This window comes from Aythya ferina, assembly GCF_964211825.1.
Source record: "Aythya ferina genome assembly, chromosome: 2".
NCBI lineage: Eukaryota > Metazoa > Chordata > Aves > Anseriformes > Anatidae > Aythya > Aythya ferina.
Window position 1 is genome coordinate 12,757,511 of NC_140297.1, and position 288,358 is coordinate 13,045,868.

The 288,358-nt window shown below is 37.0% G+C and overlaps 3 long non-coding RNA genes across 3 annotated transcripts; all 3 read right to left on the minus strand.

Moving 5' to 3' along the window:
- Window positions 1-113,409: 113,409 nt before the first annotated feature.
- Window positions 113,410-218,043, minus strand: LOC311431592. The gene is made up of 5 exons (XR_014689544.1): window positions 217,939-218,043; window positions 131,893-132,114; window positions 128,843-129,141; window positions 126,906-126,951; window positions 113,410-114,850 (listed from the first exon to the last, which is right to left on the minus strand). It is a non-coding gene; the product is annotated as an uncharacterized lncRNA (long non-coding RNA).
- Window positions 218,044-218,733: 690 nt separating this feature from the next.
- On the minus strand, window positions 218,734-223,048 carry LOC311431591. The gene is made up of 3 exons (XR_014689543.1): window positions 222,994-223,048; window positions 222,128-222,223; window positions 218,734-219,355 (listed from the first exon to the last, which is right to left on the minus strand). It is a non-coding gene; the product is annotated as an uncharacterized lncRNA (long non-coding RNA).
- Window positions 223,049-229,483: 6,435 nt separating this feature from the next.
- On the minus strand, window positions 229,484-231,474 carry LOC311432927. Its single transcript, XR_014690434.1, has 3 exons — window positions 231,411-231,474; window positions 230,169-230,323; window positions 229,484-230,042 (listed from the first exon to the last, which is right to left on the minus strand). It is a non-coding gene; the product is annotated as an uncharacterized lncRNA (long non-coding RNA).
- Window positions 231,475-288,358: the final 56,884 nt, after the last annotated feature.

Consider the following 288,358-nt stretch of genomic DNA (forward strand, 5'->3'; position numbering starts at 1 on the left):
TTCCCCATCATGAACTATAAGTATGATTAAGCAATGCCTTGCAATAAACATAATGAAAACATTATCCATCATTTTCAGTTGTGGTTTTTCTATTAAATCAGGGCATAACCTATTTGACAATTATCATGCGACAATGTCTATCCCTAGCGGTAAATAAATATCAGTTTGACTTTGGTACGATGAAAGCTTTTTATTTATTTATTTATTTAATTTATTTAACTATTAATGCACACGTGTGTTTTGAACCAAACTGATGACAAATGCTTCCATCTGGAATATAAATCCCACTGACTGAATGGAAATTTAGTGTGGGATGTTTGCTGTGGGAGAAGTTCAATACCAAAGAAAGGGAAAAGGAGACGATACTGTAAGTGATTTTGAACTGTATGGAAAATACTCCATTAGCAACTGCAATCAAGAGGCAGGCAGAGTGCTGAGTGACACAGGGTGGCAGCACAGATCAGCAATACTGGCTTCTGCCTATTGGAAGCATAATAAAAACCCCGTGCAGAAATCTGTGCTTTTTATTGGGGTTGTTTTATCCAGGTCTTATTTTCACCATGTGATTGTTCCCCTTAAAGGTCATTCATCTTAAGCTGGATTGAAGTCAAGCTAATCTCCTGTGTCTTGATCTGGCTCTAAATAAAATCATTAATGGGAGCAGAAACAGTTCTCATGTAGAGAATGCTCATTCTGGAGTGGGGAAAGTAAGGTGGCCCAGATGCAATCCTGGCATTGTCGAAATCAAATGGGTGGCTTGTAGATGACTTCAGTGGGACCAGGATTTCAGCACTAGGCTATGATTTTTGATAAATCAAAGGAAAAGACAATAAAAATTGGGCATTTAAATCATTTATTCACTTAGTTTTGAAGAGAGAGTGGCAGAGGAATGGTCTAACTCCTTCAGCTTTATTTGAAAATCCAAATCCCAAATCCACATTCAGTCACTTAACTAACTGACCTGGTTCACAGGGATACTATATGTTTGCACACCCTGTTGATTCAATGCAAATACCTTGAAGAAGTGTGTTACATTACCTTTAGGCAGCATTATTTCTATGCGGCATAGAATTTCTATGATTTAAAGGGTTTGCGTTAGCCAATTTAATATATTACTTTAATCTCCTTGTATTCCTGTTGTGTGATGATATCCATAAAGGGAAATTAAGCTGCCATTTCCAGTAGAAATAAACTTAATATTTATTTCTGCATGGCTAATATATGGAAACTCAGATTAGTTTCTGTGTTCATATTAGCTGCCATGCGTCTGGGTTTCCATCCCACAAAAGTTTATGCAGCTGCTTTAGTTAGCATGTCAGTTTTTCTACTATGGTTACACGGAATGACTTCCGTGTTTAAAGTGCATGTTAGCAGGATCAAGGACCTTAGGTAATATGCTGTGAGACTGTGCACGTTTCCGTAACTTCTATGACTCAGTAGGGTATAATAAATGAATAACGACCTTGTATTTTCATGTCACAATGTCAGCATTGCTTTAATTTAATCCACTGCATTTATTTTTGCAGGAACAAAGATATCATTTAATACTGATCTTGAAAAAAAGAAAAAAGAATGTCTTTTTTTTTTTTTCTTTCATTCGTTTAGTCATTTGTTCTTTTATGTGCATTCATCTCTTGTCCATCCTGAAAGACTCTATGGTAACTGGAGATACAATGAAATTATGACATCTCAAGAGAAAAGAGGCTGAAATCTGAACAAATGAGAGAAGAAGGGATTTTTAGTCACTGTTCACAACTCTTTTCACTCCTTTTGACTGACATCTACTGAGCAGCAGTGACTACTAAACATTGTGTAAGAAAATAGGTTTTACTTTCTTGGTACAGTTAGCACTGAAAATAACTGCTTTTTTACACATTTTGTTTCTTGCCTTTTAAATACAATAAAATAAAAAACACAAAACAAAACAAAACATTTCACCTATCCTTTAAATGCTGCAGTGAAGATAAAGGTCAAATGCTTTATCTTCATATAAAGGTTACTGCAATAATCTTGCACATTCCCTTCAAAAAGCTGACTTTTCTGTGCCCTCTATGTCTTTCTTGCAGTTCTCCTTTGCTTCTGGACATCCTTGTTTCATTCCCTGACACCATTTACTGGGAATGCATAGAAGCACACTGCTTTGGTCCAAATGACTGCACATTTTACCTGCTATCATTAGATTCAGTGAAGATAAATGAAAATGAAGTTAGCTATAAGCAGGAAACATTCTGCAATGGGTTGAGACAATCGGTGCCAATGTCAAAAGCAGGAAGGACGTTTGCACAGCATACATTATGCAGTTCTAAACACTTTTTTAAATATACATTCTCAGCACATAGTAGAGGTCATAAAGGGATTTTTAACTTTTATTGCTCATGGCTCCAACCTGTAACATGTTGCTGAAAGATCTCAACTTCTGAAATTTTGAAAGCTAGGGTAAAATATTAGCTGGTTTAAATTATCATAGATCCACGGAAGTCTTCCTTCTTATTTCAGTAAGAGTTTACACTTATAAAAAAAAAAAAAATAAATCTAGTCCTTAAAAGAAAGAACTTGACAGTTCCAGAAGTTGTTCAGCCCTTTACAGGATCTGACTGGTAGAGATCTAAACCACTGTTAAACTTATTCCCAGTGGACAGCTGGGAATACAGCTGGATGCATCCTGAGTATATACGTATGAGCACTGAGTATTCTGGTGCTAAGAAAGCAAGCTTCGTAATTAGAAGAGAAAAACCTTTGATAGTAATAGTAAAGAAGCATCTGATGTTTGAATGTCTAATCCTGCAGTATTCTATTGTTCTCAGATTAGATGGTAAGAGAATTTTTAAAATAGCCCAAATGATTAAGGATAATTATGACCAAATTGTCCTCAGATTTTTATTATTATTATTATTATTATTATTATTATTATTATTATTATTATTATTATTATTATTATTATTATTATTATTTAAGAATGGTTGATTCTGTTATCATTAAAATATCACCCAAAATAGGTCTAACTACATCATCTCACCTCCAAGCAAAAGTAGTTAAGATGATTTCAACAGCATGTCTGAGCACTGAGAATTTTTATGGAGATGTGAGGTATAATGGATAATCTGACAAATGTAACTATTATGGTTTGAGTACACCACCAAAATAGCTCACTGCCTTCTGGAAAGTAACAGTACATTTTAGAATAGCCCAGACTCGATTCATATTGATCCACATAAAGAATAATGACCAACCACACTGTTCCAGGAGAATTAATCCAATCTTTTTCCCTACGTCCCTTGTTGAACCCTCAAGAGAGAATTATAGATTTCTTATACTGTTATGCTCATTCACTTACTATGTGGCAACAACCTACTTTCTGTTTAACACAAGGAACATGGGAATCTGAATGTAAGAACCTACAGCAATAGGCTTATGCATACAGCGTTCTGATTGTCAGAGATAAAATCTGACATCTAATAAATCTTTGATCTTGAAAGGAAATTGGTGCTTATTTGCATCTAAGTACTTGCAAGCAATTGCAGGTAATCCAAGTGGAGAATCAAAGCCAGAGAAGCTTTCTGTGTATAATTCACGTTTAAAAACTCTAGGCAAAAGCAGTTTGGGTTTGATTTGCTCAGAAAAGCATGGGCACTGAATTTGCACAAGTATGGAAAAATGGTTTCATTCAAACTCCCTGTGACCTTGCCTGTGGTCATTGCAAAATAAACGCTAGTTTAAGTAGTATTTATTTGTTCCTTGCAAGTCTTACTTGGGAAGGATGCATCTTGGAGGGGGATGTTGATACTGGTTATTATAAAAAGAAAATAACATGTCACTTTGATTGCTAAAATCTTGCACATGTACTGAACGGAATGGAAAGCCAGGTAATGAATAACAGAAAGGTTTGGCTCAAAGGCCTATGAACTGCAATGTAAACATCATATCTCAGAATTATGGGCACATAAGCAATATGGTTGATACATATGCTGGGCTTTATGTCATGAATATTTTGTTACAAGGCAAAGCTGTGATGAATCCTGCATGTTCTTATGCCACGAAGAGAACTGATTTGCTTGTAATGTGGAAAATTAGGTGATCACAATTTCAATGAGTGATCTCTTCATGCAAAGGCATTGAGGATCCAAAATCTAAATAGAATTTAAAAACATTATTTGAATAAAAAAATAAAACACTCAACTGCAAAAAAATCTTGTATTGGAAGTTTGGCTGGATCAAATATATATATATAAATGATAGTCTGGATTTTTATAGGAGGGTCATTTTAAAATAAAAATCAGGATTTTGCCCTGAAGCACAGGGCAATGTCTTCTGACACAGATAGGACTTTCAGTTTTCTTTAAATTTAAATTCCTCAAAAAGAAAGCAGACTGGTACATATGGAATTTGATTGAATTCATATTGCAAGAGACATTTTTGTATTTTTGGTTTTGGTCAACATTCCTCCAGTGTCTTCATAAGATTTCTGGTGAAGCTGGGTGTTGCTTGCTATGGATAAAATATCAGTGTGGCTCTTGACAAGTAATTAGGGCTTATCTATATGAGAATTTTTAGCCAAATATAGAGTTACATAGCTACTTGTCTTAGTGTGGATGTCCTTATTTTCTACTATGGTAAGCTTGTGAGTCATGGCTGCTCAACTGTGGATATGTATTAAAAAAAAAACACGTCAGAAGTTTCTTTGTTTTCTGCTGTAGCCGTTTGAGAAATTTAATTTACTTTCAACTACACAGAAAAAAAGGAACTATGCACATGGGAATTTTTTTTTTTTTTTTTTTTAATACATTTTTGATAAGCTGAAAGTATTCATACAAAACTTTACAACTTCTGGTGTGTTTTAATAATTGGTGGCTTTTTTTTTTTTTTTTTTTCCTTTAAATTGCTCCCTTTCTCATATTTATTTATTTTTTTTCCTCTTGAAAACTAAAAAATTTCATAATAAATGAAAGACCATACTGCCAACATTAATTTTTTATTGACAGATCTTTAGATTTACTTTTAAAGTGAATATATGACAACACATTTTTTAAAAAGTTCAGAGCTATGATTCTGTAACTGCTACTCACCCTCCATTATTTGACAAACTGGTGTGTTACAGTGCATCAAAGAACATGACCACTAATCATTACTGACATGCCAAGTTACAGATACAGGTTTATCTGGGGAAAAGTGCCCATATGACTATTTTTCACAGCTCAGATGAAATACTGTTTTTCACCTTCTCCTAATTCAAAATACATAACCAACTTTGCTCATGCCTGTAAAAGTTAATTAGCAGCTATTATGACATTCCTTTTACTTTCTGACAAGCCATATGTATATAATTATAGTTTTACATTCTTTAATTCAGCACATTGCATCATCTGAACCTGTATGGTAAATGAGAATTATTGTCTCTGTGTTTTCTAGTGATATTAATGTTCAAAGTCACAGCAAAATGTCCTTCATATAAAGAAGTTTAATCCTACAGTAATTAGGTTCTTCTTTCATCTTCACTCACAAGAAGGAAAAGGAAACAAAATACACTAAAAACATGCAGTTGTTGAGTAAGTCTTTCCATGATGACTGCAAGCAAACAGACCACAAACTTTTTGAAAGAGTCAAAAGAAATCTTTTCATGTGGTTTGAGTCTCAGAAACCATGTTTGAAAATATGTCATGTATAAAATGAATAATGCTGAAAGTAAGACTGCTACACTTGAGCAGTTTTGTTCATAGTGCTTTATAGGTTGATTGAAAACAATCAGCTGGAAAGATCTGTGTGTACAGGGAAATGACACAAGTGGCCCTTAGTAAGATATGTAATTTTCCTCTTATTATGCTAATTAAAGAAAATTGCCTTCAATAATACAAAATAATATATCTATATTGGTTCTATTTAACTAATGTTCCATAGCTGCACAGGCAATCCACAAAAACAAACATAAAAGATATTCAGCTACAATTTATGGAGGGTGTTTAAGCAACTCTTCAAAAGGAGGTATTGAGGTTTACAGTTTCCTTGCTGCAGGTCCTGCATAATGGTTTCTCATTCAAATCAACAGATTTTCTGCACTCTTTTCTTATTCTAAAATATAACAATTATTGACTCTACTGATAAATGTAGTCCAGTGGAGACAATACCGCAAAGTGACAATGCTAAGATCAAGAATAAATAAAATAAAATCTCTTTTAGGTCTGTCCCAAGCCACTCAAGTCAATAGGAACCTTTGAAGTTAACATTAATAAGATTTCAATATAAGTTGCCTTAACCCTGATTTTATATGAGTAATTTAAGCTATGCAGCAGCAACATTATGCAATGTGGAAAATATAATGCTGTGGTCAGAACTGTAGTTTTATGTTTCCTGATTCATTTTCAAGCTCTTATTATATATTTCTGATATATTTTCATGTCATTTCCATTAGTTTTAGAAGACTAGAAAACAGAGAAATGTAGCAGTACTGAAGTGTTCTTATTTGTTTTGAGCAGCCTTATTCTTTAAATCAAATTTAACTTTATTGATTGCGATAATCACAGTTCATGTTCCAGTGTTAACTCTGAGAAATCTGCATTTTCCTTTACACTTTACAAGTGGGGAAACACTGACATAAAAAAAGAGTGCAGTTCTTTAAGTTTGCTATATGGTGACCTGGTAACTACTGAAGCATAATCAAGCTATCTATATATGTTTGGCAACCATAAAACTTATACTGTTTGAGGGAGGGCCCCTGTCTTTACTACATTAGGAGTTTTCTAGCACTATGTGAAGGAGTCTTAAACACACTTACAGCCAGCTAACGAACCGCAGCAATAAAGAAATGACATTACTTTTGTTAGTATTCCCAGACCAACTGCTGTGAGAAGCTGAAATTCAGCTTTTACTTGTGAACCCAAGCTCGTGTGGGAAGTGGAAGTACTCCCAGTGACTCTAGCCTGGGAGCCGAGCCCATCATCTGAGCAGCAGCAGGACCTTCTGCGCTCTTCGACACTTGGAAAAGATTCAGTTTCCAAACCTCTTAAATCTCAACTTGTTCTGCTTAGATTGCCAGCATGTCTGCCAGTAAGTGGTTTCCTGTTCAAGGAATGAGGTGCAGGGTGTCAATGAATGTCATAACCAGCCTTTAAGAGGTTAGTTTGATTGGGTTTGAACCAGTAATCCAAGTTGAAAGATTCTGCCCAGTTACTAGTTTCCTATATCATTAAAGCTTCCACCTCTGAGCTAAACTTATCATCATCAGCTTGTATTTTAAGTTAAATGAATATGTGGAAACTTAATTTAAAGCAAAGTGGCAGCATGAGAAATGAATTAATTTATTTTGTAGCTTTGGCAGAAAAATGGAAACTGGACAAAGTAAAACACTTCAGCTTTGCTGGCAGGAGTTTCGTAAAGGAAGGCTGTGCTTTTAAGTAGTCTGGCTTTTAAATAATACATGCAAATTGTACATCGGGTTCCAGTTCATTCATCTGTTTTTTCAAGTGACAAGTTTTTTGCAAAGTGATAGTCTCACAAATAGTCAGAATTTACACTTTTCTTTTTTTTCTATGTCTCTTTCTTTCTTTCTTTTTCTTTCTTTCTTTCTTTCTTTCTTTCTTTCTTTCTTTCTTTCTTTCTTTCTTTCTTTCTCTCTCTCTCTCTCTCTCTCTCTTTTTTTTTTTTTTTTTTTTTTTTTTTGAGGGGGGAGGGGTCAGAAAATGGAGAAAATGGACACCATAAATCTTACAAGGTTGAATTTTACACTTAAAACAATCCTATTAGGAAATATTTTCTGCATTTTGCAAATATACTATTGGAATGCAGATCAAAAATCTCCAAGGTCACCCATATTGTGAAATCAAAAAATTTAAAAGAGATTATATCATTGCCACTCGCTGCCTGTATCATATGTCATTCCAATATCATATCAATTGATTATAATTCTTTTTTTCTTTCTCAGGCACAACATTAAAATCCTTTTAGAAATTAGTGATGGACCAACAGCTTCTCTTTCCTGATGTTTTTACTAATAACCAGTAGAGAGAAGAAGAGCCAAGAGGAGTGCTGGCAGATTTTGTAACCCAGATCAGTAGAAGATCAAGGTAGGTTTCAGATACACATTATAAAGGGAAGGACTATAAGGCAGAAAAAGGGAAACCAAACTCATGTCCAGATGTTTGGCAGAGCTTCCAAGGTCAGCCTGCACAGCAGTGTGGTTTTGGATAAGAATGGCTGAAGGGTTATACCTGGGATCCCAAGAGTGGGTCTACGCTTACTATGCACATGCATCCCATAACGTAAGCTATACTTCCTGGTAATAGATGCTGTTCTCTTTTGGAAAGAAATCACTGTACTATGGGAACAAAACAAAACAAAACAAAATAAAGAGAGAGGACACCTATCTAGAGGACACATTTTGCACCATGTGTATTTGTGCTCTCTCCTTTCACAGCACACCAGGCATCCAGTTAATCTCATGCATTGGTATGCAGTGAGCAGGCAAATCTGGATCTGATGCTGAATGACTGCACACTTGTCTGACTATGAACAGTTCTGCAAAAGCCACAAAAGGAAATGGACTTACACTTGTGTTTGTCTGGGGCAAATCTTGGTCTTTGCACTTGGTCACACCTGAAAGGCACAAACAGACCTAAGGACTGATCTGTTAAGGCCGTGAACATTTCACTGCATATCTGTGAAATTCCCACCATCATGAGATATATAGTAATACCATTTATCTGCAATCTGTGAAGATGACTCTGCTCCCTGTATTGTAAATTATGTCAAAACCAAATTGATTATCTCTAAGAAAAAAAAATAAAAACAAGACAGCAAATATTTCTTAGAGTTCATTTTCTGCTAAGTAAATGATTTTAACATGACTCTTAAGACAAATTTCGCAAGTTTACCAATGTTGCCCTCAGAAGAGATACACCTAAGCTCTTCCAAAACCTATTTTTAATGTTTCTTAGATGGTTCTTTAATTTCATTCTGTGTAAAAACTAGTTCTGATAGATACCATGAAGACAAAGAGATATCAAGAAAGAAAAACCTGTGCTCTTTAGCAAGATGATAGAAATTCATTATTCACAGCTGCATACACACATGATTTTGAGTTCTAACAGCCAGCAATTAGTTTAAACAGTAATACCACCAAGGGAAGCATAACTTAGTTAAAATTTACATTTAAATGAGATCATTTGGAGAAATCAAATGCAGAACAATCTGTTATTTTTATATAACATTTCAAAGTAGATTTTCTTAGTAAGGTATTTCTCACAATATAGTTTTATTACTTGCTAGTCTGAAATTATCATGATACATTTGTACTTGTAGCAAGGAAAAAATGTATCACTTACCATTTGCTCATTAACAACCTGATGCAGAAAATTATCTGTGTTCAGGAAAGCATATTAACCAAATTTAACTTAAAGCTCATGCTTTGTCCTGCTGAAAGCTAAGCACATACTTAAATGCTTATTTTTTTTCCCCTGAACATCAATTGAAATTCTAAATACATTTACTTGCTTTCTTCAATCATGTTCTCAACCTGCAGAGATATAAAATGTTTTTGTTATGAAGCCATTTCAATTTGTCAGCTATTTTTAATTCTTATAGCCAGTAAAAAAAACATCAATATATGATCCTGTAGTAGACACTGTGGAGACTTTTACACCAGATAGAAATCTCTTGAGATTTAATTGTAAGCTTTGAGATTAGAACAAACTGAAAATTAGATTTTCTTTTGGGAAGCTTCTGCATATCAGCCGTTAAAAAATAGATATATTATTATTTTTAATCCAAAAATTTAAATATCATTGTAGTTTTTTTTTTTTTTTTTTTTTCCCACAGACTATTTCTATATAGTCTAATATATAAATCTTGACATTCACAAGTGAAAATGAGTCCATTCAGTTTTGTTTTGACGTTAAACATCAAACTACATGTGCCAATGTAGTAGATTGGTAGTATACCAATACCCTATAATAATAGGGTTTCTGGGATCCCTTTTTCCCATTTTCTTCCATAGCTGGGCTTTCTGTCTGGGTTTTATTACACAGCATAGACATTTTTTAAGTACTCTGGAAAAAAAATGGATCTGTTCTGTGACAAGACAACATTTCCTTATAAAATAGGGTTCAGACTAGAACGGTGGGGAAAGCATTAGGAACACATCACTGTAAAAATACCTTTGAAAAAGATTGACAGAATAGGACCCTAAACTATGAACTGACCAGTGAGCACGGCCATCCAGCCTGGGGACATGAACAGGTATCTTTGTTGGATACTGTTTATTGGAGGGTCTGCATAATTATTTGCCTGGGTAGATAGCATGCACTTAGGCAGCATACAGAGGCACCAACAGAAATGTGGCTTGTGCACTTCATTGTCAAAAATACAGACAGTCAGGAAGGGTTGCAAGAATGTGGCATCTATGTCCACAAGCCACTTTTGTGCTAAATAAACTGGGTAACTCTACGACAGAGTGGACCAGAAACTATAATAATGACTTCATTATCTGTTCAGCACCTAGAATGGGCAAGTGTTTTGTATAGGACATGGAGTAAGATAGATCTGTGACAGGAAACATTTTTATAAAGACGTGAGAGAACAGCTGATAGTGAAAAAATGTTGTATACGTAGAATAAATTCATCTAGAACGCTATTTGAACTGGATTTAGATTAGTAGTGAGTCCTGTATTCTATTAATTGTGGAAGAATCTCCTCTCTCATTTCTTATTTTATCACCTTTATTTCTTATTTTCCTCGGTTTTTGTTCCAAGGACCTACTATGGTTGTTTTTAATACATCAGTGGCATGGCATTCTCTGACTAAAAACTAAATTGGGCTCTTCGAGCTTTCCTTTCTCACTACTAGACAATGCTAATAAAACCTCTCTTGAAAAGTATGAGGTAAACACAATTTGGGATGGGTAGTTGGATGGAGACCAATCAGAACTGTGCCAGCAAAAAAAAATTAAAAAACATAACAGTGAGTGGTCAAGGCCAAAAATGATGTAAATTAATGAAAACTTGGCCATCTTCAAACCCAAAACCCAGACTCATCACTCATTCCAGATCACTGCTGCAAGCTCCAGTGTAATAAAACAGAGTTTTAAGCAGTCTAGTTTTGACATGTTTATGCATTAGTGATGCACCCTTGTCTCTATCTGAAAACGACCCTCTGGCAATGTCAGCAGACAGAAAGACCAAGAGCGGGATAGGCGTGTAAGCTCTCATCTCTAATGGTCATCTGTCTGCCCTGGTCAAGAGAGAGCAGGGCTTGAGAGGGGCCAGCTCTGATACAGCTTGTGCTGGTCTTGTACTTTGGTCTCCTGTGTAGCCAGCTTTGCCATTTATTAAAAGCACTAAAATTCCCTATTAAAAATGTCCCTCTGAGGAATTTTAACAGATGACACCGAAGCTCAAAGTGATATAATTTGTTGAATTGAGAAAGTTCTTTTAATTACCAAGTCAGTCTTTGTTGCAACCGCTTAAATGTGTGGTTACAATGTTTGTTGTCATTGTTTTAAACAGGTGCTTGTGTAGAACCCCAGGTTTTCTCTCTTCATTGTCAAGAGTGACGTCTTGTCAGGTTCTATAATAACAGTTGCCAAATGTTTAACTAAGAGCTACCAGAAACCTGAATTCAAATAACTTCTCATGCTTCAGTGTTTTTGTTATACAGCACAGACATATTATTGAACCAGGCGTCAAGGCTGGGTAGGGCAATGTGTGATAAATATTTGGCTACTTGTCTTGATCAGTTAATATCAATTGAGCAAACTTGTAAGTGTGAAAATGCTGCAGGGTGGATGATTCATTCTCATTTAGGGGCCCAAAGGACTGATGGTTTAATGGGCTTTGGATCAGACTTTGAACTTCCAGCAGACCTTCAGATAATCCTTCTGCTGAGCATCTGTGGACGGGAGTGGGTGAGTCAAACTAGAATTAGCTTCTTGCTATGAGTTAATTTTGCTGCAGATCCTCTGTGTGAAAAAATGCTCTGAAATGGCAACACAAGTACTGGCTTTTTAGATTCAAAGATTTAGATTCTTCATTATATCACATATGCAAACTAATGGTCTTTCTGCCATGCTGTTGCAGCTGGCAAGCTCCTTGCTAGTGGAGCTGAACATACCTTGAATGTGCAGTCCCCAAATCTGCTAGCAAGAATGTATCAATCTTCAACTCCGATACTAAAATGTATTGACTTCATGTGAAAACTGATCTTGGAAGGATATGCATACGCTGTTTCCTTATACACAGCCAAACACCTGCTTTCCTTGCACAAGTAGAAATATTTGACCATATAAGAACAGTGAATAAGGTAAATATAAATATAGGTTAGACCTGTATTTTCTAGAATTCATACCCATCAAAGTTGAAACATTGCATTGGATTTCCACAATTCATCCATTTACTCTATAAGGGATAAATCAACATTATCATCTCCACAGCTGAACTTCAAAAAATTTCTTTTTCTTTTTAAACTAAAATTGAAACTGCTAAAGGAATCACTTTTAGTATATTTTCCATTTGAAGAAATGTGAACTTTCAAAAATGTAATTTTATCATGTTGTTACATTTTAAAAACAAAATTGATCTATCTTCAGTTTTTTAAATGGAGAATTACATTTTAGCATCTGTTTGACTCCTAAAAATTGCCATTTTTTATTTGCTTTCTCATCTGTAATAGGAAAATCTCCAGGTGTCAATAAGAAATCTTCAGAATGCATACAGTACTAACATTTTTTTTTCCCTTTCAGCACTCTTATTTTTTAGATCTGGTATAGTAATGGATAGGGGCTCAGTATACATTACACCATATTTTGGAAAATGAGCTTTATCTGTCAAAGAAATGTCATTACAATGTAGAATGTTACCAATTTTGCATCACTCTTCACTAGCAGCTTTAAAAAATTGGCCTTATCTTCACTGTCATTGAGCTTGAAAAAATCATATCTTTTTCCAGTTAAAGCTGTTGTATAGCATTATTGCCTGGACAGACAGTGGACAGATGCTGCTGACTAACCAAACCATGCTGATTCTGGTGCTAGTGAACAGAGAAACAGTTGGGGTTTAACCTGGCAGACAGCTAAGTACCACACAGCTGTTCACTGGGGGAGAGAATCAGGAAAAAACAAAAAGAGCAAAACCTCATGGGTTGAGATAAATACAGTTTAATAGGATGGAAAAGGAAGGGAAAATAATAACAACAATAATAATAATAACAATAACAATAATGGTGATAAAAGAATAAGCAAAAGAAGTGATGCGCAATGCAATTGCTCACCACCCGCTGTCTGATGCCCAGCCCCTTCCTGAGCTGCGGCTGCTCCCCCTAACCCCTGGCCAACTCCCTGAGTTTTATTGTTCAGAATGACCCCACATGGTATGGGACATCCCTTTGGCCAGTCTGGGCCAGCTGTCCTGGTTGTGTCCCCTCACAGCTCCTGGTGCACCCCCAGCACCTTCGCTGGCAGGGTAGCACAAGAAGCTGAAAAGACCTTGGCTTGTGTGAACACTGCTCTGTAACAACTAAAACATCACTGTGCTATCAGCATTATTCTTATCCTAAATCCCAAACACAGTGCCATACCAGCTACTGGGAAGAAAATCAGCTCCATCCCAGCCAAAACCAGAACAGGATATAAAAGATTTTTTCCTTCTCTGGAAAAGGATGCCCTAACTTCAGCAGAGTACAAGAATATTAATGCCCTGGTCAAGAGGACAACACACAAATGACTCAGAAATGAGCTGAACCCATTGACCTGTCCTTTGGTTTAGACAAGATGGTAAATAAATTAAAACATAGTCCTCCCTTTTCTTCTTTACAGAGCTTTGTCCCTCCTGAGCTCTCCCAGGGCCGTGTGGAGATGTCATGATAAGTGCCAGCCTGGGCACTCACTGCAGTTCCCCAGTTCCTTTCTACTTCAGCAATTAAGAACTTGGTGCAACGCAGCGGATGCTCTGACACCAAGTGTTTTGCTGAGTGGTAACTGAAGCTGAGATTAAATCATGTAATATTATGTAATTTACTGCTGGTTTTACTTTTATCTATTTTTTGAAGTGGGCATGTTCACAAAAAGTTTTGGAAAATGCTTCTTATATCTTTGCTTTCTTTCTATTTATGATTTATTCATTTATGTGTTGGTCAAATATAGATGAAATATAGACAGGTTGGAAGATACTGGTGAATTAAGGCATTAATGCCGTCAAGGACTGTGCTATCACTGTAAACTATGTTATAATCCATGGCTTGTACAGAAGCTGGGATTTTGGACTGAATTACAGTTTTATTGTTCAAATACAGTGCATTCACTAGCATTTATAATGTAAAAGAACAACTCCAGAGTAAGAAAATAGATAAATATATGGCATTACTTGTAGAAAACTAGAATATTTATCTACTTCAGCTCAGAAAGGTGTCTCAGACTGTGATTTAGGGGGGAAATGATTGTAATAAAACAAATGAAGCAGCGACCCCGATTAAAGATGAGGAAACTAACATAGCCAAAATAAATGTGTTTGAGTGAAGTTACTTATTTGTGTATATTTGCAAGGCTGGTTTTCAGCAGCTGGTGTAAGACCCATCTTTAATTTCCTTGGTAACAGAACAGGCTTATAGGCACCATGTTGTTTGCTCTGTAATACCACAAACATTTTATTTTATATAGAATTCTATCATATTAATTTCCATTCTACTTAAATAATATGGCAAATCTATTTCAGTTGCCAGAACGTTTTGAGATATATCATGAACTGCCACATCTTTGTAGTCACAATCCTGACTTAACTGTTTCATTGACCTAGGATTCGTAATTCCCCCATCTAAGCCAAATGTATTGTATATGCTTATATACCTTTAAATATTTAGGGCTGTGTATGTGAGTGAGTGCTTTTGTATATTTATATTTATATATATAAGTATAATAAAAAATAATATTCATGTTTAATCTATTCATTTTCTTTACTGGGGCCTTTCTCAAAGAATGTATTTTTTCACTAATATTTTCTGTCCTCGGTCTCGCTAAAGAAGTTTGTTTTTTTTCTTTTTAACTTTATCTTTTTTTTTTTTTTTTTAAATTTTTTTTTGTAAGCTTCAGCCATTTTATCTGATTTAACTGTTTTAAAATTATTTCATTTTTCATCTTCAGGTATACAATGAATAGAGCAGTGCAAAAACTCATATGAGAGAAATTGAAAACACTGGGAAAAAAAAAAAGATGAATAAGTGAATGCGATAAAAATATGCAAAATAATAAACAGTATAGAAGAGGTAGATCAGGAGCATCTGTTCTCCCTGTCTCATAACACAAGAATATGGAGACTTTTATGAAATTAGAAGGTGGTAAATTCAAAATAGATAAAAAGAAATATATTGTCAAATAGAGCAGGTAAATATTAAATCTTCTTGCAAAGGATGCTGTTAAGGATGAAGACTTACTGAGATGAAGAGGTAGCTGGATGCTTATATAATAGCCAAGAATATCCTCATTTATAGTAGTGAATACTAATAAATTCTGAAAGATTTAATAAGCTTCATGCCAATGGTTCATAACAATCTTTATCTGTCATGACTCTAGATGTGTCAGATGTGACAGGAATTATGATGTTTCTTCTGTGTTATGTGAAGCACCTACTTTTGGTGGTTCCCTGGGAAAGTGCAAGTGAGACTGACATTCCTATGTGAAGAAATGTTTTTTCCTTAAAGCATTGACTTTAAAAGTGTTTGTGTTTCTCAGAGGAGCTTAGGATGGAAACGTGAAGTGCTCATTTTTATAGAACTCAAGGGTTGAGACTAGAGGCTGGTGCAGAGTTGGAGAGGAACCCTTGCTCCCATACCTCCTCTTGTTCCTCCCCACCCAGGACCTGGGTGGGTGGCAAACTAGAAAGGGCTGAACCTTCATTTGTTCCTATCCTGGAGAGGTGATTACAGCTGATATAAACTGACTCATGATCATGAGTCTTGCGGTGCAACTGAGATCAGGGGGACTTGTGCAGCAGGATAGGTTTTCTTAAACTCTTTTGAAGAAGAAAGAAACACAGAGCCTAAACTGAATACCTCACTGAAATATTTCAGAATATCTCACAGAAGTATTATGAAATAAATTGATTGTGAATCACATATTTTCCAGGATATGACTAGATCAAAAAAAAAAAAAAATAAAAAAAAATTCTATGGATTAAAACGAAACAAAACAAAATAAAATTTCAAGGATGATGGTGCATAGATAAAAACAAAACAAAACAAAAACAAACAAACAAACAAACAAAAACACAAAAAAACACAAAACCAACCTATAAGCATTTAATGGTGGAAGGAAAGGTGGGTTTGGATCTGCAAAGAAGTGTGGAGGGATTAGCTACTTCCTATTCACTTTAATTAACAGATGAATTATTTTAATCTCTTATCATCAATGAGACATTTCAAATGGGCAGTCTATATGGCATTTGACTGGATGCTGTGTTTTCCTAGGCCTCACAAACTTGGTTTACGTGCATTCAGTACCTTAGATCAGATTCATCTGACTAAGTATAAACAAATACCATGGATGTAAATAGTATGGATATTGACAATTAGAGGGCATAAATCCTAGCTTTTGAGAATGAGTCTGCTCCTTTATTAAATGGTCTTTTCAACACACATCTTTGGGAAGTCTTCATTTTCTGTTATTTCTTCACTAGGATTAAGTATGTTAATTACACCATTTACAAGCTGGTCATTCATAACTTTTGCCTACAGCAGTAAAACAGTTCTAAACATTTTCTTGCCTTAATGCCTGGAATTTTCTTCTAGGCTTTTGAACAATAGGCAAAGACCTCCAGGAGCTTATGAATCACTTTTAAATGACATCATGGTCTCTTCCTCTCTCCCTCTCTCTTTACTAAATACTGAAATACCTCCTCTCCTCTCCTCTCCTCTCCTCTCCTCTCCTCTCCTCTCCTCTCCTCTCCTCTCCTCTCCTCTCCTCTCCTCTCCTCTCCTCTCCTCTCCTCTCCTCTCCTCTCCTCTCCTCTCCTCTCCTCTCCTCTCCTCTCCTCTCCTCTCCTCTCCTCTCCTCTCCTCTCCTCTCCTCTCCTCTCCTCTCCTCTCCTCTCCTCTCCTCTCCTCTTTTTTTTTTTTTTTCTGTTCAGCCTTACTTTAAAATGGCTTACCACTCACTTGGCACAGTGATAGACTGCACAGTAGACATAACAACTTGTTAATCCAAGACAGATCTTCAGACTTGAAATAGTGGCACATCCTGGACTATAGGCACAGCTTTGTCCAAAAGTGTTTATTATAAACAGATGATGATTAAGGTTCAGGTGATAATTAAAGTTTGATGACCATTCATTATTATCCATGTGCCAGATGCAAATTTACTTACAGTGAAGTGAATATATATCAAAGGCAGCAGGGAAGGCAAATAAGCACCACATTTATCATGACATAGTGAAAAACGCCCAGTATAAATTTGTGTGTAGTGAGGTTCTTCAAACACACAGTTGGTCATGATTCACATTATAGTTATGGACTAGTCATCATTTATTACTTCTTTGTTTGACTAACCTTCAAGCAAACAAGCGTAGATCTGACATTATACCTAGACCAATTATTATTTAAAACCTTCCAAGAGTTCTCTGTGTTCATGATTTTTCTCAATTGTTCTTGGTTTTGAAAAGTCATTTGTATCTGCCAAATAGGCCCAACTCAGCAGTTTAACTTGAGAATTTAGCAAAAAATATCTGACTTTTAAAGGAATAGTGATTCTACACGAGGACTTACTTCTTACAGGAAAGTAAGAAGTCTTCAAACCTTTAATTCCTACCACACTAATGTACTCCTAAGCACATGCAGGATCCTTGCTGAGCCTGTCTGTTCAGTACCTGAGATTTAACCAGAGATAGTACTTCAAGTATGCAAATAGATTATTTTTTTTTTTTTTTTTAACTGAAATTTTAGGAGATTGATTAAAGTTTGTTAATGTATCTCTGGCACTTTAGCAGATTGTTCCCTTTAAGAATGAGTGAAACTCTGTTGCAGAGACAATAAATTAAGCCTAGTTCTGCTTATATTTTGTTAATTCTAAATCCAGGAATGGAACCCCAAACATTAACAGCATTGACCCCCACAAATCAAATGAACTGCTGGCCAAAAAAAAAAAAAAAAAAAAGGACTGCTGCAACATCAGGGAAAATGGGAAAGATCAAATGTCAAATGGGACTGAATAACCTAGCACCAAAGAACCAAAGAAAATAAAAGAGATGGAAATCTTTTTAAAAAAATAGTGTCAACCCTTGTAGGAGGATAAATGTTTACATGAGATCTGGGCACTTGCTAAAATTGCTACAAGAATTCCTTTCCCACAGGATCTAGAATCAACAACCTTAATGAAAAGAGAGAATTAAAAGGGGCACTTGGTTTCAGAAAACATATATTTCCTGGGAAAACATACCATGTCTACAAATGTGTCAGTATATTTCAAATAAAATGGTAATAAGCATAAATATAGTCCTGTTCCAGGGAACAACGTCTTCATGGTTAACCCTACGTGTGCTCCCAGTTTTAACTGGAGTTTACTACTTTACAGATGTCTACACTAGAAGCTCAGATGCACTTAGCAAGAAATTAGTTAAAAGATGTTTATGGGTTTTCTAACATGAAACAATTTCCTAGCATAACAAGGTCAAGGGGCTTCAGAGTGGAATAAATCACCCTGTTTTCTCTGAATGAGGTGTTAAGAACATAACGATGACTTTAATAGAATATAAATCTTCAAGAAGGAAATCTTCAAGAAGGGAACTTTTTTTTTTTCTTTTTTTTTCTTTTTTTTTTTTTTTTTTTTTTACGTAACCATCACATGCCTTCTGTTTTCTTTCCAGTCTGTCTTATGTGTCTTCATTGAAATGAGTCATTTCCAAGTTACTGTAGTTGTCCTCAGGTACTTTATAGCAGTGATGATATTTCATATTCATTAGCATGCAATACTCATGTTAATAAGTTATGATAAAAGTGCTAAAATGATTATTCCATTTTACAAGCTTAGGTTCACCCTAATTAATATTTTAAAGTAGTCAGAGAATGAGATAACATTTTGGTTACTGTCCAGACAATCTCTCTTGCTCTTCAGAACATGGCCAAATATTGTATATTGGTCATAAGTCAGAAAAAATATGTATTTTTATAGCTTCTAAATGAATGTGAAAAGCTATAATCTTTCAATAGTCTTTCTCTTTTTAAAAGCGATTTTTAAATGTTTTTGGTTTGAGTTTAAAGTCAAGCATACATGTCTGAGTAATGATTATAATAAATTCAGAAAGACATTCCCTTTCTTCTTTGTAAATGGAAGGTGAATGAGGGTTTAGTCAGTGTCTCAGATGAGGTGACCTGGGAAATGGTGACTTACTGGGCTGTGCAATTACACTTAGTGGAAAAGTTCCAAGTTTGAGGAAATCTGGCTATAGGAGTCAGACAGAGTTTTATGTTGATGATCAAACATGGCAAAGGTTCTGGTAGTTGTAAATTCCAGTCCCATTATCTCGCCCTGAAAAAACCAATGACTTGTTTTGATGGTATGTCACTAGATGTTTTCCTCCAAGATTAGGAGACCCAGCTCTAGAAGGGCAAATATGGGAAGGGGATTTGAGGAATGCTGAAGTCTAAACCCTGCTCCACTACTGACCTATTCTGTGGCCAGAGGAAAGATTGTCAGCTCTCAGACTCTGTTTATTCCTCTTCTAAAAGTCTAAAGTTTTAAACTAAACATTTTTTATGTGTGATGAGAATTGCCTCATGGCAGGGCATTTTGAAAATGGTTCCAGAGTTGCTTCACTGGGCAAATAGAAACATGTAGTACCAAAGAGTCATTTACTCCTGGCTTCTTTGAAATTCCTAATTCTTAGCTTGTGTTTATGTATTTACATCTGAATAAAGAAGCAATCTTGTGTATTTGCATACCAAATCATTGACTTCAGTTCAATAAACAGCTTATTGAATGTATAAAGTGCCCAAATATGATTTACGATCTACCAGTCGTTCCTGTTACATGAACTTATAGCTTCTTCTCTGTTTTCAGAGGTGTTATGAAATTTCTGGGTCAGATCCTCAGCTGGTTTCAACTGTCATAGCTGCAATGAAGTCACCGACAATGTCTTTTAAATTAGACCTTCAGGGCCTGGGAATGACTGCAGCCAACTGCATCAAACCGTCATATTTCACATCATTCTATATCAAAGCTAAATGCAAATGCTGCTCTTGCACATGATACAGTGCACAGAAGTCAATCAAACCCAGCCAATTTACATCAGCATATTAGCCTGTCTGCTATGTATAACCAAACACACAATATTCACAAAAAAAAACTTCAGGAAAAGGAATAAAAATGCATGGAATAGTGAGATCATGGAGCAGAGGCACATGCTGGTCCTGCATTTGGTTGCAGTGTTTTGAACAGTGGGGCAAGGGAGGCTCCTGGGGTTTGGCTCTGCTGTTGTCCCTGATTTATTGAGTGACCTTGGAAATGTCTTTGTGCCTTAGTGACCATCTGTAGCAGCACTTAAATACCTTGCAAGCTTAATTATTGTTTCTAAAACATTGTAGGACCCTCCAGTAAAAGACATCATGTCTGCTTAATGTCATATTATTTTATTTGAGACTTGGAAATGTTCAGACTATGAAATGTTGAATGTAAAGCTGTTCAAAACCATATGTCTAATTTCAATAATTCATTATAAGTTCCTTGGGGAAATACAACACAGTAAAATCCTGTGTTACCCTTTCTCAGATGCTGTAGTTTTAAGTTATCCCACACATCTGTAGATTTCAATCTGAAGGTTTGTCTCAAATTCCAGCTGCTTTCGTAATTTTTGAATTATCACCAACTCTCACTGAAATCAAAGGAAGGGCTTCCACTGATATTACAGAATGCTGGAACAGGCTTAAAAAGAATATTTGTGAACAGCAGTCTTTGAGAGTCATTAATGCTGCACTGTCATGTTTCACGACAGAGCAGAGAGACATGATCTGTCCTGAGTCAGTGATATTCAATTTTAATGACAATTAACAGGTGTTCTGTGTATGCAGAAGGGCTAAGGGAGAGTGAAGGGAAATATATATATATATATATATCTATGCCAGGGTGTGAAAAGAGGCAGATAATTTTCATGTGGAGCAATGCAAAATATGATGGTGATATCCAGCAGGTTACAATAGGAAACCTTCATGTCCCAATGGCTAATTTGTTACAGTGAGTCAGTATTCAACAGCGTGGATCTGATTCATTTTTTAGTTTAAGTACAAAGAATCCTAATTGGGATCTCACAAAGTGCCCCTGTCAATTTCACTGTCAGAGTGAAATTCTTTTTTTTTTTTTTTTTTTTTTTTTTTTTTTTTTTTCCTTTTGTGTGTTTTATTTATACTTAAGGGCATGTTCCTAATTACAGTTGAGGCAGTAATTTGTAGAGGGTGTGTGATTTGAAAAAGAGAGCTTCCTTTCTTTCTATTGACAGCAATATCTGCAATTTGATGATGATGTCCTCCAGTGTCTGTTACAAAGCTTGCTTGGTGAGTCTCTCTTCCACGCATTCACACTGCATTCTGAGGGTTCTCTGAATGGAAATGGAAATGGTAAAGGATAGTTCAGTTTTTGACCATCAAGCAAATGCTCAGGGATACATAGACTGTGACTTAACCTAGTACAACCCCTGCATGATTGTGATGTTATAAGGAGCAAAGAAAGCCACTGTTCGTGTCATCATGTCTTTTGAATTTAGTGTTTTGGTACATAAGATCCAGAAATTATTTTGGACTCCAGGATAAAAGTCACAGTCTTGCTGGGTACTGAAAGAATGAGAAGAATGTGGTACACGCCAAGGCAAAGCTTATGCATGATGGCACAATTTGAAGATTTGCAAATTTATGGAAGTTGGCCCTTTGTCTCCTGTAATTTTGTCTAACCTCCCACTTCCAGGAAAAAAATATGTTCAGCTTCTCCATGCTGTGGCTGATCTGTTGCTAAGTGCCTAGTACTGTCACATTTGCCTAAACAAATGCAATAAACAGTAATTATTAAACTCTACCTTATGAAGCACTTCTAACATATGAAAAACTGACTATAAAATTCTGCTTTCTTCTATTCGTAATATATTTATCAGTGATTGAATTTCTTTCCTGCTGCACAGGAATTGCACCCAACAGACTCCAGAAGACACAGAGCACCCAGCACTCTGCTGTTCAGGATATGTCCAGCACAGACTGATAAAGGACAGATGATCTGCTATAACAATGCTTCTCTGTGCCATCCTGAAGTGTACAAGGGCTTTAAAGAAGACAAAAGTGGCCCCAGAGAATATTTTATGAGAGGTTGAGCACAAACAATCTTACAGCCTGGTTGAGCATTTTAAAGGGATTTTAGGGTGTTTACAGGGCATTACTGACACTGAACATTGCAACTCTTCTGTGTTTTGGAGGGATCAGTGAAAGCAAGTCTATCTTTTACTAAGAGCTGCATAGACTCAGGTACAGCCCCTGTATTTGGGCAGCAAAAATAAAGCTGCAGCATTCTACTCTTGCCAAAATTAGCCAGGATCCAACTTAAGAAATACACAAACAGATGCTTAGACAAGAGCACCACATATCTATTGACTGCAGTGGAACTAGACAAATATTGGAAGGTCTGGTCCAAAGTACAGTATGTGTCCTATTCTTGCTGCTGATTATTCTTGTTTCTGATTTATTAAATCAGAGGTTATTTTAGGCAAATCCATCTTGAAATCCCAGATCTGTCATAAGGCTCCTGTCTGGAAGAAGCAGAGGCTAAAAGTAAGTGCTACTTAAGACTAAGGGCAGGAGTAATTTCCCTTTTAATATCAGATTATAAATCAGGTGCCTGCTAAGCCTCAATAATATAAAAGCTAGTGTAATCAAATTTAGAAGAGGATAAGAGCAGAACATGTTACTTTGCTCTGTCACATGCTCTTTCTAACCTATATACAATGGAAGGAAGCATCTAAAGCAAGAGTACGCTGCATTAAATTTTATGTAACATTTGCCAGCAGAGGATTTTCGTTTAGAGATCTAGAGATAGTCTCGTATCCATTCATGCATATAGCTCTTATTTATAGCTCTGCGAATGACACAAGTCCATGTCTCAGAGAACATATTTCTAAACAGACAACTGTAGAAGTGATGTTTTCAGTTGCCTAGAGATAATAACAGCAACAGACCGTCCCAGGCTTTGCCTACTGTCTTTCTTCAGCTTGTCTGCGATTTATTTATTTATTTATTTATTTATTATTATTATTATTATTTTTCGTGTACAGAAGCAAAAGCACAGCAGCAAGGGATGAAGCACCCGGGCAGCAGAGCTATAGGCGCTGAGGACCCGGAGGCGTGCGCGGGGGTCGAGGCGCGTTCCCGGGTGTGCCGCTGGGTGTCAGTGTGTTCCTCGCAATCGGCGGCGCGCCCTGGGAAACGGGCTCACGCACCGAGACTTGGTGGGACCGGGGTCATCGTTTGAAGAAAAAACGCCCTCGGAATAAAAAAATACTTTTTCTTTTCAGGAAAAAAATAAATAGAAAACAAACAAACAAACAAACAAAAACACCACACACACACACACAAAATCAGCAACAACAACAAAACCCTGGGAGTTTTAAATGTGCTAAAAATAGAACTAGAATATATCTAAGAAATGTGCTGGTAATTGTGTCTGCACCTCAGGAAATTCATGCAGTGAACTCAGGCTAGGAACTGAATTTGTATTAGGAAAGCATACTGTAATAAAACAAGATTTCACGATGTTTTTAAAAAAGATAAATTAAGGGGGGCAGATTGAAATTGAGGGCAAGGAAAAGTCCTCTAAACCCACCCTTCCTAGTAGAAGACACAGAAAATTTTAAAAAAGTAAATGCATCTATATTATATCAGAATATCAGAAGATGGCAACAAGGAGATGCACCTAACTGCTGACCTGCAAAATGGGTCAGACACACTGGAGAGTTAGGAGACAATATTGGGGTCTTTCAGGTTCTCAGATATTTTCCTTTCATCCAAATACACTAGTTATGAATTTAGCCTGTCATTCAGCCCAATTCTTCTAGCTTTCTGCAAATAAGAGACCAAGACTTAAAATAAACAAGTAGATCATGCAAACCTGCATAGAAAGAAGCAGTGTGATGTGCTTGACTATAAAGGTGTAGAAACATAAAACAACATGACTCCAAATCCAGAAGGTGTTTTCCCAGGGGAGTGTTAATAGAGATAAGTTGTGTTTTTGCTTCCAGCAAGACCACGTGGTGTGTTTCCATTGCATGCACTGAAGCACCTGACTGAATGAGTCCGAGTGACAGAAGTCAGGATTGAGAGCAGCCTGTGGATCTAGCAGATCCTCTTGAATCTATGTATTACCTAAATGAAACACTCAATGTCATAAAAAATAGCCTTTCTTTATATTAGTCTCCAGGGCAATTTCTCCTAAGGTGACTTAATAGCATTACTAATACTTCAAATCATCCTATACATTCATCAACATCAGTGTTTTCTCATCAGTAAATTTACTCATAGCTTTTACACAGCTTTTCCCCACATTTTTTGGCTGCTGATATGAGTACTCTGGGTATGGATGTAATATTCGGGAAGTTGCGTGTGTGCAGTCTGATTGCTGATATCAAGTGTGCTTCCCAAAAGCACCAGATGCGGTTCTAAATCAAGCTGAGCCTCCGAGCTTTGGGAAGTGGCTGATATCACAGAGCCTCAGGAAGACTGTAAAGGTGTTGCCAAATGGCACATGTCCAATTAGCTTCCTCAGTGGCATATTTAGGACAAATAGGGGAGACTGGTGGATACGGAAGACTTACGGGTGTGTATTCATTTTTTTTTATTATTATTATTATTTTTATTTTATTTTTCCTCCCCATGAAATTGTACCACAAGCTCTATGTTCTGGTAGTTATGGGTTCGGAGAGCCATTGCACCTCACATTTCACACTGTTGACTCTAGGTAATAGTGACATTAGATTCTTAAGAATCAAAGGCACAATATAATCAGGAGAGGTATTATTTTGTGTTTAGCAGAGCACTAAATTAATGATATATGAGCATGATTCCACTGGTGCACATCCCTGTTACCATGGCAACTATATTATGTCATGTGAGTCTGTCCTTGATGTTACTTAGAGCAGCAAGGTCTCAGCAAGCTCCTCATTTATTTTAGAGACCTAAATAGGCACTTTCTGTGTGTGTAGAATGAAATCAGCTTTATTATAGCTGCAAATGTTATATATTCCATTAATTGCTTCTCTTATGTTATGGTGTTAATTTACTTTACTTACATGGAGCATTAGCATTAACATAAAACAGATAATTAGTGAACTGCAAATGACTAATGCACTCATATTGCGCAAATTCCTCTTTTCATATTCAAAGCACTGCCATGTGCTCCAACTTCTCCAACCCCAACCATTAACCTCAAGGGTTTGCAGACCAAAAAAGGAGATGGAGTCAGTCCAAGAGGAAACATTCCCATCTCCAGAAGTACTATCTGCTGATTCACAAAGAAAGAATTTCAGAAATCCAGCCTCTCTCCTTCCCCCATCACTTTTCCTTTGAGCTTCTAAAGAAGAAGAAACAGTTTTGAGGACTCCTGCTAGGGGCACATGGTGTCAGGTTCAGTCCTCTGTTTTTCAGCAGGCAAACCAAAGTTCTTTGATCAGGATTACTGAGACTACCGTAAATCTACCATTGAATTGCAGTGTGAATAGAGGCATATCCTAAAGACTGTATCCAGATTAGATTTTGATCATTTTGATTTATTGTTCTGTTTTTCCAAATGTACTCTGATTTGCAATAGTAACCTCTGAAATGTCTGAATCAATGTCAACATACAGCACACTTCTCTCAGGTTAATGCAATTGCCTCAGCAAATGAGATTATTTCGCAGAGTAGCAGCCAGCAGATGGCAGCCTGCCTGTTACTGTTTCAGCTAATGCATTTTTTTATAAAATATGGGAAAGTAAACCAAAGGTACATCTACTCTGTGTGTGTTGGGGGGAGGAGGAGAGGAAATGTTTTGCAAGTCAGAATCTACAATTAAAGGAGAATGCCTTTTTTTTTTTTTTTTTTTTTTTTTTTCCTTAAAGTAGATTAATTAATCAGATTCATTCTGTTATCAGTCCTTTTTGTACTGGGCAATACTGATCTTGGTTAAAAAAAGAATATTTTCATTTTCCCCTCCCCCACTTCAAGCTTTGCATACTTTAGAGAAATACTGTATCTCCAAAGTACCAGCTGGCCAATCAATTTATCTTGACACTTACAGCTGGGAAGTTCATCTATTAATAAGAGATGCATCATGTACCAAAAGACGATTAATGATAACCATATATCAATATGTACATAAAGCCATACTCCTCCTCCCAAGAAAATAAAATAGAACTACAGCGTATGAACTATCATGCAATTTTGAATCATCTACTGTGTTTTAATTCCTGGAAACACAAGACAAAATCCTCAACCTGTATAAATTACGGTGTCTCTGATAAAGACAACTGGGAAGACAGTGATTTATATCAACAGAAAATGTGACTCACAGGCTTATCTGCAGTTTTTCTTACTGTTACATTTGTCTCCCTGGAGTCTTCTGCTTTCCAAAAATTTCAATATTACCCACTGCTAAAATGGATCATGAAGAGCAAAATAAGGTAAAGAAAGGCATTCTTTAGACACACTGAATAGTGATATTTACAGTTTCTGAGAAGACCCATTGCCTTGCACAGTCACTTCCCTATTTTGTGTAGCAGCAGCAGGTTAGCACCTTCTTTCTGCACAAGGAAGCTTTCTGAAAATAATCGGAAGACCAGTGAAGACAGAGATTTGGTAGAGTATCACTGTTTCACTATTACTGACTCAGGTACTGTAAAGGCCAAAATAAACATGCACAGAATTACATTATTCTGAGAAAGAGGCTTACTTTCCCCTCCTCCATCCTTCCTCATCCTTCAGTCATAGAATCACAGAATCATCTTTCAGCCTGATTTAATGCTTGTGAAGGTCAATGGCAAAACACTGCTGACTTTTATGGCTGAAAATCAGGATCTAACACAATGTTTTTTTCCCACTTTTTTTTTTTTTTTTTTTTTTTTTTTTCCTTTTTTTTCCCCTTTTCCTTCTCTTCTACAATGTGCACTCTAATATTATATGATCGTGGTCACTGAGATTTTCTTCATTTTACTATTGATCAAGTATCTCTTATTCTGCAAACATTAGGCAGAATTTGTGTCATTTTATACTGCAGAAGCAAATTACTTAAATAACTCCATGAAGAACATACAGCTGTGTACCATACCTGTGCCACATGTAAGCTTAATTCATACAAATGGTCCCATTGATTTTATTTGGGTTGCTCAAGCTTCAGCAGTCCAGGCTTTCCAGTGCTAACACAGTAAGTGCTGCATGGCCAATAAACCTTTGTATTTCTTTTAAAACCTTATTTCTTTCAAATCTCTCCTTAAAACTTTTTGTAGCCTGATGTACATTAAATGCTCCCTGGCAGAAACAGTGTTGTCACATAGGTTCCATCTTTCCATTTCAATTTGTCTGATAGAAAGTGAAATATCTGTTCTGGCTGTGTACATAGAATGAAAAGACCATGATCTTCGTAAACAAACAGAAAAATATGGAGCTCTGTATTTCTATCCCACCTTTGTTTGTTGCCTCCTCCTCCTCCACCTTTTTTCCTTCTCCAGATGAAATAGTTTGATGCTTGATTTGGTGAAAGTGTTAAAGGGTAAATTACTAGTCCCATAGGTAATACTAAGAATGAAGAATAAATAGCAATAACAAACAATCATGTTCACTTGAGCAAGCATTCTAAAATTAAATCCTTAGCATGTCTGCCTTTGTGCTTTCCTTTTCTCACTGAGAAAAGTTAAACATTGCATTATTTAGTTAAATCATTTTAGTTAGGTCATTACTGCAGGCTACATAGGTTAGATGAATATTAGTTTTCTTTTGCAGATTTGCTGTTCCTTTTTACTTACTACTGACAGTTTCCCTGTCACCACAGGGCACATTCTCATTGGAAGGTTCGTTGTGCAGTGAATTTTATTAATGGCCATAATCTGCTGTCGTGTCAGTTAATGCATTCTCCTAGTGGTGTGACAAGGGTTGACTGAATCTTACAGTGAATATGAGAGTGAGAAATATTTACGCGAGGAAACTTTCGCCCATAATGACTGTTTATTTGTTTGATTGTTTTTTGGGGGTAGGGGGTGTTAGAGAAATATTAAGAAAAAACCACAAAGGACTGAGAGCAGTGGATGCCTATATTAATTCCCTTTAACTCCTTATATTTTTCAATTTTGAGAGCCTATTTTGGTTAACATTGTTGTTATTAAACTGTTTCCCATAAATTTTATTATTCTTGTTTAAATTTAATCTAAGATAGAAAAGGTCTAATCCACCAGAGCATGCACTTTGCTTGATGTAAAATTAAAAGGAGAGAAAATTTTAAAAATAAGATGCTTAACTTGGCATTGACTAATACCTCCTTAAATGCTCCCTTTTTATACAACTCCTCAGACAATTTATATGAATTAGCAAGATTTAGACTTTGAAATTGTAACGGTAAAGGTAGCTCTTCAGCTTTGGGAAGCTGAATCATCCTATAATGATTTTTTCTAATAAAGCATAAATCATGACCATTAACAGGGAAAGTCCTGGTCAGATTGCTGTGTTGCATGCAACACAATCTTCTCAAGTACATATTTTTATTGACTTCAAGATTTTAAAGCCAAGCAGAATTTCCTGTTTGAAAAAGATAGAATATAGGATAAACAATTCTAGGGTAGGCCCATTTGATTTTTTTGCATGAAGAATGCTTGAGGCTATAAATCAAATTCTGAACCGGAAGTTGGCTACCCATAAAGAACTGTGCTTGGCTAGGAAGTTCCTAACATGCATCCTCATAAAGCTTTGTTACAAAAGATTGGTCAGCCTCATTTTCCTCAAAGGAATCATGTTTTATCCAAAATATTTGTCAATTTCTTTGTTAAAAAAAAAACTCCTCATGTAACTCTAAACTAAGCAATTCGTCATGACCAAATTATAGGATTTCAGACCAAAAGTGAGACTTATTCATGTGTCTTTCAGCAGGGGAGATTTACATGAGAAGTAACTAGACATAAGCCAAGAAGATATTTGGAACTAGGGTAGGGAATAGTATCTACCATTTTACCGTGAAAACCAAGTTCATCTCTGCATGGCCACAGCAACATCCTAACAGTAACAAAATACTTTCTTTGTCAGCAAGCACTAAATTCTCACTGCTGGATGCAGAAGGGTCTTCAGGAAAATTTAAAAGCAATCTGGTCACTTAGCATTTTATTATTCTTCATAAACATTCAAATTCCATTGGTTTTGAGTCCTTATTATTCATTTGCCAGAAAGTCCCCCACACTGCTTTTGCCAGAGACTCAAGAGGTTTCTGGACTGTTGTACAGCAGGCATGACAGAAGGTTAATAATAAAAATAACCAACCTTGGCAAAACTTCAAATTGGATGAAAGGACTCGCCTAAATCCATGCATTTGCCAAGTAAGCTGGCACAGAACCAAAATGAATGGTTACAAGTTGTATTAGTGTTTCTTGAAGAAAATAGCTCAGCGGAAGATTCAGAGCTGCTTTGAGCCTTGGAAAGACATGTTCAGGATTTACAATCCCATTTCATAAGGGAAATGAAGTAGATTTCTCTGATAATGAATAGAATTAAAACAGCAAATATGGCTTTTGGTAACACCATTGGTTTTACCAAGTCTTGTTTCCTTTGACCAAAGACACTGCAAGTTGCCACAGCTTCTCAAGCATATGTTCCTCCACCATCCTCTTAAAGCCTAGGACAAAAGACAAGATTAATTTTCCTCCTATTTGCACTGGTGTTAGTTGTCACAGTGTGATACTAGTATCAGAGAGGTCTAAACCAGAGCATGAGGCTCTAACATGTCTCTTTCTTGACACTATTCACATTTTATGTTGGATCCTGCTTTTCATTAAGAAACAGTAAATGATCACTCACACTGAGCAACTCACTGAAGCACATGCTAAATAACAGCTTGCCTGAAGAACTGTTTTGTGAACATTTAGGAAAAGCTATAGAGTCCCTAACACAGAATAAATACCCAGCATCGATTGCTGGATATGCTTCTAAATTTGTATTTTTATACTTAAAAACAGAAGGTTTACTTAAACAGAAGTTTTTTTAAAATTATTTTTAATTTTATTTTTTTAACAGTTCACTGCAGATTTCTCCCTCTAACTTTTAGTATAGGACACAAGCTGTAAATATGTGTTCTTTACAGAACAGAAAAAATTTTGCATTTTCCCCAGAAAACAAGGTTTCCAGATTAAAGCCACCCAGTATTCATTACAGAGATTCTGAGTAGAAGAAATCATGGCCAAATTTTAGGCAACCTTAATATTTATGCACATTACAATAGCCTCTGAGGGCTATCAGTGGATTCTTATCCTTCCTGACATTGTAATAACCTTTCCTACACTACCCTACATGAGAGTTTGTAAAGGCAACATTTTTTTTTTTTTTTTGGTAGGGATTTTCCCTAGATATCTTTTTGGAGAAGGAAGTGGATTAGATACTCTTTGGAATCATTCTGTAAAGAAATTCTTGTGCGGTTGGTAGGAAAAGCTGAGTGGCAGATTTAAATTTTACTTCTCCCTATCTTATACATACCTCTCAAATTAAGTCAGTGGGTGTGAGTTTCTTCACATTTTAACCTGAAAAACAGTTTTTTTTTGTTTTTTTTTTTTGTTTTTTTTTTTTTTTTTTTTTTTTTTAGTCAGTGTTTATATCAGTTAAAGAGAAAAGAATTTGATGCAAAACAACACTGGCATCAATCAGCAAAGGATACACATCTTGGCTAAGATGAAGAGACTACATAACAAGCATCATCAAGTAACCCACTCTAGCCAAGCAAAGTGGAGTAAGATGCTGACAGTGCTATTATAGCTTGCAGAGAAACTCCAGAGCTGTGGTCAGTAATGCATGCATGGAGTGGGATTGTTCTTTCTAGGAAAGTACCAATTCTCCTTTCTGCCACGTAGGATGCTATTCAGTCTCGGAGGAGAAGATCAAATATACTGAGTTCATCATGATCCTGATATTAAAAACACATTTGATTTTGCTGCTTTTTATTTAAAACAGACTATTTTTTGCTTATTGTTTACTAACACAGGGCAATGTGAATATGTTCTATGTCACACAGCTCTTTTCAACTAACTCAAGTGTCTAGTAACTTTCTTCTAAATCTGTTATAGTCCATTAAGCGTGAGGCAACATGTTCTATTTTTATATCTGTGACACTATTCAGTAAGCATTAAATTTGTTTCACCACTTAACACATGGTCTGTATTTATGAATCTAACCTCCTTTTAAGGATAACTTGCTTTTTGGCTGAGCTGCTTTTCTTCTCCTATTGTTATTCGTGGCTTTATAGTTTCACCTACATGTTCCAAAACAGAAAACACGTTCCACCACTGTTATGAACACTGTGCAAAAACATAGTAAAAAAAAAAAAAAAAAAAAAAAAAAAGCAATCGACTTGTCCAAAGGTAAATTCCACCCTATTTAGAGTTGAGTTGTGGATGGCCTCTTTCAGCTGATCTAGATAAATTAAACTTCCTCATTTATGCATGTTGTTGTGATAGCACAGTCTACCTAGTGATACATACATGTGAACCAGGGGGCTCTTGTGGGTTTTGCTATTTTTTTTTTTTTATCCTGGACAGATTATGAGTGGGCAATTGGGGGAGGAGAAGACTGGACAGGAAAACTATGGTATCTTCCCTGCAGCATGTAATACTCTTTAAAATCTTTACTGGGGACTTCAACGATAGGACAAAATACAAGTTTTCAAGTGGCACTGGAAGAGGGAGAAGAGTTAATAGTACAGAAAATGGATCTGAACCATCTGGAGAAGCAGGTAAATACAAAATTCATAAAGTTCAACAAAGATCAGTGTGAATGCCTTAACCCGGGATGCAACAACCCTGTGCAATAGTCCAGACTGGGAGCTGACTGTTTGGGTTGTGGTTCTGCAAAAAGGGTCTGGGTGCCCTGGTAAATATCTGGCTGGACAAGAATTAACACTGTGCCCCTGCCGCCATGAGGGCTAACAGCAGTTTGGGCTGTTTTAGCAAAAGAGTAGCCAGCAGATCAAGGGAAGAGTTTTTTCTCCTGTATTCAACTCTTAGAAGGTCACACTGGGAGAAAGGTGATGTGTTGGAATGAATTCAGCAGAGGGACACCACAGTAGTCAGGGGGATGGAGCACTTGTGCAGATGGTCTGAGGAAGTGTGGTTTGTGCAGCCTAAAGAAGGAAAAACTCTTTAACTGTCCTGATGTGTGGTTATACACAAGACAGAGCCTTACTGTTCTTAGAGGTGAAAAAGGACAAGGGCAATGGTCACACACTGAAGGAAGGGAAATTGTAACCAGATATAGGGAAAAGAAAGTCATAGTGAGAGTAGTTAAGCAGTGGAAACAGGCTGATCAGAGACATTTTGGGATGTCCATCTTCAAAGATATTAAAAAGTCAACTGGATATGAGCTTGAGAAAACCAAGATGTCTTTTAAGCTACTACCATTTTGATTATGGGTTGGACCAGATGACCTTCAGAGGTCTGTATTTGTACTGGGTCTGTCTGGAATGTTAACTTTCCCGGCAGCAGCCCATACAGTGCCGTACTCTGTACTTGTAGCTGGAACAGCAGTGTTATCACACCAGTGTTGTGTCTACTGCTGAGCAGCAGTGGCACAGCATTGGGCCTTTCTCTAACCCTCCTAGGGGGTGGGCAAAAAGTGAGGAGAGAAACATCACTATGGCAGCTGACCTAAACCAATCAAAGGGATATTCCATACCATGTGGTGTCACACTCAGCAATAAAAGGTGGAAACAGGAAGAAGAGGGGAGGGATAGGCTCTCGTTGAGAAAACGTTGGTCCTCCTCTCGAACACCGGCTGCGTGCGTTGAGGCCTTGCTTCAAGGACGTGGTCAATCATGGCTCATTTGTGGGAAGTAGAGAGTAATTTCTTTCCTCTGCACTTCCATATAGCCTTCATTTATTTTGTTTGTTTGTTTTCCTCCCTTCTTTTTATTTTTCCTTTTCCCCTCCCTTTTCCCCTTTCCCTTTTTATTTCCCCTTAGTTAAACTGTTTAGTTCATGGTAGTTTTTATTTAATTATTATAATTATTTCCCTTTAATTAAATTATCCTTATCTCAACCCGTGAGTTGTTCTTTGCTTTACTTCTCCCCTTCCTCATCTAAAGGAGGGGGAGTGACAGAGCGGTTGTGGGGTTTAGCTGCCCAGCACGGTAAAACCACCACAGTATTGACATAAATTATTCTATTGTTCTGTGACTATAAGTTATTGCACGAGATTAAGGAAAAGTCTAGTACAATCTAGTACATTAGTGGCAAAAAGACCAATCTTCTTTTGGAAGGAGAATATTCATCTATTATTAACAGAAACTGCTATTTCAGTATTAATGACTGGTAGAACAGGCATTTCCTAGCATTTAATGACCTGTTGAGTGCCTGAGAAGAAGTAGCTGAGAGCCCTTTGCCTGGCTCATCATTAGTTGACAGAAAATGATGAACTTGGAGAGAGCACTAGCACTACTGTAGACACTGAGAACATTTGAAAGAAAAAAAAACCAAAACATTAATTGGGCTAAATTCTTTCCTCTGTTACATAATGTCAAAAGGGTTGAATGTCTATTACCAAGAACAGATTTGGGGTCACAATCAATCTTTCTTTCTTTCTTTCTTTCTTTCTTTCTTTCTTTCTTTCTTTCTTTCTTTCTTTCTTTCTTTCTTTCTTTCTTAATTTGTAGAATAACTCAAAGTAGATCCACATTGCTATGGCTACTGTGTTTATAATAGACAGCCACATTCCTTCCTGATGAAATTCTATTGAACATGTCCTGTAATTGCTAAGGGCTGATGCGGCAAAGAGTGGGATGGCAGGATTCCTTTCTCATTATCACTCCTCTTGTACAACATTTTACTTTCCCTTCAACCGCCCATTGCATGTCTCATTTTTCCATTCTACATGTAAAAGATACAGTTATTTCACAATATAATTACTTGATTTTAGCCTATAATCAGTGCAGCTCACAAGCAACTTTATTTTCCATGAGAAAAGCAGTAGTCTTACACGGAGCTGTAGGCATGGGCCTGTAGGCTTTTGCTGTGGCTTGAGCTCTGTGCTCTGAGGAAGCTGTTTGTTTTCAGTGTCACCAGGGAGAGGATCAAAAAAAGTGAGAAGACTGTACGTGTGTTCTCAGATGCAAAGCACAATGACAGTGACCTTCATTCAGGGCTGTGGGGATAGTATATTATTCTGAAAATAGGCATTGCAAACATTATTGCTATTAAAAATATAAAAATAAATAAATAAAAAAAATAGTAATTAATAATAATAAATAACAATAAAAAATGATAACCCTAAACCACTATGTTTCTATCTTTTCTATAATATTAACTATACAAGTAAATGCAGACATAAACTGGTGCATTAGAATACATAGAAGCAATTGATTTACAGCTTACTTGAAAAAAATATTCAGAATAAGAAATATACCATAGTGAACTGAGAAGCTGACAACAGACCAGCTTCTTTACACTATTACACAATTTTTCAAAAGACATCTCTATCAGTGTCCTAAGGAAGCAACTGTGATCAAGTTTTCAGACTAGAGAATGGGAAGGGAGAGAAAGTCAATATGCCTGAGAGCAGGGCTGCCTTCCAGAGGGACCTGAACAAGCTGGAGGAATGGGCAGGCAGGAACTATGTGAGATTCAGCCATCACCAGTGCCTAGTCCAGTAGGGAAGGACGTAGGTGACATAGGCTCGGGCTTTAGTGGCTGGGGAGCAGCCCTGTGGGGAGGGTAGCAGCAGAGTCTGGGTTTAGAGTCTGGGTAGCAGCAATCTGGGCAGGAGCCAGAAATGAGTCTTGGCAGCAATGTGGACAGCAACATCTCAACAGCACACAGCCAGAGAAAGGACAGAAGACATCATCTCCCTCTGTTCCGCTTGTGTTGGACCACACAGTGGGTCCAGAACCTTGTACACAGGTCCAAAACACAGGTCCAAAACCTTGTACAGTTTTGTTTTCCCAGGAAAGACACTGAGAAACTAGAACAGGTTCAGCAAAGTCCATTGCAATTATCAGGGCTGGAGCAATTGCTCTGTGCAGAGAGGTTGAAAGAGCTGGACCTGGTCAGCCTGGAGACAGGACCTTTAGGGATTTCATTTTTATGAGCTCTGTGAGGGCCTAACACTAGCTCTCCATCATCTAGGGGATGCCTTTGAGAAGACGAGTTGGATCTGTGTAGCAGTGCATGGTGAGAACAAGAGAGCCATTGGGTATAAACTGAAAAAAAAAAAAAAAGTTCTGGATATAAGGAAAATCTTTTTTACCCATGATGACAGTCAGGCAGTGATGAAGGTAACCCAGTGAACATTTTTAGCACCTAAAGGGGTAAAGCCCAGAACAACCTGGTCTGAACTCAAAGCTGACCCTGCCTTGAGCAGGAAATTGGACTGAAGAACTCTTGATGTCCTTTCCAACCTTAATCATTCTACTATCCTCCAATTCTGTGATTTGTATGAGCCTTGTGGCCTGCCAATTTGAAAAGTATAAAGACTGTGTCAAAATTTCATTATCTCCTACTCTGTTCTCCTACTCTGTTCGTGTAGTTGGATAAATATGCATGTATACCGTGCTGGGTCAGGATTCTTGTGATGTTAAAGCAGATGTGACTTGAGTGAAGTCACATGTCAGGCTAGACTTTGTACAAGGATACTGTACTCAACAGTGAGGGGAATGTTCTGACTGATTCTGACTGATTTCAACACAGACCCACCCCCAACAACACAGTGAACCAGGATTTAATCTAACCTCAACTACGTCGGCATGCCACTATGTAAATCCAAGGTGCATTTGTGTCTGGAAGAAAATATACAGGGTAATAAAAAAGCCACGGGAGAATTTCAGAAAGGGCAAAAAGGATCATCATAGGTATAAAATGGTTTCCCTGTGAGGAGTGGCTATGTAGTCTAGGACTCTTCAGTCTGCAAAGCAGATGATTTAGGTGGGTAAACTAAAGGCTTATGGTATATAAAGGACAAGACACACAAAGATCTGTTGTTTACTCTTTTCTCAAAGAACTAGGAGGCATGGACATAAGCCAGCATGCATGACGTTCAAAACAAGGAAAATGATTCTTCATATAGATACAGCTAAGCTGTGAAATGGAAGCTGGCAACGGAATGATGTGAATGCTAAATGTTTCCATTAGCTAAAAGAATACGTGGACGGGCTGGTGGATTGAGAAATTCATCTGAGACTACTGAAGGCACAGAGATCCCTGATCTGTGCTCAGCTGATGGCCCAGAATGAATTCTGGGAGAGACAACATTCTGCACTTCTTCTAGGACTGACTTCTTCTAGGCCTGAATAACATTTTTTTTTGACCACCAGCAGAGATAATTGGGATAGGTGTACTTTTGTCTGACACAGTATGTCTGCTTTTATGTGTAGTTTTATGATGGTAGCGGAATATTTTGCATAAAAAGGAAAACTCTTCATTTAGATAGTTTACTTGAATCATGCCAGATTAATGGCATGCATTTGGAAACAATTCAAAAGACAGAAGTATCAAAACTGGGAACAATCAGAACTCTGTAAAAATGGTGTGACCCATGGAACAAAAAGCTGTATTCAGCTTTGACACACATGCGGCATTCTCTCTGAAGTCACAGGAACCATGCATGCATCAAACCCAAGACAAAAATAGATAAATAGCAAAAATAGATCCACAAGTACCCATATGAGGGAAATGACCTTATTTACGGAAAAAGCTGCAGTGTTTATCACCTATTAAATCTTTTGTCACAGATTTCTAAAGCACAGACTGATATAACCCAAAACCTAGTCAAAAAAAGAAGTGTAATAATTAAACTTTTCTATTCAGACATGCTCTGAATTAGCACATTTAGAATGAACAAAAAGATCACTTCTCTGAAGATGACCTGTTGAAGATGGTCCCATCTGAGAGCACATAGCTGGACCAATAAGTTTTATTTCAACTCCAGAGAATGACTTGGTTTCCTTGTCAGCTTGACAGAAGTGCTCAAGAGAAGCTCAAATACTTACTGGCATTTTAGACTTTTTAGATTAAGTTGAGGAAAAGATTGATTATGTATTTGTTTGGTAGGTTTATATTTAACTAGGTCTGGGAATAGAAAATAGATTTAATTAAGGTGTAACTATAAATTCAGGTTGAAGCTATAAATAGCAAATAGTGCAAACAGGAATCAGGATGAGTCTTCTGCCTTCCAGAGAGGTGTGTTAAAGTAATCTGTAGATACAAGACCAATTTCTTACCTCTTAGCTGTTGATCATATACAGAAGTCTTATGCCACTGATCTGCAAAACTTACATGTAGCATAAAATAGCATGTTAAGAATCTTCTGAAGTGAACTTTATGGGTGCAGTTACATACTGGAAAGAGTGGACCTCTAGTAATTTTTACTTGTTTGAGGTGTTTCTTTCTGAAATACTGGTAGTTCCATGTTAATTTTTCAAAGAATGTCTTTATGGAGATTTTCTCAGATGCATTCATCCTCCTCGTAGCAGTCCTCTGCATAATCCCTGTGCTCTATTTTCTAACCTAATGTACAGTGTTTCCTGACTGCCACTACCAGTAAGGAATTGATATAAAAATTAAGTCCTAGGTCCCTGACAGGAAAAGGTGCCAAATTATTAAACTCTGGACAACCCATTGGGCTCATTTCCCTATGAGCTTGGACACCAGCAGGTAGCTAGGCTTTTGGGGGGATATGTAACTTTCCCATTGTAGCTGGTGGAGGTTAGGTTTTATCTGTTATGTTTGTGGATCAGATTTTATGAGGTTGAGTTTATACAGGAATTGCATTAGGCACTCTGGAGAGTATAAGTTAAAAAAGAATGCAAAGAAATAAAAAGTCTGGAAGGAAAAAGCACACAGGAGGATAATGGAGAATACCAAATTAAATATTTGATTCTCTTTTTCATTTTAGTAGCATTCTAAATTAATAATATTTAACTCAAAAAATCTAGTTTTAAAAAACTTAAAATTTTCCATATACTGGAATTTGAAGATCATTATTTTCAGCACTACATTCTTTCTCAGATACAGTTTTTCATATTATACACCACTCAAATCCCTAAGCCACCATAATCTGTAACTCAATTTCCATTTATACCTAAAAGGCTTCTGACATCTGTTTAAACACCAATATCTCCACAAGTACATAGAAATTTTACTCCTGCTGGGTATCAACTGAAGAAATCTGAAGTTTAAAATGACATTAAGCTTAACAAGCAGCTCCTAGTGATTTTCTGCTGATGTTAGTATTTAAATGGATTTTTTCTTCAATATTTCCTGTTTCGTCAGTGGCCTCAGATTCTTACTGAGATCTTTCAAATCGACATACAGTCTTTTGACTGAATATTGAGATAATTTGATTAAACTTTTCAGACTTTTTCCTTATAGCATGTAACCACAGGCATATGAGCTCCACTTTCCATGATTCATCAGCTCTCATGAACAAGCAGCATAAAGCAAGGCAGAATGGTCTTGAGGGCAAGAATGCCTTAGAAGTAAATAAAAACATATGGTAACATCAAGTAATTTAATCAATCAAAAAATAATTACATTTGAAATTCTGTCCCTCAACTATACATTTTTATCACCCCTTGCCTGAGTGGCATGTCTGGTTTACAGTAGTGACAGTGTCCATTTTACCATGAATCCATTAATTTTATGGCCTGTCTTGTATTCCATTCCATTTGATCTTAAAGCCATCTTCCTGCTTTCCTGCTGTCCTTTTTTTTTTTTTTTTTCCTTTTTTTTAAAATATATTTTTCAGGGGCCAAGAAAGAAGCCATTGGATTAAATTTTGGGCCAAATAGAGGAGTATTTTTTATATTTTGGAGAAGTAATAATCATATTTTGCTGACATCTTGAGTCATTAATTTATCTCCATGGATGTTTGTCTTAACATGCCAATGGATATAATGATATGTCAGATTTAATTTTTTGTATACAGCTGGTAACTGGGTGTTAGGTAATGGTCAAGATTGTCCTTGCCATAGTCTGCATTTTATTTCAGTGTGGTCATAATCAAGGGTGAAGAATTTGTGGAAGCATGATTTTTTTTGTAGTTCCCTGACAACTGTTCTTTCTGCTTGAGATCTTATTATCATTGGATGCAATGACTGTTGTCACCATATCATGAACATATCATGTTCACTTTGTCCACTTTGTCACCTTGACATGCAAAGGTTGAGTTACGCTGTAACTGTTTTATCCTAACCTGGAAAGACTGCATCCTTATGTTGTGAAGGTAATAAGAAAAACATTCTATCTTCTATGGCAAACATTTGCAATGGTTTGTTGCTGTTGTCCCAAAGCCAGTTTGACTTTGCTGAGAGAAAGAGTTGACTGCAAGGTTATTGTGATCTGCTTCCCAGACTGGCTAGGCTAAATCCAGACAGGTTTATGCATTTGCCTCTGTGAAGGCAGATGTACTTGGGGAAAAGAAAACTTTTATCTTCTCTATTTGAGATTTCCTTGGGTCCTGAACAGGGAATCTGCAAAGATTGTGTGGAAGCTCCAACATCTGAACCTGTCATCAGGGCTCCTCCTTTCCCAGCCTCAAGACTGCAATTGCTCAGTCTTTGAGTTAGGAAGACAAATCTCAGCTTACCACACAGTCGGTGTTTTCACATTTAAGTTCTGAAAAACTGAAGTCATGCATTAAAATCCTTCCACATAATAGCTTGTCATCACCCTCTTTGAGGGGTAGCTACATTTAAATGCTCTTCTTGAAGTGTTTCAGAGAATTTAAATTTACCATGGGATTCCCTATTTTGCTTTTCTTCCTCCTGTTATCTTTAGAACTCATTACAGCAGCTCACAGCTTGTCTGGAAGATATGGACCTGAGGTTTCCTGAACCTACAAGTAGCATGCTGATCTGAGCCTCTGGATAAGAAAGAGTCAGTCTTTGTCCCTGGAGTTTTTCATTCTTCTTTTGGCTTAAAGGGAAAGCTTGGCACCTGCATTGCCTCTTGCTCAGCAGAGCAAAGAACTGCCTTCTCAGCTAGCTCGAACATGTCTTTGTTTCTTTATATGGAAAATAATTCTCACTGCTGCTAACAAAAAAGAGTACCAATACCAATGCCTTTATATAGAACATATTAGTTCAAGCTCACGGTACCTTTTACAAACAAAGCCAGAAAGATGATTTTTTCCCCCCAAACTTTTCAGAAAATGGAAGCAGAGAATGTGAAAAGTGATTTACCCAGTACTATCCAGTAAACTGGGGGTGTGGGGGTGCATAATCCGAGTCAGTGCCCCAGACACAGGGTATAGTAAACATGTAAGAAGGTGCACTGTGAAGATACTACTACAAGGACTGCTTCTCATATCCCATTTCACCAGCTTCATTAATTTATTTTACTTGCAAGTATTTTCATAGCATGCACCCTTTCGGGTGGTGAAAAATTTGGTGGCAAAGCATTTGAGAATATATGAGGCTCCAGACAGCATTAGGGGGAGATGATCAACTAGTTTCAGAAGGAATTGCAAGTGTACCCATGGCAGAGCAGCCTTTAGTCCCTGTCACCTCCCTCTTCTGAGTCTCTTTCATTTCTCATGCTCAGGTAAGAGTGCAATTGTTATGGTTCTATCAATATGGTTATTACTCCCACTCCGTATTCTGTGATGAAGGAGAAAACTAGTCTGCTAATAGGAATTCATCCATTCCTTTATAAGTTCAAAGCTGGGTCAGCACAAACCAGATCTTTGGCTTGGAAGCACTTATGCTTTTTTTTTTTTTTTTTTTTTTTTTTTTTTTTAATTTTGCATCAGTGCCATGTCTAACTACATCCCCACATAAAAGCTTTTTGGCACAGAAAGTCCTCCATTCAAGTCACTCTCCTTCATGTCACTGATTAATTCAGACCATTAACTAAGAAGCAAACTACCTAATCATTTGTCCATATGTGGCCTGCATATGTAGCAAGCTTGTAGGTTTATAAGTGCAGTTGGCTAGCAAAGAAACCACTGGCATTTCATTATATTTTTGTATATCTCAGCAGTTTCTGCCCCTGGCCCCCAAAAAAGAAAGGCCAAAGCACAACCTGTTTTTACAGTAATTCCTTCAAAAACCATCAGAATCAGAAAAGCTCATCATCTGAAATTTCTAGCTCAAATTCCAAAACTTTAATCTTTTTACAAGTTCACCTGGTCCAAACTTTGGCTGCTTTTTTTGCAACCATCTATTGGTAAAACTCTGTGACAACTGTTAAATTATATTGTGAATGAAGTCAAAGGGAATTTGAGTAAGTAAAAATCAGTGTTAGCTGAAATTTAGTTAGAAATTAATTTTCCTTTTGTAATCTCAGTCTCTGATTTACAAAATTTTATTACAGATTATGTTTTAAAAAAGTCTCTGAGCTCATCCCCATCAGGTCCCAATTTAATCAAGACCTTTATTTTCACTGATTCTCCTTCACTGTTTTCATAGTTCAAGTCTATAATCACTATTCAACAGTTTTAATTATAACCACTGCTCAAGAGACCTGAAACATAGCTTTTCATATCTTTATGAGATACTTTTTGTATGGAGTCCTGAAGATCTCATAATTTATATGCTATTAAAAAAGTCTTATGTGAAGTGGAACTGAGATCTGGACCATAGTGAATACCTGTGAATGGGTTCAGGCTTTTAATATTTGGTTTGTGCTTAGTTTCTATAACCATTGCAGACTTAACACATGTGAGATGTAAGTGTATACTGCAGAATTTTGCCTGAGGCTTCAGAACAGAACTCTTTAGTTTAATGAGAAATGCCCAAGCCATTGTAGCTTAGAAAAACAAAACATCACAAACTCACTGCCTTCTGTCCCCACAAAACATCCTTGTAGGTCTATATAAGCTTAAAGGGAAAGCTGTTTCCTACTAGGATTATCCTCAGGTCAAGGTGGTGAGAAACAGGCTCTACTGCCAAACATCTTCTGCTTTGCTTTATGTTTCCATCATGAGAACTTTGGGCTGTCCCATATAGGTGACCATGCTCCATTGCATTTCCTCAAGGTTTTCCCTTTTATTTTATTTTATTTTATTTTATTTTATTTTATTTTATTTTATTGCACACTTTGGCTGGCATCACAAATCTAATCCTGTGCATGTGCACACGAAGTACATGTAGTTGTGCCTCAGCTTCCCTTCTTCCTCAGAGTTTTTGTCTGCAGACACAAATAATGACAATTAGGTTTCCCTGAAAAAATAGTCATTTTACCCTGAGTCACACTCTGAGCAGTCAAGTCTCAGAGACATAGACCAGGTATGTGTTTTTTTAATTCCTAACAATATCTTTCAAAATCTCTACAATCATAAGTTTAGACTATTAGGGTGTATAATACCCAGAACTACTCAGAAGGCAATGAAATTGCTTATAGACATCTGATGGAAATTCTCTTCATATTCCTAGGCAATACCATAGAAAATGTGATGAACAATGTTGTCCCTCTGCTCTCACATGTCCTCCTGGGTTAGTTCCATCACTTCTTTGGAAGTGATAATAGGTTTGTCTTTTCTCTTTTGATCTCTTATCTTTTTTATTCTCAGGACTATTCTGACTTCAGAGTCAGCATTGTATTGAATAGTCTAAAACTGAATCCTCCTTATTTAAAAAAAAAAAAAAAAAGAAAAGAATATATATATATATTTATTTTATTTTATTTTATTTTATTTTATTTTATTTTATTTACTTTTTATTTTATTATATTATCATGTTTCCAAGACAAAGGAGTGCCTGTAATCTGTGATGGAATGAAAGCAGTAGAGACTGAAAACAGTTTTTAGAGACAACAGACAGACATATTCACAATGTAGTTGACATGGTCAGATGCTGAAGGGCTACTAAGAAAATTATGTAGTTTTTGCATCTCATCTGTGGATAATTATATTTACTATAAATACTGTCAGCAACACAGAAAAATTGCTAGATAGTTGGAAATTACAGAGGGAACTAAGAACTGTTCCATATGAAAACATTAAAATAATTTAACATCAGGCTGTGTGAAAAGTGGTCTGGAAAAAAAATCCACACACTATAGATTTGTTGAAATAGCTCTGATATTTCTGATAGTTGATATTGAGAGAAGGGTCAAAGGAATCTGAAAGAATCCTGTTTTCACTTTTAGTGGCTTGCAAGCCCTATTTTTTCAAAAACATAGAAAACAATACAAGGAAGAAAGATAAAAGAGAACTAAAGTAGTAAAAATGACTAATCTGTAGGGAAAAAAAAAAAAAAGTCTATTTGTTGATATACATGTAGGTCCACTGTTGGATACTCAAAAGAGTTGTCTCATGCAACATCTGAGTGAGGGATTGCATGCGTGACAGAGGGAAGATTACTCTGTACTTGCCCTTCTTTGGTGCTAATAAGCATTTGCTTCACTTTCAGAGACAGGACTGCTGGCTTTGGTTTACCTGATGTAGCTGTTACTGAGAACAATATGTCCTGAAGAGGAAAATCTGGGAGTGTAAGCAGCAAAAAGTTGAGATTTGTCAGAATTAGCAAAGCTATGGAAGAAACGATAGATCAATCAACTCTTCGTTGTATTACTTTGGAGATATGTTTTCTCAAGAACAGTTTTGTTCTTAATTAAAAGAAAGCTTTTACCACAGATCCCATTTCAAAGGGACCAGGATTGCAAGGTTGGGTCGTAAGTTAAACCTTCTGCAGCAAATCTCATTTGCTATACGGGGGCTGTTTGATACCTAGGCTGAGAATGGGAAAATTGTCTGACTCCACCCTAAGAGGTAAGGGATGGTTAGAGACCTGAGCAGCACAGGGAGTGTGGTTGGAGAGATAAGGAAATGTCAGAGGCACAGTTTTCTCAGAGACTGTAAGAATCAGTGATAAACATAAAAAGGCACGACACACACAGATCCTTAAAATACCTTTAAGAATCTGGGTTTTAGTCCCTGGGATTATCCAGGCTTTTGATTCTGATAAGATGATTTATGAAGGTGCCAATAAGTACTGCTTACAGGGGTTCTGCATTCAGAGCCATGGTTTCAGAATGTGGGACACACTGGGGAGATAGTTTTTAATTGTATAATTTATCTGAGAATAGATTATACATGTAAATTTGATGTGAATTTAAGTCCCACTGGAAGTGCCTCAGTTTTTTCCCTACTACTTAATCCATTTCTAGTTTTGGAATGCTAAGTACAAAACAATACATCTTAAAAAATTATTGGCTTTAGCAATATCCTATCCTAGCTGTGCTTTCATGTGGAGGAAATACTGCCTGCTGGCCAGAAAAGAGATGCTACCTTTAGCCCTGGCTACCTTTATCCATGTCTCTTAAAGTAGTATCTTCTCTGACCTGTTATTCTACTGTCAACACATCATCTCTTACACAATAACAGAATATAAGAACATAAATATTTGTGTGATACCCATCTATCTCTGCATTTGAGAGTGGCAAATGGAATTTGACGTGGAAAAGAATAGGGCTTCAGTGTGTCCACCAGAGCAATGTGCAGTGATTCTTCAGCTCATGATTTGCATCAGTTTATCCACTCAGCCGGTATTAGATCTGAGCCCTTTTAATACCCAGTAAAGCCCTTTTCACCACCACTATACTGTTTCTTACTTCATTGTCAAAATAGAGTTCTGCTTCAGTGAGTAGAGATCTTCTTGTACTAGAATCAGGTCCTCAGACAGATAATGTTTTATGGAAGCAAACAATTCTTAAATTGAGCCTTTAATACCAGAAATCATGCTTCCCTTTTCCCTTTGTTTTAGTTTCAGTCAGCTGTGAGACCCATTATCTATGAATAAGGTATTAGCTGTGCTGCACAGGAACTCTAGTCACATTGAAGAGTTCTTTTAGTTACACAGCAAGGTAAAGTACAGTTACTGTATTAGTTGCATTTTCATTTTAGTGGGTGATATTTTCAGCTTGGGATTATCTATACAAAATAAATTGTAGCCCAGAAAACATGTCTGATCTGGCCTAGTGTACATGTAAAACCAGTTTGGTTCCATTGTTCTTTCAGTTCATCAAAGAAGTAGGGGGAACTTCCCCCAATACTGGCTCACAAATGCTCAATAGAAAGGTGATCACCACTGCAGAAGGGATATCCAGCCCTGAAGTAGAGGAGAGATGCATTTCTGCATTTTTCACTTTGCTTCTTTTTTGATAACAGAATATTTAAAAAATGATCTCTTTCTTTCCACAGTGTCATAAACTTGCTGAACCTGAATGGAGAGAAAAGTGCTTCTGCTGCTGAAGCAGAATATAGTAATACATTTGCTTGCCATGTGTCATTATCATAAAAATACTGCAGCCAGAGTATGTAGAACATTTTAAACCTCACAACCATCTTAAATCTCAGTCCAAGCCAGTGAAAGGTTATTATACGGGTACAACAATATTCCCATTTCATAATCCTTTGTCTGCTCATTTATCTTTTTTTTTTTTTTCCCGCCCCGTTTCTTTCACTACCTTTCATTGTGTTTATAAGACACCTAGGAGACAGGTTACTCATAGAATAACTTTTTATTTTATTTTACTTTATTTATTTTTTTTTTCCTTAAGGTCTACTGTAATTTCTGTATATTTTAACTCTTCCTTGGTTTCTGTGGTATATATATAAACACATTTAAATACACCTATGACAGTTTTGCTCCAGCTGATGACATGGTCCCACCTCTTTACTTCCTTTTCTCTCCTCATCCAGCTTCAGGTTCTGCTCTACCCTTCCATATGTCCTCATCACATTTTTTTCAAGTCCCTTCTGCTCTACTGCTAATGTGCCTGGAAGAGATATCCCTCTTCTTTCTTCTTACTAATGCCTAGGCTAATCTGAAAATATTTTTACTCTCCAATTAAATGATTAGTAATGAGAGTCTCATATAATGGTCTCACTGTACTCCCACTCATAGCTCCATTTCACTGCAATATAATCCTGTTGACTACAGTGGAGTTTTATATTGGAGTCACCAAGGGAAGGGAAAGGATCAGAAATCTTTGTAAGCCAAGTTCCCTTTAAGACTGTCATTTTGAGCTTCCCTTTGTGGAGAGCCTTGTAGAATATGAATGGTCAGATTTCAAGCAAAAATGAAATTGCAGCTGATTTCTTTGCTAAATAATAGAAATAATAATAGCTCTGGTAAATTACTTCCCCCCTCCCCTCCTTGTGGGGAGAAGCTGAGCTTCTGGAGCAGAGAGGGAGGATGGCAAGGAGCACAGCAGGGTTACTGCTCCCCCACAACCTTGCAATGCCCACTGGGCAGGGGAGCAAGAAGTGCCAAAAAGCTCCTCACAGCACCGTCTGGCAAGGGAGCTCAGGCAAGAGCTGTGCTATTTCAGTAAAAGGCTTTGGATAAAAATAATGCCATAATACACAGCAGTGATCTAATCGTTTATAACAGGTTTATTCATAAGTCCTCATTCAGTATCCACTTAGGTAAAACTCCAGTTGATTTATCAGCTAGTCAATCAAAAAGCAAGTTATTCTGTTAAATGCTTAAAAATAAGTAGCCATCTGACCTCAACAGAGGAACTTTTGTTCCCTTCTAGTTGTTGTTTTTATAGAGTTTTCTATAGCCATTTATGGTGTTTCTTTTCTGTTCTGCTCCTATGGTTTGTTACTGTTATGCAATGAATTGTGAGAGTAAGACAAACTAGGAAAGATGATAAAGGCACCATGTGATTTTTCTTTATTTGTTCTGTAAAGCATGTAGCTCATTTTATACAATTGTATAAATGGCAGTAAAATAATTGGCTTCAGTGGGAGCTTTATTTGGGTAATTTCTACATAAGGATTGCAGGCTAGGTCTCCCACTGTTTTAAGCAGTTCCAAAATACTGAGATATCTTTTTTCACATTTGTACAATATCTAATGTTTATTTCACCTCTGTGTAGATCTGGGGTATTTGGGGAAAAAAAAAAAAAAAAAAAAAAGTGAATGCATTTTAAAAATGCACAGTATTGGATTGTCTTGTTTTAGAGATTTGCTTTTGATTACCAAAAGTACCTACTAGTTTTGGTATTTCCATTTTTAGTTCCTAGACAAAAATACCTTATGGTGGCCTGTCATTCTGAGAAAGAATAAGAAATATTTTAAATACCTTAACTGATGTACACAATATTATTAGTGCATAAAAATCTTATCCCTGTCTTGGGGGAAGATGCTGGGAGAGGGGAGGTATGCAAAAGTGGTGTGTTGTAATGATACAAAAATGAGTATTTTGTAGCACCTGCTGCAGACTGGTCATGCTAAAGTCTGTGCTCCATTTACCAATCTGAGTAAACTCAGGTTTACTCAGGGGTACAGCAGACTGGCAAGTCACTTCGTTTTCCATAGCCCAGGGATCAGCCCTTGTCTGGGTATAGGACTTTAAAAGAATTTCATGTAGCTTTTGTAGAGGCACAAACAAGCAGGATAAGGATTTCACTGAGGAGCCAAAATGTGACATGAAGCCTTTTTATCTGTATGAGTCAGAGAAGCACAAAACCTAAGAGGCTGCTGCCTCTCACAGCCTGAGAATTGATTTTTTGTAGAGTCCACTCTTTTGCGTAAATAGTAAGCTTTCCAAGTATAACACTGAATTCTTCCTTTAAATATTTAAACTCTGAAGGAGATTTGGCTTAATCGCTAGAAGAAACATTGAACTGAGTATACATCAACCCCACACATTTTGCACCATAATCCCCTATTCCTTCAGTCTAGAAGAGATACTTTTACTGAAATATGAATAATTATGTTTTTGTAAATTACTTGGTTCTGCATTGTAAAGTACAACTGGGGAAGTGGCTAAAGGGGCTAATAAAGAGCAATTAGGAGAAACAATTAAATATTTAGATGGATGAATGATCTGAAATGGAGATGCTGTGTGGCATTCATTTGAAATGGCAATGACTCTAATGGCCAGTCTCTTGTCTTTGAATTGTTCTGCTAAGATATATATTTGCTATCTAAATGGACAATCATGTCTCAGAGATTTCCCTTGTAGATCTTTTCTGAGAGTGGGTTGCAATTTACTTGCCTTGAAATTCAGCATTTCCTTGCTACAATGACTGCATTTCTAATGAGTGTAGAGATTAAAGAAGGAAGTGGCAAAAACCCAGAGGAAAGGAAGGTGTTAAAGACTAGGTAGTCCTGACAAAATTTTTGTATTCCTTTATTTCTCACATCAACAAGCACTTGGAACCCAACTACAGCAGTTGTTATAAAATCCAGTCAGAAAAGTATTTGTTCTATCCTGAATCTAAAGTATCTAACCTAGGCAGCAAAGGTACAGCTTTTGTGACAGAGTGGAAAATATTCTGGAGGAAGAGAGGCTGAGCAGTGATGCAGCCATTTTCTAACCCTCCAAAAGCACAGAGGGAACAACAGCTTTCCTGGACATCTAGTAAATCTGTCCCATGCATAAGCATGTAGAAGTGATACAGACATAAGCAGTGTGTTTTATAGAGGTTTGGAAATCATATCCAAGGCCTTTAGTGAGCTGACACCTTGGAATTAAACCCCTGACACTGAATAAGCCAGATAAGAACCCTGCATTTCTAGGATCTTCAGTATATTGATAACCTGTGTAAGGTCTAGTATAATCCTTTATGATTTCTTAAAAGTAGAATACAATGTGCTAGGTAGAATGTGTACAGACATTCCACTTCAATATAGAGGGAGTAATTTACTGAAGCACTATAAAATAAAAACAGGTTATAAAACATGCAGGAAAATGGAGAAGAACTAGTTGTACTGCAATCTCCAGCACAGATGCATATGTACAATGCTGAGAAAATAAGCCGTCTTTCCCAGTCTCCGTGACAGTAAATAAAGAGCGATGGCTAACAAAAACAATGTGATAAAGGCTGGGTTGTGTAAGTTGCTCTTTTGCTGGAAACCCATGGTACAGCATATTCATTAGTCATATTATTGTTAACTGAGTTTTATGTATAGCTCCCCATCCACACAACTGAGAGCACAGTGTGTACTATATATTTCCTCTGATGCACTGGTAGCGATCAAATGTAAGCTGGCTCTAGTGTAAGCCACAAATGAAAATAAAACCAGCAGTTCTTAGAAGAGGAGGAAAAGGAAAGCAAGTCAACAGTAAGGACACATTAATTTAATACAATGTGAAAGACTAAGAGTATGTACCACATCAGAGAAGAAAAGAAGTATGGGAAGTGCCATTCCACAAGTGCTAGACAAAACCTATAACAATTGGCAATGCTTTATGTTCATGTATTAAGTTCCTTGGCTCAGTCTCTGTCAGTGATGGTGTTTATTAAAATACTTCCTGTACTACAAAGGATAACTCTGTGAAATATTCCCATTAAGGATCACTAAAAAGAGCTGCCAGCCTGCAGTTGGCAATGTATTTGATGTAAAGAGTAAAGGCGGAAGGACTGATAAAGACAATAGACAAACATTTTTGCCATTGGAACAAACAGACTGTTGGTGGGTTTAATCGAGAAGGAATATGGCAGCTGGTTTACCAGCCTGGAGTTCTTCCTGGTCCTCTGAGCATCTGAAGAAGTCACTACTGAAAGTCTTGGTAGATGCGAGGGCATCCAACTGCTTAGTGTTTTTGCATCAGCTTCAGCAAGATAAACCAGAAGGCTCAATTATGAATGTGGAGTAAGAGAAAACATTCAGTCTCTTTAATGTGTTCCCTAATTTCACAGCTCACTCTTTCAGGTGTGAGAACTGAAGAGACAGTGACGAGGTAGAGTCAGATGTTCAGTCAAATGACTTCAAAGTAACAGGTTACCACTCATCAAATGAGCCATGACAAACACTCCTGTGAGCCGTCTTAGCCGAAGGCACAAATCAGGTGAGTTGAGACAGTTTAGTCCACTGTAGAAAAGATTTGAGCTAAGTGCACCTAAGCTGCTATGACTGCTGCTTTCGAGCCAACGTTATCTCACTTGTCACTACTGCTGCAACACTTGAGTGTTGTCACACACACTTTGAAACAGAAACATTTGCCATTCTGTCCATGTACTTCATGTCTCCTCCATGATTTTATATAAGCCATACTTCCAGGTGAAGGGAGATTGTCAGAAGAGCATAAGGAGGAAGAAATATCTAGAGTCCACTGAAATTCAGTGCAAATTGAATGTTTAACAGATTAAAACCCCAATCAAATTATAAAGATCTCAGAAAAAAAAAATAGATATTGCTGGTGTAAATTCTAATATTTGAATAGTACTAAGTCCCAGTTCAGCCTCACCCATAATCTCTCTTTTTATTTTTTTTTTTCCAATGAAAAACATAGTTTACCTAAGATTTTGAAATAATTTATCTTGACAGATAAGACGTTACCTTATTTTCTTACATTTGTATTGTCGTCAGTCATCAAGTAAAGTCATCAAGCTAATACAAAGTCATTATACCAAACAGCTATATTTTTTCCTCTTGGAAAAAGGATTGAATCCTTACTTCAGTTGGCTTTTCTCTACAGAAATAGAATAAAATAAAACAACAGCAATGAAACAATAGAGCGAAGACCAACATTTGCACTGACTGCTGCACAGGCCTCAATTTTTCTCCCAGAATCATAGAATGGTTAGGTTTAGAAGGGACCTTAAAGATTATCCAGTTCCAACTTCCTGCCATGGACAGGGGCATCTTGCTTTAGACCAGGTTTCTTAAAGCCCCATCCAACCTAGTCTTGAAGATTTTCAGGGATGGGGCATTCACATCTTCTCTATTCCATTGCCTCACATCAGAAAAAAATTTCTTCCTAATATCTAATCTAAATCTACCCTCTTTTAATTCAAAGCTCTAACCCCTTGTCCCATCACTACGCTTCCCGATAAAGAGTATCTCTCCAGTTTTCCTAAATGATTGAGTTCCCCAAACCAGGCAAATTCTCAAATTATATTGTGGGCTCACTAGAATTTTAAGGGAAGGCTTGCTGAAGAGTTTTATGATGGTTATTTTGACTTCCTGCATAGTATCCTCTTGAACAAAGAGGTGGTCTTGGAGACACATGCCATATCATTAATTAAAGCCCTGGTGCTTCCGCAACACTTATCAACTAGTCAATTGTCATGCAAAATATGAATCTTCCTGAAGTCATATTTTGAATTTACTGATTTTCTGGGTGACACGGCTGCAAGCAGCATGCAAAGTTTTCTGTTTTTCTTTGCTCTAGGGACTAGAGAAGTCAGTCTTGAGAAGCATAATTTGATGGAGGTTTACACTATCCATCAGACGGTTTATTGGCCAAAGGAGAGTCAAGGATTAGAGGCTTAATCCTTGAAGCAAATTTTATTTCCTAACTTTGATATTGCCCACAAAACAAAGTCCCTATAAACCCAGATGTAGGATTTACTGGCTGCATTCTTTTTTCCAGGTTTAAAGCAATCTTTAACACCTTATACTGCATTGTATGAGACAATGTGAGCTCATCATAGTCCTTCACTACAGAGCAGAGCCTCAGATTCTTTTGCCTTGGCCAAAAGGCCCCACAAAACCAGGCAGCACCTCAGGAGTAGTGGGACTAAGAGTGGTAGAGAAATGGATTATAAATGTAATTGGATCAGAATTAAGAGGCTTTGGCTGCTTGCTATTATTTCTAATCAAACTTATCAAGTATTCTGGCTTGAGCTACAGTGAAGCACTGAAAGATTGTTTTTGGACATTAATTGTTGCCAACTGCCCTGTGCAATTTATTTATTATTATTTTCAATGCATAGAGTTTTGTACACTGAATAGAACTGACAAACTCAGCCACCCTTTGAGGATAAGAGAAGTCACTTCACCCTGACTTTGAGATACCTATGCCATGGGTTCAGAAGGGCTGATCAGGGAGGGCTACCAAGCAGACTGAGTGATAGGAAATACTGAGATGATTGTTATTGCCAGGGCTGCCCAGGAGACAGTCACTGATTTAATGGAGCAGACTGTTTTACTGGAACGACAGCAAAGGAGATCAGAGGTAACACCATGATTGAACCTGATTTCTGAAAGCCTGGGATCCATATGCTAACTGAGAAATATTTAAATACTCGAATCTCCATCCTTTACTGAATGCGGGGGGAAACTTAGTTACTAGAGATGAGGAAAAGGCGGAGGTGCTCAGTGTCTTCTTTGCCTCAGTCTTTAGCGGCAATACCGGTTGTTCTCTGGATACCCAGTACCCTGAGCTGGTGGAAGGGGATGGGGAGCAGGATGTGGCCATCACTATCCACGAAGAACTGGTTGGTGACCTGCTATGGCACTTGGATGTGCACAAGTCGATGGGGCCGGATAGGATCCACCCAAGGGTACTGAGGGAACTGGCAGAGGAGCTGGCCAAGCCGCTTACCATCATTTATCAACAGTCCTGCCTCTTGGGGGAGGTCCCAGTAGCCCAGTTGGTGGCTAGCAAACGTGACGCCCATCTACAAGAAGGGCCGGAGGGCAGACCCAGGAAACTACAGGCCTGTCAGTTTGACCTCAGTGCCAGGGAAGCTCATGGAGCAGATTCTCTTGAGAGTCATCACGCAGCACTTGCAGGGCAAACAGGCGATCAGGCCCAGTCAGCATGGGTTTATGAAAGGCAGGTCCTGCTTGACGAACCTGATCTCCTTCTATGATAAAGTGACGCGCTGGGTGGATGAGGGAAGGGCTGTGGATGTGGTCTACCTTGACTTCAGCAAGGCTTTTGACACCGTCTCCCACAGCATTCTCCTCAAGAAACTGGCTGCTCTTGGCTTGGACTGGCGCACGCTTCGTTGGGTTAGAAACTGGCTGGATAGCCGGGCCCAAAGAGTCGTGGTGAATGGAGTCAAGTCCAGTTGGAGGCCAGTCACTAGTGGCGTTCCCCAGCGCTCGGTGCTGGGTCCGGTCCTCTTTAATATCTTCATCGATGATCTGGATGAGGGCATCGAGTGCACCCTCAGTAAGTTTGCAGATGACACCAAGCTAGGTGCGTGTGTCGATCTGCTTGAGGGTAGGAAGGCTCTGCAGGAGGATCTGGATAGGCTGCACCAAAGGGCTGAGGTCAACTGCATGAAGTTCAACAAGGCCAAGTGCCTGGTCCTGCACCTGGGGTGCAACAACCCCAAGCAGAGCTACAGGCTGGGATATGAGTGGTTGGAGAGCTGCCAGGCAGAGAAGGACCTGGGAGTGATGGTGGATAGTCGGCTGAATATGAGCCAGCAGTGTGCTCAGGTGGCCAAGAAGGCCAACAGCATCCTGGCTTACATAAGAAACAGTGTGACCAGCAGGGCTAGGGAAGTGATCGTCCCCCTGTACTCGGCTCTGGTGAGGCCGCACCTCGAGTACTCTGTTCAGTTTTGGGCCCCTCGCTACAAGAAGGACATTGAGGTGCTTGAGTGGGTTCAGAGAAGGACGATGAAGCTGGTGAGGGGCCTGGAGAACAAGTACTACAAGGAGAGGCTGAGGGAGCTGGGCTTGTTCAGCCTGGAGAAAAGGAGGCTCAGGGGTGACCTTATTGCTCTCTACAGGTACCTTAAAGGAGGCTGTAGCAAGGTGGGGGTCTCCCACGTGTCTGGTGACAGGACGAGGGGGAATGGGCTTAAGTTGCACCAGGGGAGTTTTAGGTTGGACGTTAGGAAGTACTTCTTTACTGAAAGGGTTGTGAGGCATTGGAACAGGCTGCCCAGGGAAGTGGTGGAGTCACCATCCCTGGAAGTCTTTAAAAGACGTTTAGATGTAGAGCTTAGGGATATGGTTTAGTGGGGACTGTTAGCGTTAGGTCAGAGGTTGGACTCAATGATCTTGAGGTCTCTTCCAACCTAGAAATTCTGTGATCTGTAATTTATAACACGAAAATGAGTGCTAGTGTCAAGTAGATCATGAAAGGCAGAGTTAGGAAAGATGGAAAATATGAAACAAGGCAAAAAATGCAAAGCAATATACTATACCAGTACAGTAGTTAGATACCCAAAGAGTAGGTCAAGGGGAATATAAAGACATACTTGAGTTAATCACATAGTAATACTTCACAGTATTTAGAAGCATTGCATAGGCACTTGATTCTTTAGATATACAAAGGGGTGTCAGTAGGCAAAAAATTAGAAAATCTCAGTTTGTTGGCTGAATCCAATTTAACATAAATATATATTTTTACTCACTATGACTGCTGGTAACAGGAATGTTCCTGACATGAAATATGTGATAGAAACCTGGATTTTAAGAAAACAGTTTAATTGACTTATTGAGAAGTAAGACAAAATGAAGGGAAGAAATAGAATCTAAATAGATGTAATGAATGTAATTTTTGCACTACTTCTTTCCAAGTTTTCTAAGAAAAAGCTTTTATAACATCAAGGGAATATTTTTGAACAGATGGGTGGAGGAGGGGTCAACAAGAAAAAAAAAGGGGAAAAATCCTACAATTTTCCAGAACAAAATTCTGACTGCTCTCCATGGATATCCACAGGAAATACAAGTACAGCAGGGGAGAACATGCTTTCATAGTTATTGAGGTTTTTGCTGTAGAAATGACTGCGAAGGCATTTCCCATACCAGCTAGCACAAACTGTACTGTAAACTGGAAATGACAGGAGAGCACTTTCACCCTGTCTATAGCACATTATGGGAACGGCAGCAAAGCCCAGGGTTGCCTTGACCTAAAGAAAAGCCAAATACTTTGGCAGAACATATTGTAGGTTCTTCCAAATATGGAAGTTTCTTCTGATCTCTGGGCATATTTCAGCAGAGCTATTTTAAAACATAATGTTCATGCTTTTCAAGTACTTTTCTTTGATTGGGAAGCAGAAAATATGGAGAGAGGGGAGTAATGTCCATTGTTTTGTTCCATTTTTTAAACAGTATATTCCTGGTGTCAGGAATATCAAATAACACTACTGTGTGTATACAACTGAGAGAGATGTAACTGTATTTCTTAGCTCACTAAAGATGCTGAATTTTGAGAAAAGAAGAAAAAAAAAAAGCTAGGATTCTTTATCTTCCCTTCTCCAACTCAATAATAGAAGCTATCATAACAAGGAGTTAAGCTAGTCTGGAAAAAGCAGCATAAATGACACAGAATTACCATTCTTCACTGTTCTTCAGCTCTCTGGGAACTCACACACAACTTTCCATAGCAATACATTAATTTCAGCATCTGGATCCCCAGGGAGGTACTACAAGAGCATTTTGTCACTTTTGGGTATATACTAGGATTTCAAATGATGCTGAAATGTAAATACATTCTCTGAGTGCTTCTGTGTAATAGAAGCATGGATAGAAAAGATAGAACTATAGAACTGGGCATCATTACTAGTTGACACAGGTTTGCAATTACCATCAGCGTTGTGTTCCAGGACAGACAGCAGACCTGGGCCAATAATACGAGTCACACCAAGCACTTGCTAAATAGGATCCTTGTTTTATTCTGCAACAAAAGAAACCCATCCCAGTGGGCTCCAAAGGTGCCTGACTGAGAGAGGATATATATACACATATATTCATTTTTCCTTTAGAGACAGAGGCTGGTGTTGGAGAAGAGATCAAGCTTTTCTTTGCATTATGATAATTCTCAAGAGTTGGTGTTGGCCAGGGAACATTTCCAATGACCAGTCTGGATATGATAACTCTGGGTCCAGCACGTAAAAGAGTTCAAATTTATGGACAATGGCCACATTGTGCCACTTGGCTTCAAGACTAAAGAACATTCTCTGGTCATTTTTATTTATGAGAACAAATACAAATGCTGTTAGTGTACAGCTCTTATGGAAGACCTGATACTAGTTCTGCTTCTGGTCTGTGATGCACATTGATCCAAATTTGCTTTCTGTACTTGTGTTGTTTTCTTAATGTAACATAAGCACATAAAAAGTCTTTTCTGGACCATATTAAAGGTTTATTTAGTCCAAGATTATTCTCTGGCAAGGAATAGAACCAGATGAGTTTAAGAATAGGGCAAAGGTAGCAGAACTTGCCAAGAATTCTCTCTCTTCTTCCAGCAATTTCATGTTTATAGACTGCCTCAGGCAGAAGCACTATCTCAGTAGTCAATCACCCCTGATAGACTTCTCTTCTGTCAGTGTGAAACTGGGTAAACCTTTGGATCTCCCCAGTGCCTTGCAGCACTGTGTCTTATATTCACTTTGTGTGAGAACCAAGCCCTCTTGTTTGCTTTCAGTCTGCCAACTGCTACTTTGATTTCATGTCATTGTACTGCAACATTGAGCAGTGAATGATCATTCTCTGTTTATCCTCGCTATGTAACTCATGATTTTATAGATCATGTTACTCTGGAGTCTCTTAATTGATTCCTTTTCCAGGAGGGAGTGTGTATTTGGTGGTTCCTCTTGGGAAAATGCCATTCCGTAATTGTGGTCATCCTTGTGCTTTTTCTCTGATTCTTTTTTTTTTTTTTTTTTTTTTTTTTTAATCCCTTTTTCATACATGTAGAAGAGATCTTTTAAACTCTTAAAGATGGGATATATGTTTTACTGAATTTGTAGAGTGCCTCAGGCATGATTGTGTTGGTGCTGCTATAATACAATATGAAGGAAGAACTGTAGATCAAAGGCAAGATTTATGCAGCTATTGAGGTTCCTTAGAAGGCAGTAGGTGACAAACAAGATTTACAGAAGTATCTCAGCAGATTAGATAGCTAACTCCTCTTGATAGTCTTGTGAGCATAGCACAATCCTTTTCATGTCACTGATCTTTTTGATAACAGTCTATAGGTCAGTGATCACAAGCAATCAGTGATACTATATGCACCCAGAAAACATGGCTGTTACTCCCCAGTCTCAATCAGTACCCAGACATGACTTACCTGCAAAAATAGAGGGGGTAGGGCAAATATAAATAATGTGAATTTTGATGATTCACAAGGGAAACTCAACCTGTGAATATAAAAGAGATCATAAAAAAGCACAAGAAAAGGAGATTCAGCAGCATGGGATTAATAAACTGTAAGAAATGAGCTTGGAAAATTAATGAAGTCCTAAGAATTCTTGGAAAGAAAGATGTATTGCTCTTCCTTGACATGTATTATATTTCATCCATACAGATGATTTTCTCTCTTTCATTTAATGTTTTGCTAAAGAGTGATCCTGAAAAACAGTTTTAAACTTCTCAATTTTGCCAAGTTCATTATACAAAGGATATATCATGAATCAGGCTGGTAAAAATTTTGGCAGTTCCAAAACTGTATAGACACCACTGCCTTTATTTTGGGAAGATGTGAAAAGAAAAGGTGGCCATTGTGAGACTAAGAGACACTTCCAGACATCTGAGTTACAAGCTCAAACACCTAATTATTGAGATTTTTTTCTGGAGTCTTTGGGCAACTAAATTACTTCTTTGATATAGAAACTATCCAGTCAAAAATCAAGACAGCAAACATATCTGCCTATTTTTTGAAAATGTTTAATTTTATGAAAACAATTCATGTGATCTCACCAATTATTATCTTTTCCTGTTTTCTAGGCTGAGAAGAAAGAAATAACTGTAATGGATTGGTATGATCTTTTGAAAGAGCTTTGATACCAGGTGATGGCCAGGTGCGGTGCTGACAAACAAAGACTGGTACTCTTGACCAGAGTTTCCCAGCGTATAATGTAAGCCTGGAATATATCTTCATTTGGATTCAACGAATTTATTTTTCATGTGAAGATTTTTGAATATCATGCACGTTTCAGAACATTGTGTACAGGCTCATGTAGAGTAGAATGAACTATTCTCAGCACACAACATATTCATCAGATATAGTTGCTTTATCTTTTAAATATCTTTTAAATAAATAATTTGTAAACAAGATTCACTTTTTTTTTTTTTTTTTTTTTTTTTTTTTGCTACTCTGCAGTAAATTTATGCTCAGAGTGAATACAACTGGCAAAACTAGGCATTAGTTGACTGCTGTATGCAAACATACTGTAGCCCATGGATCTCTTGCAAACTATTTCCTGTCTTAACTGTGTGTATTCTGTTTGTTATTGGGAATTTATTTTCATGCTGCTCAGTTTTCTGAATTCAGCTGGACCACAGCATTACACACATGTCCTATATATATGAAATGTCTACATCTATACTCTACTCCCTGTGTTCTCAGTCTGCCTGAACTCTGAGAAAATAGCGCCGATGCATAGCTTCCCTCTTTTGCTATTGAATTATTGTCCTAATAAGAACTAATAAGAACTTTGTTGCCAGAAGTTTTATATGAAATATGGACTTTACTGGGAAAAGAGCAAGAAAAAGGAAGGAAAAGGGGAGAACTAAATGTGCAGCCACCCTTCCATTAGTCCTGAAAGGTACACAAACCTCGGTTCAGGGGGTGGCATACAGGTTCCTGTGTTATAGCTGCGTTTGATCTTGACAAGAGAAATGGCTCCATTGGTTTCAATATTGAAATAACTCAGTGAACTCTATGGTGTGTGTAACACAAGATGTCAGGCTAAATGACTGAAAAGTCCTCACTGGTCTTCAAATCAATAAATTTCAATGGATGATTTTTTGAATCATATTGAAATGTATGTTTATGACTAACTTTCCTAGCTGTTGCTATAATATAGTACCTGTAGACTGTTGAACCACACGCTTTATTTCAGGCATAGTTTACATACTTTCAAGAGAGGATTGTATAATCCCCTTTTAGATTAGGTGGTCTGTGACAATGCAGATGAATGCAAAGTACATCTAGAGAAAAACTGGAAAGCAATAAGGTTACTTGGTTTAATGTCAATGTTACTGCCTTTGGTTTATAACAAATGAACTTTAGAAAGGGTTTCACTTACAACAAACACTTCTGATAGCATAATAGGGTGAAAAATGAATTTTTACAGGCCCTTATTCAGGTAAACTATCACAGCAAGTGGATACAATGTCAGGTGAATGGCTTATGTATTATATGAATGTGTGAACCAGACACTTCTGTTGACATTTTACAGAAGTCATTCCACCTTCAATTGATTTATTTTACCATTGCAAATGCTGTTTTCTTCTCAGTGGATGACTTCTTCTTTTCTTTTTTTTTTTTTTTTTTTTCCTACTCATTTTTTTTTACTCTTTTTTTTTTTTTTTTTTTCTTTCCCAGGTTTTGTGTTGTCATATGAAATGTTATGTTAATAAGGTTTTATTTATTTATTTATTTTTGGTACATAATCATGTTATTCATCCCTTTCAGTTAAAAGGTGAACAGAACAATATTTGGTGAGGGATGACTTCCACACTCAGCTGATATGCAGTCAGATACAGTTGAGGATTTCTGAGTGACTTTTTCATGTGACAGAGAGTAGTTACTACATCATCTGTGAGGTCTACCACCCATTGTCTTTTTTTTAATTATTATTATTTTTTCCTTCTCCTTTTTTACCCTAACCATTCTTTTCCATATATTTGTTATTTCACAGTCTTATCTTGCTCACTGTCATGATAATTACATCCCACCAGTGTCAGAGTGCATAGAAAAATAAATAGTTTTGAAACATGTTTGATGGATAAACAATGATGTTTCCCTCATTTTATCTACCTAAAATAACTGAATATCCGAACTGTCAAATGTTTTATCTTTATTGACTTCATAGGTTGCCCTGAAGTCAGAGTTATCATGAAGAATTTTTGAAATTCTCTTTTCCTGCCATGATTCACTGCCCTAAACATGTGTAATTTAAGAGACATGTTTATATACTTCATGGTAGACATAGTTAAATGATCTTTGAAGAAAAGTCTCTTCATGCGAAGAATATACAAGGCATGTTGCTTGTTTGTTTGTTTACACCCATCTTTAGCTCAAAGCTGGCAATGTGGCCGTGACAGTGAACTGAGCAACCAAATGCTTCTCCTCTAAAACCTGATGGCCATAGCTCAGTTTGGCACACTGGTGTTCAGCATGAGATAGTAGAACCTATCTGCAAGGCTACACAAAGTAACCTTGAAACAGGGGGAATGCAACACCGTGTAAAGACTCTTGGGACTAGCAAGCCTTCTTATAGAACAAGTCATAGGCAAGCTACGGTCACCTCATTAGCAGTATGTGTTAATGACTGGCTTAGATATTGACTGCCATGTAGAGTTGTGTTCTATTAATTTCCTGTGGGATCTGTTAAACATAACACAAAGATGGTCTGTATTAGTTCAAACTGCACAGGATTAAGGATGGTCTAATTTGATGATCTCCAAAGTCTTGGTGTTATAATACTTTAACAAATTTCTGGGTTTTGAGAAAATACTATTCCATAGTTTTAATATGTTACAAAAACTGCTTATATAACATTGTTTTTCAATTTGTACAGAAACAGAATAATTTGTATTTCTTTTAGGAAACTTAAACTTCAGTGTTGTGCATAATGCAAAATATATCATTTCAAGGTTTGCAGTTTAACAGGGAAAATTTCTTCTTGATCCTGTTATAGTTAAAAATAGAAGGCAAAAAAGGAATATTCATATTTCTTGTATCTTACCAATTAATCTTTGCTTTAGACTTTGTCTCATAAACAAGCACAATATGGTCCTGAACTAAGGCTAAAATGGAAGGTCCCTTTGAGAGCTAGTAAAGAAAAACACTTTATGTATGTGTGTGTGCGCTTAAATGCCTTAAAAATGAATAGAGTCATCTGTCTGAAAAAAAAGTATTGACATTTTTATGGAGTTGTTTTTGGAAAGATCCAATGTTTAATATTAAATTCAGCATATGGTTGTGGTCAAATTGTGCTCCTACTGTGTAAAATGTATGAATAACAACTTACTGCATTCTCCTGGCCGATATATGGAGAGAAGGTTGATTAATTTAACTAGTATCCCTTAATCTCCTGCCTTGGCTCCCATCCCATTCTGCAAGGGTTGATAAATCTTACATCCCCTGAGGAGTATTACAATTCCTAATAGTCTTATGCTATTAGGAAGAAGCAAGGCTCAACTGTACCAAAACATCCAGCACATGAAATTGTATAAATAATTTAGCTTTTCCAATTTAATTTTTTACAGCTTTTCTTTGCAAACGTGATAAGAGATGTTAGTTCAGTCAACTGTAAGTAAAAGAAAAAAGAAAAAAAACAAACGGAAAATATTAAAAAGGGAAAATATTTTTCAGAGGAATTGCATGAAAATGTAGGGTTGTTCTTCAACAACCCTATGTAGGGTTATTCAATGCTCTGTTAGGTGATTGGAACCAAGGTCACTCATATATTTGACCCCCTTTGAAAAAAAAAATGTTTTGCTTAGAGTGAATGCTCTCTTAGGATCACCAGTTACTTTCATCATGATATTTCATGGCTTAGAAGTATCTGATAGTTTCAAAATGAAGTAGGACTGCGTATTCCGGCTCAGATTTTCTTGTGCAGCTTCAAGAAAATCACTCCATGCTTTGTAGTAGGCTCAGATGCACAGTCAAGCTACTTGTACAAGTTTCTCTGAGTCAGATGACTCGTAACAGTTGCTTGTGTTCATAACCATAGCCCACAGCAAATTCAGCTTGACTTAGCTTACAATGAAGAAAGTTTAAGATAAATAGCATAACCTTGCAGTTGCTACAGGCTGAGTTAGCACAAGGACAGTCACCATATCTCAGATAATGCATATTGAATTGTTGAGCTGCAATAACTTGGTCACGTGACTGAGATTTATACCTCATCTATAAACAACCTTGAAGGAAAGTTTTAAGGATAAATAAATTCTAAACCAACCAACCAAAACCAACCAACCAAACAAAAATTAAAAGGTCTTTAAGGAGTCTCAAAAACTGGAACTGTAAGAACAATAGAAGTATTCAAGGGAGACACTCTTCTCATGCATGGGAAGATGCAACATTAGGCATTTCTGAATAGAGACATATATATATATTTCAGAACACAGCTAAACCTGCAAATTAACTGATTGTTTTCCTATTAACTAATATAAGTCAAATATTTTGCTTCAGTAAGTATAAACATCTCTTGTATTAGGTTGAATCTCCTGCAACAGACTGAATCCTATTGTCTTCATTCTGGCAAAACTTCTGCAGCAATTAGGGAGAATTTTAAAGGAGTTTGCAGTACATGTTTCCACAAAATAATGCTCTGACTTCAGTAACAGTTTGGATTGATAAAGGGTATGAAAGGAGGGCTTTATTTATGATCTCTGCTTATTAATAATAATGCTTTGATTTCTTATATATTATTCAGAAATCTTTCTTCATACATAGTAAAGTAAGCCTTATTACATCTGAGGTAAGTAAATAGCTTTATACCTGTGGGCAAAAAGGGACTTGCAGAATTCAAGATGAGCATTTGCATGAGTAAATATCCTAGAAAATGTCCATTCTGCAGTGTTTGGTGTAGAATTCAACCTTGAAGTGGCCTTAGAGAATTTGGGCTGTCTCTGTGAAGTAAGATGCTGGTGATGATCCCAGAGCTGATAGATGTGCCGACTCATGGGGTTGCCACATGCCTATTGGCTGTTAAGGCTTAGGCATGCATCTTATTTGATCCCTGAGTGCATCCTGAAGCTTCAACCAGCAGGTGGAATAGGAAGAAGGGCTGAGGCTCAGGCCAGCAGCAGTTGAGAGTTGAGTTGAGCAGCCGCACCAAGAGACCTCAACATGAGAACATTGTGTGGAGGTGCAAGGATGTGAGGACCACAAACTTCATGGTGAGGTTTGGTTTATGTTTTGGGATAAATTTTCATGTGAGTGATATTTGGTTAAAAATGTGTCACTCTTCAATCACATTGGAAACAGCTAATTGTGGGGAGACACACTTGCAAGAGACACAGTTTGAAAGCTCAGCCTCATGTAGTTTTGTTTGTTTCAGGTGTAAAAAAGACATCTGAAAAGAAAGGAATGGACAAAACCCTTTGGTCCATGTTTGCTCAGGGTCTCATAAAACCAAGAATACGCTAGGATATAGATGTTTATGTATGGCAAATACTATAGAAAGATAAGTCCAGCAGTCCAAAGTGGGGAAATTCAGTCCATCCTGTCAATGCACATTTCTTTTCAGTTAGACCCAGAGGACTCAGTTCTGATGTTTGCACAGCCCAAGGGCTTGGGGAAAATTGGTCAAAAGTGACACAATCCACGTGGCCTACTTTCTGGTTTACCTTTTACAACCATTCTGACCAGTCCCTAGGCAACTTTAAATCCCTCTGGACACACCTCCATATGCCCTTATTCCTAACTACTTGGGCTTTGCCCAAACCCCTGTGATCTCCCAGAGACATGTGACTGGATATACAAGGTCCATGGGGAAACCTCAAAATTGCTGCTGAGCAAAAGCCTCTAAATGTCTATCTTACCCCAGATTTAATTCTATGTGGCTTAAAGGTTTCTGCATTTACAGCTAGAATAAAAAAGATAATACTCCAAAATGTGGGATAAAACATGTATATCAGCCTCTTGTTCCTTTAAAAAATACAGGCATATTTATTTCCCTATTCCTAGATTCATGAACACCGTATTTCATATGCTTACTGTAATAACACCACAAAAGACTTCATAAATGCACCAGTCAGTGGGGAATGCTATGCAAGCTTGTGATTTTACACTCCTTTTCTCTAAGCCAGAAAATCTAAATGTAAAACGTAACATTCAGAGACACTGAGTGGGGTTTTGTGATGCTCTCTGGAGGATGCTGGATTCATAAAACAATGAATGGATTGCAGTCATCGATAGAGTTAGTTTTTCCATCTGTGACAGACATACAGTATACTCTTGCTAATGTGCTTCACATTAATAAACCACCCAAGTATAATTCATTGCAGGTTGCAGCTGTGAATTAGAAATAGCCTTCATTTTGTTCAGTTGTCATGACTAAGAGATCATCATGGGGTGGGGGCTGTTTGTAAAGAGACAGAGGGACTGCTGCCCTTAGACCTCTCACTGGAATGCAAAGCGTCTCACCACGGCTGTCCACCAAAATGTGTGGCATGACTCGATGCCCGGTCACAGATGGAGAGCCACCTTATCATCTGCTGTCATTTTTTTTTTTTTTTTTTTTGTCTGCCTGTGCTCTGCTGGGAAAGGGATGCAAAGAGGTGCTGGGGAGAGGGTGCAATGCAAATGCAGGTGCTGTGCCATCAGCTGGATCCTGCTGCTGCTGCTGCAGGTGCTGGGACTGCCTGCATCTGGTCTGGGCACAAAACAACGCCAGGATCAGAATCAGTCCCAGAAATTCCCATTTGTGGGTAACTTTGCTCTGATCCTGACATTGTGTTGGTGTTAGACAAATCAGTTTAGACCTGATTCAAGTCCCATTAAAGCTGATGAGTGTTTTATTTTCTGTGCCCTTCCCCCCCCCCCCCCACCCACCTTGATTTCAGTGGGAGCTCTCACAGTCACTTAATCTCTCTGCTTCCCCATCACAGCCTAAGAAATTTCAATAAACATGCCTAACTCAAAGAGGTGTTCTGAGGATTAATTAGTTAACATTTGTAGGGCATTTTGAGGATAAAAAAATGCTGAACATGGGTTTTATCGCACCTGGCAATGTGTGTGTGTGTCTCTGTGTGCATGTTTTTTGCACAAAAAGAACACCGTACTTTCATGTATAAAACTTGCATATCAGATAAAGTGCATGCCTATGCAAATAAATCCTCAGGCTAATAAACACCCTCAACTAATCCCCAGGCAATACGTAGGCAAGCAGAGGCAAAGGCAGAGGGCAGTAGAAACAGAGAGATTTTGTGAAGAGACAGAAGATGAGAGAATCGGTGTGTGTGGGGGGAAATCTGGGAGGGGGGAAATCTCTTTTTCTACAAATGCATATGTATAAGCTCTACTGAATTACAGGCTGGCCACGTGGAAATACGGTATTTCAAAATTCTTTTTGCATTATGGTTTAGCCATGCATTATGTTTTATGGTGACATGACCTCATTGTTTAGAGATTTTTGGTGCATACTATAACAGACTTTGTATGGCAATAATAGTAACTCACGTTAATTTTTTGCATTCCTCATATATTCATTCAGTCACTGGAATGTGCATAGCTAAAAACTAGCACATTGTAACTGAACAAACAGTGGATTAAATGTGTCTGTTTTGTCTTCTTCACTAAGCTAGGTGGGATCAAAGCTATCTGCTTCTGTGCCATATTTTAATTATATTTTTATTTTGAGTGCCAACATTTTACAATATGAAATGAAGCAGTGACAGGAGAAAATACAGCATCATTCAAATAGACTTTAATCAGGTCTTGGAAGGATAATAGAAAGCAACTGAAGCAGGTTTGTTAATTCAGTTGGTCTCAGCTCATTGTAAAGCCAATACACATAGCTGTTATTTCAGAGATGATCAGCTATGGTCTGTCTGGGACCACAAGCTCTAACTGCAGAGTGGATAGCAGGGTAACAGCATGTTTAGATGCCCTCACAGAGGTACCTGCTACAGTGCTAGTGACAGACAATTAACATAAGGACAAGGAAGGGACTGCTGTTTGTGAATGAATTGTGCATAGGCATCAGCAGTAAATGATGGTCCCTATCTATGCAATTAACTGTAAGCTACAAGCAAGCAGTGAGCAATGGCAATGCACATTACAGTTATTGCCTTTGTATTCTGTAATCTGGAGTACAGACACATTTCTCAACATTTTCTCATCACCTCATCTTCCTAAATGTTAGAAGGTGTGTTTAGATTTAATTGTGAGAGGATTTCTGTGTCTTTAATGGGACAGGGTTAGTCTATACCTCATTTGAAATGACACTGTGAATATGACTTACAGGATTGTGCTCACTGTAACAATAGCCCTTAGCAATGTGTTGAATCCTCAGGGTAAAAGCTCATTCACTGACTACAGACAAAAGCTTTAAGGGAGTAGGAGATGGAAAAAAATGTAAAAGTGAAAAAAAAAAAAAAAAAGAAAGAAAGAAAAAAAGCACACACCAATTGTGGAAACAGGTAACTTCTGCTCCTCCTCTCTAAAATCTGAAGTGCTAGCAGGAAGCACTGTAATAATTATTTCTTCTAACAGCTGGCACTTCAACCTTCCTTCACACCAGGGGAAGTCAGTACACAAGAGCTGCAAGGCAAGGTGCATTCTCAGGGGAATTCTTGTCACTGAGGATAGCACTTTTCTGCCACGTTCAGGAAAGAAAGGAAGATTAAAATGCAACCTGCTTTCTGCATGAACCAACTGTCTTTTTCAGGGACTTTTTTAAAGATGGACTATGATTAGAGGGACCTCCAGTTGCAGTGCTTTTCACACAGACTTATCTTTCCCCACTAGTTTGGCCAGCTGCCCTTCTCCTTTGTACATCTGCTCCCTCCCTCCTGGATGCTCTTTCTCCCACCAGAGATGTTCCTTCTCCTTCCACATCTCTCCTCCAGCTCTGCCAATGCTAGGGTTTGTAGGAACTTGTGTTGAACCAGACCAGGGGCTGGGCTGAGCTATAGTAATCCTGAAAGTAGCACAGAATGAAAAAATGGAAAGAAAAGGTTATTTCTGACACAAATCCGGATCCAGTCAAAGATCTGCTGGTCGCTGAAATAGTTCTGTGGCCAGAGTTTTGTAGGCAGCAAGAAGCATCCAGCAGCTGAAGGTGGAATCATTACAAGAAATATCCTTATAACCGCAGCATAAAAAACAAGAAGGGAATGAATCAAACTGAGGGAAGAGGTTCAACACAGAGTTAAGAAAATAACAGTTATGGTGGCTGCGCACAGTTATAGAGGTGATGAAGAAAGGGTGTCAAACAACATTGTATCTCTTCATTGAATTCCCACAATACTGGGTAATTGCAAATTGGTTTACCACCTCTACCTCCTTCAATAAAACACAATATTTGCGCCATACTTAGAGATTTTTATGCTATCATTCACTGACATTGCTTTACAAATATTAGCATTTTCATATGTAACATTCATTTAGCCCCTTTTGCATGTGTACTTTGACACAGACTTTAATTACATGGTTATCTATTATTTTTTTGTGTGTGGATAATTATTAATTAGTTGTTTATATCTCCTTTATTCAATGTATGGCTCCAGATTCTATTAATCACAACCTAAAACCTCAGCTGACTACAATGTTATTAAGATCCTCGTTTTTTTTTTTTTTTTTTTGATACTCTTTTAGTAATTTATTAGTTCTTCACAAACATCATGAATTTATATTTGCAGCAACCCTAGCAATTAGGTGCATTATTACCACCATTTTACAGATGGTGAACTGAAGAAAAAAAAAAAAAAGAAAAGAAAAAAATTATAGCCAAAACAGTCAGATCTCTATACTAATTTTTGATGACCAGCTTTAGACACCTAGCCTGTAATTTCTCAGGGGCAATAGTATTAAAGAGGGAATCTACATTCCAGTCATATATCCAAGTGCTTTAGCCCTCTGATTTTTTGCAAATCACACCCAGAAAACAGAATCACAGAATCACAGAATCACAGAATTTTCTAGGTTGGAAGAGACCTCAAGGTCATCGAGTCCAACCTCCAACCTAACGCTAACAGCCCTCCACTAAACCATATCCCTAAGCTCTACATCTAAACGTCTTTTGAAGACTTCCAGGGATGGTGACTCCACCACTTCCCTGGGCAGCCTGTTCCAATGCCTCACAACCCTTTCTGTAAAGAAGTTCTTCCTAACATCTAACCTAAAACTCCCCTGGCTCAACTTAAGCCCATTCCCCCTCGTCCTGTCACCAGGCACGTGGGAGAACAGGCCAACCCCCACCTCTCTACAGCCTCCTTTAAGGTATCTGTAAAGAGCAATAAGGTCGCCCCTGAGCCTCCTCTTCTCCAGGCTGAACAAGCCCAGCTCCCTCAGCCGCTCCTCGTAGGACTTGTTCTCCAGGCCCCTCACCAGCTTCGTCGCCCTTCTCTGCACCCGCTCAAGCACCTCGATGTCCTTCTTGTAGCGAGGGGCCCAAAACTGAACACAGTACTCGAGGTGCGGCCTCACCAGAGCTGAGTACAGGGGGACGATCACCTCCCTAGCCCTGCTGGTCACGCTGTTCCTAATACAAGCCAGGATGCCGTTGGCCTTCTTGGCCACCTGAGCACACTGCTGGCTCATATTCAGCCGACTGTCCACCATCACTCCCAGGTCCTTCTCTGCCTGGCAGCTTTCCAACCATTCCTCTCCCAGCCTGTAGCTCTGCTTGGGGTTATTGCGCCCCAGGTGCAGGACCCGGCACTTGGCCTTGTTAAACTTCATGCAGTTGACCTCAGCCCATCGGTCCAGCCTATCCAGATCCTCCTGCAGAGCTTTCCTACCCTCAAGCAGATCGACACACGCACCTAACTTGGTGTCATCTGCGAACTTACTGAGGGTGCACTCGATGCCCTCGTCCAGATCATCGATGAAGATATTAAAGAGGACCGGCCCCAGCACCGAGCCCTGGGGGACGCCACTAGTGACTGGCCTCCAACTGGACTTGGCTCCATTCACCACGACTCTTTGGGCCCGGCTATCCAGCCAGTTTCTAACCCAACGAAGCGTGCGCCAGTCCAAGCCAAGAGCAGCCAGTTTCTTGAGGAGAATGCTGTGGGAGACGGTGTCAAAAGCCTTGCTGAAGTCAAGGTAGACCACATCCACAGCCTTTCCCTCATCCACCCAGCGCGTCACTCTGTCATAGAAGGAGATCAGGTTCGTCAGGCATGACCTGCCTTTCATAAAGCCATGCTGACTGGGCCTGATCGCCTGCTTCCCCTTCAAGTGCTGCATGATGACTCTCAGGAGGATCTGCTCCATGAGCTTTCCTGGCACTGAGGTCAAACTGACAGGCCTGTAGTTTCCTGGGTCTGCCCTCCGGCCCTTCTTGTAGATGGGCGTCACGTTTGCTAGCCGCCAGTCGATTGGGACCTCCCCCGATAGCCAGGACTGTTGATAAATGATGGACAGTGGCTTGGCCAGCTCCTCTGCCAGTTCCCTCAGTACCCTTGGGTGGATCCCATCTGGCCCCATCGACTTGTGCACATCTAAGTGCCGTAGTAGGTCACCAACCAGTTCTTCATGGATAATGAGGGCCACATCCTGCTCCCCATCCCCTTCCACCAGCTCAGGGTACTGGGTATCCAGAGAACATCCGGTATTGCCGCTAAAGACTGAGGCAAAGAAGGCATTGAGCACCTCCGCCTTTTCCTCATCTCTTGTAACTAAGTTTCCCCCCGCATCCAGTAAAGGATGGAGATTCTCCTTAGTCCTCCTTTTTGTGTTGATGTATTTATAGAAACGTTTTTTGTTATCTTTAACGGCAGTAGCCAGATTGAGCTCCAGATGAGCTTTGGCCTTCCTAATTTTGTCCCTGCACAGCCTCGCTACTTCTTTAAAGTCCTCCTTAGTGGCCTGCCCACTTTTCCAAAGCTTATAAACCCTCTTTTTCCTCCTAAGATCAAGCCACAATTCTCTGTTGAGCCTGGCCGGTCTTCTTCCCCGCCAGCTCGTCTTTGGGCACGTGGGAACAGACCGTTCCTGCGCCATTAAGACTTCCCTCTTGAAGAGCGCCCAGCCTTCCTGGACCCCTCTGCCCTTCAGAACCGCCTCCCAAGGGACTCCACCAACCAATGTCCTGAGCAGCTCAAAGTCAGCCCTCCGAAAGTCCAATACAGCGGTTTTACTGGTCCCCTTCCTGGCCTCGCCAAGAATAGTGAACTCCACCATTGCGTGGTCACTCTGCCCTAGACAGCTCCCGACGATCACGTCCTCCACCAGTCCTTCTCTGTTTGTGAAGAGAAGGTCTAGCGGGGCACCTCCCCTGGTAGGCTCACTAACCAGCTGTGTCAGGAAGCTATCTTCCACGCTCTCCAGAAACCTCCTAGACTGCTTTCTCAGGGCTGTGTTGTGCTTCCAGGATATGTCAGGGAAGTTGAAGTCCCCCACGAGTACAAGAGCTGATGATTTTGCAACCTCTGTCAGCTGCCTGTAGAATTCCTCATCCGTCTCCTCATCCTGGTTCGGCGGTCTATAGCAGACCCCGACCAGGACACTAGCCTTGTTGTCCCTGCCAATCCTAACCCAAAGGGACTCGACCTTGTCATTCCCAACCTCGAGTTCTACAGCCTCGAAAGACTCTCTAATATAGAGAGCCACACCACCACCCCTTCTATGCTGCCTGTCCCTTCTATAGAGCTTATAGCCAGGCATTGCAGCACTCCAGTCATGAGACTGGTCCCACCACGTCTCCGTGATGGCAACCAAGTCGTAGCCTGCCTGCCGCACGATGGCTTCCAGCTCCTCCTGTTTGTTACCCATGCTGCGTGCATTGGTGTAGATGCACTTCAGCTGGGCCATTGCCTTATCCTCCGGCCTTGCCATTGTTCCCCCTGGCACAGCCCCAACAATCCTAGCCTCAGCCCCATCCCCCTTCCTACCTAGTTTAAAGCCCTCTCAATGAGCCCTGCCAGTTCCTGGCCCAGGATCCTTTTTCCCCTAAAAGATAGGGACCCGTCTGCGGCCATCAGGCCAGGTGCTGAGTAAAGTGCCCCATGATCAAAAAACCCAAGATTTCTGCGTTGGCACCAGCCCCGGAGCCACGTGTTTAACAGGTGGGCTTTCCGTGTCCTCTCTGAACTCCTCCCTGCCACCATAGGGATGGACGAAAACACCACCTGCACTCCCGCTCCATCCACTAACCGACCCAGCCCCCTAAAGTCCCTTTTGATAGCCTTGAGGCTTCTCTCTTCGATGTTATCACTGCCCGCCTGGACTATCAAAAGGGGGTAATAGTCAGAGGGGCGTACCAGGTTAGGAAGCTTCCTGGCAACGTCCCTGACCCTGGCCCCAGGGAGACAGCAGACTTCCCTACGGGTAGGGTCCGGCCGACAAATAGGGCCCTCTGTTCCCCTAAGAATCGAGTCACCAACAACAATAACCCTCCTGTCTTTTTTGGTGGAGGCAGTCCTGAGGCGCGGAGTCGACCTCCTCGCTCCAGGCATCCTCCTGGGAACATTTGCTACCTCTTCCTCACACACCGGCCTCTCAATCTCTAGGGCCTCAAACCTGTTGTGTAAGGGCACCTGGGAAGGTGGGGCCGGAAGGGGAGAGCATCGCCTGCGATGTCGAGCAGGGACCTGTTTCCATTCCTCCTCAGCTCCCAGATCCCCTCCCTCTGCCCGACGGGGACAGGGCAGGGGGTCCGCCCCCATTTGGGGAGTCTCACCTCGGCACCTCCCCTTGAGGCCCTGCAGGGAGTTACTCCAGAAGTCTATCTCCCGCTCACACTCCCTGATGGCCCTCAACCTCTCCACCTCCTCCTTGAGCTCCGCCACCATGCGGACCAGGTCATCCACCTGCTCGCACCTCACGCACGCAGTTTCTCTGCCTCCCGCCGATGGCAGCAAGAGGCTCAGACACTCCTTGCATCCGGTGACCTGAACTGCGGCATTTTTTAACGGGTAGTCGGTCTGCGTGTGCACCGACTTTCTGGAGAGCGCGCCGTGCCTGGTGGCCACCATTATCGCCTAGTTACGGCTGTTGTTAACGAGGTGTTGTTTGTGTGTAGGGGGAGCGCTCTGCCCTGCCTGCGCGCCCTGCCTGCGCGCCCTGCCTGCGCGCCCTGCCTGCGCGAACTGCCGCGCCTCTCCCTCTGACGCGCCACGCCCTGTTTGCCCGCCCTGTTCGCCGCGCTCCTGGTCGCTCGCGCTCCCTAGGGGCTGCTTTTGAAGGGCTGGGGAGGGGGCGCTGCTGGCTCCGCCTTCGCCTCGTCAGCCTCCCTCACGAGGGCTGCCGGGTCCTGGCGGCTCCCTCTAGTAGGCTCGATGCCAGACAAAATTAGCCCTGCCTGGCCCGATCCCCCGCTCCGCTGCAGAACGCGTCTGCCCCGGAGCCGATCGCCTCGGCAAATGGCACAGGGAACAAAAAAAATAACAACTGATAGCTAATTGTAAGTGTCTGGTTCTAATCCAAACAATACTGTGGCAGAGGTAGGAAGATAACTGTCCTGCTTGCCATTAAGGGTTAATTAATGCTTTGTATTGAAATACCTTAACACAGAGATTTATACTGTAGGTATCTACAGCTGAGGTAGACATCCAAGTTCCTTCTGGTGTCAACAGACTCGGTAGAGCTGCTTGTTTACCCTACACAGGATACATTCTTATCTAACCAGCCCAACCCTCAGCTATGTGCTGCTGAAGTCTCAGTTAGCTCTGCTGGGAACATAGACACTCAGATCACATATAGACACCTAGCTTGCAGACAACTGATTTATTTGCCTGAATCTTCAGCCAACCCCCTCCCCAGTATTACTGATGAGATGCTATACTTTCTGCCGTATCCTTCATTTATCCTTTCTTTGATAAGTTTCTTTTCTTCTAAGAGAATTTTCTTCTCTGTGTTTTCTGTAGCAAATTGAATCTAGGATACCACAGATTCATTTTCATTCATCTTATAGTCCTTACTCTCACAGCACGGCCCATACTTGCTGAGTTGTTGGTACTAATTCAGATCTAGTGGAAATGGATCTCCTTCTGCACTCTTAATGAGTGGGCTATATCTCATGATGTTGTGTCCTCTCATTTGACAAGACCTGACACTATAACTGCATGACTACATCTCTGTTTTCATGGTTAAATTAAAATTTTAAATTATTAACCCGTTTTGATGTTGACTAGTGAGAATGCAACTAAAATGGATTTTAATGATACTAAAATTAGGTTTCATTTTTGTAATATGTTAGTTTTTGATACCAGCCAACTGTTTACTGACTAGTCTATTAAATAAACTTTAATTAACATGATAATTGAACTATCACTAGGCATCATAAAGTAAAACTATGAGTCTTTGTTACTACAGGGAGCAACAAGGTGGTGATGTGATCTAGAGAATAGTGTACAGGACTGGGAACAAAGGGAACATGACCCGTTCCCTGTTCCATCACTGACTTTGCAGGTGGAATTATATTGACTAAATGCAGATGTCTGTACTGAAGACATCTGCATTGGGCTTCTGGCTTTCTTGATAGTCAGTGAAGAACTAGTCAATAGAATCCAGGGGGCAATTCATTGCCTCCTAAATTACACGTCAGAAATATAGCAGATGATTGGCACCCTAAAAGGGCATATTTATCTCCAGTGACTATAAATGGAGCCCCAGGGACTAACTTGCTTTTAAATGTCTACATTGTTGATGTTTAAAGTCAGGTGAGATGAATCCCACCCTCTGTATCCTCAGGCCAATTATTTCATCTCACTGTGCCTTTTATTTTTCTCTCTGAGAAATCTAGTGCAATGCCAGCAGCAGCAGAGTAGAATTAACACAGAGCTCTGCCTTGACTAATTAGTTTCTCAGTAGGGCCTTTTTACAGATCATTGGGGTATCTCTATATGGAATGATGTCGTGCAACATAGAAATACCCTAACTGCTATTACAATAACAGTTGTACAGTAAAGCTCAATACCAACATCTTCCTTGTAACACAGGAGTTCCTGCTGTCCTGTAGGTTCCCTTCCTCTGAAAAATAATCTTAAATTATATCAGTTCAATCTCAATATCAGAACTTTTGTGGTACCAATGCTTTCACAGGAATCATGGTGAATTTTTCTTAGCAGAAAATCACTGTTCTTATCTTACCTTTCTTTTGCCTCCAAATTATTTCTTTGTCTGGAAGCCACAGAAGCAGGAAGCTTCAGAAGCAGAAGCCTCGTGGCAAGCCAGAATGAATAACAAAGCTGAATTCTGGGGATATTGCCAGGGAATGTCATACAGGATGCTCTGCAGCAGCAGCTAAAGAAACTACAGGTGGAATTGTAGGCTTATACATTGCCAAGCTCTAAGACAAGCTGTGGAAGCAAAATGAAGTTGGACAGGAAGGAGAGGGGAGCTCCAGGTAGCTACAATTTACTCTGCTCTGGAAACTTGGAAAGTTGTAATGATTTTCATGTTAAGTCTACGCATGTAGTAAGCCTGTACAGCTGTAATTCCCCTTGGAATTTCTTTTAGAACCCAGCTAAAAACTAGTGATAGCCATATTTTTAACTGTTTATGTTAGTGTATCTCTGGGGTTTGCAATCTTTCCTTCTCCTTTAATTTCTGGGAAAGGCCAACAGAAATCCACTCCTGTCTCCAGCACTTCTCTCTGAGCTGTACTGCTTGTTATATGCTGCCATGATCTCAGAAGCTCAGCAACCATAATCTCATCACAGTTTGGAATTTCAGGGTAGACCTTTTCTTTCTTCCCCTCAGAATATCCTCATATATTCAGACTTTAGGTTTATTTTTTCTAGATGTCAGACTCCTACACATCTACTCATAGTTTTTACCACTAGCCAAGTATTGCTGTTGCAACTAGTGGGAATATTTTCTGGAGACATCTCTAAATTTGGCTATGAGAGAGATTGTTTTGGAAAGCTGGAAGCAAAATTCATAGCTTGACCTGAGTGTCAGCTCAGAGATAAATAAAATGAAGACTTTGTTCCCTGTACAGTCTCATGATTATTTAGACATAGTTGTATTAGCATATCTTCAGAGAGGAACATCTGTGTCTTAACAGCATAGACACCTGTTAGACTTTTTTTTCCATGTCTACTCTTATGTGTTTAGAACAAAAAAACAAACCAAACCAACCAAACAAAAACACATTTTTTTCTTTCCAATTTAGATAATAGTAATAATAAAACATACAGACTCAAACCCAATGACCCAATGTAATGAAAAAATCACCCCAAACCAATAGAAGTTGATGTTAGCCTTACATGATCTTTGTATGTTTTCACCTTGCAGCAAAGATTTACCATGATTTTTTGTAGGTGGGGTGGGATGTGTGGGATAAAGGCACTACTCTTTCATTTTTGCTTATAAGGAATTAATGCAACCCTGTTTTATATTTTCTCTTAGGGGAAGTGAAAGATAAATTCACAGGTCTACTTTCTAGTGTCCTGTTAAAGGAATAGATTGAGAACCTATTAATTTACATGGATAATTCTGACATTACTCTTCAGAAAAGCACCTGTCCCTGGAGCTCTTTCACCTGAGCAAGAAAAGAAACATTATTTGTATTAGCCTATCTAAGGTTTGGAATATTTCTCTTTTGCAGCTACCCAGCTCTGGAACTGGGTTTGACAGCCAGAGACATGCCTACTATTGTACCCTTGCTCCAGTTTCTTCATAGCTCCTGCTTTACTTAGACACTTGAGAGGGAGAACGACTCTTTCCTCATGCTTCCAAGTAACTACTGACTTTCATTTAGCTTCATCTTCTTTGCCTTCTGTCAGCAGATAGATGATAGCCCTAAACAGAATATAAAGTAAGCTTATATTAATTTTTCTTCTGGAGGTATCGAAGTCTTGTGATAACAATTTGGTGAAACTTCATGCATTAAAGGAAAACTAAGGGGTTGTTTTAAGCACTAAATTAGATCACAATTTCTAGGTGATGAAATTTAGATGAAACTCAGCTCATTCATAGATCCATGTAAAATGAGACTGGCTAGATCCTTTACATACTGTCACAGTGAGACATATATTAAAATAACAATGATGTGGTTAGATTAAAATGCCCTGCAGTTAAGTGAATCTAACCATACACCTGCATTTCCTCAAAAAAAAAAAAAAAAAAAAAAAAAAAAAGCCACACATGCCACACACACAAATCTACTTCTTTTTTTTTTTTAAACATTTGACTGGTATCCACAAGAGACACCAGGTAAAAGTAAATGTTTACTTTTAACATCTCCTGAGATGAACAAGGCTGACAATAAGGGACACTTGAAAAATGTAACATGTCAGTGGCCTCAAATTGAAATGATTTAATAGACTCAGAAAGAGCTTGTTTTTGTCACAGAAAAGCCTGAAATGAAAAGTGGATGTTTCTGGATCACCTGGTCAGAAACCAAAAAGATTTTCCCTATGCCTGAGCCAGGAGCTGGCTCACTCCTAAGGCCTCTTTCTTTCTGTTAAGTGCTGATACTTCCACGCTGTTTGTATTGAAGAGGGGGATATGCAGGAGAAAGGAGAAAAGAAAACCAATATGTTCATATGTAAACTCAGGCAGACAGCAGCATAATATATGAACTAGCCAAAAATACCCACGAGGATTCCAGGCTTATGTTGAAAGAGTAATATGACATTTTTCAGCACTGAAACTCAGGCTTGACTGAAATAGATTTTTTTAAATTCCTTTATTTAAGCCCAGATGTGCAATAGCACTTAATTTCTAATTTCATGTTTGCTACCTGACTTTACTGATTCTAAGAGAACTTAAGAATCATAATACTGTTTTAATTCTTCTTACACACTTTTGATCTCATAATATTCCAGAAAATTGCAACTACTATTCCTAGTTTACAGTGGAATATAGAGGCACACATGGTAGACATGGCAGGAATTTTCCATTAAAAAAAAAGTTTAAGCAGTGTAGATTTCTCCAAATGAAACTTGTCTATTGATTGCAAGAGACATATCCCAGTGTGATTACCGAAGGTGCACCAGTGTGCACCAGACATTTGGAGCTTTTGTTTGAACAGCCAATGATTTATGTTGTTTGCTAAACTGACCAATTTAGACAAGAAGCTTGTACTTTATTCACTTGTGTCTCAGGGAATTTTAACCCAAACACCTCTGATATACAAATGCACGTTTAGACACGCCATACTGAGTCTTTTTTGAAAAAAGAAAAGTGGATATTTATAGGGTTTTTGAATTGTGACAAGTCAGACTTAGACTTCCCTGACTCAGTCTACACTGGCTGTAATGGCTTCCTAGAGTGAGTAGACCAGTTGATTAGATGTCTCAGTGGAGGCATCTACATTCAGAAAAGGTGAATCCCAGTCTATGTTTTTTAAAAAATCTCAAACCTATTTCAGTTTCATTTGCTGGATGTTTGCTTAAGTGATTAAAATGCATCTTGAACTTGAGTTTATTACCAGTTAATGCCCTTCCCATCAGCATATTGTGATCATTTGGGACTTGCAGCACAACATTGAAAGACATTGCTTTCACCTCTTTGCGGGAAAGGAATGCTTTTTACAATGCCTAGGGTTCCATAGGATGGAAATATTTTCTTAAGCATCTGTGTTAGAAAGGCAAGCTAACTTTTCCAACTGGTCAACTGGCAGAAGAAATACAGTAGAATGTGTATTTCTTCAGATTCTTTGCTAATTTGCTTTAGGGTAGGCTGCTTCCCTCACTAATTGGATACACAATACAGATATTTTACACTATGTCATGAAATAGCAGTGGTATCTAAGATCACTTAGGAATACTCCAGGCAAATACCAGTACTTAGTTCATCTGAAGGTTATAGGAAGAACAGTAAAAGCCAGTATCTTACTGAAACCAAAATAAATGAACATTGTTCTTTTTAGTTTCCTTTCTAAAGAAAAAGAAACCATCATTCATTGGCCACTGAGAGACTCAACACCTGACGTGAAGGATCATTGAATTGACATTTCTTTAAAGTCAGTGGCAAAGTCAATGGTTTCCCTATAACCAAGATTTCAAACAGTATGACAAATCCTATATCTTCTCATATCTATTGATGCATTTTAATTTGTGGAGCTGATAACAGTAATCAATGAATATTGAAAGAACACCAAACACATTTGAAATGCATATTACTAGACATTGAGTAATTGTTATTTCTAGTGAAACATAGGCATTTCAGAATTTACTGCTGCTTGTTTATTCCCAATAAATGAGTAGCCACAAAGAGAAAGAGAAACTGCTTGTAAAAACTCTGATAACATGACAATGGCTGAAAGTATATTGAAGTTCTACAGCTGTTTTCGTCATTTCAACTACATTCAGATTAGGAACAATATTAATATTAGTAATAACAATAAATTCACAATAATCAGCAGAGATGAAAGTAGTTTAAAAAAATAAAAACAGTTTTAAAACTAGTTTAAAAAGTTTGGGATCAGGATTTCTTTTTAAAATGGACAAAGTTACAGTCAGGTTGAGTTTTGACCTCCTTATGAAATTTTTGTGTTAGGGCTTAAGTACTTGACAAATCAATTTTTTTTAATTATTATTATTTTTTTAATTATCACCAAATAAACACTGTATATATATTAATTCTGTAAAGAATCCCCAGGAACAGTTTTTTTCCTCCATAGTAAGCAAGCACCTCGAGATCTATAAATCTCTATTTATATAGACTGACTTTCTGTTACAACCAGAGTGAATTCAGCCCAGAATTGTGTATTAAGAATCACATCACCAGGGTCTGCTTCAGAGTGGGGATCAGTTCCAACTGCCTATTCCATAAAAACAGTATTATGATTAAATAATATCATTACTGTGAGATTATTCATGCACATCTGTTGTAGGTAGACCCTGAGAGTCAACAACTGGTTGCACAGCTGGTGTCGGTGGTAGGTTTGTTTTATAAAGCCACATCCCTCTTCAAAGACTACGAACTTCTAGGAAGATATAGGATCCACCTGATTAAATAGGCCAAGAGCATCTTTGCCAGTGGGCCAGCTGACCTGCAGAACAGTTTTAAACTTGACCTGCACATGGTTTGAAATTTGGAAAAATGTGGGAGGGAGATGTTAATCCACAATCATCTCATGTGAGGAGTCATGGCAGTATGACGAAGTTCCAACTGACTGGAAGAGGGGAAACATAACTCCCATTTTTAAAAAAGGGAAAAAAAGGAAGATCTGGGAACTACAGGTCAGTTAGTTTCACCTCTGTCCCTGGAAAGATTGTGGAGCAGATCCTCCTGGAAACTGTGCTAAGGCACATTGAAGATAAGGAGGTGATTGGTGACAGCTAACATGGCTCACTAGGGGCAGATCATGCCTGACAAATCTGGTGGTCTTCTACAGTGGGGTTACAACATTGGTGGGTAGGGGAAGAGCAACTGACATCACATTCCTGGACTTGTGCAAAGCATTTGAGACAGTCCATCATGATATCCTTGTCTCAAAATTAGAGAGATGTGGATTTGATGGATGGACCACTCAGTGGGTACGGAATTGGCTGGATGGTGGCACTCAAAGAGTAGTGATCAGTGGCTCAATGTCCAAGTGAAGATCAGTAATGAGCGGTGTTCCTCAGGGGTCAGTATTGGGACTGGTGCTGTTTAACTTTTTTTTTTTGGTGACATGGACAGTGGGATTGAGTGTACTCTCAGCAAGTTTGCTGATGACACCAATCTGTGTGGTGCAGTTGACATGCTGGAGGGAAGGCATGCCATCCAGAGGAATCTGAACAGGCTCGAGAGGTGGGCTCAGTAAGGCCAAGTGCAAGGTCCTACATCTGGGTCAGAGCAATCCCAAGTATAAATACAGGCTGGGTGGAGAATGGATTGAGAGCAGCCCTGAGGAGAAGGACCTTGGGGTGTTGGTGGATGAAAAGCTCAACATGAGCCAGCAAAGTGCACTTGTAGCCCAGAAAGCCAACTGTATCCTTGACTCCATCAAAAGCAGAGTGGCCAGCACATCAAGGGATGTGATTCTCCCCCTTTACTCTGTACTTGTGAGACCCTACCTGGAGTGTTGCATTCAGCTCTTGGGTCCCCAACACAAGGACATGGATGTATTAGAATGAGTCCAAAAGATGATCAAAGGATTGAAACACTTCTCTTATGAAGACAGGCTGAGGGAGTTGTGGTTGTTCAGCATGGAGAAAAGAAGGCTCTGGGGAGGCCTTAAAGTGTCTGTCCAGTACCTAAAGGGGGCCTACAGAAAAGCTTGGGAGGGACTTTTTGTCAGGAAGTGTAGAGATAGGATAAGGCATAATGGTTTTAAACTAAAAAGGGTAGGTTTAGATTAGATATTCAGAAGAAATTCTTCACTATGAGGATGGTGAGGCACTGAAACAGATTGCCTAGAGAAGCTGTGGATGCCCCATCCCTGGAGGAGTTCAAGCTGTGGCTGAAAGGGGCTTTGAGCAACCTGGTCTGCTGAGAGGTGTCCCTGCCCATGACAGGGGAGTTGGACTTAGATAACCTTTAAGATCCCTTCCAACCCAAACCATTCTATTATTGTACGATAATAAGTGGGACAGGAAACAAAGGGCTGTTGTGGAAAAGAGAGACTTCAAAATCAACAGATCAGGGCAGAAAGTAATTTAACCCACCTGCATGCACACAAATAAAGAATTACCAGGATTGGAACATTATGGGGGTGGAACAATGCAAAATCAGTATACAGAATGGAAGAACAAACAAAATGAATTAGAGGTCTGCATGCAGTTGCAGGGCTACAGTTCCATTGCGGTCACAGAGAAAAGGGTGTTGAGACAGAGCACACTCAGCACTAATACAAAGTTTTTCCTAACTGGGAGTGGCTGATATAGTAGGTGGCTGTGACCTAGACATTGGAAAACAAGAACCTAATGAAGGGAAATACAATGTCCTGCCCCTAAGAAGGAATAACCTCATGCACCAGGATAGGTGGGAGCTGACCAACTGGAAAGCAGCCGATGTAAAAAAGACCCTAGTGGACCTGGTGGACACTACGGTAAACATGAGCCTATAATGTATCCCTCTGGCAGCCTTCTGTACTGGATTTAGAGCATCACCAGCAAGTCAGGAGAAGTGATCCTTCTCCTCTGCTCAGCACTGATGAAAAAGACCTGGATAACTCGGTCCAGTGCTGTTCTCAGCTGTACAAGAGAAATCTGGACATATTGGACTAAGTAAAGTGCAGGCCCACAAAGGTGTGCATCTGTTGTACAAGAAGAGTCTGGAAAAGTTGGGACTATTGGAGAGGTTGAGGTCATCTTATTCTTATGTATAAATGTCTTCTTGGAGTGTATAAAGAAGAGGGTGCCAGACTCTTCTCAGTGAAATTCCATTTATACAAAGGAAGAAAATTTTGCTGTAAGGGATGGGGGTGTCAAACGCTACTGGAGTAAGTTTCACAGAAAAGTTGTACATTCTCCAACCTTGCAGATATTCTGAATCTTACTAGATATGATCCCGAGCAACCTGCTGTAGATAATCCTGCTTGGAGTAGGTCGTTGGACTAGATGATTTTCAGAGGTCTATGCCAACCCCAACTATTATGTCTTTCCATGATTCTTGGAATTATTAAGTCTGGATTAAAACAAAACAAAACAAAACCCAACAAAATAAAACAAACTTAAAAACAGTTAAAAATCTAGATTGAGTTTACACCTCTGCATTTGTGCTGGAAACCCATTGCTGTGCATGTTTTTTTTTCATGAGCTTAACTAGCGCATTTTCAGCACTCCAGATAAGTAATTCATTTTTGCCATGAAGTCACATTTTTGATCATTTTTAGTTCTGAATTCCACTTCTTTCAGGGAGAGTAAGGTACATAAATACCTCTGAAGGGAAAATTCCCAGGTGCCAAAACTTGAATTTGACTTTTGGACTTCATGCATCGAAATCAGACTAAATTACCATGCAATTTTGATGAACAGGAGCAAACAGAGACGATGCTGTAGTACGCAAATGAATCTTAAGGAATCATAAATAAATTGCCTAATTTTAGGTGTATTCCCTGAATGGTGCTGTCTTTATGGAAATGAAACTGCTATTGAAAGTCAAATTTATTCCTACATGTTTTACTTTAGGTCTATTTTTAGTAATTGGTGTATCTTCCCAGAAGTCAGTCAAAAATTACAAAAAATAAACCTGCATTTAAGTATTTAAGAGCATGTTCTGTCTGGATAATTTTCCTTTAGAGTAATTTTTTTCTAAATATAGAAATTATGAAGTCCTTTAAAATATTAAGATTGCTTTCTTTTAACATGTTTGAAGTAATTCCAACATGTATCTTAGTTTAACCACCAAAGAGGACCCATTGACTTCACTGGAATTACAGGTCTAAAATTATGGACACTATTAAATGCTATTGTGTCTGTTCTCTACCTAGCAGAAACAATATAAATACACATGTAGTTCTGGGTTACAAATAAATATATTTACTATGTGTATACAAACGTTCAGTCCTGGCCTGATTAGTTTCTAGTGAATTCTAAAGCAAAACCATGTGAATACCATTAAAGAGCTGATAAAATGTTTAAAGGGTTAGTTATGTGTTCTGTAAACTCTGTTCTAGCTTTATCTTGAATGATGAGGGAAAGCAGGTAGATTTGGGAACCCCTCACTTTTATATTTCTGTGCACGGAAACTTCACTGCAGAACTATATGTTGAAATACCAAATGTAGCTAGTTTAAAAAGACATCATCCACTGATACTATATCTCATAAATGAAGTCAAATACAAATTATATTTTAGAGAAATAAAATACTCCTGACACAGTTGTAAAAATAGCAACCTCTATTCAAAATAAAGATACAGTATGCACAACAACGCTAGTAGATTTAATGATGCAGTAAAGACAATCTGGTGTATCATTTAGAAATTAATTCTGCATACGTAGACAATCTAAGGCTGAAGCATGAGGTACCTTTCCTTGTTTGAAGTGACATTGGGGTTATAAGCAGTAATTACTTAATTTGTTTATAATAGGTTTGATTATTCCAACTTTTATCATGTAATTAATGGTGTCTACATCAATTATACTTTAATTGTCATTCTTAGCTCAAAGTAATATGTCTATTTTCTTGAATTTGGCACTAGTTCAAACAGTCCTTGAGGAATCTGTCTTCCACACCCTTCTGAATCTCCCTTCCTTGAGGAAATACTCTCTCTGAAATTTACTTTTCATTTCCTGTTTTCCAAATAATACAAGACCAGGTTCAGCATACTGACTACCAGAATGTGGTCTGAAGACAGTGTTGAGGCCATTCGGCATCTTGCAAGATCACAAGCACCAACTCTTGTGTTATAACTAGCACTGCTGTTTTCAGTGTGTTAATCAAAATTTACACTGTAGTCTGAAAAGTTGGGTGGTAGGCTTTATGAGCATTTGTTATCCATTTTCTCTACTTTTCAACTTGGTTAATGTAATGTCTGCAAATCACTATACAAATGAGGAAGAGCTTCTTCATCTGCCAAAACTGCTGTGGTAAATCTGGTGGTTGGGTATCTTTTCCCCTACTGCTTTCTAGACAAGGTGAGATGGGACACAGCCTGAGATGAGCACAACTCTCAGATCCCCACTTAGTTTGGCTAGAGCAGGTAAGCCTTTGTGGTTGAAGACATTTATTGACAGATAACTCATAAACTGATTTTCCTCCCGTGAACTTACTTGTGAACGTACACTTACTGTATTCATAGACTGAATTTGAAGTGCTTAACTTGAAAGGTAAAATCTACTGAAATCAAAGTAGAGATGAAGTTTTCAAAACTTGCTGCTTTTACTTGGCTTACAGAATTCCTACTGAAGCCATGAAGTAGATTTGGTCTGATTTTCACGTGGGAGCACACAAAACAACACATTTTTGAAAACAGGTTACACTTATTTAGGAACCTATCTATATTTAGGCTGCTGTTTTTGAAACTGTGTGTGATATTTTTATTCCAGCTGTGGCGAACTTCAAACTCACTCAGTCTTTTGATGAATTTTGGCTCATAATGACCAGTCACAGAGGGAAAGGCAGCTTCTCATATGACAATAATAATCTGGCATTGCTCTTGCATTATGTCTGATTGAATCCCTCTCACAAGAGAATCAGGTCAATTCAACAGAAAAGGCTTTAATTTGCCTTTTCAGAGAAAGAAGTTAGATTGTAGCTGAATTTTTGTGATTTTTTTTTTTTGTTTGTTTCCACTAATATTTTCAATGTTTTATTTTCCCTATCTATTGCAAACAGCCTTGTGATTACGTTGCTAGAGTTTGTTTTGTCCAACCAGTCCCTAGTTTGGAGGAAAATGTTTACATAGACAGACTTCATCACTGCATCAGAAGAAAATCCTTCCACTTCTGCAACCCTGGTGATGGTCAATGCACATGTACTGCATTTTTTTTATTTTTTATTTTTATTTTTGGCTTACAGAGGATGGTATGGCATGAAGCCATCACTAGTGTTTTGAGAATTCTGAGAATTCAAGAGGAGGAAATGAAGCAGGGCTGTTTGTTTAGACCTACTCCTGGCATACAGGGGTGTGCTTGGCTGGCAGCCCCACAGCTGCCTATCCCCCTGAGCCACCCACTTCCCTGTGGCTGCTGGATCCCTCACCACAGAGTGGGGATTCAGGGTGCTCTCTCATCATCCTTCCTCCAGCTCATTCCCTCATGACTTTGGATCCCCACTTCCCAAAACAGATTTTTTCACCATATGTGAGAAGCTGATTGATTGACTTTCTTTGGTGAAAGGTCTCTTAACTAGGCAAAATGTTTGGTGCTCTTAACTAGGCAAAATGTTGAGCAAGATCTTAATCCTGCTTTTGGGGAAAGGGCTTTGTGTGTTCATTTTTCAACGTGTAAATTCAATTGATCCAGTAGGCTTGGAAGCCTTCTCATAAACTGTATCTTCCTCCTTCATTTTTGTTACATGGACTTATTTTGCTCCTAGTCACTGTTTTGCACTCTATAACAATCTTTCCACAAAATTGAGACATTTAAGAAACAATTATATTGGCTCATTACACTTTCAGTCCTTTATTCTTTAATTCTGCTGCTAATAAACACCAAAATTTATATCCCTCCTGCCAAACACTGCATGCCTTCAGGCACTGGTGTAGTTTGTATTCACATCATCTTTAAATCATGGTAAGTAGACCGCATATTGCCTGTTAGGTGAAGTCTAATGAGTAGTGTTATTTTTAGAAGCAGAACTATATCCTTTGATTTCTATTGTATTTTTTTATTGCTGGAATAATTTTTGTTTGTCTTGTACTCTGCAGCTGCATATCAAGCTGAATACTTTGGGGATTTGTTATTCTGTGCAACAAAGCCTAATATGCTTTCCTGGTCAGTATGTGACTGCACCTGGATCATCTACTGCATCTCTAATGCCTGTAACAGATACTTCCTGTTTTGGGATTCTTTCCATTGTTCTCTGCTTTGAACTTGACTTGCCTTCTTTCGACAAGATGTTTAAATGATTGAAGACTTAGACACCCATTTCTGTATAGTGACCCATGTTCTTCCTACAGTGTATGTCATGTACAAACATGGAGGTTTGCAGGAGCCTTATCATATTGTAAGATTGAATCTTATTTTTAAACACAATCTGCATCAGTGAAACAAAATTACTTTTTAAACACATGAGGCTAAAAGGGTGCAAAGCCTTGGTGGATTCAGATAAATTATTTTACAATGATTTCTTCTTGATTTAATTTAATTAATTAACTACACATAAGTGTGATTACAAGTGCTTTGGAGTAATTGCTGTCTCTTCCTAAGTGTTTTCACAGAACCTAAAACAATGAAACCAGTCCTATGAATAGTAATAAATTAAAGGAAAAAGGTCCAATTGTGTATTTTAACAAAATGCATATGTTATGTTGTTTACCTTTTGCCTTGACTATAAAGAGTATAAATGTTTAAATAAATCAAAAGAGCAGATACTGTTATATATAACACACTAACTTAAAACCCCAAACTGAAAAACTTAATATGTTGCTGTGTTCCCATAGCAATAAAAATAAGAGCCTAAAAATCTAAGTTGCTGATTATTCTTGATCTCACTTAATGTTAATTTAGTAAATAAGAATGTGTATAACATTAGAGAAGAGTCTTGCTGTGAAGTTAAGTCTTGAAATGCTGTTCAGATGAGCTCTTGCTAGCTCTTATTAAAAGAGGAAGAGAAAGATAAAATGAGATGGAATACTTGCAAAGAAAGAAAGTGTTTAGTTGATGAAAATGTCAGAATTAAAAAAGGAGACTATAGAGATGTGATAAGTTGAAACCACAAACAGAATTAAAGTTTCTCTAGATGTAATCACACAAACGAATTCTGACAGAGGAATGCAAGTTATTGAGAATATATAATGAGTTATGAGTGGTCAGGACTAAAATGTTTCATTTTTCCACAAATTGAATTCTCCCCAGTGCAGGGGTAAAAATGCATTTAAGGGCCATGATCTGAGTCTCCCTCCCTCCCTCCTTCCCTCCCTCCTTTTCCTTTTCATACAGCTGTGAGGGACTTAAGTGGAATGTACTTGTGAGAGAAGAGATAAAAGTAGTCAGATCTAGTATTCTTAAATCTGCATCCATGCAGATGACTTTGTCACACTATATTTAATTTATAAAACTTGACAGAGTTGTGAAAAGTGAAAGAATGGAGTTGTGCTTGTTCAGGCTAAACATACCTAATAAAACACTGGCTTCACTTTTTGATTAGATGTTTCTAATCAAAAGTTCAGTGGAGTGGAGTGAAATGCATAGATAAATGGTTGTGTCAAAGATATTTAAGAGAGTTTTGGAGTCTGTTTGTGGACCATTAAAAGTTAAAAATATATCCCAAACTGAACATCTGTACACATACAATTACTTTTTTTTTTTTTTTTTTTTAACTTTCCTTTGATGTATACACCAAGAAAATCTTCAGAGATGGGGAAAGGAAACGAAGAATGAAATTTGTTCCAAGTCTAAAGATATTGTTCAAAGCTAAAGAGAAAAAATGAATGCTGAACATTTTTCATGTGGCTCTTGATGTATGTGGCCATTTACTATTAGAAATGACACTGTCAACCTGTTTCAAGTTTCAAATTCACCTTTTATGTTTTTATAAAAGAAAAATTACACATGCTTCTAGGAAATATTAATAACTAATCAAATCAGTATTGTTGAGCATATAATATCTCTTTTTTTAAAAAAAAAAAAGTCCGGTTATGTGTAAATGGCAGTTGTTGGTTTCTTTGGGATCAATGAGCTTGTCATGAGTACTTCATTTTGTGCTCAGCAATGCATTCTTTGCTCAGCAATATGATTAGCTTTGCCTGCCCTGGGGAGCAGAACATATGAGATAATTCCATTGTTTTATTAGATTATATTAATCGTATGCAAATGTATCACACCACAATTTCAAACTTTTCCATGTTAACTGTTGTTACAACACAGGGAATGCCCCCTTCTTTATGACAAACTGGGTGACACATTTAATATCTCACTTTCAACACCTCTCTAATACGATATTAAAACAACCAACCAACCAACCAAAAAACAAAACAAAACAAAACAAAAACAATGAACACAGCATTCACATGGTTGTCTCCTGGGGTAATTTATCATTAAAAGGAAGATAAAAATTTTTCAAATTTACAATTTTTCAGTTCAACCAAATGGTAACTTTCACCACACATTTTCATTCATGTCTACCTTTGTTCTCTGCAGAGTTGTGACCCCAGCCAGAACCTGACAGAGCTATGTACAGAGAGCAATAAAGAGACAACATGGATGACCCAGGCAGTGGTGAGCAACAGGTTTACCTGCACAGATTATCCCTTCTCACTCATGCATATGATTGTCTTAAATCACATAATAGATTTCATTTCCCCTCCAGCCTTTGCTCAGATTCTCACTGTCACTGTGACCCAGCATCTAAGGTACTACGTGTTTAGTCATGTATCGGAGATAAGGATACCATGCTTATCACATTTCATGATGGATTTATGGCATAACATAGTGTCTGGGGACACTTGCTTGCTAAATCAGATTGTGGATAATGCTAACTCATGAAAGCAGGAATTGAAAACTCTATTTTGCAAAAGACTGAGATGGGAGTGCAAAGAGTGACCCTCAAACACATATAAAACCTGACATATTGCTCTCTTTTGTGTTTGCTTAGTAGCTGGCCTATTTCATTAGGCCTAATATTATATTTTTGTAAATACACGTATTTCAGGTAAAGGGAATCATGAAACCATTGGCTTGTGGAACCTTATTGCACCCCGGTACATGGAAAGCAGAGGGAATGTGAATGTGAATGAGTTAGTCATGAAACTGCTACGGCAGGAATCAGATGCTCCGGCTCATTGCAGACACAAATGCTTCTGACAACATTTAGCTGGTGCAGACCATCAGTTCTGAAAGACCAGGGTTTTAAAAACACTGAGCTAGCTGAAGCATCAGCTAAGGAAATTTTTCCAAGCACACCTTGAATATACAGACCCTGTGACATAACTAACAGCACCAATACCATTTACAGGGACTGTGCTGTAAAACAGTTCTAACACAGTAAAGCGTGAAATGTATGTGTCAAGTTTATTATGCTTCTCTTGCCTCAGGCTGATTAGTGCAAATTAATATTTCACACTAATCAGCTTGAGCAGTTAGCACACAATTTGGATTTACGGAATTCAGCTGATTGCATTAAAAATGTATTTAGGCTATTTTTGTATTGTGCAAATAGAGCAAAAATACCTCAACTGCTTCCAGCAATATATATATATATAAATATATATATATATACACATATATTAGTTCTACATGTTAATGTCACCCTTCATATAGTAATATACTGTTGACATAGTAGTGGCTTAATGGATATCGATACTTACAATATCTAATTTTCATACTGTTCAATTGAAAACCTAACCTCACACTGATTTATTATTTTTTTAATAGGCAATGACTAGTCAAATTTTAAGCCATTTAAGAAAACATATTTTAAACATACTTTAAAAACATGTGAATGAGTAATATATCTGAAATATGATCCTAAAACTACTTAAAAAACTGGCTTCTTAGGGAAAATAGCTATAATGGGTTATTATAGAAATAAAATGGTTTATTATAGAAATAAAACCATATATTCATTTAGCTGTATCAGACAAATCTTACATCAGTTTCCTACTGCTGTGAAGAAACAAGAGTGATTACTTGCCACACTAAAAGCTAAATGTAAAAGCCACCTGTTTGCTCAGGCTTTTGCAAATCTGAGATCTGTTATTCTCATGGATCTTTTCAAAAAATGAGCAAACAAAGACTCATGTCCCCATCAAATTTTTGAGACCATATAACCCAGTACAATTTCTGGCAACTTCACTAATGAAGTTCTCACTGACTTCTGTGGAAGCTGGCTCAGGTGCATTTTCAGAACTTAATTTAGCTCATAACTCTTGCAGTTGTCTAGAAAATCTTTGCAACATTGATTTCAAACACCAATTGGATGGCAAAGGAACTGTTAGGTCAATTTTTTAGATACTGTATTGGCTTTCCAACAAGAAGACATCTGAGCACTTTGCCCTAATTACACACACACACAAATATTACTCAAAATTAACTGACTTCTGCAAATTAAACTCAACATTTCCTTGCACCAGTCTCCCATCATCACTATGGCAAATTATGTCTGTGTACCAAGAAGATATAGTCCTCTGTAGAAAACAACAGTGAGTCCATGTTTTATACTCTACCAGACTCCAAAGCTGTTTTCTTCCTTCATCTGAAATTGAGATTAATGGAATAGCTCTGGGTTCATAGTGGCATAGCCAAGAATAGAACCCAAGTCTTAGTTAATGTGGTTACACACATTGATCCCCCAATATTTAGAGCAGGACTTCCGTGTTTGGTGTTATTGCTGAGATATCCTCAGGAAACAAAGTCTTCTGAAGTTTGTCTAAGGCCAAACACAAGCCATAAAAATGTACTGTGTGATGGTGTTCTTAAATCTAGACATCAGACTTTCTTCTTTGTTTTTACTTTTGGTTATGAGAACCACTTCCTAATATCTTCTTGTTTGAGTGCAAAAACCTCAAGACAGTAAGTGGAGGATTATATAAATGAACAATTATAGCTCTGTTTCTTTAGACAAATAAAAGACGTCTGTATTGAGTTGGTTGGATGCCAACCCAGAATCCTGCAGGTCTCCTCCCCTAATCTGGATAGCTATTTTATATTGTGAAATGGCCTTGAGCCATCTGCATCTCAGTATGAGGTCTGCTTCGTACCACAAAAATCAAATAAATATATTTCATCACCTAATAGTTATTCATAATGCACATTCTACCATTATCATTTAAATAAAGTCACTTTGATTTTCTTATTTGCTTATCCAAATCCACCATTACTATTCCTTCTGATTTGCTTAGTAATATATATATATATAAAAAATTATGTAATTAGGCATGTCAGCACAATGAACATACAATGTTCTTGCAAATACTATAATTGTGGCCCATTTGTCAACAAATGACAACTTTAATAAGAGGAGTGCGCAGATCATATAGAATGTCTACATGCTTCTTTAATAAGCAGATTGCAAAATTTACTGCCACAGTAAGATGTTTTAGGACTTCAGCACAAGGAGGAGAAAAGTTCAACCCTAACTGAAAACATATGGTCAGAAGAAAGAACCCAGCCCTCCACAGTATTAAGTCTTAATGCTGATTTAAATTTAAGCAAGTACATACAGTGAATTTTGCTAAATCTGGGAAACTGGCCTCATACATTGCCAGCAAACCCAATTAGTGCTGCTTGAGTTGAAATTTTGATAGGGTGATGTGTCTTCTCTGAAGCCAAACTGATTTAATAGTATTTGTGCTTTTTTTAGGACTGCTGACATTTATCCAGCCATCATGCTCCTTTGAAAGATTTCTGTGCTGTGTATGTATGTTAGTGAACAAGAGACAAGGTGCTTTCCTGTGTATGGTGGGTCCCCCTCCATGCTTAGAAGAGTCAGGTATAGAGTGCAGTGGAGATTGTTTGATTCAAATTTTGGCTGAAGGTTTCTTGTTACGTACCTTAGGATTCTAATCCAGATGCTCATAGGCTCAACCATGGTTAAAATGGCAGGCTTGCAGAACATTTTCCTGTCAAAGTTTCTTAAGGTTTCAAAGTTTCTGTTTAGAAAATCAGAATTTGAGCTCTCAGCAGAGAGTAGAAGAATTAGACAGCCATGCCTCTTTGTTTTCCCAAGAAAGCAACACCCACTTTCTTTAGGTGCTGTTGAAAACTCTAGTATAATTTATTAATCTCTAATTTTTTTTATTGAATTCTCTGTTGCAGCATGGTAAAAATAACTTACAAAAGAAGAATATAAACTATGAGATCCATGTTTTCAAATAGAAGGTAAAAGATAACAGCAGGCTACATCTTTAAAGGGAAGACAATGGATAATTCATTCTCTTTAAATAACAGTACTGCTGATGACCAGTTAAACAGATAATAGAATAGAAATGTGTATACATAAAGAAGTATCTATCATTTAACTTTAGCACAGTTAGAGTAAAAAAAGGTTAAATTGTATTGATTAATCTATTCATTCATTCATTTTTAACAAATAGGATAAAGTATCTCAAAACCACTAACATTCCTTATCTTTCTCTGGGTTGCATTGCTTGCTCATCTCAAGTGCTTGAGTCCCTGTCATTTAGACAACTATTGGAGAATTTTCTAGCTTTAAATATATAACAGCACTTTAGACGTTGTGAAAGTTGAACTGTGCTGTAAAACTCATTCTGTGTTAATTCATCCCTGTGTAACTGAATAAGTAAAAGAAAACAGTGTGGAGCCCTCAGCGTCCAATGGAGTGAATGCTGGCAGACCCAGCTGGTTACTGCCGGAAGGGGCACTGGAATCCTTAAGTAAAGTCACTTTGATTGTGGTTGTGCCATCGATATCATGCAGATGGTGGCCCAGAATTAATGTGATGACTCCCAAAGCTAAAAGCTTATGCTGTTCATCCATTTGAACAGGATCCTGAAAGGTCAGGGTGACAAATACATACATCACATGTGTGAGCTGTAGGCAGTTCCCTTCCAAGTGCATTTTCTGCAAATACATTAATTGTATTTCTTTTCACCTGGAAACAAAGATGCCATGCGTATGCCTAGTCTTCTGAGCATCATGATAAATAGTTTCAAAGCAGATGTACTTAATGGCCAGGTGTACAATCTTGCATGCTAAGTCTGCATGGAAAAAGAGGTAAGCACGTGGCAGCTCTGGATAGGTATCCTATTAATGTAGAAAACATGAATCACATATATAAAGCCCCAGCCTGAAGGCTTATGAGTGATGTATTCAAATCAAGCTACAGAACCTAGGGTCAGAAGATTTACACTTTCATAAGTTTCTACAGGAAGCAACACAGATCCCTAGACAGAGGTGCCAAAAAACACTGCATGATTTATCCAAATTATACAGTTCTCATTGCAGGCAAGTCACGAACAACCTATAGAATACACTCAAGCAACACTTAATCTATGACTTGTGATTTATTCAGCACTTCCTGAAAATCAGAAGCCTCAGAGAAATTTCTAAATGAACTCAGGATGCTGAGACCTCCAAAATCACTAAACGCTCAAAAAAATCATAACTAAATTAAAAAAAAAAAAAAAAAAAAAAAAGTTAAGAAACAACTAATACAGTTAGGAAACAACAGTTGAATCAGAATTATTTATAGAGAGAAAATAGTCTAATTGTTAGTAAGTGTGAGGGTCACCTTCACTCAGTGGAATTACCCCATGAAAGTCTTTTATTTATTTATTTATTTATATAAGGAAAGCATTAAAACTGCTGAATGTCTCAACTGTGTCTCTAAAAAGACAGAATTGTTTGTAAACTATGGTATTGGAAAATCTCTGTCTTGACTTTTGAACTCTTGGTTTAACAGTTAGTCAGTTACTATGGTGATAGTGCCCAAAGCACAGGCAGCTGTAACATTAAAATAACTGTGTGAAACACAGGATTACCTAAAAGAAACATATAATCTTGTATAAAGAAAGTATTTATTTTTCATTAATATATCTATCATCTCATTGACTCATTAGTGTTAATTCACTCGCCTAAATGCAGACACCTTCAAGTGAATCTACAGCTAGCAAAGTTACAGACAGAAGCAATTCACCCCATCTATTTTTCATGTGTCTTTTTGGGTGATATGAATCACTTACTGGAAACACCTCTCTCTCTCCCTTTCTCTCACTCCCCACTAACTGCAGTGTGAACTCATGTAACCTATTTAGCTACCTGTAATGTATAAAATGAATTGAACATAGCCCTACATTTGCTGTAGGCTTATAAATAATTTTTACTGAGAGACCTGACAGAGTTAACAACCATAGATTATAAAAAGTGCTGTAAATATGATGATACTGTTACAGTTTATATAAAATTATGTAGGAAAGTGTATATATATTCACAAACGTACTCTTTCTCTAAAGGAATAGATTGCATACTGTATGTTTATGAGCATGTGTGCACAATAGTTATAATTTATTATCTATTATATATTATCACTGCAACATAAATTCCACGAAGTAATTCACATGCCTGGATTTTCCCCTACTCTCTCTTGTTTTCCTGCTTCCTCTCACTTTACTTCTCTGCCTCTTAGATTTTGCTAGTATTAGTTATTAGTAGGGGGATACATGAAGGAAAGACATCATCACCTCTCTGCTTACGATTACAAAATATTTAATAATATTTCAATGTAAAAATATAAAACAGCAGAACGTGTATATATATATATAAATATGTTTGTGATAATAAACCGATATTTTGAGGGCATTTTTTCTATCTTAACTCGTTATGTGTAAAATATTTTAATAAAATATTGTAAGAAAGGTTGAGGGCAGGATAAAGAGTCTACTTAAAATGAATTATACATTGATGAGGTATTTCTGTGCAGTGGGCAAAAGGCATATCTTCATATCAGTCGGAAAAAAACACACATACTAATATTTAATATTTTTTTAAAAAAGCAAAAGTAAAGAGAAAACAACAGAGATGTGAACATACCTGCTTTTGGAAAATAGCTCTAGTATTATTGGTCACATAATGTTCTGGTTGTATTATTTGATGTCCTAAGAATTGCTACCACTCTTTTTAATCATTGCAGTGCTCAGCATTTCTGACATTCTGTCCTTTGTAAGACTAACTGCCAAGCTTCTTAAATCAACTGAAGGAGTGAAGGCACAGACCTTGATTAACGTGAGAGATTTGGTATGTAATTCTGAAAATACCTGAAACCGCTACTGACATCTGAAAAATGTCATAATAATATGTCCCTGAAAAAAAATAGGGAACTAGCACAGTGAAAAACAAAACAAAACAAAACAAAATATATTATTTATTTTAGAAGAGTATATTTAGAAGAATAACCTCAGTCTAGAGAATAAAGATTTTTATATGAAAACAGAACATTTTTTTTATACCTTTTGACAAATAAACATGCTTTTCTTAAATATTTGTTTGTTGGTTGGTTTAGTTACAAAAAATAAAGCTGTTATATCCGAAGTCATCTCTATTCTACAATGTACATATCCTTTTCACACAAGAAAGGGTTCAAGTTCTGATTCTATGCTGTGCAGGTGTTTTTCATGCTGTGGAGAGGATTCATCTGACTATATGTACACTTCCATAGTGGAGACATCTATCTTTGAGCTAGTTACATTTGTTTCCTTCTTTGAACAGGTATTTTTATGGCATAATAAAGTTAGTTAGATGTCTGCATTAAGTCAGACGACTCATGCCCTAAAATGCTTTTCACTCAGCAACTATGATAAGAGAGATCCCAATAAGACTGGCAAAATGTGGATCACAGAATCACAGAATCACAGAACTGTAGGGGTTGGAAGGGACCTTGAAAGATCATCGGGTTCAACCCCCCTGCCAAAGCAGGTTCCTCAGAGCAGGTTGCCCAGGTAGGCGTCCAGACAGGCCTTGAATATCTCCAGTGAAGGAGACTCCACAACCTCCCTAGGCAGCCTGTTCCAATGCTCCATCACACTCACTGTGAAGAAGTTCTTTCGCATGTCAGTGCGGAACTTCCTGTGCTCTAACTTGCAGCCATTGCCCCTTGTCCTATCCCCACAAACCACTGAGAAGAGGTTGGCTACATCCTTCTGTCCCCCACACCTCAGATATTTATATACACTGAGGAGATCCCCTCTCAGTCTTCTCTTCTCCAGGCTCTCAGCCTTTCTTCATAGGGAAGATGCTCCAGGCCCTGTATCATCTTTGTGGCCCTCTGCTGGACTCTTTCCAGGAGACTCCTGTCTGTCTTGTACCGGGGAGCCCAGAACTGGACACAGTACTCCAGGTGAGGCCTGACCAGGGCAGAGTAGAGGGGGAGGATCACCTCCCTTGACCTGTTGGCCACGCTCCTTTTAATGCACGACAGGATCCCATTAGCCCTCTTGGCCATAAGAGCACAGTGCTGGCTCATGGTCAACCTGTCGTCCACCAGGACCCCCAAGTCCTTCTCCTCAGAGCTCCTCTCCAGCAGGTCGTCCCTCAGCCTGTACTGATACTTCGCGTTGTTCCTTCCCAGGTGCAGGACTCTTTTTAGAGAGTCCTTTAGAGAGCATTTGCTCTTATTAAATCTAATTTCGTTTCTTCCTGCCCATCTCTCCAGCCAGTCCAGGTCTCACTGAATGGCAGCACAGCCTTCTGGTATGTCAGCCATTCCTTCCAGCTTTGTGTCATCGGCGTACTTGTTGAGGGCAGACACTATTCCCTCATCAAGGTCGTTGATGAAAATGTTGAACAAGATGCCTGAGGTTAGCTTAGATGAATCACATCCCAAGTGAAGAATCTTGATTTTGTAATTTCAGGTACCTTGTACCTTCATGCTTTATTTCATGTCCTTTTATTTCCTTAACCTACTTGCTTTTTTTTTTTTTTTTTTACCAATTCCGATGGTGCAATGAATGTTTCCACAATCATCCATCATCCTGATCATCCTGTTTCTAAACCTTAGTCCATTAAGAAACACAGCAGTACAAGACAGAGGTGACTGAAGTAATGAGTGACTGAACATGACACAAATTTTAACATGATGAATATTAACATGATCAGCCTGAATACATCTTATCAGAATTTCAGGTATTTCGCTTCAGCAATTCATGCTACTATGGGATAGGAGCTGCCCTGTGGAGGTGTTTCCAGACACCTGTACTCTTTCCAAAGAGTGCAGGCTGAGCCAATAAAAGTATTTCAACCAGTTTATGACTGCTGAACACTTTATGAAGCGAACCTCTTGTCCAGCAGAGATGGGGATACCAACCAGTAGCAGAGCTTTTGGTCCCAGTTTGGAAGATCTGGAAGGCCAGGAAAAGAAATAAGGTTCTGCCCTCCTCAGGGACAGTTGGCACAGAAGATAAGCAGGCCACTATGGAGAATTTGAGGCATGGAGGGCTTCAGTTAATTCCTTGTCACAACTTTATGGCATGGATATGTACAAAAACAAACAAACAAACAAACAAACAATTTGAAGCAAGCAATACACAACACTGGTGAGAAAGCTACATTTGAAAACATCCACATGAATCTGGAAACCCTATTCAAAAGACTCATGTGTAAATATGATGTGACATCAGGGCCCAATACAGATAAATACCAAAACTTTTTTTTTTTTTTTTTTTTTGATTCTTAAGTCACAGTGAAGATTCACCAGAAAATACCGTTTTATACAGGAAATGCTATTCAGTCAGGAAAAGGGTCATGTAAGCTGTCATAATTAATTATTTACTCATTTATTTTAAAGAAATGCAAGCTCATCCACACAAAAAATGATTTTTCCTCCAACATTTTTTTCTGGTCTGGAAACGAGCCATGAGCCGATATACATGCCTACAGAAGACACTGAGAAATTTTCCAGGCAAGTGGGATTTGTGGGGACTACGTGTCTAACTCACAGTATTCATTTTTATGCACTCAATTACCATTTACAACCTGGGCCTAAGGTCATCAGATGAAAATTCTGTTGAAGTGAAAACTTGTTCTTATTTTCAGTGGGTGCAGGATGTGATCCAGATGGGTAATAAACTTGTGATTTACAGGTGTGAGCTATAGTGCTATATGGAAATATTCATGAAGAAAGAGCATTATGTGTGAGGATATTCCTTTTATTTCAGCATGTCTAAAGGAACATATGTGCTGCCTTATTCATTCTTAGCAGCAAGGTCATTTTCTGAAGGACATGGAACAAAAAAAAAATTGATCTATGAACAGCTCTTATAGCAGTTACTAAATATCTAACCTTGAAAATCACTTTTAAAAGGAGAGGATGTATTGTGTTATTGTATATTGTATTTTCATCTTTCACTACCAGAGTCAATATTTCCACCACCATCAGTCAAAGGAGTGCACTGAGTCCAGCTGTGTACATTCAACTGTATAAAAGATATAAAGGTTTTACTAGAAGATCTATTATCTGTGTTGGAGCTTTTGTCTAGGGAAAAATATAGGGAAAAATTCTTCACAGTTAATTAGGAAACTTGATACTAAAGAGTTTAGTGATTTAAGTATGTTTCCATATATTTTAGGACAAATTCTACCATCCAATGAGAAACTGCAAAACTTGGGGTGAAAGCACAGACTGTGTATGTAGTAAGCATAGACACAACTGGGTGGACATTTGCTTGGCTGAAATAAAGAGGCAGGAATTAAACTATGGTGGGTAATTATAAGGTGAGGAGCTTAAATGTGATGTAGAATACAAGTAGAATTGAACAGAAAGGAGAATTTGGAATAAGATTTACATTAAAAATGTGGGGATAAAAGCAGGATGGATGGAGACAGATCCTTAAAGAACATCAAAGGAGCAAGCAGATAAACTGTAGAGAAATTCACCACTGTATCTGTGTGTATGTGCATGTGTGTGAGGGGAGGAGTTTTTACTCTTTTAGGGAAAAATGTCTGAAATTTAGTGGGAAATGTTCCATAACCACAACCCCAAGTGCTTTCGTTTTTACTTTAGAAGCAGTTAAGAATCCAAGATTTAGAGAGGAAAAAGCATGTCCTCAGAGGTTTCAGTTTGTGCTTTATGTTTCTTGTATTCCCTGCAGTGACAGATTCTGCCTTGTAGTATATCTGCATTACATGTTTCTTGCATTTTTCCCTTCTCTTCAAAAAGTAGTAAAACACTTAAGGATCTGGAATATGAGTGATTATAAATTACAAACTGAGGTTATGGAACAAAATGGATCATTACTTATCTTAATTTCATGTTTCACAAAGGCTCATGGGTCTCTAAAGGGAAGAAGATTCAGTTTTCAGACAATTCTGACTATCAAATATTTAGGCTTTTATTTAAATAACAACAAAACAAAAACCCACAGAAAGCATTTTCCATGAAGGGGAAAAAATGAAACAAAACATTCCTATTCTGTCAAGATTTCTAAAATCAGGCACACCAGCAAGACAATGAAGCCTTTGTCAGCAAATGGGCTGTCTTTGTGAGTGAGTGATGTCCCTGACCCTAGCTGCATGAGCTGATGCAGCCATGTGCAGAGGTTACCCTTTTCCAAGGGAACTATGTGTGACACTTCTGCTATCCCTTGTGTTTTAACCATAAAGTTTCATGGTATTTTGGCTTTTAACTCATCAACCCATCAACCTTTTTTTTTTTTTTTTCTTTCTCCTTTTTATAGGAGTTTTTGACCTTAATTGCAGTTAGTGAAATCTGGAAGTGGTGAAAAAACAAGTAAGAATCAGAATGCAAAGAACTCGAAAACTTATCATGTATAAATAGTTTAATTTTTATGACAATCCTCTGATACCGGGGTTCTCATTTTTGAATGCTTTGGATTACCAAGGAGGATTATTCCTCTCTGTTTAACTTTAATAACTGGAGAATATTAAAATGTTATTACAGCTCAGTTTCCAATAATATATTTGATTGAAAGCACTAGGTGTAGTGCTGAAGCTGGAATCCATTTCATGCAGGAGAGGGGTGCACTTTTGCTCTCTCTGTGTTCAATGGCATACTCTCCATCACAACATGGCAATCACCAAGTGGTCTGGAGGGACAAGCTGTAAACACCAGCACTTCATCTCATAGCACAAGAGGTGCCACCAGGCAGGACCTCCCAGTCCTCCTTCCTGTTTCTGCCCCAACACGTGTGCTCTCTATGGGAACCCTCTCTTCCCTATCCACCCTGGCGTTGTGGAGAACCTGCTCAGCCTCTGTCGGGCTAATTCCCAGGTACACATCAGCAGGTATGACGAGGCAAGAGAGGATGACCCTTAGCAGCTGGTCACGCTCCCTACTGCATAGCCAAGAATGCTGTTTTTTAGCCCTGAGCACTCACACACAATTAGCCCACAGACAAGCCTCAGTATTTTCTCTAAGGCACTCTTGCCTGTGAACAAGTCTAGGGCAATTATATTCAATCCATGTCCTGATGTTGTAAGAGCTGTTGCAGCAGGTGGTGTGGAGTATGGCTGCATCCTGTCCAGGCATGGGGAGTCCCAAGTTGTGCATGGTGCTGCCATTGACTCTGCATCACATCTCCCTGCACCCAGGTATGTGGTCCTCTCATCTCAGGTGCACTCTGCCCCAGCCTGATTATCCTCCACCTTCACTGCAAAAGAATAAATCTAAAAAACAGGTTTCTGTATTAACTATATGCCCTGATGTTGAGCTAAAAGAGTGGGATATAGACACAGATGTGTAAAGGTATTTGGGCACAGAAAGACCCATGGAATTTGGATCCAGACCCATCCATTTTGGATCCAGAATTAGTTATCTAAATCTCATGGAATGAACTAGGTACTCATGCATTTTTGAAATACTAAACTGCTTCCTCAGGACTCTATTATTGTTTTCTATAGCACCTTTGAGAAATAAGTAAATACATGTGTCCCTGCCCCAAGAAAACATTCCATCTAAACCAACAAAGAATAATTAGTTAATTGTAGGTTATTACTTGTATTGCACTGTTGACTAGGGGCTAATTGTATTGCACAAAATATAATAGATGACCTTTCTCTATAGATTAAAAGGAAGATATATATATATTTTTAAACTTAGCATAAAGAGAGCTATACTGGGTCAAGCAGTGGCCAGAGGAATATTTAACTCTGTAAAGTCAAAAATAGTAATTTCCTGTCTGGTAGGCTGAGTGACTGGAACACACATCACTGTGTGGATGAGTTTATTTCTGGTTTACAGCAGATGGCAGAAGATAAAATGTAAATAAATTTAAATCACCAGGAGTTTTTCCCCCCAATCATTATGCTATTATATTTCCAGTCTTTCAAAAAACAGCTTACCTTTTATCAGCTCCTGTTAGCTAACAACCTACATCACATGGTCGTGCAAGTATGAGAAGACAAGACAGCTGTTTGACTCACAAAAGATAAATATCTCCTGAAACAGCTATTGTTTTTAGTTCCTGAGTCTACTAAACAGATAGTTTCAATGCAAATAAATGACGTAACCCAAAGTGAATCCAACAATACACTGGCACAGTAGCTTGTATGGTTTTCACAGGAGAAAATTCAATCTGTGCAAATAGTCTACCATCTGTAAATAGCAATATAAATGAGGAGTGTATATATGAGGTGCCTGATCTGATCCTTCACCAGATCTGATCCTTCTGGGTGCTGTGTACCCTCATCTTCTTTTGACAGTCCTAAGACATTTTTAAGGCTTCTGCAGCCCAGTTTCACAATGAGACTTAGTAGCCTGGGATCATTTCCAAATGGGACAGGTTTTTAAGGTCACACAGGTATTTTTTAAGGGAGTCAAGCTCCAGAACTCACTTAAAAACAAAGAAGAAGAACAACAACAACAAAAACCAACACAAAACACAAAAACACAACAGCAACAACAACAAATGAACCATGATACTTGTTTGCTGCCAAATTCAGATAATAATCAAAAGCAAATAAATCTATGTTTAGAATTAAAAATATCACTGCTCTTTTATTGGGCAAATTATTTTTTAAAAGAGAAATCTTAACCACCATGACTTTAAATTTTCAAGAAATAAAAAACACTTGTAAAATTCTTTTGGCATACAAGGAGCTTGCATTACACAAAACCGGTAAAAAATAGATTAAAAATTAAACATTTATGACTCAAGGAACTGCTGAACAGACTTTCCTCTGAAGAACATCTGTAACAATAAAACCCAGACTCCTAAAATTTGAATTTGCCTGTTGTGCTTTCTTAATTACTGTACACACTAACTTTTTAGACTTGCAGTTGTAGAAAATATTATTCCCTTAGGGACTTCCTATACGATTTCTAGAAGGGAGCATTCCCCTCTTGATATGCACACATGGCTGCCACTACCATTAATGGAAGTTATGTGCTCCTTTTGAAGGGATAGTATACCCCTGAGTATGTAACTAAATCAACAACAACAAAAAAAAGTATTACAATAACACTAAGGGTAAGACTTAATCTACCGGAGCAAAATATTCAGAGGTAAAGAGTGAGCACAATTTCAATTTTACCATACGTATTAATGGTGATATTATCTACTGTCAAGGGACTCAGACTACTCTTTATACATCTAAGTTGTAGCACTAAGGCACAATAGAATGAACTGATGGTGTTACTGAGTGTATTAACACTGTTTCAGTTTTAATTTTGTCTTTTCTTGCTGATGTAGAGCGTATCAGAATCTCAATACAATAATATTACAGAAAGTTTAATCCTGTCTCTAATTTACATATTGCTCCAGCAAATTGATTTTTTCACCCATGATCAGACCATTTTTATACTGCTGGAGTAACAAAGTGAAAATGAGAATTAGGCTACCTTAGCAACAAGTTTTGCCTACAGGTATATTAAACTAGTGAATCTGAAAGCTTAACTGGAACCATTTAATCTTTCTTCTATATTTTTTAAGAACCACTAATTCAAATTAGGATATGGTCTCTTTCCTAACGTTAATTTCAGGTATTCTTTTTCAATACCACAATTAATTTTTACTCTATAACATAAATCCTGATTTAATGAATTGCTCCTAAATTGGCTTTTAATCCCCTTATTTGAATTAACAGCTCTTATTAAGTCATTACCTTCTCTCTTCTGAACTATGCACAGTTTAGTGCATATAGATGTTTTCCATGAAGATAGAAATCCCTATTTGATGCACTCTTCAAGAGACATTAAAGAGCTCCACTGTAAGAAGCTATTTTCTTAAAACAAGACCGAAAAATAGTGTACCTCTTCACTGGAAGAAGCATATTAGATACACTTCCTTCAGAAAGCTCCCTTTAGGGAAACAAAGAGGAGCCTATATGATCAAAATGCGTATCTTGTTCAAGAGTGCTGAAGACCAATAAAAACAGTCTGTATGCTTCCAGTATTGTGCTCCTCCCTAGTATCAAATAGAATATGGGCTAAATGTGTTTCTATTCTGTGGTTTAATGTTATTTGGGGGAAATCAGTGGTTTTTGCTCTTGTTTCCAATGTAGGCAGGTATTAAAAGCCATATTCAAAATAGGAGTTAAGAAGCAGCAGCAGAGAAATATTGAACTCATTGAACTTCTAGTATTACAACTTCTTGTTCTGTTCTTATATCACAGAAGTTTCTGATAGATGCACCTGAAAAACCTATATTGATCATTACTCTCCATATACAATTATCCAATGTAAACAGTCATTTAGGTAAGGTAAAGGTATCACTGGTAGAGAACAAACACTTTTTTGTTTCAGTAACACCAGTTTACCTATTAGATACCAGTGACGGTGACAAATACATGTATATAGAGGGAGGTACATATACAAGACAGTTTTTTTTTAAAGTGTCTCCCACATGCAAACACAAGCATTCCATACATTTATATGTGGACTATAAATTTGAGTTTATGATAGATATCTAATTAGATGTTAGTTCTAGTAGCTATGATTTTAAGCAATGCTTGTGGCAGTGGGCAATTGAGGAAAACATGTAAATAGAAATATGATTTTGAAAACTCCTGAGGGAACGAACACATTACTGTTATATTATGTATACACATTCTAAGTGACTTTTGGCAGAGTAATATATCCCACTAAAATACTGAATGAGGCATGAATGAAAAGTCATAATATACATCTGCATGAACAATACTTTTGCATTAAGCCATAGTTAATAAGGTTACAAAGATAGCAGTCCTTTTGGTATTTAGTATGGATTTCCTAATTGCAAAACACCTTATGATTTATTATAAAGACTATGATTAGATTAGGCCAAACAAATCAATATGCCTTTAATTAGTGGCATAGCTGTTGTTCCTCCATTCTCTACACTAACACCAAAACTCAAGGAGTTTAAGATCTCAGGGTTCTTTAACACTAAAATTTAAGCTTTATTTCATGTAAAGAAGCATCCACTATGCCAACAACAACAAACCGAAATGTATGAGCTGCTGTGTATGTTAAAAGTAAAAATAATAATCTTTTATGTCCTATTCAATAGCTGTGGACATGCAATTATATTTCAGTGAAGTACTAGCCTGAAGTACTGAACATTGGATAATATTTCATATTAATTAGTATTGCAGCCTTCTAGCCTTTTTCTGAAGATATCATTATATAATTGGATAACATTGAGTCACCTAATCAATGAAACAAAGATTTCTAACACAGAACAATTAATGGTGACTAATCAGTCATGTTAAATTAGGAAAACAAGAATGGTCTCAGTTAACTCTATATGCCCTGACAGTCACTGAACTCAAATATCTATATTTAGAAACAAACAGAAAGCTTATGGACTGTTACTATGCTAAATCAATTTAACTAATTTTCACCATATTCTGGTTTCAAAATTTTCTTTTTAACTATTTAATATTGTTGTGATATTAAGGAATTCCAGGACAATGGAAAGTTTTGACACCAAAAATCCATGGAAATGTAAGTTTTGATAGTAAACAGTGTGCATGTGTATATTTCTGCAGAAAGTATACTTTTTAAATACATGGTAATTTAAAATGGAGCATGGTAATAGCAAGGTTAAATGGAGCTTGGGGGTTGTACTAGATGACCTTTAATGGTCCCTTCCAATCCAAACCTTTCTATGAGTCTATGATTTTATGAGCTCTGGGATTACTCCAGTGCAGAGGTCCCCCAGAAAGGGATGTGGTGGTTACTTGGTCATTTTGTGATAAAGCTCTTTCCTTTAGACTTTTAGAACATGTTTAATGTGCTTATTAACAGATAAGAGTTAATCTTTGCTACAGAGATGTGCACTATTCAATCCAATAACTATAAATGCATTTGCTTGTTTTTTAACCTCTCTGTGATCTGGTACAGACAGATGATTCAGCTATGAAAAAAATAAGCATAAGATTAAAACCAGGCTCAAACCACAGCCATAAAAACATCGCCAATGTTTGCAGAGAGATGTTTTAAAGTGACAAACAGAGAAGGGGGATGCATTTAGAGGATACTCAGGATCACAAAAATTTCTCTCTTGTCATTTTCCTCCACAGTCTGGTCAATTCTATCCCTGATCCAGATAAATTATAGAATAATAATACAAAATTACTGTGTAAAAAATGTGGCAACATGTAGTAGAAACTCATTCCTGTAGATCCTTGTATATCCTGAGGAATTATAAGAATCCAAAAATAGTCATAAACCATAACTATGAAAAATGTTTTCAAAACGCTCGAAGTTTTGCTAAGTTGTGAGTAATTTACTGTTTATTTGTTCTTTGGTTACTTTCCAGTTCCTTCCCTGAGGACTCATGAGCTATGCTGTGCAAAATGAGGTATCCCTTCCTTCCTAGCTCTGAGTTTGCTGTTTGACACTACTGCCTCTTATAATGTCTTCACACAAGTTTTTATCTATCTTCTGAGTGTCTTTAAGCTTCTCCTTTTAGATTCAGGAAATTAATTTCCAAAAATACCTTAAAAAGTCTAAATAATTTTTAAATTATTGATGTTTGAATGTTTTAGGTGGAATAAGATATGTGTTTTTCACAGAATAATTAAGTATGTATTTTGACCAACAGTAAATGATCTCTTTTAGCTTTATATAAACATGATAAAACTCAAAGCCCTCAAAATCTGACTCGGAATAAAATACAAAATTATATTTAAGGTCATCTAATAGCATCTTTTGTTGTATGTATCATTGCAAAAAGGATGGAGTGTTCTCTGTAATAGAGACTGCTGAAATGTCTTAACTAAAAATACTTTATTTTAAAATATTTCATGATAGCAGAACTTTTATTTTAAAGAAATGTATTTTAAATAAAATTTCTAAATTAAAAATGTTAAGATTTTCTATGTTGACTTGATGTTAAAAATACTTCTGTCTCTCATGTTTTTCCTCCTCAAGAAAGGAGTATTAGAATTTAAAAGCAGAGTGCAAGTCACACACACACACACACACACACACACACACACACACACACACAAAGACACACACACACTTTTTGTTTTTAGGATGTCCTTGCATCTCTCCTAACTCAGGACTTCTGCCTTTCCCTTTGTTGAACTTCCTGAGGTTTCCCATTTCCCCAGCCTGTCCAGGTCCATCTAAATGGTATCAAAACCATCTCGTGTATGGTTTTATGCTGAGATATATGATCTCAGCATTTCTAGCTGAGTACCATCTGTATGTTTACTGAGGATATACTCTATCCCATCAACTATTCTGATCAGTATTGAAGGCAAACAGTATTAACCCCATGATTTTTACTTGGGTATACTACTGGTACCTGACCTCCAGTTGAACTTTCTGCCACTTTCTGTGGAAGGTCTCATCTTCTTGATCAGGTTGTCCGTAGCAAACAGCCACTTCAATGACACCCATGTTGGTATGTTTGCTAATTCTGGACCATAAGCTGTTAGCTTGCTCCTCTGATCCCAGACAGCTCTTTGCGTCCCCGCTGCTCCCTCACATAACAGGCAGCTCCCATGTTCTCAGCCTGTCCTTCATAAAGACCCATGGCAGCTCTCAGTCAGGTGAGCTATCCCACCACACCTTCATGATCCCAGTGGGATTGTAGCCTTGTAATAACAAGCAAACTTGTAATTCCTGCTGTCTCTTCCCCATGCTTTATGCTTTAACATGCAGGCACTCCAGAGAGCCACCCAGTTATGGTGTTTTCCAGAAAATGTGTGAGAGCTTCCCCCATCATGCGGTGCCCTTGGTAGTGCCTTATTTGTGTACGTGCACTTGGGGTGGTCCATTTTCTGGACTTGAAGGACAATAAGCAGAAAGTCTCCGGTCAACCTCTCATGATTTAACACCAGATGTTCCCTTAAGAACACCTGATGACAATCAGTGCTCTTTTCTTCCTTTCAGTGGATATGTGACTTTTTATTTTTTTTTTTTCTATTTTCTTTTAGTATCGTTTAGCTTAAGTAATATATCTCACTGGCCACACTATGTTAACTCTGGTGCGTTAATGCATCCTCTCTGCAGCTTTATGCTTCAATTAAAAGACACACATGCACACACATCTATACATATTCATGAGGAAAACAGCTAGAAAGCCATGATAATATTGCTCAGACTGAACACAAAGCTCTTTTGTAACTAGACCCATGCCTACTTAGGAACCCTCCAAGCTATTTAACTTCATTTCCAGATCACAGCCTGCTGCACTAATAAGGGATATCAGTGGAAGGTATGACTTTTATTCAGTTAGAATATACATGTATACTGGTTATCACCTCTGAAATCAAAGGTTGCTTTTTTTTCCTAGGTGTGGGGCTTCTAGCAGAGAAGGTTTTGCTTCACTAAGAAAGAGTGGCTTGCATTTGGGGAACACAGCAAACTTTCAGCAGCACCAGGCAATATCTCAGGGTCCACCTAAAAGCTTTTCTTTATGTGGGTCAGTGTGACAGGTTGCTCAATGGACAGCCTGATATATTGTTCATATAACATATTCTTAAAAATACTACAGCTAGAGGTACTGTTCCTGGAACAGTTGACTGGAAAGTAGCTGTTGCCTTAATAGATCAGCAGGCAAACAGAGATCTTTACACACAAATGAGGCAGAAACTTGAGCAGCAGAGAGATCTTCTTCACTTGCAAATTAACCTTACAAATCACAATTTAAATTATATGTTAACCTATTATTATGTAAAGACTCATAAGTTCCAGCTCAGAGAAACTCTCCAGCCAGCATTACTAAAATTGCTTTTGAATAGCCTTACGATAATTACTAGAAAGGAGATCTCCTTTGGCCTTAAATAATAGCACATGAATATAAGTAACCTTTATGAAGTTTTAAGGGCAACACACTCACATATATCTTTCTTCACTGGATGTCTGCATGAGTGTTTCTGCTTGGGTTCAGCGAGTTTTTTTTAAGTAAATCTTCCTGTTATCCCCACTTAATATGCTCTGGTTCCAAATGCTGAGCTGTCAGATTTCAGAAATTGGATGTTCAAATGACACTAAAATGTTTCTGTATTGCTAAGTAGTGCAATCAAGAAGGAATGGACACACAGAGTAAACATCTGGTGTTAAGGTCTTATGTTCAGTCTCTGTGTCAGGAGGTTTATTGCACACTGTCTTGCTCCACATACCGAATAGCCATGAGCGGGTATTATCAAATGTCATTTTTTTTAGAACAATTTATCCTCCCTCCCTCCCTCCCTCCCTCCCTCCCTTCCTTCCTTCCTTCCTTCCTTCCTTCCTTCCTTCCTTCCTTCCTTCCTTCCTTCCTTCTCTTTCTCTCTTTCTCTCTTTTCCCAGTATGTTTTCAAAAATAATCCACATTTTATTTTATTTTATTTTATTTTATTTTATTTTATTTTATTTTATTTTATTTTATTTTATTTTATTTTATTTTATTTTATTTTATTTTATTTTATTATTTAATTGCCTTTAAAATCTCTGAATTTTCTGGAGAGCTTTTATTTGATCACAGATTTGATATTTTCCCTACTTTTTATCCCTCATAAAATCATGTACTTTGTTTGGCATGGAGAGAGCATGGGCATTTACAAATGTAATCATCTCCCTGAGACAAGGTTTTAATAAAATATACTTTGTACTATGGGAAATTATATTTATATATATATAATATATAATGTATATATATACATAATTATAATATATATAACAATAATTATATATATATATATATATTTTTTTTTCCCAGAAAAAAGGCACCAGTTATACCATTGGCCAAGAAACAGAAAACTTAATTTTCAACGTTAGATGACAGTTCCTCAAGCATTTAAAAACTGCTTTCCAAGGTGCTAGTGGATACTCAGACCTCAGTGAAGAAAAGAAATGAGAATGGACTCACGTAAAAAGGAATTGCATTCACTTTCAATTTCTAAAAGGTTGAAATACCAAAAACCACAGTTCTGGTGTTGCTTTATTTAATTTCATTGTTCCTTGAGACCTGAAGTTGGCACCTTTACTAACCCCAGAAAGTGTCTCAGACTGTTTTTAAGGAAACATCACTATTTAGGCACTATCAAAATGAATCAAACCCAATGAAAAAATAAAATAAAATAAAATAAAATAAAATAAAATAAAATAAAATAAAATAAAATAAAATAAAATAAAATAAAATAAAATAAAATAATAAAATCAATCAGCATTTGTTATTTTAAACCTGGATCTTCTGAGACTATTGGAACAGCAGTCAAGACTGTGCTCCTGACACTGAGTCGCTACCAGAAGGAACCTGACATTTACTCTAAGGGCAAGCTCTGGTCATGCTGAATTAATGCAAAAGTCACATGAGCAAAAGCTGCTGCTACTCCTTTTTTCACGGGCAGAGTGCCAGTGCTAGTAAATAGCACTGCCCACCATCTCCACCCTGTCTGCAGGCCAGGGCAACACAAGCAGTAAGTAAAAATATTTGCAGACATTTGATATTTCTGCCTCGAACGTGCATTGAGATTTGCCAGGATTTTAGTGGAGAGAGACAAAATGGGGAAAGTGGTTTATTAGTACTTTTGATTTTACCTGTGTTCTAGAGAGGTTTGACGCATATGAGGTTTTGGACATGAAATTGGAGCAGTGATCCTACATCCCAGAAATTCACTCTCTTCCTAAAAACATCAGTTTGAATGAGATGACAAATCCCCAAAGTAACAATTCCTGTCAACTTCCAGTCTAGGATTAGCTGCAACAACACAGAGCTCCCCATAACCCCCTTTCTGTTGCTTGGCTCATACTCTGCCCTTTCCCTCTTTATCACGATAGAAAAATCCCAGCCTTAATTAGATCCCAGTTCCTCACCTGTGAGGTTGCAACAGCTTTATGCAAACCGGTATAGTTCCACAAAAATTAGTGACACTCAGTCTGTACCGTAGCTGAATTTCTGGTGCTATCACCAAGCTTTAATCAGCATGGTCTTTGTACACATCTAGCTTTCTCAACAACTAATCTTGACATTACAAAAGGTCTTTGGTCTTTCAAAGTGTCTTTGAAAAAAAGATTGTCCTTACTTTGAAGTCTCAGCTTCTTAATATATTATAGACAAGGTTTACAGACACGTTTCTGGGAGGATCTGGACTTTCCTCTTCCATAAAATCTCCACCACCAAACAACCCCCAAATCCTTGCTGTTATTTCAGTCCTTTTAGCAAAAAGACAGTTTGTGCCAGGTCCTGCCAATCTTCACGCCCAAGCAAATCTGTGGAATTCTTTTGAGTTGCTTGTACAAGCTGTGTTGCTTACATGCACAGTGACAAAATTTTACACAGTAATTCTATTGAAGAAGTTTATATTATACCATAAATTCATAAGATATATTAGCAATTGCAGTTTTAACCAAAAGATGAAACACTATTAGGCAATTTTGAAGGTGACCTTCCACCACATTTTATCAAATTAATAAGGGCTTTGGAAAGAGTTAAAAAAAAAAAAAAAAAAAAAAAAAAAAAAAAAAAAAAACCTGCTTGGGCAACTCATTCAAATGCACTTTATTACATCAGCTGAGAAATATTTTTGCCTTGCAAGTGGAACAGTTGGAACACGAGTCATTCTGTTTCCTAAAACAAAGTTATTTCCTGCTACCCTCATTCACAAGACCCCTGAGACCACGTGGCTCTGTATGACACTTGGAACCCCATCATCCCCTGTGTAGCACTAGGCATCTGCAGTGCAGGGTGGCTGTTTGCTTGCAGCTCAGGACTGGCTGGGGCACAACAGCAGAGCCCTGAAACTGCTTACACATGGCACATTTGTACCTCTGTTGCACCTAAATCCCACTGAGTCATAAATATTGACTCAGCAGTGTGGCTGCTGTTTTCGTTTCTTCAGTGAACAATGCTGTAAGAGATTATTAGGCTTAGCAGATGATATCTGTTTGTAGGATGGATCAATGCTCATTGATAACAGAGTCACTTCTTTATATCCTTATTTTAGTCAACACACTATTGTAGCATGGCAACCATAGTTATTCAGTTGTGGTGTACATAGACTTCCTCAAACAAATACAAGATCATTTTCCTTCCTTTTTTTACTCTTTGGGTTCCAATTATTAGTTCTGAAAGATAATTTATATTTACCAACACTGGGAAGTGAAACATTTCCATGAAAAAAGTTCATCTCTTTGTGTTACTCTATACCATTTACTGCACATGCAGTTTTATTAAGAAGTCCCAGCTAAGACAGAAGATAAACTGTGGTGCTGCCAGTTATGTGGATTTCATAAAATATGTGGCCTCCTCAACTCTTTGTTGGAGTTTCCAGTCTAGAGCTAGACAAAATTTGTTGAATAATATAGCCTCTCCTGTCCCAATGAATAAGTTATTTTATCGTAGTGCTTTTTTTACCACTTTAAAGAATTCTTCTTGCTTGGAGGATTTTGAAACATTAATGTGTTAGAGGAATCATAAAAAAATCTCCCTAAAAAAGCAATGTGAAATGTATAAACATAAGTTTTCCCCTTGGAAAGTAGATGTTATCTGAGGATGTAAATGGAGTATTCATGTGGCCTGTCAAATGTACCCAAGCAACAAGTGAATAGGCAATGTTTACCATAATGATCAGAGCTTGTCAGAATTTAATTTTCTGTAGAAAATGTACACAAAATTAATTGTATGTACATATCATTGCAAATTGAAAAACATTGAAAAACATCTTCTAATTGTAAGACAAGGAACTTGTTTATGGATGAAGTATTTGAACTTTTCTTTTTGATGTGAAACCATGCATTTTCTTGCATAAAAACTTTAAATGCTGCTTAGTCAAAAAAAAAAAAAAAAAAAAGACACTTCATTCTTACTTATTTATTCTCAGATTATAGGCCAAGAAATAATTGCAGCATTTCTTTGATGACTAATTTCCAATAGGTTAATATGTCCATGAAAATGTCATTGACAATTCGTTAATACTACAAGAAGAATAATGAATTGAATAAATGATTGGCTATTTATGACTTATTTGGTCAACTTTGGTTATTACAGTTAAACAATATAACCATTAGATATAATAATTATTCAGGCATGAAAAAATGCCATTTATCACAACTCCATACTGAAAAATTAAATGCAAAGATGTAGCTACTAATATCAAGAACTTCTTTTTTTTTTTTTTTTTTAATAAATAGTGTTCACTGTAAAGAAAACCACAATCCCTGCATAAAGAGCTTCTGTTTTATAATTATTTAAAAAAATAGAGAAAAAAGACACAATATATAAGTAAATGGATTAAGTGGTACCTAGATGCGGATAGCATATATATTGTTAAACTAATTTTTGATTTTTTTTGCAGTTAGTTAAGTCATTAACCTGCTGTATTTAATGATATCTCCCTCGGTTTCCCCATTTCTCATAAAAATTACTTAATGACATGTTTGAGGAAGCCAAGAAATACATCTCAAGCACTCTGCATTGCTTTCATCTCCCTTATACTCTTTCGAGTTATATGTATAAAATAAGCAGCATAAAAATTTTTTAATATCAAGAAAGACTACTCTGTTCTTACAGCTAATGCTTTTGTGACTCCTGCATTTTCTATGCACTTTTTTTTTTTTTTGAGAAGCTGTTTTGGATTTACTCCAGTTAAGCAAGAGTGGGTGCCAGACCACTATGTGTTGCATGTAAATTACTGTTAGAGGTCTACAGTGTCAGCAGGCTAATACCCTAAGCTTCCCAGTGGCTTACCCTCTAATGACACTGCATGCTGACCACAGAAAGATGGGAATTCTAGATAGATATGATTTGATTTCACCAGCAGAGCTTGAATTTATACCCAGAGGTGAAACAGAAAACATTCCATTCAAAGGAAAACAATTGTATTTTCATGCATATAAATATAAGTAGAATGTAGAAAAATACTTGAGGAATCTGGGCTTGAATTTGAAAGGGGACAGTAGTATCCCTGGTGCAGCATCACTGTCTGAAATTCCCTCAGACTCCCAGAGTAAGTTAAGTTCTTTCCTCCATGCCTAGTTAGGTATGACTGTGTGTTTCTGGAAGGTGATTTTTTCTCAGAAGTGATATGCAGAAGAACAATTCATTGCATTGCCTGAGTCCTCAATGAACCCAACTTTGACATATACAGCATGTGTCAAAATGCAGCATCTCCTGACCCCTTGTTCTTCAGATGAAATATTGGAGGACTCTTGAGGTAGTTTTACTCAGATGGGCAGCTGAGCTCCACCACAAATGATCTCTCACTCCCCCTCCTCAAAGGGAAAGGTAGAAAAAATACAATGAAAAGGGCTCAAGGACTGAGATAAGAACAGGGAGATCACTGAGCAATTATCATCATGGGCAAAACAGACTCAGTGTAAATTAATGAAATTTATTGCCTATTACTAACAAGCTAGAGAAGTGAGAAACAAAGAAAACAAACTAAAAACTTCCTCCCCGCACCCACCCTCTTCTCCCTTCTTTCTCCTGAGCAGCACAGGGGAACAGGGAAATGGAGGCTGCAGTCAGTCCATAGTGCTTCGCCTCCACCACTCCTTCACAGTCACTCTCTGCCCCTGCTCCACATGGGGTCCCTCCCACGGGATGCTGTCCTTCCCGAACTGAGCCTGCGGGAGCTACCCACAGGCAGGAGCTCTTCAAGAACTCTTCCAACATGGCTCTGTAGCATGAGGTCCCTCTGTCAGGAGCAAACTGCTCCAGCATGGGCGGCAGCTCACCCAGATCCCCTGCTCCTGCATGGGCTCTTCTCCACACGCTGCAGCTCCGGCCCAGGGCCTGCTCCTGCGGGGGCTCTCCATGGGCCGCAGCCTCCTCCAGGCCACATCCACCTGCTCCACCGGGGGCTCCTTCACGGGCTGCAGCATGGAGATCTGCTCCATGTGGGACCCATGGGCTGCAGGGGGACAGCTTGCTCTACTAGGGGCCTTTCCACAGGCTGCAGGGGAACTGGTGTTGTGTACTTGGCGCACCTCCTGCCCTCCTGCTGCACTCACCTTGGGGTTTTCAGGGCTGTTTCCTCACTCCTCATTCTTCCAGCTGCAGTTGTATTGCCTTTCCTTTCCTTTCCTTTCCTTTCCTTTCCTTTCCTTTCCTTTCCTTTCCTTTCCTTTCCTTTCCTTTCCTTTCCTTTCCTTTCCTTTCCTTTCCTTTCCTTTCCTTTCCTTTCCTTTCCTTTCCTTTCCTTTCCTTTCCTTTCCTTTCCTTTCCTTTCCTTTCCTTTCCTTTCCTTTCCTTTCCTTTCCTTTCCTTTCCTTTCCTTTCCTTTCCTTTCCTTTCCTTTCCTTTCCTTTCCTTTCCTTTCCTTTCCCTTCCTTTCCCTTCCCTTCCCTTCCCTTCCCTTTCTTAAATCTGCTCTCACAGAGGTGCAAAGAAAACCACTTCTTGGCATGTCTCTGGCCAGCAGCAGGTCACTTTGAAGCTGGCTGAGACTGGCTGTTACCTAACATGGGGCAGCTTCTGGATTCTTTTCACAGAGGTCACCCCTGCAGCTCCCCGATACCAAAACCGTGCCTCATAAACCCACTACAACTCTCTTGGCAAAGGGATTATTAATGTACTTCTCTGCTCCTTTAACTTCTCTGCTTCTTCAGTCTCGCTATTCAGTTAGTGGAATATCTGTCTATTTTGTGTACAGCCTTCTTTGGCACCATCTGGCTCTACTCCTTCAAGGATGGAGTCTTCACAACCTCTCTGAGAAACCTGTTCCATTACTTGACTTCTTCTCCTATTTTTTTTTTTTTTTTAATCAGAACTTTTTACCAAAAGGGTGACATCAGAATTCTTTCTGGTAAGGAGCAACTGTCTCTTGTAGGCTCAGACAAATCAAGCTGGAACATACCAACACCTTAAGCAATGTCTTTCTTTTGCTCTTTCAATAACAGACCATTTATGCCTTGGATATTGAGAACAAGGAAACCAGCAGATACAAGAATACTTGCTCCATGGATATTTGTAAGAAACAAACAAAAACACAATTTTAGAAACAAATGACAAACCAAAACATTATATAGAAGAATAAAGTGACAAACCAAAACATTATATAGAAGAATGAAGTCATTTGTAGAGGAAACACAAGGTGAATTTTAAAGAGAAAAAATTGATAAATTGCACCGAAACTTTGTTTTATTCAAAACCAGTTTGGCAAAAACAACAAGAATTTTGTGGCTGTCTCATTGATGCATCCTGAAAGTAGCCAAGGTAATGATTATTCAGAAAGAAAACATTCTCTTGCTATCTTAAGCACATCCCTCAATGTTTATATCCCTTTCTCACCATTTTCCCATCTCCGTCTTCATCTACTTTCCTCCTTTTCTAGTTCTTCTTCCATGGGACTTCAGAAGGAGAGGAGATTAATATATGTTTAAACTGAATAAAAATAACATCTGGAACATAATAAATAAATGAATCTCACAAATAATTGTTTCTTCCTAAAATCAATTGGAATCAATGGCAAGTCTCGGCAAAGGCAAGACCCTTAAAGAGCCATTCTGAGTTCTGCTAAACCCAAATAAATTCTTCCTGCTTGAGTGGTACCTTGCACTGCAAATATGGCATCCTAAGGGAGGGACAGAGGAAGACCATTATGTATCATTGGGCCACTATCTCCAATGTCAATTGCACACTGAGGAGGATGTGAAGAATCTATTTTAATATTAACAGTGATTTTTACACCCTTGAATGAAAGATGTTTTAAAAAAATAGGACATTGAGGTGCTTGAGCGAGTCCAGAGAAGGGCGACAAAGCTGGTGAGGGGTCTGGAGAACAAGTGCTACGAGGAGCGGCTGAGGGAGCTGGGCTTGTTCAGCCTGGAGAAAAGGAGGCTCAGGGGTGACCTTATTGCTCTCTACAGGTACCTTAAAGGAGGCTGTAGTGAGGTGGAGGTTGGTCTGTTCTCCCATGTGCCTGGTGACAGGACAAAGGGGAATGGGCTAAAGTTGCGCCAGGGGAGTTTTAGGTTGGATCTTAGGAAGAACTTCTTTACCGAAAGGGTTGTTAGACATTGGAACGGGCTGCCCAGGGAAGTGGTGGAGTCACCATCCCTGGAGGTCTTTAAAAGACGTTTAGATGTAGAGCTTAGTGATATGGTTTAGTGGAGGACTGTTAGTGTTAGGTCAGAGGTTGGACTCGATGATCTTGAGGTCTCTTCCAACCTAGAAATTCTGTGATTCTGTGATTCTGTGAAACAGAAAATTCAATGCAATATTGTTAATACACAGTAGAGGCATGATACTATCATGTGGATCCAGGAGAGAGTCCTCCATTTAAAGGCTACTAGGCCCCTGACTGTGTGTATATAGATAGTTGGCTACCCTCCTATTTTTTTACATCTCTTACATGCAAGGAGCATCTTATATCTAGTTATTTCTCTTGAGGAGTACACTGTCATTTCAGTGCCTAAACAAACTGGACAAAATTTTTGATGTAAATCCCAAAGAGTACTAATTCATCTTCATTATAGTAATTATGTGCTCTATGTTTTTTTTTTTTTTTTTTTTTTTTTTTTTTTTTTAATATATATATGTACATAAAACATTTAGTTGAGATCTAAATTAAGTTAAAAAAAAAAAGCCAAATAATTATGACAAAGAAATGTGACAAAGAAATTATGACAAAGAAAACTATGGCTGAAGTAAAACAATTGCATTTAGGCATGTTAAAACTGGAACTTACGATCTGGATCAGACCACCTACCACAGCCAGTATCACTACCTGTGAAGACACATCATAAATCAGATCTATTGACCTCACTGCACAAAGTGAGGAGGAAGGAGGCAAAAAAGCAGCCTCTAGTTCCATAAAAAAAAGAAAATGGCTTCAAGAAAAACAAATCCCCCCCCCATGTGTCTAATTAATTTCCATTTTCGAGTCTTAGAATATCATAACTTGCAATTTACATTTTTGAAATGTTTCCTTAAGTCTGGTGGCGCCTGCTGTGTATTGCTGTCATTAATGGTCTGTCAGATTTTTACAGATAAAAAACACCTTAAGGGATTTGTAAGATGCCCTAAAATTCACTTTGCATAGAAATTAAATGAGTAAGACCTCAGTGAGTGAGTGCTAGAGAATAAAATTGACAGGAACAAAAAATATGGTTAAAGAGTTGGAGAAGGATTTTAGTGAATCCATGGAATCTAGTCCATTTCATTTTAATGGACAAGGGTAGGAAAGATGAAGACACAAAATCACTGAATGTTTGAGAAATATTTCAAATGCCTCTTTCTGTTAGCCAAAATAGGTTGATTATCACAATCACATTTCTGTATTTATAGTGTTTATAGTATAAAGATCATGTTTCAGATATATATATTATAAATATATTAAAGGATTTCACAAGAGGCATAGTAAGATCATGGAGCATCCAGGATAACAGTAAAGTACAATATTTGTGAGTTATTGATAAGTATATTTGTGCCATTAAAATTCTTGGGATATACTCTCAAATAATAGAGAAATGTAACTATTATATAAATAAATAAATAAATAAAAAAAAACAATAAATAAATAAAATAAAACAATAAATAAATATAAATAAAATAAGTAAAACAAAATAAATAAATAAATAAATAAATATTAATTGATAAAGTTAACAGAGAAAACTAACAGTGCAGGTTAGAAATCATGCAGCCCAGTAGCTATTCTCAGGTAAATAACCCTTAATGTTGCAATGAGACTGATAATAGAAAAAAATCTTAATAGTGAGATCAACCTACTTGCCTGTAGGCAAGTCCTTCTTAATGTACTAATTTTCCACATTGGCAACAACTTTTAGTTCATACTTTTCTCCCAGGCTCTTTTTTTTTTATTTTTTTTTATTTCTTTCATTTTTTCTTTCCTATTGATCCCTATATTTAGTATTTAGGCTATGGTTCTTTGTCTAGTTTGGAGAACCATTATTCTCTACGCACTCCAATTTCCCAGAAGAATTTCTCCTGTGCTTCAAAGAGATTAACTAACTAATATTCAGAATAGAAACTGAAAATTGTCTCTGAAAAATATTAAGATAAACATCTTTCAAAAGAGATGTCTAGAGAGGAGTATCAGAGCAGATGAAGTGGAGAATTAAGATTTTATGTAAAAGGACTCATGTGGGAACTACATAATTAAAGGAGGCAAACAATCTTTACTGTGTTTTGTAATCATGTTAGCCAATAGCTATATGATTATGGAACTTTAGTGTTTGTGGAAACAGATTGTACTGATTTTTAAAAACATTTAAAAATGTTTTTAAATGTTTTGTGCCATTTTTCCATTATAAAATCAAAGAATTTAGTGCTTAGAAGCCCTGAAAAACTTTTTTTTTTTTTTTTTTTTTTTTTTTTTTTTTTTTTTTTTCCCCACTGGCCACTCATATAAGAGTTTTAATCTTATTCTTCTTGTACAGCACACATTTTTCCCCTCAAGGTCAAGAGCTCCTGAGAATCAAATATCTCACTGGACTTGAATCTTGATCAGCTTTATCATATCACTCAATTGTTTGAGTTTATCAAATCTACAATCATAAACATTGAGTTCATCATATCCATAAAATACATCAATAATTAGAACTGACCTAGAGTAAGTGGAAAAAAGAAATATTTATTCTCTGGAAGCCAGAAAAATAGGAGTTTTGTGGCAATCAAAGACTAACAGTTCTCTGGCAAGTGGGTGAACTTTTTTTTTTTTTTTTTTTTTTTCCCCACCAAAAGAAAAGGAACATAGTGGTAAGTTAATTCAGAAAACATTGTCTGGATTTTCTCTCACCTACAATTCTGAACTTCCATAATGCAGTTGTTAACATCACAGCCAGTGACCTAAATCTCTCTTAATAGTCAAAGGAGAGAATTAAATGCTTTCAGAATGTGATTCATCTGACCTATTTTAGACAGTTATTTAGTTAGGGGATGAATTGTATTCTGGGCTTCACTGGGACTAGATCTTCACATCCGATAAAGATCATGGGCCAATTGGTTCAGAATAGTAAATTTCATCAAATGAATTTGTACCAAAGTGCTAAAGACAGGTCAGCAGTCTGGGTTCTAAGGGCACAGTTTAGAAACCTTGCACAAGAAAGTAAATTTCCTTAAAGTTACATTGTAAGACAACTAATGACTTTTATGGTCTACATCTTATACCAAAAAACACATTTAGTAATTAATTAATACTTACTATCCTCTAAACAGTTGGAATAGTTCTCAAAAAGGCCAATGTTTTAAAATGTTTTATACTTCCATGCTGTTCTATATTCTTAGAAGTTTTAAAGAAATTAATTACTTAAAAGGATAATTTTCATGCAGTAACAGTTCTGCAGCTTTCAATCTTTATCATAGATTTTCCAAGGTATTCAAGAAATTTCAGAGAAGTTCTGCCTTATTATCTGTATGCCTGTGAAAAATCTTGCCTAAGTTGAAGAAACTGCTGAGTGCTAAGCTTGGCTAATTTAGCTAACATTTCATCAAATTTTAACTGGTTAATTAATTAATTAATTTATTTATTTTAAGACAGATTGTAATAAAATTAAAGTTCCTTCAGATGCTAAATAAAGGTAGAAAACCTTTGGGTACTTTTTTATTTATTTATTTATCTCAAAATAACTGGAACCCTTAGAATGTTAAGAGAAATATGTCATTATTTTTTTTTCTTTTTCTTAAGAAATTAAAATATGAAGTTCTTTAGCACTCCCTAATAAATAAATAAATAAATCTTCAGCATTAGCTATGATGATTCCCACATTCCTACTAAAAGTACTTCCCTTCCCTTCCCTTCCCTTCCCTTCCCTTCCCTTCCCTTCCCTTCCCTTCCCTTCCCTTCCCTTCCCTTCCCTTCCCTTCCCTTCCCTTCCCTTCCCTTCCCTTCCCTTCCCTTCCCTTCCCTTCCCTTCCCTTCCCTTCCCTTCCCTTCCCTTCCCTTCCCTTCCCTTCCCTTCCCTTCCCTTCCCTTCCCTTCCCTTCCCTTCCTTTTTTCTATTTTCTTTTATTATTTTCTCCCTATTATTTTCTCCCTATTATTTTCTCCTCTCCTCTCCTCTCCTCTCCTCTCCTCTCCTCTCCTCTCCTCTCCTCTCCTCTCCTCTCCTCTCCTCTCCTCTCCTCTCCTCTCCTCTCCTCTCCTCTCCTCTCCTCTCCTCTCCTCTCCTCTCCTCTCCTCTCCTCTCCTCTCCTCTCCTCTCCTCTCCTCTCCTCTCCTCTCCTCTCCTCTCCTCTCCTCTCCTCTCCTCTCCTCTCCTTTTTTTCCCTCTCTTTTATTTTTTTTGGGGGGTGGTGGGGGTTGGCATGGGGAATCAGAGGAGGAGGGCTCTGTGAGAACTCAGCATGCACTTCACTTTTCTAATGTAGCACAGCAGGGGAGAAATACAGAAGGAAAGCAAGCAGAAAAAGTAAGCAGAAGTGATAGGAATAATTGGAACATGAACCATTGGCAGACGGGGAGACAACAATCTGAGTATCCAGTCTCTTGATCTTATTATATTGGTCTGTAAGGTACCTAGTCAGCTTTACTCTCTGAGCCTTCAGTTTGTAGGGACTTTAGGATATCGGTGGTGTAGGATGAGCTAGTTTAATTTCCAAACTCATCATCATTTAATTTTCATCATTTGTCCTCTTTTTGCATATTTATAATTGAACAAGCTTCTTTTGGACAAGTAAACTAAATTTGAAGATGTACTTTTTTTTCACTTACATAAAAATTTCCCAACTTTTGTGGCTATAAAGTCTATACTTATATGCATGCAATGACAAATGGAATTGTTTTCACAGGTGTGAAAATTTGTTTGCTGTGGTTATGGGGATAGCATCTTTTGAGTCATGATTCCAACTCACAGAATAGCTTCTGGTTAAATTTCAGACTTATGCACTGAATTTGCTTAGCTTAACCCAGAGGCAAAGGTGAGCCTATATATGTGCATGAATATGCATGAATATTCATGCAGAAATTGGAACAGAACATGTACCAAAACCTATATTTTCAGCAGATTTTTCAAAAGCTGTATTTTTCAACAGATTCTGGCTTATGAATGATTGGATTTCATCCTGCAAATATATCAGGATGAAAAAGCTATTTGACTAAAATATGATTAGATCGGATTGACAGTTTATTTTCAGGTTGATGATTTATACATTTTTCATACCACTTTAAATTTTCTGTTGGTAAATTGTTGGCAAAGTTATATTGGACAAGATTCTACATACCAAATGACACTTAATCGTACCACCATCCCAAAGATGTTAATTGGGATATTCAAATGAGCAATGCACAGTCAGGCTGAGAATTAGACACTCAGTTCTATAACTTTTAAATACTTTTAAATCCTACAAATGCTCTCCATCAAGAATTTTCAGTCTAAATTGATTCAAAATTAAAGAGAATGATAATTTATTTTGAAGCTATTACATGAACTGATTTACTAAGTATATTGCTGTAGTAAATAGTTAACATAACTTTCTCGTTCTTCATTATGTCTTTAGGGTCCACAAGCCCAGACAAAAACCACAGGGTTCAATAATGTACTCTGCTTGATCGTAATGATATAAAGCATCCCATTAACTATTACAAAGTTAATTTACAGGAAATGTTGGCAGCAGCCTTAGTCAAATATTCAGTGCCAAACAACTTGATTCTGAACTCGTTATCAACATTCTTGGTGATTTTCCTCTTACTTTACATAAATCATGGGTTTGATAAATCAGAATATGTACTGGTTTACTATTGTATAGCATTGTTAAAAAGAACAAAAGGGTATGATCTAGCTATGAATAAATTTGTAATGGAAATTAGAAAAGATTTTATTCAGTAAAGAAGCAAACTTCTAGAAAAGCTTTACAGTAAGAACAAAAAAATAAGCAGTTCCAAGACAGTTCAATCAACATATAAAGGTGTCTTAGTCTTGGCTGGGATTGAGTTATTTTTTCTTAATAGTAGCTGGTATGGTGCCATGTTTCAGATTTAAGATGAAAATAGTGGTGATAACACAGTGATGTTTTAATTGTTACCGAGTAGCACTTACACAGAGCCAAGGACTTTTCTGCTTTTCATACTGCCCTGCCAGTGAGGAGGATGGGGTGCACAAGGGAGGGGACAGAATGAGAACAGCTCACCCAAACTTAAATGTTGGACTAGAAGATCTTAAAGGTCTTTTCCAACTTGAATGATTCTATGATTCTATGAAACTGGACAAAAGCATGTCCCACACAGTAGCATGACAGGATGATATGCTCAGCAATAAAACTGGGGGGATTTCTCCAGAGGGACTGACATTTCTCAGAGATTTGCTGGGCATCCTTTGGCTGGTGTTGAGTAATTTATGTGTTCATCGCTTGTTTTTGTTTGTTTGTTTGTCTTTTTTTTCCCCTATTAAACTGTCCTTATCTCAACCAACTTTGATTCTCTCTCCTATTCAACTGAGGAATGACTGTGAGTGAATGATTGTGTGGTGCTTAGCTGCCTACTGGGTTAAACCACAAAAAAAAAAAAAAAAGTATTACTTAGGCCTATAGTAGTAATCGAATTAATACTAAGAAACCCTCTAGAGCATGGGAACATAATTACCTACATCCCTGTCACAGACCTTCTAATACTCTCCCAAATAACTCCCAGGCCATCTGGAAAGTTTTTAGGACCATTCCTAACATGCGGTCTATTTTGGAGAAGAAGAGATACAAATTAATTAGGCATGGACAATTCCTTGTCAGGTGGATTTAGCATCAGAGAATGTTACGGACATATTTTATATACTACTATGAAAATAATTTTACAAAGGGAACAGGACTTGATAACCCAGAATATCCCCTTCATTCCTACATCTATATGGTTATCCTTGTTTAATTCATCTTCTCTTTCTTCTTTTTATTAAACACAAAGAAACCTAAATCATGTTATTTAAAGTAAAGGGGAAAAGGGAGGGGTGGCAAAGTATGCTGTAACTAGAATATCTCCATAGAGACTATTTTCCTACAATGATGATTTAAGGTGGCTCCAGAAAACTCAAGTCTTTCTTAAAATGAATACCTCTGCCAACTTGAAATGCAACAAATATGTCACTGGATCCTTCCCAAATGTGCAAAAGATTGTATTCTGTAATACATACTATAGCTGCACTGTGCATCTGTATCTTCTTTGAGCTCCTTATCTTTATAAATTATAGACATTCAGTTCCTTTTAATCCTTAAAGTCACAACAAACAACCAATGTGTATTTCACATCTTTTGTTATTTTCATAGAATCATAGAATTTTTTGGCTTGGAAGAGATGTTAAAGATCATCCAGTTCCAACCCCACTGCCATAGGCAGGGAAACCTCTGACTAGATGCGTTTAATCAAAGCCCTATCCAACCTAGCCTTCAACACCTCCAAGGATGGGGCACCCATAGTTTATCTGGACAACCTGTTCCAGTGACTCACCACCTCACAGGAAAGAATTTCTTCCTAATATCTAATCTAAATCTATCCTCTTTTAATTTAAAACTGTTACCCCGTTGTTGTATTAAGGCCCTTGTAAAAGAGTCTCTCCTCATCTTTCTTATAAGCCTCCTTTAAGATTTGACAGGCTTCAGTAAGATCTCCCTGGGGCTTTCTCTTCTCCAGTGTAAACAACTCCAGCCTCTCTCAGCTTTTCCTCACAGGAGAGGTGCTCTAGTCCTCTGATCATCTTTGTGGCCTGGACCTACTCTAACAGGTTGGTGTCTTACTTGTGCTAGAGGCCCAAGAGTTGAAGGCAGCATTCCAGGTGGGGCCTTATGAGAACGGGGTAGAGGAGAAGAATTACCTCCCTCAACCTTCTAGCCACTCTTCTTTTGATGCAGCCCAGGACACAATTGGCTTTCTGGATTGCAATTGCATACTGGCTTGTGTCCAATTTTTCATCCACCAATATCTCCAAGTCCTTTTCCACCTCATTGCTCTCAATCCATTCATCCTGCAGTCTGTACTGATATGGGGGGGTTGTCCTGACCCAGCTGCGGGACCTTGTACTTGGCCTTGTTGAACTTCATGAGGTTCATACGGACCCAACTCTGAAGCCTCTCAAGGTCTGTCTGGATGGCATCCCTTCCCTCCAGCATGTCAGCTGCACCACACAGCTTGGTGTCAGCAAACTTGTTGAGTGTGCACTCAATCCCACTGTCTATGTTGTTAATAAAGATATTAAAGAGTACTGGTCCCAGTATGGACCCTGAGAGATACTAGTCCTCACTAATCTCTACCTGGAGATTGAACTGTTCACTGCAATTTTCTAGATAAAGCCATCCATCCAATTCCTTATCCACCAAATAGTCGATCCATCAAATCCATTACACTCTATATTATACATTTAATTTATGAAGAAACCTGGATAGAGAATAGACATTTTCATGGTGAATTTTGGTGCTGTTCCAGCTTAGAGCACCCTACCTACCAGTACCCAGGTCAAAATTTCCTAAGAACAAGATTTTCTTTATTTTGAGTTCAGATAAAACACTTATTTCAAACAATATTTAATTATCAGCCAAGATGGCAAAACACGCATTGGTGTTCATTAAACAAAGAATAGCCAACTGGTCAAAAGAGGTTATCCTCACACTATATTTAGCATTGGTGTAGCCTCATCTTGAATATTATGGGCAGTCCTGGGCTTCATAATAAATAAATAAATAAATAAAAGTTAAGATACATTAATACATTCAGAGTGCAACAAAACTGGTAAAAGGGTTGGAAGGCACATCCTATGAGGAGAGGTTGAGGACTCTTGTTTTGTCTAGCTTGGAGATAAGGAGGCTAAACGGCAACCTCATTGCTGTCTACAACTTCCTGAGGAGGGGAAGTGGAGAGGGAGGTGCTGATCTCTTCTCCATGGTAACCAATGATAGCATGTATGGGAATGGCACAAAGCTGTACCAGGGACTAGATATTAGAAAAACAAACAAAAAAAACAAACAAAAAAACCACAGTCTTTACTGTGTCGGTGGTCAAACACTGCAACAGGCTTCCTAGAGAATTCAGTCAAAAAAAAAAAAAAAAAAAAGAAAAGAAAAGAAAACTTCAGTGACATTCATAATCATTAATTCCCCAAGTATTATTTTCCATTGTAAAATAGTACTGCTGTGTTTTCCCTAGCCGATTTAATTAAGAATATTAATATCATTGAATTTTAAAAGAATTACTGTGGATGTAAGTTACACATCCAGACACTGGGAGCTATGTCATTAAAGGCAATGAGGGTCAATTGGCAGGAAACTTTCAGAAAAATAAGCAGACTCAAAGCATAAAATGAGTAATCCTTTCAGGCTGAGGAACAACAAGAAAAAATAAGCCATCTGAGTTATAAATAAAAGTGAACTGATTTTTCTATTTTTGAATTTTTTAGATCTAATATATCTTGAGAGCAGAGGCTGCCCTAAATCTATCATTATTCTATCATTTAATTACTTCAGGTAAAATGTAGGTAATCAGGTTGTTTCTTGCAACAGGCTCGCTGCCCAGATGAACTATTTCTTTCTTCCATAACATGTACCAGCCAAATAAAACTTATTTGTATGCCAGATTTAAATGGTATCATCACAGCATATGGAATACTAACTGAAGATTAATACAAGTCTGATATTTTTATCCTGTAGCTCATTGTAATTCTGTGAGAGAAATATAATCTACATGAGCATAAGTACCCTTTGTCTTTCTCACATGTACACACACACAAGCACCTGAAGCCTGGGCACATTATAAAACATCAGAAACTACATTTTATGCCACAGATGTTTCTTAATATTTATGGCATTGCGTAGGAGATTCTCAAATACCATGGTTACTAGGACCAATAGAAACCCATGAGAAAGTAGCTAAATTATTTTCAATATCATTTCTGATATATTTCAACACTGCACTTCCTTTTTCATCTACCATACCTACAGTATATTGGCCAGAAATTTTTACTGTGATCCTCAATTTATTTTTTTTCCCTGAGTAATTGCTTAGAGTTAATTTACAACCTAGTAATATGTGTAAGCATTTCAATTTATTCCTTCCCGTGTTCATTACCTTGCATTTGTCATCAGAGAATTCCATCTGCCATTGCAATGCCCATTCATCTAAACAGCACTAATGGCATTGGAGAGCCAGCTACTTTTGAAGCAGTGTAAAATAAACTGTGAAGTAGATGTCAAAAGCTGTTTCACCTGCTTTACATTCGAATCCTTGCTTTTCTTCACTCACTTTGCTACTGAGCAGAATCAATAACAGCATTCATGATGGGATACAGACATTCAGCTCATAAGCTTTCAAGATATTAGCTTTTTTCACTTATGAAGAGTGGATGGGGAGCAAATGAAATAGTTGGCAAATGTGCTTTTCCTCCTTCTCCAATGACATTTCTCTTGTATTTATTGTAGTTTGTGCAGGTATTAAAGACATTTACTTTAAGGTAAAATTTCCAGATTTGACAGTTAGGCAAAAAATAAAGGACAACCTTTATAACTCTAAGAAAACTATTTTTCCTTCTTTTTGTTTCCTTTCTGCTGGTTTTTATGCACCAAATATTTGTCTAGGATGTGTGTTATATTGCATTTACAAGGCCAAAAACCTTACAGTGAGTATTTTAGCATTTGGAATATACAGCTTTTGCTGCCCTATATAGCCATAGTGGGAGTCCCTGTCTCATTAATGAAATGTCAGTTTTCTGTAAGAGCTTGCTCCTGCGTTAGATCTTATCCTGTGTTATTTTTATCCCTCCATCTCTCAAGGTGTAATAAATATAAAATAGGAAGGACAGTTCTAGCTTTTCTGCTGATGCTGCCTGGTCTCCACTACCTTCCTATCTTACTGTGGTAAGTATGGTCATGTGATAAGTAATGTCCTCTGATTAACTTTGTGGAGAAGATTGCCTGTGGGTGAGAATATCGGGTGAGGATTACGGGCCAGACTACTGCAAATGGTAAAATGAATTTAGAGAATGGGCAAAACTTTCAATTGATGAAGAAGGTTAAACCCATTAATTTCTGGATGGAGAACAGAAATTGTTTAAAACATGAAAAATTATGGACTATATTCAGTGATCTACCAGGTCTGCATGGGCTTTTTTTTTTTTTTTTTTTTTTTTTTTTTTTTTTAATGCTATGTGGAATAGCTCACACTATAAAATTATGAATTCTCTGTTTTGTTTTGTTTTGCTTGTTCGTTAAAGTGTTTGCTATCTTCATAGAGTTTGTGTTTCTTGTTAAAAGTAAGTGAAGTTGCTCTGAAATATTAATTATTTTTTTTTCCTTCTGAGGCTTAGAGGATAACAGTTTAATGAAGAGTTTCATTGCACTCAGAAAAAAAAAAAAAAAAAAAAAAAAAAGTAAAAATTAGACTATACAGAAAAAAAAGGTAAATATATAAATTATTTTTAAAAAGCTAGCAAACTGGATTAAATTATACTTCTCTCCATCTCCTTTTTCCTTATATTGTTTTCTTTGCTATTTCCAGATGTAAACATCTCTGACGATCAGTCAGTGTCAGGGTTATATTTAGCCATTTAAAAGTTAGGTTTACAGTCCATTGTGTTCCCCAGAATGTCTCTTTCATGAACAAGGGCTTTCAACCAAATACTTTCAGCAACAGATTTTATTGTATACCACAGTTGTCATTTAGCTAAGTTGTTAGTGTAATAAGGAATGGGGAGCAACAAAACATAGATAACATATATACAGTAGATAATATATAGAAGGTTCAATTCATTCAGTAGTCTGAACTGATTAACCTGTTTCTGCCACCCCTGCAATCAGTTGTCATAGCGCAGGAGCAGCAAACTGAATGTGAAACTTAGCTCAGTACCAGGTAAGATTCATATAGTTTCACTTTACTGTATTAGATCACATAGGACATTTTAATTCTGGGTAACATTTGGTTTTAATTCTGGGTAACTTTTTCATAAGAATACTGCCTCATATACTTCAGAAACCTCTGGGAAGATATTCCAAAGCTGTTCATAGGCCAGAGAAAAGTGGCTTTAGTTAGGGATCTGGAGTTTGACTGGAAACACAGTGAGATCATTGTTGTGCTGTATCCATTAGTTTCTGCTGCTGTATTGGAGTGCATAATTAAGGATTTAGAATAATAAACAGCCGTTACACTAGAAGAGGGTTGTTGTAGGTCATGTTATAGCTCTAGCAGAAAGATGCACTTGAAGTGCTTGTTACTTGCATACAGCTTAAGAGACACATTGCTGTAATGTCCAATTGCTGTAATGCATGCAAACCTTCTAGTTTCTGTCTTAGAACATATCCATACATATTGCCACTTACTGTTGGAGCAGCAAATTGAATTCTTCTATTATTTTCATATCATCCTCTGTAAAAAACAGAAAGACACCACATTTTAATTAATTAATTTATTTATAGATAATCAAAGTTTTCACTTCTAATCAAATGGTATTCTATAAGGAGACCATAACTACATCTTTCAGAGATGGAGTTATTCTTAAATATGCATGACCAAAACAGAAAAAAAAAAAAAAAAAAGCAACACAATAATTCAGGTCAAGTCCCACAAAGTCCTTTAAAATGGGCATTAACATTTCTCTATCTCTAACTTTGTCAGGAAACTGTTCTCCTTTAAGGCATCTTTTAAAGATGCCTTAAAATCTTCCTGGCATCATCCTAGAGATTATTCTGGATTGGCCTATTTCATAGCTACATATTATCATTAACCCATCCTCCTCCTTCTCATTTATATTCAGCATGTAGGATGTAACATAAAATTCTGCCAAGTGCATGACCTAGCATTTTGCATGAGTCTTCAGGGTTGTCAGGCATGCTCTGCATATATAGTCTCAATTCTCTCTGATATTGACACTGCTTCCAGCTTTGTAACGCCAGGATGCTTTTAACATCTATGTAAAGATAATTAATGGAACCTGATCCTCAAGTAACTTGGCTAGTACCTACCCTCTAGTCTGATGTTTCTAATAGTCCCCAGTGTCATCTTCTTTTTGATTAGTTCCCCACCGGCCTTACAATTCTTCTTTAATTTCTATATTGACTGGACACTAAGCAGCTTTCTGTGTGACACACCTGAAACATTTACAGAACTCTGGGTAGTAGAGAACTGATGCATTCTTTGTGTGAAGTTGTAGTAGACTTTTTTTCAGAAAAGCCTGTCATGACCTACTGTTGTTAACTCTGTTTGGATTACATTTTGCTTTCCATTTAATATTATGCTTAGCTATTATTTTTATCTTTAAGGCATGATATAAAGTGTCATATGTTTAGAGCATCAGAGTCCTTATATGAGTTTTTATGAATTACCAAATGCAACATAAAGGACAGTATTACAAGGAAATTGCTCGTTAGGTATCCTTTAAGTTACAAAGTAAGGGGAAATTCTCTTTTGATAAACAGAAGATGTACATAAAGTATATCTCCTTCTCATTATGTGGTATTTTACTCTTGAAAACAAGGACCTTAGCATTGCTGTCTTTAAGTGAAAGACCAAAACAGAGCAAGAGAGAGATTTGACATAGTGTCCTGGTTTCAGTTAGGACAGAGTTAATTTTCTTCCTAGTAGCTGGTAGAATGCTATGTTTTGGTTTAGGATTAGAAGACTGCTGATAACACACTGATGTTTTAATTGTTGCAGATCAGTGCTTACACCAAGCCAAGGACATTTCAGCTTCTTGCTCTGTCCTGCCAACAGGCAGGCTGGAGGTGCAGCAAGAGCTGGGAGGGAACAGACCCAGGACAGCTGACCCAAACTAGCCGAAGGGGTATTCCATACCATCTGATGCCATGCTAAACAATATATAGGGGTGGCTAGCCGGGGGAGGAGGGCCGGACTGCTCGGGATTAGTCTGGGCATCGGTCAGCAGGTAGTGAGCAATTGCATTGTGCATCACTTGTTTTGTACACATTACTATTATAATCATTATTGTTGTTATTATTATTATTATTATTATTTTCTGTTTTAATAAACTGTCTTTATCTCAACTCACAGGCTTCACTTTCCCATTTCTCTCCCCCATCCCAGAGAGGGAGGGGGGAGGGTGAGTGAATGGCTGTGTGGTGTTTAGCTGCCGACTGGGTTAAACCACAACACATAGGGAGGTCTATTTGCCTTTGTGGTTTCAATGAAATGAAAACCACTTCTGGAGCATCTCCCCTACAAGGAAAGGCTGAGACACCTGGGTCCGTTCAGCATTGAGAAAAGAAGACTGAGAGGGGATCATATTAATGTTTATAAATACCTTAAGTGTGGGAGACAGAAGGATTTGGCCAACCTTTTTTCAGTGGTGTGTGGGGACAGGATCACATGAAGTTCCTCACCAACATGCAAAAGTACTTCTTCATGGTAAGGGTGATGGAGCACTGGCACAGGCTGCCCAGGGAGGTTGTGGAGTCTTCTCTGGAGATATTCAAGGCCCGTCTGGATGCCTACCTGGGCAACCTGCTCTAGGGAACCTGCTTTGGTGGGGGAGTTGGACCCGATGATCCCTTGAGGTCCCTTCCAACCCCTACAGTTCTGTGATTCTGTGATTCTGTGATTCTGAAATGGATAACACACAATATACACCCAAAGGTTTGCCAGGATAGCCTAAGAAGTACTAGAAGCTCCACGGTGTCACTATCTTAAAAAAAAAAAAAAATCTTTAATGTGGCATTCTATGTTTGGCACTGAATGTTGGTTTGCTCAGAAACATCTTGCTCTCTCACTTTTCAGTGCAGTCCTGTTCTGAGAGAGAAGATTTTCTAGTTTTGTAATGTACTTATTTTAGGATAAAGTAAGAACATCTCAGCTACGTTATTGCTAGAACTGGACATGAAGCTTTATTTAACAGAAAAAAAAAAAAAAAGGCAAAAAAAAAAACAAAAAAAACCACCATGACCTTTACAGAATAAAAGATTTTCCATTAGTCAGGTATAATGTACCGTTATCTGTCAGTAGTTTATCTGAGACATTCAACTATACTTCAGAAAGAATGTTTACTACTCTTTAACATAAAATTCAACTACAGAAGGGACAAATAAATCACTGAAAACAACAACTGCAATGTTGAAGAGAGGCTCTAACCTGGGAAATTCTCACTTTGATGCTGCCACTTCTCTGCTGAGCTTCTTTAGGAGAATTACTTCAACTCAATTTTTCTGTTTAAGCTTTGTCTGTCACTCCATGACCTTGGTATTAGTCATGGCCTCTCTTAAAAACAACCAACAACAACAACAAAACAAACGAAAAACAAGAAAACCCATGTGAACGGTTTCAAGTATTCCAATATTTTTTCCAAGAGTTATTCATCAAAAAGCACTCAATACAACAGAAATAAAGAATTTGTTCAGATTGCAGTCTGGTACAGTGATAGTGTGTGTTTTCATTGTTCAGATGAACACACCTGTTCAGCCAAAGATAACTGTCTAATCAACCTGAATTTTATTCAGAGACTTATGACTAGCACAAACAGGGCCAAAATGTTTGGCCATGCAATACTGAAATTAGCTCAGCTGCATGATAATAAATCATACAGAATAAAAGTATTAAGGAAAGAAACATTTCAGTAATGCAGAAAGCACAGTTCACGTTATTACACTACTTAATGTTAACGTGCTTTAATAGCTCTAATGGCTCAGCATAAACCACATACTGTGTTAGAGCTACATCTGTAGGATAGTGTCATTTGTGCAAACTTCACATTTGTGTTAAACAGGGTTCTAAACATAAAAGTATGGCTAAATGTATTAATTCTACAAGTTGTTCTTTTTATTTAGTGAGAAGTAAATTTATGATTGCCTAGCATATTTGGTATCATTAGGATAAATAAACAAGGGCAATGTATGGAAAAAATACTTAGTTACAGAAATTATTTATTTAATTACAGAGCATTTTTTATTTTCAATGCCACCTTTTTATTAAGATTGAGAGATACGCCTGTGCTACTTATTATAGCACATATTATAGTATATATTTTTGTTCCTGAATATTCTATCAGCTTGAAGGGTTCTGTCTTCTACAAACAGAAACTGTCATGGAATTGCAGCCCTCTTGCATACACATCCAAAGCAACTGATCAGCTCATTGAGTTATACAGAATTGAGGATTTTGCTTAAGGATAGTTTTCAATGTAAAAACTATAATAAAAGTTTATATATATAAATAAATAAAAATCAAGCCTATTTTATTTTATTTTATTTTGTTTTGTTTTATTTTGTTTTGTTTTATTTTATTTTATTTTATTTTATTGACCCAATAAAAAAGTTATGTATATGCATATGCAGAAGATGAGATTGTCTTCTCAAAACTGTTCAGTGAAGTTACTTCTGATATATACCAGAAGGGGTTTTTCAAAGAATTTAAAGGATTAAATAATCAGATTTTCAATCTTTTCTGACAGCTTCATGCATTGGGACAGAATTTAATTGCCTGAACAAAAGAAAGGATTCTGCCATCCCTAGTAAGAGAGGAAACCCAGAGCTTAGTCTATCTTTTTATTTCCTTCTACAATTGCTAGAAATGTCCACTGGGATATGGAGTTAAGAAGTGTGACAAATAAATACAGACGTTTTGGATGTGCTTGTGATCAGTAATCAGGTCATCATTAACTTTAAAAAAAAAAAAAATTAGTTCCACAATATTATAGGAAAAATGCATCTTCAAAGCCTTTCTCATCAGTGAACTGAAAGGCTAAATTATATTGTCAAAGGCAATACGCTGCCATACTATCTCATATTAGCTGATTTACTTAATCTCACTCACTTCAGACTTGCATAAATCATGATTTTAAGTGGTTTGTTAAGAAAATAAACTCTTCTCAGTACAAATACCACTGGTATTGCTTGTCTTTTCCCAGTTTTACCTTAATGTTTTGTACGCTGAGTCAGAATTCCTTACTGACAGTGTTCATGAGAGAAGCTACACTAACGGAGATATCACCAGTTCGTATTTGGGTTCTATTTGGTTAAAGTATTTTAAAGATTAGAAAGATTATGTACAAGAAAAAGGTTCATAATACACTTTAGTGTGTTCGCATAGTATTATGTATGTTTTTCGCAGACCTGGTTCTGCTAACTAAACACAAAAAGAAAACAAAGAAATACTTTTTCACACTGCACACTGGATCTTGTTGCTACAGATTATTATGGATGATAAAACTGTAATGTATTCAAAAAGGAACAGTAGAATTAAATGGTGAACACATCCATTAGTGGATATGAATATAAAAAGTCTTTGATTTGGGAAGGTGTTTAGTTACTGATTCCTAGGAACTGTAAGAGTATAGCAAAAAGGGAATTACCCTGTGCTCACCTTGTTTTTAAATCCTTTCATAAACTCCTGTAATAGGCCACCCAGTCCAGACAACATTTTTCATAACGTAGTTCTTATCCTTCTGGTGCAAGTACATCTCCTCATGCCTGGTTCTTCTTGTTCCTCTCTTTCCCATGTGTTTAATATTTTGGGAATCTTGAAGACAAACACTGCACTTTTTGACATCAAAGAAGATGTAGACACATTTTGATGAGAACGGTACTGGCAAGACATAAATATATAAAGATCATGTATAACTCTGAGATCCTTGAAGATGAAAGAATCTATGTTATTTTGATTAGAATAATGTAGACCCTCACTGTCATTACTGCTCAATTTATAATTCCCTTTCCAGTCTTTTTAACTATGTTAACTTCAAAACAGGCAAAGCAAGAGAGAAGGTAAACATTAGGGAAGGTAAAATACTCAGATGAAGATAAAATATCATTGTTTTATTGTAACTGTTGGTCAATTAAACTATTTTAAACTAGACTACAGAAACATATCCATTAAATAACGCAATAGCTCTCTTAAACAATTTCAGTGGTGAGGAAAAAATAATCGGAAGAGCGTTTTTTATTCATATAAATCACAGTACATTTAACACTTATGTGTAATAAGATTGATATATAAACCATATCCTGCCTCAAACTATTGCATAAGAAACCCACAATGAATAATAAATGAAAATACTTATTGATTCGTACTCTGTAGCAACTATATCAACATCAGCTTTAGTTTAAGATTTGGAAAGAGATTTTCTATTCTGGGCAATATCTCAAGAAAATACAATTTTCCTATAATTTTCAATCACTTTATAGGAGTAAAAAGATTACGGCTAATGTCTAAAGTTTTAAAAAATACATGTTAGGTGGCCAGATAAACTATTTAATGAGTCACAAAATCAAACAGAAAAACTATTTAGGAACAGATTTTCTTTTGAGTTCATGTTCATTCTCTGGTCACAGCTGGAAGTACGCAACACATGAAATATGGTACTTCTACTTTTGACTAAATAGAAACCCAAAAAGGCACAAATAAAGACATAAAACACATTTTAAAAAAATGGTTTGAGGTTTGTTCTGAATAGGTAAAGACCATTTTCATTGGAATCACTATTTATTTTGGAAACTGGCTGCCCATCTGTACCTAATTAAAACCAGAACACAAGTAGATTACACACTGATTGGGTCATATAGCAAACATATGCAAATCTCCTGCTGATTTCAACATAAATTTTCCATACAAGTTCAGCTGTAGGTTTTTGACTTCAACAAGTTAAAGATAAAGGAGAAAGCCCAATAGTGAGAGAAGTCCTATTTCCCTCCCACAAGGTATGCAACAGTTTATTTAATGAAAATATATCTGAACTCTGCCTGGATTCCCCCAGTTGTATTTCTTTGGCTACTGATTACATGACCACCTGTATAATCCCTGTCCAAGCCAAAGCTTTAAAAGCCTAGGCAGGAGATGAATAGTGAACAATAGGATGGCAGAAGGCAAGGTTACTCAAAGAGCAGATTCCAGGCTGGATTGGCAGTTGAGGTAAGAAGCTGCAATCATGCTATGTCTTTCATATTCCTCCAGGAGATCTCTAACCTTCTCCCTCCAACCCTCCTTCCCAACACACACATGTTTTCTTGGTGTTTCTGGAAACAGCTGCAGCGCTATATTACAGTTCCAAGCCATGGAGCATCTTTGCATGCCTGGTTGCCCTAAGAGAATTAGAGCAAAATATTATTTCTGTTGAGTGGATTTTGATAAAAAAAAGGTATCAATGAAATTTCCCAAGTAAGCTGTTCTAGCCTAGAGGCCCTAGGGTTGATGACATGACGCTTGGCTTCTCTTCATAGCTTTGCTACTGACCTGTTTTTTGACCCTCTTTAGTGCCTCCTTTCTTCTCCTCCCACCCAGATGTCTGCTTAAACTGTAGATGTCTCAAGGGAAAAATTATCCCTTTTAATGCATCTTTACCTAAAAAAATATAGGTTTTAGCTGCAGGCTCTTGTAAGCTTCTAGGAAAAAATCTTAACCCCTTCTGCACTCCCACCTTCCCAAATGCCAGAAACACTGGAACAACTATATAGATATTTAAATATGGATTTTATTTTCAATCTTCATTTAACAGATAGCACCATTGGAAAAGACCAGAAATGCTTGGCTTGAATCTAATACAGTGTAGCACACTATTCTGTTCTCTGAACAGTCATTTAAATGTATTAACAGAATCATGTTGAAAATGGCTTCACTTCTCCTTTATGTTTTCATCTCATCAGAGAGAGAAAGCCCCCATCACTAGAGAAGCCCTGACAAGACTTGTCATCTTTTTTCTTGTTGTTCTTTTCAGTGACACTAGATTCCATCATAGATACTAATAATTTAATAGAATGTCTTATTGGGATCCAACATATATTTTCTAGTCCTTCTAATCTTAGACAAAAAGAAATCCCCTAAGTATAACACAGTTATTCTGATCCTATATTGCATGTAAGTGTAGGATGAAATTCAGGAACTACCTACCTTTTTTTGCTTGTTTGTTTTCTTTTATTTTCTTTTTAACTTAATACTTGACCCAAGAAAAACAGGTGTGATCCAATAAGAAACAAGAAAGCACAATGAAAGCTTAGAACTTCAGATGTTTTGTTAAATATCCTGAGTCATTACGGTGATATAAAGCTTTCCATTCACTTGGATCTCTCCCTACTTACATAAGTACATATATCATAACTGTTTGTAATCAGTTCTGTGCTACAAATTTAAAATATAATTTAGAAAACAGAAGAATCTGCTTCCTGACGCCTCTAGATTGTTATCTGAGGTATGCTCTGAAGAATAGCTAGATAGTTTTTCAATCCAATCTTTTGTCTTTTATGGACGTTCCCATTATCTGTGTTAAAAACTAAATGTTTTGATATTCCATATAATAAAGTTTGACAATACTTGCTCAGTAACATTCTCCAATGATTCTTTATGTATTGCTATCATCTCTTCATGTCGTTGATCTTGTCTTTAAACTAAGAAACACTTCCTTTCCTTCTCCCTCATGCATCTAATAATGTCACTTGTTCCTGAACTTTTAAGAAAGACTACAAATAAAAAGAATGCTATATTCCTGATAAGAATGTCTTACTGATTTAACCTGGCATTAAAAATATTAACTTCTATCCTGCTCTTTAATCAACCTTGCATTTTATTTTTAAGCAAAATTTTTGTTGAGTGAAACCAGACAAGCTCTAAGAATATGAAAAACAAGAGCCTGTGGTATGGCAGGTTTTCTGCTGATTGTAAGGGCTGAGAGCACTGAGGGGCCTTCCTGTCCCTGCTGGGACCCCTGGAGCATCCCCCATCTCACCCAGTGGTGAGAGACCCCATTTCAGCCCTGTTTCAGTCCCTGTCTCAGTGATTCCATAACAAGGCCAGTCTCCATCTACCCACTACTCTGCCTTGTTCAACCATGGGCCCTGCAGAGCCAGGTCCATCTGCAGGCCCACATCCTGTGCAGGTCTATCCCGTCCTGTCCCCAGAAGTTGCCCAATGTGTGGGGCTGGGGCTTACCATGATGTCTCCCAGCTACCATGCTGTGTCTTGCATACCACAGGGAGATGTCCTCCACGCAGGCCCAGCTCTGCAGACCCTGGCCTGCACTATGCCCTACAATACCCTGACACAAGTAAGTAGGGCACTGGAAGAACATATTACAGAATCACAGAATCATCTAGGTTGGAAGAGCACTAAGTGCTACATCTAAATGTCTTTTAAAGACCTCCAGGGATGGTGACTCCACCACTTCCCTGGGCAGCCCGTTCCAATGTCTAACAACCCTTTCGGTAAAGTTCTTCCTAATATCCAACATAAACCTTCCTTGGCAAAACTTTAGCCCATTCCCCTTTGTCCTGTCACCAGCCATGTGGGAGAATAGACCAATCCCCGCCTCGCTACAGCCTCCTTTAAGGTACCTACAGAGAGTGATAAGGTTGCCTCTGAGCCTCCTCTTCTCCAGGCTGAACAATCCCAGCTCCCTCAGCTACTCAGCATGGAAGAACAGAACTTGAACACACTAGTGATGTGATGGGGACTGGTGGAAGATACGATGAATGTGGGCAGGCTTAAACACGAATGTCTGAAACCAGACTCCCACTAGAGCAGGCAGTATGGAGGTACAGCAATATCTGAGGTCCTGCTGGGTCTAACCCCTCCATATAGATGAGGACATCTCATTTCTGAAACTTCTGCTTCTAAAAATGGTAGAGGAAGAAGACATTTGATTAAGATAGACCTATCTAGATTATGTTCTGAAAGGGCTGTTAGATTAATGTTACTTTAGCAAAACAGACTAAGACTTCTTATTTTTTTTACCCAGAGGGCTATTAGTAAATATTTACCACATAAATTCTAATTAACATAGAAGCAAGAACACAATCAAGTTAAGTAGACTGTCAGAGGTCATTCCAGTGCTTTTCGGCAAGTGACATTTATGGGAAAGCCTCACAGATAAACTGATCTATACTTATACTGACTGTAACAAACTTTTTTTTATTACAGTATGTAAATCATTTAACTCCAATCTTATTAATTGGCTTTGATCAGACTTTATTTTATTTTTATTTTTATCTTTATTTTTATTTTTATTTTTATTTTTATTTTTATTTTTATTTTTATTTTTATTTTTATTTTTATTTTTGTTTTTGTTTTTGTTTTTATTTTTATTTTTATTTTTATTTTTATTTTTATTTTTATTTTTATTTTTATTTTTATTTTTTCTTTCCCTCCTGAGGAAAAATGGCATGTTATAACACGTCAGAACAATTTAACATTATTTTTTGGTTTAGTTCCAGAGGTTGGGGAAAACACTGCTGAAATGCTGATTTAATATGCTAATTGCAGTGAGCATAATGGTCATATATCTAGCAGATTGTACCCCCGAATAAAATACTTAGAAAGGTTTTCTTGGACACAGAAAGGTCTTCAGAAATATGATGTGAGAAGATACATTAGTTTTATCTGGAGTGGGCTAGAACCAAAACCTTCTTTTGGAGCAATTCCAAGTATATATATATATGTGTGTGTATATATATATATATATGTATATATATATGTGTATATATATATATATATATATGTGTGTGTGTGTGTGTATATATACACACACATATACTTATATATATATATAATATATATATATTAATCAAATCAGAACCTGAGCCTAAACTAAGAGGACATTAGTAACACAAGAATGTACTTCTATGTGTACACATATAAGCAACAACAATCTGAATCATAACATATCTGTGCATTGTAAAAGTAATTTGTTTGAGTCTTTTACCAGACTTTACAGCCTCTTGGACCACTGCACTTGTCTTACAAATGAATATCAGTATGTCCAAATAGATTTATGCCTGGAGAATTTTATATGTATTTAAAAAAAAAATGGTTTTGGTTGTGATATTGGTTCACCTATTGAATATTAGAGGAGGATACAGACCAATAAGATTGATTTCTTTAGCTTTCTTAATGTACTGTTCGTGGTGGTGTTTTGCAATTCATTATGATCATAAATATTTGTATTTATACTATATTATATGACACAATAGGAAGCTTCAGAACTGCTTGTTCTCCCCACTGAAACAAAACAGACCCCCCCCCAAAAAAAAAAAAACAAAACACAACAACAACAAAAAGCCCACCAACGTGACAAAGAAGAGAAATGCTGATATTTCAAATTCATTAAGAACTAAAAATAAAAATAAAAAAAAATCCCTTAGTCACCTGAATAAATATATTTGAAGTGCTGTTTTATTGTTGCTCAAGATTTAGGAGTTTAAATGATTACAGAGGCATGCCACTTTCTTGGTAAAAAGCCGTATACCACAGCATTTTGTCTTACCATAACTAGCCATTCTACTGGCTATAAAACTGACTATTTCATAAATTGCACTGCGGCAGGAGAGATTTATGCAGGAAATTAAGTAGAGGATTATCTTAATAGTAATAAAACCACATTTTGTCAGTTCATGATTTGTAAAAACAAATTTGTGTTTTTCTCATTACTGAAGTACAGTAGAAGAACAACTGTGAAAAAAATAAAAAAAAAATAACAACAAAGAAACAAACAAACAAACAAAAAAACAACAACTAGTAATTTAATGGAAATTTAATCAAAGAAGTTGAGTGAACAGGAATGTGAGGTATGCCTAAATTGTTAGCATAGAAGTTGGAAAAAAAAAAAAAAAAGTGAAAAACTAACATTCTCCTGACTGTCTTCAGTGTTTCACAGATATGCTCAGTCTTTTTATACTATGGGTAAAATAAATGATAGGTAAACATGGTCCAGTGTTTGTTCACAAAGCAGCGAAGATAGCTGCTCTGTCACATTTTTCTTTTTCCTTCTTTTGTCGTTAATACATCCATAGATTCTGCAGAGAATAGGTTGGGACACCGAGTTCGATGGAGCTTTGTTTCTCACTTGGAATGCAATGTTCCATATTACAGCATGCACAGGTGCCATTTCAGTACAGCAGCACTTAAAATAACAATAGTCCATTTCCATATATTTCAAGAGGGGGAGGAACTATTGTTTATTAGAAGAATTCTAAGTATTGGCAACCGTCACCATTTCTCCAGCTGGCTAAGTGCTAATGTGTTATTAGCTAAATCTCTGAACATTTCATGAGCATTATAAATAGGCACAGGGTAAGTTGTTGTTGTTTATAATGGAAATATTAAAATTAACATACATGTATATAAATATGCGCACAGGTGTACCCCAGTAAACATTCTCTGCATTTGATTACAACATTTCTCTTGTTGATTTGTGCTCTGAACTATGTAATTGGACATTTCAGATGAGAATTTATGTAAGAATGACAATGGATTAGACATGTGACTCTGACTTTAATATCTGGACCAAGCTATCAATGAAGTTAACTAGACAAAAGTAGGAACTTTTGTTCCTACTTTCCCATGTGAATCTGATGAGGTTCAACAAGTGTAAGTGCAGGGTGCTGCACCTGGGTCAGGGTAATCCAAAACACCACTACAGACTGGGTGAAGAATTCATTACAGAGCAAGGGATGAACAGATTGAGAGAAGCCCTGCAGAGAAGGACTTGGAAGTTCTGGTGGACAAAAAGCTTGACATGAACCAGCAGTTAGTGTGCAGCCCAGAAGGCCAACTGCATCCTGGGCTGCATCAACAGAAGAGTGGCCAGCAGGGGAAGGGAGTGATTGTCATCCTCTGCTCTGCCCTTGTGAGGCCCAACTTGGAGTTCTGCATCCAGGTGTGGGGCCTCCAGCACAAGAATGCTGTGGAGCTGTTAGAGTGGGTCCAGAGGAGGACCACAAAGATGATCAGAGGGCTGGAGGACTTCTTCTATGAAGAAAAGCTGAGAGAGCTGGGGCTGTTCAGCCTACAGAAGAGAAAACTTCAGGGAGAACTTATGGCAGCTGTTTAGTACTTACAGGGGGCTTATAAAAGAGATGGAGAGCAACCATTTACTTGGGCAGATAATGATAAGACAAAGGGGAATTGTTCTAAAGTAAAAGAGGGGAGATTTAGATTAGAGGAGGAAGTTCTTTACTCAGAGGGTAATGAGGCACAGGAATAGGTTGCCCAGAGGAGCTGTGGATGCCCCATCCCTAGAGGTGTTTAAGACAAGGTTGGACGAGGCCTCAAGCAACCTGATCTAGTGGGTGACATCCCTGTACATAGCAAGGGGTTTGAAATTAGATGATCTTTAAGGTTCTTTCCAGCCCATTCCATTCTATGATAATATTTGAGCTTAACATATGGAAGACCAACAACTCCCTTCAAGTATAAAAAAGAATGACACGAGAGGCTCCCCTATCAAGTCAATTTACAGCCTGTTCTGTCAGGGCAATAAGAAATAGTCTTATAACTTCAGTGTGTTTCTTCCAAGAAATTTTGAATAAATTAAATTATGGAATTGAATATTGCAGTTCAGTTCCTCCTCTTGGGACCTCCGTAATTCTAGAAAGCTTATTCATATCAGGAGAGAATTTAAAATATTTTCACCATTTTTGCATTTCACATGTAACTCCACTGTAAATGTTAAATCATTTATCTAAATTTAATGAAGCTTAAAGCTAAAAAGTACAAAGGGACATTTTTCCCCTAAACACACACTTTTAGCATTATGAACTTTTCCTCACAGACTTTGACCATCCTAGTCAATTTTGCTCATCTATTCAAATCTGTTCAAACCTTTCTATTTCCATTGATATATTCAAGATCCAGTAACTCATGTTAATAGGTTGAGCACTATAATTTCAGGTTGGACTCTATAGAACCAGTTGTTTTTATAGAATTTATATTGCTTCCATTCCCAAAGTTAAGTGGTGGAGCTGTGACCAAAAGACTGAAATATGAGGGTAAGATTCATCTTAATTAACCTCAGATTACACTGAATATCTAAATTTTACTTTGTTTTTAGTCTGTATTCTCTCAAAAACAGAAATTTACATTGTCTTAAATTGGGAAGAAAAATCCCTTGTTCTTCACCCTATTGCTAAACAGAAAAACCCTCTGACTGACACATACCTTTAGGACAGCTAAAGATATGTGAAACTATTTCTAATATTCTACCCACACACTACAAACCCTACAAAAAAATCTAAAACATGCAGATTGATCTTCATTAAGATATCTTGGTTCACATTACTATGAATCACAGTAATTTTATCTAAATGAAGAGTTTCTTGTGACAACACCCTTCTGTGTATAGCCTAGATGTCATGCAGGCCCTTAAACCTAGTATTACAACATCAACTTTCAGGTGTTAGGACACCAGCTGGAATTCACAGCCCTCAGTAACACATGCAGTATTCACACCATCTATATAGGTGACTAATTCAGGAAGAATTAAGAAGACAAAGATAAAGGATTATACTCCTTGTATAGTGGGGAGAGGAAAAAACCTCTTTTGTCAAAATTTGCTTTCTTTTGTATGGAGTAATTAAATATTTATTGGATTGAGGGAGAACCTTAATAGCTTAGAAGCTAGAGAGAGACTTCACCTTCAGGCAAACTCTTACATATCAAATACAATGGAGCCTTTTCAATAATAGAGAAAGTACTACCCTTAAAACACTTAACCTTGGTGTTATAAAGCAATATGTTGTTTAGATTCAGTCCTCCAAATCAGAGAACAAATTGTAGATCCAGTGTCATCTGCCTAACTAGAGACACCTGTGTTTCCACCACAGGCTCAAAAAGAGAAAAAAAAAAAGGAAAAAGGAAAAAAGAAAAAAGAAAAATAAAAAAAAAAAAAAAAAGAGAGAGAGAGAGGGAAAGAGAAAAACATATTTTAATCAAAAAAAAAAAAAATCTTGGTCAGAATGAGAGGTATCTCAACAACAAACAAAGAATAAGAATGTTCAGAATTTTGTTATCAGAGAAGGACTGCTGTAAATTTTACTATGAGTTGGGATACGTGCCAATATATGCAAAGCCTTCAAAACCAAGGGTTCTGCTTGGGAAGTAACAAATGAGCTGGGAGCCCTTCCTTAAAATAGTAAGCATACTATTTCAAGCAGTTTTGTGGTAATTTTTAATTTTGGGCATATATAATGAAAATTATATACCTAAGGAAAAAAAAATTATCTTATTTCAGTAGTTCCACAGTAAACAAAGCATGTGTTCTTACAGAATCAGCCCAATAGATGAGTCACTGCTTTCAGGGAACACCCCTCTCATAGCTTTCCCACATTGCTAAATACACAAAGAAACTCCCCTTTAAAATATTTCCCACCACCTAGCAGGGTTGAAACATATTAGTACCAATGGGAGGAGAAAAGATGTAGGAGATATTTCAACACAATCCAGAAACACTCACTACCTTGTCCCCTGGTGTATTAAAGATTTTCTATATTTTCCAAGAAACACTCCCTTTTTGCAGTATTATCCAACTTGTGATCATTATTCATCTATGTAGCATATTGTTTGAGAAGTTCAAAGAACTAATGCTGATAAGGATGAGATCAACGTCTCAACAAGTGCTGTTCTCCTCTCCTTATGACATGAAATCAAATCCTGCAATAGTTTGCCTAATGTATTAGACAAACATTTATAATACTGATACCAATAACAGTGTCAAAATTTTATATTAAATATTGACTCATGTCTTGCAGAAACCAACACGTACAGAAAGAAAAAGTGGTCAGATATAGAACTGAAAAGAATGACTCATAATAAAACTCTAATTTCCAGATTGCTTGTGCACAAGGTAAAATATATTCAGCTTTCTGCATGTGATAATTTTTTGCTCTGCTTTTGTAAGAATAATTTGAGGTATTTTACCTTCAACTTAATGTTCTCAGCTAAGTTCCTAAACTCCCATCAGAAAAAAAAAAAAAGAAAGTGAATTCTCAAGGATTATTATAAATATCTTAATCTCAGGTAAACCTCCACCTATCATATTGCCTAAGTATCATTTAGGTTATTTGTTACAAAAATAAATAAATAAATAAATAAATAGACATTTGCCATGTTTACTCATTGGTTTAACTCAGAGAATCAAAATGATCCAGCAAAATTCAGCCGAACTCCAAAAGGCATTATAGCACTGGCAGTCCAGTTACTTATGCTAATAAGTAATACATTATAATTAATTAATTAATAATTAATAAACTAATGTCCCTTGTTAAAAAAAAAAAAAAAAAAAAAAAAAGGTAATTTAAAAGGAAAGGGAGCACTAGATCAGAGAAGGGATGCCATCCAGAGGGACCTGGACAGGCTTGTGAGGTGGGCCTGTGAGAACCTCATGAGGTTCAACAAAGCCAAGTGCAAGGTTGTGCACCTGGGCCCGAGCAATCCCAAGCACAAATATAGTCTGGATGGGGAATGGATTGAGAGCAGCCCTGAGGAGAAAGACTTGGGGGTGTCAGTGGATGAGAAGTTGAACATGAGCTGGCAATTTGTGCCTGCAGCTTAGAAAGCTAACTGTACCTTGGGCTGCATCATAAGCAGCATGTCCAGCAGTGTGAGGGAGGGAATTCTCCCCCTCTGCTTTGTTGTTGTGAGACCCCACCTGGAGTGCTACAGGCCCCCAGCACAAGAAGGATATGGATCTATTAGAATGAGTCCAGAGGAGGGCCAAGAAGATGATCTAAGGACTGAAACACTTCTATGAAGAGAGGCTGAAGGAACTGGGGTTGTTCAGCCTGGAGAAAAGAGGGCTCCAGGGAGACCTTATAGCAGTCTTCCAGTACCTAAAGGGGGTCTGCAGTAAAGCTAGGGAGGGACTCTGTCAGAAAGTGTAGTGATAAGACAAGGGGGAATGGCTTTAAACTAGAAGAGAGGTTATTTAGATTAGATGTTAGGAGGAAATTCTTTACTCAGAGGGTCATGAGGCACAGGAACAGGTTGCCCTGAGAAGCTGTGTATACCCCATCTCTTGGAAATGTTTAAGGTATGGGTTAGATGGGGCTTTGAGCAACCTGGTCTAGTGGGAGGTGTCCCTGCCTATGGCAAGAGAATCTTTATTATCCTTTCCAACCCAACCCATTTTATGATTCTATGAGATCAAAAAACAGGTACTAAGGAGAAGGTAGAATCTCTGAATGTGTTCAGAAAGACAGAGGAATTTGAAAAATAATTTCTGGGAATACAGTAAGGTGTTCTTTGATTTGTGGAAAGAAATGCCCCTTTCAAATTGCATTTGGTAAACACCAACCTCAAAGAACAATTTAAGGTCAAAAAATGTAGAACAGCTAGATCCTGCATGCCTAAACAACAAGGAGAACTCAAGAATGTAGGGACTAATGCAAAGTTTACACTATGGAAAGAGATAATAGGAGTTTGAAAACAAAGACCAAGCGATTTACTGAGAGTCTCATCTCCCAGAGCAGGGCAGCATTTGTGTTCATAAGTATAGGAAGTGAAGTATAATATTATTTCACATTCGTGCTCCTTTGATGTATCTAGTTTACAAAAGGAGACAAATAGAATAACCAATCTGAAGCCAACAGTTAAGTCCTGTGAGGGTTAGATTTAGAAAAGGGTCAGGAGAAGCTAACTTTAATCCAGGAAAGACCATGTGAGAACTATAAATGAATTAAAGAGATGCCTCAAGTAGAAGTATTAGAATAGTTGTTCCTAAGTAAAATGATTTTTGTCAGGAGTTTTATTTTAAGCCAATCATATCTGATTGTCAATGAGTTAGCAAACACCAAAGTGATTTCAAAGCTTGTCAATAGTATGGGGCGTATGGAACATTTACCTTTCTTGAGAGCTCATACTTCCTTAGCAGAAAATAGTAAACCTTTGTGTAGACCCAAGATAGGGCTAATCCATTGCTTAGATGAGTCATCCTGTATATTTTGTTGAAATGACATGAGTACACCCAGTGCCCTAGCTGGTTAGACGTTAACCAGAAGTTAAATGCTTAAACCCTGTTCAACCCTATTAGTGTTTAGTTCTGAAGAGATCACATTCCAATAAGTATCTGTTAATCTTTTATTTTTGCAGAGTAGGCAACTCTGCTTCTTGTAAGAATACAGAAACTATTACACCATGTAAATCTGGCACAATATTTGCTTATTTACCATGGTAACTAGCTCCAATAGCTTTGCAGGAAAGTTAGTACAAAGAAAAGAAAACTGCACCCAAGAAGTCGCTTATTTCTAAGGGTTGTTTTGTTTTTTTTTTTTTTTTTTTTTTTTCTTTTTTCTTTTTTCTTTTTTCTTTCCATCTACTTAAGCAGGAGAGGATGGTATCACAGGAAAATATTTTATTTTTAATGTATTATAGTAAACATTTTTAGTATACTTTTTAGTAAGCACTATTATTACCCCGTATAAATTATGAGTCTGCATAATGATTATTTTGAAACCCAAGATTTCAGATCTGAATTTTAAGGCATATCATATTCAAAACACAGGTAGGCCCATTCTAAAGATACACCTGTTCATCTGAGAAATTCAGACAGAGATCAAGGTGTGACATTTGCAACTCTCCAAAGCTGCACCAGTTTCAGCTGAAAGAATTGTATGTGTCCTATCTCTAATAAAAGAAAATTACAGATGGTTTATTTCTCAGTCATGGATTTCATTTTTCGCTTTAGAAGTTTCTCAAAAATTTAATTGATTTTTCCTATTCATATTTTCCAATGGTGAAAATATAAAGTGTAATCTTCAATTCCTGGGCAAAAGCACTGCTGAATATAGAATATTAGGTATGAAGCTCACAGAATTGACTGCTTCTGCAGCAAAGCCCCCTTTTCTATCTTTTGTAAAAAGGCCATGCTGGATCTGTAATACACAAACTGAGAGCTAAAATTGTGAAAGAGAGAAGAATCTACTGTTGGGTCTGCAACCTGAATCAGAAGTTACACTCAGAACTAGTGGCCTGTCTCCAAGCAACAGCTTAGTATTATGGGTGTCACTGTCCCACAAGGGAAATTCCTGTTACAGCATCTGCCTTTGTCAGTGTCCTTATGGTGTAAAGCAATGCTTCATTCAGTCATTTGGTGGAGGGGGACAAATTTATCTGAAATGATTCCTATGGGAGTCTAAATTCACACAAATCTTTGAAGAAAGCTACAGTGCATCAAGCAAAGTACATCAAAGCAACTTTATTGCAGTTATCTTAAGTAATAATCTTAAGATACCACTCAGCATTACAAGTTTAAGTCCTTCAAATGCTCATTATCATTGTAGAGGTGAGTTTAGATGGAAGAAACTATATATAGTTATGCTTTTTACAAATCTTCAAAGGATATATTTATTTGTGATTATTATTATGATTACAATCATTATTGTGATTTACTCTCAAAGAAAATCATTGTTTGACCAGTGGCCAGCAGGGAAAAGCTTGAAATAATATATATATATATATACAAATATATATATCTGTATATTTGTGGCAAAATGGAAATTAGTTATAGTTTCAAAAATAACTGAAGTTTAGTCACTGAAGTAAGCTCAGAAGTTCTTGTTTTATTTAATACAACTACAGGAAGTATCCTTAGAACTGGAACTATGCTCAGTTAGTTTCAATTACTACATAAATGTCATCAACAAGAAATACAGATGTAAACCCCAGATAAAACAGGAATGCAAGATTAATAAAAAAAAAAAAAAAAAGAAAAGAAAAAAAAAGAAAAAAATCACTTTTGCAACCTGTTAGAGTTCAAACATTATATTTTTCCATCACTAAAATTTAGATGGAGTTAATAATGCTTATGAAACCAAATAAATACAATTATTCTATCACAAACTTTTTCATAAGTTCCCATCAAAGAAAGATTGGAGGGGAGGCAGGGCAGAAAGGTTTTATTTCTACATTTCTACCTTTTCTACTGCCATAATTGGTTGTACTATGTATGTTCAAGTTAAAAAAAAAAAAAAAAAAAAAAAAGCTGGGGTATATTCAGATCAAATTATACAAAATCTGAAAACTAAGCAGACCATAAACATGGGCTGTATACATACATTGTGTGCATACTCCTTACAAGCATTAAAATGTCATCAGCAAGGTCTGTCTAAGAACATCACATAGCCATTTGTTAATTATATTTGGAAAAAAATAAAAGGGATTATGAAACTGATTTTCTATTTTTCTGTTTGTTTGTCTTCAGTTGTGAAACTAATTTCTTCAATCTTTGTTCTAAAACTCTTTGTTTTGAAAAAAAATAAAGGCTTTTTCACACAATTTTTAAATAAATTAAAATAAAGTGTTTCATGTCATGACAATTTCCAGTATTTCTGAACATATTTTCATCCCGCGTTAGGACAGAAAAGTAAAACAGTGAAAGTTGTCAAACATCAAATCTTTCAAAGTCCACTAGAAATGGAGAAATAATGTTTTGGAGACACTATTTCCTCAGCCCATGGATCTTGATCTTGTTGCACTATATTTTAATTACCCTAGACAAGTATTATTTTTCCACTCATTCTGATAAAACATGAATTCTGCAGTGTGCTTTTTCCCGATATTTGGAATGTCACAGAAACTGTATCTTTGAGCTAATCACAGTGAAAGACATTTCCCAGCTAGTTCTATAATTACCTAAACCTAGTCACCTAGAAGTTAGATATCTGTTTGGTGCTAATTGTTCCCTACAGGCAACAAATTCCTGGAGAATAACTAATTCTTTCTTAAAATAAATCAGAATGTGGTCTAAATGATTGTCTATTGTTTCCTAGGTTTCTATGTAAGAAACCTAGATATCTAGTTCAGATTAAACACCTTGCTTTGGGAGTGCAAATAGGAAATAAATATGTAACCTGTCTCAGAACAGATTATGATCTAACAATAATGTGCATATTGAATTCACTTATTTAGAGATGAAAGGTTATGATCAAATGAAAGTTGGTCCTTGGTCATTTTCTGTCTCCATGACCATTCTCCCTACCCTCTTTTTTGTTAAGAATCATTGTTGTCATCCATGGCCTTTGAAGGACTTAGGCACAACAGTAGTTGTATAAATATACATGTTTCTTTTATTTTAAAGCATCTGGGATAAACAATATCCTAATAAGTTTATTGTTTTTCTTTAAAATTGGTATTTGAATTTAATCCAAATATGCTTTTTAAAATGGAGTTTATGACCTGTCTTGTATATTCAGCAAAATTGTGCATCTAAAAGTACAGACCCACCTTTAATAAAGGGACTTGAGGGAAAAAAAATAATAATAATACTAATTTAGAAAAAATCTACTGTATTAATAGATGCTCTTAGTCATAGGCAAAAAGAGAGACACTACAGCTGAAAATCTCTCAAGAGTTTGACATTTTTGAGGACTAAGCTGGTGAAGTCCTCTTTTCCACACTGCACTGTGGCATGATGTGGACAGCAACTGGCAAGGTAAGACCCACTGAAACCGGGACCACAGCTCTAGCTAACCACACAACAGGTTTCAATCCACACAGACATTTTGGTTATAGCTTCTGAAGTCACCCCTTTAAGTAACACAAGTCACCTCACAGACGGTTGTGTTCTGTGTAGCTAACAGGCAACATGACATTTGTTCTTTGAATCACCCAGAGGAGAGAGAATAAACCTGCTGGTACTATTGGTGCAGCAAACTCCTAACCACTGTATACCTTGTTTCCTCATTTTACATTTTCTTCAATAGATGGGGTGTGACTATGGTCAAATGGTTGAAGGTGAGTGTGTGCACAAGTGAGTCATTGCTACAGTGTATAAGAGGACATTTATCACTTTAGTAATAAGGTTAGGAAATACATATATCTGACTTCTCTGTGCAGTTCCCAGAGTGATTCATGAGATCCTATCTAGAGGCCAGCCCTCCCCTTTACCCCCAAACTAAACAAAGAAGACAAAAGTGGGTGTGTTAGTAATTCTTCATGCATTAAATACTTTGGGAAATGGCAGACAAATGCTCCCCTCTAGTGAAATGAGTGGAAGACTAATTGCATCAGCTAAATGAGCAAGACAACAAAGGAGTGAATACATATGTGTATGTGCCTGTATATGTGGTTAAAAAATATAATTACATAGACCGTATTAAGCAGAGCAGACTCTAAAGTGACATACATCCTACTAAAAAATTTATTTAACTTCTTTCTCAAATTGGATTTGTACTTCAGAGAATACTACTAAGCAGCAGTAGAGAACGCCTGAGTACTGTTAATGCAAAAATCTTTCCACAACTTCAAAAGCATCTTAAAGATGCATTTCTCATCACATTTATTTCTTATGCTTTTGTTAATGTTGTTTTTCATAAGCCTACCTAGAAAAAACAGAGCAGTTTGACAAAAGAAAATCAACATTTATATTGTTATCATAGTGATAAATCATTATGAATAAGAGCTCATGTGCTTTTCTATTAAAAAAAAGCAAAAGATATGCTTAAATGCTTCAAGACTCCATAAGCATTTCAAAATCACCACAAAAAAATCTCAAGTGGAAAAAAAAATACATAGAAACTCTGACTAGGCTAAAACATTTGGCTTGTCCTTAACATGGTGAAATGTTGGAGTGCTGAGGTTGCAGAAATAATTATGCTAATATATTATTTTTTATTAAAGCAGAATGAAAAATAAATGATCTTTTCTTAAAGCTTAGGAAAACAATTTTGTGGTGAGACAGACTGTTATTAGATATGAAAGTGTAGGGGAAAATTTTAAAGCATATTCTGAGTGAGCTTTTGTGCATTGTTTACAGCAAATAAAACTTGTCAAAATTACTTTTTGCATATATAATATATGCAATCAGCTTATGGAATCCTTTAATTATTTTTGTTTTTGTAATTTACAGGATAGATTTTTGTTCTGAATGTTTTCTCTTATTTCTTCATGAATGTATTACTTGGTGATTAAACAATGAATATTAGAACTGTGTTTTGGAGTTAAATTGGTCACACAAATCACACAACATCATTTTTATTTCCTGACTACTACACTACACTCTTAACATTAGGTTAAATGATTTGAAAAAGCCTTTGGGGGCATGAATCTACTCAGAAAGAAGTAGTAGATAAAGAGGATTGAAAAATTTTGAAATATTTTAAACCTCTTTCTTTCTAGGCAGCATAAGCCTTGCCTTAGGGATAGTTCCTAGAAAAATTAAACTACTCCAAAATTGCATGGCTGAGAGCATACAAGTTTAAATTAATTTTCCATTGTCATTTCCACATAATGTAATTATGTGTGCTTGTGTGGTCTCAGCTACTGAATGGATGTTAGGATTTTGCATGAAGTACTGAAATGTTTGGACTCTGTTTGACATTTTCATCATCAAATACATCACTTCCCTTTGATAGTCACCATTTGAAGAGATGGACCCAGGAAATGAAAGAAAAAATTAAGGGAAAATTTACAAAGATATTTTCCATGATACTTAGAATGAGATAGGATAATTGCAAACCATCAGTATATTTCAACCTATTTCTTACCTAATTCTTACATGTCTTACCTAATGAGTGCATTAACAGGCCATGCTCACACTCATACCTTATTGCATATTTTAGGATAAGAGTGAATGTGGTTAAAACTAATATTGGACTTTATGGGCAGACTTAAGGAATATGGCCCATTGGCAAAGAGCTTAAGAGGTTAATTATTGACCACTTATGGTTGTCTCCTAACACCCTTTGATGGCTGATGGAAGGAACACAAGATCAAAAAACTATCCAACTGCCAAAAGAAATTTTGGTGAAAACCACATGAAAAAGTATTTAATTTTCTTCAGCCATCTTAAACCTAAAATTATAAATTAGTCCCAGAATAGATCTGTCTTTTATGCCTAAGCCTTCTGTTCTGACAAATGATTGAACTTATGAGTGTAAATGTTCACAAATGTGCATGACTACTGAAGGAGAATAGTATAATTTAGATCTTGGGTGGAAGTTCATAAAATTCAGGTAGTTATAATTTTATTTTTTGGGAATCAATAATAATCAAAGGTGGGATTTTTTGCTATTTTTACTAAAGTCTGTTTATATTTGGCTGAATTATTTCTAATTATTTTTCTTTAAAATGTTAGTCTACATTCTGGAGGGTGACTCTTTACAAATTACATATAATTCTGTATTTGTTGTTCAATTTTGATTCCTGTGGATTTGTTATTGAAAGTTCAGTATACAAGTGCAGGATACAAGTCCTTACCTGTTTGGGTAGTCCCTGATAAAGTGCATTCTGTTCATACTTCAAAATTGCTTCTTAACTAGTAATACTGTAAGCTGAATCTACAGTTTCAAAATTCGTTGTATTTTGGCACACATTAGTGGTTATGGATTACTTACTAATACCACAACACAGAAGTCTTTTCACTGAAGTTGGAATGCTGAGAGGAAAAAGACCAAGTTATCAAGAGAGATGTTTTGATTTATTCTGATTTTCAAACAGATTTGCAGACCTAATTTTCAAGGGAACATTAAAAAGAGACATCTACACTCGATCACATCAGAAAATGCCTCTATCTTTCTATCTTTCTAACATACAAAAATATTTTGTTGTTGTTGTTTTTTGTTTGTTTGTTTGTTTGTTTGTTTTGAGTGTGGTCTCAATGAAACAAGATCAGTGCTCTTCAGTGTAATACAATTTAATCCAATGTTTTTTGAAATCATCTCACAGAAACAGCAGCTGAAATATGATTAAAATACAAGAATCAATGAAAACAACTTTCAGTGGAGCATCAAGGCTGATTCTCTTCTTACTTGTGATTCTGTAGTTTATCAGTTGGTGAATTTGTACCAGGATTCCTCTTTGTGGAATGCTATTTTTAGCTCTCTTTTCTGTCCACAGTGTGATTAAAGGAAGAGAAAGATACCACTGCATTCCATGAGAATAAAGATTGTGTATACATTGGGGTGAATCTTGCTACTTTATTATTATTATTATTGTTATTGTTATTAAGATTCAAAATTCTTTAATTGCAGCCATTTCTGAGGAAAAAAAAAAAAAACAACAATAAAAAAACAAACAAACACAAAAACAAAAAAAACCCTTCAACAATCAAATACAATGCATCTCTCTTACCAGTATTGAAAAATGAAGCCAGTATAATTTTAAAGCCACATACACTTTACACTTGGAAACTGTTTATGCTAGTCCTGGAAAAAATAGGAACCACTGCTAACCTGCCTTAACAGCCACACTTCATGCTGACAAATAATATCAACACACTGCCCCCGCAAGAAACACCCATATGTCTGATTATTCTGGAATCATATCACACACAACAGACTTTGGTCCCATGCAAGCACAAACCTCATTATTTCTGAGCCAGCAATATTATCATCAGTTTTACTGGGTAAGTATATCACAAGGAAGGTTTTGTGTTATGATGCAAATTCCTGAATTTGATGTTTTATGCATATATATATATTTTTACCTGTAAGCATTGCTTTGTTCACTTTAACGCCTTAACCCTTCACCTGGTGAGAATTTAAAAGATGGTTTTAAGTGCAGCTGGCCTTCAAGAAATTATCTACCTTTAGTAATATCACAGAATCTTCAGGTGAATTCACTTTATTAATATTTCCACACTATCTCCTTACACAAACACTGCAAAACAGATTCTGACATTCATTCACTATTTCAAGATTGGAGGTAACACTCTCACCCAGCCCACACTTCTATTTTAAGAGATTCGGTATACTTACGTTAAATATATTTAATAAGTCATCACCACCAGCAAAATCCTCAGCAGTAATAGGCTCCTTTTTTCATTGGAAAAAGAATATTGTAGTTTTTAAATAGGAGAGAATGTATTTACTTCAAATAGTGTGATGAGGTGAGAAAAACTGCAGAATTGCCAATAAACGTACAATTTGGTGAGCACAGCAAAAAATAACCATCAGATTGAAATTGTACTGTTTGCAGTGTCTGTAAATCTTTAGCTTTGTATAGGATTACACCCTGTTACCCTAAGCAAATACAATTGAAGTTCTCTTGAATATGCTTGCACATAAAGAGAGATTTTTTTATTACTTCAAGGTATAGGAATGTTTTCTGCATACAGCGCAGAAGTTGAACTCTTTTCCTAATGTCTTATCCGTATCCCTCTGAATCTATTAAGAACATTGCCCCTGACTTCACTGGGGGTCCAGAATCTTTGACTGCCTTTGACTGTACTGCTCTGAGTTCAGCATAGGATGAATCCTAAAAGTCATGCTGTGTTTCCAGGTACTTTAAAGCCATAAATCCATATTTAATTAGAAGTGCATGAAATGCTGTAGAAGATAAGATCTCTGTTCTAAAAATGAAATAAAAAAACTGGGCCTTTGGCTTTGTTCTCTGACTCTGGGCCATAATTTAATTAAAACTGCATATCATATGCTAAAAATCTCATTGACAAGTCTTAGTTGAGGAATTCAGATTACTCGTGGTTCCTCAATCTGTGCTTTCTATTTTACTGTCATATTGTTCCATATTCTTATTCTCTCCCCCACCCCCTTGCATCTTACACTCCTTCCTCTCTTGTTTCTCATGAACAAAGTGAACTCCTTTGAGATTTAATGCTGTAATGTTGAAGTTTGAACACTGGCATCTTCTTATCTTAATGGATATCTTACTTGACAGCTCTGTGAATTTTAGCTCTCTTCTTTAACAGCATATATTTGTGGGAAAAGGCTGGCATTGAATTTAAGTGCAGGGAGCTTAGGCAGGCTTGAAATGGAAACCTAGCTAAAGTAACTGTGATTTCTTCCCATTGCATTAGAAAGTGGAGTAGGCTTGAGACTTTAAAAAGAAAATGAAATATCAATGATTCAACTGGAAATCCCATCACCTGTATCAAACCCCAGAGTGTGATGTTCATGTTTTATTATACCAGTTTGTTATTTCATTTTACAGCAATGTTATGGACAATGACAACTCTAATTTAGATCTTTCTTGTATCCCTGGGGATTTCTGCGTACATGTAGGGAAACTTCCGTTCCTGAATCGAGCTTTCATATTTTCATATTTTGACAATAAGAGTCTGGGAAATAGAGATAATCACAAAAGTGTTTGTTGTAGTTTTTTGTTTGTTTGTTTTGTTTGGTTTGTTTTTGTTTTTTGAAGTATCACTATTAACATCTTTCAGTTTACAAAGGACTGTGAGATACAAAAGCATTTCCTATTGTTTGGATAGGCATTACAGATGTTTCAGAGAGATCAACATTACAGATGTTTCAGAGAGATCAACATTAGGTAGTATGAAATGGTAGGTACTTGAGACTACAGGCTATTTAAAATAACTAGTGCTTGTTTTCAGTGTGTATATGCATTTACTTGCTTGCCATTGAGTAGGAATAGGGATATGACAGAAGACGGTTCATTCAGAAGACAACAGAGAAGCCTGCATTGCATCTGTCTATACTGTGTAAGCCAATGTTATCAACCTATCTGGAGCAGTAAAATACCACTTCTCATATTAAGGAAGACTATTCACTATTTAAAGGTGATGTTGTCATAGTATGAATTTATATGACATTTGCTGATCATTCGCTATTACTCTGTAAGAAGTAAATTCACATGTATATTCCACATAACTAGATCTACAGTGTCTCTGACACTAGACCCATATGTATCATTTGCATGAGATATCTTAATACAAGTATTTCACAGTATATTTCCTCCTCACAGCTGTACTTCTGAAGCAGCTCCCATAACTTCTGGTCTTAGAAAAACTGTACTTTCTTTCCAACAGTTAGATTTTTCAAGTAGGAAAATTCATCTCTGCCCACCCCACCTCTCCAACCCCTCAGTTTTCAGACAGAATCCCAAACCCACCAATACTGGCAGAAATCCATTCATTGACTCATGGTTTCTTTGTCTCTACAGGAATTTATACAATTTCTAGTCGATATGTTACTGTGCTCCTCACACAGGGGACTGGTGAAGTTAGACATTTAGGATGTGTAGCAGTCAAAAGTAACCTGATGGTTAAATCAGGAGGCAAACCCCATGTTCTTTTTTGTATGCTTCCAGCAACTATTAGAGGCTTCCTTGTTTACATGCACCTATCTATGCACAGGAATACAGCTTTAATGAAACCCATTATAAAAATACCCAAAGCATGCTGTTTTCTGTCTTATAAGAATTATTGTACCAAAAGTACTGATGTCAATATTGGAGCTAGCAAGTGCAGAATCCGTCCATGTTAGCTAAAATAGGATTTAAGCTGAAGAGAAACAAAGAGGAGATAAGGATTTTATTTTATTTATTGGGATAACCTGTGCGAAGGTTAGTAGCAACTAAGGTTTGCAGTACTTTTTACGCATTTACGTGTTTAAAGGTGAAAACAGGCACAAAGTATCTTTTTTATTATTATTTTATTTATCTATTTATTTATTTATTTTTGTGTGAATACATCTAGGGGAAAGAAAGAGTCAAGAGAATATGAAACAGCCTGAAAATGTTGCATGAATCTAAGCCAATTTACATTGTCAGGGGGATTGGGCCTTAGCTTCTATATGACAGTTTTCATCTGCTTAGTAATTCACTTTCTGCTGATAATTGTAACATTATTTGGAAATCTAAGACTTTTTTTTTTTTTTGCAAAATCCATCAAGAGACAAATAAAAAGCATTTTTGATTAGGATTAATTATAACACAGGACGGCTCTCACAATCTTTCTGGTACAATGCTTCCAATAATTCTATTTTCAAAACAAATAGAGAGAAAAAACAACTTCCCAACCTTTTATTTTTATCATTCTCATGTTCTGCTACTGCTGTCAGTGCATTTTAACTCAATGATGTTTTTCATGTGTTTTATTTTTAATTTCTTGGTGTTTCCAGTAATTAACTTGTAGCACTTTTTTTTTTTCCTTTTTTTTTTTTTTTTTTTTGCTCCTTATACTACTATTTGTGTGATGTTCCCTCTCCACCTGTATAAGATGCATATTTATTTTCTCTGCAACAGGAATTGAAATGTCTAGTATTGACTTGACACCTATTTCTTTCCATGAGAGAAATCACCCTTTCCCCTTAGAATTTGATTATAATTGTTGCTAGAGCATGTGTGCCACTTAACAGACAGACTTGGGGTTTCTACAGGATACAATATCATGAGAGCACTAAATTTTCCATGTAGATATTGAAAATATCTAGACTCTAGAATGAAGCTCAGCACATCATACGTCTAAGGCCATAGGTCTAGCACAGAAATATTACACTGCACATATCCTGTCTCCAGCAAACACCTAAAGAGGACATGAGGTTGAAGGGTTAAAAAGCTGAGGTTCAATTCCCTGCTTAACTTTTCCATATGACCCTAGGCATCCATGTCAGGAGGAGATTTTCCCAACCAGGGATCAGTTTAACTGCATTGCCAATGAAACTCTGCTTATGCTTCAGGATGTAGACAACATAAATACCTGTAAAATTCTGAGATACTGAGACACAAATATTAGTGGAATTGTAAAAAGGAAAGGAATTAGAAAGACGGGTAGCAAATGGAGATGTGGCAGTTTAATTCCTCTCTGTAGCAGTGTTTTTTACATAAACGTACCTCATTGACTGAGATTTCTGATTTTATAATTTTATTTTGCTACCACCAGATGAATGAATATAATCTTTACATGAAAGAAGCCAAGATTAAGCTGCCAAATGAGATTTTTTTTCTAAAACTAAAAATTACTTCTTAATTTACACCTTGCATTAAGGAACATTTTCAAATATTGTCTGGTTTCTTGCCATATAATCCAAGTATATGAGTGAAAATGGACTCAAATACTATAATCAGATCAACATCACTGAGAACAATATTTGGCCTCCTACCTGTATTTTATAGACCAAAAAACTGTCACCAGTGTCTCCCATATAGATGTTATTGAAGAAAAGAAAAAGAGAAAACTGGGCTTCAGTTCTCTTCATGGAACTTTCTCAAGTGATACCGTTACTGATTGAATCACAATGTTTTTCTGCAGTCATGGTGAGTGATATGACTTTATGTTTCATGTGATTTGCTTAGTTGTAATCCAGCATTCAGCCATTTGGTATTTCTGTATCATTTGAAGTTATACTCAAGCTCCAGTTAACCAGGAAGAAACAGAACAGACATGCCAGCTCTCTATAGTCTGTTGGTATTCTCATTGGCAAAAATTGCCCAGTTTAAAGCAGACAGTGATTTATCATAACAAATAATGTAAGGAAAAATTAGTAAAAATTGTGCAATTCCTCAAATTCTCCTGAATATATGTATAGATACTGATACCATGCATATGTATATAAACTTATATATGATATTAAGCAATTGCATCAATTATGCCTATTGTTAGATTTACATTTATTTTAAATTTTAATTAACTGAATTCCAAAAATATTTTTGTGTGAGCTCACATGAATTGCTTAATATTTGTGTCTAAGTTATTTGCCTTTTCCGTGACTGTTCCAGAACGAGGGGTTTTCTGTTCTTGTCTTCACACCTCATAACTTTTATTATCAGGATCAACTCTCCTTCCTTCTCACCACAATTTTAAGAAACCATTTTTTTATGATGTGGTAAGTAGTACTGAGCAAAGTACAAGTGAATTCTTGCCAAGGATTTCATTACTACTTCCTTACATTTTCGTCCTACATTTATAGTACTACCTTGTCTTTTGAATTTATTCTTAAAGTTGTCTGGACGTTTATGAACAGAAGATCACTATTATATTCAAAACTGTGAGAATATACTCTCCTTTGGTAAATTTCTGTTCTCTCCTTAGCTTGTATTTGTAAAACATACTTTATATTTTTGATTTTGACCAACGGAAAACACTTTCTCCACTTATAAACCTGTATGCAAGGATTGAGGAAGGCCAAAAGGCATTTTCTTTCCTTATTCCTTTCTCTGGGGCATTATGTAGAGACACTGTGGTAATGAATTCTTATTTGGTCTGATATATATGTTATATTCTACACTAAACACCTGATAGCTTAAAATAAATCAAATACATTATTGGAAGATGCATGGTTTTGTGGCTAAGACAGTGGTCTAAAACCCAGAAACACTATTTTCAACTTTATAGCTCTTTTGCAGGCTTCCTGTGGGTTTGTCTATATTGCAGAAAATGTTGTGTCATGAAGAAATCCTTGGGCTAATGCCAAACCAAGCTTGAATGTCCACAATGAATAGTGCAGTGCTAGAGAGATATATTAGCTCAAAAGCAATACAGACATAGTGACCTAAAGATAATGAGCTTCTCATCAAGGTGTGCTAGCTGTAATACAGCACTGGAGGACATACTAGCTCCCAGTTTTGAAGCTAGCTTGGCTGTGGGTCTACCCAGATCCAACTGTTTTGAATATTCCTGGTTCTGGAAGACAGATATGCTTTCACTGACTTTCAGCAAGCAATTTAATCACTCTGCTTCTTTATTTTTGTGCTATTATCCTTTGAAAATATTATTTTGGAAATTTGATGCAAATTTATTTCTCTTTGACTGTTCAAGTTACAGATGATCTATCTAGATACCCCTATATTTTTATATCATACAACCTTCTGTTGGAGTCTCTAAATGTCACTATGGGAGAAATAATAAACAATAATCAAAATGGCTAGAAGCTGTTTGTTAAGTAGAGTGAATATAATGCTGTGAAACATTCTGTCAGAGTTTCTCAGTTTGTAGCCAAAGTAGCACTGGTAGTTGGTAAAACATGTATTTTAAATACATGTTTTTAAAACATGTATTTTAAATACATGTTTTACTACTCTTTCAAGCCAGGAAAAAAAAACAATATGATGCAAAATATAAACAACATGACAACATCATAACTTAACTTAATTTTTACATAGTTACCAATAGAAAAATACTATGACAACACTTAAATTATTCTGTACATTTTTATTTGATATTTATTTTTAATTTTTCAGAGATTAAATGATCCTTCAATTATAATGGGCTGAGAATCTCTGCTCAGGCTATGCTGCAGCTAAGAAAGGCACCATAGAATATCTTTACAAGGTAAAAGTGACCATAATTTACATACATGTATTCTTTCTGCAATACACACTAACTTCTAGACAAATAATTTTATATTTTTAAACAATTTAAAATCTTCAGGGAACTTGGAAACATAGAATATCCTGAGCTGGGAAGGACCAGCGAGGATCAGAATCCAACTCCTGACTCCAAAAAGGGGAACTTAAGAGTTAAACCATATATCTAAGAATGTTGTCCAAGTATTTCTGGAGCACTTATATGTTTGGGGACATGACTGCTTGTTCCAGTGCTTGACCACCTTCTCAGTGCGACAGTGGTGCTTTTGAAAAGCTGATCAAATAAGCTTTGAAAACAATAATATGCTCTTGAATATTGCATTGCATGAGTTTATCATATGAAATGCAACTCATTGCATATTGCATGAGTTTATCATATGAAAGTATAATTATAATTATTAAAAATGAAATACTTTATGAAACATAACAAAACCTCTTTGATTGCCAGTAGGTCTGTACAACATACCCTGTTCAGAGAATAACTCCTTAACTAGTGCTTTTTCCCTAATAATTTCGTATTTGTGTATCGTGTATCAGACACACCTCAAAGAAACTTTCAAGCCTATTTAGAAACCAGGAGTGATTATAGACTCAGTGAAGTACAACTAGTTCTGCTAAAAGTTTTTTGTTTTTCTTTTTTTCTTTTTTTTTTCTTTTTTTTTTCTTTTACTCCAAGGTAGTCTGCTTGGAATGAAATATAACAAGTTTACACAGCTAAAACCACAAAGACCACTTTGCCACTTTAGAATATGATTAGTTTATCGTCATCCAATAAATTCAGCTGCTTCTTTACAAACACTTTCCATACCCCACCCCATTTACCCAGGTACAGCAAATGGGGAGCACTTTACTGAAATCCCTGTAAGCCACTAGAAGATCCTACCCTGTGTATCATACAAGATTTGTCACTCCAGCAGTGTAGTACCTCCTAATAAGTATATCATGTTCTGAGGCTCTGGTCCAGTACTAGCTAGAAGGAATCATGCCACACTATGAGTCACTCACACCATTTCTTTCTGTTCATGGTATTTAGACATTTCTTCTTCCCCTGCAAGTCTCCTTTCTAAGCATAGTCTGAGGCAAAACATTTTTAATTTATGAGACCTGAGAACAGCCTAGCTTTTTACTACATTTACTACAAATGTGTCCTCTATTCTCTGAGTGAGAGAATAGAGCCTGAGCTAGTTTTTGTTTGTAAAATGAAATCATATCTCATATTCTCTTTTCTAATTTATACTGAAATAAATGTTGAAATGTATTAAACCACCCTAGGTGATTAAAGGAAAACATACTCTTTCCTAGTGTAGGTAGAATTTTTAAAAGGGAAATTAATTTCAATGCATTAGAACTGCTGCTCAGAGATTTATACTGTGGTCTGATGGACAATTATACACAAACCATGCCATTATTGTCCCAACATTTGGACTTGTCACAGCAGAACGGCAATGGTAATTGATTGCAGGTGTTTCAGGCTGTGAGCAGCACAGGGAAACTTCTCTTCTTCATTGAGCCTTGAAGCACACTGTGCTGGCAGGAGGATGCATGGGTCTGGTCTCTGGCATATACTGATTGGCACGAAGTGTTTGGAAACTTGCTCAAAATTTGCTGGAAGAGCAAATAAGAAATCTCCCTGATATTTCTTCTCTGACTTCATACAGTTTGTGACTTTCTTTTTCTTTCCCAATGGGTATCTCCTATATTTAGGAAGATGCAATTCAAGGCTTAGATTTATAAAATGAAGAAAGGATAAAGAAGTTCTGGGCATCTGTAAGGCTGAACAAAAGGAGGAAGGGAGGAGACATATTAGGCTGAGTCTGGCACAGGTGGAGTGAGAGTAAAGTGTAAGGGAATATCAACCTTGACCAGATGAAAGTTGCATAAGGTCCTCTTGACTCTCTCCGGATATGCTTTTTCCTCCATGGTGTAAGATCTAATGCTTTGGTTTGTCTAAGCCATACATGACTTTGCTCAGGGACCAGTGTTTCGCTTAAAATAGAATGAAGTGCAATGAAGTGTCTTATTCAGTATAACAAAATACTTTGCTTTGTCGTAAGGAATCTTATTTCACCTCAAAAATACCCATTTAGTATTATCTTTTGAAATTAAGAATGAAAATTTTGACATAGAAAACCACAAAAAACAGTTAGGTTCTGGAGAACAGTAGATGAAGAGTTAGGTTTGATCCTGATTCTTATTTTTACTGTTTGACAGCTGGAGCCTGTTGAAGCAGTTTATGATGAATTAGTTCTAAGGCTAATAAGACTGATTTTCTAATATGACAAAATAACAATTTTATTTTTGACGAGTGAATTAGCACACACATACAAAAAATAAAAATAAAAATAAAAAATAAAATAAAAATAAAAATAAAAAATAAAAAATGTCACGTTTCTATTCAGACTTCCAGCCAGTGCTGAGTGGCTTCTGTCACCTCAGCTCCAGTGAGAATTAATTTGCACCCTGACTAGTTCAGAGCTCTGGATGTGACTCTCCTGTAATCTCAGTCAATGCCACCACATACGCTTCAACACCATTTCATTCTCATGGAAAGAGATAACACAAAATGTGTCTTGTCTGTCTAATAGCACAGCTTTGTCTTCAGCATTATTAGGGCTAGCTAAGTGCTATGGACTTTGCAGAAGGGTGAAATGTGCATTAACCTGGATTAGAGAATTATTTTTGGATTAAGGAAAATGACTGGGAGGAAGTATGCAAATAAGAGTGTGAGATACCAAAGGGAGTGGTAAGTGTTTTGCTAGGGCCTGATGAGTTCCTGATAAAACCAAAAGGGATTTATCTTACTGTTTTTTATGGAATTTGAAGAGGACTCCAAGTACTGAAGGGTCATGAAGGTAGAACTGAAGAAAGGGAAAGGTCATTGTGCCAAGAGCTGAGCATCTTCACCTGTGTACAGTAAAAAGTTGTATTCTAAACTATACCTGCGTTGTGGTGCATGGTTGTGATGTTTCAGGATTTGCATCAACCCAGAAGACGCCTGAATTCCTGCAGTCATTGTGACTCTGCAGCATTGAAGGAAGAGTTCTCTGTTCCTGTTTTTTTTATCCATACCTCTGAGCACAGGAGGGGATATGATGAACATGCAAACTGGTTTTCGTTCTCTGTTGCTGGGAAGACCAAGAACCCCCAGCTCTAGGCTTGACACCAAAACAAGGCTGTATTGACTAACGTGTTAGATTGAGCACTTAGTAACAAGACTGATAACAAAATCTTGGAAGTGTGATAAATAAAGAACAAAATTCTAGTTTCTTTAACAGCATTTTGCTCTCTTAGCTGGTTCAGTGTCCCTCATCTCGCTTGTGCTGTTTGTGGCTACAAAAAAGCTGGGCTAAGCTATATCTGCCAGGTGGCTCTATGTTGCCAGAGAAGCTTCTGTTGTAAAACCTCACTTGTATTTCCTTGGAGTTAGGCTTTGGGTGTAAATGTCCACAGCTGTTTTTCTCTTTTTCCTTGCTACTCAGCCATGGGAGGAGTAGAGTATGGAAATGTCATTCAGGATGCTTTTAGGGGTTAGCTACCACAGGTATTCCTGTTCCTAATTATCAGTCTTCCCAAACTCAATTAAGACCACTAATAAACATTAATTTCCTGTTATACAAGTTAATAGTTATGCATATTTTATGGTGCTATGGATTGTGGGTGTGCTTTCAGCTTACTATAGAGACCACACAAATATCTAACCCAGTAACACATGAGTTGAGAGATGTGTTGGCAGAGAGAGTTGTATTGGCTCGGACTTTACCAACATGACAGAAAGAAACCTGGCTTTGATTGGTATTCCTCACTGGATAACTGTCTAATATTTAAATGGCCACGCAGGAAAACCTGGCAGAATTCAGAGGCTTCCATTCCTCAGTGTCCTGAGAGTTTTTACACCTTCCCTGCTGAGGTCTGATGATGTGGCTCCCATGCTTTCCATTTAGTAAAATTGCTTTCAACAAATGTCAAACTTATTGGTCTTTAATATTAATGTTTTTGTAAGCTTAACTTTACTGGAAGATTTAGCTAATGCTTGTTACATTTATCTCTTCTGTTCTTGTGCAAAAGATTGAGGAAAACAAACAAACAAACAAACAACTTTTGTCAAAAGAAGCATTAGAAAACTACTAACCAGGTTATTTCACTGTTAATTTTTCAAATTATTTTTAACATGAACTTTGAGAATTTTGCTGATTTACTGAAATTAAATAAAGATAGAGGACCTTTGGAGTTTGAAAGATTCATTGCTATAGCTGAAAAAAATAATAATAATAAAAAAATAAAATAGAAATGTGGATGTTAAAAGAACTGAAAAAAAAAATCCCATGACTTACTGTCTGTATTAGCTTGTAGTCTAACTATTTGAGGAAAGAAAGCACAAATTGTTAAAAATAAATTTTTGATATAACATTTAGAATAACAGTGCATATACTTACTTCTGTAACCCTTAAGGCATAGTGTTTTGACTTTCTTTATTCCTGTATCTTGTATGTCTTTTGCTCTTTTCTTTACTGGTTAGATAGAGAAATAAGTTGTGTTACTGAAATCTTCATTTTCTTTGGTAAAAGCTTCTAATCAGAAACTCAGTTTGCAATGTAGCATTTTAATTAATTAAACTTCTGGGAAAATATTAGGTAAATTTACTGTTCTGCTCAAATAAAATTATTACGAAGAAACACCAGAAATTCTTGGTTGGTCAGCATCCTCAAACATCTGAAAATGAAAAAAGCAGATTGTTGGCTAAGAGTTCATGGACCTTTCCTAATGAAACAGAAATGTAATCGTAAAACTGGTAAGTAAGCTGAAGTCAGTGAAGCTAAAGCTTGGATAAATTTAGTTGATCTATGTTTTCCTTCATCTTTTATTGTTTCCACTTGGACTGGTGCAGAAGACTTACCAATAATGGTGCTTAGTTTTGCTAGGGACTATATAGAATAACATATGCCTGTGGCACCAGAGATGTTGAAAAACTGAGAGAAAAAGTAAATATTTTACGATTTCACAGATGGGAAACTAAGAAATAAAAAGCTATTTTCGCTTTCTTCTTTCTCAATCTCTCTCTCTCTCTCTCTCTTTTTGTTGTTGTTGTTGTTGTTGTTGTTGTTGTAATTCTCATTCTGAACAACACATTAACATGAATTTAATACCAAGTCAAATGTAAGGAGGAGACGTTCTATGGTCTCAGTTCAGTGAGGGAAGTACTTCCAGAGCTTTAATTACATTAGCATTCCCCTTGACTTGTTAACTGACTGTTGGTGACAATGGAGGAAGGAAATCAGTAGCAGATCTGGAAACCTAATCCAGTTTCCATCCATCACGCTATAAACAAGATTATAAATGCTTAAAGGATGCTTTAATTTGCAGACTATACCAAGTCACCCCCACCAGTTTCTTTGTATTATGCCGAATGGACTCTGCATGGTATTTGTGCATGTCCTTTTTGAGTGTGTCTTCATTAATATGAAGGTTAGATAAACACTTCTGAAATGAATCTGCTGATCATTCTTGCTTGGCATGCTTTCATCTTAAATGAGTGTGTGAATGGGATTGATTTCAGGTTATGTGCTCCAGAAGGCACCTAGCAACCATTAATGAATGTTGAATTCAGAGGACCAGACCTGCAGCAAATCAGCTGCATGGGGTATGGACACTTATATATCAGGACCTGTACACCCTCTCCTGTAGTCCTGCACTAACTAGTGATGAAGACTTAGCCTTCATCTCTGTTTCTAAGGTTGTCCTTATGCAACAGTGGCTGACAGAAGGAGTATATGGAAGGGTTAGAAGATGGAACTAGATTATTTATGCAGAGTTTATTGTCAAAAATTTCTGATCAGGGCTGTGTGGCTGAGCCTCAGTAATACTGGAAAAGGGGTCACTAATGAGGCCAAGACATTGTTCTCATCCCTGGCACTTTACAGAATCCACCAGGTTGGACAAGTCAGAAGAGATGGATGACAAGACTTTCACTAAGGTGTCTGTAGACTTGATTTTACACAAGAGCAAACATTTTGCTGGACCTTCCTCATAGAAAAAATCACTGCTTTTAGTAAACCAAGCCACACATGGTGTTGGATGAATACTCTCTGCAGCTGATACTAGAGAATGCACTCTGTTCTCCGGATGACAAAATGCTTATTTTGTGTACCTTAACTAAGAAGCTTGTGTTACAAACATTCTCATTAAAATTGTATCAGAATCAGAGTCAGAGCACATGGTGTGTAACTAATTGCAGAATAAGGCCCTAAGTCTTTTGCTTTACATTTGCTAAACAAGACTGTTATTGGTGTTAATGTGTGTTGAAATGAAATGTTGAGCTTTGAATAGAAATATATAATAGAATAGAAGAATAACAATATTTATAATAATTAAATCTGTTGTTTGACAGGGAAATCTATTTGTTCTTTTTTATTATTATTTTTTTTCTATTCTGTTTTCTTTATAGAAGGGCTTGATTTGGTCAAGCCCTTATTTGAGCATAAGGGCTTGATCTACTTACTAAGAACAGCTATGAGAATCAAAATTAGAAAATCTTTACAAAAGGAACTCTACTAAAGGTTAAACTTTCCACAACCTTCTTTGTCAAGAAGCGGTGACAAGTTCATTCACAAGGTAATCCATGTAAAACCTCTGGTTTTGGAAAATTTGATATGAAAAGTTAGATCACTAAATATGGGAGAAATGTTTCTCTTTAGCACAGATTTTCTAGGTGAGCTAGAAAAGGTGAGATTTTCTAGGTGAGTCCCTTTAGTACAAGGGACACTATCATCCTTGTCAGAATAGGTTGCTGCAGTGCATTCATGCATATGGTGTGTGATAGGAACTTGTCTACTAAAACTCCCTTTTAGATATCCAAACCTTTCAGGTTTAGTGGAAGTGGCTTCCTCATGACTATGCTTCCTCTGCAGGTGTAGAAAAAAAAGAGCCTGAGGCTGCACTATTTGCTCTTGATCCAGCAGTGTGGTTTTAGTTAGTACAGCAACTTGCAGCACAACACTCATTGATTTGAGCTTGCTGCTATTAAAGCTTGCTGAGTTGCTTAAGATGTTGCATAAACATTAGATTTTTAAGACCAGATGTGATTAGTTTTTGCCTATGTTTTACTGGATTTTGAATTCATCTACTCAAAGTTTTCCTTTTTACAATGAAAAGAGGGCAATCACAAGAGCTGTCAAGTATTATTCATTTTGAATCTTAGACACAGCATTAGTCTGATGCCACTGGAAGCATAAGGAGGTTTCTCAGGTGATGTCAATGTTATGGATCCATACTTGACTAGGAGATGGGGAGATACTCAATACTTTTTATTGCCACTGAAGTTAAAAGCACATCCAGCTTTTCATAAGCTGTTTAACTGAGCTGATTTAAAATTTGAGTTGGAGATTTTGAAATTAATTTAAAATTGAATCTAACCTCTCTGATTATTATTCTTTATATTTATGGATTTAGGATCTCTATTTGGAGTTAAATAACTTCTTACTCTATCAAGCTGCCATTTTTACATGCTATATTAACATTCACCCTATCCCTGGAAACTTTTGAACTAAGGGCAAGGCATATAAGAGAAAGGATAGAGGGTCATATGAAATACATTCTGTGGGAGGGTGACAGACAAAGGCAGGAGAAAATATCACAAAGTAGAGTCAGAAAACTGTCTGTCCATAAAAGAAAAAAAAAAAAAAGAAAATCAAGCAAACCTTATTTGAGAAGTTTCTGTTAAAATCTGTAGCAAAATTTTTGGAGACATAGAGACTTTTATATATGTGTGTGTGTGAGTGAGTGTGTTTGTATATATTTTGGAATTGTAGCCTTTTTTTCCAGACATGTCATGTTCTTGGTTCAACATACAATTTTTTCTTCGTAGTACTACCATACATGTAGAGGATTCATTCATTTTATCTTATGACCCATATTTTTCAAGTGACAGGTATTTTGTGATTCATTTATTAGAAACTCATTAAAGGTCTTGATTTTAAATAAGTGACATGACTCTCTAAAAATAAAGCATCTTCTGAAACCCTCAAATACATATGCATGAACATATATTCATTTGGGACATCAGCTGAGCTCCCTCTTCATTCTTTCACCTCTAAAGTAATTGGTAGGACTGGCATATTAGTAAGATGGAATGATGCATGACATCTGAACCACCTGGAAAGAACTGTCGCGATAACAGTTGTTAATAGAAGAGATGAACTGACAGAGATGAGTATTGTCTGCAAGGTGAGCAGGAGCAAATCCATAAACAGGTTTTGAAAATATTTTGAATTATTTACCTTGACTTCATTTAGAATTTGCATGTTCAAAACTCAAACATTTTGATATACATGTGAGATCACTGTTAGATAGAGTAAATTTGTTGATTACCATGAATCAGAAGTTCAGGATTAGAAACTCGAAAATATTATTTCCATCACCTGACAATCTTATGTTCTGCCTTTGAGGTTCTGTTGTTTGAAGACTTATGTGGACAGTGGCCATCTTGAGCTATACTTATGATAAGTTATTTATCTGCTACAATTGCTAAAAATATATATGTGTATATATATAAGTAAGAGTTTAGATCTTTCGTTAGTGTTGCATAATCAGAAACTTTTATAGTAAAACTCTCTCTCTCTTTATTTATTTATTTATTTATTTTTTCCTGAATTGGAAAATGTCATAAAAAAAAGTAGAACTACTAGTTAGGGAAGTAATTTTTGATTTTAAAAAAGGCTTAAGGCCAAAATAAAGAGTAAATTTCAATCTAGACCACATTTTGAATTTCCAGTCTTTCAGAAATTATGAAGTTATCACAGGAAGACACAGTAAATTTTGAAAATGTAATTAAAATATACAAGATACTTCCCCGCCAAATGCTATAAATAAAAACTAAAATCAACTGTACTTTGGGGAACAAAGTAGGATTCAGATCTAAAGTGTCTTTCTGCCATCAATTGCCACATCACGCCTTGCTCCAGCAGACTGAGATGCTGTCAGTGTCAACATCCTTTGACTTATTCCACGTGCCAAGGCTCTAATGATAACCAGTCTTTTGGCTGCTGCATACAGCCTTTTTAGAGCCCTCAAGCAATTTCCTGAGATAGAAATAGAGTGTACGCATCCCTGTCCACTCTTGTCCCTTAGAAAAAGTTTATGATTCATTCTCAGAAGAATGACAGGATGAAAAGACTTTCTGAAAGAGGTTAAAAGGTTGATGAATTAGGTGTAGTACAGCTTTACTGTGAAAGTTCTCTTTCATGAAAAATGTTGTACCTTAAATCTGTTTCACCAACGCTACAAATGATGTTAATGTTGGTAGACCCTTCTTATGACATACAGAAAACAAACAACAACAACAACAACAAACAAACAAACAAAAACAACAAGAACACTGGGAATGCCTTTGTGAGTCATCTCTTGTGTTTCCTTACACATCTGAGCTTGTTCTTCAAGATAACTCTTATTTGTTATTAAATAAATCGGATAAATCACAAAAAAAAAAAAAAAGAAAAGAAAAGAAAAGAAAAGAAAAGAAAAGAAAAGAAAAGAAAAGAAAAGAAAAGAAAAGAAAAGAAAAGAAAAGAAAAGAAAAGAAAAGAAAAGAAAAGAAAAGAAAAGAAAAGAAAAGAAAAGAAAAAAGAAAAGAAAAGAAAAGAAAAGAAAAGAAAAGAAAAGAAAAGAAAAGAAAAGAAAAGAAAAGAAAAGAAAAGAAAAGAAAAGAAAAGAAAAGAAAAGAAAAGAAAAGAAAAGAAAAGGAAAGGAAAGGAAAGAAAAGAAAAGAAAAGAAAAGAAAAGAAAAGAAAAGAAAAGAAAAGAAAAGAAAAGAAAAGAAAAGAAAAGAAAAGAAAAGAAAAGAAAAGAAAAGAAAAGAAAAGAAAAGAAAAGAAAAGAAAAGAAAAGAAAAGAAAAAAAGAAAAAAAAGATATTTTTCTGAGTACTCTTCTTTTTTTTTGACAAGAAGGTTGTGTTATAGTGCTTTCTACCCTCATAAGCTGGGCTACATTTTGCATTTACTGCACTTTTCAATCCATTTCTTTGCTTACAGTTGTTCTGTGTTTGGAACTGATCCTGGCTGAGTGAATGAAATGTGGAAAGTAGAGCCAATTGCCAGAGTCTGAAGCTGTACTCCCTGGCTCTGCTGGGCTGATCTAGGATGTCTCCAGGCCATGAAATCTCAGGCTTCTCCAGCTTCTGGGGTTTACAACTGTGATGTTCATAATCCCTGGACCTGATGAGTTTGCCAATCCAATCCAGTGCAGTCCATTAGATGTTCCTGAATGAGTGTGAGCATTCAGGGTAACTGTTGAAGTAATAAGCTCCAGTATTTGTGTGGAAACGTTTTCTCCACAAATTAGATATGTAGATTTTTATGCTCATGATTGCATAAATACTCAAACACACAAGAAAACTGAATAATATAATGACTTCACAAAATAACAGCTCACCATGTGTTTACTTAAAATCCAGTGAAATCTGTTATGTAGATATATATATAATTTTTCCAAATTTTTGCCTTTCTTAAGGGACTTTAAAAAAGTAAATATTTGGGTCATTCTTCACAAACATTGAGTTACCAAAAATACGTTGACCTTTGAAAGCTTTCAATTAGACCTGCTCCTTAATCTATTTTAGCAGTTTTATTGAACAAATAATATTGTTCTCCCTGGATTATGATTCTGAGGGAGACTATGATTCAAAGTGTTCAACAGAAGTTGAATGAAATCATTCACATGATCAAAGTGACTCATCTGCATATGTTTTTGCAAGCTTAATCCTCAAAAACAGATGCTATTAGTTTACCAGTCATACACATTGACCAACTAGCTTCTAGCAGAAGAATGGAAAACAATGCTAAGGAAGAATCTATTAGCTTTCATACTAACAGAAGCAAAAGTGTACTAAGTACATTTTTAGAACATTAAAAAAAAAAAAAGGTAAAAAACAAGAATACATTGTCCTTTAAATATTCTACTATCTGAAGGCTGCTTACTAGACCAAATCCAATAAAATGAACTAGGTAGATTATCTCAGTTCATTGCTTTTAATTAAATACATCCTGAGCTATGCTCTCAATGAATTAGCAAGGAACATTTGCCGTTTCTCATTTACACCCTTGTTAAAATAACGGTTGGAGTTACTCTATTCTGACTAAGTACTGGGAAGGCATGGTGGATAAGGAGCTAGGTGCAGGCTTTGTAAATCCAAAGTGTTTATCCCAAGGGGAGCAGAAGGATGATACAGGTGAATTTTACCTTCAAAGTACCATATTTCCAAAGCATGTAATCCACAATGTAATCCTGAATCCTCCTTAAGGGCAGACTTTCCTGCAAAAATATTATCCTGACCTTTCTTTTACTGTTGCTATGGAAAGAAATGTTTCCTGGCTTCTGGCAAAGGGCCAGTGATTGTATTTAAATGGGGTGTTGAACAACCATAATATGTGCAGTGTGCTATTATTTCTTTGTAGGAGGTTTATTATAGGCTTCTGGTATATAATCTAAATTAGATGTCTGAGGAAAAATAATGCTTTTAAGTTTGGAAATTGTATCCCCTCTTTAAAATTCCCTGATTTCCTTGATAGTCTTTTGAAGTTCTTCTGAAGCTGTAAATGTTATCTATATTCCTTAATCAAACCATCCTTTCAAACAGCTGCAACAGAATGTCTCTCTTTTATGTTTACGGGAACTTGGATGCAATTATTTTACAGAGATGAACTTGCTATAAACAACCCTATCACTTCTAGACTTTCAAATTTCATTATCTTAAACACAAATCAACATTGACACTGCTCTGGCCTGGCTCTGATATGCTGTTTAGAATTAACATGGGTGGGTGATCTTTTATTCAATTTTATTATTTTAGTGAGTAAATTTAGCAAATAATTTAGCACTGTTTGGGAACCAAAGTTTTTCAAGCTATTCACAATACAGACTGGTGGACACATTAAAATTAAGCAGACCACATAATGCTTTTCTGACACAGGTGCCCAGAAGTAAATGATTTTAGATGAAGGTGCTTGGAACTAACTGATCATCAGTACTTCAGGTTTTATCTTTCTCATGTTGGTTTGTAAGAATTAATGAATATTGTATGTTTAATTTATAAAATATGTATGCTTTTCCCCTTCTTTTTTATCTGTCTGTCTATCTATCTATCTATCTATCTATCTATCTATCTATCTATCTACCATCTATTTATTTTAAAGACAATTTTGTAATTATTCAAGTGAATATACAAGGTGCATTTGACTGTTAATAAACTTAGGAACAAAAGTCAATTAGGCAAACATTAATGGTCCTAGTGTAGGCTTTTCATCCCACTGAAATCAAATCATCTTGATTTTGTTTTTGATAGATGCCTGATAATTCCAAATAGTAGCTGTTCTCTGTAGCATATCTTACAGTCTGTTCATAAAGATATAGTCATATGTCCGTGAAATATCATAGAGAAGGAATTGAACTTATAACTTGATATATGAATCTGAACTTGTCACATGTCTTGTTCCTCTTTCTCTGCATTTGTTTGCAGTGACTTTTCAGAAAAGGTTATCTTTCTTGACTTTCTCTTAAAAAACTCTTTCCTGCTGTTTCCATCTTCATTCCCTCTGAAAGAGCCACTTCTGCTACAATCTGCTGTGAATCAGCTGCATAATTATGTTCACTAAAAAGATAATATATACATGTGCTATTTTCCATAACTATGTTGTACTCAGTGATGCTTAACCATCCTCCACTGCAGGTGTACTAAGTATATGTACCAGGGCAGCTTAACACATATCTAAATTGAAATGGAACTGTACTGGTCTTCAAAATCAGTACATAACTTCTGACACCTCTGCCCACTTTCTGAAAGCGGACAGTTTGGCCTTGTAGTTACAGGTAGTTACAGACAGGATAAATACAATGGGCCAATGTCTCCAACATTGCAAGTCTCCAACACATGCTTAACAATGTCATTATAACTTCAGTCTAATGAATCACGATGATGGGTTTACTAATACCATATATAGGCATATAAAAGATGATAAGACTGGTCTGCTGAGTGAGGTCAAAGTTTCATCTAGCTCAGGATTAATCCTTTGAATTACCAATAACAGATGCACAGGTTGCATACATTGTTGCATACATGCTTGCAGGTATGAAAATCTGCAAGCAGGTTGTGACACACTTCCCAAGAATGCTGAGTGCTTGCAGCTTCAAGGTTTCCTGAGCTGAAAGTACATTTTATATGTAACAGCTACTGATTTTCTCCTTCTTTTTCTTGGTAACTCTAACATGTAAACTTACCCAAACATGAAATTCTATATCTTAATTCCATGTTACATGGGAATTGATTTCATTTTTCATTTTGAAACTATACACAACTATCATTTGAAGCGCCTTAGTGCATGTCTTGGAGAGGAAATTTAAAGATAATTTCCTACTCATATTCTCCATACATTACGGTTCCAGAGATCTTCAGAATTTTATCTATCAGCTTTTTTCCATGATAAAGAATACTACCCTATTGAATTGCTTGAAATACTACATACCTTTGACCTTTGATAATTGTCATGTTTGTACTGCCTTCTTTTAGTTAGACAAACTGAGCTGCCTTACTATTACTAATTGTGAGTTTTATACAAATTATGATAAATAAAAAAAAAGGAATTGAGAAATTAAAAAAAAATGTAGAGATTATAGGAAAAAACCACTCATCTCCCAAAACCAATTACTGTCTATCCAATTTTAAAATACATCTCCTACACAGACATTTTCATGATTATTTAAGCTGATGAATATTATTTTGTAACTGATCTAGAACAACAAAGAGTATTGGGTCACCTTCCAACTGTTTACTAGCAATTGTATCCTGTACTGTAACTTGTTGACCACCACACATTTTGGCACTTAATGTACTGTGGGAATTAATTTGCTGAATGGGGAGATGTAGTTCCACAAATTCATTTCAAAAATACTCTTGCTTATTACTTTATATTGTTCATGAAGTTCGTAAAGTTTTTGAAGTCTTCAAATATACATAACTTTTATTGCTGGCACTTCAAACTTCAAATAGTGGCTAATATAACTATTTTGCCTTTTACCAAATAGAGCATGGAGAAAACCTAAAGAATGTTGCTGAATTACATCTCACTTATTTATTTATTTATTTATTTATTTTCCCCACAAGTTTTCTATGCATGCAGTATGCCATTGACATCACTCACTCACTCACTCACAATGTATGGTCTGAAGCTAAGAAACTTCACACTACGAAAATCTGGAGATAAAAGTAGGAAAGCAGCAGGGGGACTGGAGTGAATGAAGCAAAACATATCAATCTGTGGAAGATGCCTGACTGCTTCCAATTGTACTGTCATGATCTTCTGATTTATCCTCTAGGGAGGAAGGATTGCAATTATACTGTACCAACAGGTACAAAAATGGAAGGAAAAATACATCTTGAGCATAGTTAAAGATTTGTCAGTTTTATACAAAATCTCCTTTGGGGCTGTCTTAAACCTGTGTTAGAATCAAAATAAAATTCAACCAAGCTTGTTTTATGTGGTTCACAAAGACTAAATAGGTACCAAGTTGTTATGGACTTAAAAGTTCAAATATATATGAATGATTATGCACTGCTCCAGACTCAGACATTAGGAACACAAAACACTAACTGTAATTGGGAGGTTTGGGAGTGAATTAAACAGTAAACACTGTAGTGTTTACCACTGGAAAGGTCTGATTCTTATCTGTTGTAGTAAGGAGTATCTCAAGAATAGTCCCCTAAACTAAATATAATTGCTTAAATTTTATGCTTAGTGTGGGAGAACTCATGCTCTCTGTGTTCTAAGAACCTTATAAATATTCTTCAGAAATCTTCTCTGACCTAGGAAAATTATTGCTATATTACTAAGAAGATAATAAAATAGAAGCAAGCTAGATGATTTGCATAAGTAATAATAGCATGTCAGTGGTGAGAGCTAGTAAAAAGACACCAGGAATCCCAGTGCTTTAAATGGTAGTCAGAATCTGTTGTCAAGAGAAGAAAAAAAAAAAAAAAAAAAAAAAAAAACAAACAGAAAAAACAGCAATAATTTTTAGAGAGAACTGTAATTCCAATCAGACCCATCAGCCTGTAGTAAAAAAGGCAAATAAAATAAAATAAACAGATTTTTAAAACAAATGAAAATTTGTATTTTGCTAAATCTTAAAAATTCATTCAATTCTTTCTGATTGAACAAGAAAACACTGAAAAAAATCCAATTCAGAACCAGTGTGAAGGAAACTTCTTTTTTAGAAACATCAACTGAAAATAATTTGAAATGATTGAAAACTTCTAGACAAAAGATTTGTCATTAATCAGAATTTTTGAACACATCCGTTTGTTCAAAAAATCAGAGGGGAATCCTGTGGCCATTGTCTGGGCAGTTCTACCTTCGAACAATTCACTAATTCATTTAAATAAACTTATTCCACTGTTATCCAAAGGATGCCTTTGTGCCTTCCAACAAGGGTATTTGTATTACACTACTTTCAACATTTCTATGTAGTTTGCTTCTGTGCATGTTTTGAGCCAGACCCTCATCACCACTCAGGTCCTTAGTCTACTCTGAAACAAAGAGATCGTATAAGACTGGGTGTCCCCATGCTAAATTCAACTATGTCTTTTCCTCTCATACGGTAAATCGCCAGACTCTGGTCATTGAGACCAGACTCTGGCATAAAACAACCTCATCATGAGTATGAGAAATCACAGTCAAGATTTCTAGTGCTCCTTTTTGCTGCACCTTGCCTGGCTTCATCTGTAGCTTGATTTTCTGGGCCACAGTAATGAGGACTTGGTTCCGTGATTACTTCTTCACTATGTTCCATCTCTTCTGCCATCCCCTCAAGCTTATGGAGGTGGCTGCAGGTTTCATGGTCTTGGCAGTTGGCTTGAACCTGCACTTATCTGATTTATCTCTGTGTCACCCTATCAAAATGCCTCACAGAGTTGGATGATTTCAGGTGTTTGAAGACAAAGCTACTTTGCCTTTCCTCGGTCATTTTGCTTCTTTCCTTTCTGTGAATAGGAGCAGGTATGAAATACATATGAGTTTGTATATACAAGGGGGAGGAAGATATGTCACATCCTGATGCTTTCTGATGAATGCCACTGGATATGAAACTGCTTCAAATAATAACTAGGATAATGGATGCAGAAATAAACTATGGTCCCTTTGAAAAGAAGACCCATAAGAAACTGGGTATACAAAGAATGCATCCGAGATGAAAACCTTGCCAAAAATGGTTCTTGTTGCAACTACTAAGAATCTGTCATTGTATTTTCTGTGGAACCTTGTGCTGCTGTTGGACAGACCGAGACATTTCTTAAAATGAGCTGTTTAAAGCGCAACTCCTTTCTCTCAATGTAGTGCAGTCAAAATAAAATCTTCCAAACAGCCCTTTCAACTTTCACTGTCATCACCTGCCAATGTGACTCTTTGAAAGAGTTTTTGTTTTAGTAGCTGCTTGAGATGAAAGAAGCATAGTCATATCCACAGATAAAGCTCCTGTGATGAATCTCTGTTACCATTTGGGCAAGAAGGAGTGTTTTTCTTCCCAAGATTTTATTGATTGTTTGTGAACTCATTGATAAAATAGGCTGTGTGCCTTGCTGCAAAATGCTGCCAGCTCTGCATGCCTTCTGGTTCAGCAATGAATCCAATACTAAATGTCCTATTTATGACAGGAGCCTTATGAAAAGCCATGCTTTTAAAATAACAAATGGTACTCTGCACATCATTTCACTGAGGAAATATTATTCAAAGGAAACAAGAATTAGAGTTACAATGTTATTTATTTATTTATTTATTAACCTAACAAACATATTCTGTACATTTATCAGTGGGGGAAAAAAAGGAGAAAAAATATAAAAACAAACGAACAAAACAAACAAACAACAACAACAACAAATAAAACAACACAAAAACACAAATGAATTTAAGCCTAAAATCACAGCAAAGAGGTTAGACAATCCTGCCTGGAAAGAGAATTATGTATTCTTTTGTCTAATATAAAAGGCAGGGAAATTAAAAGTCTTCATAAAACTTCCAAACATTCAAAGTATCACCTTGCATTCTCAAGGATTAGCTATATGCATTGAACTACAGTTAATCTGGAAATACTAGCTAAATTCAAAGTTACTTTAAGCTGGAAATAGGAAAGTGCAGCAAATTGTGTTCGGCGTTTGTCCTCATGTTTGCCGTGAGTGATGGAGGAAAGTCAGTGTAAGCATACACATTCAGATAATCAGTTACCTGACAGGGCTTTCAATGATAAAAACTCATTTCTCTGTCTCCAGAGAGCACAATTCTTATTTCAGACATTTCCTGGAAGACAAAGAGATGGAGGACAAAGAGATGGAAGAAGAAACTCTAGATTACACTGGGATGACAGTGATCTGCTAATAAAAATGTAAAGGTCAAAAGGCTTGATACTCCTCTGGTGTAAACCAGCATTACTTCAGCTATGACACCTGCTTACCCCTGCTGAGGATCTTGATTACTGGGGTAGTTTCTGTAAAAAGGGAAAGGGGAAGGGGAAGGGGAAGGGGAAGGGGAAGGGGAAGGGGAAGGGGAAGGGGAAGGGGAAGGGGAAGGGGAAGGGGAAGGGGAAGGGGAAGGGGAAGGGGAAGGGGAAGGGGAAGGGGAAGGGGAAGGGGAAGGGGAAGGGGAAGGGGAAGGGGAAGGGGAAGGGGAAGGGGAAGGGGAAGGGGAAGGGGAAGGGAAGGGAAGGGAAGGGAAGGGAAGGGAAGGGAAGGGAAGGGAAGGGAAGGGAAGGGAAGGGAAGGGAAGGGAAGGGAAGGGAAGGGAAGGGAAGGGAAGGGAAGGGAAGGGAAGGGAAGGGAAGGGAAGGGAAGGGAAGGGAAGGGAAGGGAAGGGAAGGGAAGGGAAGGGAAGGGAAGGGAAGGGAAGGGAAGGGAAGGGAAGGGAAGGGAAGGGAAGGGAAGGGAAGGGAAGGGAAGGGAAGGGAAGGGAAGGGAAGGGAAGGGAAGGGAAGGGAAGGGAAGGGAAGGGAAGGGAAGGGAAGGGAAGGGAAGGGAAGGGAAGGGAAGGGAAGGGAAGGGAAGGGAAGGGAAGGGAAGGGAAGGGAAGGGAAGGGAAGGGAAGGGAAGGGAAGGGAAGGGAAGGGAAGGGAAGGAAAGGAAAGGAAAGGAAAGGAAAGAAAAGAAAAGAAAAGAAAAGAAAAGAAAAGAAAAGAAAAGAAAAGAAAAGAAAAGAAAAGAAAAGAAAAGAAAAGAAAAGAAAAGAAAAGAAAAGAAAAGAAAAGAAAAGAAAAGAAAAGAAAAGAAAAGCATACAAACAAAAAATAAAAACACAAAAAATACACAACCCTCAAGTTCACCAACAACAGGACAGACCATTGTGAGGTTTTCATAACATTTGAAGGGGAATAACAGACAATCCGTGACATACTTAGCTTTTAGTAGGTAAGACCAACACCACACCTAGACTTGGATACAGGATAAAGGATCCTAAAGGTGGAGCTGACACTTGCATCTCATATAGAGAAGAAATAGGGTAGCATCACAGTGAATTTGATATTTTTTTATACTTGATTTTATATTTACCAAGTGAATCATATTTATCTCAAGTATATAACTTCTATATTTAAGTGGCTACAAAACCTTCCTGAAGCTGTGTATATAATTTCTTAGATTTTCACTCAAATTCATTCGCATTTAATTTTTATTTCATATTCCTTTTTCAAATTCTTGTAAAGGAGAACACAGATAAATAGATATGATATAAGAGAAAGAAAAACACACACAATATGAACTTCCACTACTATGTGGAAGACATTCAAATGTATTTTGTCAAATCCTGGCGTGGTACTTTCTTGCTAAATGATTGGAATTTGTTCTGGAATGGACAGAAAGTCAATTGACTTGGTTTAAACCTGTCTCCAACTAATTTGTTGTTGATTGGTGCATGACATAAGTACAGAAGGGCAATTTCCCCATACTTGCATTTTGATGGACTTGCCTTGTTAAGGCTTACTATTGTTGCTTCAAGGTGGTTCTTTTATTATTATTTGAAGGATGCAGTAAATGAGGTGTTCATTAGCTGCAGATGATTGGAGATCATTATTCCTACTTTCATTACAAGTAGGTCTGATGTGTAGGGTTTTTCCGTGTTGGCCTTCCTGTGTGCCCTCTCCAACAGCTTGGAATTCTCTGGACAGACTAAAATTGCTGGATTGTATCACTCCTGCTCTGCCGTCCTCACAGCACTTCTCTGTTTGAAAGTAAGTAGTTGCCATGGAAATAATTGTGGTGTCACAAATTCAGTTATGATTTCAATAGAGGATCATGTAAAGTGGAAGAAATGGTCTGCAAGAATAACTAATACAAATGGCAAAGGAAAAATTACAAACATATCCAAAAGGACAACATTGTCTGGTAACTGTCTGTAAGGCTTTTCTAACTAGTCCTTCAGGTAGATTTTCAGGTCAGATTCCTTTTCTTCAATATTTCTGTTGATGGGAACTCCTTGCTCTCTGCCACATTTTCTATTAATCCTTCAGCAGTGAGATATTCAGTGAAGTGACAGCAGCATAGTATTCTACAGCAGCAGGTATCTGGGGCTAGACAAAGTACACCAGACAGTGTCTCATTTGTATTCTGCCCCACTTATGGCAGAGACATTGCTTACACGAAGCACTGGTACATAGCCATGGCCCTTCTGGCATTCAACACATGCAAAGAAGTCATGTGCATCAGACATGGAGGGAGGTGACAAGGTGTTTCTCTGCCAGCCACTGCACCTGGTGCTATTTGTTGGATCAGAGATATCCCATTGCTTTGTCTCTCTGCCCTTTTTGATTTTTTTTTTTTTCTTCAGTGTTTATTGGGATGTTTCTCATTTGAGTTATTCTTATGGAAATACTCTGCACAGACGTTGATTTTTATATATGGAAAAGTTTCTTGTCTACTAAGAGACCCCAAACACTTGTTAATGTTGTAAATTAGCGTATGAAAATCTTCATATTCTGCAACAAGGCTTTTGTACTTCTTTGAGCTTTCTCAGCCAGCTTGATAAGATTTAGTTTCTAAGACTACTTTCTGAGGTTTAACTCTTTAATTATTGTAGGATAACCAGAAGTCCCAGTTTATCTGGACAAGATCAAGAATGCTGAAAATTACCTTTTCATCCCAGTCAAAAACTATGAAAATTTATTCCTGACACATAATTTTTGCTAGGTGAAAGGACTTCTTTTGTTGTTACCCTTTGAGATGGTGAATGAATCATTCACAGAAAACTGAAATAGACAGCAGCTTTGACTGACATATAGCTCAATACATTACTGTTTCACCTGCCTGGTTGTATCTGGGAGACCCAGTGAGGTTCCAACATTAAGATGAATTCTTCCTGCCTGTCCTGATATTTGAATAGAATATAGAATATTTGGAGTCAAGTTAGAACCATAAACATGCATGAAGGCATAAAGGCATAAAATATATAGTATATACAGTAGACATACTATAGATTACTAGCCAGAAAGTCTATTAAGGGATATTAAATAAGTCTCTCACTTTTTTTAATTACCTGTAGAATGGGTGTATCAGTATCTTCCTGCCTCATAGGCACATTGTGAGGGTAAATACACTCATGACTACAAGGTACTCACACTGGTGTCCTGAGATAACACAGTAACCAGATAGGATTTTAGGGTTTCTAAAACTGGTTTCTACCGGTTTTATCAAACATTCTGGTAAAATGCCAGTTACTTCAGAGCAGCAAAATTTGCCACTGAATTTTAACAGTTTCAAAACAAGTCTTTGAAGGTTTCCTCTAAGCTGTCCACATTATCTAAAAGCTAGGGGTTAAACTGCATTTGAAATGTGTTCTGGGTGTCCCCAGAATACTCTGTTCCTCATGTTTGGGACAGAGCCAGTCTCTCCTGGGTTGTGGATCTGTTTGAAATAATCAACTTTGTCCTTTGGAGTATTTGCATGCAAAAATTAGTTTTCTCATGCATGGAGACTGGTTTTCATTTCTGAGAGAAATTCAAGGAAATAATGAGAAATGTTTTGATTTATGCAAAGCAGTGATATTTTTTGGAATTAATTTTTAAATCTAACTACAACTGGCTTACACTGATATAATTTGTTCTAGTCCTTGTTTACACAGAAAAGTTAAACTAGTTTAAGAAGTGACTAATATTAGGATTATACTCCCAGCACTAATCTTTGGCAAAGTCATAAGAGAATTAATAGGGGATGCATAAAGATTTTTAGAGAGTAGCGCCATAATCAATGTAAATCAAACTGTTGTGGTTTTGTTGTTGTTCTTTTTGTTTTGTTTTGTTTTGTTTTGTTTCTTTGTTTTTAAGAAAATGGATCTTGTCAGACAAACTAGATAAAAAAAAAAAAAAGCTTTTAAAAAAAAAGTATTACAAGTACGGTTGTCAAAGATAAGTGTTGGTACAATAGCTGGGCTGTAATTCAAAACAAGATTTAGGAGTGCTGTTCAGGATGGAAATGGCTGAAAGTTAGGGCCTTAACTCTGTAAATCAAACATTCAAGGCAAATGCAGCTCTGCATCTCGTATGGGAAGAGCTAAATGCTTACCACTAGGAATCCCAAACTCCACACATCAATTCTGGGGATGTTAAAGAAAATTCCTTTGAAAAGTAAATACCTAAAACTTGAAGAGATGGGAGATGTGATATCTACAGCAGCCTTCTAAGAATAAATGTCTTATGCCTCTCAAGGTGAGAAGCTTTATAGGAATGAATCAGGACAGGAATTTCTCTTGCTTTAGAAGAGTCTCCTCAGTCCCCTAACAACAGGGAAAGAAGCAGAGAAGAGCATTCTTTGGCTTCTATTTCTGACTGCATTTTTCTATGTTTTCAGGACTATAGTTGTGCATTTTAAACTTGAGTCTCACTCTTTGTTCTTTCACATTTTGAAAAAAAAAATAGATGTTTTTTACTACTGAAATCCTGGCACAGTCCGCAGAAGTACAAGACTTGCTGGATGTAAGCTACAGTGTTAAGACAAGAGAGACATAGAGATTTGCCTGACCCCCTCCTTGCACCCTTTATATAGGGCCAAATTCCTCCATGGCTGACTGTCTGCTTCCACTCTGCCAAGTGCTTGGCCCTAGGCTCCCTGTGGGCCCCAGCAGGAGCCTTGTAAGCCTGAGAAATAATCACAATTACTTGTGAGTTCTTTTTATTTTTTATTTTTCATTTTTCATTTTTCATTTTTTTCTTTCTTTTTTTTTTTTTTTTTTTGCCTTTTTTTTAATTTGTATTTTTTATTTCTGTTTGAAATGTCTGCAATGTCAAAAGGTTTGCCTTGCAACCTCAAGTAGTTCCATTTCTATATAGAATGAGGCATATTGTGTGCTTCAGGCTGTGGCAAAAGAGGGCTAAAGCTGTTTATTTCTCAAAGCCAGCTAGGACATCAATGGTGGACTGCATGCAGCAGAATGAGCCATAGTGAGGAAGAAAATATCTACCAGTGCCTTTGGAAAACAGGCTCTGGAAGGAATTATTAACAACACTCTGCCTGGATATGTCAGAGCACTTACTGGAGCAACCAAAATCCAGTTAAGAGTGGACAGAAAATTAAGCAGTTTAGATAGATGATGGAAGGTCAAAGAATCACATTCATACCCTTCCACTCTTTATTTAGTATTATATACATATTGATATAAGCGAACTATAGTAATGCCTGAACAGGTGCAGAAGCAATATTTCCGTGTCTCTCCTATCTTCATGATAAAAACATTTGTTTAGATTCTATCCAAGAAGCTGTCCATGTGAGATCACTATTTTGGTATGAATTCAATGTAGTCCAAGCAGGTTAGTTTATATCTGAATAGCAAATACAATTGTTTGCTTGTTTGTTTTACCAAGTTAGGTAAAATCTTACTTGCTGTTTGCACACCAAATGGTATGAATTGGTGCATTTCAGGTGATCTTGGAGATTTTGGCATAGTAAGCTGCATTCTAATGAATTCCTGGACTACAGGTTATAAATGACACATTAGGTACCAGATCAGTTCAATGAACTTCTATTTACCTGATGTCTCAGACATTTGATATAGACCTGTATGACATTCAGATAACAAAATTATCACTATACAAAAATCAGTGAAGATCTTTTAAATGTATTAAAACTACTGAAGTTTGGCAAATGAAAGCTTGCCAAAACTACAGCCTTTGTGTGGGGGTGAGTTGCTTTTGATTAGTTATTTTTAAGCTTTGACGTTCTCTCTACTTTTTCATACATTTCTCCTTTTTTTTTTTTTTTTTTTTTTTCGGGGGAAGATTCTGTTTTTCAGGCATTTTGGTGGTTGTTGTTTTTGTTCAGAAATGTAAAGAAAATATTTTTAAAATAAAATTCCATGTAAGTATAAAAATTCTTCAAGTGTTGAAAAAAATACCACTCTTTATTAATCCAGTTTCCCAGACTTTTTTTTTTTCCTTTTCTTTTTCTTCCAGAATTTGATATTTCAGCATCTTGATCTATTTCAGGAAAGGGGAAAAAAAAAAGTGAAATCCTGAAGATTTTGCAATATGGAAAAATCATTTGCCATCCAGCTCTAATTAAAAGCTTTCTCTAATTAAATATTTGTTAAGTGACAGATCTCAAAAACTGTAATAATGAATCATCATACTATGGAACTAGTCCCAGTGCAATCTGTTCTTGACCAAATGCTATGTAACATCCTTATCTGTAGTCCTGAGAGAGTATAGACATTGCTAGTAAAAATTACAGATGAAAGGAATAGGTAGTATAGTAAATAAAGAGGATACCTAATTTCTATAGACAATTTTGATAATTCCTGAGTGGTTGTTTTCATCTGAAATGCATGAAATGACATATCTTTTGGAAAGAAGCAAGTAGGTCACGAATGGTGGGCAGTACTTGAAATGTCAATGCACTCAAAAACTGTTGTGGTACCAAAGCAGCTTAACATGAGCTCCCTGTGTGATGCTGTAGTTAACAGGGCAAGCAGCTTTAGTGCATGCATAAAGACTGATCATCAAATATTAACATGAAGTTGATTTCCACCCTGTGTGAAGTACAGCAAGAAGATATTGCAAAGCATTGTCTAGAACCTGTGTCTGTACTGCAGAAAAGGTGACAAAAATGTAGGTGTTTCAGAAAAGAGCCACAAAGATGCTACTAGTTCTGGAAACCTGACTTGTAATGAAAGACTGAGAAGTTTAAGGAGTTTGCTAATCATTTATCTGAGAGCTGCTAACCTGATTATTGATACAAATACAAATCAAAGGAGATCAAACTGAAGCTGTCTTTTAGTCTACTAGAAATAGGTATAATGAGATTTCATGTTTGGAAGCTGAAGTCAGCAAAGTCTGGGCTGGAAAAAAGACAAGATTTTTATTTATTTATTTATTTTTCGTCTCAGAATGCAAATAACAACTGAATTAATATTTCCTGAAGCATAGTGGCTTCTATAGCTTTTAAACTGTTTTAACTCAAGGTCAGATGATTTTTAAAATGTATACCTGACAGCAGATGGATTCAAACAGATGTTATTTTGATATGTAAAGCATTTTAGAATGAGATTTAAACATGAAATAAAATGACAGTGCCCCAGGCAGGGTGGTGTTCATCAGGTGCCTTCCCTCTGCCCCCATTTCGTCCTCTCTGTTTTCTTCCTACATTTGTGTCAGCCATACTGATTGGCTGCAGAATGGGGCAGAAGAGCTGGTTGATCTGTCTGGAAGCTAACCTAAAAACAAAACAAAACAACAACAACAACAACAACACAAACAACAACAACTAAAAACAGTGACTGAAACTACATGTCTGGAGCAGTGAACCATTTTAGATCACAGCTACCTACATGTATGCTGATCTTTCTAAATTTACTCTGCTCCCTCCTCAAATACCATAAAGATAGATAGTACTTGGCCTTGTCCCCACCATCTCAGACAATGTGTCCCATGGAATGGTTCACAGTCTGGCTGTCACTTAAAGGCACAAAAGGAACTTGGCAAGACAGACCAGACAGCAAGTATAAGAGGATTTATTACTTTTAATCAGGTAGAGTGGAGCCCAAAGCTTAATTGCCCGGTGTAGATACCTGTGTCCTAGAATACTTCCTTACTAGAGTAAAATCCTTCTATGTTTTCTGTTGTCTCTGGACTGGGACTTGTTTTCTTTTTAATGCAGCAATTCATCTTTGTGTATGGTGTTGTTGGGGACCAGAAGGGGAGAGAGGGCTTGCTGCTTTCCTGACCTAAGAAAATATGACAATCCCTGCTAAACAGGCATTTACAAAGTCAAATGAGCCAAATTGCTTTTACTTTAGGCACAGAAGAAAAAAAAAAAAAAAAAAGAAAAAAAAAAACACTCACTAGGGATTTTTTTTTTGACATAGAATTTAAATGAATGTGATATTTACACATCTAAGTAAGTTATGTAGTTTTTTTTTTTTTTTGTTTGTTTATTTCTTTGTTTTTGTCTTTCTCATGAAATCAGGAAGATAAATTGTTAACTATTATATTATTTTGAATTTTACTGTAAATTGACTAAACCCAAACCAATATGCCTGTTTTGGATGCCTAAATGCCACAGCCATGGAGAATTAGGACATTGGTCTGGGATTTCTCTCTTCTAACACAAGTACTGGGAGGTATCAGGTAAACTAACAGGTGGTGGGTTCAAAACAAAAACTGTTTCATCTTGTAAAGTTTACTAAAGATGTGACACTCCTTGTAGGTTGAGTTACAGAATTGACATAGGTTCACTTATACAAAACCATGGAATGAAAATTCAGTGAGGGTTATATACTAAGACATAATTTCTCATTCTGGAAGTCCCTAAGCAGAAAACTGGTGCATGTTGGAGATATACTAAAATATTCCCAAGACATACTCTTGGAAACCCATATGTTTATCTCATTCCTATACTTTTCTGTACTCATCTCCTTCTACCTGCTTCCAGAAAAAAAGAGTGCATGGTGATATTTTATTCTGACTCACTCTTAAGTTATGCTAATCTAGTAAAACTACATGATTTTATAAACATACGTTCCACATCTTACCCTGATAGCAGAAATTAATGATTTGAAGAGGTGGTTCTTGATATTGGCCTATCACTTCTGACTATCATTTTTAATTTGACATTCTACCACAGTTGGTTTGCAGTTGATCTCAGCTGTTCAAAATCCTCACATTCAGCTACAAATTCCTTGTGACTACTTTCATCCAAAAAGCTTCCAAAAATAAATGTGGAATTTACTATGAGAATTTTTTTCCCAAAGGAATGGCTCTCAGTTTTTGGCTCCGTTTTCTTAGATCTTGTGATGCCCTGCAGTTTGCCTTACAAGTTCAGCACACTTGTCAAATGACAGTATTGCACAACTGAACTGGAAAGAGAAAAATACTGGCTCATTCATGTGGTTTGGAATTAAATCCATCAGTGTTATTCAAAGTGACAAGTAGAGCTTACATGTACAGTAAATCAGCCAGCACAGCATGATAAATTATGCTTTCCTCTCTGTCAAAGGATTTTTGAATCACAATTGAAATATTTTTTCCATGTTCAAAGTCTGAATTTCCTAAGATATGGAAGCTAAAAAAAATATAATCAAAAATAAATAAATAAATAAATAAATAAATAAGATCCAGGCATCCAGGCCTTCGCTTACACCCTGAGTTAAGTGACAATGTGGTTTTAAATGCAGTAAAGAATCTTTTCAGAATCTTTTTTTTTTTCTAAAGTAAGCTACTTCTAAATATCTTCAGACATAGATCTCCTTATTTAAGACTGCATTAAACTGAATAAGAAAAAAAAAAAAACGAAAAAAACACTAAGCAGTCATTTCTGGAATAAGAGTGGCTACAAAGGGACACATTCTTATGAGAAAACTATTCTGGTCAAATTTCCCATGTAGACAGACCTTTAATTAATTCACTGTAAAACCATGTGTGGAAACTCATTCTGAATTAAGCTCAAATTATATCAGTTTAATTTGTTTCCTTAAATTGACAGGTGCAAATGATATAACTAATTTTAATCTGGATAGTAGAACATTTCAACATTTCAGTTTACTTGGCTTTTACATCATTTTTTTGGGATGAATCTATATTCACAGTTAAACAGGTTTAATTTAAGAAGATATAAACATATTTAGGCAAACCAGTAAAAAAGACTATATATTCAGCTCATATTCTCATCTACCTAAGTCTCACTTGATTGCAGCTTCATTTAAACTGAAGGAGAAGAAGGCTCTTGTCCAAAAAATAATGTCCATAAAAGCTTCTGTATTATTTTAAATAGATCTGTGCAAGTCTGTCTGTTGACTTTCTTAGACTTGTTCATCTCTATCTGTAGATACGTGAAGCTCAGTTGACTGTTTTCCTGTATTCAAGTGATACATATTGAAAAAAAAAAATGTTCTATCAAGTCTAGTGTAGGAAAGGAAGGGTTAGCAGGGCATGGACAGCTGAGGGCAGAAATTTCAAAAGCCCAGTGAATCTCCTAGAAGAGGAGAATGAGTAATGAGTAATCATGAATCTTGTACATCTTCCCTTAACAGAGGAAAATTCAAATCTACATTTATGTCAACAGGCCAGCAGCACATAAACCTTTCCATGTGGTTCTCACTCCAGATCAGTCCCACTGGGCAGTCTAGGCCACCCAGTACAGTTGCTCTTTGTGCTACATATGATAATTATTTTTTTTTTTTTAAAGGAAATCCTAATGCTTTGTGTTATTTATGGATCATCATGGTACTTAGTATTTTCCTGCTGAAATGCTTCAGATGTATGAAATGCTTCAGATGTACTCTGTGAAACCCACATAGACAAATCATTGCTGTGTGCCTCTGATTTCGATGCAGACAGGCTTGTGCTCTAATATTCTGCTCTCTCCTCTCTTGTGTGAGCATGTTACAAATGAACTTGACAAGAAAAAAAGATACTGGCAATTACAATGGTTTTTGAGTGGGGGAGAGAGGAATATAAATGAGCAGAAAGGTGCCAAGATATCAAGACTAAACCATCTGGCTTAGTGATAGTTGTAAAGTGAATATTTAATGTAGTGAGTTTTATTTTTGGGGTCCTGATTTGAATAGGATCTGTTTTCATGTCTTGTGTAGCACAAACCTCTTTTAAAAAGGTCAAGACAGACTACTTGAAACATTATTAAGAGAGTCTGTGTTTCTCTTCATTGCAGCTACTTTATCACAAATACTTGTACAATACAATAGCTAGTTAGAAAATGGAGAGAAAGAAAAAAAGAGACAAGACAGGAAGAAAGGACATTACTTTCTTTTCACATTTGGGCCTTTGCTTTTGTTTTGTAATGAATTCCTGCATTCCTGCAGTTGCATTCAGGAGAATGCTGGAAGGTTACTTCCTATAATGAACACAATCTGATATGTGAAGGGTAGATCTGCAAATGCTGTTATGAATCTAAAAAGTGAAAGCCAAGTGAGATGCATGTGGGATGATGAATGAAGGAAAGTAGATGAGGAGACAAAGCTTGTTAAGTGAAAAGGTGGTAGTACTGTGGGTTTGTCTATGAAGAACCAACTGAAATAGTATACAGTAGTTATATTATTATTATTATTATTATTATTATGGCTAAACAGAGGTGATGCAAGAGCTTCAGGCCTCTTCTGCTTGCTTTCACTTAGTCGTATATCATCTTTCCCTTGAGAACAACTTCCAGTTCTGTATCGCAGCCAGCTCAATTAAAATCCTGCCGAATTATGTTATTTATTTTTGAGAGTGCCACAATAATCAGCAGGAAATTACAGGAATAAGCAAGTGTCATTAATTGCTGTGATCTTGAGGCTGGATGGTCTTGGGCACAGGTTTCGTAGCAAAAACAATGTAAGATGGTTGAGCACAGAGGTTTAGTAGCTTTTTCCTTTCATGATATTGGCTTTAGAACAAGAAAATCACTTTTAAGATTTAGTCAGTATAGTGCCTTTGGTAAGCTCACAGAACAGTTGGAGATTTTTTTTTTTTAATGTTTAGATGAAAAAAACCTTTCTTGTGTGTGTGTATGGGGAGATCGGGGGGAGTAAGCTTTTATATCTTACTGTCTGCTCATGTTTTTACATTGCCATGAGGCACTAATCAGTGTATTTTACATATATGTGGAGTACCTTCATTACATTCGTGCTCTACAAAAATTTTAGTATACTTTTTTTTTTTTTTTTTTCTGGAAGGTAAATTGGTATCTTCTAAGGAAATATTGGATAATAGTTATTAGTTTTCAACTCATGAATATTCCCATCTACAATATACTTCCAGGAGTTACACCTATTCAGTCAGAGACTAAAGATAAGACCTTGTAACCTGTCACTCAATGAGAGAAACAATACAGCATAACTCTACTTTTTTTTTTCTTCCTAAATACTATCAGTCATCAAACAAACAAACAGACAACAACAACAAAAACAACGAAAAAAAAAAAACACATTAAATTATTTTCCAGAAATAGTTTAGAGATAAATTAAGTATATCTGAGACACTTAGAATCTACTAAAGAAAAATCCACCAGCAAAAACATATGTTAACTATCCCCCTATTAAAAGATATGCACATAACTCCTATGCAGAGGCCACATGTGAAACAGATCTACATTACAAATGGCAGGTAGCCATTAAGCTGTCCCCACTGTAACTTCTATTAAAATGTTGCTTGAAGAAAGGTAATTTTATTTTTCCCTTCTCCACAATTGTAATGAAGATATCATTTAAAGAAATATATATATATTACAATGCATGTAAATATTGATGTTTCAAAAGAAAATAGCAATCAAACCTCATAAACGAAATGTTATATTAGCAGTAAATTTTACAGTACTCTACATAAAATTGATTCAGATGCTATGTTTGACCTTGATTGTCAGCCTTCTTTAAATGAAATATCTAAAATGATGACAAATCAGTAAAAATAAGACATACTTTTAAAGGTAAAAGTTGTGGTAAAGCAAAACATCTGAAATAAAAGAAATCTATTAAAATATTTTTAGTCAAAGGTACTAAGTCAACCTATTCCCCTGGTATGAAAAGACAAATACAATAAAGCATGCTACTGTATCTTAATGGGTTACTGTGGTTTGGTGAGTTCAGTCTAATATGTTTTATTTCAACACCATTGGGTTGGGCTAAAACCATGCTTATTTTCAGTGGCCAGGGCTTGCATGATGAGTGACAATTTGTTATGTAGTGATACCACAATCTGTTGCTGTCATTAGCAATCATTAGCTATTGATGTCTTCTATCTTTTAGTGCTTGCACTGGGGGAAATTACAAAAAAGAAATGTTGATTTAAATGAAACCTGATTTTTACTCTTAAGGTGATATTGCCACCAGGCAGTCTGATAAATCCCAAGGTGCTGATGAATGTTTATGTATTACGACATCAAAATAAAGACTGCCTTCTTCCAGAAGATAGAGAAATACACCTACAGTGAGATTCACGACACAAATTCAGCAGTGTAAAAGTTAGGTGTTTATCTAAGCTCAGTATTTAACATCTATCCCTGAGTTTTGGGACTTAAGTAAATTTCACAAGAACGAAAATTCTACTTATATCAATAGTTATTAGCTTAGTTGAAGATGCTACTTAAAATTGGAATTGAGCATCTATATTTCTCTTTCCCCAAAGGTTACCAAAGGTTAGAGATTTTCACTTGAGTCACAACACTGCAATGCTGTGACAATGTTTTAAGCAATGTTTTAAGGTTTTTGTTTGTTTGTTTTAAGCAGCTTTAATACCGGTCTTTCAATTTTTTTTTTTTTTTTTTTGATTTTAATTATTTTATTTTATTTTATTTTATTTTATTTTATTTTATTTTATTTTATTTTATTTTATTTTATTTTATTTTATTTTATTTTATTTTCCCAAGAATGAAAGCCTAATTTCTAAAATGAAGATAAACAGCACTGTCCTTTCCAGCCACCCTACTTCTCCTACTTTTCAGTGCTGACTTTATCCAAGAATCTTTGTCAGGTCTTGTGCCAAATCACGGTCTGACACTACATGACTACACTATGATTTCCATTAACCTAATGCCTAACAACAGTGCTATAAACCTGAAAATAGACTACAGTAGTAGCCATTGCCTGCTTTTACCCAGCAATCAATAGCTTTTTTTTTTTTTTTTTTTTTTTTTTTCCTATGAGGCATGCAGTGATAAGCTTTAATATATTTCTGACTTTTTATAGTACAAAACCAATGACTGCCCTAAACATAACCCAGCATTTGAATGTGTGTTCAATGAAACAGGTAAACGGTAAATAAAATCCTCCTATATGAGTGATTTACATCATAGATCCCAACACACTTTTCAAAGATTAGTAAAGAATTGAAGCAGAGAGACTGAGAGAAAACTAGTCAAGTATTTAACTATGCTTGATTTTACTGATTGCCCTGTAGAGACACCTAGAACCACTATTTCTTTTGTCTCAAGACAATGAAAGTGACATTCTAACCACATCTTACAAAACCTGAATATGGAGAATAACCACTCTTGAAAACCTTTGACTAAGGGTTAAGTACAAAAAAAGCCCCCCTTAGAAAGTGACAATACTATTTATATATTTAAAAAAAAAAAAAAAAAAAAAAAAAAGTGGGTTCTCTAACAAGCTCAGCTCTACAGGTGTCCAGGCTGTGAGCACTGTTTTCTCCTTGACCATGTCTTTATGGACTCATCTGGAATCTTGTCTTTTTGTAACAGGTTACGGTAAAATTTTTAGAATGAAGAAATGATTATTAAGACTTAAAAGGGCCCAGCTTTGCTACCAGCAGTGTATTTCAGTTTTCACAAACAGCATTCTTTTCCCAAAGTGAGAAAATCCCTCATTTACTCAAGCTTAACCTTGATCCATGAACTGATCTGTCACTGATTTTGATATTAAATATCCTTACAGATGGCTGTGTTTGGTAATACTTTAAATATACTTTGTTAACCAAATCCCTGCACAATGCAATTAATGACAAATAAAACCAATTTATAGAATATGAATTATCTTTCCATCTGTAGGGGGGTGTCACCTAATCATATAATCATTTTTAAATTTAAGGTGGTGTAGGGGGAGGGCAGACAGATCAAGAATAGTCAAATAAATATTCCTACATTAAGACAGAAACGTTTCCACCTACATCTGTTAACTGTGAAAATGGCATCTAGATGCTATAAAATAGCTTTTTCTCATCTGTGTATTGTCTTTGCTGGCATCAGATATACCTCACCTCCCCTTCATCTCAGCTCAACATTACTTGCTTATGCATGCATAGCTTGTGGAAGTGTGAAAAAAAAATAACTTCTCTTGTAGGAGCTTAAGGTGGATAAATCTTTGATGTACACTGGTAAGCTATTCTAATCTTTACAGGCACTGTATGAGATATCAACTCTTTAATATTAATTTCTCTTGGAAAGCAGCACAATTGATCTTGTGAAGATCTAAGCAAATCTAGGATTTACTGCTAGAATAAATTGATACACATCTTTTTTAAAAATACTTACAATAATCAGAATGCTTCCATAATAATCAAGCATTATTCCATGTTAAAAAGTAGTATATTTATGGCCAAATATTTTTAAATTAGTGTACAGAATTTTTATTTACTTTTTTTTTTTTTCTGCATTTCTTAAGTTTAGAGTACACTATCAAGCCAATGAGAACAGATCCTTAACCATTGAAAACTGACAGATTTCAATACTTTGATATTTTTTTTTTTTTTTTCTTTTTTTCCCCCAGTTTGGAACTTTATTTAAATTTAAAATAACCTTTAATTGTATCATATTTCACATATCATTTAAGTATTCAGAGGCTTTGAAATTGTAATGTGTCCCCTTATATTTAAGGTTTCTTCTGCATTTTCCTCAATTAGGCAAAATCAATATATTTAGTAGCTTTCACCTTTACTCTAAAAGTATTTGTATAAGAGCAATAGTGAAGCAGTGTTAAACATTACTGTGATCAGGGATACCAAAACATTATGAAAATATAACTACTGAGACCATTTTTCTGATGCAATGTTTTCCCCCCAAAACTAAATAACTACAATCTTATAATGAAGCCACCACACCATCAATAACAGTGAAAAAGCAAGTACTGAAGTAAGACTTAGCATGCTGTCTTTTCAATTACAATATGCAGATGCTTTTGTAGCAAATAATAATACTGTTATTACATGTGAAACAAGCCTTATCCCTTGTATATCAGAACCACTGGTAACTGTTTTGATCAAATGTTGTGTGTAGTGTGTGTTACAGGAAATATAACTGTCTGGAATAGGAACTCCTTCTTTGATACATATTGGTATATTGTTTAACACAATGAGGTCTTTGATTTAGAAAAGGGTATAACTATAATAGATCAGCAATGAAAGATAATAAACAGTAGGAATTGTAATTGTCCTGTTTGTATTATTAATGCAGAAACTGCCTCAAAGATGTTCAGCCATCTCACTTGTATCCTCTTGTATCAATTGATCCTCTGCTGTTCTTTCTTTGTCAATTAGACGGGGGTATGCAGCAAATTAGGATGAATTCCAGATCTGCACACATTATTTGATTGGTTCCTCCCATTTTCATTCAGTGTGTTATACACTCTTGATGAGAGAGTTGGAATTCATGCATCTGGCCCCGTAGCCTGGATAAATACAGCAGCAGCCCTCAAAGGCCTATTCTGAATGAGAGACAGAGACATTAAAAACAAAACATAACAAAACAACAACAACAACAAAAAACACATAACGCTTTAATGAGTTTGGTTTATACAGTAGCTGTATGAGAGTAAATGTCAGGGATTTCCCCTCCAAACTCCCTCCCCTTCTGACTTTGGTTTGCTTGTACTCACAAACATTACTGGCAAACTGGGAGGATGGGCCATTTCCTAAATAATCTCAGTGGCCCAGAACCAATGATATTCTAGCCCAAATCACATCCCACTGGTCCCTTTCATGTGAGAACTTTGAGTATTCTGGTTCATTGTCATTTACAGTTTCTCCACAACATGTACAGTATTATTGCCAGTCAAGCCAGACTGTATGTCTTTTGATTTCGTTTGCATTCCTGGCTTGCTCAAGCTGGTTTTATTGCAATCACTGAAGAACATCATTTCCTTATTTAAATAGGATTTGCATTTCTCAGGCTTCTTGTACAGCTTCTTCTGAACATTGTTTTTGGAGGATTTACCCTGACGTTCCTACCAAGCAAGTCCACAAAAGACCATTGTAGGCTCTGAATGTCCTTCATGCTGTTAACCTAGTAGAGGGCATTATGACATGGGGGGGAATAAGTAAAATTTAACAGAGATAACAAGGACCTTAATACAAGGAAGCATTAAAATCTCTAGAGCAGTTCTACTGTAAAATCTCAGTGACAGTCCTGGGTTTCTGTCAAAACTACAGCAGCTGCAGCAAATTGCTGATGATGTTAGTTCAAAATGCAGTAGTGTATGTGAGACAAACACACACACCAACAGAAGTCAATTTATTTGTGTTTTTGCAAAGGCTGTCAAGGTGGCTGAACTCCAACCCTTTGCTCAAGGATTCCCTCTGGATTTGAGTTTTCTTTCTAGATAGGGCTGACTAATGTGGCTGGGATCCAAAGTACGTTGAAATCAACGTGAGAGTGATACTTCACAGAAGGTGTTACTTATTATCTTGAATGGCTTTGGAACACCAGGAACTGAGATGAAAAAATATGAAGGGTCAGATTTGAACTGATTTTTTCTTTGGTAGATATACCCAGATATACACATGTAAGCTGTAGTTCTGGAATGAAACATTTAGAATTCAACATGAATTCTGTTCGTACAGAATATTGAATGTCAGGACTTGAATCAATCCAAAAAAAGTAGGTCACCCCTGGAGCTGAAAGTGCTGGGAGTTCTGTGTTTAGCTCAGGTCATGCCTAATTACCCTAACTAGGAACTATAACTGTGTCTGATCTATCACATATGTAGGTATCTCTTCCAACCTTATTCTCCCTATAGAGATGAACTGTAGAATGATGTCCATAACTATTAGGCAATTCTTTATTTCCAGAACTGCATGACCCAGTTTGATCTTGTGGGTTAGTAGGTGGGGGAAGAAGAGATGAGATATTAACTTTATAGCTACTCAGACAACCTCAGAAATTAAACTGTTATCCTGTATTATCATATATCTTTGCAATTCCTTTGTACTTGTGAACCCCAGGTCACAAACTAGCACACTACAAAGTGTTCAGCAATTTCCATACCATAAATCCTACTATGGATGAAAGATTCTCTTCTGAGCAATACTGTCAAATTTCAGTAACATCAGGATTAGCTTATTTAGGTAAGCTACTAGAACTGTGACTGTTTAACCAAAAATTAACCTCACAGAGTTTTGGGAAAATCTCTGAGTAACAGCTATTTCCAGAAATAATGTAGCATTACCTTTATTACTTTTTTTTTTTTTTTTTTTTTTTTTTGGCAATGATGTCTGTGCTGAAAATTCCTCTCATTACCATTTCTTTGAATAGTGGTGAACAATACTTGGACCAGATCCAAATCCTAGGCAGTGCTGAGTATCAGTAATGATTTTGATGGGAAATACCTTTAAATAAAATATCTGATTCCTAATGAAAGAGTAAGTTCTTGAGGTTGATTGGGAATTAATTTTTGTTCTGTAAAAAATGACAAAACACAATAGCTGATTTGAAAAATAAAACACCAAACCAAGAAAACTTCAAAAACATCTGAGTTTATATACCCAAACATATGCCAAATACTCCAGCTTGACTATTCTGAATATTGACAACCCAAAACAAAAGCAAACAAAAATTGGTTAAGAACATAACATTATCAGTAAAAAGAGATGCTTTATTAAAGTAGGTATTTCTTAAGGAAGTTCCTATCTGACAGAAACAAAAATATGAGCAAAACCAAAACAAACAAATGCTTATCAAACAATTAAATTGATATGCCATCAGCCTTAATTACAAGTTGCATAAATACAGGAAAAAAAATAACTGTACTGTGTGGCTTATTCGTATGTTGTTGGAAATTTACCTAATCTTGTAAAGAAACTGCCCCCCTAAAACACTTTAAATAACAATCTACCAATTTACCAGTCTCAAGTTGATATTATGCACATTGTACCTGCTTTTCCAAAAATAAAGGGGTCATGCACTTTCTTCTTCAAAAGGGCACATGGAGATTCTTAATGAAAAGCTGCTGAGAATCTAAAGCAGTTAAAGGCAACTGTGACTAGAGGAAACCGATTTGTAACCATTGGTTTCACAGCGGGCTGTCATCTCACTGCCTCTATTCATTTGCTTGTTTTCTGGTTCAGTAAAAACTCTGTTCTACTATTATGATTTAATGGCATGGTAATCTTTATAAACCTACTAGATTCTTCTGGAATATATTTAAGAAAAATAAATGTATGGGAGCTGGTGACATATTCCTTCATTAAGATTCCTCAGACGTGTGGATGTGTGTTTGGAATCCAAACTGATTCACACTTCCTACGCACAAACAAGACTTTGGTTGGAGGTAAGAAGCTGATGATACTGTTTCCTAACACCCCACATTTTAATAATTAAAAAAAAAAAAAAAACAAGCTGGAAGCATTTTAACATAGATTTTAAATCTGAGATATGTTGGTGTCTCTGAGTGATAATATAGACTTGTGCTGCTGCAATTGTATGGTCTGGAGTGAAACACATGGTTACTTGACGTCACAAATTGGGGCTGTAGTAGCAAGGGGTGGGGGAATGCAGCTGGGTCACTTGTTATAGTAGTTTCTGTATAACCTTCAAGGAAATTCCCTTCTGGAAAGAGAGCTTACAAAGACATACAGTCACAAACCTGGAAATGCCACTTCGAGTAGGTTTGCCATGGGAAAATACACTATTTTCCAGAGGTTAAGGGAAAGTGCTGTGCCAGAGTTGTAATACTCTAAAAAGGATAATGTAGGTTCTACTTCTTGGCCTTCTTACCATTCTGGATAAATACCATGGCTGGACACAGAGGATAGGATAAGAATGAAAAAGGAGCAGAAATGAAAATATCACGACTGCCTAGAAAAAGTAATGTTAGGAGTAAAATTGTGTGTGATAGGGAAAATTGTAAAAAAAAATAAAAATAAATCTCATTTTACTTATCCCTTCTTTCCTAACACAATAAAGCCAAAATTTGGCCCAGGCAGTTCCCTTGGTAGGGGTAGAAATTAATCTAGATTAGACACTCAAGAGTATTTCTTAGGTACAAGGTATTGTATGTCTTTAAGTCCATATTCCCACAGGATAAAGTCCTACATTCAGTCCTAAACAAGCCTACAGGTCATACTCGATAGACAGCTAGACTCCGCTGGCTGTTTCAGCAGCATTAGCTACCTATCGCTATCTTCACAGGGCAGGACATTAGGTGTATAGGCAAGAATATATAGAGAAACTTTTCTAATACCTGTCCTAAATTACCAGCCTAAGACTGTGGAAGAGAGTTAGGCACACTGCAAAAACATTTCCCAATATTTTTTTTAATTTATCCTTGTAAGCCTATTTGCCTTTTAGAACATTTTATCATGCCTTGCCCACTTCTCCAGAAATTGCCAGAAATCAGACAAATCACTTTGGCTGATTGCACAGTAAATCAGTGGCATAGCATTACATTCATACATTCATTGCATACTTTAAAATGTCAGCCTCGTTTTCTCTATGAGAGAAACAACACCAGTTTCCAAAAATGTCAAGTTTGGCTTATTTTTCATCCTTGCTACTTCACAGAGAATGGACAAATAACCTGGTCACACACAAAGCCCTCACTCAGAATGCTTGAAAGTGTCAGCGGTTTTCCCAAAAATAATGTTAAAAGCCACAAGATGTTATTGATCTACTTGGGAAATGCCAAAAGCCATAAACAGTAATTACATTAAATAAATAAATAAATGAATATGGTGGTACACAAAGACTAAAATAAAGCATGAAAGAAAGCAACATTTTATAATACCAGGCATAAAAAAAGTTTGTGAAATCTGTAATAAATATCTGATCAACTGATTCCTTCAGTGTTTTCATGACATGGACATGTTGGTAGAAAGCCAATGTATTGCCTGTGCAGCTCATAGGCCCATTTAAGTTCATTTTTATAGCAATGAACATTACCGACAACAAAACAATTGAAAGCCTAAGCATTTATAATATTTAAAGTGCTTATTTCTCTCTCCCCCTTCCTCCCACCCTCTCCCCCCAAAGGGATAAAATAGCATGACCAAATTACAGGGGACAATATTGAAAGCATTTTAAAGGACCTGTTCTGGATATATACCAACCCATTCATACCAGAAATAGAGAAAACCATGAAAGAAATTGAGACAGAAGTGGTAGAAAGCTTTGAGGAGACACTATTGCCTGTACTTCAGTCTTTGAGCACACAAGACAAGTGCTGAATGCAATTTTTGGGTGGTTTGCCCTTCAAGTGACAGATCTGTAATGCAGTGCCTTTCCCTACCTGCTAAGACAGCAACCACAGCTTCAACATCAGTAATAATAATTCATAACCAAACATTTTTGATGTAAGCAACACCATCTGGACTGACTGCCACTGAACTCTGAGCCACAAAAGGAAACTAGACAAACACCAAGATGAGCATTAAGGATTTCATGTCATGGAATAAATCAGAACTTGCCTCTGGAAAATTAATTCTTCAGTCCTCTCTATATCAAGAATTAATATCTTTCCCTTTACTTTTACTTAGATTCCTGCACTTGTGCAACTACCACTTTATTAATACTGCTTCATCACTGAAAATTAAATCTGTATTAGGAAAAGACTAAATATTTATTCTGGTAGAACTCATTCTCAAAAAATAAGTCAAAATGCAGGAAACCTTGACTCAGGTTCCTGTGACTGTTCCGGTCCTCTGAGCATAGGAAGACCCTCTAGGAAACCACTCGTACTGCAGTTTTCTAACAGCTCTTCAGGCTTTTTTTGCTCCCTCATTCACCTTCTACTCAATAAATCTATTATTATTGGTAAAGTGGGTTGGCCTAGGTCAAGCTTATTCCCATTACCAACATTTCTCCTATTCTAAAATGGATTTAAATGGTAGCCAATAGCATTTGTCTTAACCATTTTTGTAATTAACTATGCACACCTATCTAGTTGGAAGATATAGAAATAATTAAACCAGACATTTACATTCTTTTTCATTTTCCTTCCATTCTTTCCTGTTATTTTTGGTAAGCCATTCCAGGACTGAAAATACTTTTTGTCCTGAAATAAAATCAGATGTAAAAAAGCATCTTCAGAAAGTAAGTTGGGAAAATTTTAGAGGCTATAAGCCTACTCTCAATTACACTACAGCGTCTTTGCACAACTTAAGGCATCTTTATTAAGCCCAGTCTTTACTGTAAATAGGAATAAGATCTGAATCATCATTAGCCCTTGAACATCTCCTCCTAAAGATTTACAACACAGTTTAGCTTAAGCTAATAGATATTTTCCCTCTCTATTAACTGTAATACTTACAGAATTGCTCTTTTGTCACTTACAGTCCTCCATAGGTGTACTGGGTCTGGCTGGGATGTTAACTTTCCCAGCAGCAGCCCATACAGTGCTGTGCTCTGCACTTGTAGAACAGCAGTGGTATCATACCAGTGTTGTGTCTGCTGCTGAGCAGCAGTGGCACAGCATCAAGACTCTCTCTAACCCTCCTAGGGGGTGGGCAAAAAAGTGAGAAAAGAAACATCACCAGGGCAGCTGACCTAAACCAACCAAAGGGATATTCTATACCATATGATGTCACACTCAGCAATAAAAGGTGGAAACAGGAAGAAGAGAAGAGGGGTGGGCTCTTGTTGTGAAAACGTCGGTCCTCCTCCCCAGACACTGGCTACATGCATTGTGGCCCTGCTTCAAGGATGTGGTCAGGCATTGCTCATTTGTGGGAATTAAAGAGTAATTTCTTTCCTCTGCACTTCACATAGCCTTTAATTTTTTTGTTTGTTTTTTTGTTTGTTTGTTTGTTTGCTTTTCACCCCCCCCCTCTCCCTTAGGTAAATTGTTTGGTTAATAATAATCTTTCCTTAATAATAATTATTATTATTTTCCCTTTAATTAAATTATTCTTATCTCAACCCGTGAGTTGTTCCTTACTTTACTTCTTTCCCTCCTCACCTAAGGAGGGGTAGTGAGAGAGTGGTTGTGATGCTTAGCTGTCTAGCACAGTAAAACCACCACAATAGGAGAAAAAGCTGTGTGTGTGAGAATATCTCCAGTCCAAAAGGGGATTGATTTCCCTGCATGCTAACACACTTTATATAAGAGCAATCTTCCACAAGTTGTGCTTTTGGGAACAGATGAGTTAAATAAAATGTCTTCTCTCGCCTTTCTTCTGTAGTTGTGAAGTTCTTGGCATGTTTACCTAGAACAGTTCTACTGTTTATTGCCTTGGAATTAATTTGTACAAATACATTAAAAATCAATCAATCAAACAAACAAACAAACAAAAACAAGAAAAACAACCCAAAAAATCTCCTTTTTATCCCATTAAAAATGCTCATCTTCTCAATCCAATCAATATCAGCAGCAAATCCATAAAAAGTAACAATATATAAAACATGTCATAGATTTGGCTCCAATAGTTTAATTAATTTAGTCCATTTGGGAGTAGATGACAAGGCTTTTTCTTCTGAAACCTTCATTGATTCATTTTAAATAGTGCTGACACAAGTAGAAGTAATTCAAATTAATGTCAGATAAAGTTCTACTTTGGGTTGAGATTCCTTAAATGGTTCAGACTATAGTCAGTATTAATCCACCCAAATTTAACACTTGTATTAAATATAAACAGAGTTGAGAGGTGCTTTTAGGGCTAAATAAAGAGGAAGTACTTCTATTATTTCCTTCCAATTATCTTAATGTTCAGATGATTGTTTGTTACACCAATTCCCTGTGTAATGATATACAGAAAGCACTTTCCCAAAGATGTTGAACAGGAATCTGTGAAGAGGAGATCAAGACTTACATAAATAGTCTAAATTATTTATTAGAAAATGTTCTGTGCCTGGAATTGAATAGGATAAATCATTTCAGAGAAAATAAGAATCTTACTTCCTTTGATTACGATGATAATTAATAGTTTTTTGCATAATGGTATAAAAGTGGGTTTATTTGTGTACATACAAAAAATGGTGGTTGCTCAAATTTTAAGCCCCTTTTCACAAACATACCAAGTGACATTTGCTTGTTGATACAGAATTATTTCATTCATTTTGTTAAGGATGAATATGAAAATAACTCAGTTGAAGTTTCAGACAAAGCATTAATAGGTAGAGAAAGACAAACTTTGTTAGTCTGTTTTATAACCCTACTCCTTACCAGCACCTAACAATCAAAGATAAGCTACCTCAGAAAGATGTTCGTGCCTGAATTGGTAGAATTTAAGTAATTAGTAGCATTAACACTTAACTGAGCAGCCACTTAAGCTTTAGAGTAGACCTGCCATTGTGATAAACAGGATACATCAGTGCTGTCTTGGATCTGCTGCTTTATCGTATACAGACACAGGAGCACTGCACTTCTGCTGAGCATGTTTGGGGAGGTCCAACCAATACAGATGTCAACTGCAACAGCATAGATTTGGAAGAGAAATTAACAATATATTATAGTTTAAATGATGGTTTCCTAGGAAAAGTACAGTCTCTCCATTGTTTGATGTTATTTAAAAGTTTCAAAACACTGGCAGGAGTGACTGAGAGATGCTTGAGCTGGGGGAGAAATTGGACTAGCTGACCTCTCAAGGTCCCTGGAACACTATTTCTGATTCACAAACAGAGAAAAATGAATTCTGCCTGTGGAAGGAAAGCTTAAAGTGTGAAGAAATTTACATAGGAGGGAGAGGATTTAAAGCTTTGCAGAAGGATTAAAATTTGCTATGAGCTCCAGCATAAAAGTGGTACTGTTAAGTGAAAACCTTTATACTGTTAAACAGTACCCTTGTCCTTCAGAGCAATACCATTTACTGATAAGAGAAATGGTCTTTCAGATCAGAGCAAAGGTCACTTTCATGGTGAGTTTGAATGAAGATTTAGACTTGCCTTTGGATTTTCATTTGTTAGTGTACCTACCTGTTTCTCCACTTTCATGGGGATAAATTATTTACAAGACTATTGCATTAAGAAAGCATGTGATACTTTCTTAAGGTGATGGCAGCTCAGTGGTCATGCACAGAGCAATAGTAGCTCTCTGAGTTTGAAGTGAAGAAAGAAATCTCAGCTGTGCACCAAGGAGAATAACGCCAGGTTATTCACAATCATCTTCATTACACACTTAAGCCCAAATTTGCAAAGTGGGCAGCAGTTCCAGTTGCCTGCATTTCTATCACTTTGGGCTGACCTAGATTTGAAAGAGGAAGGAGGGGGGAGTGAGGAGTGGATATCCAGAGCTTAGAGTAAATCTCCTGGGATCAAACTTTCGCAGTTCCAGTCCAGAGAAATTTTGGATTGAACAACATAAAGATGATACATTAAAGAACACAGCCAGATAATTAAAGCTGCATCCTTATAGCTTGCCTAGGATTTGGTCTTAAACTGTGGCTTCACCAGTTATGGAACAAAAATAAATCCAAGGTCTGTACAAGAACAGATGACCCAACAGATTACCTCATTAAACCACACCAGCATTCAAGGCACCAGTGCAAGTGAAAATAAGTTGGCTACCAATACTCACGTCACCTTTGTCTTCCCAGCTCAAATTAATTTTTTTTCTCATTAACTCGTATATAGTCATGTTTACTGGGAAAGCCTTCAACATGACACTGGAGCAAGGCTAAACTGCCTCCATAATATGATACCTTCCTCCATGAGTCTCTTGTCAGATAAATCTTGTAACCAATACAAAGCACTAAAAGATGAATCTTTGTTATTGTTTGCTGTAATTCAGAATGCAAAAATGTCTTCTATGTATGATACAGCTTTAGACTTTCCACAAAAGATCCATAGCATAATTTGAATATTCAAGTACTGATACACCTCGCTTTCAGCCTTGCTGCAGAGGAAACGTTAGGATTGGGGAACATAGCCAACAATGCCAGCCATCTCACACTCTCTTAAAGGGCTGTAGCAAGTCTTGAGTAGTTTACAGAATTCATGTGGAGAGTTGTTTAAAACATATGTTTTCTATTTAATGGAAAAAAAATATAATTTTTTTTTTCATCACAACACCCCAAACTTTAAATATATGTTTTACCCTTCCCCCAAATCAAGATGTTGCTCTAAAGATCTGTGATATCTCCTGTAACAAAAGTATTGTGGTTTTTGTTTGTTTGTTTGCTTTTCCTGCCAGGGTAATCAGTGATTTTATTCCCTTAAAAAAAATAATAATGCTTAGCTAGAATATGAATATTCTACATAAAATAGGTACAGTGGTGGTAAGAAAAGAAAAGAAAGGAAAAGAAAGGAAAAGAAAGGAAAAGAAAGGAAAAGAAAGGAAAAGAAAAGAAAAGAAAAGAAAAGAAAAGAAAAGAAAAGAAAAGAAAAGAAAAGAAAAGAAAAGAAAAGAAAAGAAAAGAAAAGAAAAGAAAAGAAAAGAAAAGAAAAGAAAAGAAAAGAAAAGAAAAGAAAAGAAAAGAAAAGAAAAGAAAAGAAAAAAGAAAAGAAAGAAAAAGGAATAGAACTAAGGCTGACCCTTCTTATCCCCTTCTCTAGCTACTGTCAGAATTTGGAAGCTTCACATTCTCCTATACTTCTTTAAAAGAAAGGATAAAAATAGCCCTAATGAGCAGCTCTTTAACTACAAACAGCAAGAATTTCAGTCAGGAAAGAAATGTCACTGTTCAGCTTTCAGTGGTTGTTATATATAACAGCAATTTAAAAACATATAGTGTAAAAATGATGAAAGCTACCTTGACAGGGGTGCTTTTAAATCTGCAAGATTTATGGAAATATAAAATAAATATTTAGCATGTTGATTTTACATGCAAGAAGGAGTCAAATGCATGCCATTACCAACATCTTTCCTCCCTCCCCCACTTCTGTTTTCAAGGCAGGGAAATGCATCTCACCATTGTACATATTCTATTACTTTTTTTGTGCTTGGAGACACTCATATGGATCATTATTTAAGAATAAACAAATTAAAATCTGGGGTATTAATTGTGTGACACAGAATAGTTCAAATAGAAATGAAAGTTTATTCTCATCACCGGGTACACTGCTTAGTAGACGACAGTTTCAAATATTAAATAACACAGGAGATGAGAGAACAAATATTCTCTGTGAATAGGCATGGAGTTAACTGAAGGCTGCCCTATTGTTCTTCCACTGTAATCCAAAACACACCTGCAAGGGCTTCCTTCCTCTTTTGATTCACATACACACAACTGTTTGAGGTGGAGTTGGGGGGTAAGAGGAGGGGGAGCAGGAAGTAAAATGAAGTGAAGGTGAGAATAAGGGAAGAACTTTGTTTTTCTTCCCATCATATGAGAAGAGTTAATCAAAGTAAAGTGGGTGTTGCAATATCGATGGGGGGAGGGGAAACAAGCTTAAGAGATTAAGTGCATAAATGGAATGGAATTTAGCCACATGCCATTACAGTCAGTAATAGAGGTTTTTTTTTTCCTCCCCCAAACAAATATCACAAATAGAACCAAACAGTAAGGGATAATTTGGGGTGGTAGTTCTGAAGTCCTCTATTCAATGTCAAGAGAATGCATGAACAGTGATGCATGCTATCTGGCTGAGAAAAGGGAATTCTAAAGTAGGCTCCGTTCTTCGTGGCCAGACAATTTCTTTTTTGTGTTCTGCCAGAACTCTAATTGTAAAGGCCTTTTCAATCGCACCAATCAGCCATGTCTTTCAAGTTGGCTCCCCCCATTCTATTATTCAGCTGACAAGCAGTTATAAAAAGAGAGATTTTTTTTTCCACATAGGCAGAAGCTATACGAAGATAAGTGACGCCAGCTACATTTAAATTTTAAAACCAGATTCTTTCATAAAATTGTAGGTTGCTGTCATTCACTTCTTCTTATTTTATCAACTAGCAACTGGCAATGCTTTCTCCCTTTAAACAATAATGAAAGGAGATAAGCTAGTGAAATACCTCTGAGTAGGAGTACAGACAAAACAGAGTGCCATAGGAAAAGGACAGATTTTAGCCAGCCCAGAGTAAAAGGATTGTAGAATATTTAATGCTACGTGGTAAAAAAAAAAAAAAAAAAAAAAAAAAAAAAAAGAACACACAGTTTTATAGAACTAGATATCACATGGTTTTTTGACTGATAAAAAGCTTCCACTTCTGAGATGGATATTGAAGTCAAATAATGGTACAGAGATCACATGTGAAAAAAACATGGAAGAAAAAACATGTTGGGTGGAACATGTTTATTTCAGTGGGGTGAAGTCATACCTTTTAATGTTACAAAACGGTAATTTTATGAAGCCAGATCCTTCTCTTATCCTGAATCAGTAAACGACTTACTTGATTTCAGTGGTCTTGAGATAAACAAATAGCCAAAATGCAAGCATAAGCTGTCAGTGCAATTTATAACTTTGTGCAATATTCTTCCACATAGTATTCCTGGATTATGGACTGTCCAGAGAGGTCTGCAGGACAGAGCTCCAGGAGGATAAAACAAAAAGGAAGGCTAGAGGAAATATGTCCTGTTTTCAACCTTCTGAGGTTAGATCAGCTGCTTCATGCAAGCTGTGGATACTTAAAATCATTAGTAGGGCCATCCAGCAGACAAGAAAGAAAACATTGGGTTTTATGGATGAATTTAAGGGAGAATAAAGGAAGATAAATAGAAATGACTGAAGATATTCCATAAATAATATTTAGCATCATATTACCCAGGATATGGAGAAGGCTGAGGTTCTCAGTGACTTTTTCCTCAGTCTTTACTGGCAAGAGCTCAAACACTGCCCAAGCCCCAGAAGGCAAAGGCAGGGACTGGTAGAATGGTGAACCACCTACTGTGGGAGATCAGGTTTGAGACCAGTTAATGAACCTGAAGGTGAACAAGTCCATGGGGCCTGAAGACATGTATCCGTGTGTCCTGAGGGAACTGGCAGATGTAGTTGCTAAACCACTATCCATCTTATTTGAGAAGTCATGGTAGTCCAATGAAGTTCCCAATGACTGGAAGAGGGGAAACAATCCCCATGTTTTTAAAAAATAGGAAAAAAGGAAGAGCCGGGAAACCACAGACCATCACCTCAGTGATGAGCAAAATTATGGAGCAGATCCTCCTGGAAACTGTGCTAAGGCACATGAAAAATAAAAATTGATTGGTGAAAGCCAACATGGGTCACTAAGGGTAGATGACATTTGCTTTACTGGTCTGATGGCCTTCTACAGTGGAGTTACATCATGAGATGCAGCCCGTGGAGAGGAGCCCACACAGGAGCAGGGGGTCTGGGGGGAGCTGCCACCCGTGGGGGACCCGTGTTGGAGCAGTTTGCTCCTGGGGGATGGACCCCGTGGTATGGAGCCATGTGGGAGCAGTTCTTGAAGAGCTGCTGCCTGTGGGCAGCCCCCACAGGCTCAGTTCGGGAAGGAAGGACGGCATCCGTGGGAAGGACCCTGTGTGGAGCAGGGGCAGCAAGTGACCAGGAAGGGGTGACAGAGACAAAGTATCATGCTGACTGTGTCCCCCACTCCCCATTCCCCTGTGCTGCTCAGGGAGAGAACACAGAAGAGGGTGGGTGGGGGGAGGATGGTTTTAGTTTCTAACTTCTCTAGCTTGTTAGTAATACATAACAAATTTAATTAATCTCCCTATACTGAGTCTGTTTTGCCCATGACAATAATTGTTGAATGATCTCCCTGTCCTTATCTCAACTGTTGAGCCCTTTTCATCATATTTTCTCCCCCTTTTGTTTTGAGGATAGGTAGTGAGAGAGCAGTTGTAGTGGAGGTTGGCTGCCCAGATGAGAAAAAACACCACACATGGACAGTGGGATTAAGTGCACCCTCAGCCAGTTTGCTGCTGACACCAAGCTGAGTGGTGTGGTGAACACACCGCAGGGAAGTGATACCATCCAGAGGTACATGGACAAGCTTGAGAGGTGGGCCTTTGTGAACCTCATGAGGTTACAACAAGGCCAAGTGCAAGGTCCTGAACCTTGGCCACAGCAATTGCAAGCACAAATGTAGGCTGGTTGGAAATTGGACTGAGAAAAGCCATGAGAAGGAGGACCTGGGGTGCTGGTGGATGAGAAGCTCCACACATTCTAGACATTATAGTTACCGGCAAGCCACAATCATCAGAAGACAAGTTGTCATAAAGTCCAAACCAAAAGAGTAGGAAGGTTTGAGGAATGAAGAGCTGTCATGGAAACCAGAAGTCTGAAAACAAACAAACAAACAAACAAAAACAAAACAAAAGTTATAATAGAGATCAAGTTGTCAAGGAAAAACTAATAGAGACCATAACATAAGCAAAGAATTTATTTGAACAAATGCACTCAATGCTTTCTTCAGTTTCTTAAAAAATAAAAAAATCGGTGTGTGGGGAAAATCTAACAGTTTTAAAAATTTTATAGCTTCAGTTTTGCAAACAAATAGTTCAGGAACAACATTCTCCAAACATAATGCAGCAACCATTTTTAATAAAAGTATGCAATTACAAATGTATAACATTGCATTAAAGAATAAAAACAAAACTAAAGCAGCCAACCCCACTAAAGATCTAAATGGATAAAAAGAAAGGTTTACATTCCTGTATTTCCAGAGCTACCTTGCTGAATTATGATACAGCCAAAGAGAACATAAATGATTCATCCAAGACTGTAAAGTAGGTCAGTGCAGACTCGAGCATAAGGTTCCTAGTGTGTCCTTCAACCCTTAGACATTAATTCTTTGACAAAGCTGTCACTACGCAATTAGACAGAATAGTCTTACTTGCTGCTTTTTATTAAAAATTGGTTTCTGGTGTCTTCCTGAAATTCTACTCCTTCATTTTATCCAAGCAGAATATATGTCTATCACTTAAGCTGTTATCAGATTAGACAGAGAAATAGAAAATTGTATTCTGTGGGTAAGGAACTCAAGTGAGATACGTTACAAATTTAGAAAACAGCTAGGCATGATTGATTGACTGGTTATTCATCTGAACCCGCTAGGAAATGCAGCATCACTTTATCAGCATGTTCTCATTTCAGGAGTGCTATGGCTGTTGGTTTAAGTGAGTTATTTTTCCTCGAGAGCTTCCCCCCCCCCTCCCCCAGCACAATTTTATACTGAGGCAGAACCCCAGAAGAAATTATCCCACAGGACTCCATGGCTCTATTCTGCTTCTTGGCCTTTCCCAGAGGTCTGCTCATATGATTTCTAGTTAGCTTGGTTCATCATTTTTACGTGCATAGGACAACTGTTTCTCTCTAAGTGTCAGTGAACAGTCCAAGTATCTGACTGGACTCATTGATTTCATTAAGTAGACAAGTACCTTAAAGTTGGTTCAGTATGCAAGTCTCTCCTATTCCATCAAGACTAGAGACCCAACTAACAAAATGTAAAGTAACAAAGAATATCAGCCCATAAACAGCAAAAAGCTTACAGGTGAGAGGTTGTCTTTTTTTAAGGCTTTTATTCACTTGTTCATCCCATTCAGAACTGTAGCATCACCTTAATGCCTGCCATGTTCTTTGGAGTTTTCTAAGACTGTAAAGCACCTTTCTTTGCATGTGTAGTTTTAAGTACTGTAGTTTTTAAGCCTGTGCTGCACCACATAATGAAAGATTGTTAATGGGACTGCTGAAATATAAAGGTACTGCAATAGACTGAATCTTATCAGTGCAACAGTTTGGATACGCAAGGTACCTTATGCTGACTGACAGATGATGAACACAAAAATCTTTGTGCTTGTGAGTAAAAAGCTACCAGGGAGAGGGAGAAGATTCTGTTACAGAATCTGTTACAGAAAGCTACACCAGAAATCATAATACAGATTTCAAAAGATAGAAAAGTGCTTAATGAACTCATTTATACTTCATTAAAATTAAACTTTAATTTCTCTAACTGCTGTTTCTAGAGCCATCTTGCTAACAAGCATGCAACAAAGAAGCAAGGAAGCAAGGAAACAAGTAAGACACAGCACTGTCACATTTTCTGAGAATCTTGTCCTACCCCATCCTATACCTCATCTTGTGAATGGCTAGTAAGAAAGGCTCGAGGGGAGGATTCTCATCATTTTTGTGTCTGAACCTCTCAGAGCAGCTTTAGAGCTGGATTGGAGCCAGCAGAGCCAAGTGACCACACTACAGAGCTACAGATGCACATGGTACCTCCATGTTAATAAACTCAGACCTCATCTGAGAGACTTTCTTCATGGCTTGGGAACCATGGCTATAACAACTCAGACCAGCATTTCCGAGAAGCTTTTTGATTTGTTAGTAGTGAAAGAAGAAATTCATAGAAGTAGATGGGAGAACACACTCGACAGGTTTTAACTGCAATGCTGTCAGACTGAAAGAAAGGGAGATATCTTATATATGGGAAAGGACCAGAAAGCTTGACATAATGATACAAGCCATCCATCAATGGCAGATATGCAATAAGACATTCACAGGATAAGTGATCAGTATAATTTGTTTTGTTGTCTGAATGATTTGAAATATTTCCCCACATACATTTAGTCATGTAGATAATTTGCTCTCCATAAAAACATTCAATTCTTTCTAGAAGCCTGACTATACCCTGCCATTGGCTGCAGCAATGTCTTCAACAAGGAAAACATAATCTGTGAAAATATTTCTGCTAACCAGTTGTGAATGCCATTGGATAACCTTCATTTATACTTTGGAGAAAAAAAAAAAAAAAAAAGAAAAAAAAAAAAAGAAAAAAAAAAGAGAGATGAGTAAAAGGTCAAGATCTGCTTTTTTACACTTACTTTGTATATATCTGCCTTTTCACACTTACTTTGTATATATTATAGCGTTTCCTCATCCATTAACTTTGACAGATTTTTAAAGCTTTTTCTTGACAGGCAAATCAGTATTTTCATACAATCTCAACCAAATTAGATTCACATGACAGCCTTTCTAATGCTGGCTAACAAGCATGCTAACCATGCTAATGCATTTCAAGCAAGTGCATGTGACTATTTTGTAGTCCAGAAGCATTAAGACAGGGCCACAGATAGCATTATTTGCTATGTCCCGGGCCCATTTTCTTCTTCACAGCCTATAAATACTGTGCTTGTCAAACCCTGGCAGTGTGGTAGCATGGTATCTGGATTTCTCTACAATGAGCAATTGAATGTCATTTGAAAGTGGTGTATTTTAATTAGCATGATTCTAGACACCACCAGGCATCTTAAAACTGCACAACGTAGTTGTGACCAAATTGTATTTGGTCAGTATTCAGGAAAAAATAAATTTTAAGCTTTTCAGGAAAATTGCATTCTAGCTAAAAAAATTAAAAATAAATAAAAACAGCAAAATGTTAAATGCTGAATTTGTCACAAATATTTACTGACATTTCTGTCATGTCTACTTTTTTTTCTTTTCCTATTTTTTTTTTTTTCCAAATTTGTACTTGCTGGTTATGCTTGTTCTTAAGGTTAATGTAGCTATATTTGACTACACACAATTATAAAAACTGGTGATAAACATAGAAAGAGATCCAATGGTAGCCTTTCCCATTTAGGTCATTTCTGCAAAGTTAAGCCAATTCTATGAACTTTTGAAAATCCCAGCCTCAGTGTGGTGCAGGGCATGTCTTAATGAGTATCCACAGTAATAACAGTATCTAGTTAATGCAAACAAATAATGTTTAACAAAACAATTACATCAGACATGAAAAACAGCTGTGGCAGAAAATACGCTGTGGTTACTTGTGCAATAAGGAAGGTTTAAAAAGTTTTAGGGACAAAATGTTCACTAAGTCTGTTATTTCTTCCCTTTTCTGTAGGATGACGAATACTGTAAATATATGGTTTCACAATAGAATCTGATATATTTCTGGTTTTGGATGACATTTGAGAAAAAAAAGTTAACGTACTGTATCAGATTGAATTTGGTAATACAGTACTGACTGTTTGTGCATGTATATGCATAAGGATATGTATGTATGAATAGTGTATGCTATGGTTATGAAAGCTTTCTGTTGATCTATTTTCTTTCAGTAAAATCCTAAGCTAAACATATGGACACATATAAGCACTATGAAAAGAAAACTTTCACAGAACTATAAATTTATGCCAAAACTTTCTGAAGGTAGTGAAGAGTCTGTTGGGAAGCACTGCATCCCAAGGCAGAGCAACCTTCAAAGAAAACTCAGTACCAGGATTCACTGGGTAGCCAGGCCTGCATGCTGCAAGCACCCACAGTAAAATTAGGGCTTAACTTCTAACATTGGAGCACTACATGTGAATGCTTTAAGCACTGAGTGACAACAGGTCATCTTCCCACCATTTCAGTCTGAAACAAATGGAAAGAAGTACACATCTGACACCAAGGAAGCCATGGACAGCTGCACAGCCTTTGAATAAGTGTTTTTATTTTTAAGGCATGTTGATATATGCTGAGAGCTGCTTTGGTAACCAGATTTTAACTTGTGAGACTTTGAAGTTAGACAAGATTTTATTGGGAGGTGGAAGATGGAGAGGGGAGAAGACATCTCTCAAGTTAAATATCACATTCCTCCACCACTAAGTTGATGAAATAACTGCAAATCATTTCATATGAAAGGCAGAAATAGAGTGGAAGCGTCCAACATGGTTTAGCTGTCTTCTCAACAGCAGTGATAACCTTGATCATAACCTTGATTATGTAATCAAAATAATCATATTGATTATACTTCTAAGGTGACTGCCTCAAATATCTTTATCTCTTGACCATCTGAGTTATCATTTCTACATCACGTAAAATCATAAAATAATATGCCATGTAGCCAGGATGATGTTATATCAAAGGACTATAAAAAATGCGAAAAAGTTTTTAAAAATGAAAGCCATTTCCTGCTCAAATATATACGGTATTTGACTTAGTAAGGAGTTTTTTTTCAGAAGGGTTTTTAAAATTAATGCAGTTTCCATTAAAGTGAGTTGATATTCCAAGTGCAGGAAAAAAAGCCTCATTTTAGCTGAAATAAAGTTTTGATTTGTTGAACTGAACTGATGTGTGTTGGACTTCAGATTCTGCCAATTTATGCTGAAAAGACACTCTATGGAAGCTGCTGTTTGGATGCCCCATATCCATGGACTCTCCTGCAGATTTATCCTGGCTGATCTGTGTTTCCTGTGATACACCACATGATTGTTCTACCAGAGCCCATCAGGAGACAGTAAGATTTCCCATGGATCTGTTTTCACCTAGACTTTCCCACTGTCTCACTGCAAGCCTTTTTCTGTGCCCCAAGCTAGGAAAACTCTTGACTATGTAATTTTTATTCTACCATAAAACAATCTATCCTTTTTTTCCCCACTTTCTGTAAATAAGAACAAGTGACCATCTTCCCAGTATGCATTACCTTACCTTTCTTCTTGATGTTTAAATCTAAAGTTTCTCTGTATTCCCGATTTGAGTTTGTTATCTCTCCAGAGAGTAAACCAAATCACCAAGAGAAGAGCAGAGGTGGTGTTACTGGTCTCACAGACTTTGATGAGCCTCAGCTGTACATTCAAGTTCTTCTGTGACCATAGCAAAAAAAATGCAGTCCCAGCAATGGATGAATAAACTGCTATTTATTCATTTATTTTACATTAGGGAGGGGTCAGAAACAGAATAAAAACATGGGTCTCACATACCATAATGTATGTAAGTCATTACCTTAAAATTATTTTAGCTGCAGTGAAGGAACAAAACATTCATGGCCTCCTCCTCACACTGTGGCAGTAATATGGGGCAATATGAAAGGCCCATTCCTTCCTTCTCTGGACAAGTTGTACCTAGTCTGGAAATACAAATGCAAAGGGAAGTCTGTTCTTGAATTACAAAATTAGAAATATAGTAATTTAATCAAGCATCTTATTCAGGAAGAATGCTTCAATAACCAAAACAATCCTGGAAGTGAAGGTTTTGAAGATATTTTGCAGAGCATCTACCGTGACTGGTAAGGATTCAGAAAACTACTGTTGCATTCAGTTAAGTGCGGCTCCTCCTTGTTTTCCACCTCACTCATAATGTGCAATAGTACTCTATGTCAGTACTGTAGTGATGAAAGTATGTGAAACAGAATATAACATATAGCATATAGAATGGCTTTGGTTGGAAGGGACCTTACAGACCACTTAGTTCCAACACCCCTGCCATGGTCCAGGATGCCACCCACCAGATCAGGTTGCCTAGGGTAACCTGTCCTTGGACACCTCCAGGGATGGGACATCCACAGCTTCTCTGGGCAACCTGTTCCAGGGCCTCACCATCCACTGAGTGAAGAATCTCCTCCAAACATCTAATCTAAATCTCCCCTCTCTCCTCCCATGCCTCCCTTGCCCTGTCATTATTTGACTGAGAAAAAAGTTGTTCTCCATCTCTTTTTTAAGCTCCGCTTAATCAATACCTAAGTATTGAAAAGCTGTAATGAGGTCACCCTGGAGCTTTCTCTTCTTCAGGCTGAACAGTCCCAGGTCTCTTAGCCTTTCTTCATAGGAGAAAAAATGCAAAAGAGTTAGAAGGAGAAACAGCTTGTATTGGAATCCTTTAGTAAATGAAATACAAATGAGGAAACAGAATTAAAATAAATAAATAAAATCCTCAACCTGCACTTTGAATAATATATATACAGTTAAGCAGCTTTCCTCAATTCCTCTCCAAGTATCCTTAGCACACTACACAATATCTCAATTTCTTAACCCAAGTAGTGGGAGAAATATATCTCTCTATATATACACACATACATATTAGTACATCACAGGATGCAGTTTATCAGTATTTAAAATGAGATGATGGAAGCTGTATTTGAAATGATTATTAGCATGTATGGGGTTGCAGAGCCCTGTGTGGAATAGTCTTCCCATTCACTTGAAGAGTGAAATTAGGATTAGCCCAAGGTCTGATGTAAATATTGAGGCTTCTAGTCTAAATTAATTAATCTAGGTAAATACAAAGGAATGGGCTATGAAGAAAGAACAGCTGAGAGAGCTATGGACAAAAAGAGAATAACTTCATGTTTTCTGTGGCTAAGGAAAATTCTCATGCCACACAAGGTAAAAGAGGATACATATACACTATAACTCCTTGAGGGATAACCTTTCTAAGATCAGTTGTGGAGAAAATAGGGGAAAAAAAAGGTCATTCTTCATAGGAATTCTTCATAGGAATTCATAGGAAAGGTCATTCTTCATAGGAATTTAAAACAAACAAACAAACACCTTACTGTGGTTCTCCAAATTGTTTTAATTTATAATGGGTTCATGCCCTATACATTTTTTAGGCCAGTATTTGGGAGAAGTCTAACAAAAGCAGTGTCTGACTTACAGGACTTTCTCTCAGGCTTTGTCTATAAAAGAAAAAAAAAAAAAAAAAAAAAAAAAAGAATTTTCCTAAGACATCACCTGAGTGAAGAACTGTGTTAGCTCTCTTGGTGCTAAAAGAAGCTCCTCACTCTTACTTGTGAATTGAAGACAAATCCTGGCTGAAGGGGTATGAAAGTATAAAACTTATAAGTCTCTTGTGTCTAATGGATTTCTCACCAAGAATCTTTCTCCTTGTTTGCTGTTCTTCAGGAAAATATGAGAAAAGAGAAAACAAAAGAGAAAAAGAAGAACTAATTCCATTGTTCCTTCATCTGGGCTGGGGCAATCCCAAGCACAAATGATGAGAATGAATTAAGAATGGCCTTAAGAAGGATTTGGGGTTGTTGGTGGATGAGAAGCTCAGCATGAGCTGACAAAGTGTGTTTGCAGCCCAGAAAGCCAACCATATCCTGGGCTGCATCAAAAGCAGTGTGGCCAGCAGGGTGAGGGAGGGGATTCTCCCCCTATGATGCTATTTACTTCCAGTGAGGTCCACACATGCAGATCCTAGTAGAGGGGCCCAAGATGTATCTAAATATACCAAACATAACCTGATTTTATGTACTTCATACTGACTTAGTTAAAACGTTCATTGACAGCTGCAGTGTACTTCTTGTTAATGTAACAAGCTCTCTGTCTCCATTTTCATTCAGCCATGAGGCATATTGCTGATCTCTACCTGGACACTGAGCCATTGGCCACAGTTCATTGAGTACAATCAACCAGCCAATTCCTTAACCACAGAGTGGTCCATCCACCAAATGTATGTCTTTCCAATTTAGAGACTATGATCTAATAGAGGACACCATCAAATGCTTTGCACAAATCCAGGTAGATGTGGTTTAACTCTGTGTTTTAACTCTGTGCCCACCACTAACTGATGTGGTGGGCAGCCAGCCTCCACCACAACTGCTATCTCACTACCCATCCTCAAAGAGAAAGGGGAAGAAAATACAATGAAAAGGGCTCAAGGGTTGAGATAAGGACAGGGAGATCACTCAACAATTACTGTCTTAAGCAAAACAGACTCAGCATAGGGAGATGAATGTAACTTACTGCCTATCACTAGCAAATCAGAACAGTTAGAAACTAAAGGCAAACTAAAACCACCTTTTTACTCTCATCTGCCCTGTTCTATGTCCTCCCCCCAAGCTGCGCAGGGGAATGGGGAATGAGGGCAGCGTGGAGATCTGCTCCATGTGGGACCCATGGGCTGCAGGGGGACAGCCTGCTCCACTAGGGGCTTCTCCACAGGCCACAGGGGAGCTGCTGCTGCATGCTTGGGGCATCTCCTGCCCTCCTTCTGCACTCACCTTGGGTGTCTGCAGGGCTGTTTTTCCCTCCTCACCATCCCAGCTGCTGTTGTGCAGTAATTGTTGTTTTGTTTTTCCCCCTTTTCTTAAATCTACTCTCACAGAAGCACAAACATCTCTCACTGACTTGGCTCTGACCACCTGCAGGCCCCTTGTGGAGCTGTTTGAAACCATGCCTTATCTAACATGGGGCAGCTGCTGGACTCTTATCACAGAGGCCACCCCTACACCTCCCCAGTACCAAAACCTTGCCACATAAACCCAATACAGTAGAAGATGTCAGTTCCTCTTTGCTTGTCCACCAATGCTGTAACTGTTGTAGAAGACCATCAGCTTTGTCAGGCATGATCTGCCTTCAGTGAAGCCATGTTGACTGTCCTCAGTCACCTCCTTATTTTCCACATGCCTTAGCATAGTTTTCAGGAAGATCTGTTCCATGATCTAGCCAGGCACAGAGGTGAGACTGATTGACCTGTAAATATTTCTAGTGTTAATGTTCTTTTGTTGACGTTTAACACCTGTAGTTAGCTAGGCATCACACTGCTGCTCTCACCCTCTTCCTCAGTGAGAGTAGATAATAAAATAGAAGAAAAATTTTAGATTGGGAAAAAATTTTGGGTTTAAGACAGAAGCAGATCAATGAAAGAATGATCAAGAAAAGCAAGCTTCTCATCTCTACTTCCCACTAGCAAGCTTGCTAAGAAGCAGGGCCTCAATACTCATAGTAGTTGCTGCTTTGAAAGACAAACACCTTCATATTAACATCTTTCACCTTCCGCTTTCCCCCCCCCCCCCAGCTTTTTTTGCTGAGCATGATGCCCTATGGTGTGGAATATCCCTTTGTCAGTATAGGCCAGCTGTCCGCTCACCACCTCTTGCCCACTGCTAGCCTTTTTTTTTGGGGGGGGGTGGGGAGAGTAGTGAGGGGAGGTTGGAAATTGGAGAGAGAGTCTTGATGCTGTGCAATCACTGTTCAGCAATAGCCAAAACATTGGTGCAGTATTAACACTACTCTAGCTAGGAGCGCAAAGCGCTGCTGTAGGGAAAGTTAACTTCATGCCAGCCAGACCCTGTACATCTTCAAGGCCGAGCCAGGGTGGAGTATGCAAAGTATGTTGGCCATTATGTTGTATCCCTGCCTATGGCAGGGGCTTGGAGTTAGCTGATCTTTAAGGTCCCTTCCAACCCAAGCCTATGATCTTTTAATCCCAGATGGTGGAGTATTCCCACAATTTCTATTGGACCCTTTTCAAGCTAGATGGAAGTTCATAATCCTCCTCAGATGATGGCATAATGTCATTGTGGTAGCAACTTCCCCATTACCAGGAAATTTCTTCAGGGAGATGGTTGCTCTGAATTTGTGCCATGTCTATGCAAGCATGCTAAATCCATCCACTTTGTTCAAAGGGTGAGTATTTAAAACAAGATGCATTTATCCTGTTGGTCATCATCACAACAGAATCACAGAATCACAGAATTTTCTAGGTTGGAAGAGACCTCAAGGTCATCGAGTCCAACCTCCAACCTAACGCTAACAGCCCTCCACTAAACCATATCCCTAAGCTGTACATCTAAGCGTCTTTTGAAGACTTCCAGGGATGGTGACTCCACCACTTCCCTGGGCAGCCTGTTCCAATGCCTCACAACCCTTTCTGTAAAGAAGTTCTTCCTAACATCTAACCTAAAACTCCCCTGGCTCAACTTAAGCCCATTCCCCCTCGTCCTGTCACCAGGCACGTGGGAGAACAGGCCAACCCCCACCTCTCTACAGCCTCCTTTAAGGTATCTGTAAAGAGCAATAAGGTCACCCCTGAGCCTCCTCTTCTCCAGGCTGAACAAGCCCAGCTCCCTCAGCCGCTCCTCGTAGGACTTGTTCTCCAGGCCCCTCACCAGCTTCGTCGCCCTTCTCTGCACCCGCTCAAGCACCTCGATGTCCTTCTTGTAGCGAGGGGCCCAAAACTGAACACAGTACTCGAGGTGCGGCCTCACCAGAGCTGAGTACAGGGGGACGATCACCTCCCTAGCCCTGCTGGTCACGCTGTTCCTGATACAAGCCAGGATGCCGTTGGCCTTCTTGGCCACCTGAGCACACTGCTGGCTCATATTCAGCCGACTGTCCACCATCACTCCCAGGTCCTTCTCTGCCTGGCAGCTTTCCAACCATTCCTCTCCCAGCCTGTAGCTCTGCTTGGGGTTATTGCGCCCCAGGTGCAGGACCCGGCACTTGGCCTTGTTAAACTTCATGCAGTTGACCTCAGCCCATCGGTGCAGCCTATCCAGATCCTCCTGCAGAGCTTTCCTACCCTCAAGCAGATCGACACACGCACCTAACTTGGTGTCATCTGCGAACTTACTGAGGGTGCACTCGATGCCCTCGTCCAGATCATCGATGAAGATATTAAAGAGGACCGGCCCCAGCACCGAGCCCTGGGGGACGCCACTAGTGACTGGCCTCCAACTGGACTTGGCTCCATTCACCACGACTCTTTGGGCCCGGCTATCCAGCCAGTTTCTAACCCAACGAAGCGTGCGCCAGTCCAAGCCAAGAGCAGCCAGTTTCTTGAGGAGAATGCTGTGGGAGACGGTGTCAAAAGCCTTGCTGAAGTCAAGGTAGACCACATCCACAGCCTTTCCCTCATCCACCCAGCGCGTCACTCTGTCATAGAAGGAGATCAGGTTCGTCAGGCATGACCTGCCTTTCATAAAGCCATGCTGACTGGGCCTGATCGCCTGCTTCCCCTTCAAGTGCTGCATGATGACTCTCAGGAGGATCTGCTCCATGAGCTTTCCTGGCACTGAGGTCAAACTGACAGGCCTGTAGTTTCCTGGGTCTGCCCTCCGGCCCTTCTTGTAGATGGGCGTCACGTTTGCTAGCCGCCAGTCGATTGGGACCTCCCCCGATAGCCAGGACTGTTGATAAATGATGGACAGCGGCTTGGCCAGCTCCTCTGCCAGCTCCCTCAGTACCCTTGGGTGGATCCCATCCGGCCCCATCGACTTGTGCACATCTAAGTGCCGTAGTAGGTCACCAACCAGTTCTTCATGGATAATGAGGGCCACATCCTGCTCCCCATCCCCTTCCACCAGCTCAGGGTACTGGGTATCCAGAGAACATCCGGTATTGCCGCTAAAGACTGAGGCAAAGAAGGCATTGAGCACCTCCGCCTTTTCCTCATCTCTTGTAACTAAGTTTCCCCCCGCATCCAGTAAAGGATGGAGATTCTCCTTAGTCCTCCTTTTTGTGTTGATGTATTTATAGAAACGTTTTTTGTTATCTTTAACGGCAGTAGCCAGATTGAGCTCCAGATGAGCTTCTTTATTAATTAGTTTTAATTAGTAAAACCTTCTTTATTAATTAGTTTTCCCAACAGAACTTTTTTTCTTGTTCAGATTAAAAAGGTGTCATTTTAAATGCATCAAACCCTGTTGAACTACGATGCTCTTCAGCATTTCCTGGTAATTCTCATGATTTTCCTGCTTGTGTCTACAGCAATGCTGTAAAGAATATAAACAAAAGCAGGGTATTCAGATAAAGTCAGAGTTACCACATGTAAACTGAAAATAAAAATTCAGAGCTCAGTATACTCCAGGTGAAATAAGGATTATTTCTTTCCTAAATTTCATGAGTACTACATGCTACTGGACAAGTACTATATTGGTTAGTTATTATTACATAGTGCAAGAAATACTAAACATGTACCTAGTCAAATGTAAATTAGATGCAGATAGCCCAAAACAAGGAAAAATGAATTAGACAACTCTGCAAAACATTTTGAAAAGTTACAGACCAAGACAAACCAACAGCAGAGTAAACAACAATACGGGTTTACAAAGAACTGACCTGATAGCTTTCTAACAGGCACCAGCATAAGGAGAGCTTGTCACCACTGTGCCTTATGCTAACACTGGAAACCCTCTGATATTTAGCCAAACAACTCACTTACCTGGCACAGAACTCTTTTTAAGGAGCGAAAAGTTGGGTGAGGGAGAAGCACCTTTCTGAGTTTAATGAACCGAGTCAGACAGCCTTTCAGACACATGTATCAGAGCTGAAGCAAGGAACAAGAACTTGTAACTGCAAAAGGAAAACAAAGCAGAATGACACTAGTCACTAGCCACAAACTTGAGATAAAATAACTGATTTCATAGAAGGAAAAAAAAAAAAAAAAAGGCAGAATAGATCTAATCTTGCTAAGTTTCAATAAAACACTTGATATGCAAAATAAGTTCAAAGGAAAAATGACACCAGAGCTACCAGGCAGATAACAAACAGGCAAGTGAGAATACAGCAAACGTTGCAATTTAGCTGGCTGGGCTGGTTTCAAGAACATAGGTAGGTGAAAGGAACATCTTTTCATCACTGCATGCTCTTCAGCACTGTAGCTCTTCAGGCTGTTCTTGTAATGGTGGTTGTTACTTTGCTTCAAGCATGTCTTCAGGTAACAAGGGAGGAGCTGCTCATAAATACAACTAGCAAACCAGGAAGATGTTCAGCATTTTTCTTGGCCAGGACAATGTTTCTGCAGCTGGTCCAAGAGATAGGGGAAAAAAGGAAGTGGTCTGGGAGCCCCTGAGAGAGCCTATTTCTTTTCAAATGTATATGCTAAAGCAAAGGCCTGGACTGGGTAGTTTACTTTTGTTTGTTTGTTTCTTTTTGAGTGTTGTAAAATGTCTATGCATACCTCTGAAATATCTAGATAAGCCAAGTTGAGCCTTTTACCTGAAGAAAACTCACCCTCGAGTTTGGAGTACACTACCGTACCCATTTTATTGATTTATTTATTTTTAATTTAATATACATGCTTATTTTGCAACATGTGATGTTTAATGCATACAATAACAAAAAATTTCTGAACAGAGAGTAGGAAAAGTCAAAAAAAGAATTCAGTGAGACTGAGGCCTTTCTCCAAGAAAATTGAATAATATAATCAGGTTTCATAACAGAAAGTCAACTATGACTGTGAGCAAAGTTCTTCCATAACATGATATTTGTTAGCTCATATGGTTCTTGACTGCAGAGAGGAATCCCCTTCTCAGATGATCATCCAGGACTAGAAAGAGATATCAGTGAGGCTTTTTACATTGCTCTGTTGATGTTGTACTTGGCACCAGTAACATCACTTCAAAGCAAAGTTCATTTCCTCCCGAGAGCACAAACACATGCCCCACCATGAGTTCAAATGCATTTCAGCCAGTGCTCCTCAGGACATGGAGACCAAGGCTTTAGGGAGGCCCTTTGCCTTTGTTCAGAAGACATTGTCAGAGCACACACATGCATCCAGAATTTCTTCTCTTGAAGAATTAGGAATCTCCATGTACAGTTCAAGAGCTGAGTAGCAACCCAGTAGGTTGGAAGTGACACTGCACAGTGGATAAAAAGAGTCAGAAGAAAGTGCTCAGTAATGTTTGCACTGTAGTACAACACAGAACAACAGGTTAAAGATGCCAAATAATTTTGTTTCAAAATGGGTAGCATATGAATGCTGCACTGAACTTCAGGGCAAAGAAACCGCTTTAGTAAACACATCAATGAAACCTATACTTTCTATGTACCTTATGTTAGGAACATAACTGTATCTCCTTGTCAAGAAGAGACCTGAAGGCAACAGAAAAACAAGGAGAAACATGAAAACGTGGAGATAAACATCAAGGTGATATATGATTGCTTGGTTTAAAGGCTAAATCTTTAACTAGAGTTGAGTCAGCAAAGCTCTAGTAAACTAGCCTAAAGAATTTAGCCTTCTCGTTCCCAAAATAAAAGATTGCAATATGAAGCCACAGTGTTGTCATAGGCCTGGAAAAAATTTAAATCTGTTGTTGGACTTGGGCCACAGAGTATTATCATAAGCCTAGCAGCACTGTTGGCAAGAAGGTCTAAGGCCTGGAAAGAAAGACCAGCCGGAGAAATATTTAAAAGCCTGTCTACTCACCACACCAAGACTTCATGTTACTATGAACTGATCTCAAACAAACTACAATGTTTAAGCTGCAAATTGCATTGGATCAAGCTGTTCTGCAGCCTGGTACAAAAGTAAAACTAGACTTTGAATGTTGGCCCAACACATTTTCACAGACTTAAATATTTTAGGATGTAATAAGGTAGAAGCTTCAGTTACAGATCTTTTAGTTAAAGATTTTTCTCATCAATACTTCAGGTGCCAGCACTAACATAGACTGCTCCGTGTTCAGCCAGCATACTACAGGATTTTTTATCAAGTTAATTTCTATTTGCTTCCAAAGTAAACCAAGAACTCAGATAAAAAAATATATAAATAAATAAATCAGAACTTGCAATTGTTAAATGGGATTTAAGAAGATCTTAGTCATGACTAACAGTGCTTTCCAAGTTATTTCTAGGTTCAGGCTTCAGTCCTGACTTTCAGTCAGGAAAAAGAGTTGTCACGCAGAGTAGTGTAATTTGAATCATAATTTCCTTGTACAATCCTGTTCAAGGAGATCGCACTTTTTCATAGGTAAAGGTATATCTTTAAATGCAATAAAAATCTTTAACTAGACAAGTATCGTACATATTCAGAAGCCTCAGCTTAAACATCACACGTAATTGACGTTGCAGAAATCTGTTTCGACTGGCATGACATCAGAGATTGTCAGGTTGGGAAATTAAGGGGATGAGCTTCATACTTGCCAACTCGTACTGTTCAACTATGTTGAAAATTTGTCTTAACAAATCCCAGTAACACCACTCCTCCAATCCCATCATAATCTCTAGTAAGAAAAAGAAAGACTGATGGTTCACATCTGCCTACTATCTAAGAACAGGCAGCTATTGCTTAAGCTTTTCTCATTGTTTATAAGCCTGTTTCTTGCATTCTTCTTCAAAGGCATCAGCTAGGGCACAAGATTACAGGAACAGGCATACTGCTAGTTGAAATAATTGTATGATCTCCAACCCTTTTCCACCATGGGGGAGAAAATTATGGGAACTTAAGAGGTTCTTCTTTAAGAAGAACTTCAGCTTTGTGATATTCCTCATCAGTGTTTTATATACTTCTGATGAAGGTAGCAACAGAGAAGTTCCATTAAATTAGTGAAACCTCAGAGAAGCTGAGCAGAGCTGGCTCTCATTTCCTGTAGTTTCCATGAGGAGCTTCTGTGATATCAGGACTGAGGTTGAAGATGCACATACCAAACCCAAAACACTACATGTCAAAACCAAACTCTGCCACTGTGTCTCATACCCTGTTATCTAGGCTCCACAGCCCACAAGTATAACCAGTTGAACCAGAAATAAAAGCTTTTATTTTACCGTTAAACAATATTTGCAGAAATGACTGAAGTGTTTAGGATCTGGCACCCTGCTCCTCAACTTACTTCCACAAGGAGCCTAACCATGGCCTTCTCTTCATTTCTGTCTCCCACTAACACCTTGGCTCTGCATTCTTCCCATCCCACTCTACTAACTCATCTGTCCCTTTTCCCTGCTTGACCCAGCTCTGCCAGTCCCTCACTGAGGTGCAGAGAGCTGAACAGTTTTTTCTCTGACCCACCTGCTGCCCAGGGAAGCAGAGGGCAGGCAGAGGTGTGCCCCTATCACAGTGAGAAGCAGAGTACCTCAGGGGAGATGCTCTACTACCCTCTGAGATCTACCCCCAAAGGGCTAGGAGAAAAAGACACGTAAGTTAGTTTAACTGAGGGATATGGGAGGTTATGCATAGATTTAAGTGTATATATATATATATATATATATAAATATACTTAATATATACTAAGTATATTATAATATATATATTATACTTAAACCAATGCTTTCTAATATATATATATTAGAAAGCATACCAATATATATATATATATTATATATTAGAAAGCATTGGTTTAATGCATAGCAGAAGCCAAATGTTATCACTCAATATCCATTACATCAATATCCATGTAACCATTCTATACATCCTCAAAACTTAAACAGTATTCCTCATGCTATGGACATGGCTTACATACAAAAACAATTGCATATCAGTGCTTTAGAGTGATTTTTTTCTGCAGAATTTGGCTAATACAGCCTGACCAGAAATGGTAGGAGAACAGAAAGTGTTCAAACCAGAAAACATTCAGCGGATGCTTGTTTGCAGTTTCTGCAATAAAGTTTCAGGTCCACAGTAGGTATTCACTTACAGTGGCTTGAACTCTCAATTCCAAAATGAGCAGAAGAGGACTTAGTCACTTTGCCTTGCAGCCTGATCATGCAGTCACACTTGCAGCACCGGGTTACTAAGCAGGATGAATAAGGACAAGCAAATAATTTATTGGAGATCATTTCAGCCACTGAACTAAGACACAAGTAAGTAACCCTCAAAAATAATATTGATTTTTCAATACACCAGGTACAACAGATGAAAGAAGCCTAGCTACATTTAAGTTTGTGTTAAGTAACGTACTCTCTATATAATTATAGAATACTTGCTTGTAGTTATAATATTACTCAAAGTGCTTCTTTTAAGCATCTCCAGATCACTCAGGACAAATAGAAGTTTTTCTTGAAAGCTGCCAGAAGTCAGACTTTGGCTTTTACATTACTTTAAAACAACTCTTTTAACATCAAAAGGTACAAGGTACAGTTCCCTAGGTTACATAATAAGGATTCAAAGCTACCTACAGTAATTTCTGCATCTACAACATCATGCAGCCAAGCTTAGATGCAGCACAGCAGCATGAGACACAAGCATCACTAAGTAGGAGCACCAGACTTGAAAATTTCATTGTTCAAGTGTTTATGAACATGGGAGAAAAATAAAAAATAATAATAATGAAAAATCTCCACAGACACAAAACGTGTTACTCCTTCTATCACAGAGTTAGGCATATCTCCAGACTACCATTACTACTTTATCTAATAACCATTTGAATTGGCCAAATTTCCACAAAATCAACCAAAATTTCCAGGCAATCTGAAAGGAGTAAGCAAAAACCCTAATGTTTCCTTAACTGTAAGAATTAACTCAAAGGAGAACAGATAGCATTCTTTGCACCAGAAGCACCACCTTTGCACAAGACTATCTAAAATCTTCCATCACTTCCCATCATCTTAACATGATGATGTCAGCTGTTATTTAAGTCTTTCACCTGGGTCTTATCTCTGACAACTGATTCTTTACACCTGCATGCTGTTTCCCATGTTATTAAGAGGCTACGTTGTTTCTCATTGACTACTTACTCAACAAGGGTAAAAGCATCAGAATGTGGCTAAAAGCAAACACAGACTCACTGAGTACTTACTACTCATCTTATTTCCTTATTGTAATGATTTCTGTTACATATTCATGAAAAATTAGGAAGCAATAACACAAGCAGTTGTATACAGCCAGTACATAAAGATGCCAAATGATGCAAATCTTTACTGAAGGAGAAAAAAACAAAACAAAATAAAACAAAAAAACACAGCAACAAAGACATCTGAAAAATCTTTGTCCTGGTTGGCATGCTATCAGTGCCAAATTTCAAAGCATGAAGAATTGCTTAAATTCCCAGCTGTTATAGCAGAAAAGCATATGAGACAAGCAGAAGATTAATAAAAGTTAGAATAAAAGAACATAAAAGAGAAAATGCAAAGTCAGAATGTGGTATGTGCCAATAAGTACAGAATTAGAGTAATAATTTGGAAAGGTTATAGGCCAGAGATAAAAGCCCAATAAATTCCCAGAAAACTAGATTACTGAGAAAGCTATTTGAAATTAAAAAGAAACATAAATCAAAACTGGGAGATGAATGACATTTGGATAATATTATTGGACTGATTAAATTAACTTTTATTTAGTAGAATAGTGTGGTAAGAAAAAGAGATATAATAACCATAAAGTATTTCTACAGCTATAAACAAAACTATTGATGAGCCCAATGTGAATTTCTTCCTTCACTTGAGCTCTTTATTATCTCTACAATGCCAAGTTTTTGCCTTTTTTTTTTTTTTCCTGCTCAGAAAACAGTTCAGAAATTATTCCAGTTTTGATAGAAAAGGCACTTATGCCTAGGTTGGCAGTGTTGAAATTGTTTGCCTAAGAGAATTCAACTGAATATGGAATTAATTTACTTTAGATTTACTTTGCATGAAACTCCAGTATATCCCCAGTCATATTTCTTAGCAGTCAGGTTTGCAGAAAGTGTGGTTTTGAATGAATTGTTGAGAATATGAATGATAACAAATTTGGCTTTAACAGCCATAAATATTTGCATCCCCAAACATTTTCATTGATTTATATTAAAACTGGATCATGTGATTTACAAGTTCAACCAATGCCAACCACATACTTCAGATTTTGAATATGAAATAACCATAACTGTTATTTGAACATTCAGTAGACTATAAATTATTTACAAATTTCTTTTAAAGAATAAGCATATTAAAACTAATTGTAGAACATTCAGATATAATTCACAGACATAAAAAAAACTAATTTGACTTTATTATTCCTTTCCTCCAACTTGTTCTGTTAGCTTTGGATACCATGTAGAAGTAATAGTGATGAGATTTACAAAATTGTTTTCTTCCTGTACAAATCAGAATGATGTCAAAATGCTGTAGCTTTCTATTCACTTTTAATCTAATTTTTGATATGATGGCAAAAGGTCAGAACAATACTAGCTCTTAATGACCTTGTGATATATAACCTACACATAACTTCAGTGATCTCTCAGTACAGCATAGAGAGTATAATTACCTACAACACATCCTGGGAGCAAGAACTGACCACACTTGGTAGGCAGCCATGTAAGTAAGCTCATGCTCCATTGTTACGAACAAAAAGGGGAGATTTTCCTAACTGCCTCATAAAAATGACATAGCTTGTCTGTCATGATACTTCTATGGTTATCATAAATGTATTAGAACAGTTCTTTACCATAATGGCTGTGTATAAGTATGTGCACGGAAGACTAGTACTGTGTTTACTTTGATTTTTATTATTAATTTTTGAGCTGCTGAAAGAATTTTGATTCCTTTGCAAATAATGAAAGAAAACATTTCTACCTAGAGAAATTTGGGGTCTTTCGTGAGGTTCAGTACAAACTGAGGTCACAGGAGCAGTCCTCTCCTGGGCGATGTCTGCCAGTGTCAGCTCAATGTCCGTTCCTTGCACCCAGGCAAGCAGAGGGCCTGTGCTTTTGTCAGCTCTCCTCGCCAGCTGGGCAAAGCAGGATGTTCCTCTTTTCCACATCCTCTTTCCTCTATGCACCCATTCTGTTCTGCCACCATGAGCAGATCTATCTATTTATCTGTCTACACACAATTATTAATATTTGCAGTTAATAAACAAGAGGTAAACTGATGATGGTTATAACCATAAAATGCAGTTTCAATACTAAACTGTTGTGTGGTTCCTCCTTGATAGCAGTTGTCCACACAACAATATAGGTAGTACTATGGAACAGTTCACCATGGACATCCGTACCTTTACGGGAGGGGTAATGGGGACAAAGCAAAATACAACTGCTTATGAGGCTGATGCACAGTATGCAGATATTCCAAACTAACTCATTGTTTGCTGCAGAGTGAAGGCTCCAAGGATTATATAATAGAAAAAGTTAGAGTACTGTAATTCTGAATATATCAATATTTCTGCTTTAACAGGAAACATTTTCGTTGACTAGCTCTTAATGTTGAAATACATTAATCAGGGAAGAAAACAACAACAACAAAACAAATAAACAAGCAAAAAAAAACAAAAACAAAAAACTACCTTTTTGTGGATCTCCTTTCACCTGGCTTTTTTTCTTCATGAAATGATTCTTTTGGAATCTCATTAAGTCACATGAACAACTGCACTAAGTTGTTATGGCAACTAGACTTTTTAAGTTAAATAAATTTTGCCACAAGGTGTTATTAAGACCAGGTCAGGATGGACTTGAATAATAATAGCTTCTTATTGTTCAGAAAAAGTTATTCTATCTCAAACTTTATCACTGGGCTTTGCTTAAACCAACAATCCTTTTTATTAGTACATAACAATCATTAGAGCAAATGGAAAAAAAAATATTTTAGTATAAATTCTTAATTTAGAGTTTCTAGTCAACAGCTACATCTTTTATTAACAGGGATTCTATATTTGATGCTCAAGTAGTTTGTAGTCCGCTTACTAAAAGCAGAAAAGATGAGTTTCCCAAACTGGCATAAATCTAGAGCAACCCTGATGGTTTCATTGTTAGTGTAAATGTATAAATGATAAAAAGTCAATCTGCTGATACTTAAAGGAGGATTTTATTCTGTCATGTAAACAAATTCTTGCCCAGTTAAGTACCCTTGACGTCAGATAGGTGGGGATGGCTACTTCTTTCTTTTGGCCTCAATTGTAGCAGGGATATGACTTTCCTCTTGACATCACCTGGAAGGTTTCTTTAATAAAACATTAGAATGATAGAATCATTAAGGTTGGAAAAGACCTCCAAGATCATCTGGTCCAACCATCACCCTACTACCAATGTCACCCCCTAAACCATGTCCCTAAGCACCAGGTCCAACCTTTCCTTGAACACCCCCAGGGATGGTGATGCCACCACCTCCTGTTCCAGGGCAACCTGTTCCAACGCCTGACTACTCTTTCTGAGAAAAAATGTCTCCTAATATCTTGACTGCTAAAGCTCTTAATCCTGCCTCATCTCTTTCTGTGGCAAATTATAACTGTGGGTTTTAGTCTTTTAACTTCAGGACTGATGTTTCTCATAGGCTCCTGGTGAATATTTTTAGGTCTGTTATTTTGGTGCTGCATTGTGTAGATATGCCTGAGGAAGATGCTTCTAAAGTAGAGAATTACTACAGTTATTTTTCTCAATTCCAGGGAAGTGGACTCTGAGAATACATGGATTTTTCCAGTAAAATGTTTGCATCCTAGCTGATGATAGAAACATGCCTAATATCCAAGTTAGTATTTTATCAATGGAAATACTTATGAATCTGATTTTCAACTAGGATGTTAGCATAAATTTACTGACTATTTTTGATGAAAACTAACTTTGAGGGCCTCAGCTTAATTTCAAAGTTTATATGTATGTGTTGTTGTGTGTTTTTTTTTTTTTTTCTTTTCTATATTACAAGAAACTAAACATAAAAAGAAATGATTTTTTTTTTTTTTTTCATAAAGAAAACATCAACTTCCTGTTGGTGTAGGAGAAAAGTGAAACATCTGAATGAATGATCAGCTTGATGCGTTTCATTTCATTTGAACAAATGAATGTTCAGTAATGAAGTTGTTATAAATTCTGAGTCAATTTAGCTTTGTAAGATTTATTTATGGGGTCAATAAAAGGCAAGTAAACAGCTCTGGGTGCGCGGGGAGTCTGGGCTCCTCTAACACACACACAAGTTACATCAGGCAGCTGGTTTTTATGCTCCTAGGCTAATACATATTCATTACTACTTCTAGAAAAAGCAGGGTTATTATAATTAGTTCCCAGAATCTGAACCTTCCCACTGGCGCAAGCGTATCAGTCTCTGGTGGTCCCTCTGGGGGTCTCTCATGCTGAAGGCTTATAGTCTTCTTCCCAGGCTTTTTCCTTGTCCTTCTCCTTTGTCCATCTTGGCCGGATGTCAGAGACTTGTGCAGCATCCCATGCAAGCGTTGTCTTTTAGTCGTCCTTCAGCTTTCCCCTTCTCCTTAATCTCTTGGCTGGATATCAGAGACTTGCATAGTGTCCCATGCAATAGTCACAATAGTTAGCAGTTATTCTGACCCTGCCCCCAGATATCAGAGACTCATGGTTTACCCTTCAAGCCCTCTATTGACACGAATTGCTGAAACATTCCTTACAAAGTTTACACACTTGAGAAGGAATCCTGACATAAGGTAACCAGATTGCTGCAATAGAAGTGACTGTAGGTCTCATCCAACTCTCATTAAAATCAGTGAAAAATGTCCAGATGGAAGTTGGATCAGACCCCACTGATATAAATCTAAACTTAAGTTAATGGGTTTACTTTGGATTTACACAGTTAAAAGTGAGACTAAAATTTTGTGCCCAGCATTTAATCACCATGGAAGAAGGCAGGCAGTGATGTTTTGCCTTAGGTGGAGTTTTGCTGAATAGCAGTGATTCACAGGAATCCCCCTTAGTCACTGAAGAACCTCCTCTTCTCTGCAAGCATACTTCCCTTAGCACTTACTTAGGCAGTCAGTGTGGCAATGACTAATTTCCTTTGTGAGTCTGGGTCTCCCAGCTGTCAGTAGGGAACTATGGAAAAGCAGCAAAATAGCAGAAGTTAACTTTTGTACAGATAACAGATAATAAATGCAAAAGATTGAATTTCACAGAAAGTAGTCACTTGGGGAAGCTCTGGCCAGTCCCAGTTTACCATAATACTACGAACAATTTATCAGATGAAAGAAAAAAAAAAAAAAGAAAAAAAAAAAAAAAAAGGAAGAAAAATATTACATGTTTTAAGAAGGAAGTAATAAAGTAAACAGTATAAATAAAGTAGAACAGTCTCAGACTAACCATGGCACTTTAGCAAATCCCAACAGACAACTATTTTCACCTTTAAGTAACTGAGTGTTTTAAAAGCCTGGCCCTCAAGCACTCAAGTTGTATTGAAAGTGAATGGGACTTGGGCTTTTAGATTACTTGAGATTTCTCAGAAATTCTGCACACCATGCTTACCTTTGGAAAAGGTTTAAAGGTTTGCATGAAGTCCTATAAATCAAGGAAAAGTCAGAGTAACTAGGTAGAACTTCAGCACACAGCAAGAGAGATTGTATTAGGTGTCCCCAAAGGAAGAAACTTGGAGGAAAAGCTTAATGTATAAATGCTCTCAAAAACCTCTTAAGATGTATATTTACCTATGTTGTTACAATTAAGCTCATGAAACTTAGCTTTATGCCTTTAAACAGCATGTTCAGCACTCAAGCATGAGAGGAGATGGTCACTGTTTTTATTTTCTCTGTCATTTGTGGAAGTAAGCTGTTTCAGGCTCATCTTTACAATGTCTGTAAATTGTGGCTGACCTATGTTTCTGTGTGAGGTTCCTGCAGGTATGTTGGATGAACTCATGCTGAAGTTAAATTTATATGAAATATATTATTATGCCATAACAACTACCCTTTAGAAATTATTGTTCTAACAATTTCACTCTATTTATTTGTTATAACAAATTTAGGCATAATACTCTGCTTTGTTTATACACTTCATAATTTACGGGGAGGCCTAAAAGTCTCTCTGTCAATGGAGCAGAAAAATACAGAAATTTATAAGTCCCACTGTAACACCCAACAAAAAGGAATTTTGTAAGTAACACAGACATGTTTATATGTGTGTTTGAAGTAAAATGCACTACAACAATGCACTTCAAATGTTGAATTAATGTACATTAATATCAACTTTCATCTACTATTAACTTACTCTTAACTCAGTTAACAACTGAAACATTTTCCTCTGGATTGGGTGTAACTGCTGTTGTAAGACATAGTATTATCCAAGATCTTTTATACATATATACAACAGTTTCAACAATAATGTTGAAACTCTATAATTTTCATTTAAACACCTGAATATAGTCTTGCACATAGTTTTCTCTTGGGATACTTTCAGTCATATCTGGTTTTCCAGAGCTGGGTAGTTTACTTTCTTTCAGTGTCCTACTGATCAAATGTCCACGAGATTCATACTTTGCCAGTTTTCACAAGTTCCTGTCTTATTCTCATATCCATGAGAATCCATACAGTACGCTGAAGACTACATATTACATAAAGATTTCTTTATTCAAGACATACATCTGCTCCCTGGGACATGACCTTCTCAGAAAATAGCTTGAACTTAAAGCAGTCTCTGGGTAGTGATCTATTAGTCATGGGAGGTCTTAGCCTCTTCATGCCATTCTTCTTTGTTGTTTGTTCCACGTGGACGATCTTTCTAAATTGAAAATTTCTTACAACTAGTCTTTGAGCAACTTAGAATCTAGGCTTGGATACTGTAAAGCTCAGGCTGCAGGAGCAAAAATCATAATGTTGATTTAGATGTCAGACATTCTTTATATACTGTGTGCAGGGATGTCAAGATCTACCATGGGGGTTCGCAGCTGCTGAAATGGTAGGTTGCTTCATCTAGCCTTCTGGAAGTGATGAAGAAATAAAACATTTCAGAAAACATTTCCTGTTTGAACCTAGAGCATATCTGATAGTTGCAGCTATCTGTCTTTGAGACACTGTGATTCAGTATCATGGCAGGGATTACATACCATTTCTCTAAATACTCCACTGGCAGAAGTGTTGCCTAAGTTGTAGAAGTAGTAAGAACACTTGCCCAAAAAATACAACTTCCCCAGCTGACCCTCATTTAAAGACTTAAATGAACAGACATCATTCCTTTTGAGTGACTCGGTCATCAAGTAGCCTGGAACACAAGAATTAGAGACTCAGGAGATCAGGCAAAATGATCCTGACTTTAGCCTGACAGTTTGTGTCCTCAGGATACTTTCAGAAGCTCATGCTCCCTGGATTTGCACTGCTGCTCTTTTCTTCACAACACAAGCATCCACACCTAGAGATTTCTTACATTCTGCCTACAGAATTCTTGATTTCCCCCTAGAGGGCCCTTCAGGATGTATATAAACTATAGCCTCTATAATGACTACAACTCAGTTAGACTTCACCAAATGGCTTCAAATTTGCTGGCTCAGATAATGGTGGGAGTGCAGCTACACTGTGGGTGTTGTAAAAATGATCCCGGAAGAAAGACAGATAATAAGGAAGTTAGTCTATTCTACACCAAGATGCAACACACTAGTTTGTAGGAGAAATTCCAGCAGAGATATCCCTAGCCTAGGTTGATCCTCAACACCTGCATAGGGTCTGGGATATCTCTTGAGTTTCCAGATATTACCTACAGATAGGCCTAACTTGAAACTCAGGGCAAGAGAATGTAAATATTCCCCATACCTCTTAGATGACTTAGTTTCTAAGATTCTGAAGTTACAACAACTAAATAAAAAGAAATTAAGAAAGAATTAAATTAAGAAATTAAGAAAGAAAGAAATTAAGAAATTAAGAGAAAGAAAGAAAGAAAGAAAGAAAGAAAGAAAGAAAGAAAGAAAGAAAGAAAGAAAGAAAGAAAGAAAGAAAGAAAGAAAGAAAGAAAGAAAGAAAGAAAGAAAGAAAGAGAAAAAATAATTAAAAGCAGTAAGCAGAATAGCAGGGGGCTGGAAGGCTCACAGTTTTAAATATATGCAGATATGGACAAGGAGAATGAAATTCCCAGGGAGATATCACAAGCAGCTGGTGAAACTGCAGAACAAAGAATATAGGAACTGATACACCGAATAAAATGACAGAGGCTTCTGGAGGAAGCTGAAAAGTTCATGATGAGTAGAAACAAAGAAGATATGACTAGAAATAGACTTTCTACTTCCTTCTAAATTTTTTCTCTAATGGGTGTAATACATGGGAATGATAAAATGACAGCAGAAGTTATATCATTTTACCAGGATGTATAACATGTATCTATTGAAAGCTATACACTACTTAGTGTAAATGAGTAGTGAGGACAGTACAGTAACAAAGATACTTGGACTACTTCCTCAACCTAAAAAAAAGGTATGTTAAATCTCAACCAATTTACATCAGCTGAAGAGTCAGTCCTTTGGAGAGGAAGGAAACAACAGGGTAGTTAATGGCCCCAGCTGTGGGTTCTATGTATTAATTGATGATACCTTTCACACCACAAGATCTTTTTTTTTCATTTTGGGAATTCTCCTGCCACCAGTCTTTAATTAATTAGAAAATTAAGAGATGAAATCTTCTTGTTTATTATCAGCTAAATTCAGAGTGTATTTATGTGTGTGTGTTTCTTTTTTTTCTGAGGTCCCCCTCTTGCAAAATGCATATCTAAGACAGTGTAACTGAAGATGGAGTTTCTGATGCCACTGCAAAATGCTTCTAACAGATAGCAGAAAAACAACTTGTAGAAAGCAAGGTCATATGTGTTAATAATTCAAAATGTTTAAGCATTTTCAGCTGCTAAATAATTATCTACCTTAGAAGAATTTGTGAATTGTGGCAGGAGTTGCTTGATTGGATAATTGATTATTACTGTTTAATTTTAATGTAGTCACACTGGAAGCAATCAAATACACTTTGGATAAGGGGACAAGAGAAAGGCAGGAAAAGAATATGAAAACACACACACACACACATGTTTAATTTTAATATTCCATTCAAGACTTCTGCCTACAGAAGCTAAAAATAGTACATGGTCATATTATTAAGGTTTATATCACAATGTGGAGCATACTTAACCTTGACTGAACAACTTGAGTTTGTCATTTCTTGACTTTGGAGTAGTTTACTCTTGTGTATGCATGGGATTGACATGAATGTGGGAGGTTAAAGTTAAAGGTGCCTGTTTTGCCCAGTGAAATAAATAAATAAAAAAAAAGAACAATATGATGTAATTAAGGGCTTGCCCTCTATGCTGGATTTTTAAGAACCCTGTCAGGTGTGACATGACATACTCATGGCAAACCTCACCCCTTAAGTTTTGTGTCTTGATTGGTCAGCAGCAACAGTGAGGAAAAATAAGTAAAGATCTTCCACTTGCTACATCATAACAATACCTAGGCTTACAAGCACTCATCTATTCAAAACTTTGTAAGGAAGTTATTTTGGTAAAGGAAATATCTTATCTTTTATTTATCACTGGGAATGTGAGAAAGAAAGAAGAAGTGACTAGCTCAGGCAGCTGAGTAAACCAGTAGAACAAGCAGAAATAGAAACCAAAAGCTAGTGAAGTCCTTCAGTCACGAAACAATAATTGGTTACCTAAATATTTCTGTATACGTGCACATAGAAGACACATCTAATTAGCCAGGATACCTTTCATTTTCTTTTCTTTCCAGTGCAAATTATGTACTTTCTGTAACTTTAAATGAAATGGTAGAGTTCTGTGTATCTTAAGAAATATCTCAAATAACCGTTTGGCATCTGTTAGATATTAGTATGTATCTAATATTGTGCTGATCAGTGTTTGCATCTGTGCAAACACTATGTGAGTATCCATCATGCCCAAAATTTCATTTTGTTTTTTCATATTAGAAGCTCTTTGAAATAGTGCTTGTGCATTATGATGTGCCTAACATTACAGTAATTTAGTATAATATTGATAAAGGCTTTATATATGTGTGTGTATATATATAGAGAGAGAACAAATAAGTCATATTTTAACATTAACATTCAAAGTGTTGGACCTAGGTACAACTGTTCCAAACCTCTTTACTGTTTCCACCCAAAAATATACCCTTAAAAATATCTTACTAGATCAAAGAACTTGTAAAAGGAATGAAGACAGAAGGTATTCAGAATAAAGCTCTACTATTATACACAGACAGTATACTTCTGCTGATAAAAGGTTTTGAAGGATCTATGACTTTATTAAATTTCATGAAATTATTCAGATGTATTTTATGATAATACATTAGCCAACCATAATCAAAAATGTTTCCTTTTTTATTTTATATTTTAGCTGTCTTATCTGAGAAATGGGAATGTAAGCTAAAAATACATTGACAAGAAAATAAAATTAAATTTATCTTCATTGTTTAAAATTAATGTGGTAGCATGATAAAAATACAAAAACACCTGAAGTAATATTTTGAACTTATATGAAAGTAAGACAGTATCTACAAATCAACTCAATTGTTTTTGTTTTGCTTTTTGGTCAGGAAGATATTAAATCATTATAATGTGTGAATAAGAATTAAACAACCGCAATTATAAAAAGAAGCTAAAATCTCAATGGCCGACATGTAGTTTATTTAAGTGGTAGCACACTAGGCACTGTCTATGGGAACATCAATGTGGCTCAATAGGAGAATAATTTTATAGTTCATTAATTTTAAAAAAGAGTATATACTGATCACAACAATAAAATGCAGAACAAGATATTAAGAAACAGAAAAGAGGGGAAAGTATATTTCTGTATTGCAAGCAGCAGTTTTGTGCTGAGATCAGTTAGACTGAGTTTGCAGTTCTATTGTATTTTCTAATCTATTATTTATTTGGGATTCATTTTGCAGCGTTCAGGTCTTTACCCCTTGGGCTTCCCCCACCTAAATTAGATCTGTGTGACATGTCATCTGTTTAAAGCCTCCACAGCAAGATGGAAATAACTTTTTCCTCCTTTTCCCATGACAGAAATTAAAATAATTCGCATTTAAAGAAAGTGAAATTAATGCCCTTTCCAGCCCTCTTTATACTCATATAAGAAAACAGACTTTTTTAAATATTGGAGTTGAATTTTCAGAACCATGCAAGATTTGGACTTGAATTCATTATTCAGAATCACTCAACCCTGATTACTCTATATATGTGTAATTCACAACTCTGTTAAATTTAAGTCTAGGAGACAGCTGAAATAACTTCTTATTCCAATTTCCTGACCAGCTTGGTAACTAGATTGTCACCCAAGTATTTCATTGCTGAATAAGGTTTTGTAGAGCATAAAGGTAAGGCAGGGAATGATCTTGTTTGTTCAGAGGAACATACACATTTTCAGGGGTCCAAAGTATGCACTCATTACAATTCACTTAAGGTTTACAGAGATTTGGTGAACTTTTGTATCACTCCCATCTTGATATTTTGTATAGTATGAGGAAAGGCACACCCAAAATAGTCCTATGGGAAACAGTAAAGAACAATTGACCAGAAAAAAAAATATAATAATAATAATTTCTAGTATCACTACAGGAAGTCATTCTTTCTTACAGATTACAGCACTGGTAGGGGTGATGTTCCATTTTAACAAGGTCACCATCATGATTTGAATATTTCCAGCGGCTGTTTCAGTAACACTGAAAGCGGGAAACAACTGCAGCTATTTAGAGCAAGCTAGTGAGAATACTAATGAGAATCTTACTGAATTTTCAAAAGATGTGCCTAGGACTCCATTTTATGAGGCCAGGGCAGTTATGAAACAGGATCCATGTTAGTGTTTGTAACAATCTCCTTTGTCTGTTGTGAGTCGAATGCTTGACATAGGTGCTGACCTGATAGCGGGAGCAAATTATGAGTCCCTCAAGGCCAAGCACTTAGAGCTCCCCTTGCATGTTTTTTCTCTCTGCCACACTCACACACATTCTTTCTCTCTCAACAAGATGGGGAATACATACCACATAGCTAATTGGAAATGAGAACATCAACAAACAGTAAATGATGATGCTGTGACCATTAATACCTCACAACAATACCTTATTTTGTTTTCCTTTTTTTTTTCTTCTTTTTTTTTTTTTTCCTCTCCATTTAGTCTGGTCTGTAAGACTACGTTCATTTTCACAATGCATCTCTAATGTCTGTGCTCCACTTCCATCATTGCACAACTGAGCCACCCCATAGCCCTTGCAGATTTGGGCTGACATCTCCTGCCATGGAAGAGGTGTCAGAAAGCTCAGGCAGCCAAGCTGTCTGATCCTGCTGCTGCATCACCTCAGGGCTCTGAACTCTTCAGATCACATAAACTGAGTAGCCCTGCCTACAGGGAGGTGAAAGATTTTGTGCAGGAAATTTTTTTAAGAATATTTTCATGCTTGATAAATTAAGGGCTTGATCCTGAAAGATGCTGCCCAGCCTGGCTGTGGGCCAGCAGAGCATATGCCCTGCCTGAAACATGACGGAAATCTCCCACCTCTTCCTGTGAAGTAGATGACCCCGATCAAAATGAAAGTTGTGCAAAGTCTAACATGATCGGTCTTGAAATACTGAATGGTGGGCTGAAACGTAAGAGAAGAGGAGGTGTGCCTACAGTGGTTGTGTGAACAGAGGACAGACAGATGAAGCTGTAGGCGTATTCAGTATATGTCACTCACATGTTGCAGCACATATATGTCTCTGTCTTGCAAAAATTAAAACATGCCACTGCCAACAACAACAGAAAGGAGATAATTTCCCAGAGGAAAATGTTCCCTATCTGAGCAAAGATTATATATTGTTATTTAAATAATATATATGAGTAAGAAGCAAAATACACTCCCATAGGATCATTGGCAATGCTTTATTAATTATTAAAGTATCTGTATGCATATACATTTTCCCAAGTTGATGTTCCTTCCTTTCCCTCTAATAAGTTTTCCCCCTTTTCTATGCCATTTTGGTACTTGCAAACAGGGAAATTTTGCTCACAGAATGTGACTGGGGAGGTGTTTATGTTTTCCCATTATTTTGGTTATGGATTAGAGCCAAAAGTATCTATTAGTTTGAAGAGGAATCCCATGCATTTGAACAAGATGTGCATTGCTTTTGCAGGAAAATTACAATAACAATAACAGTACCTCCCTCAGCCTGTTTTCCCTGTATGTGTGCATGATATTGACCTCAGAGCCCTTCCTCACCACCCCTCTGTCTAATTAATAGCTGTAATTGTCTCCCAGGGTCTCGGGAGTGTACCACGTCAAAGGGCCCCCAAGCAAAGAAACCTCTCAGTTGCATGTTCCCAGACAGGATTTAGCTCCCCCTTCCCACCCACTCAGTGTGACCTGCTGTGCCCTGTCTGAGGACCGGCCATGTCCCCTTCTTATTCCCTATGAAGCAAGATGGCTATGGGATCTGCCTGAGGGCTTCCCAGGTAAACTGATCTGGAAAGGATTGTTTGGCTCAGGGGTGATGACATGAAGAAGTCCATGCAACCTCTCAACACAGTGCTTATGAAAGGAAAATCTGAGTGCTGTCCAGAAGAGAAGTAGGCAAAGGAACTAGTATTTGTCATATTCTCATCCTTTCCATAAGAAGAAATCTCTGTGTGAGGGAATGACCTGTTTTAATTTTTAAAAGCGATTTGTACATAGACTCCTATCCAAATACACAAACATGTACTTACTTTTCATCTAAGGGGGGGCAAGGCCAAAATTAAGCTTGTTGTGATAACAGTGAAAAGAAATGAAACTGACAATGATCCTGCCTCTGAAATTTTTCCTTCTCTCTTGGGATAGATATCCTACAGCATCCTGCACTGAAACTGCAGGAAAGAACATGTGCTATAGGAAAAAAAGTTCTGGAAGTCACCAGGAAATCAATCATGTATTGCATGGCTGCTGTGCCAGCTGCAATTACTTTACCTCTTTAAGTAGTTCTCTTACTGAGAAGTTAGCTTTTATGAGCACAGGCCTTCCATGCTATTATTAGGACAACCAGACATCCCAAATAACAAGAGATTTCCCATATTCCAGTTGGAAGGCTCATATCACTTACTGAAATAATTTAGGATATCACTTTCCCCGTAACTTTGGCAGAGACAAGCAGTGATACATAGGTTCAATCCGGGTCACAGTGTCATGGGGTTGACTGTGGGCATAACTGCTTGGCTTCGTCATAGTCAGCAGGATGATGTGAAATGATAGATGCAGAGGCTTCCCAAGTCTCCTCCCTGTTCCTGGCAGCACTGCTCTCCAGGCCAAGTTACTTCAGCCCTCATTCCCTTCACTTTTTCAAGCTTTCTCATCCAAGTTTGCTCTAGTTTCTCATCCAAGGGTAGTAATTGTATCTCAGCAAGTTTCTGTCTGCAGAAGGCAGTAAGGAATTGGTAGAGAAGACTCCTGAATAAATAAACAAATAAATAAATAAATAAAGTCTTTTTATTGCCAAACAAACCTCATTGACAACCCTGCTGGTGAGGAGCTAAAACAGTCCTCAATAATCAAAATTTTATTTTATCATACTCCCTATATATATATATATATGTTTTTATTTATTATTTTTATTTGTAATAAAGTTAGCAAACTGTGGAACATGTGCCAGTAGTAATATGAAACTATCTTCAAAGTAACATATATCCCAGCTCACAGCCAGAACCTGTCATTCCCAATGATTATCAGCTTACAGAGACCTTCTTAGCACGGGCTGACACCTGGCAGTCTGTGAATCCTTGCTCTGCATTTTTGGATGCACCTATCCAAACTGGTGGAGTGTTTTTTTATCTGTAGATTTTTTATGCGTGAACAGTGAAAAAAAACTGCTGGGAACTTTTATAGTCAGCTCCTGTCTATTGATGGTGGGAGCTCAGGAAAACTTTACCTCAACTTATTCATGCCCAAGAGGATGTGGGCACTTTTTAATGAGGTATTAATGCTTCAATACCTGAAAAATATTTAAACAATGTCGTTGATTCTTATGTTACACCAACAGATGTCTAAAAAAAGTATGTTTTAAAAAATAGAAAGCCACCTTTGGGCAAAAACCAAACAGAAACATTTCATGCCAAAGGGTAAATGATATGGAGATTTATTGTGCATCATGGCCAGCTCTTGAGGTTCTTTATCGCAATATTAATGTTTTTCTCTTTAATCTTTAGATCTATAAGTGAAAATTTCTGCTTTCATTTTTTAAATAAGTTTGTATTCCTTGGCTAAACAGAAAACATCAACAGAATAAATAAAACCCAAAGATTATTATTACATTTGTAACATACTTTTTCAGTTTCATTGTCATCCATTGCTTTGGGCTGGCATTAAAACATATTTTACTGGAATGGAATGAAAAAAGAAGGACTGTGAGCTGAGGTCTCAGAAAACAGAAAAATACAAGTTACTTCTCATTCCTTTCTTCCTGACTTGCTTTATTTCCAAAGTCAAAACATGAGGAGGACAATGCAACTGCTGTTCCTGTACCCTAACTGTAGTGCTCAAATAGCTATAGAGGAGACAAAACAAGTATTTTTCTTTGTATAACTCAGTCTAGCTAAGCCATAACGTTGGAAGGAAAGGATGGGGTGTGGGGGAGGAGCAAGAAAAAATAAAAACACCTTACCTGTTGGATGCCTTACATCTTGCTACTGGGGATATTACAAAATAAGCTCTATCTGGAAACCACTCCACTCTGCATTGGTATGTTTATGCACTGCTGGTAAATGTTCTTATACTTGAAAACTAGAGCACTTAGAATGAAATCATTTTCAAGTAATTTTTTATTTTTATTTTTTTTCCACATGGGTATTTAACTTTTGAAACCAAACAGGATGAAAAAAACATCCATCCTACAAATGTAGTTGATACATACCAATAAACACCTTCACTTCAGCCTTTTCTGTAGTGCTACTGGTTGTTCAATAAACTGAACAACAAATGCTATTAGTATAAAGTTGCTAATAAAGTCAGATTTATGTGCTCACATTAATAATAATCTGCTTATGAAGTATGTATAGCTTCCTATTAGCAATTTAGTTAGTACATGGTTTCAAAGAATATTGGATTGTTTTAAAGAAGTAATAGCCTGTCTGTGGTCTAGGCTTTACTGGTAAATAGATAGACTGATCAGTGGCTTAATTAGCACAAACATCAGCTATTTAACTGCTTAAAAGCTGCAGAAGAAGAGAAAACTCCAGAGAGATTTTTTTTTCCTCTATTAAACAACTCAAGACTAAACATGAACGGATTCATGTACTTTACCTGTATCATTTTTCAAAGAAGTGTTCAACAAACAGATCCTATGTAGCTGACTCTCAAACTTCTTTGAGAAATATTAAGACTCTCATAAGTTGAGAGTCACTATGAAGACATTTGAATATGGTGTCCAAATGGATAAATTAACTGTTAAAACCCTGATATATAAAGAGAATTAATCTAAGAGTTCTTAGTTTGCACTACTCACTGGAAAGTTAAAGAGAATCCTACTGTAACAACACAAGCCCAGGCTAGTGAATCTACATTTAGCAGCCATTTAGAGAAGCAAACAAACAGATTTTTGTGAGGATAATGAATGGCTTTTGTAGCAAGTGGTGAAAATCATGTGGTTCCACAGTCACCAAACATCCCCGCAAACTCCCACTATGCAGGGTGCAACTGGGCTGCTCCGGTGGGCAGGTGGAGGACAAAGTGTTTTTAAAGTGAACCCACACCAAAAATGAGGCTTCAAGCAGTAGTTCAATTTTTCTCAGTAAACTTGTGTCATCTGACATAATCTCAACCACATAGTTGTTTTGGCCTTTGACTGGTATTATTATTTATAGTTGTCTATTGTACAGGCAATGTCATATTCTATTTATTCATGTCCATCTTTAGTCTTTTTCCTCACTGCTAGACTTGCCTATACTTGCAAATCAGTCTGGATTAAGGCATGCTAGTTTAGACTTTATTCAGTTAGACATCCTTAATACTCCGCCAAGTTCCTGTGTGTACATGTTGTAAGAACATGACTTAGTTAAATTAAACTTTAACAATAGCTTGAACCTTCTGTGAGAGTCTTACCAGAACAAAACAAATTTCTATTTTCTAACTTTTTTTTTTGAATGGGTGTGGATCTTTTTATCTTTTTAAAACAGTTCTGAATTAATTACTGACCAGAGTTGATCAATGAAACAAGTAGTCCATGAGCACCAAGTTGAAAAAAAACTAGATTCCCCAAATTCCTAAATATAAGTATCATCTTGCTTGTCTCTCATAATCGATGAAAAACATTTTTATTTTTTTTTCCCAGGCATAAGCAAATTGCTCTTCTGCCTGGACACTATCTACTAAGACAAGAGTTTAGCATTTCCCTCCAATCTGAAACTAGGTAATAGCATGTCATTATTCTTCTTAGTTATCAGGGTTATCAGTTTTTACGAAACTTGGGGATAGTAGCTATTTTTAAACACTCTAGTCTGATGCCAAATTACTTGGAATTGGCCATCATATTAAGAAAGTACGAACAACACACAGACGAGCAGACAATACTTTTTTAATCTGTCCTCCTTAAACAAATCCAGAAGAAAAATAGAATTTATATCTGTACTGGGTCTGGCTGGAATGTTAACTTTCCCGGCAGCAGCCCATTCAGTGCCGTACTCTGTACTTGTAGCTGGAACAGCAGTGTTATCACACCAGTGTTGTGTCTACTGCTGAGCAGCAGTGGCACAGCATTGGGCCTTTCTCTAACCCTCCTAGGGGGTGGGCAAAAAGTGAGGAGAGAAACATCACTAGGGCAGCTGACCTAAACCAATCAAAGGGATATTCCATACCATGTGATGTCACACTCAGCAATAAAAGGTGGAAACAGGAAGAAGAGGAGAGGGGTGGGCTCTCGTTGAGAAAACGTTGGTCCTCCTCTCGAACACCGGCTGCATGCGTTGAGGCCTTGCTTCAAGGACGTGGTCAATCATCACTCATTTGTGGGAAGTAGAGAGTAATTTCTTTCCTCTGCACTTCCATATAGCCTTCATTTATTTTGTTTGTTTGTTTTCCTCCCTTCTTTTTATTTTTCCCTTTTCCCCTTTCCTTTTTTTATTTCCCCTTAGTTAAATTGTTTAGTTCATGGTAGTCTTTATTTAATTGTTATTATTTCCTCCCTTTAATTAAATTATCCTTATCTCAACCCATGAGTTGTTCTTTGCTTTACTTCTCCCCTTCCTCATCTAAAGGAGGGGGAATGAGAGAGCAGTTGTGGGGTTTAGCTGCCCAGCACGGTAAAACCACCACACTATCTTGTCTTCAAATTACAAAAAACAAAAACAAAACTATAAACTGAACTGATAAACTTTAAACAGAGATGAAATTTTTACATTTTGATTAAATAAAGATTTTTTTTCCATTTTTAGTCAAGGTTAGCTTTAAAACTGACAGAAAGCTAATGGTGACGCCTTGAAATGACATAAAGGTTATAAAGGTGCATAAAGGTGGGCCTGCATAAATTTTTCCTTATACTGAGCTTCCCAAAGAAAATAACATTGTTTTAATAATCACACCATACACTACATTAGAATATAAATGAGAATACCATTTTGGCAAACACAGAAAGCTCAAAGTCAGTATATTCAGAAGAAGGATCATCTACTTAAATCTCCTTTGCACACTGCAGCTTCTCTTGTTGGGGTTTCAGGTAACTTGAAGGTTTTCCGAATTGCAGCTAAACCTAAGCAGTGTCCTCTGAAGAGGTCTCCTTTTTCTGTTTTGTTGCTGTCTACCTGTCTCATCACAGAGGCCTCATGGACTCTGCTGTCATGGGTTGCTGCATCTAGCTGTGACCCTCTACCTTCTCTGCAACCCCTTTCAGTTTGGCAGGTTCTCTCCCTTGCTCATCCTTAATTGCTCCCCATGGACAGCCCAAATCAGAGGTTCACCTGACCCCAGCATCTTTGTCTAAAAGAGCTATAAGATGTAAACAATGTGCAAACATATCAAATAGGTGACTTCCTTCACAAGGTCAATGGATTTTGCAGAGGAATTCAGTATCATTTTGTGGTTCAGTCCTGACCTGGTTTGTAACCTCCCAACCTGGGAGCAATATAATATAGAATATCTTGGTCTCTGGAAACTCCCAAAGTGCATGTGAAGGCTGAGGAAGGCCACACAGTACAGGGAAGAACTCACCTTCTTACTATTAGACAACTATGGTATTGGATGTAGAGGTAACATAAGCCCCACAAAACTTGCTTGGTTTGGACTTTCTAAACCCTGCTGAAATGCTGCATTTGAGTAAGCTGAAAACAAAATATTTTCAAATGACGTCTTTGAAAACCTTATATATTTTGAAAAGTTTGAATTTTTTTCTGTTTTAACAAACTTCTGTCTTCTGATAGAAAAGCATTTCATATGTAATTTTGGTAAGTAATCCTAGTAAACAGATTATGTTTTTACTAAATGCATACACTCTAATTGATTGTTATTATATACATCTTGGGACATATCTATATCATTTTATCCTCTCATGCCTTAAGAACTGCTTCTTGTTTTCTATTTGCATTTAAATGAAGGAAAGTTTAAATCTTTCTGAAGCAAAAGTGCTTTGCCTTAATATTTATTGAGTAGCTAAAATGGGAAGAAGAAGCAAATCATTCATACAGATACTAGACTAGCCAGATGTCTTCTTCATGAACGAGGTTTGATTAACAATTATTTGAAAAAAAAATCTGTTCAATTCTATATTGCCTCAATTCCAAAGTTCTTGGGAAATATGCAGTTTTATTGGGTTGTACATTTTATAGTATATGAGATAATATACTTTTTCACAGTTTCCAGGTTTATTACTGCAAATTCAGTTTATTAACTGTTAACATGTTCCTCAAAAGAAAAGGAGAGAAAAAAAAAAAAAAGGGGGAAAAAAAAAGAGAGAGAGAGGGAACCTCTGTAAGGAACGAGGGGATATTAAAACATTTCTCTTAAGGCCTAGTTCCTATTTAACAATGTGCAGAGAAAAACACCTCAGGAGGACCCAAGACTGTTAGGTAAACACATCTTGGAATTGACGGGGATATTTCTTGAGAAGCAGTTGTGAACATAATCTTTTCTTAAAGGCTTCAAATAAAGAGAAATGCGTATTCTTAAAATAGAGATAATCTGAATTTAAGGAGTTTGTCTGAAAGTAAAAAATATTCCTCAAGATAAAATGGTAGCATTTACCTGTGATAATAAAATATTTGGTGTTAAATTTAAGTTTTGACACATGGAGCAGAGAAATGCCTACTGATATACTGATATACTCCCTCAGTTTTTGTTATACATATTACTTAAGATGGACTTCAAATCAGGGTTCAATTTTATGCTCCTTTTTTATTTTTTTTATTTTTTTTTTGTCCTTATCCCTTAATACACTGTTGTCCTTAGAAAGGTCTTAATGATCTTTGACATCTCTCTGACAGGAAACTATTTTCTAAATGGGCAGGGTTTTTTATTATTATTTATGCAGTAAAAGCTATAAAAATATGAGCATAAATTTCCAAGAGAAAACTGGCAGGCTGGGGCCAGGTACTCAGCGAAATTCTGCTGAATTAGGGAGAGTTAAACCAGTTTTCCCCAGCTGAGGATCTGACCTGACAGTGTTTTGTTCGGAATTACACACATTTGTCTGACAGGCAGACACAGCTTAATTTAACAGCTTCTCATCCGTCTTTCTATATTTGTACTAAACATCAGTTAGTCTCTTTGAATATTCATATTCAGTTTACATGCCCTTACTTTTCACATTCAGCTTTCGAATAATTATGTTCTGAGACCTGCAACAAAGGCAGCAAAATCATTTGCAAATCTGAGGAGTATTGTGTACTCTGTTACCTTGAGGCCGTAGTCCTCCAGTTCACCATTTCTGATGCTTTTCCACTGGCAGAAGGTAAGAGTTACAATAGCTTCATGTTGTGACTTGTTTTCTTTTTATGGAGCTTAATCAAGCTTCCTATAACTCATATGTTACCTAAGACTTTATTATTATTATTATTATTATTATTATTATTATTACTAATATTTTTTTAATTTGAACATGTATTCTGAGTAATATTGAGTAATGTATAGTAAAAAGTACCAAGTTCTGCCATGATAGATCTCAGGTAACCAATATATAGAGAAGTTGAAGCTGCATTTTTGCAAATGTTTTAGGCATTTCCACAATACGGATTATCATGCCTAAGATTTAGATATGGGAAATAAATTCCCAGTGCCAAGTCACTAGTTCCCTGGAGTGAGCTTACATTTTAATTGTGCCAACCTAAATGTATTTGGGAATTTCAGTGGGAAATCACCCACACTGTTTGGCATCTCAAGAATTCCTTTGGATGTTGACCACTTAATCATGTCTAGCTCAACCAAAGCAGTTTCCTGAGAAAAGAGCTTATTTCTGTGCTTCAGGCCCTCTAGGTCTGTCAGTCTCAGAAGGATGCCAAAATGTTAAGTTCAGCAAAAATGTTGTAGATTTTGCGCAGAACAGCTAAAGCAAAATTGAAAAGAGCTAAATGTGCCCCAAATTAATAAGCTGTTGTCCAGACAGAGAAGCTGCAGATCCATGTACAGGTACAAATGACCAGGTCGGGAAAGGAAGTATTGGAGGTATGGAAATATCTCTGGAGTGAAGAAGACTTCAGCACAACAGGTTGACTTCTTCTGGGTGTGCACAGAACTGATAAAAAGATGGTTCTGAGCAGCTGTATGAGATCTGAAAGACCCCCTAGAGCCATATTAGGTGATCTCCAAAAACTCAATAGGTTTAAGAAGTTCTCGTCACTGGCCTCTGCACTAATATCATTTTGGAGATGAGATTAAAAACAACTGACTGAGTCTGGAATAAAAACCCTTTTTTTTGGAAGAGTCAGTGGCATGAATCTAGAGGAACAATAGCAACACTCTGAAGGTGACTTTATTCCTGAAAGTGATATCTCATTCAACTACATTTTACTCCAACAGAGTAAACACACAGAGAAATTTAAGTCCCAGAGTCCAGCTTATCAAAGGGAAATAAATTCATAACTTTATTCTACCTGTCTGCAAAAGAGTGAATTACACTGAAGAGTTTCCTGAGGCCTGCTATTAGAAATGGAATTTCAAGATCTTCTTTCAAATTCTGATTCTAAATTTTTTTACACTCCTCTCCTATCAGCGCAAGTACTTTGAGAAGGCCCAGTGTCCTAGTTAAACTCCATTAGAAAACAGAAATTTAAAAATTTCAGTTTCTCAGTGTGACTGATATTCTGCAAAATACAAAAAAAAAAAAAAAAAAAAAATCTTAGGAAAATTGTCAGCTAATTGAGAGGCTGAAAACAAACCATGATTCCCTAAGAAACCATGGTTCTGGTACCAGTTCACATACAAACTCTCTGTTTCTCCTCTGGCAGGAGCTATGGCTCTTTAGTGGATCTTTTCCCACCAGGAACACAGTACGGTTTAGATGCTCCACTGATAATCCAACATATCTGCTCTCTTGCGAGCCACTTTTGGTATTATGCATAGATTTTATGGCCTGACCTTCAAGAACTGGTCATCTAAGAGGTCCTTTGAAAAAAAATTGTATTTTGTTGTCAATTATGCAGTGTGTTGAACAAGAAACGGAAAGGTGGAAGGACTAATTGTAGCAAAATCCTACCCTCTGAGAGTAGAAGCAGCTCTGGGAGGGAAGCCAGGCAGTACAGAGCAAAAATATTATTTCATATGCCAGTCACAGATTAATTGAGATGGAGAAGAAATACTTGCAAGAAGATAAAGCACTTGCTGTAGTTTGTGGATGCAGTGGGCACTTTTATGTTTACATTTGTGAAGCCCATCTCCATGTAGTTATAGATCACAAAGCTTTGATTTTGCTGTTCAGAAACCCAAAGATAAAGTACCCAGGATGGAGAGAGAGGTCTGCAAATTGCAAACCTTCCAAAGACAGTATCTTTGTATGCAATTTGTCTAGATGTCTAGATGACTGCTGCACAATGTAATAAGTAAAACATTCTGCTCTGTAAGAATATGCAAGTCACTCTGTCTTAAAAAAAAAAAAAAAAAAGAAAAAAAAAAGAAACAGAAACTGATTTAGGGTCTGCTCCAAAGCCTGTGAAATGGGAGGGAGTCTTGTCATTGATTCCAGTGGGATCCAACTATCCAACTTTAAATATGATATATTTCTCGATGGAGGCACTGAAAACTGCAGTAGCGGTGTGATCAATGTGTCCCATATATGCACAGAGAAATTTTGTCTGGTAATTATTATAATACAAAAGACGGTATAAATGGATATTTTAGTGGATATTGACTGGAAATTAATCTGATTTCAGTAGGATGCCAGACTCTAGAAACAGCAAAAATGAAAGAGAAATGGGTGAATACCGGGTTTAATACAGTAAGTTTGCTCAGCATCTCTTATAGTGCTCATCTAAATGTCTCAGAAACATAGACTATCAAACAGATAACCATGGAAGACAGAACATATATATATATATATCATATATATGAGTCTGGAAAATATATATATATTTTTTAAAATGTCTACTAACTTAGTTTTGTCCACTCAGTTATACTACTGAATCCTGACCGACTTCATGGCTATGTATAAGCCAAAATGACCAAGTGCAATATTGATACTTGAACCTCCCTTACTTGAGGCCTTTCACAATGAATCTTTGGAATGATTAGAAAAGTGTGTTGTAGGGCTGTATTCATCTTTCTTCAAAATCTACTCTGATGATCCCAGAGCAGTGACAATTACAACAGTGCTAGCTGGCACCTCTCAGATAAAGAAGGAACTTTTCTTACAGGATAAACTCATTTGGCAAGGACTTTGGTCAGTATTTGTACAGCTCCAAAATGCTTTGAGAGTACAAGTCAAAAAGAACTTTTATCTTCTCTCATATGGACACACCCATGTCTGAATGACTCCCCTTTGTCCTCTAATATCATTTACTGAATCATGATGAGTAACTGTGATACTATTTGATATGCTTGGTAACATTGCAAGACCAGAGAGATGATTTTGTAGAGAATAATCTACTGGAAGAAGTGCTTGAAGAACAGGTTATTATGAATCTTTTGTTTAAGTCACCCCTTTATGTAAGAAAGGTAATGACATAGGTTTTTTTTGTTTTGTTTTGTTTTGTTTGTTTGTTTTTTTAAACAAGAGTGTAATACAGTATAATATCTTGATGTGAATATTTTAAGGAATTCATAATCTGAGTGAAAAGAAAATGTAACTTCCAGCTGACGAAAGATCTTCAGTCACTGAATTATCAGCTTGAAACAACGTACTCTTTCAGCAAATCGTGAAATTCTGAATAACATTTCTTTGTTTGACAAAGTACAAATGGAGTGAACCTTAGCTGCATTGCACAGTGTGCTGAAGTGTTCTGCAGCCTTTTTCACAGAAATGCTTTGGGATCAAACGTGTGACTGTGTCACAAGCTGTATATGAAACATCATGTGTAGCTAGCCTGGAGGGGTGGCCTAGGATACACGCTGAGCCTGGCAGCCTGGACTTGGCAGCCGCAGAGCTGGGGATCCCTGCTGCAAGCTGGGAATGATTCAGGGGGCATTTTGTTGTCACACATTCTCAAAGTGAAGGAGGTTCCCCAGCATTCCCCATTAGTTATTCCTGACAGGATGTATGTGAAATTTGGTTCATCTAATGTAGCTGAGATGTGCCAGACTCACTGAGTGTGGCTTTCATCAATGTATATACACAGGCAGTAACTCAGCTTTACTGAACATAAATGTGTACTGCCCACACGCAGACTCCTTGGCAAACTGCATGTTGAGATGTGAATGTGTCCAAAGTGTCTGACTGCAGGTGCCCCATAGCTTATTGTCCTGGCCTGAAGATTTTCATTTTTTCCTAAATGAATTTTCAAAGAGAGAGAGGGAGAAAGAGAGAGTCAGTCCAGGGAAAGCAGTAAAATAAGCAATACACCTTGTACTGCATTTTTGCTTTTTGGAATGAGGTTACCAGGGACTCTGAAGAGCTCCCAGTCTAGCCACATATTTTAAAGAGCATTATAATGTGACTTTTGAAGCCCAAGCAGGGTTGGAATCTGACTGTACCAAGTTTATAGCAGCAGATATTGTTTGAAAGGTCCAGGTAGACTAAAGATATATATTTGGTAAACTGCAAGGGAAAAAAAGAAAGTGCATTGTACAATATAGCTGTAATCATAAAGCACAAGATGTACTGGGTTACTTTACAACCTTTTTCTTCTCTAGTGAAGAAAGCCCTAATAAGTCACTTCTGGCTGTGCCAGTCATGAATTATCACTGTCTGCACAAAGAAAGATAAATATCATAACACATCACAGAACATCTCTCCCTTTAAATACTGTAAATGGATAAAGATATAAAATCCAGTGAGATACAAGAGGAGCCTGAAGTCGTAAGTGAAAAACTAGGCTGAAGGATAAGAACCGAATTAAACTGGAGTGTATCACTTTGAAAGCAAACCTTAGATATTAAATTTCTGCTATTCAAATGATGGATGGGGAAAAGAGTAAAACCACACCGTAGTTGTCCATGGCTAGCAATTAATTCTCCCATCAAACCTACAAAGTAGACTTTGTGGTATACTTCATGGTTTGCAGCCATCAGTGTAGTCTCCATGCCTAAGGAATTTTCCCTGTCTTGGCTGTAGACGTCACCACCCTCATGCTGCTCAGCCCCACTCCCCAGCAGCAACTATCTGCAGCAGAACAAGCAGAGAAGCTGCTTCTATGGTTAATCCCCTAACCTGTTTTACTAGCCCATCTCTTCTGAGATGAACCAATCTTGCTAAGAGCTATTTAGGCCATTTAAGCAAAATATGACTTACTGATATTTGCTAAAAGGCTTTAGGAGGGTTCCCTTGAAAAGGGGGAAGTGTGTTAGAAGAGTTAATAAATCATAGCAGAAAAAATGACAAGCATCTGGGGGGACAGTCCCCATCACAGCCAACAAAGTTGCAGCTGGGAAGAACATCTGGGCAAATACCTCTTTTCATTTTGCTCAGCAGAAGCGAGTTACAGTATATTTTGCAGAAACAGCACAGAAACTACAGGGACCCTCAAAAAATCTATAAATGAGAAACAGCAAATATTTCTAATTTATATAAAAATTATATCTGATTGCTCTCCTGAAGCAACAGTTAAGGAATAGTCTCATTCAGGGACAGAACCTTGGATGAACATCTACATATTTTTAGAAAAAAAAAGTAACACAAGCACAAACAATTAATATGAACCTGATGACAAATTGACAAATCTGGGCATTGAGTCAGATAAAGGATTGTCATATACAGGAAGAAAAACTAATATGATTAAGAGATTGAGATTAAGATTCAAATAAGATTAAGAGATAGGAGAAGCGAGCTTCACAATGAAGCATTGCTATGTTAGTAATAAAAGTCAATAATTATTTAATGTTTTCTAAATATGTTCAATTTATATAGTACAACAATTTTATTCAGAGCAATGTTTAATATGATGCATTTGATTTTTATTTATTTATTTATTTTAAAAAGAAACTTTATTTTCATGGGTAGAGAAGTTTCAGGGAAGTCTTGAACACATGGATATACTTAACTGAACTTTTGGATTGTTAATATTACTTATGATATAAGAATAACCTTAATTTTAAGGAATGCTTGAGAGTTTTTGAAATTTTAGAGGCATAATAATGCTGATCTCTTGAAACTGAAACTGTAAGGTGAAAGTCAAGGTAATTTCTACAGCTTACTTTGAGCAGAGCTTTGGATCAGATGACTTCCAGAGATCCTTTTTTGTATTACTATATGATTTTACAGCATAAAATACGGAACAATTGAATGTGGTAACCATTCACGGTAACCATTTCTGTTGGTGGTGGTGGTTTTGTTTTGTTTCGTTTTTGCAAGGATTGTGTCAGGGGAACAGGAAAACCCTAAAATTTCAGTTTCCCAGATGGATCTGCATGAAGGTGTTGATTTCTCCTTTTCATCATGTTGCAGCAAGACTACATCTTTTGTACACAGACTCATGCTCTCCCCTTAGGGAGAGCTCCTGACAACCCTGCAGCAAATATCCTACCTTACAGAATGTTGGCCTGTCTTCATCTAAGGCCTGGAAGAACTGCGAAGAATTGGAAAGATATACCCTGAATTTGGTTGTCTAAGGCAAATAAGGCGTGTCTGTAACATATGCCTCAAGGGCATATGCCCTGAGAAATTTTCAGAGCAGTGGAGTTGGCTAAGTTACTCAAAATTATTTAAGCCTTTAAAAAGACAGAAATATGTAAGAACTTCTATTGTTTCATGTTTTCCTTACCAATCATCAACATGATGATTGGTAAGGAAACATTTTTTTTAAAATCTGTTTTTAAATCTATTTTATAAATAATCATTGCCTTTTGACTCAATTTGTTCTATGATTGATATTAATTATATATCTGAAATGCTCTTAAAAAAAAAAAAAGTCTTATCTCTCAGCATTCTTTCATTCCTACACAAAAACAACAGGAAAACCACTTACTCTGTATAACCTAGACAGACCTCTTATGCTCCCAGTTTGTTTATTCTGTCCAGATCCAAACATAGGACAACCAGTTTCCTTGTACATTCATGAATAATAGTACTATTGGTTCACAATTCAATTTATTTGATAAATCTACAGTAAAAACAGGGACAGTATTTGTGTTATTGTATCTTTCAAATTTCAGATAGCATACTTCTGTTTCAGACTGTATCAAGGAAAATTTGGAGATACCAATGTGAATTCTCAGATATTTAAAACCAGAGTATATTATTATTATTATTATTATTATTATTATTATTATTATTATTATTAACTTTTTTTTTAGTATTTTAGAATAAAATCTGTGTTTGGCATAAAGAAAGATATATTAGTGTTATTTCCATTATGGAAATTACCTGAGGCATGTTTCATTCTGTTTTGTCTTGAAATCACCACAGGTATGTTCTTAATTTTAATGGCTAGTTTACTTGGATTATAATGGAAACCGGCACCATGTAGCTAAATCTATTCAAGCAAATGATTTCATCATTATGGCTTAGAAAAAGATCTTCCCAATCTATTAAGAATACTTCATTGTTTGTAAGGACAATTTCAATGACCCAACTCAGGAATTATGTCACCTCTTTATGAAAGTGATTAATTAGAATAAAAGGAACCTGCTGAGACAGTGGTCTCCCACAAATTATGAATCACTGTCTACATTTCTCTTTAGATCTAATTCTTCACATTCAAGCTTAACTCAGCCAAAGGTAAACTTTAAACTCTAATATTTGTACCTTTACTATTTTTAATATTACATATTGCTATGTTTTTTTTTTTCTTTCTTTCTTGGTTATTTTTTTTTTTACCTTTTAAAAGTTTGCACATTTACGCTACATTGGCCATTTTCATTCATTTTTTTTCTCTTACTTTTTTAAGTAGCTTCATTATGAAGCTTTTGTGAACCAAGCGGTGAAGTTGTAGGCCTTTGCATTTTTTTCTTTAAAGAGACAGGATGACATGTCCTGTCCATTATGGTCCTTTGCATTACTCCAGAATGGAAGAAAACACAATCAATAGTTTAAATGTATTTTTAAGGAAAGCATCTCTAAAGAGAATATGATCCATAGTGTATATTGAAAGTTTACAGACTGCTGCAATCTTACTTAAAATCATTCCTTTTCTGGTACCTAAAAACAGAAATTTCAGGCAGTGCTTTGGTTACTCTATTTTTCAGGCCTGAAATTTCTAACCCTATAAGGAATACCTAAATTTATTAGGTGCCATAAGACTTCTGTAGGTACTTTATTTTATACAACTGTATATACTCTAAGGAAATCTATGTTTATCTCTTAGTTGGAGCCCTCATATGATCAGAATTAAGCATAGAGATACTTGATTCCTCAAAAATAATTCAGAGAAATGCAAAAACTTAGATATCATTATGATTATGGTAAACTTTATTTAATATCATAGTAATTATGGTGCTATTTGGCTTTTGTGTCATAATCCAGCTGTCAGAACATTTGCCCAGAAAAAAAAAAAAAAAAAGTTTATAAATATTTTAAAAGTTTTGTTAATTCATCTTTGATGGGATTTGGCATATGATTTAGCATATTATTTGGCGAATGTCCTAACCACAAATCATGACATATTCTGATTAAAATACCTTTACACCAGAATCTAAGCTCTTGTGGAAATAGAAGTGCAAGAGTTCTTGCTCCTTCAGAAAAGGGGAAAGAGGAAATGTTACTTTAATTTAGTTGCTAGGACACTCGTCTGAAACTATGTTCTTTTTTTGTTGTTGTTGGAATATTCATGCATTTTATGTTATATGGTCTTCAGGAAGAAAAAAAAGCTTTCCTAGAGATAGGTAGCAAAGGTGCACATAGCTCTGAAACTGGGAGCTCTCGGTGAGGATCAGGCTCCCCCTTGCCCACAGTCCTTTTGGGCACTCTGTTTTTGTACATCTACTAGAAAAGTGGCCCAGCTTTTATCAGAGGTTTGGAGATGTTTTTCTTTTGGTGTACAAAACCACTCAGACGTTATGGAAAAGCAGCTAGCAAAAAGATGAGTGTTAATTGAGAAAATTAGCACTTCCTGTAGTTTCTCTTTAGGGTAGGTAAAGATGGCTACTATTTTAATCAATGGAAAGAGGAAGAATTTAAACCAAGAAAACCAGATTGCCTCCTTCAGATCTTCAGAAGCACTTCTGCTTCCCTTGGTTTAGCACTGCATGCAAGGATGCCCTGCTACATTGTTGTTGTCCTGAGAGTTGAGCATTTAAAAGTTTTATTGGGCTTCCCCAAGCCAGACACTAAACCTTGGTGAACAACATTCTACACTTTGCAAAAATATAGAAGAAATATTTAATTAGTAAACTGTGACTAGGAGTTGGACTTAATGATCCCTGTATGAATAAAGCATCTAACACCGATACAGTTCAGGATGATATTTATTTCATTCAAAGATTTTAGTTGTACTGAATATTAAGTGGAATACAATCAAAACAGAAAAATAATACTTTAATGATACTCATTACAAACTTACAGCAATATTTTATATACAAATTGTACTGCTTTCAAAAATATTAATCAAAACAATGTGTAAAAAGTCTCCAGGAACATTCACAATATTTTTGTTTCTGTCTCTCACTACAGCTAAGACTGAATGTTTTTGTACATCTCTTTATAGAGATGTACATATAGATAGACACATACTTTCTCATTTGGTCCCCATGGAAAAACAGGTAGGATGTTCACATCACTGTATGCTTGGTAAAATCAGAGTCCAGCTGTGTACTGCAGCCTGCTGTGGTTCTGATGAAGTTAGTAGATCCAGTGGACAAAGCCTGTTCATGCACAGCAAGAATTTATGAAAACTCAAGTGTTTACAACAGTAATGGTCCAGTTGACCTAAATAGTTTGATGACTACAGAGGATATTGAAGGTTAAATCCATTTTAGTATTGTATTTTGGTAGAAATATGCTATTGATGACATAGTTTTTCATAATCTCAGAAGGATATTTCACTACGTATCAATTTATTCTTTTCACTTCAGATTGTCACTAGAGGTGACCCAGGGGCTAAAGAAACCAAGATTAATTTGGCAATTTGCTCTCAGACAAGAAAAAATCATGACATCCAAAAGATTTACCATGTCTAACATTTAGTTTTAGAACATAGTGTGCATCAGAAACCCCAAGTTATTCTTGAAATAATACATTCTGCAGCTTAAAAAAAAAAAAAAAAAAAAAAAAAAAAAAAAAGTAAAAGGAAAGAGGGCAGGAAAGAAAGAAAAAGGAAAAGAAGATGAAAGATCAAATATTTTTGTTAAAGTCCTATTAGATATGTATGGACTTGAACTTTGAGTTTTATTACTGAAAATAGATGGAGAGAAGCCTGTACTTTGAATAGATTCTGAAAATGAACAATTTGATGAAAAACAAACAAACAAACAAAAAAACAAGCATCTAGTTTTACTGTTTAACAGAGTTCTAAAGAGGTTTTTTTTTTTTTTTTTTTTTTTGGGGTGTGTGTGAATCAAATAAGATTGTATCTTATCCATGAAGAGTCCAAACCTGAAGTCCAAACTAAACCAAGCTATAAGCTTCATGAATGCAGTAAATCCACCAGAAAAGTAAAATCTTGGAGGATGGCAATATGTGTGGTAGAACAAACTGTGTGACAGATCTGGAGATACCATTTACAAAACTGACTGCACAAATGAAAAGACACACCACTGTATTTCCTCTTAGCTTATACAGGTAGTGTTGAACATGGCTAGGTCTGGATTGGATTGGCAAATCAAAATATGGACTAGTCCTGATTAAAAATAATAATAATAAAAAAATCAATTAAGAATGACCTTCGTTCATATCTGTGTGATAAACCTTGAGTATATCATACCTGAAGACTTCAGCAAACCTCTTTTATTCTAACTCTTGAAATACAGGAGTTAGAATAATAAAGGTAGGGTCATAATGGTGGTCACATAGCTTGCACAACCTGTACTCTCCTCCTTGACTGAGGTCTACCTTTGTATTTATTCTTCTTTAACGGTCAGAGAGTGAAATTTTACTTGCTAAAACAGTACAAAGAAGAAACATTCTGCTCCATACAGTAAGTTGTGCAGTTTCCTTCACAGTGACAAATGAACACACTTGTCAAATAGACTAAGGAATAAGGAATACCCAAACACCTAGCTGTGAGTTTACCCTTTTTTCTTGGTAACAATTTCTCACTGGCTATTTAAGCCATGATAATCTTGGGAACATTAAAAATTGCAGGAAAAGGAAACATCATCTGCCTCTCTATTTATTAATATTCCTACTAAACTTATGTTATTTGTTTGTACTTGTTCCTGGGTAAATCCACAGATATTATTTGTTCTTTAAAATCAGTAGCGATAAAATAGTGCAGTCGATCAGCATTGTCATTACCTTGAAGCTACAGGCAGAGGTTGGCTGCTGGCCATATTTTAATATATTAATAATAATACTTAGCACTGTTCATCTCAAAAGCAATTTACACACATTAACTAATTAGGCCTCAGAACATCTACATGATAGGTGAATAACATTCTTCCCACTTTAAAGAGGGGTAAGTGGAGACACAGAGAAGATAAAATCACACTTTCAATAAGAGTCTCTAATTCTGAATGTCCAGCTTATGACACACTCACTCCGTTTTCTGAATTGTTAAGCATTTAAGCTCCAGACAAACTCAAAAGAGGCAACCAGTTGTTTTCATCTCTGTATATCGAGATAAAGGTGCATTTTGGTGAGATAAAGGTGCAATTTGGTTTCTGTTTGCATAAGGAGTCATTCAGCAAGTGCTCTGAGAAGTGTTAGTTGTCATGCACATTCACTGTAACCCATTGCAATATTCTGCTTACTGATCTAGGTACCAAAATACTGATTCTTTCCCTTTATTTTTGTTTGTATTTGAGATGTAGGTGCCAGAGCTTAGGACAAAATCTGGAATGAACCAGCCCTAAATAAGGGAGTATATACATGTGTATATACATGTATACATGTATATATAAATGTGTATATAGATGTATATACATATATACATCCTGGCTATACAGCCATACTTCTTTAGAAATGAGGATAAAAACACTGGTAACTTTGTAAAGAGGAACTAACCTGATAATACAACAAAGTCCATATTGCATACCCTGAGGTTTTCCAATCTCAAGGGAAGACCGGGCAGAGAGGATACTAGAAAGGGAAAAAATGCACCAATATTTTTTTGCATTCCATTCTACAGGTCTTGAACTCCAAAACAATATTAAACAAAAACAAACAACAAACAAACAAACAACAACAAAAAAGCACATAATCAAGGACTGGATGAAGGATGAAGAAGAGAATGGCTGATTCTTTGGCAGTGACGCAGAGATGTTCATTCTTGTCTGTGGAGTTCAGACACCAAGGAGACTGGCACTTAGGTAGGCTCTTAGAAGTTGGCCTTGGTCTGCATTTTGGGTCTCTTGTCACGATTCCCTGCCTGACATAACTGATTTTGAGACTATAATGCTTCCTGCTTGTTCTTTTCAGAGTGTTTGCATTCTCGTTGCATTCAGCAAAAATGTCCTTCTTCTGTCATAGGGGATGCTTTGGCATTTTTGATAGATGGACATTCATGATGCCAGCATGCTACTTACACACCACAAATAAATCTCCTATAAAAAGAGTTCCACATGGAGAACTGCCAGCCTCCAAGGGTGATAAATAAAAATGGGGAGATAAGAGCTCACCTGGTGCTGTTCCACCATTGTCAATGTGCTGTGCCAAGAATTGGCTGCCAGCATATCCCACCACATAAGAAGCAGCTTTTATTTTTGTTTTCTTTTAATGAATCTTGTGGAAGTATTAATCTGTGCTTAATTACACATTCCCTGCCCTTTCATTAATGAACAGATAGATAACACAAATGTTTTGACCCTTCGGCCTTTATCAAGGTAAACACAATAATGTCCTGAGGTTCATGGTGGGAAACTATAAGGCTGGTGTCAGTCTGCTATTGTAAATAATTAAAAAAAAGAGAAGATTATTTAATTAACCAAGATCTAAGTCTTCTTCATTCGCGTTTAAAGGAAGCATTACTCATTGTAATGGGATGTGCTGGCAGAAATCCTTTGGAGTGCTACAGAGACAACATAAATACACCTTGAGAACACTTGTTCTATTGAAGCTCACTGGCAGTTTGCAGCCTTTAAAGAATATCTTTTGAATTCTCAGCAAAAGAAGCCATTTGTTGCAACTCCTGCCTTGGTTTAAAGAACTGCTGACACCTCCTGGAAATCATTAAAAGCCATCTTATTAAAGTATTCCAACAAATATCCTTTTTAGTTTTTTTTTTTTTTTGTTTGTTTGTTTTTTTTGTTATGCTGGGCCTGTATCTTGTATCACTCTTCAATTACATTATTAAAGGCTGACAAAACACAAACAATTCTTAAGCAGAAAAAATAGCCTGCTGGGGGGTTGTTTGCTTACTTGTTTTTGTTGGTTTTAGGATTATTTTTTTTTATGCTGTTTCCAGGGTATATTGTGTGATTCGTACAAAATCCTACAATACAGGTGCCCTTCAGGGGAATCCACAGGAGGAGATGGTGCAAGACTACTGGCAGGGTGAGTGGGATTTTATTGATTTGCTGAGGCCATACATGAAGCTCATGCCATGACTCCAGTGGTCCTTCTTGGTTTCTGGAATTTACTGTGCATCTGGAGAGATGGCAAGAAAAAAAAGGGGAGAAATCTGCCCTGTGTTTGTCAGGGCTATCTCATCCTTAAAGGTATACAATATTTACTCCTGTCCCTTTAGTTTCCAATGTGCTGGTGGTACCACCTTTGGCAGCCTGCTTGTTTTTCTGGTTGGAGGAATGGAGGAATGATTTCTGGATGAAATAAGAACCAACACCACATATTCACCCCAGGGTCTTATAAATCTGCAGAAATAGCAAACACCAAAAGACAGTGAATTTGTCTAATTTTATTTTTATTTTTATTTTTCAGGTTTTAATCAATTTGTCCAGCCTGTGCGCAAGGCCAGTGTTTGAGGGGAGCCTACAAGTGCAGAATGGATGCTCTAGGCCTGGGATGGTCAGCATTACAAATGAGATGTGTTTTCCGTATTAGGGATATCCAGTCAGTAGGGTCAGCCCTTGGACTTGTTTCAGATGAGAAGATACTGCTCTTCTGGGTTTGATTCAAGAAAGGAATTCCACCTTGACTTTGAGCCAAGAGTTCAAAAAGGAAACTGCAGAATTTAATTTTAGTTGTAAAGAGCAGAATCACTGGTTGGTCTTTGTTGTTTTATTTTGTTATGGTTTTAGATGTGATATACCTGTCCCCCCAGCCCCAGGATATTCCTAGGAACTGAAGCGAATGTTTCACTGAACATTACACAGATGTTTGTGTAAAAGATATATATATATATATATATATATGCACAACTTTTAAACTTAAATTCAGAAAGCTGATACTGTGAAACATTAGGAGTCACTAACAATACTGAGTATAATAGTAAATGTTTCACTCTCACTTCCCATTCCCATCTGTTCTCTTCCTGAACACTAACACAAAGAAGGATTAAAAGATCAGTCTTTATTTACCACTACTGTTTTCAAAAGTGTTAGCTCCTCTCAGTCACAGGTGCAAAACTTACAGGTGAAAACTTTCCTAGAAGTTTAGGCCTTATTTCTGTTGGGCACTTCCTTTAGTGGTGAAACCTCTTACGTGCATGCAAATCGCTTGTATGCAGCTGACATCCATGCTTGTGTACTTTTCTAACCTTGAAGAATCATAGAATCATTAGGGTTGGAGAAGACCTCCAAGATCATCTGGTCCAACCATCCCTCTACAACCAATATCACCCACTAAACTGTGTCCCTAAGCACCATGTCCATCCTTTCCTTAAACATACCCAGGGACACATGGAAGGACTGAAAGCTAGTGCTAGACAATGAAGGTTGCAACCCTGCAGTGCAGCAGTGGCAAGAGGAGCAAGGAAAAAACTCCTAAAAGAAATATGCATATAATTGAAGAGGAAATCTCTTTCCTCTTAATATTGTCAATAAAATAAAAAATAAAAACAACAACAACAAAAAAAAAAACAGTAAAATATAAAACTTCAATGGCTTACTTGGGTTATTCAAGTTACTGGGTCATCACAATACCATCCAGTTATGGTCATATGCTTAGTGTCCAGGGTTAGCAAAATGTTCATTCTACAACACTATATTCCACTGGCTATGAAATACTTCTTGACAGTACATGAAAATTCTAAGCTATTATGTAAAAAGTCCAAAACTTACAATAAAATAAAGTAAAATAAAATAAAATAAAATAAAATAAAATAAAATAAAATAAAATAAAATAAAATAAACTTACTTTTTACACTTGGAAGAGAGGAGGGAAGCTCACAGGTAGCCCAGGCAGCAGAGCACTGGTTTGATGAAAATGCTCGGAGGAATAAGATCCATAAGATCCTAAAACACTGGTTACCAATATGATTTGAGGAAAAGTTATCTTCTGATGGCAGGTGAATGAGACGGTATACAGATCATCACAAGGTGGCTCGAAATTCATAGGAGAGTTAGCACTGGGTGTTCAACCTGACACTTCACACGCTGCTTACTTCTCCAGGACAATGTGGCAGAACCTCCCAATGTACTCATTAATGAAACAGAAAGACACCTGCAACAAATTCAGTCAACAAACAACAACCATGACCTCCATCAGGCCACTAAGGGAACACCAATAAAATGGGTGCCACAAAGCTCTGTCATAGGTTTTAATTTCTGTGACCCTGCAGTTTAAAATAACCCAGTTCCTTAACTCTGCCACAGAAGTCTTCAAAGAAGCCTTGCAAGAAGCAGAAGGCTTCAAACTGTGAAACTCATATGTACTCTACAGCAAGGATACAAAGAGGAGGAAGGAATGGATTTCCACCTCATCTCTAGAAGATGCTGCAAGTAGGACAGAGCAGGAGATGGAAGCAGGACAAGCAGGCAAATAACAGAGGAATTCTAATGATGTTATCAATGGCAAAGGGCAGTGTGATAATAACAAGGTCATCAAAGTAGGTTACAGAGTTTGGATCTACCTCCGGAATGCTGCTGCTGCACAGACTGTGCAGGGCATTTCTGAGCCAGCATCACTGAGAGCCCAGAACAACTCCCTTGCTCCTGCCCTTGCCCCTCTCTGAAAGCTGAGTTTTTGGTGCCAGCCAACACAGGGTCCCACAGTCTGAATCCTGCCATGAGTTTTGTTGTTGTTGTTGTTTTAAGAAGTGCCTCAGCTATCAGAGTATCATGTACAAGTTTGACCTATATAACAGACCAAGTAGGTCACCGAGTGTACATTGGACCATGACAAATTGATTTTGAACCATCACTTATCTGGCTCTGTTGCTGTCAAGGAGGATACATCAGTGTGATTAATAAATTATTTACCAAACAGATAAAGGCACCGGAGATTCTGGAGGGTTTAGTGTTTTAAGCTGCTGCACTAATTAGGCCATACATTTACTCGCAGTTCCAAGAGAGATAAACGTTAGAGAAACAATGCTATTTACTGCACACGGTGTCGACACAGCAGAGGCATCCCATAAGCGCCTACAACAAATGATGCTCAGTTTAGTCTTTTCCTGGCACAGCTCCCAGCAATCCCTCCTCACACTGGTCTCCATCCAGGGCTGCCTCCAGCCTAGCATAGGGGGGAGAACTGGCCTCATGGAGGCACTGAAACATTTTACCTCAAACATCACCAAGATGTGAGAGGCAGCTTTAAGACTGCGTTACATAGCCGCCTTCTCTTTATCTTAGCAATGATCCTAGACTACTTCCCTTGGGATCTAAACCATCACATTGGAGAAGGCACAGTAACAGGTGTGACAAAGAAAGAGATGTTGGAGCCTTTTTCCTCGGCTTAGAAGGAATTGCTCCATCCCCATCTCAGAACTCAATTTAAAAAAAAAAAAAAAAAAAAAAAAAAAGGAAAAAAAAAAAAAGGAGAAAGGAAAGGAAAGGAAAGGAAAGGAAAGGAAAGGAAAGGAAAGGAAAGGAAAGGAAAGGAAAGGAAAGGAAAGGAAAGGAAAGGAAAGGAAAGGAAAGGAAAGGAAAGGAAAGGAAAGGAAAGGAAAGGAAAGGAAAGGAAAGGAAAGGAAAGGAAAGGAAAGGAAAGGAAAGGAAAGGATGAAATAAAGCAAATAGAATATATGCCACTTTGCAGACTGTCAAGAGGAAAGAGAATAAAGATATCCCTTCCACTCCCAAGGTATGTATAATCTGGGTGTAGTGTACCAGTTAGTAAAACTAACTTCTGCAAAGTTATTTGTACCATAGGGTAAAGAACAGGTATCCAAAGAGATTTAAAGCATCTAGTTGTTCTTGCTGTTGTTTATTTATTTGTTTTTTCAAGGAAGAGGAGCAAGAGGAAGGCAAAATATATACAAGGCAGAAAAAAAAATATAGGGGAACTATTTTTCTAATTGTAGAAAGGAGATAGAAGTAGAATGTCTGCCCTTGCCAGAAACTATTTGTGGCATCCAAGCATTCGCTTTTTCTTTCTGCACTGCCTTGAAAGCCCCTACAAAGGAATCCTGGCTGTGTCAGATTCTCACAGGAGAGAGAGTCTGTCTGGATTTGGGTTTACTGAAGAAAAGAGCTTCAGAACCAGTGCCCGATAAAGATGTATAATGTTCTGGCACTTGAATCTATTTATTAGCCTCTTTCCTGTGGGGTATTCAGTAATCCTGATCACTAGAGGAAAAGGCCATATTATAATGATTCTTAATTTGTTACAGATGCAACAGATTGATTCATTATTTCCATGTGCTGCTGTCAGTATTTCACAGTGTTTGCAGTTCCATTAAGTGAGTATGCTAAATTCCTGCATGTGCTGTCTCTGTCATCTAAGACAGTTCCTCTGCCCCCAGCATCACTTTTTGCCCAAGTACTTGTATTTCTGATTCCTTTTGTAAGCCCTGTCTGTAACACTCCTCTTTGCTGGTATTGTCTTATATGGAAGGACATTTGTTCACCTTCAGACACTGAATTTGTCCTCAGTGGAAAAAAAAAAAAATAAGGAAGGGAAACTGCGAGGTAATCTAAAATGCAAAAACAAGTTATGAAGAGTGGTAAATCAGTAAGGGTCAGAGCTGTAACACCTTACTCCAAATGACAAAGCATAGTGCAGCTGAATGTAATGGGGTTACTCCTGTGAGTAGCTGCCCACTACTTTCAATACAAGATTCATAGTCTCTTTAGGAAACTATCTGAAAGACCAAAGAATAATTAACTAGAAAACTGAAGCCATTCTTTCAAGAATTTCTGCAAACAATGGAAAAACTTCATTTATAGTAGAGTCAATGTACCAGAGCAGTGAAAATCTGGGTAGATCTGTGTTGCTGATTGACACTAACAGGTGTAGTCTCATTTTGGAGGCAAGCAGGGTAGGAGGAAAAAGAGATTTGTTTATGGACACATGCACTAAATTGATAGCTAAATTAGAGGAGAAAAAAAGCATTAGGACAATAAAAGGACTTTTATAGGTTTTAAGTGCTTTGAATCTGAAGGATTTTGAAAGGGACCTGATTTTCTCATTGCTTTTGTGAAATAACTACCTGAGATTTTTCCAAAAAAATAACTGAAACATTTCTCAGAAGTTTAATCAGACTGTTGTTAAACCTATGGTAGGTGACCATCAAAAGCCGATCTGACACATCAGCTCATCCGAGAGACTTTTTGAAAGATGAAGGTTTCCAGGGATACTATCTCCAAGGCAAACCACTCAATTGAAGTCCCTGGACAAGCAGTGCTGGGCTTCCCAAACTGCTTAGCTCCACACAGCTCTATGGCATGGAGCATGATGTCTCATGGCTGTGGCTTATCAGCTCCTGGACAATGCTGTTTGAACAATGCAATTGTTCTGTGTGGGCCTGAAGTCCTTCCTCTGCTGTGCAAGTGGAGCTGTCACCTTACCCTGCCTGTCATTTCTGTCTTTCAGTCTGAGCTAACTCTTTACAACAAGGAGGTCTATATGAATGTATATATACACTCATATATTTTGGTAACCACTGACCTCCTTGTTGTAAAGAGTTAGCTCAGACTGAAAGGCCTTCTCATATATATATATATATATATATATACCAGTAAAATATATATATATATATTACACATACCAGTTCTCAGACTCTTCCGTAGGAGCTCACAGACATGGGGCTGGAGGCACCACCTGATAGCTGGGACATTCCTAATGTTGGAGCATCCTACCTGTTTACAGAAACAAAAGGTAGAGATTTGATCAATTCAGTAGGTTCTGTGCAAGCTGTCAGGAAGACAAGCTGAACAAGGCTGTGAGGCTATCTATTCAAGATGTATTTAAAATTCACCACCTCTTCCAAAAAAAAAATAAAAAATAAAAATCAACAGAAGTTGTCTTTGATTCCCTGACTAAACATCCTCAAGGCTCTGCATTTTAGATGGTCATTTTAAATAGTGAAACAGATCAGAAAATTATTTATGAAGACCCAGTCACTGTTTCGCTTCTCCCATACACTCATTTTTCTCAGCAACATTATTCTGCCTTCTAGATTTTACCAGAACATTTCCTTCTGGAAAAGTGGGAAAGTAGTTCTTCATCAACAGGCAGAGAGATCCAAAGTGTGTGATTCCCTCAGCTCCAAGTCTTTGCCATGTGTGGAGATCCGGAATATGCATTGCTGCCATCAACCACTGTCACTTCTGCATGCCATGACCCAGACTTGTGTTAACACATTTAAAATAATGAGATTGCATAATGGATGTGATCTTGCAACCTCACTGGTTAACAAAACACCTGAGACACCTGAGCTGGAGCCCTGAACCTGTCTGATATGCCATAGTCTATTAGTACCGCTGGAGGCTGCATAAAATGCATCTGATAATCTCCCCAAATCTCTGTACAATGCTATCTTCAGACATGGAGGGCAGAAAGAAAACATGCAAAGATAAATTCATTTTTTATTCTATAAAATGCTTTGTGGCCAGCCTCAGTCAATACACCTGGAAAACCTACAGCCAGGCTCATCCAAATCACTCAGTCAGAACATATTAAATGGATGCCGTCTACAGGTACTCAGCTATAAAGGAAAGAAGAAATTCATTATTATAATACAAATTATTGTTGCTATTCTCTGTTGCCTTTTTTTTTTTTTAACATGACAATCCGAGTTAAAAAAGAGAGAGAGAGAAGTGCCTTTAGATTGCTTTGTCTATTTATTACGTTTGACTAAGTTTAACTTTTTTTTATCTTTTTTTTTTTAATCTTTTTTTTTTTTTTTTTTTTTTGGTCTTTCATTAAAATGCTATGTCCTCTAGTTGATAGCATTTGGGCATCATTCCCAAGTCTGCCTGACAACATCAATGGTTAGCTGTTGAGCTGCAGTGACCCTGTAAGCAAGCTGTCCTCTGGTATTCTGGCTGCACCTACTATTACTCAAGCAGTGGGAGCCAAACAAATACGACATTTGGATCTTTTCTACTTGTTCTGCAAAGCGCCACACCACACGTGGTGTACGGACGTGCTGTATAAAGAATCGACAATTCCCTGCGATTACACAGCGGGGCACGAGCACTAGCAGCAGAGCTGAGAACTTAACTCTGGGGTATGCGGGGCTGACAAATGCAGAGACATATTGATCCTTGGCATTCTGTCTCATCAGAAAAGTAGTAACGGTCTGCATATTAACACAATAGCCTATGAGGTTAGGAAAGACAAGAAAGGACGCTGGAGCTTAGCGCCTGGAGGATAAGCATGCTGTGCTAGTTCCACGAGTAATGCAGAAGGTTAACCAGTCACTGCTGCTTGGTGCAGAAGCCAGCCTCACCAATGTTTATTTAAGTAGAAGGATTAAAAATGCCCACTTTTGCTAAAATCTTTATGCCAAGGTGGACATCACAGGAACAAGGAAGTCTGTTGAGAACTATCAAGAACTCAGAAATTAAGCTGAATGGAAATGAGACCAATGGATGCTGGACAAAAGTGCTGGTTTAAAAGTACTGATTACAAAATTACTATTGCTTAACAAATAAGCAATAATGTCCATCTGGCAGAAAGGAGGCACAAAGCTTTCACTTGTTTCCTAGACACTCAGATGACATACAGTAATTCTCTTCCTTCTAAGTACAGGCTGGAGGTATCATTGTAATCAACAGTCCAGTGGCAGAGAAGTTATGCAGTGACACTGAGGAATGATGCTGCAGTGTTTGGTGATTTTGAGGGATTAATACTGCATAATGAATGGCTCTTGGTAACATCTCCAGCCCCTGTGCAGAACCTGTGAAGGTCTGTAAACTATAAACTGTCTAAGAATCAGACTTCACAGTCAAACCTTTGGAGAAGTTCAATTACTTAATCAGTATGCAGATCTGCCTATTATAAAAAAAAAAAAAAAAAAAAAAAAGGTAAAAACACTCAATGGAACATCATGATATCCTATAAAATTTTAGTTTTCTATCAGAAAAAGAAAAAAAGAAAACACAACTGAGCGAGCTTGAAACAAAAAGGCATTGTAGAATAATGTTGGTTTTGATGGGTTATTGGTAGAAAAATGTGAATACTGAAGTACAACTTTAGCAGTACTACTACAAACTACTAATACTATTTTAAAAGAGAAGCACCATAATGCTGTTATTAAATTATGAATTTTGCTACATATATGCTATATCTCACACATTAAAATGTTAGTAAGATAAAAAACTTGGTTAAAGATCAAATAACAGTACATAATTAATTTACTTCTTGATTATCATTATCTTTTTTAATATTTCTTGTTGGGGATTGTTAATACATGTACTTCCTATTACAATCTCAGAATGCCCATTCTTTATATTAAAATTTTGCATGAAACAGAATTTCTGTTTCCCAGGAAACCCTGGCATCTTTTCTATATATTTTTGACTTTTTCTATTTGCTTTTGTTTGCCTAGAGTTTTGTAGAGAGGTTCTCTGGAGTCCATGGTAAAGAGTACTAAGAGGCTGTTTTCAGGGTGCCTGAAGGTATGGTTTACATTAGTACATTAGTATATTTTTACTTTTATTTTTAACTGGAAAAAATAAAATAGAATATTGAAAAAGCTCACAAACCTTTTTGTAGCTCACAGGTATCCTGGCTGAAGGCTAGGGCTTTTAGTCATCATACTCACGTAAATAGAACCCATCAGACTCAACAGCCAGGTCCACCAGGGTTCTAAATTATCTGCTAAGTACTTTGTGAGGACAATCTACACTGGGTGATGAAGACAAAAGATGATAAATACAATGATTTCATAATAATTTTATCATCATAGTGCATCACTGATATTCTTGCACATGTACATACATGCCAGGCGTAGTGAAAAGAAACTAAAAATATTAAAAAACAAACAAACAAACAAAAACTATATTTAGGCCTACTGAATATCATTTAACATTTTACTCCTTACAATCTGTACTCTTGTCTGAACTAGTAAAACTCAAGGGCTGCACTTGAAAGGAAGGGAAAAAATCAGAATCACAGAATCACTGAACTGTCTAGGTTGAAAGAGACCTCAAGATCATCGAGTCCAACCTCTGACCTAACACTAACAAGTCCTCCACTAAACCATATTGCTAAGTTCAACATCTAAACATCTTTTAAAGACCTCCAGGGATGGTGACTCCACCACTTCCCTGGGCAGCCCATTCCAATGCCTCACAATCCTCTCAGTAAAGAAGGTCTTCCTAATATCCAACCTAAAACACCCCTGGCGCAACTTTAGCCTGTTCCCCCTCTTCCTGTCACCAGGCACATGGGAGAATAGACCAACCCCCACCTCTCTTAAAGCCTCCTTTAATGTACTTATAAAGAGCGATAAGAAGGGAAAAACTCTTAAACCAGGCAGGGAGGTAGGAAGGGGAGCAGCTTGATGCTGAGCCACTTCACCAGCTTGCAGGCCTCCACAGAGCAAGCACAGGATGATGTCCATGGTAAGCAAGGTTAGTGTAGGGTTCCTTTCGGAGTAGGAAAGATATTACTGTGTACAGGAATCTCTAATGCTTTGCCCACATGGGATATAGGACTGTCTTCCTGACCCAAAGCCCCTGGGGGCTTAACTCAGTCCACTTTGAATAGATTTTCTTTGCACAGCCTGATGAGAAATGTCCTTTAGCTCCTACCGGCTGGTCTGGTACATTGATTTTGAAGACAACATCTCAGTACAACTGAGATCAAAATCTGCCCTGTGGGATAAAGCAGATTCACAAATTGCATTTCTGTTATGGGTTTTAATCATAGTCTTGACATTTTCTCTATACATTCTTGTGCCAGAATGAAATATTTTCTTATTTTATTTTATTTTTTATTTTTTATTTTTTTTTATTTTTTAATAGAAGCAAGGAACACTGAAGAGTTAGTTGGATCAATTGCCACAGCATAGTCTATAGTATTGATTCAGTAAGGTAATATCCCATACTGAAAGTATCAATGTTCAACACTTATTAGATAATTAGGTATATTGATAATAACAATAATAGTGAATAATTTAATGTTCAATCATTATTACCAATGAAGTTAGTTAGCTGCATGTTCTTAGATTAAATCAAGGCTCAGACAACATCCCATTTCACAGCTTTAAAAAAAAGACGCTTAAATGTAATCATAAAATATACACTCCTGTAAATTGTTTGATAGAAGTTTGAAAAGCAGTGAAAACACAGTTGAAATTTAAAATTCTTTTAAATATATTTTTTAATTTATTATTATTAATTTTTATTTATCCATTAAGTTTTATGAAAACCAAATTGTTTTCCAGCACACAGGAAAATTTTGCAAGTAAATGGCCATTTTCTTCTTTTCCAGATATGTTACAACTAAATAAATAATCTTTCTATATTTGTTTCTGTTTCTTGATGATGAATAGGCTTTGCCGTTTTGTATGCCATTGTTCTTTTAAGTTACTGCATGCATATACACATACACATCAAATACATAGATATTGAAATTATATGCACATATACACAAAGGAATTCTACCATAAAATTTTGTGTTGAGATGCCCACCAGCTAGAAAGCATTAAAGCATAAAGCATTCAGGTGACAACCTTACACCAGGTTACAGACTTGATTCAAACTAAACTGCATGTTTCCCTCTAATTCCTCATTTTTAATTATTTGCACATAATCTGTACATCAAGAGTGACCTTACCCCTACAGAGCCTCAAAGCCAAACCAAATATAGAAACATCAGTAATTTTTTGCAAACACATGAGTTTTATGCAGTTTTTCATTCCTCTGCCAGTGCTATTTGCAATCTACCCTTTGGCTTTACAGAGGTTTTAAGTGGCTATTTGCGAGCTAACAGGCAGTAGGCAGTCCTCCCCCTGAAAAAGCTGCCTACAACAGCAGACTTATTTAAATGTGAATGTGTAGCTGGTCTCTTGCATGCAAAATAAAGCAGGTGCTAAAATATTAAACTCTACCACTGTCCACTATTCACTGCATCCAACTGGTGCTGTCAGAAGCAAGCTGCTTGACTAACCAGAGCCTGTGATTTAGTATGACATCTCAACTCTAATTACTCCCTCCTCCTGATTCATTTTCTCAGCCTCAGACTTTCCAATTCAGCCTGGATTCAAGGTGTCGTGGGTACAGTTTTGCATAAAAGCTAGAAATGGAATTGCCTCCTAATGAGGAAGACATTGGCTCATCTTGGGGTTGCTGGAGTGGTGTGCTCTGAAACTAAGTCTTTCAAGGGACAATTTAACCTTCTCTTGGCTGTCTTTTGGCTAGATGCTAATTCACTCTTGGCAGACATGTCATCTCATGTACTAAGCATGGGAGTCACACAGCTGTCTCTGACCCTAACTCCCCGCACTGCCCTCTGTCACCCACGTAGCCTCTCTGCTCCTCTGCCCCATCTGCCAGGCACAGATATGACTTTTCCTGGCATGAAAGATTGCAAAAGTGATGGCTCATGTATTATTCCCCTGTGCAATGCTGCTCTCAGATTTGTGACAAGGGATGATTCAGGTCATGTGGCAGGGCAGCTTCACACTTCCATGTTGCACATCTGCACCATGAACAAACCACAGATAAGAAATTGCAAAGAAAATTATCAGAAACATTTTGTATACTCTGCTGTGGGGTTAACCTTCCTGTATGCCTTACATTTCACGAAGAATAGAACCCAACGTCCTATGAATCAACAGCACAGACAATAAAAAACAACATCTTTAAACTCTCTGCAGGACACTATTTTCTTTAGCAATACATTCATCTTTGTTGAAGAAAGTGAATATTTTGTTGACACTTCTAAAATATTATGTTTTTTCTTTTGAAATTTTCCAGGAAAATCAGAAATGACAGTGATTTTTAAAAAATTATTATTATTATTATTATTATTATTATTATTATTATTATTATATATTTTTGAAAGTATAATAAAGCCTCTACTTTGTCTTTCTTCTATTTCTTCTTCATTTTTTTTCAGAGGAGAAAGTCAGAGCATGACAGCGTTTCACTGCAAAATTAAAACAATATTTCCAGGTAATTTAGAAATACATTACCTTTTATTTTATTTTATTTTATTTTATATTATTTTATTTTATTTTATTTTATTTTATTTTATTTTATTTTATTTAGTTTCGTTTAGTTTCCACATAATTTTGAAGGTTAAAATAGAAACTCTAAGGCTATTCAGTGTGATTTTGGCTAGCTGACTTGTATTAATTATATTTTCCCAGCATTGTTAGGTTAGGTTAGGTTTATATTACATCAGTATTCGCTGGTATACAGGAAGTACATATCTTTTTTATAAGGAAAGAAATACACCTCATGAACCATTAAAGCTTCCTGTTATTAAACAGTGAGGTATGGGACCTAGAGTGTTTTTCCCCAAAGCCCACATTTCAGGTTACATGACAGGTGCATGCCCTATGTCAGGTAGTGTAATACAACGCAGGTGGCATGCCACTGCCAGGTGGGCTGAGCATACGAAATACTTTCTTTGCTACCTGTGAGATGTCAGTTCATTGCAAGTGCCTCCTGATACCAAAAGGTATCTCATTAAAGTTCCACACTTTCTTCCTAAGAAATACTGCCCACTGAAGCAGTGAGCACCAAACTTTTATTTCCTGAGTAAGCTGCCCTGTTTTCCCTCCTGCTAGGAATATTTTCTGATGCATGCAGAAAATTTCTCATATAAATAACTAAATAAATAAATAAATTGAATGTCATGAGGCAGAAATGGCTAAATCTGGTATTAAAAATTTTATCTGTAAAACATAACAGACTGCCCTTCAACAGGCGTTGAACAGTCTGGAACCCCTCCACCAGCTTTTGCTTCAGGTAGAAGTGGAGCCATAAATTCTTATTTTGTCCTTCTAAAACCATAAATTCTTATTTGTTCAGCTGTCACCATTGCCACATGTACTGGATTTACTAAGATATGCAAGATGAAGAACTTCTTAGAAAAGAACAAATTAATCTTGGTATTAATAACTCCTATAAACAGGGAAAGTGAAACTATCTGAAATAAAGCTGGACAAATCAGACCTCTACCATTTATAACACAATGGACACCTAATCCTTCACAGCTTTTTTCTACTAAAAAAAGCTGTAGTATTTATATATATGTAGTATTAATACAATTATTATTGTATTAATAATAATAATAATATTTCCGTAATCTGTAATTTCGATTCATTTGCACACAGTCTACAAATTGTCTCTGATAATAGCCCCAGACTTGAAAGACAAATAACATCTTTTTTTTTTTTCCAACCCCAAGACTGTGATATTTCCTCTCCTGTGTGTGACAACTCACAGGACGTTCTATTTTTTTTTTTTCATTCTTTATTTCCTTATTGTGTATCTCTGTGATCTCATTGGTCCTGTTTCCTATTGTAAAACACTGATTTTACTACCATGTGAGTCACTTGTCTGAATGCATCAAATTTTCAGCTACAGTAAATAAAAAAATAATTCTTCTACATTTAATTAATTCATTATCGTTATTATTTATTTAGTCCAATCTTCTACTTGTGAGGATTTAGTCAAGATTAGGACCCTTTTCTGCTGTGTATTTTACAAATATACAACAATATATTGTTCCTGCTCCAGACTTTTTATTGTCCAGATAGACAAAGGACAAGGCAAAAACAAATAACATACAAGGAAGTAAAAAAGAAAAAAAAAATGCCATCAGTTGTGGTTTTAGTTATTTATATTGTTTAGGAACATTTAGGATTGCATTTTTGTTACTTGACCGGAATATATAAAACTTAGTGTTTAGTCCTATTAAGGAAAGTAAGAGAGACATCTATACTCATTTTCTGTTACATATTTATTTTGTGCAATGGTTTGTGAAAGAAATTGCTGACTCTTTTTTTTTTTTTTTTTTTTTTTTTTTTTTTTTTTTTTCTCGTTCTGAAGCCTTTTCACAGTGTGTAGGGAAAACAACAGGAATGGAAGTTTAATGTTGTTGTTGAATTTATGATTACCTTTAAATCTGAAAATATATCACCATTTTAAAACCTGGACAATGTGTCTCTGAGCAGCTTTCTCCCTGGTGTCAGTCCCAGGACAGTTTTTCAGTGTACCCACCCTCCTATGTGTACCCACTGGTCCTTGGTCTCCACAGGAGGCATGGCCATCTGAAGCAGCTTAGATGTTGTGGCTTTGGTTGGTTTTAGATAAATTGCAAAGCTCAAGGAATGGTTTCCCTCAGACAAAGCAGAGGTATTCCTTGATTTGTCTACCACTCCATTTTGAATCATCTAAGAGCTTACGAGATATTTTGCCTTTTCATTTCTGCCTGGAAATATTGGGGGAGAAAGTGAACCTTTTCCATTTCTTGTTTCAAAGTCTGTCTGTAATATACATTGGAGAACTTCTCTGATGTATGAAACCACCACTGACTGAAGATCAAATCTAAAACAAAAAAAAATCTATTCATTGTAACCTGCCTATTCTTTGTTACTGTATGCCAGATTATATGTATAAAAGCTTGATTAAAGACCATAATACAAATAATTTAAAATTTTTATTTTTGTTCCTTTTGCAATGCTGTCATACAATATAATTATATGATTTCTAGAGGGTACTTAAACATGAATTATAGGGTGTTCCCTTCATGTTCCTGGTTACAAGTGAACTGCAGAGCTTAGTATTGCCTTCTGTAAATATCATTCCAAATAATCATGAAACATCCTATAATTCAATTATAAATAACCTCTGAGAACCATAAAATGATATATTCTAGGCTGGTGACACACTCAGATGTATTCACTGTCCTGACTGCAAAATGAAACCTAAAACAAACCCAGCATTTTCACTTGCTTTTGATCTGTAATGTGCCTCTGTGCATGAAAAAAACAATGGAGCCTACACAGCTTGTAACGCTCTCCTTGGAATTATTCCTTCTGAGAAAAACAAAGTCAAAATCAAAACAAAACAAAAAAGCCCACTATGCTTTCAATAAAAAAATAATTAATAAAATCCTTTATCCAGCAGTGGCTGAGATGCAGATACGCAGAAAGAATCAAGATCATTAGCAAGAAAAGAATAGATGCATTTTTGTGACACTTCTTACAAAAAAATCATGATATGACATTTTAAAAGATGGTGCTTTACTGTTATATGTTTATTAACTCCTCAGGCCTTCCCATCCTGCTGCTTGCTGCAAGAAGCCCTTTTTTTTCACCAAATATCAGAACAAGGTTTTAGAATAAATGAAAGTTGGACAAATTGATGGGACACCTAATTTGAGGCAAACGACGGTTCTTCACCAAGTGACCGAAGCTCAATAAGTCTGCTTAATAGAGGCATCTTCAATAAAGTTTTGTCCTAAGTGTGAAACAGGAAATCATAGACAGCATAGAAAGCAGAGATTTAAAGACATAGACAACTGAGGTTGCTGTTGTTTAACACTGTGTTTGGAGTGCTCAAATGAAAAGAAATGTGGAGTTGGAGATCAGAGAGTACCAGGAGAGGAACACAATTTTATATTGCATAGCAAAGCTTAAAAAAAGAAGTCAATAACTAGCACCCAGGATTGCAGTAAGTTAATGGTGGTGAGAGAATGAAAGGCTGTATTTTGGCACAGCCCCCATGTTACATGGTGTGGATCACACACACAACTAACCCACAGCCCCTGACCCTCACAGTACCACCTCCACTTCCTGTCTGCTGAGCCTGAGCTTGTGGGCAGCTACCAGGAGATGGCTGCTGAGCATGAACCTCCTGGGGAGGGGTTGGGGATGCAGGGGCCAGGGATGAAGGTGTCTGACATGGTATGTGTCATCAAAGAACAGAGCCATACACATCTTGAAAAGATGTGGAATAAAATTGGTGATCTTCTCCTTGCATACCTTGGTGAACTAGCTTTGACAAATAATCACAGAATTTCTAGGTTGGAAGAGACCTCAAGGTCATCGAGTCCAACCTCCAACCTAACGCTAACAGCCCTCCACTAAACCATATCCCTAAGCTCTACATCTAAACGGCTTTTGAAGACTTCCAGGGATGGTGACTCCACCACTTCCCTGGGCAGCCTGTTCCAGTGCCTCACAACCCTTTCAGTGAAGAAGTTCTTCCTAACATCTAACCTAAAACTCCCCTGGCGCAACTTAAGCCCATTCCCCCTCGTCCTGTCACCAGGCACGTGGGAGAACAGGCCAACCCCCACCTCGCTACAGCCTCCCTTGAGGTACCTAAAAAGAGCGATAAGGTCACCCCTGAGCCTCCTCTTCTCCAGGCTGAACAAGCCCAGCTCCCTCAGCCGCTCCTCGTAGGACTTGTTCTCCAGGCCCCTCACCAGCTTCGTCGCCCTTCTCTGCACCCGCTCAAGCACCTCGATGTCCTTCTTGTAGCGAGGGGCCCAAAACTGAACACAGTACTCGAGGTGCGGCCTCACCAGAGCTGAGTACAGGGGGATGATCACCTCCCTAGCCCTGCTGGTCACGCTGTTCCTGATACAAGCCAGGATGCCGTTGGCCTTCTTGGCCACCTGAGCACACTGCTGGCTCATATTCAGCCGACTATCCACCATCACTCCCAGGTCCTTCTCTGCCTGGCAGCTTTCCAACCATTCCTCTCCCAGCCTGTAGCTCTGCTTGGGGTTATTGCGCCCCAGGTGCAGGACCCGTGTGCTACTGTTTTCCTGAAAGCACCTGGCCCCTTCCTATGTCTCTTCTTGGGAGACTTTTCAAAGGACTGTTTTTACTCGAGAAGCAACTGAATTCCAAATCCCAGGTCAACCCCCATCTGTTTGCAGAAAGAAAGTTAGTTAATTTGGGGAGTGCTAAATAGAGTGTGATCATCCTCTTTCACATGGATGATCCCCAACATTGGAAGACAAGGAATACAGGGGAACAACAGTTAGTGAAGTTGTTTTTTTTTGTGGTATGAAAATTGGATAAAAGCATTCTTGTGAAGACACATGAAGAATATTAAAGGCAGATTTGATGATTGCCTTTTCCCTCTTGGGCTATTATTACCTACATATTGTGCACCTGGCATTGCTTACCAGTAATGTGTGTTAAACTGTTTTATTTTACACATTTGGAATAGGGTGGCAGAGACTCCCTGTTTTGTGATTTGTAGCTCTGTAGTTGTTTGTAACTTTGGAGCTTTCCATCTGCAAACAAACTCATACTCACTGGGCATGATGCTGTCAGGAAGACCCAGATAGGCTGAAGGAAGCCTGGAGAAAAAGAAAAAAAGTTATTGTGAAGCTGGGAGGAGTGATATATAAAAGATATAAGTATGCACAGCTTGACTAAATAATGACTAATAGCTAAGGTATAATAACAATTCTGAAAGGAGTCTTACTTGATTTATCTGAAGAATACTTAAGGCTTCTTTTAAGATGTTTTACTATTAAAATTATTTATCTATCTAGGTTATGGGTACAACTGAAGACTTCTGTCCTCATATGATGGTTGAAATCAGTTAAAACTAAACACACACAGAACCATAACTATCACAGGGTTATTCAGATGTCAGTGGTTCTTAAAATATTCTTCCTTGAATAGTCCTGTATGTGACCAGAGGAAGCTAATGGGTGTCCTAGAGTCTCAGATGGTGATAAACAAAGACATTAAATGATAATGTTTACAGGAGTCTTAACGGAGTGAATTAGTCTAATACAATACACAGCCTGACATGGCCTATGAATTGCTGTGCACTGAGGAGCACTAGCCATGAATTCTGGGTGAGGAGACTAGCATAAAGTGTGCAATTAAATTCACTAAATGTGGGGAGAAAGTATATGATATTCCTTCCAAAAAGTTTAAAATATTAGTTCATAATACTCAGATGGTATAAAATGTCATAAAATGTCATAGCTGCATTGACTTCAGCAGCACTGGGTTGATTTGCATTAGCTGAAGTTCTGTCCCTAAATTGTTTAAGAAAACCCAGAATGAAACTATAATGAATTTATTTTTGGAAGGACACCATCTGGTGTTTTATAGCTAGCTGACAAGAAGTAGGAAAGGATAGTCTGACTGCTGGTTGCAAGAGCCGTTCAAGATTTGCTTTTAGAAAGAGCTTGTGAGGATGTGGTTAACCAAATAACTCTTTTTAACAGGTCCCTTCACAATCATCTACAAGCTGGAGATGAGCTCAAGCCAAATCCAGTGACCTGGATATCATAAACTATACCTCTTTAAAAGTGGCATAAAATGGGAATAATAGTACAATTCTGTCACGCTTCAGAGGCAAATTAACCCCTGTCTAGATCTCTATTGTGTCAAACCAATCATCTCCATTTAATGGCTTCAATATTTCTGTTGATTGTAAAACTGGCTCTGAATATAAGCTAAACTACCTTTCAGAATTCATAGCCCACTGTAAAATCGAGGAACTTGAATCCTCACCTGGATGCTAATTCTCTGATTCCCTCCTTTTTTTCCCCATGAGTCTTTTTCTGCACTCTAAATCTTTATTATTTTTTTTTTGTTTGTTTCAGTTGTTGCAGCACATAACTTGTTGTAGAACTGCCCCTCATACCACATTACACTGCAAGCAAGGAAAGGGTATCTTTTATCAATGCTGTTGTTTAGTGTGGGCAAAAGAAAATTAAGGTGTGATTTTAATTTGGTTATTTCTGTAACTATGTCAGATGCACCTCCTTTTATTTCCTGTTCAATGATAATTTTAGAAGAGCCTTTAGGTAGAGACATCAGATTAGGGGGTGGCAGAACCTTTCCAAGAAAGATTAAATGATGGTACTCTGAGAGGCAGCCAGTTTCTTCTTCACCTCAGGCAACAGCCACAAAAAGCAAGTGCCAAAACAGTGTCTGTGAAGATAAGCACGAGTGCAAGCTATTTAGTAAGGGAGAGCTAAGAAAACCAAATGATTGCTTTATTTGTCTATCTTTATCACAAAACACAGACATGATTGAATAGTATGAAACTACGGAAAGTGAGGGCACAAGTTCCCTTATGAAAAAGCACATTAGATAAAGGTTCAGCAAAAGAAACTTTCTTTCAAGGTATTTGTATTAATTTGTATGATTAACAAGTGCAGGTTGTAGGATGTAGTAAGAATAAAGGCAGTTGTCTGAGCAGGTTTGAAATCTTTTCATTTGCTTGTGCATTTCTGGTTTCCCTGATGAGGTTTTGCTGTTCTCTGTGGGCAGCAGTCAGGTAGCTTCTCATGCTGCTGCTGGAGCCCATCCCTTGTTGTCCTAGTCTGGCAGCAGGAAGCAACTATGTCAAGGTTTGAGCTGTGACATAGAGGCTACGTCACCGTGATTTCACTTACCTGAGTGGAGCTGTTCTCAGCTGAGACTGAAGAAGGGGTTACAAGGGTCTGGTCCGTATTTAAAGGCATTTGCTCTGCAAGGGCCCCTGAAATCATGGCTACCACAGATGACCCTACAAGCACTGCTATGACAAAATAGATGCTCTTCTTTCCACTAGACATTGGTCTCAGGCTGTTTGGAGTTAAATTGTCATCCATTGCCAGAGAAATGCCAGACCATAAGAGTTATATGCAGCCAGGGGACTGCATATAACTCCTGATTTCTAAGAAACGATACATAAGGATAATCCCATACCTTCAGTTTTAAGAGAGCTAATATTTTTATTATCTTTATTTCTCTTAATGCTGCTTGGAAAATACAATGTTAATGTATAACTGTAATTATACTACATCTGTGATTATAAATATGGCCATAAATATTTTCCCTTAGTCAGATTTGAGAATACAGCAAGCGATGTGCTTGCCCTTCTGTACTAATGTGTACTTAACAGGAGATAGTCCTGATGGAAAGCAGCCACACAGAGACTGAAGTTAATAAGGTTATTGGAGCCCTATATGCACCTCCCAATGTCACATTAATACAAAAATCACAGCCAAGAAAGAAAGGGTGCAAGGAACATCTTCCTAAAGGTAGATGCAGAGATAGCCAAGCTCCTCTGTCCATGTGAACACTGAAACTGGAGCTGTGGGCAAGTGCAGCTGAGAGGCACTTGAAGTGGTTGCTCTTGAGGCAGCTGGGCTACCATCATAGCCTAACTCCTTCATGTGGCTGTGGGCCCAGCTAATCAATCCTGATTAAACAAAGGTATGAGCTTGGGCACCCCACAGGGCCAGCAAACTGCAGCCAAACTGGAAAATGAGCTGGTGAGAACACATTGCACTGTCCGTGTTAATGGATTAACTGGGACATATTTCCACTGCTCTGCACTCCACTTGCTTCTGTACATGCATATCCAATTGCATAGCAGATAAGTTAAATAATTAATGTCCTTCAGTGTCTCCATGACTCTGCCATAGAATTCCTGTGTGCCCTCAGGCAATTTGTTTCCACTTTCTGGTTTTCAGTTCACCATTTGCAGAATAAGTGTGCAGTCAGAACTCAATTAACAGAGATAACAGAGAGGTGGGATAACTCAGAGAAAGAAAATATGGGTAATTGAAGCCATGTACTACAACAGCTATATACAATGAGAGGATGGAGACATGGAAGATCTGTGACAGTGTTGACTGTGGAGTGCAGGGATTCCTGAACTAGCCCAGAGCTGAAACACTCAGTCCACCCTGTATACTCCTGCCAAAACAGTTACACCAGTGCATGCTTGCACAGACCTACCTGGGGTATTCCTGCACCTACTGCATCAGTAATGTGTAATGTGGATAGGCTACCTAGGGAGAACATACTGAAGGGTATAATGAAGTACTCAAATACGCATCAAAAATGGATAGCGTCTTCCTGTATTAAGCAACATTGTGGCTGAAATGGCTCAATATGTGATGGTTAAACTTGAGAGATAAAGTATTCTTCTGCAAAGTACATTGTGAGAAGCACTGGATGCATCAAATAAGATGGATCTCTTGCTCCAAACTTTTTCTCTCTCTTTTTTTTTTTTTTTTTTCTTTATATATATATATATATATATAAAATACAGGGTTTTGTGAAGGAGTCTGAAAGTACTGGAATTAAGTCCAATTAGATACAAACTGTAGTATAACTCCATCTGAAAATGATGATCTGTAATAGAAAGATTTCCCAGGAATACATATATATATATTTAACTTTGTATCTGAGTACATATGTAAGTTATACCCTTTACTACAAAGGCAAACAGAATATATTGTTAACCCTGGATAAATGGTCGATGTGAAAATATTTTCAAAGCACTGGGAGATTTAGGAGATTATATATCACTTCAGTCTGGGATTTATAGTTATACATCATTATACTTAAACACACATAACAAATGTTATCCAAAACCCAAAGTAAGATAAAGAATGGGTGATTGAGAGACAATTCCTAATATCGTGAACTATGATTAGGCTGATGGGAGTGTTGCTGTGAGAATTAAAATCACAAAAAATAATTCAGTTTTATCTCTTCTGAGAAAATCAGTGAATTCTCACTTTGCTGTTATGTTTAGCTGTAACTTTTTTCTCTAACTTATTCAAATATCAAAAAAGGTCAGATAAAGAAATTATGCTTGTTTTCTTGGAACCAATAAGAAAGATGAAGTACAGACCTACCTGGGGTATTCCTGAACATACTGCATCAGATGAGGTACAAAGATGAGGTACAGTAATAGAATAAGGTATTTTATGAGCAAATAATGCTCATAATGTTGGCATATTATTCCTGCCAGCAGCAGGAGGGTTGGAATTAGCTGTTGATCTTTAAGGTCCCTTCCAACCTGAACCATTCTATGATTCAAAAAAAAAACAAACAAACAAACAAACTTCTAATTCACACTTCCTATTCAACCTGGCCTTGAACGTTTCCAGGGAAATCCACAGCTTCTCTGGGCAACCTGTGCCAGCACCTCACCACCCACATAATAAGGAATTTCTTCCTAATACTCTAAATCTAACATTTTATAGTTGAAAGCTATAAAATTCCTTGTCCTGTCACTACATTCCCTGTTAAAGAGTCCCTGTCCTGCTTTCTTGTTGCCCTTCCCCCCTGCCCCCCCCCCCCCCCCACACACACACATTTATGTACTAGAAAGCCCCTATAAGTTCTCCCTGGAGCCTTCTCTTCTCCAGGCTGAACAATCCCAACTCCCCAATTCCTTCTCAGACTGGTAAATTTGGGCCACATCTATATTTATAGGCTGTTACAGATGTAACACATCTGCTTAGCCTTCTCATTCAGCCTAACAGTCTGCTTCATTGTGGAACACTCTTGTTTCCTTGTCTGAAACAGAAAACACAATTCTACAGGAATACCTGAAAATCCATGATTTGTTGCTGGACACTTTCCAAGCTCCAAAGCATTCTTTCAGAACTCAAGGTTATTGCCATTTTTTGTTTGTTTGTTTGTTGTTTGTTTGTTTGTTTGTTTGTGACAACATGAGATAAAAATTGAAAGGAATCGTAGAAAAGATATTGACATTTACAAATTACTTAGAGACTGCCTTCAGTCTTAGAACACCCAAGACTTAGAGATTTTTGAAAACAAAAGTTCTTTATTTCTTATTTTACCCTTACTGTTATAACAGGAAACCCTCACTTTTCAGGCCATGTGAATCCTCCAGCAAGTTCTTGTGATGTATCAGTGTCTCCCTACGCAGCACAGCACCCTAGTCTTAAATTTGTCTTCCTTACTTGTATTCCTACAGACAGCAACTTCTGTCTCGATCAGATCCTTCCTAGTCCTTCCCATACTCCTCATCAGCATCTGTATAGAAAGAATATTTTTCTACAGAGGTGGACGAGCAAGTGAGAGGCAGTCAAAAGCTATATGTTTTCATGCTGTCTTAGATTTTCTTTTTTTCATGCTGACCTTCAATGAGGTTTCTCTGTGTAGAGATTTTGTCTTCAGTGCAAAAAGTTAGTCCAATATAGAGACACACCACTCTGTCACAGCAGTCAGATCAGTGTGAGTGGACAGGAAGGAATGAGGAGCCTCATTTGTGTTCTACTCTGCTGAAAGCTGCTTTTCCAATTATACCATTCCTGATATCTTTTAAGAGAAAAGGATTTCAAATTAAGGCAATAGTCACTTCCTATGAAATCTTTACTAAACCTATTGTTTCCAATGGATTCTGATCTATGACATTTGCAAATCAGTCTTGCTGTGTGGAAATTCTTGGTTAGTGTCTCTAGGTCTGGCCTGTGAATATTATAGAAGAGCGGATGGTTATGCAAGCATAAGCATTAGCTTCCTTAATTCTATTATTTGTGCTTGTGATTTCCAAACAAAACAAAATAAAAAATAAAATAAAATAAAATAAAATAAAATAAAATAAAATAAATAAAATAAATAAAATAAAATAAAATAAAATAAAATAAAATAAAATAAAATAAAATAAAATAAAAAAAAATAAAATAAAATAAAAAAATAAAAAACATATAGCCAATGGAAGAAACATAATAAGAAAATAAATTAAAGGTATACAAACGAGATTCAGTACAGAAGCAGTTCCTGGGCAAATACAAGTGTGCTTACTATGTCACAATGTTTCAGTAGAAAAGAGAATAGAAAGATCTAAAGTAAAATAACAGTTTAAAAAATATGCTTCATTTGACCTTTCTCAAGGTGTATTACCATCATACAGTCATGTGATGGTGATCTTTGATTTTCCTTTCATGATGTTTTATTTGACATAGCCGATGAAAAAAGAATCTATATTTATTGAATATTGCACTGCAGTTGATTCTGATGTCAAGCTGTAGCCATCATCTCAAATTTTGTCTCCCTGAGTGCAAATGCTTATAGACAATAGTTGTGTAAACCTTCAGACAATTTGATCTTCCAAATCAAGAAAAAAAAAAAAAGAAAGAAAGAAAAAAATGTGGGTGCTACTGGGCTACTGGATAACTTTTTTTTTTGTTTATTTTAGAAAAAAAAAAAAAAAGTCAAAATTAGATTAACATTGAGTTTCCTTGTAGAAATAGTAGTTGAACATCTCACAGAACTTACAATACTAATGAATGAATGCCAAGGATAGTCTTATATCAGAGGAGTAGCCAAATGGTAATGCATGATCCTCAAGTAGTTTCCTAAGTAAGGACTGTGTCATTTGATTAGCAGTAGAAGTGCAGTAGAAGGCTGAGGAAAGGACAAGGTTGCATGTGGTGCTGTTGTTGAAGTTTCAGGGTTCCTCTGGGACTTTTCTTGTTCATCAGTTCAAATTGTGAACTGCAAAACCTCCAGTAAACTCTCACCATTGCCTTCTTGAAATTTGTTGCCCGTGCCTTTACTTTCAGATACATCTTACATTTCTTGACAAGATGTAGATTTTTATCAGCTTGTCTAGTAAGGGAAGTCTGCCAGCTTTGATATAATATTCTATCTCCTATGTTATGAATGCAGAAACTAGAGGGAAATTAACAGATTTACCTGGAATCAAATAGAAAGTAGCAAAATCAGGAAGCAAAATAAAGATGGGAGTCACTTATCAGGCTAATATATCTCAAATTATTATCTTTCATTGTAAATGACATGTTATCTTTCCTGTCCTTTAAACCTAGTTCTTCTACAATGCTTGTTCCCAGAGTCATCCCTCCCAGAAATCGATAAATTGGTACATTTTCAATAACACAACTGTGGGTCCTTAGAAGAAAATACAAAAGGGTTATGGAGGAGGAAGATGATGTTTTATCTCACTTTATACTGGAAAGGATAGATGATATTTCTCACAATACTAACAACACAGTGCTAGCACTTCAAATTCACTTTTTTCCCCCATCAAACAGTATTGTTTTATTTGTCATTATTCATGTAATATATATATTTTAGCAGATGTGTGCTTTTGGTGTTGTTAAGTGTCCTCAGGTCTTGGTTTTATTAAAAAGCAATAATGATAATACATGGTACTGACTTAATGTACATGGGTTCTTCTGTGTGTAATTATATTATGATTATCTTAATAATTAATGGGTCTATCAGTGTTCCATAATAGCATTGCTGAGAATCTTCATGATTAGACCTTCATATTATCTCCTTGCCTTCATGTAGATGGTAAAAATAGCACTTAGAGGGTCAAATCTTTTGTTTTTATAAACTGCCCTAATTTCCCTGAGTAAACTTTATGAAGAAAATATCCACATAACAAGACTAATTCTTTTCATCTTCAGAAGAATATCATCAGCTCCATGTTATGTGTAGCTGGATTAACCTGCTTACTTAAATGCTGACCTTTGTTTACACCAAATTAAGCTGGGTAAAGTTCCATTATGGAGTGAGAGTCATAGGAACAAATCCACAGAAGTACAGTGCAAATGATAAAGAGAGGAGATCAAGGAAGAAAAGGGCCAGGAAGATAAAATAATTTGTTCAACTAACCTGTGGCAAAATCAGAAACTGAAAAATGACTGACAGATTGTCATTGAGTGACAAGCGCCATGGCTCCCTTCACAAAGACATCAAGACCTTGCTCTGCTTCACAGATTGCTTCATGCACAATCTTAAGAACTGATCTTGCAAATATTCATAGCAAGCTATGAATAGCAAGATAGTCTTACTATCCCACTTCTGTCAGTGGTATTATTGTAAGAAGCAAGCAAAGAACTATATATGGAATTGTTTGAGAAATTAGTTGAAAACATCTGAATTATAATGAATTGTAAAGAATTAAAAGATTTGAGAAGCAAATGTGTTACTGGAAAGCAGCATCTATACTAGTTTAGATAAACTTGCATGTGTTTTTTGTTTGTTTGTTTGTTTTTACACGTACATGTTATTCTTTTCTTTCATTAGAGATATGGGAATGTCAAACTTACCATCATGGATCAAATCAGTGGCTCATAGCCTAGTATCTGATCTGACACTGTTTCAGAGGTGTATTAATCACAACTTAAAGGCAGAGTATATAAAAATGTAAGAGAGGAAAAGAAGATCACTAAGATAACTAAGCAATATCCCACAAAAGTCAATTCCTCCATCTCTGAGAAAGTGTTGTAACAGAAATGTTATTGTTCCCATTTAGTACTCTCCTACTGCTTGCACTTAGGACTAATTCAGCAAATCACTAACATGCATTAAGTCGATTAGATTTAAATACAAATTTTAGGTTTTTTTTTTTTTTTTTTTTTTTTTTTTTCTGATTTAAGTCTTTATGCACTCCTAAATAATTGTGGAATTCAAATACTTAAGTACAGAGGAAACCCATCAACATAATGAACAACACAATTGGATTGAAAGCAGAACAAAACATGGTAATCCTGAAACTGACAAATGAGAAAATATGTGTATGTATATATATTTATATAAAGAGAGCAAGAAGATATATGAATCCAAGAAATAACCAAATAACCTTTGGAAAATAGAAAAGAAGTCCCAGCGATACTCCAAGAGAGACATCTAAGTAAGAGCAACCAAAGCATGGCATAAAATTTATGACACAATTTAAAGAGCAAAAGGACTTAAAGAACAAATCGGAAGAGGTAACCTAAATATATATATATTTAAAGAATAAACCATGAAACTGTGAGAGAGCTAAGGAGCAATTAAGGATGAAAATATATATAAGAAAGAACCTAAGTGAATTCTTGGCACTGCTCTCCTTTTACTCCAAAGGATGTCTGCATGTAAAAGGCCTACTTACTCTTCCAGATAGTAATAATGAGGCACTCTCAAAGATTGTGGTGTCAACAAAAAATATTGGAACAAGCAGATAGAATAAAGAGTAGCAAGTTATAAGCATTGAAATGTAAGAGTTAACATAGAAAATGTTCAAAAAAGTGGAAAAGACAGCACTGTCTAACAGGTTCTCCTTTCTGTCATTAATACAGTGATATTCAATTACAATGATTAAAAACCACTTACAATGGTTAAAAACTCAGAATATTAAAAGTAAATAAGTAAATCCTTTTTTTTTTCTTTTTTTTTTTTTTCCCTTTTTAAAAATCACAACATCTAGTAGCAAAGTTTAGCCTTTTTCCAAGACGTTGTTATTATCACATATTTGCAGATTTCCAAAAGGTATTCATACAATACAAGTTATGCAATGGTTATAATGATCCTTTCTGACATTAAAAAATATGGAAAATATTAGTGATACAAACCTTTGAAAGGATCTTATGGTGGCTATTGTTAGTAACAGGATATCGGACTAAGCAGACCATTGGTCTGCCTTTTAGGACAATTCCTAAATGTTTAAATTATCACTCATCTTCTGTGTCATGTTGGTATTCTTAATGTCAACTATAAAAAAAAAAATAAAAAAAAAAAATAATAATTCAGAAATAACAACATAATGTTGTAAAACCATAAAGAGCAAATAAGATTAGAAAAGCCATTTCCTTTACTGGGATTTGTGAGCTAAAGGTTAACTTCCAATTAGAGTTTAAAAGGAAGAACTTTTATTCTGCTTTGGTTGAGGCTTTTAGCAAATCACATTTATATGTGCAGAACATTTGTATATTTCCTAATAATTTTCCATTGCGTTAAAGGCTGTAAGCAATATAACCAATTTGGACATAAGATATGCAGTGATAAGATTTGTTAATATTACATTATCAGATTCTATTGCCTTGAGATTGATTGCAATGATGTCAATGATGTTACCATTCAGTTGCCAGGTAAATCCTATTCACCACCCTCATGTTGCTAAGTGTAAATAAGACTCAGTAAAGAAAGATTAATTTCTATGTCACATTCATATAAGTAGTAAAGCAGCAATAATAGTAATCTATTAAAAATAACATAATAGAAAAAGATAAATAGTGCAAAACAGTAACTGACATATTTAAATAATAGCGGGCCCAGGGGATTAAGTTATACTTTGCATTTTTATAGTGCTTTCAATATAAGAACCTCAAAACACTTCGCAAACATTAGCAAAATAAGCCTCCCAACACTCTTTAGGTAGGGAAATATTATTATCCTCATTTTACAGATGAATAAGCTTCTTTATGAGGAAGATAAAGCCAAGTGAAGTTCCCAAAGCCACAAAGAATGTCAGAAGGCAAATTACTAAATAGTCTCCGTGTTTAGATTGTACAGACAGAGACGTAGACTGATAAAACAGAGTCCACAGACTAACTTGAAAGCCAGGCCATATGTATTGTAGTCACAGTCTTCATGAAAATTACTAACATGAAAAAGCTAAATTTTAATTTCTGAAGTCAAAATTAAACTATAGTAAGCACCTCCCATCTGAATGTCTGCAATGACTGCCCATGGAGTCTCAAGGCAAAGCTCTGCTCGTTGTGTGCTTCACAGCACATGTACCCCAGAGGTCCTGGGTTCAGTTCACTAAAGGCTGGTCCCACACTACCCACACTGCTTTAATCTGTCTCACGCAAATCCCTATTCTCTCAGCCTGGTGACTTTTTTCCCTTTTTCAATTTTTATATATATATATATATTTATATATATATATATATATATATATTTTTTTTTTTCTGTCAATAATGTACACTTTTGAGTGGGTGCATGCCAGCAATGAAAGAGGCATTTTTTTTCTTCCTGGACATACCCTTCTCTTAACTGATCTAGTTATTTCAGAAATGTATTTTACAGGTTTAACTGCAGTATGAATCACTAAAAAATTTGCATCATATCTGATCTAGTAGGTAAGATAAGAAGTAGAGAGTCCAAGCCAGATATCACGAGCCTAATTATGACAGAGCAGTTGTACAGGAAAATCTGGAGCTACCATGAGTTTCCACACCCTGAACCTGATTACTGGTATAAAAAAAAAAAAAAAAAAAAAAAGGAAGAATATTATAAGAATGTGGGGAAAAAAAAAAGTTCAAATACAATATTTCATTTTTTTCTACAGGATGACAAAGTAAGAGAAGGCAGCCAGGACAACTCCTTTGGAATGTGCCAATTTTAGGTGCAAAGGAATCTAGAGAAATTAAGAAATGACCTTCCTTTCCTTTCACTCTTTTTCAGTTGCTATAGATCTGACTGTCACTGCGGCCTTGTTCACTGTCAAGGCATTAGGGGAAGGGGATGTATACATATGCATATATATATATATATGTGGCTACATAACCACTTATATACATATGTGTTCCTATGTATGCATGGACCTCATCTTTCCAGGAAGGGTCACAGCATCCCTCTCATCCCCATGTCTGATGGCAAGTCTCACTTGACTGTCACAGCAGGACAAGTCTGCCTCTTCAACTCAGTAAAAGAGCTCCTGAAGCTCTTGTTCTTGGGAAGCATTGACTGCTTTTCAGAGGGATCCATACCTGCTGCTGCACCGGTCTCACGATTGTTTCAACAGTATAACAGTCCACTGTTGTTTCAGTATAAAATAACTACAGAGACACAGTCTACATATCTGAAGGGTGTAACACTTTTTCCCAATCAGTCATTGGCAATTTCTCATTTTCAGGAAAACGTTCTACTTAGAGCTGTTTTAAGTATGGACATACCCATATACCTTTGCAGAACTACTTCACTGGCCTAGCTTCAAAATTTGTTAATGTTTTTCTTTCCTGTGAATGAAATGAGAGACGGGACTAAGGCAATTATAACTATTTTCATGACATAAACTTTTCATTAACTATCACAAATGTCAGACACTTGGTTCACTGACTATTTGTGACTCAAGTAGAAATACATTTACCATGACAGCAGCAAAAGCCAATCTTTAAAATACTGTATAATAATAGATACACTGATATTTTATTTTTACAGAAGTTTTGTTTGTTTGCTTGTTTGTTTTTCAATTTGTTAAAAATTGAAAATTTTTAAATAAAAATTGATTAGTCCTGAGTTTACTGAATTTAGTGAAATAAGGATATAATAACCTACTGTAAAAACTATAGCTGAATAGTAGTAGTGGAAAAGAAAGAGTTGAAGAGTAAAAAATAAAATAAATTGGACTAGAACCACTTCTGTGGTTGTCCTGCAAACAGATTTCATTTAGGATCTTTAGGATCTATAGTACAAAAATCTAAAAATGCATGTTTATATATGCGTGTTTATATATATATATACATATGGATAGATAGTTAAATATAATTGAAAAATTTTATACATTTGGAGTCAAGAAAAAATACAATCTGCATGATGCATGATTAGGAGTGGACCTTCAGCAACGAAATATTGTACCTAATGCTCCCAGAAATGTAGCTTAAAGAAATCAATAAAGTTTGTTGTTATTTCTTTTGTTATTTGAAACTGTTTGTCCTTTAGGTGTATGGGCTGATTATGTGGCTTATTTTCAAGATGGAAAACATTTTTCTAACTTGTTTTGGAAGAATGGCTGTCTGCAAATGTCTTGCTCTAATGAAGATGGGGAAAAGGATGTTGGACCATCTGTTTATACGTTGTTTGTGCTTATTTTGCACCTGCAAAAAGAACTCTGTTCCCACGCTTGCCCAAAAAAGAACAAGCCCATAAACAAATGGTTAGGCTTACACATGGAAGACTTTTAAAATGATGTGAAGTCTCCTGGTATCCTTAGGAGACTATCCAACATCAGTCCGACAGCCAATGAATTACAAGGATTTCAGCTGCTGAAGGAAATCCCTAGCTGCATCTAGACCATATCACTGCTAAGCAACTTACAGGTCAATAATCAGAAAATATCACTATGTATCAAATACAGAGCATTTGGTCTAGAGACTCATTAGCTTCTCCACGGAAGAGTGATGTGAGGAAAAGATCCATTCAGGTGTGCTCACCCAGGGTGAAAAGGTGAAGCTTCACTGACTCAGGCAGAATTTTTTCCATTTACTGAAGTTTCTGATCTAGTTTTACCCCGTCAAAACTCCAGCAGACTCTTCACCTGGAGTCCATTCAGTCATTTCAGCATTCATGGGAGCAAAAAGTGCGGAAAGTGACTATTTATAATCTAGGATAGGATAGGATAGGATAGGATAGGATAGGATAGGATAGGATAGAGAATAGAATAGAATATAGAATAGAATAGAATAGAATAGAATAGAATAGAATAGAATAGAATAGAATAGAATAGAATAGAATAGAATAGAATAGAATAGAATAGAATAGAAAAGAAAAGAATAGAATAGGTTGATATGGTCTAAGTCTTCAATAAAGCCAGTATGGCCTGCTATGATTCAACAGCCATTTGTCTTGTATGAAAGAGAAACATTTGCAGACAAATTCATTGGTGTTGCATTTACATGGACACCATGGCAGGGAAACATATAGCTTTTAGGCCTTTCTTTGACTGTAGGATCTCTTACATAACTTGACTGTCATAGATTTGGACTTTTTAACTGCTCAGTATTTGATATGATCAAATTTGTGCTCCTCAAAGTGCTCTTGTCATTTTTTGTTGGACTGAGTCTCACACTGTACTTATGTGCAGATGTTTTGCTGAGATGATTGGCTAGTTTCTATCAGACAGATATAAAACTGATTGAG